The following is a 288358-nucleotide window of genomic DNA, read 5'->3' on the forward strand; positions in this document are numbered from 1 at the left end:
TTTTTAAAAAAATCATTCATGATTCAACATCATTCAGAATGGAGTGTGCTGTATATTTCTGTTGTATATCTTTTCAGAATTTTCCTATGCAGTTACAATAATATACTATGCATATTTTCTGTGATTGGAATAGATTATACATGCTTTGTACTCTACTTTTCTGATGATTAATGTATTACTAATATCTCTATATATTAATAAATATAGATGGATAATAATGTTTAATCATACTTGAACCTCACAGTCTCCCCGAGGGTAAGTGTGATTAAATACTATTATTCTTATTTATATGTAACCATATACAAGGCAGGCAATTTCATTATTTCACTTCACACAATTAAAAATTTAAAAAAAAAAAAAACTAGCAACCAATGAAAAGCAATTCAAATTATTTATTAGAATTTCTTATTAATATGGGGAAAGACAAAATAAAAGATATGATGAAGAAAACATACTATGAAAACTTTATACATAGCATAATATTAATCGTGAAAAAAATGCATACAAACTCACACACAAAAAGAGAGAGAGGGAAAAAACAATCTACCAAAAGATTTATAGAAATTTCAGGTGATTTTGAGTTTTACATTCATGTTCTTTTAAACTTCAATATGAGCATAAGTTCATTTTATATTCAGAAAAATTTATAATGAGAAAATGTGATAATCCATACAGCATTAATTTTCAGAGTATAGACACACAAATGTGTAAATAAATAAATACAAAATAAATATTTTCTGTTATTCAATTTTCCTGAGGCCCAAGTTAGTCTGGTTTTGTCTCTAGTTTAGAAGAGAAAGAGCGATGAGTGTGGTGGAGCTCTATATTCCTGGGATTTTATAGGAAGAGATCTGATGATACTTGCATGCTTACTTGACATAGGATCTTACTCTTGGCTTGACTTTAAAATCACTTGGGGGACTTTTAAGAGTTATAGAATCCTGGTCTACATTCCCAAGAAATTCTGATTTAATTCATTAAAAGTGGAACTTCCTTGTTGCTACTGATGTGTAGCCAGGGCTGAAAATAATTAGGTTGTATCATTTAAATTCCCATGGCTACCTCCAAAAACTGTGTCAAATATCTCCGAGTGTCCGTGTTAGAAAAGCTTCCTCTTGAAACCTGCCACATACGTATACATTCAGTGGCTTGAGCTGTGCCTTCTTCTAAACTGGACGGTATTGTAAATGTGCTTGCATTACCCTGCTTATTCCGCCTTTTAAGTTTCTGACAATGCTCCGAAGGGCAACTGGAGATGTTACAATTTTAATCCATTAAATAGCTTCCTTAATATTAGTTATTTGGTTACTGCTTAAAAGGACTTGGAAATTTGTATGGCTCTTGATGCTTTATATATTACTTTCTGAAGTGTTTCTACTGATTTCCATCATCCCCAATACATAACAATTTACCAATCCACCACAAATTTAATACATCCAATTACTCCATCTCTCTGGTTTTGATTATTACAGCAGACGAAAACGTTCCATTTCCTTCCTCATTTCTTATTACTCGTTATTCTTTCTTACTCAGGATTTTTTTTTTTTTTACTAATGTATCTATTAAAATCTGACATAATTTTTACTATAAATATGTACACATTCTACTGGTATCAAATATCTTCACCTGCACTGATGATTTTTCAGCATTTTATTCTGAATCTAACTTTTAAATTTTGTTTTGTTTCATTTTACTGTAGAGAAAATTTTCATTTTATGTGAGAAAAACTCTTAGATTTTTTTCTTTAAGGTTTTTATCACTTTGAAACTTACAAGCACTTTCTCTCCCGAAGATCTCATAAAGTGTTAATTCTATTCTAACTCTTTATGCTTAGATTATTTTATTATAAGCCTTTTATCCATCAGGGGTTTATATTGGTAGATAAATGCAAAGGATTTATTGTAATTTTCATTCCCTCAAAGATTAGCTAATTTTACAAATGCCATTTATAAAATAGCCCCTTCCATTCAATTACACAATGATAGTTTGAAGCCATATGGGTAAGTGCACATACGGGCTTTCCCTCTCTCATTGACCCAGCCGTCTAATTTCATATAAGTACCACACTGTGTTAATTCAGGCTACTGTATAATATCTTTTTGTATCTAAAAGAGCTAGCATCCTCTAATTCTTTAAAATATTACTTGACTTGTAATATTCAAACATGTTTTACAAAAATTTTAATTTGTTGCAGGGTATTTCCTTTTGACGATTTATTTAGGATTAGATAAAATATATGCATTAATTTGTGGGCAAAAGATATGTTAAGCATATGGCTTTTTTGGACACATTGAAATTTAATAATACAGCCATCCCTTAGGGATCAAAGCAAAGGGTCTCTGCTCGGGACTTAATTTTGGTACTGTCCCCTTAGGACTGAATTTCATGCCTACCAGAGGTCTAGGTTTGATAGCTATAGAGAAAATATTGAGATTTTTATTTCTAGTTTCTGACAGTGACATTAAACAAACAGAGCAATAAGAAATCAATGGCTGGCATTGGATTTAGATTTCACCTGCAAACAAAGCAAGCAGTGCGACGCTGAGCTCGGGTGCATAATCTTGTCTTGTGAACAAGAAAAGGGCCGAGGTGATTATGCAGGGCAGTCACATCGGGGTGCCAGCCTTTTTCCTTGCTCAGTTCAAATATTATTGCTTTTAAATGTCAGCATATAACCACTGTAAGCATGTATATTTATTAAAACTCCTCTTTCCTAAGACATTTCAGGTAGACATCTTGGAGCATGGTATATATTTAAATTTTAATCAGAACTGCAGGCACAGCAACACTTCTGTTAGAGCTGGACTGTTTAGAGGAAGAACATTACCTTTACTTGAGATCCTACAGTAGGTGTGGAACTGTCCTGGGCATTGCACTTATCCAGCCTCATGTGATCCTCATAGACACTCTGTGATGGAGGGAAGTTTCTAAAGCCTCATTTTATAGGTGATGAAATTAAGTTTTAACCTCTAGGGTTGAAATGGGCCTTGAGGGGCACTCAGACCACTGCCTTCACCGTTCCCTGCTCATCAGCATCTTTAATATCTTGACAAAGTTCTAGCAAAGTCTTTCTGAACACTTAGTCTGAATGCCTCTGAGGGTGAGCAACTCATGCCTTTCCCTCCAAAGATGGTTCCGTTCATTATTGGATGCCTCTGATCTAACCATTTAAAAACAAAATCACAGTCTTTATATCAGACTAGATCCCGTTTCCTTACATTTCTGACCTTAAACACTACTTCAGTCATCTGAAGTCAGGGAAAAAGGCCCAGAAATAACCCAAAAGAATTAGAGTGGCTTATTCCCACTGAGTGGCAAACTCTTCATTTCATGAGATGGAGAAACTGCCACCAGCCCTGGTATTTCGACAGTTAGGATCCCAAAGTGAAGTGTCTGGTCTTCAAGGCACCATGTTCTTCACGACTGGAAATATCAAGGAAATCTGGTTTTCCTCTAAATGTCAAAGCCTTCACAAAAACAATCCCTGGACCTCACGTTTATCGCAAGGAAAGTGATGCCTCCACATCCATTTCTTGCATCAGTGTGTTCCAGGAACAAGTTTCCTTTTAATTTCCTGGAGAGTAGAGGGAAGCCAGAAAGTTGTTGTTGTTGTTTAATCTCCTTTGCTACCTCTGAGATTAGAGTTTTTCTATGTCTCGTTTGATATACCTTTGAGCCCCTTGAGAATGAAAGGATGATGTGTCTCTTAGCTGGTCTTCCTCAAATCGTATTTCTCTTGCCTCTGTTTGAAATAGGAGTTACAGACCAGGTCGTTCAAGATCGTGCCCTCTAATGATGGCCTGGAATAACAGCATCAGGGTAAGGGATTCGGTATCAGGAACTATCAACATCCAATCAGTACAAAATGATTTTCTGAGTCCAGCTGACCATGCACTTTTCTTTGCAGCTGCAACTTCATTAAATGGAGGACTGAGTTTCCAACAAGAAAAGGTCAACATTTCCATTTGGGCATTCAAACATCTCCAAGATGGGCTTGAGGCTTTAGTGTTCTATTGATTCAGCCATCTCCATGCTGAGCACAGAACTTTGCCCAGGGTAGATGGGCTGTGTCAATCAAAGCTCACCAGTGGGGCTATTTATTTTCAGTTTGATTCACAGGGTTATCAAATATTGAAACTGAAGGGGATCAAGGTAATTCTACTTCAGTTTAAATTTGCAAATGGAACTTTCACAACTGATACATTACTGAAGCTGAAATTCATGAGGAACTCTTTGAAATGACAAGGTTTTCTCCTGCTTTCATTTGGCCTGTGTTTACCAAACACTCACTAAATACAAAAACACTAAAGTAGGGTCTCCAGAAGAGAAGCTGACTCTAAATTTAAAAAAAAAAAAAAAAATTGTAATTACTTGCCAAGTGACATAGAAATATAAAGTACTGCTGATCAAGGAGGGAGTCTATGATTTGGAACATAACTGAAATTGGTGGCATTTGTTCATGCAGAGATAGAAAATACTCTCCTGATAGAGGGAACAGTACATCTGGTACTAAGTTTACCTAAATTATGTAAGTAATTAATGATAGCAACTTCTCAAATGAATGTCATATATTTTGTAAACTTTTATGGCATTTAATTGCATTCTGAAAATGTTTTTATTTAAAAAGCTTATTTTTATATTACATGTTTATATTTATTATCGTAACAATATGAACTATAACAAAGGTGTTATTATTTTTTATAAACCTTGTATTATTGGAGTTATGTTTTTCCTTCAAGTGTTCTCCTTCTCATCTCCACAAGGTGCATTTTGCCCCCTAAATGGATTGCTCTCTCTCTCCAACACACACTTAAATCATGTCAGTCTTTCTGATGTTTTGAAAAGTCTTTGTTCTTCAAGTTTGCCTTTGTCCCTTCACTTTGAGATAATTTGCTTTAATTTTAAATATATTTAATTAGCAGTGAATGTATCAGGTCAACATTAAATAACATGATTCAATCACCTATAATCATATCAACCACATCCAAAGGCTAGGTATAAACGTTTTAATAAAATGTTTTCCCTTTACTTTGTAAATGTGTTCAGGTCTCTAGCATTTCTACATCCTTAGCATCTTAATTCATTTTACACAATTTATATTTTACTTTTTAAAACTTTTTTGCAAGACATGAGGGGTCAATTCCTTCCTTCCTTCCTTCCTTCCTTCCTTCCTTCCTTCCTTCCTTCCTTCCTTCCTTCCTTCCTTCCTTCCTTCCTTCCTTCCTCCCTCCCTCCCTCCCTCCCTCCCTCCTTTCTTTCTCTTTCTTTTCTTTTCTTTTCTTTTCTTTTCTTTTCTTTTCTTTTCTTTTCTTTTCTTTTTTTGTTTGTTTGTTTTTGAGACGGAGTCTGGCTCTGTCACCCAGACTGGAATGCAGTGGTGCAATCTTGGCTCACTGCAACCTCCGCCTCTGGGGTTCACACCCTTCTCCTGCCTCAGCCTCCTGAGTAGCTGGGACTACAGGCGCCCACCACCACGTCCAGCTAGTTTTTTGTATTTTTAGTAGAGATAGGGTTTCACCATGTTAACCAGGATGGTCTCGATCTCCTGACCTCATGATCCACCCGCCTCAGCCTCCCAGAGTGCTGGGATTACAGGCGTGAGCCACCGCACCTGGCCTATGAGGGGTGAATTTGTATCTCTTTAAGTTTTTTATTTTCTTTAAACTTTTATTTATAGATGGCCAGTTTATTAGTCTGTTGTCATGCTGCTAATAAAGACATACCTGAGACTGGGTAATTTACAGAGAAAAAGAGGTTTTATGAACCCACAGTTCCACGTGGCTGGGAGACCTCACAATCATGGTGGAAGGCAAGGAGGAGCAAAGCCATGTCTCATGTGGTGGGAGGCAAGGAGAGAATGAGAACCAAGTGAAAGGGGTTTCCCCTTATAAAACCATCAGATCGCATGAGACGTGTCACTACCATGAGAACAGTACAGGGAAAAACCACCCCCATGATTCAATTATCTCCCACTGGGTCCCTCCTGCAACACATGGGAATTATGGGAGCTATAATTCAAGAAGAGATTTGGATGGGGATGCAGCCAAAGAATATCAGCCAATTCTGGCTTTCCTGACCCAGGATTTAATACTTATGTTTATATAAATTATATATAAATAATCTCTTCACATGATAGTATACATGAATATAGAAAGAATCTATAAGGCAAATGTGACCAAGTACTAAATCCACATATGTAAAAATCCTGTAGCAGCAGGAGGAGAAAAACCTGAATAAAGCAATTCATTTTGTCCCTATGGCATCGCTATGGAACACGAGTTACAGTGGCAACAGTTCCTTCCATCCTTTATGTTTGGAAACCGACCATGTCTAATGGAATCACCAGCTCTTCCTGAGCGATCCCCAAGGTGATGCGACAGGTATGCGCAGGAGCAGAGCCCATGCCCTTTCCTGTGCCTCCTCGTTTTGAAGACCTCTGCTTATTCTCCAACAGTGATTCTTAAGGAGTCAGCCATGTCAAGATGATGACTCCGTGCACGCCAGTCCTCTGCTCTCCTCTGCCTTTTCTTCCTTTCCTGGAATGTGCCCTTTTCTGAAATCTACAAAGGCTCACTGAGATATGCCTCTCGATGTTCATGATGATTGTGCTAAAAATCTAATTAGTGTAGAAGGGAATACTACCTATGTTTCTCCTCCTGGGGACACAGGTCACACTAACTTGCCTCTACAGAAACAAGCCAGGTTCCTCACTCGCCTCACTCCAATTCTTTCCTGCGCAAGATGACGTCTTCCCAGGATGACTGACAGCTAGAGTGCTCATTCTCCTTCAGAAACGCTCTCCCCCATCCCCAGCACTACCTGCAGGAGAGTGGTCTGGCTAGGACCCCCAGTAGACGCTATCACATACACAGACACCAGCTCACTTCTCAAAAATGAGTTGTTCAATCTCATCTCCCCACATGTGGGATGACTTCAGCCTCATCCACATTTGGCTACAACAGTTCTCTTTACTGTCTCCTCATTAATGGCTTCAGAAAATCTCAATGTCAATTGTGTCTTTATCATGACCAAAGAGAAAGCAAAGCTTGCACTGTAAACTGATCTACTAACTTTACCCTCTCCTTCCATGACCCTCCCAGCTCATCTTTCTTCTTGATTACTTTCTTTCCATGACCTCGTAGCCTTGGGACATGCAAGTATCATCCAGCCACCATTGTGAGCACCTGTGCCAAACCTGAGCCGGAGAAGCCACTATGAACAGAACCAGCTTTAAAAAGAGGGGTGAGAGGAAGGGTTCTGAAGGGACATGCAAGAGAAAAAGAATGGCACATTTTGACTAGAGAGATGTGAGAAGACATCATTAAGGTGGTATCATGGAAGTCAGATCTCAAACAATGGTGATAACCTGAGAAGAAACAAATATTTATTATTCAGGTATATGAAAAGAATAGTCTCTGTTTGTGCAACACTAATATAGTTTTATTTCCTTTCATCTCTTCAGTGATTCCTGCAGCTCATTCCATTAATTCTTACCTAGAGACTCTGGCATACTTTCTTTCTCTGTGTCTTAGTATTTATCTTTCTAAGAACTCCCATGTACCACATGGGAATGTAAATTGATGTGAACGTCTTACAAAGCAATTTGGCATTAATGGATCCAGAGTCTTAAAAATGTTCATACAAGGTTATTATGAGCCAGCAATTCCACTCCCAGAAATCTATCCAAATGAAATAACCGAAGACATAGGGGAAAATAAATATGTATAAATATATTTGCAAGAATATGCTTATCACGCCATAGCTTCTTACTTCGTTGATATGATAAAAAAACTAAATTGATAATAAAAGAAATGATTAAATGATAACACATCCATATGATGGACTGTTATGCACCCATTAAAATGGTGCTTAAGGAAAACTGGTAACATAAAAATACATATACTGTTAGGAGAAAAATTCAAGGTGTGGAATTATGCATAGAATATGATCATGGCCATGCAGAACTTGCATATCAAATGCATTATGAGCAAAAAAAGTAGAACGGGAGGGAAGAGGAGAAAGTGTCACAGCAGGATTCTGTGTGGGTTGTTTTCATCCTTTGTTTCCACTTTACTAAATATTCTAGATTCTCTTGAACAGACAGGTTCCTTTCTAAAGTATAATATTTGCAGTAATTTTTGAAAGTACCTTGTCATCCACAAGTGCATCTTGTTCCTTACCAGGGTGATGTATTGTGCAGAGGAACCCAACTCAGATGTCTCCATTTGCTTTCCTTCATTATCGGACTTGTATCCTAATAAATTTCACATTTGAGGCTTTTCAGCCCACACATGCAGCATCAGTCACAGAGGTCGACTCACTTCCTCCCACCCTCTTCAGGGTCATTTCCACCCAGCCCACCCACAGAGCACGGAGAGTCTGGCTATTTTAATATACAATAAACATACATATTTCTGTCACTGGTGTTCTTGATCTGCATTGGACTAAAAAGAAAATTCCAGTTTGCTCAATAAAAATTTTGTTCTTACTCCAGCGGTCACTTACTCCAGCTCTCTCTTCTGGTATACCCTGTGGTTTAGTGTTGCACAAGCACCAATATCAGGTCTTTTTCAAAGGTCTCTGTATGCACTGCATACACGGCATGCCCCTGTTATCCCAGCAAAGTTTTGCTGCAAGATTCCCATAAACTCCTACAATCCTTATGTAGCAATGCCAGTGCATTCTTTTCACTGCAGATGGTGTATTAGTCTGTTCTCATGTGGCTAATAAAGACATACCAGAGACTAGGTAATTTATAAAGGAAAGGTTTAATTGACTCACAGTTTGACAGGGCTGAAGCCTCAGGAAACTTAAAATCATGGCAGAAGGGAAAGCAAGCATGTCCACCTTCACATCATCATTGCAAGAAGTGCAGTGCAAAAGGGTAAAAACCCCTTATAAAGTCATTAGATCTTGTGAGAACTCATTCACTATCATGAGAACAGCAACATGGGGGCAACTGTCCCCATGATTCAATTACCTCCCACTGGGTCCCTCCCATGACACATGGGGATTATGGGAACTGTAATTCAAGATGAGATTTGGGTGGGGACACAGCCCAACCATATCAGATGGCCTCTCTTTGTCACCTTTTACAATGATTGCTTCTCTAGGTCTTCCAATACCTCTCATTTGCCAATACCTCTCATTTACTCCTGACCAACCAGCATGAGATTTAGTCCCTTATTAAGTGACATTGCCCCAAAGTATCTTCCACAATTCAGGATGCTGCTCACACACACATAATCTGATGCTGGGCTCTTTCTTGTCTCATTCTCTCCACTTGCCCTCCCTCTGAAAGAACTTCAGGATGGGCAATTTTACTTTACACACATAAGCAATTAACAAACATGTATTGAGTGCCTACCACATGAAAAGTATAGTGCCAGCACCAGGAAAATTCAGAGGAAGAAAAATGGGCATCCTTGTTCTCAGAGTTTGAACAGTCTAAGGAGAGAGAAAAGACGGTTTGGGTTAGCACCTAAACGAAAGGCATAGGATGTTATGTGATGCAAAGGAAGAAAGGGAGGAAAGGAACCAACATTTATTACAGCACTACCTTATGCTGAGCACTTAAAAGTCTGCTACAGAGAAATAAAGCTGAAGATTTGAAAGAACTCAATAAATGCTCTCAACCGTATTTATTTTCATAGAAAGTTCAGAAAGATAAATGGAAACTGCGTGAGAAGGGTTGAATTTGGAGCAGAGTTTCAAAACTCTAAGCTTAAGAGATAGAAGCTTATACGGATGTAATAAAAGTGACAATGTAAGCAAATAGGGGTCACAGATGGAAAAAAAAAAGCTCATTTATTCTTTGATTCAGAATGCTATGTACTTGTTGTGGGAAGAAAATAATATCAGGACTTCAGAAATGACAGAGTAAGAAGCTCAGTGGATCCTTTTCCCAGCAAAATAACAATTTAACTGGTGAAAATAATAAAGCACAACAAAACAAACCAATTATTTAAAGTGTCTGGAAAGTATCCCAAGGACATATTAAAATAAAATATTATTCCAGAAAATTTACAAAATTTTAGTAAGAAAAATGAGAGTCCATGGCATGTAAACCACTACCAGCTCTGGGCAGAGGAAACCAAGAAAATTGAGGATTCAAATTCCCTAGCTTACAGTCTGGGGTTTTGGCTTTACTTGGAGGAGCAGGCTGCCTGCCTTTTTCATACCCTACCTCCGCAAGGCCTGTGCCACGAAGCCTTTGTTCCAGTCAACAGCTGAGAAGTGTGTGTAGTTCTCTTTACCCACCCAGCCCTCACTCCTAGAGGGGAAGCTTTATTTCAGGTAGGACAGGCCGGGAGTTCTGAACCTATATTAGTCTGTTTTGCATTGTTGTCAAGGAATACCTGAGACTGGATACTTTATAAAGAACGAAAAGAGGTTTATTTGGCACAGGGATCTGTAGGCTGTACAAGAAGTATGGCTCCATCCTCTGCTTCTTGTGAGAACTTCAAGAAGCTTTAAATCATGGCGGAAGGGGAGGAAGGGGAAGAAGGGGAGCCAGCATGTCACATGGCAAGGGAAGAAGTAAGAGGGGAAGAGTGCCAGCCCTTTAAACAACCGGTTCTCTTGTGAATCAATAGAGCAAGAACTCATTCATTACTATGGGAGGGCACCAAGCCATTTATGAAGGATCCACCACCATGTCTTACTCAAAAAAAGTGAGTCCCATGCCCAGTTCCATCTCAGTGGTGACGGGCTGCTCTCCACTGGGCAAGGCAGGGCTTTTGGACAACAGCGCCTGCATCCCTCCCTCAAGAAACTGATTTTATTTGCAAAAAGCATGGAGAACTCCATGCCTGTGAGTGTCGTGGGAAACAAGAAAGATCTGGAGAGGAAGCTGTAGCTCCCTAACACAAGCAAAATAACAAAGCCTACAATAGTTCAATAGAGAGAACCAAGGAAGCAGCCAACTTGAAAGAGCTCTCCTGGGACCATGGTTGGTTCTAGAGGTCAAGAAGGCTGTGCTCATCTGCTAGGCTAAATCCACTCAGGAGCAGCAGAGACAATGGGGTGCCAGGCATTCTCCAAGTCACAACACAGGGCAGAAGCCTCATTGCCAGGAGGCTTAAATGCAACCGCTGACCTAACACTGACTATTCGGATGCAGAGGCAACTCCTAGGATGTCAGGCTTGCACATAAAGTCATACTGGCCCCTGTCAGTCTGGAAGACTGTGTGTGCCCAAGGCTGCACCCTTCCAGGAGGAACCAGAAAGGAAATCTCCCATCTGCTAGGTCCTGACTGAATATGCGCAAAATGCTGTAAACTCTTTAACCTGTGATAGCTGCCTCTGAGCCATATGCACACCCAATGGTAATGGGTTAAAATAAAACTGTCCCAGGGGTGTTAAGCACAACTTTTGACAAATAAGTGGCTTCTGATGACCCAGGGGTGAGCCCCAGCAGCCAGCCTAAAGGTAAACACCTGGGTAAAAAACAACCTAAGGATACCAGAGACCACAAATTATCAGGGAAATAGGTTTCCTAGAACTAATTCAGCCAAGCCATGAAGCAAATGAATGACCAAGCAAATAACCAGTAACAATAACCCTCTGGGAAGGTCAATATCCAAAGTTGCTCCACTATATAAACTAAAATGTCCAGTTTTTAACAAAAAATTAAAAGACATGCAAGTAACAATATATTAGAATACGTTCTCTAAAATGTATTGTTTTTAACAAAAAACAGTAAGAAATAGTGATGGAAAACCACATTTTGTATGAGTCTATTTATATGAAATGTTCAGATTGGCAAAATTTATAGAGACAGAAAGTAGATTATTAGCTGCCAGGAGCAGGGGTAGGGTCAGGGACAATGGGCCATGACTGCTGGCAGTATAGTACTTCTTAAGAGAGACAAAAATATTCTAGAATTAGATGGTTCTGATGCTCACACAACCCTGTTAATATATTTTTAAAATATTGAATTGTACACTTTAGACGGGTACATTACATGATATGTGAATTTTGTATTTATAAAGTTTTTTTTTTCAAAAAGCTGCCTACAACTTGTGTTGGCTGCATTATAAGGTTGCCACGTAATTCGCTGGGGTAGGAAGGAAGATATTGTTTTTATACAGAAATAAGTAAAAATAAAATCAAGTACAACCATTTGATGACCTTTCACTAGGGCTAAGATCTTATTCTGGAATCAGGGAATTGAAGCAAAGAAAAGCTAATGTACTCTACGTAATAAATACATTCATCTTAGGGTAATTTTTTTCTTTCTTTTTCTTTTTTTTTTTTTTTTAGCTCACTGTAGCCTCAACCTCTGGGACTCAGGTGATCTTCCCAACTCCCGAGTAGCTGAAACACAGGCATGTGTCACGTCCAGCTATTTTTTTTTTTTTTTTTTTTTTGGTAGAGACTAGAGACAGCGTTTTGCCATGTTACACAGGCTGGGCTTAAGCAGTTTTCTCAGCCCACCTTGGCCTCTCAAAGTGCTGGGATTACAGGTGTGAGTCACTGCACCTGGCCTTTTTCTTTTTTTTTTTTGAGACGGAGTCTCGCTCTGTCGCCCAGGCTGGAGTGCAGTGGCCAGATCTCAGCTCACTGCAAGCTCCGCCTCCCGGGTTCCCGCCATTCTCCTGCCTCAGCCTCCCGAGTAGCTGGGACCACAGGCGCCGCCACCTCGCCCGGCTAATTTTTTGTGTTTTTAGTAGAGACGGGGTTTCGCCGTGTTAGCCAGGATGGTCTCGATCTCCTGACCTTGTGATCCGCCCGTCTCGGCCTCCCAAAGTGCTGGGATTACAGGCTTGAGCCACCACGCCCGGCCTCCCTGGCCTTTTTCTAATATTAATTTATCTCATGGTTTTCCCATATATATGTGGTGGGAGACAAAATGGTCAGAAATACAGGATGCTGAGAAAGTACAGAGGAGAAGATTCCAGAAAAGAGAATATTCCTCAAGGTGAGCACTTAAGGAGGAACAGAAATTTGAGAAGAAGATAGACACTTAGGAAGAACATTCTAAACGAAGGCATGAAATGCAGTAAATGGAGTCAAGCCTGGTCTGAGTACTTCTAGTAGATATGTGTTTCTTGGAATCTGGTTGGAAATGAGGTTGAAAGAGGTTGGATTGAAACCATGGATGATCTCCAATACCCTGACAAGGGTTTGGATCTTATCTGAAGAGCAGTGGACAATTATTGAGAGTATTAAGCAAGAGGCAACCAGAATCACATTTCCATTTTAGAAAGATTTTTTTTTGTGGTATTATAGAAAAATAATTAATGAGGATAGACTAGATGTAGACAGAGAGTTGAAGAGGGTGTCTTAAAACTCTCTTCCCATAAGAAAATGATTTGTGGTTGTCATGAAGAGGAATCAAGGCAGAATTCTAAAGTAAAACCAATATTTTGATGAGGAATCGTATACAGGAGTGAGTAATAGGGGAAAGACAAGGTAACACCCAGGTCTAAAGCAAAAATTTACCATAGTCATGGTCCAGGCTCAGCCATCTGATCAAATCCAGAGCAGAACAAGAAAAATAACTAAACATCACAAAAGGTGACTAATCCGAATTAAATATAAACTAAGTCAGGTTCTTTTTGGCAAGTCTTTTTTTATTTTTTATCTTTCTATTATGATTTTTTTTAAATTTTTTATTTCCATAGGTTTGGGGGCATATCTTGAATGTAGATGATAGCAATTCAGCCTAAAATATTATGTTCTCTTCCATTCATTTTCTTTGCACAGTATAACTACTCCATCACCTCCCTCAAAACTCTTTGAAAATTTTCTCTTGTCTCATCCCAAGAGGCTCATTTCTTTCTAGCCTTCAACTCTTCTCTCTATTTTGCACCCCAGGAATTCCAAAGAACCAGGTTGGCTATGCAGGTTCTTCTTTGAAGGATAGAAGAGGCTAAGAAACTGAGTAGGCAAACACAGAGCCTATTTAGTTAGGAACAGTCACTTCAATAACTTGTTTCACCACACAGGATTCTAGACTGTAGACTTCAGCTATCTCCTCTGACTTGGAAATATTCAGTACTATTAAAGCTCTAAAATTCCCCCTACTCTGATGGCAAAACAACACCTCCAGTCCTACTGGAATAATGCGTTTTCTTAAAGAAAAGTACCGACTACGATGTGAGAGTAGGGCAACAATTTGAAAACACCTTAGAAACCCATATCAGAAACTCTCCTTGAGCAAGGACAGCTTGGGGCAAGTCAGCCAGCCTGGAGTACAACTGCACAAATAGATGATAAAAATACAGCAGTCTCCCCCTACCTGAGGTTTGGCTTTCCATGGTTTCAGTTACACAAAATTAATTGAGATTCAAACATCGGTGACGAAAGTACAATAAGATATTTTCAGAGAGACCATATTCACATAACTTTTTATTTTTTATTATAACTTTTTATTATTTATTATTTTTCCCATTTATTTTTGTTATCTCTGATTTCTCTACTTTATTGTTAGTTATTATTGTTAATCTCTTACTATGCCTAATTTAGAAAATAAACTTTATCATTGGTATGTCTGGGTAGAGAAAAATACAGTATCTATAGGATTTGGTACTATCTGCAGTTTCAGGTATATACTGGGGGTCTTGGAACATTTTCCCCAAGGAAAAAATGGGAGTATTTTATACTTTTATCAGTCATATTAGCACACTTTTCTGTATCACCACAAATGCCAGATGGGCCTACGAGTGACAAACGGAGACATCAAGAAAATGTTTCCTCTCACACTCGGGTTGAAGGAGATTTCTCTAATGACCAGAGCTTTGGCGCCTATATCTTCAGCTGCCCATTTCCCCAATTTGAGCATTTAAGCAAATTCCTCTCCAGGAAGTGTTGGCCTATCTGTTGCTTAGACTACAAAGCAGATGGAATGCAATTTATAGTTCAATCAGGAATCCAAATTAAAGTCATTGGCTTGTTCTTAATGGGATTAATGGGAGTTGAGGAGTACATCCTGGCAGCTTGAGAAGCTGCCTGTCTTTGGCAGGCGGCCCATCCTATGTTAAGTACACATAGGTATGCCAAGTTGCTAAGTCTCACCTTCTGGGATTTCGGATCTAGACCAAGAAGGCTATTGAGAGGATGCCACAGGACAGCAATGTGCTTGTTTACTAAAGCCAAAACTTGTGTGACTTAATACTATTTTTCCATTTATTTTATTGAAGTGTAAGTTATACACAGTAAAGTTCACATTTTTTTAGTGCACAGTTCTACTAGTCTTGGCAAATATAGTCAAAGGACTACTACCATAGTCAAGATATAGAAGAAAATTCCCTCACATCCTTTTTCATCCCACCATTAACCCATGGCAAACACTGGTCTGTTTACTGTCCTTATGTTAACAGTTTTGTCTTTGCAAGAAGGTCATATAGATGGAAGCACAAGTATGCAGTCTTTTAAACCTGACTTTTTCATTGAGTTTCAAATACATTTGAAACTCATCCATGTTGTTTAGTGTTTCATGACTTGACTCTCTTTGATTGGATGAACCACTTTGCTTACCCATTCCCTAGTTGATGAACATTTTAGGTTGTTTCTAGTTTTCAGTGATTATGAATAAAGCCACCATAATGATATGCATACAGAGGTTTGTGTGAACATAAAATTTCATTTCACTTGGTTAAACAGCTTAGAGTGAGTATGTCAAACTGTATGAGACACTGCCAAAATTTTCACAAATCAGTTGTAATGCTTTGCACACAATCATGAATGTATGAGAATTTCAGTTGTTCTATGTTCTTATCAACACTTAATATTTTTGTCATTGTCTTTATTATTTTGTTACCTATTCTAACAAGTGTGTAGTGATTTCCAATGTGGCTTTAATTTCCATTTTCCTAACAACTAATAGTGTTAAGTATCTCTTCATGTGTTTATTTGACATCCATATATTTTCTTTAGTGCTATATCTGTTCAGATATTTTCTTCATTTTTAATAGAGTAGTTTGTTTCTTTAAATTACTAAATTTTAAGAGTTCTCTAGGTTTTCTGGCCACAAGTGCTTTCTCAAATAGGTGACTGAGGATATTTTATTTCAGTGCATGGCTTGTTCTTTCTTTCCCCCTGACCCCATTACAAGCCTTTATTTTATCTTTTTTCCAACTTTTATTTTAAATGCAGGGGTTATGTGCGCAGGTTTGTTACCTGGGTATATGGTGTGATGCTGAAGTTTGTGGTATGAATGATGCTGTCACCCAGGTACTGAGCACAGTACCCAGCAGTTAATTTTTCAACTCTTGATCCCCTTATTCCCAACTCTAGTATTCCCAAGTGTCTATTGTTGCCGTCTTTATGTCCATGAGTATTCAGTGTTTAATTACCACTTACAAGTGAGAACATGTGGTATTTGCCTTTGTTGTTGTTGTTCCTGTGTTAATTCAGTTAGGATAATGGCTTCCAGCTGCATCCATGTTGCTGCAAAGGGTATGATTCTTTTTTATGGTTGTGTAGTAATCCATGGTATATATATACTAAATATTCTATATTCAGTCCAACATTGATGGGCATCTAGGTTGATTCTGTGTCTTTGCTATTGTGAATAGTGTTGCAATGGACATGCAAGTGCATGTGTCTTTTTGGTAGAATCGTATCTTTTCTTTTGAGTATTTACTCAGGAATGGGATTGCTGGCTAAAATGATGGTTCTGTTTTAAGTTCTTTGAGAAATCTCTACATTGCTTTCAACAGTGGCTGAACTAATTTACATTCCCATGAACAGTACACAAGCATTCTCTTTTCTCTGCAACCTCGCCAACATCTGTTGGTTTTTGCCTTCTGACACTAGCTATTCTGACTAGTGTGAGATGGTGTCATTGTGGTTTTGATTTGCATTTCTCTGACGATTAGAGATAATGAGCATTTTTTCATATGTCTTTTTGGCTCTTGTCTTCTTTTTAGAAGTATCTGTTCATGTGTTTGCTCATTTCTAATGGGGTTGTTTTTTGCTTGTTCAGTTGTTTAATTCCTTATTGATTCTGGAAATTAGATCTTTGTTGGATGCATAGTTGGCACACATTCACTCCCATTCGGTAGGCTGCCTGTTTATTCTGTTGATAGTTTCTTTTGTTGTGCAGAAGCTCTTTAGTTAAGTTAGGTCCCACTTGTCTATTTTTGTCTGTGTTGCAATTGCTTTTGAGAACTTAGTCATACATTATTTTTCAAGGCTGATGTCCAGAATGGTATTTCCTAGGTTTTCTTCTATGATTCTTACAATTTGAGGTCTTATCTTTGATTCTTCTTGAGTTAATTTTTGTATGGTGGAAGGTAAGGGTGCAGTTTCATTCTTCTGCAAATGGCTAGCCAGCTATTGCAGCACCATTTATTGAATAGGTGTTCTTTTCCCCATGATTTATGTTTGTTGAGTTTCCCAAACATCAGATGTCTGTTAGGTGTGCAGGTTTATTTCTAGGTTCTCTATTTTGTTCTATTTTGTTCCATTGGTCCATATGTCTCTTTTTGTACCAGAACCATGCTGTTTTGTTTACTATAGCCTAGTAGTATAGTTTGAAGTTGAGTAATGTGATGCCTCCAACTTTGTCCCTTTTCCTGAGGATTACTTTGGCTATTCAGATTCCTTTTACATTTCCTATGAATTTCAGAATAATTTTTTCCAATTCTGTGAAAAATGACATTGATAATTTGATAGAAATAACATTGAATCTGTAAATTGCTTTGGATAGTATGGTCATTTTAGTGTTATTGATTCTTTTAATCCATGAGCATAAAATTTTTTCCCATTTATTTTTGTTATCTCTGATTTCTTTTAGTAGTATTTTGTAGGTTCTTCCCATAGAGATCTCTCACCTCCTTAGTTAGATATATTCCTAAGTTTTTTTTCATGTGGCTATTATAAAATGGGATTGCATTCTCTATTTGTCCCTCAGCTGGAATGTGATTGGTGTATAGAAATCTTACTTACCTTCATACATTGTTTTTCTATCCTGAAACTTCACTGAAGTTTCTTAGTTCCAGCAGCGTTTTGGTGGAGTTCTTAGTGTTTTCTAAGTATAAAACCATATCACTTGCAAAAACATATAGCTTTACTTCTTATTTTCCTATTTGGATGCCTTTCATTTATTTCTCTTGCCTGATTGATCTGACTAGCACTTCCAGTATTATGTTGAATAGGAATGATAAAAGTAAATGAGATCGACTATGGGTTTGTCATAGATGGCCCTTATTATTGTAGGTATGTTTTCTCATTGCCTAGTTTCTTGGAGGATTTTATCATAAAGGAATGTTGGAATGTATTGAAAGCTTTTTCTGCATTTATTGAGATGATCATATGGTCTTTGTTTTTAATTTTGTTTGTATAGTAAATCACACTTTTTGCCTTGCTTATGTTGAAACAAACTTGCATCTCAGGAATGAAGCCTACTTGGTCATGATGAATTAACTCCTTCATGTGCTGTTGAATCCAGTTTGCTAGAATTTTGTTGACGATTTTTGCAACTGTCTTCTTCAGAGATATTGACCTGTAGTTTTCTTTTTTCAGAGTGTCTTTGCCAAGTTGTAGTATCAGGGTGATGCTGACTTTGTAGAATGAGTTAGGGAGGAGTTCTTACTCCTCAACTTTTTGAATACTTTCAGTAGAATTGGTACCAGCTCTTCTCTGGGAATTTGGTTGTAAATCCGTCTGATACAGGCTTTTTTTTGGTTGGTAGGTTTCTTATTACTGATTCAATTTCAGAGCCAGATATTGGTCTATTCAATGCTTGAATTTCTTCCTGATTCAATCTTGGGAGATTGTATGTTTCCAGAAATTTATCCATTTCTTTTATACTTTCTAGTTGTGTGCATAGAAGACTTCATAAAATCTCTTTCACATGTTTTGTGGGATCAGTTGTGATGTTGGTACCTTTATTGTTTCTAATTGTGCTTATTTGAATCTTCTCTCAATTTTTTCTTTGTTAATCTAGCTAGTGGTTTCTCCTCCTCCTCCTCCTCCTCCTCCTTCTTCTTCTTCTTTTCTTCTTCTCCTTCTCCTTCTCCTTCTTCTTCTTCCTCTTCCTCTTCTTTTTCCTCTCCTTCTCCTCCTCCACCTCCTCCTCCTCCTCCTTCCTGGTTCCTTTCTTCTTCTTCTTCTTCTTCTTCTTCTTCTTCTTCTTCTTCTTCTTCTTCTTCTTCTTCCTTCTTCCTTCTTCCTTCTTCCTTCTTCCTTCTTCCTTCTTCCTTCTTCCTTCTTCCTTCTTCCTTCTTCCTTCTTCCTTCTTTCTTCTTCCTCCTTCTTCTTCCTCCTTCTTCTTCCTCCTTCTTCTTCCTCCTTCTTCTTCCTCCTCCTCTTCCTCCTCCTCCTCCTCCTTCTTCCTCCTCCTCCTTCTTTTTTCTTCTTCTTATTCTTTTTCTTCTTCTTCTTCCTCCTCCTCTTCTTCTTCTTTTTTCTCTTCTTCCTCTTTTTTTTCTTAGAGACAGGGTCACATTCTGTTGCCCAGACTGACTGCAGTAGTGTGATCATAGTTTACTGCAGCCTCAAATTCCCAGGCATACAAAATACTCTCATCTCAGCATGCACAGTAGCTGGGATGATAGCTGTGTGCCACCATGCCTGGCTAATTTTTATGTTTTTTATAGAAATGGGATCTCACTATGTTGCCCAAGCTGATCTCAAACTTCTGGGGTCAAGTCATCCTCCCACCACAGCCTTTTCAAGTGCTAGAATTACAGGCATGAAGAAACTGCACCCAGCCTCTAGGAGTTTATCAATCTTGTTTATTCTTTCAAATAATAAACATTCTTTGTATGGATTTTTGGGTCTTAACTTCACTTACTTCCATGGTGATTTTAGTTATTTTTTTCTGATAGCTTTGGTGTTAGTTTGTTCTTGTTTCTCTATTTCATATATTTGTGATATTACATAATTAGAGTTCTTTCTAACATTTCGAGGTAAGCATTTAGTGCTATAAACTTTTAGCACTGTTTTTACTTTTCTAGAGATTTGGGTATTTTGTGAATTGGTTTTTATTTATTTAGAAGAAATGTTTATTTCTATCTTTATTTCACTGTTAACCAAAAGTCATTCAGGAGCAAGTTGTTTAATTTCCATGTAATCGTGTGGTTTTGAGAGATCTTTTCAGTATTGATTTCTATTTTTATTCCATTGTGGTCTGAGAGTACAGTTGGTATGACTTTGATTTTTTTGAATTTATTGAGACTTGCTCTATGGCTGAGCATGTGGACAATCTTGGAGTAAGTTCTGTATACAGATGAGAATAATGTGTATTCTGGGGTTGACGGGTGCAGTATTTTCTTAACACTTTCTTTTTAGAAGAAGTTCTTCATTTTGATGAAGTACAATTGATCAAGTTTTTCCCTTTATAAATCTGGCTAAAAAAAATGTCTGCTTAATCCAAGGTGACAAATATTAATTCCTGTAGTTTCTTTGTCATATTTTGTAGTTTCAGGTTTTACCTTTATATTTATTACACCTTTTGAGTTAAATTTTTTAAAAGGTATGAAGTGTGGATTGTGTTTTTTGCATATAGCTATTTTGATCTAGTTTTGATTCCATTTGTTCACAGCTTTACTTATTTAAAAATATTTATTATTACTTTAATATTTAACATTTTATTTTGTAATTTTTCTTCTAATATTTTTTTCATTTTTCTCTTTTGTTTATTATGATTATTATCATTATTATGTTGAAATTTCTAATTCTTGGTTATTTTGACCTATACAATGAGAAATTTTTAAGCTGGATGGTCCCTTTTTGTTAAATTGATTTTTAACATTCTTCATGCATGCTGTAAATTGAATTTTTGTTTCATTTTTCCTTCAATTACTTGTTTCCTCTGAGTTGCCATTATGAAATATAAATAGGATTTCAGCATTTAAATGTGAAGACTTGAAGGCATACTTTTTGAATGAATATATGAGAATTACATTCATGAGAAACTATCATCTAGGTCAATAAAATTACTATGTCTCTTCTGCCCAAAAATTGTTAGAAGATGAAGACATTGAGCATAGTTCAAGGCCTATGGCAAAACAATTTAAAATTAGCTTTCAAATTTCCTCCTTTTTTATCAATTTGTAAAAATGAGCACTACCTCTTGAAAATGCAAGGTTGAATAATCAAACATGTTCTGCAAGAGAAGCAAAAAAGTAAAAGTATTTTGATATTAAAATCCAACATTTATTTCAGCAGAGAGAATAAGCTGGATTTTCCTAAAATGGGTCCTCATTGACATATTTATTGTTACATTAAGAAATATAAGTAGGTACACCTTCAGGTTCACTATTCCACTCAACCCTAACACTGCTGGGTTTGCTATGCATATTTAGGACTTGAAAGAAAAAAATGATGAATCCTTAGATTCTAGTCTAACTCCCTGTGTTATGTATAAGCAATTTCCCTAATCAGTAATACTATGGCATCTTCCTAAATGTCACCATTTATAGGGAGCTTATTATCTTCCACGGGCATAAATTCCATAATTTTTCTTTATACTGATTTTTTTTTCTTATTATTACTCCTACCTGCTAGCCATCTGGGACCCCTTGGATATAGTCCAACTCCATCCCACAGGAAAGTCTTTGGGATTGTTGTTAGTAGTACATATATCCACATAGGTCTATTTTCTGGTCTAACAAGACCCTGATGTTTGACTCTTAATCTTGAGAAATGGTTTTAAAACCCTTTACGACTAAGATAGATGTGAATTTGTCAGTGCTGTTGGAAAACAGATGTATTCATATATATAAACAATTCTAAAGTTATGGTGCAACCAGGAAAGACAGAAATTATCTCCTCTTTTATCCTTTTGAACAAATAAAGAACTATACTTGGAAAATAAAAAAGATATTAGAGTATATTAGTGCAATATGGAAAGTGCTATGCAGGTTGGCTAGGATAATGTCTGCAGGAACATATACTCAGAACTTCTATCTACTCAACATTCTTGTTTTATCCTCCTTTTTCTCTATGCCTTTTCTTTAAGAAACCCATTCTATTGGTAGAATTGGGGCTGCCCCTTCTACTTCACTCTGTGTGACTTAGGCATGTCAAACACTAATATGCCAATCCCTGCTCACTGGGATTAGAGATTGCTGTGTACATCAAGGCAACCCAACCTTCTCCTGAACTTTGCTAGAGCCATCAAGGAAGGTGCTCTTTTTGTCTCATAGCATTATGAGCTTGAAGCATAATGGAAACCTGAAGCTGCTGGAGGCTGTGATAGTTAGTTTTATGTATCAATTGGGCTAAACCATGAAGTCCAGATATTTGATCAAGATTATTCTAAATATTTCTGGGAAGGTATTTTTTAGATGAGGCTTACATTTAATTTTTTCACATGAAACAATCTTTCTGACAAATAAATCAATAGACAATCCTATTTATAATAGCATCAAAAAGAATCAAATACTTAGGAATAAATTTAAGGAGGTGAAAGGTATATACATTGAAAACCATAAAACATCAATCAAAGGAATTGAAGATGGCACAAATACATGGAAAAATAGTCAATTTTCATGGATTGGAAGAATTACGTCCATACTATCCAAAGTGATATGCAAACTTAATGCAATCCCTATTCAAATGGCACTGTTCAAAAAACATAAAAAATTCTAAGATTGTATAGAGCCATAGAAGACCCTGAAAGTCATAGAATTTGAGAAAAAGAAAAGTTGGAGGCATCACACTTTCTGATTTCAAATTATATTACAAAGATATCATACATCTACAGTATAGTAGGAATCAAAACAGTACAGTACTGCTAATAAGAATGGTTATCTCCAGGGAGAAAGAGAAAATGGAGTGAAAGAAAAGATGGAAGCTAGACTCCTTAGCAAAAATCTTATTAGGTAGATTTGACTTTGGAATCATGTATAGTATTTACCTAATATAGACAAAATTAAATCTTAATGATAAAAGTCAAAATGACATGAATTAACTTTTAAAAAACCCAGTATGGTACTGACATAAAAATAGACACATAGACCAATGGAACAAAATAGAAAGACCCGAAATAAACTCATGCATGTATGGTGAACTAATTTTCAAGAACTGCACCAAAAAGACACAATGAGGAAAAGACAGTCTCTTCAATAAGTAGTGAAGTGCTGCTAGATTTGATTTGCTAGTTATTTTGTTGAGGGTTTTTGCTTCTATATTCAAGGGGGATATTGGTTTGAAGTTTTCTTTTCTGGTTGACTCTCTGCCAGATTTTGGCAACAAGGCAATGTAGGCTTCATAGAATGAGTGAGGGAGGAACCCCTCCTTGATTTTCTGGAATACTTTCAGTAGGATTGGTATCAGTTTTTCTTTGTATGTCAGGTAGAATTCAGCTATGAATCCCTCTCGTCCAGGGCTTTGTTTTGGTTGGAAGGTTCTTTTTAAAATTTTATTTATTTATTTATTTATTTATTTTAACTTTATGTTCTGGGATACATGTGCAGAACGCGCAGCTTTGTTACATACATATACATGTGCCATGGTGGTTTACAGCACTTACCGTCACCTAGGTTTTAAGTCCCACATCCATTAGCTCTTTGTCCTGATGCTCTCTATCCCCTTGCTCCCTGCCCCAACAGGCACTGGTACATGTTGTTCCCCTCCCTGTGTCCATGTGTTCTCAATGTTCAACTCCCACTTATGAGTGAAAACATGTGGTGTTTGGTTTTCTGTTCCTGTGTTACTTTGCTGAGGATGATGGCTGCCAGTTTCATCCATGTCCCTGCAACGGACCTAGTCTCATTCCTTTTTGTGACTGCATAGTATTCCATGGTATAAATGTACCACATTTTCTTTATCCAGTCTATCATTGGTGAGCATTTGAGTTGGTTACATATCTTTGCTATTGTGAATAGTGCTGCAGTAAAGATATATATTCATGTGTCTTTATAATGGAATAATTTATATTCCTTTGAGTATATACCCAGTAATGGAATTGCTGGGTCAGATGGTATTTCTGATTCTAGATCCTTGAGGAATCACCATACTGTCTTCCACAATGGTTGCTAGGTTATTTATTGCTAATTCAATTTTAGAAGTTAATATTCATCTATTCTGGGTTTCGATCTCTTCCTGATTTAATCTCGGGAGATTGTGAGCTTCCAGGAATTTATCCATTTCCTCTAGATTTTCTAATTTGTGTGCATAAAGTTGTTCATGGTAGCCTCTAAGGATCTTTTGCATTTCTGTGCAATCAGTTATAATATTATCTTGGTCTTTTCTGAGTGTGCTTATTTGGATCTTCTCTTTATTTTTTTTTATTAATTTAACTAGGAGTGTATCAGTCAAATTTATTTTTTCAAAAATACAACTTTTTGTTTCATCTACCTTTTGTATGGATTTTTTCATCTCTATTTCATTATGTTATTCTCTAATTTTAGTTGTTTCTTTCCTTCTGCTAACTTTGGGGTTAGTCTGTTCTTTTTTTCAATTTCCTTTAGGTACAGAGTTAGATTGTGAATTTGAGATCTTCTAACTTCCCGATGAAAATGTTTAAGGCTAGAAACTTGGCTCTTAATACTGTTTTGGCTGAATCTCAGAGATTTTAGGAAGTTGTGTCCCTGTTTTCATTAATTTCACAGAACTCTTTATATCTGCTTTAACTTCAGTGTACACCCAGGAGTTATTCAGGAGTAAGTTGTTTAATTTCCTTGTATTTGTGTAGTTTTGAGAGCTTTCTTGGGATCGATTTCTATTTTTATTGTTCTGTGGTATGAGAATGTACTTGGTGCAATTTCTTATTTTTAAAATTTATTGAGTCTTGCTTTATGATTGAGCATATGGTTGATCTTAGAATATATTCTATGCACAGATGAGAATAATATACATTTTGTGGTTGTTGGGTGGAGTGTTCTATAGATGTCTGTTAGGTCCACTTAGTCAAGTGTTGAGTTTAAGTCCAGAGTTTCTTTGTTAGATTTTTGCCTGTATAATTTTTCTAAAACTGTCAGTGGAGTGTTTGTCTTCCCCTATTGTGTGCTTGTCTAAGTCCTTCTGTAGGCCAAGAAGGAGCTATTTTATGAATCTGGGTGCTTGAATGTGGGGTGTGTATATACTTAGGATAGTTAAGGCTGTTTGTTGGATTGTACCCCTTATCATTATATAGTGCCTTTCATTGTTCCACTTAATTTTTATTGATTTAAAATCTGTTTTGGCCAGGTGTGGTGCCTATAATCCAAGTACATTGGGAGGCCAAGATAGGAGTATTGCTTGAGGCAACAAAGTGAGACCCTGTCTCTACCAAAAAACAAACAACAAAAACAAAGAAAGAATTACCCAGGCATGGTGGCACGTGCTTGTGTGCTCAAGTACACAGGAGGCTGAAGCAGGAGAATCACTTAAGCCCAGGAGGTTCCAGCTGCAATGAGTCATGTGTGTGCCACATGACACTGCACTCAAGCCTGGGTGGCAGAGTAAGATCCTGTCTAAAAAAATTAAATAAATGAATAAAGTCTGTTTTATCTGATGTAACAATAGCAACTCCTAATCCACTAGGCATTATTCCTGGAATGCAAGGTGGTTTCAGCATGGGCAAAATAATGAATGTGATTCATCTCATACACGGAATCAAAAACAGAAACCACATGATCATCTCAATAGATGTGGAAAATGCTTTCAATAAATTCCAACATCTCTTCATAACAAAAACCCTTAACAGGCTAGGCCTTGAAGGGACATATGTCAAAATAATAAGAGCCATCTGAGACAAACTCATAACCAACATCACACTGAATGGGCAAAAGCTCAAATCATTTGCCTTGAGAACTGGAGCAAGACAAGGATGCCCATTTTCACCACTCCTATTCAACATAGTACTGAAAATCCTAGCCAGAGCAATCAGACAAGAAAAAGAAATAAAAGGCATCCACATAAGAAAATGAGAAGTCATACTTTCTCTTCACTGATGATGTGATTCTAGACCTAGAAAATCCTAAAGATTCTGTCAAAAGTCTGCTAGACGTGCTAAAGTTTCAGGATACAAAATCAGTGTACAAAATCAGTAGCATTTTTATACACCAATAATGTCCAGGGTGAGAGTAAAATCAATAATACAATCCTACTTCAATAGTCACAAGAAATGAAAACTTAGAAACACAGCTAACCAAGGAGGTGAAAGATCTCTGCAAAGCAAACTATGAAACAATGCTGAAAGAAATGAGATGACACAAATAAATGGAAAAACATTCCATGCTCATCGATTGGAAAAATCAATATTGCTAAAATGGTCATACTGCCCAAAGCAACTTATAGATTCAATGCTATTTTTACCAAACTATCAATGTCATTTTAGAATAGATAAAAACTGTTCTAGAATTCATATGGAACCAAAAAACAGTGTGAATAGTCATCCTGAGCAAAAAGAACAAAGCCAGAAGCATCATATTACCCAACTACAAACTACACTATAAAGCCACAGTAACCCAAACAGTATGGTACAGGTACAAAAAAACAGACACAATCGAACAGAATAGAAAACTCAGAAAGAAAGTTGCATACCTATAGTCATCTGATTTTTGATAAGGCCTATAAAAACAAGCAATGGGGAAAGACTCTATTCAATAAATGGTTTTGAGATAAGTGACTGGCCATCTGAAGAAGATCGAATTTGGTCTCCTACTTTTCACCATATACAAAAGTTAACACAAAATAAATTTAAGCTTTAAATGTAATACCTCAAACTATAAAAATCCTGAAAGACAAACTATGAAACACCATTCTGGACACTGGCCTAGGCAATGAAATTTCAGCTGAGTTTCCCACAACAACTGCAAGAAAAACAAAAATAGACAAGTAGCACCTAATTAAACTAAAGAAGTTCTGCACAATAAAAGAAACTATCAATAGAGTAAACAGACAACTTACATAATACAAGAAGATATCTGTAAACTATGCATCTGACAAAGTTCTAATATTCAGAAACTATAGGAAACTTAAATCAACAGAAAAAAAATAACTCCATTAAAAATGAGCAAAAGACATGAACAGATACTTCTGAAGAAAAGATGTACAAGTGGCCAACAAATATTTTAAAATGCTGCACATTAACTAATCTTCAGAGAAATGTTAATCAAAACCACAACGAGATACCATCTCACACCAATCAGAATGGCTATTGTTGAAAAGAAAAAAAAAAATAACAAAGGCTGGTGAGAATGTGGAGAAAAGGGAATTGCTGATACACTGCTGGTGGGAATATAAGTTAGTTTAGCCACTGTGGAAGGCAGTCTGGAGATTTCTCAAAAAACTTAGAACTATCATTAGACCTAGCAATTCCATTAATGGGTATATATCCAAAAAAAAAAAAATACAAGTTATTCTACCATGAAGACACATGCACACATGTTAATCACATTACTATTCACAATAGCAAAGACATGGAATCAGCCTAGGTGCCCATCAATGGTGGAGTAAATAGAGAAAATATAGTACATATACCCCACAGAATACTATGGAGTCATAAAAGAGAATGAAATCATGTCCTTTTTAATAACATGGATGGACCCATAATTCTAAGTGAATGAATGCAGACACAGAAAACCAAATATCACATGTTCTCACTGTAAGTGGGAGCTAAACACTGAACACAGATGGACATAAATATAGGAACAGTAGACAATGTGGACTACTACAGAGTGGATGGGGGTGTAGTTTCAAAAACTATTTATTAGGTACTATGCTCACTACCTGGGTGGCAGGACCTGTACTCCAAACCTCAGCATCACAAAATATTCCCATTTAATAAACCTGCACATGTACCCCTGTATCTAAAATAAAATTTGAAATAAATAAAATAATGTGGAGCATACTAAATATCTACACTCAAAAAATGAAACGGAACTCTTACCTTACACCACACATAAAAGTCAACACAAAATGGCTAAAAGATCTAAATATATGACCTGAGAATGCAAAAGTCTTAGAAGAAAACACAGGAGAAAAACTCCTTGATATTGACTTTGGCAATAATTTTTTAAAATATTCCAACAGTTCAGGCAACAAAAGCAAAAATAAACTAGTGAGACTACATCAACCTAAAAGCTTTTGCACAACAAAGGAAACAATCAACAAAATGTAAAGGGAGCCTATGAATTGGGAGAAAATATTTGCAAACCTTATATCTGTTAGGAGGTTAATATGCAAAATACATAAAGAACTCAGACAACTCCACAGCAAGAAAACAAATAACCCAATTAAAACATGAACACATGACCCGAACGGAATTTTCTCAAAAGAAGACATAGGAAAGGCCAACAGGTACATTTAAAAAAATTCTCTGCTTAGTATCACTAACCATCAGGGAAATATGAATAGTATGTTAATTTATTGTTACACTGCTATAAAGAAATACTTGATTCTGGGTAATTTATAAAGAAAAGAGGTTTAATCAGTTCACAATTCTGTGGGATGCACAAGCTTCTGCCCCTGGTGAGGCCTCTGGAAACTTACAATCAAAGTGGAAGACAAAGGGGAAGACATAGCGGAAGACAACTTTCTATGATGGAGGAGACACAGAGCAAAGGGAGAAGTGCTACACAGTTTTAAACAGCCAGATCTCATTCAAATCACTCACTATCATAAGAACAGCAAAGGGGAAGTCCACACCATGATCCAGTCACCTATAGTCGTCAGGCCCTTCCTCTGACACTGAGGATTCGAATTTGACGTGAGCTTTGAGGGGGGACACAGAGCCAAACTACATTATTCCACCCCTGGCGGCTCCCAAATCTCATGTCCTTCTCACATTTCAAAACACAATGATACCTTCACAACAGTCCCCCAAAGAATTTACTCATTCCAGAATTAACTCAAAAGTCAGGCCGGGCGCGGTGGCTCAAGCCTGTAATCCCAGCACTTTGGGAGGCCGAGACGGGCGGATCACGAGGTCAGCAGATGGAGACCATCCTGGCTAACACGGTGAAACCCCGTCTCTACTTAAAAAATACAAAAAACTAGCGGGCGCCTGTAGTCCCAGCTACTGGGGAGGCTGAGACAGGAGAATGGCGTAAACCTGGGAGGCGGAGCTTGCAGTGAGCAAAGATGGCGCCACTGCACTCCAGCCTGGGCAACAGAGCGAGACTCTGTCTCAAAAAAAAAAAAAACAAAAAAACTCAAAAGTCAAACCCAAAGTCTCATATGAGAAAAGGCAAGTCTCTTTCACCTATGCACATGTAAAATCAAAAATAAGTTAGTTACTTCCAAGATACAAATGGGGATACAGGCATTGGGTAAATGCCCCCATTCTGAAAGGGAGAAATTGGTCAAAACAAAGGGCTACAGGCCCCATGCAAGTCTGAAGCCTGGCCGAGGAGTCATTAAATCTTAAGCTTAAGATAATTTCATTTGACTCCATGTCTCACATCCAGGCCACACAGATGTAAGGGGTGGGTTCCCAAGGCCTTGGGCAAACAGTATATTTTTAAAATTTAAGCATCACAAATCATTAGGGAAATACAAGTTAAAACCAGAATGAGAAATCACATCATACCTTTTAGAGTGGTTATTATAAAAAAGATAATAGGAAAGGGTGTGGAGAAAAGGAAGCTCTTATACACTGTTAGTGGGAATGTAAATTGATACAGGCATTATGAAAGATATTATGGAGGACCTTCAAATAATTAAAGATAGAACTACGATATGACCCATTGGTCCCTCTGTTAGGGAATTAAAGGAATTAAATTCCTTTAATTAAAACCACCCCACCTCATAGAGGTGGCCATACCCCCATCTTCATTGCAGTTATTTGCTATAGCCAAAGTACGGAAACCACTGAAGTGTCCACAGACAAATGGATAAAGAAATTATAAAGAAATTGTGGTGTACACACAGACACACACAAAGAAATTTTATTCAGCCTTAAAGGGGATATTGCCATTTGTGGAAAAATGAATGAAACGGGAGGATATTATACTAAGCAAAATAAGCCAGACACAAAGAAAAATACTGCAAGATCTTACTTATATGTGGAATTAAAAAAAAAATAGGGAGAATAAATGAAAACAGAGAGTAGAACGATGGTTACCAGGTGTATTAGTCTGTTTTCATGCTGCTGATAAAGAGGTACCCCAGACTGAGCAATTTACAAAACAAAGAGGTTTAATTGGACTTACAGTTGCACGTGGCTGGGGAAGCCTCACAATTATGGTGGAAGGCAATAAGGAGCAAGTCCTGTCTTATGTGGATGGCAGCAGGCAAAGAGAGAATGGGGAAGACGCAAAAGCAGAAACCCCTGATAAAACCATCAGATCTTGTGAGACTTATTCACTACCATGAGAACAGTATGAGGGAAACTGCCCCCATGATTCAATTATCTGCCACTGGGTCCCTCCCACAACATGTGGGAATTATGGGACTTCAATTCAAGATGGGATTTTGGATGGGAACACAGAGCCAAACCGTATCATCATGCATGGAAAGGGGAAGAAACAGGGAGAAGTAGGTTGAATGATACACATTTGCAGTAAGGTAGGATGAGTAAGTTTAGCAATATAATGTAGAGCCTGAGAACTATAGTTCATAATATTATATTGTATAGTGAAATTTTGCTGAAAGAATATCTTTGAGGTCTCTTACCACATACACACACACACGGTAACTATGGAAGATGATGAATTTATAGTAATTGTTTCACTGTGTATATGTATATATCAAAATCTCATACTGTAAACCGCAAATATGTTTAATAAACATAAATTTGAAAACAAGTTAAAAACATCTAAATTAGTAGGCTTTGAGCAAAACAGATTACTCCATGTTGTAAGTAGGCTTCGTCCAATCAGTCAAAGTCTTTAGTAGAAAATGTCTAAGCTTGCTGGTAGAAGTGAGAATTCCTACCGCAGACTGCCTTTGAACTGGCCCTGCCATTTTTCCCTTCCAGCTGCCGCAATCTGGTGAGTTCTGACTAGTGCAGGCCAACTTTTCCTCCACAGGGAGGAAGAATAAACACACATACAGACACGGGAATGTGCACATGTATACATGTGAAAGCAGTTTATAAACTTAAATTGTAATCAAGATACATACATAATGCTCTAGAATTTCACCCACTTCCATTTAAACACGTCACAAACATTTTCTGTGTCATCGTGTTAGTAATCATTTTTGAATCATCATTTTCTTTTCTTTTTTTTATTTTTAAAAATCATTGCTTTATTTTTAATTATGATGGGGACCTAAGACCGGTATATATTTAGGGGGTACATGGGATGTTTTGATGCAGGCAAACAATGGGTGATGATCAAATCAGGGTAAATGGAGTATCAATCACTTCATTTATCGTTTATTTGTTTTAAGAACATTCCAATTCCACTCTACTAATTATTATAAAATATGCCATAGATTATTGTTAACTATAGTCACTCTTCTGTGCTACCAAATTCCAGTTCTTATTCACCCTAACTTTGTTTCTGCACCTATTGACCCTCCTCACCTTATTCTTTCCCAAACTCTAGTAACTATCCTACTCTATTTCCATGTGATCAGTTTTTAAAATTTTCACCTCCCACATTTAAGTGAAAGCATGTGATATTTGTTTTTGTTTTTTGTTTTTTCTTTGAGATGGAGTTTCGCTCTTGTCACCCAGGCTGGAGTGCAATGGCGTGATCTTGGCTCACTGCAACTTCCACCTCCCAGGTTCAAGTGATTCTCCTGCCTCAGCCTCCTCAGTAGCTGGAATTACAGACACCCACCACCACGCCCAGTTAATTTTTTGTATTTTTAGTAGAGATGGAGGTTTCAACATGTTGGCCAGGCTGGTCTCAAACTCCTTACCTCAAGTGATCTGCATACCTCGGCCTCCCAAAGTGCTTGGATTCCAGGCATGAGCCACTGTGCCTGGCTGATATTTGTTTTTCTGTGCCTGGTTTGTTTCAGTTAACATAATGTCCTCCAGTTCCGTCTATGCTGTTGCCAATGAATCATCACTTTTAATAGCTACATATTAATTTACGAGAATTTATGAGTAAAATTTGCCACATTTACTTAACTCATATCATGTTGCTGGACACTTAATTTGCTTCTGATACCACTGACCACTCTTGTGAATACACATATGCAAGTACTTTTTCCACATTAGGATTATATCCAAATATTTGGATATATTTCCACATTTGAATTATGTCCAAATATAGGTAGATAAATTCTCAGAGGTAGAATGACTGCTCTTGAGGCCACTGGGCTTAAGATTCACATTGCCAAATTGATTTTCCAAAGAAGAATACCAATTTACACTTCGGCCGTCAAAACATTAACGTTTGTTTCTCTGAGTTCTTGCCAGTACTGGTATCATAATTTTAACTGTTTTGTTTTTATCTTAGTTTCTTTGAAATGTAGCAGTTGAAACACTACCTTAGTCTAGTATGCATTTATTTCATTACTCATGTTGGTAGAGACATAATTTTTCTCGGTTGTTGCTAGTCTGTTGCACTTACTCTTTTGTAGTTTGTTCATAATATTTACTCATTTGTCTGTTAGTGCCTTATTGATTTATATGAGCCGTCTGGACGTTAAAGATATCATCCCCTTTCTCACTATATTTCACTCAAATATTTTCCCTTCTCTTTATTTTGCCTTTCCAGTTCAGTTTCCTTTGCTCTTGGTATTCCCATTGCTTGAAATGTTCTTGCACCAGATGTCTGTGTGATTAGCTGCTTAACCTCTTCAGGACCTTATTCAAATATCACCTTCTCACGGAGGTCCCCCTTGGCCAGACTGTACAAAACACAAGCAACTTCTCCCCAAACCAACGATCTCTTTCCACTCTTTTTCTCTCCTTAATATTCATCACTATGTAACTACATATACCTTTAATTATAACTGTAACTATATATGTGTGTGTTTGTATGTAGATAGACTTTTTTAACCGATTTGTTGCAAAAGGGGGCCAATTTTCTGCCCCTTTTTGTGACACCCCCACCAGAGTGATATAGCAGCATATTATCATTCAATACTAATTGGAGCTGATTCTCTTTATATTTTCAGTTCCACTCTCTTCCATTTTAAAATGGATGCCAGAGTGTTTTGTATTTCTTGCCTCAAGGATATTTGCCCTGCAGAAAGCAGACATAGCCTGAAGTCAAATAGCTTTTCAACGCCTTTTATAAAAGATTAAACCCAATGAGAAGATAATAGCAGTGAGAGGGGAAACGTTTAATGCTCGACCTCCTCTCTCAACTGAGACAAAGAGATGTGAAGTCCATCTGACTGAGCCGACCCGTTGTCCATTGTCGGCTCATTGGCAGAACCCCAAGGAATCAGGCGTCTGTCAGAGGAGATGGAATGAGGTGCTGTGTAGCCGAGGCAGGACTCTGACCACTGACAGCCAACCCCTGAGAGGAACTACTTCATCTAAGTGTGTCAGGCTTGACTGGGGACATGAAGGAAATATTTGAATGGGATAATAAACTAAGGCTCTTGTTGATCATCTCCAAATAAAAAAAATGTTTTACCAGTTAACTGTAATAGGCTTATTGTTGTTTTAAACTGAATTAATAAGTACATATTTAATTTTTTCAACGGTAAACGATAAAGGCAAATACCAATAAATAGATATAACAAACAGATACGAGATCTCATTGGGGTTCTCATTATTTTTAAGAGTATGTAAAGGGATCCTAAGACAAAAAAAATGAGAATCATTGTTTTTCATTCTCTGATTCAAAGCTTGAAATGTTTAGGTTGGTAAGAAACACAGTAATTGGCCAGGCATGGTGGCTCATGCCTGTAATCCCAGCACTTTGAGAGGCTAAGGTGGGCAGATCACTTGAGCCTGGAAGCACTAGACTAGCCTAGGCAAAATAATGAGAGCTCATCTCTACAAAATATATAAAAATTAGCTGGGTGTGGTGGTGCATGCCTATATTCCCAGCTACTTAGGAGACTGAGGTGGCCTGGGCCTGGGAGGTGAAGGTTACAGTGAACCGCGATTGTACCACAGCACTCCAGCCTGGGCAATGCAGTGAGACCCTGTCTCAAAAAAAAAAAAAAAGAAAAGAAAAGAAAACAAACAAACAAATTTTTTTAAAAACACAGCAATCATGCTATCTACAAATAACTGGTTTTCAAGAAAAAGATATACGTAATTTAAAAGTTAAAGAATGGGACATCATGCAAAATAGCATCTCATATAAATACTAAGCAAAAATTGGCTAAATGAATATTAGAAAAATTACACTTCAGATCAAAGAATATTACCAAAGATAAGATATTATGAATACCCTAAGTATATTCACCTTGTAAAAGAGTGATAAATAGGATTGAAAGAAGAAATGGAGGAATCCACAATGTTAAAAATTTCAACAGTTCTCTCTCAGTCATTCATAAATCATTAAAGAGAAAATTAATAAGAATATAGTAGACTTGAACATTATCTACCAATTTTATCTAATTAACATTTGTAGAAAGTCCATCCAATAAACATACTTCCAAGCACTCATGGAATATTTACCAAGATAGGCCAAACTTTGGTCCCGTAATACAAGTCACAAAAAAATCACAAACATCAAAATCACACAGAGTATTTTCTCTGATCACAATAGAATTAAACTAAAAATAAAAAACACAAAGACATATAGAAAACCTTTAAATATTTGACATAAGTCAATGAAGAAATCCTAAAGGAAATTATAAAATATTTTGAACTAAATGAAAATGACAAAGCAGCATATCAAAGTTGTAGATGCAGGTAAAACAGACCTTGGAAGGAAATTTTTAACATCAAATGTTTGTACTAGTAAGACAGACAGGTTTAAAATTAACAGTCTAAGCTACTGCTTTAAGAAACTAGACAACAAACACCAAATTAAGGACAAAGTGGGAAGGAAGAAATCGTAAAGATAAAAAGAGAAATCAAGAAGATAAGAAATGGACAAGCAATAAAGTCAATGAAATCAAGGGCTGCTCTTTCAAAAATATAATAAAACAAGATACATTTCTAGACAAATGGACAAAGAAAACAGATAAAAACACAAAATACTAGCAAAATACAAGACACAAGTCCTTTGGATGTCCTCTAAACACTAAATGGAAAGTAAGGGGATATTGTGAACAGCTTCATGCCTTTAATTCAATAACGTGGATAACATAGACAAATTCCTTGAAAGACACACAGTATCAAAACTTACTCAAGAAGAAACAGGTAACCTGAATAGCTTCATATCTAGTAAATAAATTGAATTTGTAGTAAAAAGCCTTCCCACAAAGCAAACTCCAGAACCAGATGGCTTCCTTGGTGAATACTCACAGACAATTTAAGTGGAAAGAATACAAATTCTACATGAGCTCTACCAGAAAATAGAAGAGGAGGGGCCACTTCTCAAGTAATCTTAAGAAAACAGAATCACCCTGAATCACACAAGACCTTACAATAAACGAAAAGGACAGTCCAATACACTTCATTAATATAAATGTAAATAGCTTCAATGCAATTTTAGCTAATCACGTACAGAAACACACTGTTAAAAAGACTAAATATATATATATATACACACACATATATATTATGACCACATGAGGTTTGTCTCAAGAATGCAAATTTGGTTGAAATTTGAAAATCAAGCGATTAAAACTTGTACTACCTGACTTCAAAATTTTATATAAAGCTATAGTAATTAAGGAAACATTGTATTGGTGTCAGGATAGGCATATAAATCAAGGAGACAGAAAAGCAAATCAACAAATGAACTCATGCTTACATGGTTGATTGTTGTTGTTGTTGTTTTAGCAAAGATACCATGGTAATTCACTAAGAAAAGGATGTTGTTTTTAATGCAATCCTCATTAAGGATGACTTTTATGAGGATACATACGAAGAATAGTGTTTTCAATAAAGAGCTGTAACAGTTGAACATCTGTATGAACATATTCTGACCCTTATCTCACACTACCTACAGAAATAATTTGAAATTTTTTACATAAAACCAGTGGAAAAAATCAAAAAAGAAAACTATCACACAGGATTCAATGGCATAATTTTTTGGTGTGTATTATTAAACTCATATAAATTTCATATTAAATATCAAACGGGAAAAAATTTCAACAAATAAACATCATAGTTCAGAATCTTAACAAAAAGAGAACTCTTGTAAATGCAAAAAAAAAAAAAAAAACAAAACTGACATGCCTCAAAAAGGACAAGGAACATTACAAGGTAGAAATCTAATCAATGAAAGAAATATGACTTTAAAAATTTGGAGTGCCAAAACTATGATAGTGCCTTGACATATGTAGTCTTGTGCATTGCTGGTGAAAGTAAAAATGGGAACAATTTTTCCAGAAAAAATTGAAAGTACGCATTCAAAATCAAAAATTTAGCATTTATATGCTTTGATTCTCAATTTTGCTTTTCAGAATCTCACTTTTTGGAATCCAGCCAAAGGAAATAATCAGAGCTATACACATTGCTTTATGCACAGGTATGTCTGTTAATTTTAAAATTATTTATAACCTTATGAGGACATAATCTATTTGCCATTATAATTATAACTGCTTGCTTCTATGTCCTTTGTAATTACAGGTTTGAGTTATATACCTGTGTCAGTACTTAATTATCACCTGAACATCCACACTAGAACTTAATTCATATGAAGACAGGGACTTAGTCCATTTTGCTACTGGTGATTTCCTTGGTCCCTGATGAGTGTCTAGCTTATAATAAGATATTTCTTTAATATTTGGTAATTTAGTGATCAAATAAGTAGTGATTCATCCATATACCATATGGAATCACAATTCAAGTGAGGGTTAAAAAATCTGTTTTCATATTGAACATGCTGCTGTGTTAAGTGAAACATATAGAACATTACATTGTACAAACAATATGAATCTAGTGTGCATTTTTTAATTGTTGACACTGATATATCTTGGGGAAAGGGTTAAGGTTATTTTTAAAAATTGATCTTAAAATTTAAACCTTCAGAAAGGGTAGAGGTTTGATATGTGGAATATTTATCTCAGATTATTTAGATGGATAATGAAAATTAAGATTTTCCTTTTCTTTCCCTTTTCCTTCCTTCCTAGAGTAGGTTAATCACCTTTCTGCACTTGTGGGGAAAGTCTATGGGCCATTGAAAACCTATTACACTGTTAATACAGTGTGGGATAAAATCATTTGTAGGATGACCATATGCATTTTTACCCATATGAGTCAAATTAGAGGACAAAAAAGTGGGCACTATTAAAAATTACTCTAGAACTACAAACAAAAACTGGGGCTGTCTTGGGGAAAGCTAGGACATGCAGTCACCAAGGTTATTGACCACACCCATGAAAAGTGCCCTGCACCTACTTATTTCTAAAAAATAAATAAACAAAAAAATATGGCATGGTTATGGGATATTTGGCTTCTCAGGACTTAATCATCTTGCCAGAAAAAAAAAAAATAATTTCCCCATAGTCAGTTGCATGTTGAATATATTCTTTAAGTTTATCCATAATAGCAAACAATTAAAAGGGAAATCACAATTAATAATAAATGGAGCCAATTTTTGAATAGAGTAGAAAATTAATAAGTTGTCCACTTCATCTTTTCAGGTGGGAATCATGTGACTGTTACAAGGATTATAGAAAAGAGCAGGTGTTTAAGAGCAGCAGAATGACTAGGACTATTTCAGTTCCCTTTCTACCAACCAATCTGGGTTGAATACTCCATTATAGTTAAAACAAAAATATATTAACTAAAACTTCACCTCATGGCAAAGCTCTCCACATCCTTGTGGATTATTAGAGTGGGAGTTTGAAGCTTTCTTTCATTTAAACATCCGAGCCCTAAAAATAAAGTCTGGAACAGTTCTTGATGCAACTCACCTAAGGTCTGTATTCCATTAGTCTAGAGCCTGTCCTTGAGCACGGAGGATACCTTGTATTTTATGGTCCTCTAGCTGTTTGCAGGCTGGAAAAGCAAGAGGGAAAACTTTATTACGTGGTTAGCAGCTGCTGATCAACCACACATTTGAATCTGAAATGTTTGTGTTCTGGGAGAGAATGTAATAATACTATAGCCATTGTGATCTTCATTTGGTTCACAGTATCATTCCTATTAACGAATAGGACGGAAAGAAAAAACTAGATGAAAATTCTCACTCAATTAAATCCATAAATTAAAAGTCTGATGTTGATAACACTCGTTGCTATTCACTCATTCGTTCAAAAATTTTTTAGTGGACCCTAATATCCTGCAGGCACTGTTCTAGTTTCTGGGTGTATAGAAGTCAACAACGGAAAGCCCCACTGTCCTTGAGAATGTTTTGTTATAATATGTGCGAGGGCATGCATACAATAAACAAATACGCAGATCTCAATAATAATATCAGGTAGAGGCAAGTGTATTGAAATAAAATAAATGAGACAAGGGGTTAGAAAGGAACTCAGGAAGAAAGGGTGTTATTGAAGGTGGTCAACACAGGCCTTTCTGGGGAGGTGACATTTAACTAGAGCAATGGTACATATGAGGGAAAAGGCATGCCTGTATCTGGGCAGAATAAAGCACCTGTTAAATAGTTCTAGCGTTCCATGGACCCACAGAGGAACAACAGGCACTGGAACCTGTCAGAGCATCAGAGCATGGCGGGTGGGAGGAGGGAGAGGATCAGGAAAAAGAGCTAGTAGAGACTAGGCTTAATACCTGGGTGACAAAATAATCTGTACAACAAATCCCCGTGATACAAGTTTACCTATATAACAAACCTGCACATGTGACCCGGAACTTAAAAAATAAAACTTAAAAAATAAGAAAATTAAAAAATTTTAAAAATTTTTAAAAATTTGAATGTTCTATACCACTGTACGGAGACCATAGTTAACAATAATATTTTATATAGTTTCCAGTGGCTAGAGAGAGAATATTGAATACTCCCAACACAAAGAATTGAAAAATGTTTCATATGATGAATATGCTAATTACCCTGATCTGATCACTATATATTGCATATATGTAAATATCACTATGTACACCCCACTAACATGTACAATTATGATTTCTCAATTCAAAAAAATATAATAAAATGACGAGCTGACTCAATTGCTGGTAACTCTCTTTACAGTTCGGGCTTTGAAACTGACAGGTCACCAGCAGGAGATCCATCTTTTCTTTCCAGATTCTCTTCTTGGTCCTCTGCCCCTGGAAGCAGGTTAGTTTACCTTTTAGAACTTCAGTACTCTCATTCATAAATTGGCTGGGTAGACAACATCAGCTTTGGCTGAGTTCTCAGGGCACTTCTGAGTTTAACATCACCCTTTTTTCCCACACCAATATATTCAAGTAACAGACATACTTTTATTTCTTATGTGTGTATCTGTAAATAACTCATTTTTATCTAAACAAATGTATTTAAGAGGAAACATTGTATCATTGTTATGCAAACTTTCTCATGGCATGGAAGATAACTGGACAAATAAGTACATGGAAAGAAAACAACTTTATTAAATTCTTACTAGACACATTTGCTGCTGAAGACTTTAAGCTTCAGATCTTATTTCTGTTTCAAAAAAGGAGATTTTACAGTGGTTAGACAGTTAATCCCAAACTGGGTCTTATCTCATTAGCATGAATAATAAAAATTTTGCCAATACCTCTTGGGAGCCACAATTTACTGAGCATCTGCAACATAACAGGCTCTGTACTAGGCTCTGGGGTACCTTGTAAAAGGAAATAAATCTTTGCTCCTAATGGCCTACATTCTAAAGAGAAAAATAGATTGAAAATAAACAAAACATGGAAAAGAGAAGAAATCACACACACAAAAAAAGATACGTACTTGGCAAATAATAGTAGAAGAGCAATATGGCAGACAGGGATTAGGGAGCTGCTTCAAACTGGATGGTCAGAGAAACAGCCAGCTAAGAGGGAAGGAATTTCAAACAGAGGGAAACTGTGCACATCACACTCTTAGTAATTTCAAAGAGAATACCTTTCTCCCTTTAAAATGTATTCTTATTTAACGTCACTTAAAACTGTGTCTTCTAACCACCAGAGATGCAGAAATTTGTATTTCAAACTTGGAAAACACTAGACTATGGGGATCAGGGTTCCTCATAGGCTAGAACTTTGAGGAATGACTGTTTCCAAGCTCCTGACGACAATGCAGTGAAATTCCCCAGACTGGGCTGGGAGAACCCCTGGGATCACAGTCCTTACACAACAACGATGTACTATCTATCTTTAGAAGTAGTTTAACCTTACCCTGGGGCTACTAGATAAAAGTCTTCAGAGGAGAAGCCAAAAGGTACCTTAATTTCACTTTTGGATCTGAGGCTGTCTTCTGAGTCATTTGCAGATCCGGTTTACAGTAGGAAAAGTATAAGTAACAGCAAAAACAGCAACAATAAACTCATTCATTTGTGCAGCTAGTTATATATTTACTTTTATTTTCCTATTCTAGATCAGTAATTTCTAGCATTCCAATCGGAGATTACATATGTCCACCATATGGATAAAGAAAATGAGACACACAAAAAAAGATGACCTTTCCAATGCTAGCTAGTCATACCAATTATCTGATGCCACTTTTATGATTTGCTTAGTGCATTGGGCCCCAATTTGATCGGAGGGTGTGCTGGGTGACTACCAAGGTAGGATATCTAATCATGTGAAATCTAAATCTAATGCATTATCGTGGTCTTATCAAAACATTGGGAGGTGGAGGGAGGGAAGGTGCCCAGGTGAATTCTCACTTATACATTTTAGTAGTTTAGAATGCAATAATGCCTAGGACATGAATTTCTCTTTACTCATCCAACCCCGTTGTCTTGCCCCTAACATTTACTCAACACCTATTTTTGGCTGGGAAACTAAAGTTAAGAAAGGGAAGAGATTGGTGTCTTTGGGAAAAGCCCATTTGTAATTCTAGAGGCCCTGGACTAGTTTTTAGGTAGGCGATATCAAATGGACAACGTCTTCACTAATTCATAAGAGGAAGTCATTTGAAAATTATATTTCTAAACACTACTATTTCTTTAACATCTCACTTAATATTGGCAGAAAGGAGGAAGGAGGGAGAAAATTACCATAGCATAAAATAATTTCCAAGTTCCTGAGTTCTTACTGATTTAAAAATAGTGATTCAAGTAAGCTCATTCTAATTGTTATATAAAAAGGAATATTCTAATAAAATTATATGTCTTCAAATGTCAATATTTTCAGAGAAGAGATGTCGCTGAATAAAAAGCACCATCGCTTGAACAAATGAGCAAAAACATATCAAATGTGAAATTCCTTATCTTGGAAGAGTACAAGTTTATGCAGGTCTTGACACGCTCGTCCCAATTTCAAATATTATTCCATAATATCTTCTATCTAATTATATGTAACTCATAATTACGTAAACTTGTCTTCTGAAAAAGAAACATTGAAAGCTATTTTCACTGTTGCTTTGCCAATATTATGCTGCACATTTTAGTCAAATAGAAGTAAATTCACTAGACAGGTAATTAGTCTTTATTTTTAATATTTGGAGTAGGTAAATTGTCAATCAGTTCTCTGCCTAAACTATAGTGTGTGGAGACATCTGTGTTCTACTGTTGGGTCAGGAGAGAGGAAAATCAAAGAGTGGATTGATTTCTGAAGAAACAAATCAACTAAAACAGAAAGCATGCACTGGTAAATTCTTCCCTTCCATTATTCTGAAGCCTGGAATTGGGAAAATAATACAGACAGTAACAATATAATTGCTACCTTCTAGTGTTTTTCCTGTTCTAGGAATGGTTAGTGGCTGTAGAAATGTGAATTCACCCATCTATTCTTCACCACTGCCGGCAACATAGGAATTATTGCTTCCATTGTACATTTGTGGAAAATGAAGTTCGGTGAGGTCAAGATACCTATCTGAAGTCACACAGTTAAAACGATTCAGAGCTAACCTTTATACACAGAAGCATATTAAATGTCATGCCCAATAGGAGGTATGTTGTTTTTACTTTGGAACTGAAGATTTGAGCTCTCTGCAAGCTGAATGTTAAGCCAGCATTGTCTCTATGAACCTGGGAAAGATGACCAGGTGCTCACTATTAGTTTCTTAAAGTGGCAGAGAACAAGAAAGTCATACTTAGGTCATCAGGAATGAAGAAAGTACTTTGAGGCTAGTAGCCTCTCATCATGGAGAATGATTAGCTAAGTAAATTTCCAAGATAAAAATTCAATTCTTACACCCAAGCTGCAGATCCAGACATTGACTCCTCCTTGCTGCCCCATCTTTTTAATCCCATGAAGAGGGCGAAATATCAAACTTCTCTATGAAACATAATAAAAATAGCTGCAAAATGTGTAATTGGTTTCTTTTATATTTGATTTCCAAAATTCATAGTGTAGAAGGATGTAAATCCCAGCAGAAAAATTCACAATTTTGATCCTTGTGCCATTTTGGACTTGGAACGATCTAAGCATTCCGAGATATGATTAAATCCTCTTGTCAGACTATGTGGTGAATGGTTGCTCAAAGTAATAACCTGATCACATGGAGGCTGGGGAGCTTCCATCCCTTTCCAAGTTCTCATTGTCAATGGCTTAGCTAAGTTATTGATTGTGAGGGATAAATCCTTGCTGTTGGCATCTTTATCCTAAGTTTAAAGGATACATCTCCTGACCCAAAGTGGGAGAAATGAGATTTTCTTCCATCCAGCTTTGGCATCATTTCCTGTGTAGCTTGGGAAAGATGCTTCACCTCTCTGGTCCACAATTTTCTTCAGTGTAATGAAGGAATTGTAGTGTATACTTTGTCTTCTCATAGAAACAGGATGTGTTACACATGTTTAGTACATGACTTCCATACAGTATGAGCTCAAGAAAGCCTTACTAATTAAAGAGAAGAATGATTGAACTAGTTAATATTCCCTTCCTATTTTTCAAAGCATTTGACATACAAGAATAAGGTTTATGCTTACTAATTATCCTTATTAATAAAACTAAACTCAGCCTTACTCTTCACACCAGAGGGATTTTACCATTAAAATATCCGTTTAAATTTGACAGAGAACAGTGAAAACCCAATTAGAAAAATGCTGTCACTCCTGAGGCTTCAGCTCCCATTTGATGACTCTTACACTCCATGCCCAGGCCCTACTTCTGCAATGAGCGAACTGAAAATCCATACTTCTGGTGACTTACTTGAAAGTCCATCCAGTTGTCACACAAACACCTCCCATTTACAATCCCAACCCAAGCTCAATTCATTTTCCCCAAACCCGTTTCTTTTCCATTTACCAATTCTAGGTACTAAGATCACAGTTGACTTAATTTTTCAGATAAGGATGCTTAAAATCACACTGGTAACCTCTAATCAGTCATCAAATCCTGATAAATCTGCCTCATCAGTGTATTTGCTTTCATTCAACAGATATTTATTGTGTACCTGTTATGTTTCAGGCACAGTGTAAAGAACTGGATATACAATGGTAAACAAGAAAGCGAGATTCCCTGCCCTCATGGAGCTTACATTCTGGTAGGGCAGTGAGACCCACCCACACACACACACATACATAAAGCTAAAAAGCAAAATAAGTTTAAAGAGTTGTCATCAATACAAAAAAAAAAAAAAAAGGTGACCTGCTTTCCGTGGAAAAGGAAACGTGTTTTGTTTGTATGAGGAACTGAAAGATGGCCAGTCTGGCTAGAGCATCGTGCACTGAAAGGAGGATGGAGTGGAATGACACTGGAGAGGTTCACAGGGCCCTGTTCATGTAAAGCAATAAAGTAAAGGCATCAGAATTCATTTTAAGTCTTTGGGAAGCCAGTGAAGAGGTTTAAGTTACGAAGTCATGTGATCTGGGTTGTGTGTTAAAAGTATCCCTTTGGCTTTTTTTGTGAAGAAGAGGTTGGGAGGCAGAGGATCAGCCCAGAGGTGGTGTCAGTCTTCCGGGTCAGAGATGACTGTGGCCCGGACCAGGCTGATGGCAGCACAGGAGCAGAGAAGTCTTTCCTCTTCTCCATCTCCAAATTACTGGATTATTTCAGGCCCTTATTCTACCTCATTGTGACCTCTGCAAAAGCCCTCCTGGGGCACACCTCTGAGTTTACATGCTCCTAATTTGTTCTCCACACTGCCTGTCAAATAAATTTTGCCCCTCTTCTGCTCAGAGACTCCAACGGCCCAACCCGCATTCACCTCTGTTGTCTTATAAAGCTTCTCAAAAAGAGGTGAAGGATATGTCACAATGACCCAGGAGTAGTTTCAAGTACTCCTGACTCAGTTCCGCCTGACATACAGAGCCATGATCTCCTTACTTTTAACCAATTCTCCAAGAGGTGTAAAGAAACTACTCTTTTGTCTTCCCTGTCACCCCCAGAAACCCAGGCCTAAAAGAGATAACTTAGCTAAACCCAAGATCTGTCCAGAATTGCCACAGGTGGCCTAATCTCCGTTCACACTCTACATCTCACCATCTCCTTCCTGTTATACCTTTTATGTTCTTCCTTCAACTTGGGAGGAGATAAAATATCTTCTTGCATTGTCTAGGAGGGCAAATAGGTAAATAGGTGACCATAAGACAACAAGGTGGATACTTTGGTATAGTGTTGAATTATCAAAAGATGTCAGGAAAGGTAGTAAGATTCATTCTGAATCCTCAAGTAACTGGAGCAAGGTTTATAAAATAAGATTTTGATGAATTAGTGAATGAATCAGTGAATGAATGATGAATAGAAACAATACCCATTACTTGAGGAAAAGAACAGAAGCATGTTCCTTCTTTTAGCTGCATAGATGGTATAAAACAGTGATTACTTTAGAAATAAGGAAGGACCATTTAAATTAAGACTTCTTTTAAGGCAATGTGCTCCAAATGAAAAAGGACTCCACTAGTTGGGAAAGACATTTTATTTCCAAGTTTCTAAGAGTGTTCTACAAACAACAGAGGCTTAAAGAAAAAATAAAAGATAAAAAGAAAAAAAAAGAAAAACAAGTATTCTTAACTACTGAAAAGTAAACAGCCTTTTTAAAAAAGACTTCAACATAAAAATGCGAAAATGTAGTTGTCATCTCTAATCCAAATACATTCCTAGAGAAAAGGATCATCCATGGTGACAGGGTTACTTACAGCTGTATACTTATTTAAATGCTATTCATATTCCTTTTGAGTTATTTCTTCATTGCAAATTCAATTGGAGATCTGTGCAAATCTAGCAAAATATTCTTTGGATTACAAAAACTATATAAAAAATGAACACAACCTGCAATTATGGAAGTATTGAGAATGCGTAATTCTTCACTGAGATGAAAGATTCTAAAGTGACATTGTCCACAGAATGTATTCCATTGAAGTGTTCAGCCCAATTTGATTTCAATGCAAAGTAAAATGGAAGTGAGCACTTCATAAAAAACATTTCTTTGTATGCATGTTGACTAAATCATAAAAAATAGTATGTAACATGATATCAAGAAATGCTTGAAACAAACTTTCACAATAAAGTCAGAAAAAAACTGTAAAAATTGTCTGCAATCCAAGAAAAAGCACGTGCCCTGTGTGTAGGGGGAAAGAGGGAAAGCACTTGCAGTGTGACTTTGTGTGGTCTTTCCCCAAGTATTGCTACGTTTCGACCTTTGGCCCAACTGAACAGGTGAAATGCCCTTCACATAAGTTTCAATCCCCAGTAAACCAGCTGGGATGCAGGGGACTGTAGACACACTCCCGGACCAAATGGCATTGACCCTCAGAATCCAAAATGGTCCCTGCCCTCATTCTGAGCTTACGGCCCCAAGCATATTCTAAACAAAGGTTTTTGAAATGAATCGCCCTTTCTCATTAAAACGTAAAATGCCACATCATTTTACAGTTAGTTAAAATTATAGGAGGAAAAAGAAGCAGTTTCAACTGTCGGAGTCTTACAATAGCCTGGTAAGTTCAACATAAGAAAAAATAGAATAACATTAGAGTCTGGGGCAAATTTGTATTTTTGACTGTAGTCCCCCAGTCCCCCAGTGCTCAGTGCGGGGCACAGAATGTATACCTGGAACATTAGAGTTCTGATAGCTCCATTCCCTCATGGATTCATCTCTCATAACCGTCAAATTACTGATATACAAGATAAATGCATATTATATAACACATATTGCAAAGTCATAGACTGACCTAGTTCTTCCACATCCTTCTTTTTTAGAAGATGTGTGTGAAGAGAAGCCGGGAGGTTAACACCAAGAATGTACAAAAAAGCTTTACATGATGTTACAGAATCTTGTCTGAAAAAACATTTGTAAAACATATTTGATTTTAAATAAACAATAAAAGCATCAGACAGACTACAACAGATCATAAATAGGGTTATTAAAAGATCACAATTAAATTAGAAATATAAATGGATCATTAGAAATACTTAATGTTTTTTTCAATGTTAAGAATCAAACCCAGAATTAAAAAAGAATCTTTTTTTTTTTATTTCAAAGGTTGCTTCTTATATTGAAGCTCATATTAAAGCAACAGTACAATGTTCATAAAATATAAGTGTGATGCCGTAACATTTTCTTACATGTCAGAATACTGATATTTGTATGTATACTAAAATAAGAACTTTAAAATTGTACAAATAGATACATTAAAAATGACATAGAAATAGGGCGTCTCTCACTGAAACAAGACAGTTATATCTGGCACGTATTAGTTTAAGATGAAAGTAGAAGCAAAAAGATTTACAAGAATCAGCAGTAACAAGATTGATGCTCAAGAGACATAATTGTACATTGTATTGTACATACATTGTATGGGTTTAAGCTGGCTGAATATTATATATTTCAAGTTTAAAAATGCACTACATATAGAGTGTCCAGAGTTTAAGGCGAAATTACAGCTCAGAACTGTTGTCCTTTCTAATTTTGTGGAAGCTTCTTTGACAACTTAAAAAAGAAGAAAGACTTGGATGTTCATAACACATAAACAATTTCCCTTCATTGTCAGTTCAGCGTTAGACTTCTCCTTCACTTAAATATTTTGTATGCCAAGTGTTTTTTTTTTTTCTAGCGAAGTTGATAAACAACTTCAATATTTGCCTTTTTGTGAGAAAAGGTATTTCACAGTATTTACCACTTTGATGTCCTCGCAGTTTTATTAAATGTATCCTCTCTGTAAAACTTTGCCTGTTTTAAATGAGCCTTTCCTTGATTTAAAAAAATACCTGTTTACACATCTTCTAGATTCTTGAGAACGCCAGACACAGTTCTTAAGGCCAAATTTGTATCGTTATTGTTAAGAATCGTCATCAAAAGTGTCTTTGGAACCATACAAGTCTGCTAGTTTCTTAAAACGAGGTCCCCAGTTCTGTAGATAATCATAGTCCAAGTCTGAATCTGTGGTGGCCGACTCTAGGGAGCTCAGGGACCCGGCCACTGAGCCCCTGCCTTCATAACCGTAGATTTGAATGGAGTCATAAGGAGGAGCTGTGGGGTCATTGTCTGCCTCCTGTATTCTTGTGTTGATGAAGTCATCGACATCCACGCTGTTGGGCGCTGGCCGGAGCCCAGGTCTAGGCATGTACTGATACTCAGGTTTGATGTCTTTGCGGGGGATAAATCCATTGATACCATCGGGATTCTGGAGGGTGGCAATATCAAAGGCTTCTGTGTCTTCTTCCCCACCCCCTTCATCATCATAAGTAATGATGTTCTCACGGACATCTTCTTCCTCAAAGACAATGAGTGGTTCTTTCTTTTGCCTTCTCAGGGTCACGAACAGTACTACAATGACTGGAGGGAAAGAAAAAGAAAGTAAGCATTCGTTAAGTTCAGTATTCCTGGGTTCTTCTACCAGAGGAACTCTGATTACCATAAACCATGAGGTACAAATGCTCACAACTGGAAACGGTATAGGAAATGAGAGCTTTGCCTGGAATTCCCAGGGATGTGTACAATTGACCCCCGCCTGGCTCTTCCTCTACAAATGCTGCCGTGAAAACATTATGTCCAACAACTTGGAAGGTTGGGACAATTTTGAACTGTTAACAAATGAATCCAGATACCATGTAGAAGTCATCTTCCTAAGAACTAGGCCGATTCTAAACATGCTCATCTGTAGTCTCTTAGAAGTGGCTAATGCCAATTTCTCTTTGCAAAGGAAGGTAGCTGTTTTTCCAAGGTTTAAAAATGAGGACATGCAGAGCCCTCAGGGCCTACCATCTTATAGGGGGTGATGGCTAGCTCCTGCCAATGTCTGAGAAAGAGCATTGGTCCTATACTAACTTAATGGGAAATCTTATCATAAGTCTGGCTGGACTCTCTGTAGCCACCACATAGAGGAAAGGAAGTTTATAAAGACCCCCAGAAGACAAAATCTTCTGTTTATTTTAACATAGGAAAATAGCATCAGCTGGAACCCAGATAAAGCAATCTCATGTCTTGCCTGGGAGAGGAGGTTCCTTTAAGCTTGGGCAACCTAGGAAGGGTGATCAGAGTCATTTATAAGGAAAGTTCAGGAACAGTTTAATTCTTCATTGATTCCCTCTGTTCCCCAAGAGACTTCTACAGTGTTCCATTAGAAGGCTCTCCCGCACACTCAGCAAGGCTGAAGAAAATATTTGTGGCTGAATCTGGCACTCCAACTGAGCAGCCCTCTGGCTCCACCATTGCTCTGAGAAGCAGGGATGGGAGATTGTATTTGCCCTGGTCTTCATATGGCTCCCAAAGCTCTGTGCCTTGTTCTTGTGGGCATTTTCACGAGCACAGACCACTCCTTTTCACTTTCTCTGTTTGGCGGACTCTTTTTTCTTTCATCATGGATACATTTCCTGGACTCCCATCCTGACACTGGACAGGACTAGTGGCACCTTTTTCATGCACCAGCCTGGCCCTATTCTTACCCTCATTATAATATTTATCACATGGTTTACACATCTGTCTCCACTTCTTTTAACTTTTTAGGGCTTTTGTATTTTACTTCCTCTGTTTGAAATATTCATCTATCCAAGCCTCTGTCCCCAGCTGGACAACTCTCAGCAGCCAACCTATATGTCACATCCTCCAGGAGGATTTCTTTGACCTTCCCAGGCAATGTTAGGTGCCCCCCCCCCCCTTTTTTTTTGAGACGGAGTTTTGCTCTTGTTGCCCAGGCTGGAGTGCAATGGTGCTATCTTGGCTCACCGCAACCTCCGCCTCCCGAGTTCAAGTGATTCTCCTGCCTCAGCCTCCCAAGTAGCTGAGATTACAGGCATGCACCAACACACCCAGATAATTTTGTATTTTTAGTAGAGACGGGGTTTTTCCATGTTGGTCAGGCTGGTCTTGAACTCCTGACCTCAGGTGATTGGCCCGCCTCCACCTCCCAAAGTGCTGGGATTACAGGCATGAGCTACCGAGCCCAGCCCATGTCAGGTGCTTTCTACTCTGTGCCCCAACCATCTTGTGTTCATGTCCCTATTATAGCACCCACCATGTCCCTCAGTTTTTCTCTTCATGCATACTTTCCTTGATATTCTGTGAACCTGTAGAGCACACAGATCTCATAGACTTCTTCTCTTTATCCCTCAGGACCTAACATAGGGCCTGTTGCCCAGAGAATACCCAATAACTATTTGCTGAACTGAACTCACTGGCTCTTTCCTATGGAGTAAAGAGTTTATCTCTTCATGCATACCTTCCTTGACATACTGTGAACCTTTTGAGGACAGAGATCACACAGCCTTCTTCTTTTAATCTCTCAGGACCTAACATAGGGCCTGTGGCCCAGATAATACCCAGTAACTATTTGCTGAACTGAATGTACTGGCTCTTCCCTATGGAGTAAAGTTCCATGAATTCATTCGAGGTAGGACCAAGCACCATGGGAAAAGTGTAGGTTTGGTGTCAGACATGCATACGTTTGAATCCTGATTTGGTCAGTCACTAGTTCTGAGACTTTGGGACAAAATGATCTTCCTGAGGCCCAGAAATGGTAAATGTTATGAGGACCAGCACATGGCTTTTCTACAGAATAAGCCACAGATGAGACAGAATGCAGAAGAGCGGCACCTACGCAGGGGCAGGTGCAGGAAAAGCCTCCAAGGCGTATCCATGAGCTGAGGTGTTAGAATAGATGTTATAAATGATAATTAGTGGAGGGGTTAGAGTCCTGCTTCTTCCTTCTTCCAGTTCCCGAGTCCTTCCTCTGCTGTCTTTTGCTCCTCCTTATGCGCCTAATGTCCCTAAGCCTTCTCCTTTATCTTGTGAGACAAAACCATTGCTAATACACCAGGTTTCTGCCCAAATTCCTCTTATGCCAAACCTTCTCTGATGTCCCTGAAGCCCCCTAGTGGCTCCTGCTATACAGCCCTGTGATGGCCCGGCAAAATGCTCCTGACCTTCCCTGTTCTCCGCAGGAACTCAATTGTCTGCTCCCCCCAATACTCCGTCAAATGCATGAGGCAGACAACCCCCATCTCGTCCTCGCAACCACCACTCCGCCCCACTACTCCACTTCTTGTCTTAAACCGTGTCGACAGTCATAACAAGGTCCTGGTTACCAGCCTGTATTTGAGAAGTGTGTGTTTCAAGGAGGGGCATCCGGTTGCCAGGCCCTTCCTGCAGGGGACCAGGAAGCGCCCTTACCCAGGAGAATGACGATGCAGGCGAGGATAGCGATCAGCGCGCCTGTGCTCAAGCCGGCGTTCAGAATGTAGGCCTCCGCGTTGCAGGAGAGCAGTGCCCCATTCACGTCGCACCCGCAGACTTTGATGGTGAGGGTGTTGGTGCTACTCATGGGCGGGATGCCGCCGTCGCTGATCACTATGGGCAGGAGGTACAAGTCCTGCTTCTGTCGACTGAACCCTCCACGCCGGGCGTACACGCCTGCTGTGTTATCTGCAGAAAGAGGGGAGACAGGACGTGCGCCCGGTCAAGACCATTGGAATCACAGTGGCTCTCTGCTCGGCAGATTTGAGGGCACTCTCTTATCATAAAGGTTAACCACCAGAATTGTTCTTACTTGTTCTTTCATTTATCTGCAGAAGCCACCGCCATTTGGCATGATACGATCACGAAACAAGCTATATGCATTTTGGAATAAATTTCAGAAACAGGCTCTTTTGGATTTGGTAGGGAATTCCCACTGAAGAACGGGTAAGAGCCAAGCAGAAAATGGTGTGGCAGACTTGCCAGTGAAGGGATTTCCCCCAACACCCTCAGCCACCCGGTTAAACATGTCATTCCTCCTGCTTAGAATGATTTGAAGTTTGTTGCTCACATGACTCAGCGCACTTCTGCCTGCATGGTGGATGATCACATATTATTTCCCTAACCTAGACTTCACTTTGCCTTCCAGGCTCACACCCTACGTTTTCCCACAGAAAATGGTGTGGCAGGCTTGCCTTTGAAGGGAACTTCCTTCGGTGGCAAGCCTGCCTCACTATTTTCTGTTGGGTTATTGTTCCTTCTTGAAATGCCACAAGAAAGCATGAGCTTCAGCAATCTATTCTATGTTAGCACAGGAAATATTAATAATTAATTATTCAAGTGTGTGTGAGGAAACAAATGTTTTTTTCTCATGTGCAAACTTCCTACTTTATGACAAGCGTTTAGCCAATTTTTGTTTGCATATATTTTTTAAAAAGAAATTCCAAGTCCACCTTCAACCTTACGCAAACTAGGAATCCACTCATTAGTCATGAAAATATATGTGCTTTAAAGAGAGGAACTACTTTCTAACCCTTGCAGGAGATTGATGGTTTCTTTAAAACCCCAACACCATCAACCACCCAATTAAACATGTGACTCCTCCTGCTTAGAGTGATTTGAAGTTTGTGGCTCACATAACACAGCACACCTCTGCCTGCATGATAGACTATCAAACGTTATTTCCCTAACCTAGACTTTACCTTGCTTGCCAGCCTCACCTCCTATGTTTTTCCACAGGGACCAGTTGAGCCTGACATCAAGAATTCAATTCTGTCCCCCAAGAATGCTACACTCTTCTGTGCGCCTGGTCTTTTTATCCACTGCTCTCTTGCCCAAAATAACTGTTCCTTTTATCATAACAGTTGTACTTCTCAGGCCTCAAAATAGAATTCAAAAGTCATCTCTTCAGGGAGGGCATCCAAGACCTCTCCCATCATCTCTCGTGTGACCCACCACACTGTATATGCTTACAGAAATACATAACCTACTCTTCTGTCATGATTTGTTGACATAACTACTTTGACCTCTGTGAGACTGCGAACTTCTTGAGAATAGGGGATTTTTATCTGATTCATCTCAGTCTCTGCAGGGCCAGAAACACAGCAGACATTCAATAAATACTTGTTGAACAAATGGCATAACTGTGTTCTGGGAAGGATTTAACCAAAATTCCAGATGTTGGCTTTTCTGTATTTCCCAATCTTTCATAGCCTTTGCCCCTAAAATACTTCCCCATCGTGTTTTCTCTACCAGTTGCAACTATTTTTCTAAGATGTATTTTCTAGTGGGAAAGCATTGGTATTATAAAACAGTAGAAAATTTTAATATGTTCCGTCAAATTACACATACATGCATACATACACATGATTACAATGAACTTCTGGTATGGTTTGCCTCTGTTTGTGGGTTAAGAATCAGAGTTTATAGCAACATGAATGTTATGACTAGCATCATGGCCCAATAGCTGGTAGGCTTTAAATAGGTTGACAGGATTTTGAATTAGCTCCTGTAGTAGGGAAAAAAATCTCAGACTTTCAAAATTATTTAATATATTTTAGGTTAAAGAAAATGTATAATCTTCCCTTGGTATTTGCAGGGGATTGGTTCTAGGACCCTCCTCTGAATACCAAAATCCAGGGATGCTCAAATCCCTTATATACAATGGCATAGTATTTGCATATAACCTACAGACATTCTCCTATATGTGTTAAATGATCTCTAGATTACTTATAATACCTAATACCATGTAAAAGCCATGTAAATAGTTATGATACTGTAGTTTCAAATTTTGTACTGTTTTTCATTGCTGTATTACAATTTTTTGTTGTTTATATTTCTATTTGTCAGCCATGGTGCAGTGCAGTGGTGCAATTACAGCTCACTGTAACCTTGAACTCCTGGGCTCAAGCAATCCTCTGGCATCAGTCTCCTAAGTAGATGGGACTATAGAAAACCCTTTGCTAGAAACCAAGTTTTCACCCTGTATTTGACTACATATTAGCTTTCAACTCCCTATCCATCTCTGAGTGGGTCCTCTTGCATTGGACACATGTGTTACCGAGGTTTATGGATAATCCAAGAAAAAAAGAGATTCAGTGAGGACATATTTCCAGGAAAGTGTCAGATTGGCTCCAGGTTAATAAGATGAAACAGAAAAAGACAAATATTCCATCAATTTTAAAATTTCCATAGAGATTTCTTAGATCTTTTTCTTATATAAAGATTCTAAGAAGCAAAAAACTCAATCTTCGGGGTCAAACAGACCTGGGTTTGAATCTTGAATCTTGTACATATTAATTGCCTGACTTTAAACATATTATCTAGGTGTCTTGATTTTCCATATTCTCATCTATGAAACTAATAATTTTAGATTAAATTTGATTCCATTCACAAAGTTACTCAGTACAGTTGCCAGCCTGTTGGCGATGCTCAGTAAATATTAATTCTTTTCTGGAAGTTCTTCTCTTTGAGCAGTAGACTAATGAGGAAGGGAAACTTATTGGCAAAGAGAGGAAAGTGAATTCTTGGAAATGTCATTGTAGCTCTGAATGTAATTGCCTATGCAGAAGGACTCTTCATTCAAAGGTAAGAAAATATTTCATATTCTTCAGTCCTGGGCAATATATTTCCCATGACAAGAAAATGTTTTTCAAGCATCTTGGTTTTTGATCTTGACACCGGTGTTTTCATCCCTGGCCACAGATATGTAACCAGTTGCATGTTTTCCCCCACTTAGGCCAAAACTTGCAAATAGGGCCATTAATTATCAGAATATGTCATGCACAAAGTGTAGTGTTTCTATTAATGTAAAAACAAATTCAGGCTTCTAAGTTTTAGTCCAACCTGAACTCCTAATTGCATGCTGCTTTTACTTGTACACTTTTTCGTTCCACTAATACAATATAAAAGTTCCTGATAATGATGATCTCCACAGTACCAGTTGGGGGAATACCAGTATAGGGGTTATGATGATGATGTAGCCCAATGGAGAAATAAATAAGACTGGCAAGCAAGGGGGACATTAAAATGGAGAGAGAAAGAAGCCCTTGATAGATAGACTGCACTGGGTGACAACCCTACATTAGCAAAAAAAGGAAAAAATTAAAAGCAGATCAAAGTGGGCAATATATGGACCAGCTCTTGCATATTGAAAACTTGAAAACAGGAAGCACCAGAGCAAAGGACCAGGACCCACTGCCCTCATCATGGTGTCACGAGAGAGGCTTATCCCAGGGAGACGGCATCAGTCATGCAGCAGCTTCCCGAAGGCTCTGCAGATGTTCTTCCTTACCAATCCTTTTCCTCTGTCCATCTCTTCTCTGAAGCTAAACAATCCTCACAGCTTGACCTGATCAGAGACATTCTATCCTATTAAAAAAGGCCACAGGGCACTTCAGTCTGGGGATCCTCTCTGCAGACTGTTGGAAAACTGAGAATGTAGGCCAAGACTTGCTCCCAGGGAGGTATTTTGTTCACTGCTGACCCAAATCTGCCTACTCTACATTTCCGCCCAAACCTCAGAGAGGAAGTAGATCTATCTACCACATGAAAAGCTCCCACACACTTGAAGACAGGTATTCAGTCACTAGCAGAATAATCATTATTTGATTACTTTGCTCCGGCCTACACCACTTTCCTTAGAAATGTGGCAATAGTTCTGTCAAGATAATGGAAAAAATATTCCTGTGCCCACACTTGCCTGTGCACACACATACACGCACATCTATATATATAAATATATAAGCACATACATAAAATTTATATATAGTGTGTGACTAAAACGTCTTAGTAGAGTTATAAGCTTCAATAATTTCAGAAGTATAGATGACATACAATTACAAAGGCACCATTTGAGTATTTAGTTATTTCGATTTCTTTACGCTCATTTACATTTGTGAATTTTGAAAAATTAATTTTAAGTTTTGATGTCAGTCAGTGTTTACCATCTTCAATCCAAGGGACTGAAATAATGGAAATTTCATAGGATGTTGTAAAAGTCTGTGACGATATACTCCCGATGTTATTACTGATCAATGATGAACTTACTAGTCTGTGTGTACACCTCTATTTTCTTGCCTTTCTGAATACCCTGTGAGCTCTCTACCTACCTGTCATCACTGCATAGTTTGCACATATCACAGTCCATCATGATTGAATGTCTGACCTCTTCATCAGACAGTAACCTCCTTGAGGGCCTTGTCTTATATAGTTTTTCACTCATCTTTGAGCATTTAGGCATTTAGTACTGTTGTGTGTATTGACAGAATAAATGGCTGAATGCTATTCTTTCCAATGCATCTCATATCAGTCTGACTTTTCCACACAGTCAGATTTTACTGATTCATTATCTCATGGTCCACTTCTAGTTTCCATCTTCTCCAACTCCTTCTAATGTTGCTTATATTTATATTGTGGATTTTGCTTTTTCTAAATATCTTCATCTTGCTATCTTATTATTCTGTTATTACTATTATTTAAATTGAAGCAAATTTAACTAAGCAACATTGATTGAACTGCTAATATGGGCAAACGCTGTTGTTTGTTGCTTTTACATACCTTATCCCAAATAATTTTTCAAACTCTGCGAAGAGTATAATGACCCGTATCTTATAGGAAACAAAACTGAGAAACTAAGAGGGAAGCAATTTCTTATAAGGACATGGAAAATAACAGAACTAGAATTTGAAGTCCCCTAGGTTTCACTGAATTTTATAAGCACATAACTGACCCTGGGACACTGACATTATTGCATTCCAATTAAACAAGTTTTTTTTTTTTTTTAATATCCACAATAGGTTGGTTAATTAGTTGAATTCCATCATAGCTTATAGTTAGAAAAAAAAAAAAAAAAAGAACCTCAGTTTCTAGATAAAAGAACAGTTCTTGGAAACCTAAGAATTTTGTGGCAAAGGGACTCACAAAAAATCAGGGGTGCTCATTCAACAGCTGTTCCCATAGCGTTTCCAGACACACACATATACACACAAACACACACCCTTCACAAACAAATCAATGTGAAGAAGGCAAGAAGAAACCTATTACTTTCCCAATATTTTGGAATAAAGGATATACTACAATGAGGCAAATTCTATGAATGATGAGCCTTAACATGCTAATGAAAATAATTGACCAAGACTCTGATGTCTATAATGTCTCCTAACTGAATTAGGGAGCTACACACCACTGTTCTTCCAATTACTGCCTTTTGTACTGAGAAATTTGCAAAACGAAAAGTACAATAAAGAGTAACATGATAGAAACACTTGCCTGTGTGCGTGTGAAATTCAAGCATGTGTGTATGAGATATTGAAGTATGCAGTTTGTTAGCATTAAGAGACTTTTCATTGTCACATTTAATCACATTTCTTAAAATCAACTCTGCTTTCACTTATGTTTGATAATAATTTTCTCCTTGTTGGTAGGGTAAATAGAGAGAAAAGAACATACTGCCCACATATTTCTTAGTTTAAGACAAAGAAAACTACCAAGATATTCAGGAGGATATTGACATTTAGGGTCTTTAAGCTAACTAGTTAAGTCAGTGACCACATGCAACCTTGAAAGAATGATGTCTGATCTACCAAGAAGATCTATTTATTTTGTTGTTGTTGTTGGGTTGGGGAGAGAGCGGGTTCCCAGACAAACTCTGTTCTGTGTGAGACAAACTGCAGCAATGAATTTTAGGCAGAAAAGAAACATGATTATTTATACAAGTGAAAATGTCAGGGCATTAAAGGACATCTGCCATTTTGATCTCCCAACAGAGCATCTTCCATATTGGAGCAATTAAGGACGAAAAATAAATCCTACAAAAATCTGTTTGGCTATCTTTAAATTATGAAAGTGAAAAATCAGAAGCATATTTGCATGCTAGTTTGTGCTGCTCTTAAGAAATGTCCTTAGTTTAGGGGGTAAAAAAAGAAAGAAAAGCGTTTATTTGCCAATTGGTTTAATCTGAGTGAATCTGTCTTGGCTATCCTTACTAAACCAACACTGCTTTCCATGCAAACATTTTGTTGTTTATTTATGTCTTTGCTTGCCTGCTTGCTTATTTTTATTTTTTTTAAGCAGTGCAAACTCAACTCTAAATGTTTCAGTGCTCATTGATCTGCCACATGGCCCATCTTGGATGTTACACTTGCAAAACTAATACGTTAGAAGGTCATCTCATTCTGGCCCCTAACCCTAGGTCTCCAATACAATTTTGTGGAAAAGTAAATGAATGAATGGATGAAACAATGGAAGGGCTGGGTGATGGGGTACTGAGTTCTTTGGAATATTCTGGCATCAAATTTGTTCTCTTTTTCATCCTGGAGCTTGTTTCATGACAGATTCATTTTTCCATAATAGTAACTAATTCCTAAAATTTTTGAAGAAGATTATATGTTATGAAGTGTTCTCTCATCCACTCCTTTACTTTTAATTTATGCATTTAGTCAACCCATTTTTCTTAAATGTTGGGATACTGCCCTCACAGAGCTCAGATTCTAGTGAGAGACAGGGAAATGTATTATATGATTACAAATCAAGAGTGATAAGAAAAATTGAGGTGAGAGCAGTATTCCTGGAGCACTAGGAAGAAGCAGCCCAAATGGTCTGAGATGTTAGGCCAGATTTCACCTAAGAGATGACTTTATGTACAGTGAGACTTAAAGGAGGAGGGATAGACATGGGGAGTAAATTCCCTGCACATGGACATGTGAGAGCATGGCATATTTCAGAAACTTGACATGGTTTCTAGTTTCTGAATCTTAAGATTTAAGGTAGCAAGAGAAATGAGATGGTAGAGGTAAAGTGTGCAAGGAGTAAAGCATGGAATGTCTTGCTCACTAAGCCATGGAGTTTCAGTTAAATACATAGGAAATGGAGAGGGAGGAAATAATTTTTAAAAAAAAGAGAGAGAGAGAGAGAGGCATTGTCGGGTTTTTTTAAATTGAGGATTGAGTGAAGTGGGGGTCAGGCTGGAGTCAGACAGACCTGTTTGGTGGTCACCACGTAGTTACAGCTTCTCTGTGGGTAACTCCATTCATGGTCACTATCAAAATTAGTTGTGCTTTCACAATATAACTAACTTTGCTGGATGTGCTTTTCGGGATTCCCTGATACCAGATTCATATTCACTGTGAAAGCCTTCTTTTAGGATGCTTCCTGGCACTCATCTCTTTATGACTATAGAAGGATGGAAGGAAGAGGCTGTCATAGGGAGCTTAAGAAATATCTAGAATCTGATGAAAGCCACACTGACACTAACTAGAGAAGAAGCATCAGGGACAGAGAAGGCCAAATCAAATAGGGAAGGGGCTTCATGGTATACAAAAGGCTACTCTTAAAATTGATTTACTTGAAAATCCTGAGTATTTTTGTTGTTGTTATAAGAGAAACTCATTGAAAACTCCTAAAATTTTCCTTTGCTGCTCAAGTGACAGAAGAACGTTCTGATAGCCATGTAACCCCATGATCTGATAAACCCTCAATTCTAATTGAGATGGCCCATTGTAAAGCAAGTAGCCCTGGGGTTCTGAGATCCTGGGATGTATTCCAATTTTGGTACCAGTTTTTAGTATGTCAGTGCCTTTATCTCTCAAATTGGCAGCTTGATTCACATGGTGTAATAATTTACAAATGTTTTATAAATTATTATTAGGATTAATTATATATCAAATATTCAGATATTAATATTAAAATTGTTCCCCCTTTAGAGATGAAGAGCAAAGCCAAGCCTTTAATCTCTAGGCCTTGCTTTTTCCTCTGTACCTTATCAAATAATTATTGTTTGGAATAAGAGGTTTGAAAATTAAAATTATGAAGTTAATATTAGAATATTGCATTTATAATTACCAGGTCATTAGGTCTGCAGACAAAACTATACTGTCTTCTTGTTAGAATCAAAAAATTGTGATAAACATTAAACATTTATTTTTTAGTAACACAACAATGTAAAGTTTTCTCTCTCTCTGTCTTTCTCTCTCTCTCTCTCTCTCACACACACACACCACAAAACACAAATCTTAATTTTAATCTAACACACAGTATGATGTTTAATGATGAAACTCAAGAACTAATTTCCCTATTAAAGTAACAAGTAAACCAAGAATGGTCATTACTATTGTTATGATATAGCACATACTTGAAAAGTGTCAATCTATGCAATTAGATGAAAAACAAGTATTTTAAAAGATGAAACAAATTGCCATTAATTTTTATGTAGTTATTGCTCTAGAAAACCCAGGAAAATCAGCTAAGTTTTATCACTTTGTAATAATGCCCAATAATAAATAAATAAAATAGTTATACTAAAAATACTGACTAAGAAAATAAAATTAGACCAGATTCAGTCCAGTCTGATACCTAAGAAGCTTGGAAGTCACCTCTCCATCCAAATAAAAAAACAGACAAACTAGAATATAAACAACTTTTCCTAGATTCATAAGAGAATTGAGTTTACAGGGCAAAGAGCTGTCCCCAAATTGGAGACAGACAAGTAGATACAGAGAATCAAACTTACGTTAGGAACCAACAAGCAAAAACTTCCTCAGGAACCAGTGCTGGGGTAGAAAAACCTGAACTGTAATTGACAAATTGATAGAGGCCCAGCATGGAGAAATTAAAAACTCTAGGGGAACCCAGTCACAGGACCTCCCCCGTGACCCCCGCCACACACATGCACATGCACACTTTTGTAATTTTTACCTCTAGGAACTCTACCTGGTTCTCACAGTGAATATCAGAGAAAAAATCCCTCATGCTATCAGTAGGGGGAGGAAAAAAGGAACCATTTTGAAATACACCAGAGCATTCTGTTCTTAACAAGGTCCGATCTTAGAAAAAACTTTTAAAGGAAGCCCAATCTTCTGGGATTTTATCAGAGACTAACTGACCTGAAGAAAAGAAACTTCCAACTCTAGGCCACCCCAGGTATCCTATCCCAGCAAAGGAGCAAGAAAAAAACAACTAAGGAGCACTTGTGAAGTTTACAGTTCAGAGGCACAAGCTTACTAAAAACTGAGACCCAGTCATAGAACTATGGAAGGCTAGCCCTTCTTTAACTTACTATCACATTGTTAAATGCTTATTTATAGCAGTTCCTGTTACCCAGAACACCATTTCTGTTATGAAGAAAAAAATTACAAGGCATACTAAAAGGCAAAACAAAAAATCCTACAATTTGAAGAGACAGAGAAAATATCAAAACCAGGCACACATATGTCAGAGATGTTGGAATTATCTGGCTGGAAATTTAAAACAACTGTGATTAATATGCTAAGGTCTTTAATGGATAAAGTGGACAACATTCAAGAATAGATGGGCGATGTAGCAGAGAGATGGAAATTCTAAGAAAGAGCCAAAAGAAATGCTGGAGGTTAAAACACCAACAGAAATAGAGAATGCCTTCAATGCGCTCATTAGTAGACTGGACACAACTGAGGAAATAATCTCTGGGCTTGAGGACAGATCAATAAAAATCTCTAAAACTGTAAAGCAAAGAGACAAAAGACTGAAAAAATAATACCCCAGAATATCCAAGAACTATGGAACTAAAAAAGGTGTAATATATATGTGATGATAATACCAGTAAGAGAAGAGAGAACTAAACAGAAGAACTATTTTAAACATTTATGACAGAATTTCTCCAAATTAATGTCAGATACCAAACAACAGGTGCAGAAAGCTCAGAGAACATCAAGTTGAATCAATGCCAAAAAGAAAGTCCCTACACCTAGTCATATCATATTCAAACTACAGAAAAATCAAGGATTTAAAAAAATGCTGAAAGAGGTCGGGAGAAAAAAACCCACCTTACCCATAGAGAAACAAAGATAAGAATGACATCCAGCTTCTCCGAAATCATGCCAGGAAAAAGAGAATAAAGTGAAATAATTAAAGTATTGAGAGAAAAAACTCACCAACCTAGAATTCTCTAACTACCAGAATTATCCTTTAAAAGTGAAGGAGAAATACTTCTTCAGACTAGCAAAAATGGAAAAAAAAATTGTTGCCAGTAGGCCTGCCTTGTAAGAAATGTTAAAATAAGTTCTTTAGAGAACATGGGTCAGAAATCTGGATATATAGAGAGAAAGGAAGAGCGTGGAAGAAGGAATAAGTGATGAAGATTATTTTTCTTATATTTTAATTGATCTAACACATAATAATTTGTTCACAGTAATAACTGCAACAATGTATTTGATTAGGTATGCTTATTCATATATACAGTGATGAGTCCCTTAGTGACAGGGAAGCATCCTGAGAAATGCATTGTTAGGAAATTTCCTCCTGCAAACATAGTGTACTTAGACAAACATAGATGGTTTAGCTTACTACACATATACCCTATATGGCATAGCCTAATGCTCCTAGGCTGCAATCCTATACAGTATGTTACTCTATTGAATACTGTAGGCAATTATAACACAAGAGTAAATATTTGTTGAAACATAGAAAAGATACAGTAAAAATATGGCATAAAAGATAAAAAATGGTATGCCTGTATAGGGCACTTAATATGAATGGAGTGTTTGGGACAGGAAGTGGGTGAGTCACTGAGTGAGTGAACGTGCAGGCCTAGGACGTTACCTTACACTACTGTAGACTTTATAAACACTGTACACTTAGGCTACACTAAACTTATAAAAATTTATTGATTTTTTATTATACTTTAAGTTCTACAGTACATGTGCACAACGTGCAAGTTTGTTACATATGTATACATGTGCCGTGTTGGTGTACTGCACCCATTAACTCATCATTTACATTAGGCATAAATCAACCTTAAGTTTTATTATTATTATTATTTTACCTTTTAAACATTTTTATTGGCTGAGCACAGTGGCTCACGCCTGAAATCCTAGCACTTTGGGAGGCCAAGGCGGATGGATTACCTGAAGTCAGGAGTTCGAGACCAGCCTGACCAACATGGTGAAACCCTGTCTCTACTAAAAATACCAAAAAAAAAAAAAAAAATTAGCTGGGTGTGGTGGTGGGCGCCTGTAATCCCAGCTACCTGGGAGGCTGAGGCAGGAGAATCACTAGAACTCAGGAGGCAGAGGCTGCAGTGAGCCAAGATCGCACCACTGCACTCCAGCCTAGGCGACAGAGCGAGACTCCATCTCAAAAAAAACCCATTTTGTTAAAAACTAAGACATAAACCCACATATTAGCTTATGCCTACACAGGATCAGGATTATCAGCATCACAGTCTTCCACCTCCACATCTTGTCTCACTGCAGGGTTTTTCAGGGGTAGTAACACACATGGAGCTGTTGTCTTCTATGACAAGAAGGCCTCCTTCTGGAATACCTCCTGAAGGACCTGCCTGAAGCTGTTTTAAAGTGAACTTAATTTTGATAAATAGAATGAGTACACTCTAAAATAATGTTTAAAAGTGTAGTTGTAGTAAGTACTAGATGATAGGCATTTTTCAGCTCCATTATAATCTTATTGGAACATTTTTGTATATGTGGTCTGCTACTGTCCGAGACATTGTTATGTGGTGCTGAAACACACACACACACAAACACACACACACACACACACGCTTATTTATGAGTGAAATAAGTGATAGCAATGATATAAGGAACAAGAGGGAGAAATTGTGACTAATTTCTTACTATAAGGTACTTGTACTACCTGTGAAGTGGTATAGTGTTATTTGACAGCAGACTTGGATTAATTGTAAATGTATAGCTCAAACTCTAGGGCAATCCATTAAAAAATAAAAAGAAAAAAAGAAAAGAAGTACAGTGGCAGTGGTATGGTTTAAAAGGACAGAAAATAGAATCACATAAAATACTGAGTTGAAATCTCAAAAGTCAGACAAATAATAGAAAATATTATTTAAAAATTACTTTATAATATCTTCCAAAATGTAAAGTAGCTAACTATAAACTTAATAAGAAATGCATGGTACAAAAATGAAGAAAACTACAAAGACTTCCTGATCGTAATAAAAGGAGATGGGAAAAATATTTTTAAAATTTTAGTTCTTCTTAAATTGATCCATAAATTTAAGATAAACTCAATAAGATTCACAAAAGTACCTGTCTGGCACCTGAAAAATAATTCTAAGTTATATCAGAAAGAATAAAAAAAGCAAGATTTGTAAAATAGTAATAAAATAAAAATAATGTACAGACAGAATCTGTCGGGTTTCAACATATGTATGTATAAAATTATTAAAGAAAAATGATACCAGAGTAAATAGACAAAATGGGAAGAATAGAAAGTTTAAAAAATCTAATCACAAAAAATTTAGAAGACAATAAAGATAGTGTTACAAAGCAGTTGGACATGACTAAATATTTCATAAATAATATTTTAAAAATGGCCAACTAGTGGGGGGAAAAGATATATAAGAGAAGAAGAAAAGATAGGTTAATGTTGATATCAATTTTGGGAGAAGAACACCTTGCTAAGGATAATAGTAAATAGAGAAAAACTGATACAAAAAGTGTAACATCTATACTTAAGAACACAGCAGAATCAGAATTAAAAGAACATTAAAACATTAGGAAAGTCTATGCAGAATGGATGGTAGGTCAAAGGTGAATAGCATTAATAGATGAACAGCCTTCACAAATCAATTGCAAACAGACAAATATATAATTTAAGAGGTGGGCAAAGGACATAAACAGCCAGTGTATAAGAATAAAAGAAGAACTGATTAATAATTATTAAAAACATCTGGCTTTAAGTGATGAAAGTAACTGGAACCTAAAATGTTACATCTAACTTACCAAACTGTCAATGATTAAAAAGAGTAATACTAACTAGAATTGACTTGCATGTGAGAAAATAAAACCTCACCTGTTTTACTAATGGTATTAAAAATGGTATAACATTTCTGATGAACAGTTTATTAATTAGTAGCAATAGCTTTTGATCCAGTAATTCCACTCTAGGAATTTCGTTTATTTGTTTGTTGTTTGTTGCACTCCAGACTGTCACCCAGTCTAGACTTGATGCTTTTACTCAGCATGATATAAACCATTATCTCAAGTTTTCTATGGAAAGCAGTCACCCAATCTGGAGCGCAGTGGTGCGATCTCAGCTCACTGCAACCTCCACCTCCCGGGTTCAAGCAATTCTCTTGCCTCAGCCTCCCGAGTAGCTGGGACTACAGGCTCATGCCGCCATGCCCGGCTAATTTTTGGTATTTTAGTAGAGACGGGGTTTCACCGTATTGCCCAGACTGGTCTTAAACTCCTGAGCTCAGGCAATCCACCCGCCTCGGCCTCCCAAAGCACTCTAGGAATTTATCCTGAAAGAATAATTAGATATTTGACGAAAGTGTGGAAAACAATGTACGTATTTACAGTCAACTGATATTATATATCCTCATAGTTGAAGTTAGAAAGACAACTTGAAAATATTGACATAAATATACTGATTTGTATCACATACTATTAAGTGAGAAAACAAGTGGACATGTATTTAACAATTGCTTTTCTATTTCTTTTTTTCTTAAGAAATGTATGCAAAAAAAGGATATATAAATAGCAGTGACTATTTCTGGGTAGTCTATTATCAACTTATTTTATTGTTTTAATATCATTTTTGCTGGTTTGTATTTTTCAATTTCCCTGCAAGAAATAGGTATTAATTATGTAATAGAAGCAAATTATAAACTTCTTTGCCAATATATTTTACTACAATTATTATGGCTGTGATTAAAGTGAAAATTGAAGAACCTTGTCCTCCTCTGTTCACACATTCCCTGGAATCCTAGATTAATCCATAAATTAAATTTCAGAATTTGCCTCTTCTGAGGATTGTTATTATTGACAATGAGATAAACAAAGACTTTTTGAAATGAATTTACTAGAAGAGACACGAGCTTTATATTCATTTTACCATTTGCCGTGTACAACCAACAGGGCCCTCCAAATATTTAGATTTAGTTTTTGCACTTATTGCTGTATGACCTTGGGCAAATCACTGACCCTTCTGATGTCTCATATTCTTTCTTTATCTTAAAATTGGATAAAAATACACCACCTGCCTGCCCTGTGCAGCTGTTTGAAGAATTAGGTGAAACAATGACATGAGAAGGTTTTATAAACCAGTTAAGAGCTACATAGAGGAGAGATATGATCTCAGTCTTCTTTTTTTCTTTGCACTTTTCTCATCCATTACATATTTCTTGTGATTTAAGAGATGCCACATGCCTGATATTTTCAAAGTAAATGCATCTCAAAACCTGGGCGAACCAGCTCTTCATCTGCCCGAACAGCACCATTCCTGATATTAATAGCCCAAGATGGACTTAAATGTTGAAGAATCATCTAGTGTTCTACTTTCCTGCTGCCTGCTGAGTCGGCTTTGAAGCTCAGGCTGCAGAATGGAATAAGATAAAATGAAATAAAAAGCTTGTGTGTATTAAGATGGCTTTTCCTGTTATATTTCTAAAAACGCCGGACGCTTATGCCGGAGTTTAGGCAAACACAATACTGATTATTTACATGGCATAATGGAAGTAAACACTCAAGGAGAAAGAGACTTGATGCTTTTACTCAGCATGATATAAACCATTATCTCATGTCTTCTATGGAAAGCAGTCTCAGCCGAGAAATTTGGTAACTCAGTAGGCTATTAATAGGATGTGGAATGTGATTACTCCTTTTGGATTACTTCAATATGTAATTACTTTTAGGAGCTAGTAGAAAGAAACTCTATTAAATGATAATTATAGGACTGTATTTGCTTTAAGGTTCTATAATAGCTTTAAACATGGGAGTTTTCATTAACTGTTTGCCATAGTTAATAAAGTAATTTTTCTTAAAAAGTAGCAATTTCCTGCAAAAATGGTTGCTCAACAGTGGTATTAGTCTCTTATAGGAGAGGGCAGGGGAGACGAATTGTTCCGTAGATTGGCTCATCTAGGGTTATATAATCCCCTTGAAAAATATAGATGGTATCCGCAAAGTATTGTGACAAACTAAAATACTTATAACTTCCTAGAGAACAATATGTCTTAGTATAATGTTTTCAGAGGTTAACAACAACTAAATATGATTGCACAAATAAAAAGAAAACGTACAGGGCAGGTGATGGAGGCAAAGTTATCACAGCAGGGAAAGCTTAGTAAAGGTTCTGTTTATAGGTGTCCCATGATAAACAGTAATATTGCTAGGAATACAGCCCCAGGAGTTAGACCTCCAATGTCAGTTGAGAATTGCGTCAACACAGATAAAAGATTGACCACAAATATTTGAGAAGCTAGACAAAAGATGGCAGCTAAGAGTCATATGAGAACATCTGAGTTTTCTGGACAACTGAATCAATCTCTTCACTATTGTTAAAACTAAATCCATTATGCAATATATTGTTACAAGCATTTCTTTGTCAGAAAACTGATACAAGCCTAAGCTGAAAAAATACAGCAGTCTGTCAGTTCAAGGTGGAACTGGAAACAAATTTGAGAATGCAGAAAATTCTAAGAGTGAACACACGGCTTTTCATAAATTCAAATACAGAAGTATGCACATCTTAGAAAGCATTATGCAAACACGATTAGTGCCACTCTGTTCAATTCAGCTCAGTACACACTTTTCGATGTTCACTGTGTTCCCGAGTTTCCCTGTTTTAGAGAAAACTATCATTACAAAATGAATTCCTATATTACATGTGTGTGTCCCATGAGGTGTGTGTGTTTCTGGTTGAGAACTATCCATTTATGTTAGTGCTTTGCAGAATTATCTCCTTCAGAGACTTACAAGTGCACATTCACCAAAGCCAAAAAGTAACAGAAAAATCCTAGTGTAAATACAAACTTAATGCGTGCTAAGTAACATTTCTGTTTTAAAATGATGGGAATCATTTACAAATTGAATCAGGGGTTGTTTCGTAGGCTTCTTTTAAAACATATTTTTCTACATATAACTTCCTTCACACTTCAGTTCTTAAGAGCAAGTTCATTATAGAAAGCAAGGCATTGGGAGAGAAAAGGCTATCGTAACACCTAGGACATTTTGCCTCATCATCTCATTTGGTGAGTGCTTGATTTATAAGGCCCCATAATTAAATACTCATGTAAGTTCAAGAAATAATAAAGTAAATCAAATCACAGACTCTCAAAATCCAAGTAGCATGGGGTGCGCCTGTCAGGCCTCTGAGCCCAAGCCAAGGGAAGGGAGATAAGGGTGGGGCTGTTTTATAGGATTTGGGTAGGTAAAGGAAAATTGCAGTCAAAGGGGGGTTGCTCTCTGGCGGACAGGAGTGGGGGTCACAAGCTGCTCAGTGGGGGAGCTTTTTGAGCCAGGATGAGCCAGGAAAAGGAATTTCACGAGATAATGTCATCACTTAAGGCAAGGACCGGCCATTTTCACTTCTTTTGTGGTGGAATGTCATCAGTTAAGGCTGGGCAGGGCATTTGCACTTCTTTTGTGATTCTTCAGTTACTTCAGGCCATCTGGGCATATAGGTGCAAGTCACAGGGGATGCGATGGCTTGGCTTGGGCTCAGAGGCCTGACAGCACCTGTCTGCTTTAATCAACATGGAAGGATTCAGTGGTTAAGGCTATAGCATCCGGCCTCTGAAGCCTGGGTTTAAACCCAGCTGTAACTTCTATTTGGTTGATTGATTTGAGACAAATCATTTAATGATTCGGTGCCTCATTTTTCTCATTTATGGAATAAGGGTGACAATAATGCCTACCTATGGTGGTGTTAAGAAAATTAAGTGGACAGAGTGTGGAAAGGATCTTGGCATGGGTCGTGGAGCACAGCAACTGGTATTTATGGTACTGATGATAGCGATATCAGTAATGGGGAAAGTAATAATACTTACTAGAAAGTTTAAGATTCTTTAAGCCTGTTCTTAGTCACTGGGAGAGCAATCAACCTATGGCCTAGCACATGGCTAGCATGGATTGCATGAATATAGCAATCGGTATTCCTCCTTTCACTCCCATGTTAAATGGTGGCCTCTGTCTCTCTGTTTCCACAGGCCTGCACCATCACAAACTTAAATGGGCAATTTCACTACCAAGTAATGCACAGAGAAAAACAGTGTGGATAAGAATAAAAAATATTTACATATATTCATCATTCCTGGCTCTTCCACCAGCTTTATCTAGGGACTGCATCAGGTCTGGGACTATATAAACAAAAACATCAATTTCTAATAATCTGCAAGCCTAGACCTCCTTAACTAATGAAAGGGGAAGCAGAAATCATATTAAATTTTGCCATTTTTATAACGGACAAACAATGCTTTGTTTCATGCCGTTCAGGCAACAATTCTGCAACTACTTTTAGATATCAAGCTCTGTTCCCAGCCACACTGCATTAAAACTGTGCTTGGAAGGGAAGGTCAGCTGAAAGATTAAATTGCCTTACAAAGTTGAACTAATCTCTTTTAATGCTTTACTTGATATCAATATTCATAAAGCCATCCTTCCCCCAAGGGTTTATCAACCTCTTGAAAAAAAAGATAAATGGAGTTGTTTGCATATTGACCCTGTAAGCTTCTGCTCTTAGTTTTCCCACTGCTTCATGAATATCAAAGCCAAAAAAAGTAAAATAAAATTAGACTCACTTATTCACATGCATCAAATGAGCCCATGTTTCCGAACAGAGGTGGCATTATTATTTCCGGTTTGTTCTTCAACAGGAAGACATTATAATGATTAGTGAAAATACTTGTGCTATGCAATATAAACGCCATTTGTTTTCCAGTTCTACTTCTCTGAATGCATAGGAACCTTAGTACGAACCTCGGTTGTCTCTGACTGTGAAATTTGGATTGTGAATGATTTCAGGGGGTAGGCTGAAGATAAATCTTGGTCCGTTGGCTGTGTCATCCTTGTCATCTGCACTAATTGTAACAATTGGCTGAAAGAGAAAGGTGGCCCATAAATAAATCATGCTGACTTTGGCACATCATTTATTCAAAAATTCCTGGCTGGCTAGAAAGTCTGATTTTAATTAGAGAACATAGCTTCAGAGCAAAACCATGGCTCTGAAACCTTTTTGGGCAGTGGTTGGTATCTCCAGGTGATGCTTTAAAAAACACACTCTATTTCCAAGTGCATTGCTCCTAGCCAGAAATAGAGAAAGCAGGATTACCTGGTTGGAAAGTGGCTTGGTCTGATCACTCTCACAGATGAAACCTTCATAAGGGGCAGCAAACTTGGGAGCATTATCGTTGACATCAAGGATCCTAATGGCCACTGGGACTTTGGCTTCCTGATGCCGATTGTCTGGGAAGAGAGAATGCAGACAGTCAAGAAAGGTCAAGGAGAAATACACATTCGTCCAAGCATATTCTTGGGAAAGAGTAAGCTCCAGCGACCCATTTGGACCGTGCAGGGAAAGATATTCTTGTCGCAGAATCTATGTAAGAGCAGAAGGGTGCTAAGTACAGTGGGAGAGGCATGTCTTGGAATAAATATCGATGTTAAGACCAGTAAGAGCTAAAACACTTTTCCACGTTTGCTGACTATGATGCTGAGCTTTAGTTCTAAAGGCTTATCATGGAGCCTGATCCCCAGACAGTAATCTATCAAAGTGGTTCTTAAATGTGGAAGTCCTCAGAAAAGCATTAAAACCATCTGGGAACATGTTGGAAACAAAAATTCTCAGGCCCTATCCCAGACCTACTGAATCAGAGGCTCTGGGGCAGGGTCCAGAAATCAGGCTTAATGACTGATCAGCTTGATGCATGATTAAGTTTGAGGTGTTGTCTATAGATGAACAAGAAGCCACAAACCTTGGACCTAAGGACTTTGCTTTTCTGGGTTTGGCAAAGACTAGTGACTAGATGGAGTGGGAAATCTTTTAGTGATTGTTACGAGTTTCAAACTCCTGAAGGCTGCCGGCTCTCTCGCCAAGTCTATACCCAGTTCTGTCAGAAAAAGCAAAAACATTTCCCTTTGCCTATGTGTCTTCCTAGAGAGATAACCAAAAACACATTTTAAAGACTGAAAAATCTGTTTAAAACCAAAAACGTTAGTCTATCTCAGCTATTTTATTTCCCAGAATATAGAGTCTGAAGCAATAATACTTGGTAAAGCAGAATCAAAACCCTGAGAAGAATACTTACGGATTTCTGCTGCAAAGACAGTGATGTTGAGCCAGGCTGTTTCCTCTCTATCCAGAGGTTTTGTAGTTTTAATAAAACCATCCTCTGGATTAATAGTGAAAAATCTGTCGAGGTCAGTGTGACGATCGATGGAATACCTAAGCAGAATGCAAATGAGGCAATTAGACTAAGACATTCAGAGCAGCTTAATATTTGAATATTTTCTCCATACTATATTTAAAGCAAGCTTCTCAATGAATTGCTTAAGCTAGATTTTCTTTCTAATCAAATTTACTTTTGAAACTTTGTACACGAATCTTTTATAGAAATAACTTTGCCACGTTGGAATTCCTTATTCAGTACAATGAATGAAAGGGTTGTTTAGCATATTTGATTGAGAAGTATAATAACGTGATGCATATTTCTCCACATTTACTACAATCACCCATCTTCTGAATATTTATGGAACTGCATTTGGAAAGTGAGTTTGCCTTGCTCCCAAACTACTCAGAAAGTCACAAATGTATCAAAACTTTGCCAGATTTTTGCATATGAAATATTAAATACGTTCAAGTGTATTTAAATTTATCAAGATCATGTACAGACCTAAAAATCAGTTTGTCTTTATTTAAAGAAAAATGCAGCCTGGTGCAGTGGCTTACTCCTGTAATCCCAGCACTTTGGGAGGCCAAGGTGGGTGGATCATTTGAGGCCAGGAGTTCAAGACCAGCCTGGCCAACATGGCGAAATCCCATCTCTACTACAAAATGTACAAAAACTAGCTGGGGATGGAGGCACACACCTATAATCCCAGTTACTTTGGAGGCTGAAGCATGAGAATCTCTTGAACCTGGGAAGTGGAGGCTGCAGTTAGCTGAGATCACACCACTGCACTCCAGCCTGGGTGACAGAGCGAGACTCTGTCTCAAAAAAAAAAAAAAAAAAGAAAAAAGAAAAAAAAGAAAAGAAAAGAAAAAAGAAAATGTTAACTATATTTTAGTAAATCTGTTTAGTTTATTTAGTTTCAGGGGTTCTCAGTTAGCTTGGCTCTGAATTCCAGTATGCAATGTACAAAGTAAGCTTGGCCATTTACTAATAGGGCATTTTCCCATATTTTAATGACTCCAGGCTGTGCATAATAGTTCATTTTAATGACTCCAGGCTGTGCATAAAATTTTAGTCACTCCCATCCACTAAGTTAACTTTTTACTAATAAAGGATTAAAAAAGTCACATAATATTATTGGGCTGTATTTATGGCAAAGTGAGGTGGCAGACAGAGGAAGAATGGCTTTTGCTGGGTTATAGTAAGGTAAAGTAACTTGCCCAGGATACAGTCTTGTTGTAATGGGTCTGCTGAACTCCAAAGCCTCTTCCCTTACCACTCCCTTAGACTAACTCCCAAACGGAAAAGAACAATAATGGGTTACATTAATTCAGGTAGTATGCTGACCTTCATAAATGGGTGATTTTCTGCTCTTAGAGGTCTAAGCTATGATTTCCAAAAATTTACAAAATGAGTATGTCAGAAGGCATTCAGTGGTGGTCAAAAATCAAAGAATAATTAGAGATAGCAGAGACTATGAATATCAGAAGGTTTAATCGCCTAGATTTACAAATGATGAAATTTACAAATGGCCTATGTCCAGTTTCTGGAAGAGACAATATTGGAAGTCAGATCCTCTAATCCCAGATCATGTTCTTTTCAGGAAAGAGGGACCCCCACTGAGCGGCAGTTCACAGTATATAAACATGAGCTCATTCACAATGTCACTTAACTTCACAGCTCCCCATAAAAATGGAATGATGAGTCCCTGGCACAGTGACAAAACCAAAGATATTCACACACCTCCTCAATGTCAGGAGATGCTCAGTAACTGAGCCCTCAGCAGATAACACTATGCGCAAAGGAGTCAAAAAAATAATCAAAGACTTTTTTTCCTTCCATGAGGGAGCTCACTATTTAGTTGGCATGACAACACACATGTGAGAAAAAAGATCATTAATAATTCAAGGCATTATTCCACAGAAATGAAGGGCATGTGTTTTGGGTTTTGGAAGTCCCAAGTACAACTTCCTAATTGGCTACACATAAGCTAGATGATAATGGAAAAGCCATTTAAGTTCTTTGAGCCTTAGCATGTTTATCTTCTAAAATGGAATTAATATATATATATTTTTTCCAAATAGAATCTCACTATGTTGCCCCAGCTTGTCTTGAACTGCTGGGCTCAAGTCATCCTCCTGCCTCAGCCTCCTGGGTAGCTGGGATTGCAGGAACCTGGCTGAACTGGAATATTAATAGTACCTAACTCTTTTGTTATCTGTGAGAATTCAATAAAATAATAAATGTTTAAGATACATAATGTAGTGACTCACACATATAAGCAGTGCAACCAACAATAACTGCTATTGTTTTTGTTGTTGATGCTGCTGTTATACACTGAGAACAGACTGTGGAAGCTCTCATATGTAAGAGCATGACCTTCATCCTATAGCCAGTGAGAAATCATGGAATGCTTTGAGCAGAGAAGCATATAAATGGATACAAGCTCTCAAGGAGATCAAAAACATATGATGGGCAAGATGGTCTGAGGAAGAGAGAGTAGAAGAAGGAGCAGAGGAAACTTAAGGATTTGATGCTGTTTTTAAATACATGAGGTGATGAGAGTGAAGTACAGGGGTGACAGAGGAAATGGAATCCTAAATGATGACGAAAGCCCCAGTAGGATTTAGTGGATATTTGGGCATCTAGGGGAGGCTGAGAGAGTCCCAGGTAGCTTCTCACCTGAATGTCTGAGAGAGGGAGATTAAAGGACATCGAAAAAGAAAATATTTGCTATTGTGAATAGTGCTGTGATGAACAGTTGAGTGCTTGTGTCTTTTTTATTTTCCTCTGGATATATATTTTTACATAAATATTTATAAAATTGATTTTCCTTTGGATATATATCCTGTAATGAGACAGGATCAATCATATCCCCAACCTCAGCACTACACAATATAACCATTAACAAACCTACACATATACCCCCGAATCAAAAATAAATGTTGAAATTATTTAAAAAATTAAAAAGAAAAAAGAAAAAAAAAAGTCCATTACCAGGGAGGAAAGGTTGACATTTAATTAAGGATATGTCAAAATGCTCAGAGAGCAAAGACTCAACTCTATTGTAGGCTTCAGGAAGTCAAGGGTGGAAACAGCTGTTTTTGTTTTAAAGTATGTCACAATAATTATAAAATCAAAAATATATCTTGGATAAATGAGTAAGCCAGTGAAAGAAAAAGCAAATAGGTGAAAGTACACAACAGACAGTATCATAAATGCAGAATTAGAGTCGGGGAGAAAGATCAGCCTAGGGGCAGGAAATCTGAAGCATCAACTTAGGTCAATTACCACTTGGGTAAAACCCTATAGGTGAGTGGACACAGAGAGAGAAAGGACCAAGTCAATGCCTGGAGAGGGATCAAAGACTAGTGAAGACATCAGGTACAGTGTTATCTGAGGCATAAGAGGTTAGTGCCAAGAAAACTAAAGGGAGAGAATATTTTAGAAAGGGAATTGTAAACAAAAATGTGTCTAATGCTACAATCTGAGAAAAAAAGATCTGCAGAATGTCCAAAAAGTTAAGAGTTAGGGTGATATTGCAAGGCCTCCATTATATGTCCAAGGACACAAATTTCCACAAAGGTGAAGAGAAACAACCAGGAAATTAGGTAGGGAGGATAAAAGACTCATTAGATAAAAAGTTTTGAGGCCTGGCGCAATGGCTCATGCCTATAATCCCAGCACTTTGGGAGGCCAAGGAGGGTGGATCACCAGAGGTTGGGAGTTTGAGATCAGCCTGGCTAACATGGTGAAACCTGTCTCTACTAAATATACAAAATTAGCTGGCCATGGTGGCACATGCCTGTAATCCCAGCTACTTGCTTGAACCCGGGAGGCAGAGGCTGCAGTGAGCTGGGATCACACCACTGCACTCCAGCCTGGGTAACAGAGTGAGACTCGGTCTCCAAAAACCAACCAACCAACCAACCAACAAACAAGCAAACAAAAAAGTTTTGAACAGACTAGGTGCAATGGTTCATGCCTGAAATCCCAGCATTTTGGGAGGCTGAGCCAGGAGGATCACTTAAGCCCAGGAGTTTGAGACCAGCATGGGCAACATAGTGAGAACCCCCTCTCTACAAAAACAAAACAAAACAAAAAATTAGGCAGGCACAGTGGCATGCACCTGCTGTCCCAGTTACTTGGGAGGCTGATGTGGGAGGATCACCTGAGCCTAGGGAGCTCAAGTCTGTAGTGAGCCATGATGACGCCACTGCACTCCAGGCTGGGTGAAAGAGTGAGACCCTATCTCAAAAACAAACAAAAAAGCTTTGAATATTCTCCTATAATTTGTCTGACATTTCTAAAGAACAAAGACCTAAGTAGGTAGAAGTAGGGGGTTGGTTCGAGTGTGGTATTGAGCACCTTGGATAATTATAGACATGGAAATTGCCTACATGCACAGAACAGCTACCATTTGAAAACATGACCCAAATAACCAATTGCAGATGTGACTCCTTGGAGACAATGAGGTGCAGAGCAAATGAGTAAGTGTTTTTACGTCACAGTCACTGCTCTTCTAAAAAGTTTATAATGCACCTCGATATTCTAGGCCAAAGATAACTCATTTAAAATTCACACTGTGAAGATTCTTAAGTAGTTTAAAGGTGTTAGAAGGGTCCATAGTCATTATTTAATGTATCTTTCTGCACAAAGAGAATATAGTAATCAAACCTTCTTGGGAAATCTTTCCATTAGTGGCTGCTGGGTTAAAGTAAAAAGCTCAAAATGAACTCAAGACAGAGCTGGGCTAAAATCCAATGTTCGACACTGACCGTCCATGCGATTTTAGAGAAGTCCCATCATTGCTCCGAGCCTTAGTCTTCCCACCTATTCAATTCTAGAGAAGCCATAGCCGCCAAGGATGTCAGTGAGAACTGACTGAAATAAGTTTGTAAAACCTGTTGTACGAGGCTGAAAAGATGCTCAGTAAATATTAATTATCTCTCTTTTCCTCAGAAGAATCAATGTTCAAAGATCCAAAAGCAACCCAACATCACTTAGAGTTGGGAATTCCTTCTTCCCTGCCACTATTTTCTTTGATATAAATGGACGAACTCCATTGTCCATGTAATTTGTTTTCATATTTAGATCCATTTACTTTTTCTTAAGTGTCTGCCTCCTTAAGTATACTGGGAACCCCCAGTGTGTGCTCAATGAAGATTTGTCAGATAAATGTGTGAATAAGATGTCATCACTTCTATCACGCTTCCTGTTTTACACTCAAAAACTGTGAGCTTGACCTTCTAAGCCAAATCAGGAGTTATTTTATTTATTTACTCAATAAATATTTGCTAGACATCGACTTTGGGCCATGTACTCTGTTTGGTGGAAGGTGCAGTGATGATCTAGAACAGGGGTCAGCAAACATGTTCTGCAAAGGGCCAGCCAGCAAATGCTTAGCTTGTGCAGGAATTAGAATCCCTGTCTCAACTACTCAACTCTGCCCTTGCAGCAGGAAAGAAGACGTAGGTAATATGCAAACAAATGATGTGACTGTCTTCCCATATAACATTATCTACAAAAATAGGTGGTGAGAAAAAAGATGAAGAATTCACAGTTTCTGATTTCAAAACATAGTACAAAGTTATGGTGATGAAGGCTATGTGGTACTGCCGTATGGACAGACATATAATTAATGGAATGTAATCAAGAGTACAGAAGCAAACCTGGTTTCTATGACTACGAATGGTCAATTTTCAACATGAATGCCAAGACCATTCAATTAAGAAAAAATAGTCTTTTCAACAAATAGTGCTGGAATAATTGGATACACACATGCAAAATAATAAAGTTGGACCCCTTCCTGACAACATATATAAAAGTATGCTCACAACTGATAAAAATCTAAATGTGAAAGCTAAAACCATAAAGTTTATTTTTTAAAAAATGTGTAAATCATTCATGACTTTAGATTAGACAATTATTTCATTATAGACATTTAAAAGAAAAAGAATAGACCCACTGGAATTCATAAAAATTAAAACCTTTTGTGCCTCAGATGACACTATTAAGAAATGGAAAAGATATCCCATGGAATGAGAAAAAAAATTGCAAATCATACATCTAATAAGTTCCTACCATTCGGAATATGTAAACAGCTCTTACAACTCAACAATAAAAAAAAAAATCCAATTATGAAATGGGCAAAATACTTGAATAGATATTTATCCTAAGAAGATATACAAATGGCTAATAAGCACATAAAAAGAGGCTCAGGCCAGGTGCAGTGGCTCATGCGTGTAATCCCAGCACTTTGGAAGGCAGCGGTGGGTGGATCACTTGAGGCCAGGAATTTGAGATCAGCGTGACCAACATGGCAAAATCCTGTCTCTATTAAAAAATAAAAAAATAGCTGGGCCTGGTGGTGCACACCTGTAGTCCCAGCTACTTGGGAGGTTGAAGTACAAGACTCACTTGAGCCTGGGAAGCATACATGGGACTGAGCTGAGATCGTGCCACTGCACTCCAGCCTGGGCGACAGAGAGAGACTATGTCTCAATAGTAAATAAATAAATAAATGAGTAAATGAATAAATAAAAGATGCTTGATATCACTAGTCACTACGGAAATACAAATCAAAACTATAATGACATATCATTTCACACCCATTATGATAGCTATAATCAAAAAAGGCAAAAAAGTGTTGGTGAGAATATGGAGAAATTAGAATTCTCATATATTATTGATAACAAAGTAAAATGGTACAACTACTGTGGAAAACACTTTGGCAGCTCCTCAGAAAGTTAAACACAGAGCTACCATATAATCCAGTAATTCCACTCCTAGGTATATGCCCAGGAAAGACGAAAACATGTTTAGGCTAAGACATGTCCAGGAATATTCAGCATTATCTGTCACAGCCAAGATTGGAAGCAACTCAAACACGCATCCAAATGTTAAATGAGCAAATAAAATGTGGTGCACACATACAATGAAAAATTACTCAGCAATAAAAGGAAATGAATTAGTGATGCACTCTGCAACATGAATGAACCTCAAAATCATTATGCTACATGCAAAAGTTCAGTTACATAAAACCACATGTTGTATTATTCCATTTATATGAAAGGTCCAGAATGGGCAAACATACAGACACAGAATAAGTTAGTTGTTACAGGAGACTGGGAAGAAGGAGAAACAGGGAGTGACTGCTGATGGACATGGGATTTCTTTGGCGGGGAGAACAATAAAAATATTCTGGAATTCGACAGTGGTAATGGTGGAACATCTTCATGAAATATACTAAAAACCAACACAGTGTACAAGTTGAACAGGTAAAGTTCATGCTTCATGATATGTAAATTTTTTTCACCACAGAAAAAATAAAAGAGAGAGAGAAAAGCAAATGGCAGCCAGGTTTGGCCTATGGGCTATAGTTTGTCAAGGCCTAAACTACACAGACATCGAGCTCTCTAAGACTCTCCTCTAGTGAGGACATTGCATAACCTAAGTGTCCCTGTGATGTAGCCTGGCGGGTGAGCTAGAGAGGAGCTAGTGGAAGGACATCCGATACATCTCTAGGGAGCCCTGGAAGAATTCCTACAGGAGGTAACACCTAAGTGGAGATGGAGAAAATGAGTCCAGTGTGGCAACTTGGAAAGGCAAGTGCTACCAGCTAGAAGGAGGAACATGTCAAGTCCAGGGATTAGGGGAGAGCAGGAGAGCTTCAAAGAATGAGATGGAGGTAGAGGGGTGCAAAGAAACTTTTTAAACTGAGTGAATGAGGTTAGATTATTTTGAAAAGGGAGACAACAGGGAACCATTTAATCATTAATTTTTTTCTTGTGTTTTAACTAAGGTAAGATGTGATGTTTGAATGTGCATTGTATGAGGGTCGCTCTGGCTGCAGAGTCAGGATTCACGCGGAGAAGTAAATGAAAGACTGAGGGCTGGGAGACCCTGTGGAGGTACATAAAGAAATCCAAGCAAGAAGGAAATGAGGGGAGTGGCTGTGGGAAAAAAAGAAACCCCGGCTAGAATCCGGTCCAGGGGAAGTTCCAAGGCACTATCAACTTCCACTCTATAAATGTGTGATTCAAGCCCCTTCTCCACCTCCTTCTCATCACCCTCTCATCTTCACCATTAGCTTCATCAGTCATTACCTCAGGATGAAGAGGAGAGTGGAGAAGCAGAACTCTGGATCACTTTTCCTTTTTTTTTTTTTTTTTTTTTTTTTTTTTGAGACAGGGTCTCACTCTGTCACCCGGGCTAGAATGCAGTGGCTTGATCTCGGCTTACTGCAACCTCTGCCTCCCGAATTCAAGTGACTGTCCTACCTAAGCCTCCCAAGGGGCTGGAATTACAGGTGCACACCACCATGCGCAGCTAAATTTTGTATTTTCAGTAGAGGCAGGGTTTCACCACGTTATCAAGGCTAGACTCGAACTCCTGACCTGAGGTGATCCACCCGCCTTAGCCTTCCCAAAATGAAGGGATTACAGATGTGAGCCACGGTGCCAAGCCACAGTTCTGGATCACATTTTTTTGTCACAAAAAAGTATTCATAATAATAAAAGCACCCGAAATATATTTGGACACTTTACTACTCTTACAAAGTATTCAGCAGCAGTTAGACAGAGCTGACTTTCCTTGCCTCCTGCTCAGTGGCTGCATCATTCCAGGAAAGTCACTTTGTCTTGCAGTGCCTCCAGTTTCCTCTCATTTGAAGGAATAACAATTTATGTATCAATTAAGTTGAGGGGATTGATTAGATCACATAGCTAACCTCCTCACAGAGTAACCAGAGAATGGGAAGGTATTTAATAAATTGCAATTACTATAATTATTTCACAATAATTATTTATACTTCCCCACAGTCCCCTGAGGCAGACAGGCCCAGCTCAGGGCTCTGTCACTTAGCACGTCTGGGGGAATCTGCTCCAGAGCAAAGTCATGGAGCTTGAACAATCTTATCCAAAAAGTCAGGAACAGAGGTGAAGGAGAGCTCATGTCTTCTAAATCGTAATCTTGTTTACATTCTATTGAACCTGATAAACTTGGACCCTTTTTGAAATTGAAGAATGTGGTTCCTACAGGGCTTTTCCAGAACCTCTTGACTTTAAAATTCCCCATCCAAGCTCTTAAAGTAAATCCGTCTGTACCTTATTGGGCTGTTGGCAGCATCAGGGTCTTTGGCATGCACTCTCCCAACCACGGTGCCAGCAGCTGCATTTTCTTGGACTTCATGGATGTAACTTGGGGCCAAGAACATAGGGGGCTCATCAGCATCTTCTACTGCGATCTTGACGGTCACAGTGTCCTTGAAGGGGCCATTGCTGATAAACTTCGGGTCGATGTGCACGTTGGCTGCCTCTACCTTCAAGCTATAGGCTCTTTTGGTTTCAAAATCTACAGGCTGGCAAGAATGAAGAGAAGATTGACAACCAATTCCTTGAAAGAATAATGGAAGAGAAAGACCTGACTGTTTTATAGGGAAGAGTGAATAGTTCCTCAAAGGGAGAAAATCAGAGTCTACTCAATATCAAATTTCCTGAGCCATTTGGTCAGAAAAATCACACAAATCAATTGCTGAAACTTAGAATGTGCCTAATGGGTCATTCTAAGAGCACGACAGACACAGAAAGACCATGTCATCTAAAGTGAACCTTATTCTATATAGCAACACTAGTGTTGCCCAAATAAGTCACTAAGAATTACCTAAGGAAGGGAATTAAAACACTACAAAAATACATTTGTTACCTCATTCTGAAAAGTAAGAATCTTGGTAACAAAAATACCCACTGAATTTCAGCCAAAAACCATGTCCTTTTTGATGACTGGTTCATACCTCTCCCACCCGCAACCATCCAGCTTGATCATATTGAAAGCTTCATGTTGAAAGTTTCTGACCACGTTCTGTTTCCCAATGTCTGGGACTCTTACCAGCAGTGGCCCATAAGATGACATATGGTGGTTTATAGGTAAGTTGATAGGTGAGGTTGTCAAATGATATTAACTTACATACTGAGATAATTATTTATTTTTCCAAGTCTTTAAATCCTTGACACACCAAGTAGTACACCATTTTAACATATCTGCTCTGTTTCGCAATCTCTTTTGTGAGTTATTATGATACAACTCTAGCTAGAATGTAATGGCATCGTTTTGGTTTGATTGCATTTATTTTTAAGTTACCTTCTATTTTTGGCAAGTGACAAGATAATGAGGGAAATGTTTCCTTTTTTAAAATGCTTCCTTTTTTTAAAAAAAGAATGCATATATATTAAAGATGGTCTATTTAAAGAAAAACAAATGTAAGCAGTAAAATTTTACACGAATATGAAAGAAAAAATGAGTCGTAGCATTTGAATGGCTGTAGTTATAGGGAAATTGATGGTAAACACTGCTTAATTTTGAATGAGAGGAGTTACAGTGAATCAGTCAGCAAAGGATGGAAAGTAACATTGTAGCAGAGAAACAAGCCCTGCTGCCTAGGAAACAACTTTCTAATTAGTGCTCTGGATGTTGCTGAACTACCAAATGTTTGGAAAGAGTTTCATCTTCTAAGGCGAGCATCTGCCTGCCATGCTGTTGTCATTTGCCTGGCAAACGCTTATTCTGAATGGGCATACAGTCACGGGGCTGATTCCTGATCTAATTTTGCAGTACTCCACACTAAGGCTGATGATCCCAGTTTCAACAGGGTTAAACATGTTCAATAGCCTTGATACTTTTTCTATCATCTTCCTACCTCCCTCTTCCCAGAGTCAGGAAACACTACCTTTTTCTAAATCTAAATCTGCCCCCAGCCTTTCCATCATCCTGGGACTCAGCAGTTCCTTTCTCCTTGGCTAGGTTACTGAGCAGCAGAAAGGAATGATATTTATAGACTGAACATACGAGATTGCTGCAACTTCTAAAAAATCCCTTCAATCATTAGACAGCATTAAACACTAGAATATGATGGTTCTGAGACTGGATAATTTATAATCAGAAAACAGGAAATTTTCTAATATCAGATAGTCTGTTGATCTTACTACAGCAGAATCTTTTGTACTTGATTTAGGCATGTGCCTAAGGACCTGGAGCCATTTTCCCACTGGGAAGCCTTGTTGGTGTTGAGGACAGTATCCTCATGTTGCAGTTTCACATCCCAAGCTAGGCTCTCCAGCCCTTTGCAGAGGTTTATATGGGATGGCCTTTCCCAGTTTGGTGAGATTCCAAGTCTGGTAGTCAGTTCAAGCCTCATTGCCTTGTGAAGTCCCCTCAACAGCCCCAGATAGTTTTGTGTAGCCCCCTAGTGGCCCTTTGGCAGCCGTTCATTTCCCTCCCCAGCGAGGTGGGGGTGGGAGTGGAATGGAGGAGAGCATCCCTAAGAAGTCTACTGAGTCTTACTGCTCTTTGCTGATCTTTGTCCCACAGGACGCAAGAAAGACTGTACCAAGTGGTCATACGCATCCGTTATTTTGACTGAATGAGGAGTGGGGTTGATAGATGCTTAACATTTAGACATTTGCCTACAATTTATTCCCTTCCTCCCTCCAAAAAAGATGTGAGGTAGTTTCCCATGTGAACATTTATATCCATGTTATGAGTAGTTGAAATAAAGCTAAATGAGGCAACACATTGCATAAGCCATAAAAATCTTAATACCCCCTAGTTTACTAATCCCACCTCTGAAAATCTTCCCTGAGGGATTAATTCAACAGAAAACCAAAACAAACAATATTCAAAAATGCATGATATTTGTTAGATATAATAGAAGGTTATATCTAATCTGTGGAAATATACACACAAAACACGAAATCCAACTGTGAGGTTTTATTAAGGAAATAATGATTCGTCAATAGGATGGGATGTTATGTAGTCATTAAAAATGATTATGTACATTATATAACAGCATGTAAAATGTTTATGATGTGACATTAAGTTAACAAATCAGATCACCCTCTGATTGCAACCGTGTTAAATGTTATGTATCCATATCTATATATGTGCGGACAAAGAATATAAAGAAAAATCAAACATAAAAACAGTTTTATTAAAACAGGGAATATTAAAAATGCCTTATAATTCTGCTCTGACACTGCTTTACAAGGAGTTTATTTGGTTGAAAATAAATAGACATTGTGCGGTGATTTCTCTGAGATAGATGGGATTCCCATTCAGCCAAAGGTGCTGCGTGAACAGATCAGATTTTCCCCTCTAAGTCCACGAAGCCACCTAAAACCTCACCTTTATTTGACCCCGGTCCTTCCTCAGCTAACCACATAGAGACTGTCTAAATACCCCAAGGGTAATTTCTCTCTCCCCTGTTCACCATTAAACTAAGAGAGTCAGAACGCAAGAGGGATTTATTGCTTTCTAAAATATTCAATAAATGAATGATTCTATCTAGTAATTATTTCTTGAATTCTTCTCCTTCACTACCGTCTCACTACCTCGTCTACCTTCTTCAATTCTTTGTAATGTCCCCCTTGAATTTTAACAAGTTTGTTCATTGGCTTTACTGTATCTATCTTAAGACTCTCAAGATTGAAGGTATTGCAACTTCTTAAATGTGTCCTGTTTCCATTGATACTAGCCTTTCATGAGTTATTTTTTCTGCCTTTTCTGTCCTTAACTATCCAGCAAATTCCTCCTCATCTATCAAGACTCAGCTTGAGAACTGCCCCCTCAAGAAGTCATTCATGACCCACGTTCATAGGTCTTATCACACTATTGCAGGCAATTTTCAACTGGGGAGTGATTTTGCTCCCAGTTACTCCAGGGATGTTAGGCAATGTCTAGAGTAATTATTTTTATTATTATTATCAGGACATTGGGGTGGGGTAGAGCATGTGCTTAATGACCTTTATTGAGGGAAGCCTGGGATACTAGATACTACCAAGTATCCTACAATGCACAGAACAGCCTCCTACAACAAAGAATTATCCAGCCCAAGACGTCAACACCGCTAAGGCTGAAAAAACTCTCTGTTTTAATTATTGTTTCACTTCACTGTCCTGTTAAATTGTGAACTCCCTGTGGTCAGGACTCTGTCTCTTCAACTTTAGATTTCTAGCCTCTGGCAAAGGGCCTGCCTGACAAATAATAAGAACTCAATAACTCTTGGTGGAAAAATGGGTGAATAAATTAGGAAATAAATAAAAATACTAAGCTAAAAAAGACTTTAAAATGCAGAAATAGTGCCATAATGTCTCTATAGACTTTTATGGTATTAAATTGCATGTAACGACTTTCACAAGGAGTCATATTTTTACTCTGTTAAATTCCTCTGTAATTTTTCTTTTTTTTCCCCTGGTGGACATTTGGAACTTTGTGCTACAAGTTTGAGCAAATGTTCTTTTACAAATGAAATAACATCTTACACTGTTTAAAACCTAAACGTCAGTGTTTTATAGAAGATTATTCCTTTGCCTAGAATAAACACACTGAATTGGAGGCAAATGTGCAAATTAATCATATGCAGAGAGCTCATTTGCGATGTGTGAGTTCCATGGGGGTGATTTAAATGTTTCAGGATTTCAGAGATACAGTGTGTGTTTATGCCCTGAATACACTGAAAACAGGTGACAACCTTAGCATAACCAACTACCCAATTACATGAACAGCAAAGGATGGGAGGCAGGCATCTTTGATGTCAATGTTCATATGTCAGTGTCAAGCAGAAGAGATAGTAATATTAATTAACGAAGTAAGTTGACAGCTCTAGGCAACACACAATTCGCACAGCTACTTTTCCAGAGGAGAAACCGGAATTAGTGATGACTACCCTGGCTCCCTGTGGCTGATAATTAGGCTTCCTCGGTCCTACCATTCATCCATTAATGTAGACTTTTCCAAGTATCCAAATTTCACCCCAATTTCCATATCCTTCATTTTCTTTATATTTTTTTATAACAGTCACTCCCTACCTTCTCATTGTTTTGTGCCCCGTAATATTTTCCCCAACCCCAACACACTTTAAAATGTTGTAAAAGGCCAGCTTCTTAGCACAGGTCACTCCTTGCTCCCCCACCTGAAAGATTCCTTTCAGGACCAGTCTTCCCCCACTGGTCCATCCTTGCCTCCTCTTTAGCTACTGACCTCTTTATTGATTCTTCAAATTAACTTTCTATCAGTGTTACAGTCCAATCTTTTCCACCACACTAAGGAGTTTAATATGCATGCTACAAAACCAAGTTGAAAATGAATGCTCGATTAAAACCAAGGTAATCCCATCCTCCAATTCTGATTTAATGCTCCATACACTTTCATGGTGGAGAAGTGTTGATTTTTCAAATGGCAAATCACGGGGGAAACCATTTTAGAATGTATGGGAACTATTTCTCCACTTGGAAGTGAATCTTATCTGGCTCTCCTTTACAAATGCTTTCTGGGCCAGCTGTTTTCAAAATGTCTTGAGAGGGAAGTTGTTCTAGAATAACCACGGTGTGAATTCCAGGTCTGCATGCCTGAGCTGTGTGACAGTGACTGGGTCAAACGATTTCATGTGTCTGATACCTAATCTCCTCAAAATTAAGTGGAGGTCTCTTTGCCAATTGGGATAATACTACCTACTTTATACTTTTTGTTTGTTTGTTTGTTTTTGTTTTTGTGAAAAGTGAATGAAATGATGTTTGTAAGAGGCTGGTGCTCTGTCTGGCCAGTAGTTAGTGTTGAGTGAATGTAAAAAAGAAGAAACACTAACCTTCTCTTTGTAATAAATTAATCCCAGAGACATGTTTTTGATGACTGACTCTGGGGGAAGGTCCATAGACTACCTGACTATGAAGGGAGGTCCACAGGCTATTTGACTATGGGAGAAGGTCCATTATTGTTGCTTCTCCAGGTTCACTTGAGATAAAAGCAAGCAGAGAATTGACTTAAGTTTCACAGAGGGTCCAGCAATGCAGTGAACCTTGAATGTTCAAACAAGAAGAGTTCTGAACAGCCTATCTAACAGATTCAGTGTGGCAGAGCTAAGGGGGCAATTCCATGCATGCTCAGGGCTGCTTCTTCAAAATCTAGATTTATTTCATTGTCCTTCTCGCCATGAGAGAACTGTGCTTCCCTCCGTCGGAAAACATTTAAGAACTCACTAGCAATCTCAGGCAGGTATCACCAGCCCCTTTTGTCAACTTCTCCGCAGTAACAGAAAGGAATATAATTCTGTGATCTTCCAGGGCTCAGAGCTCAACTACAAAGCCGGGTCGGCCCCAGGTTTCACAAATTCTCATTTCTTAACCGTCGCCTCCCTATTTCTTGCAGTGTTGCCTTGGCAGAGCAGGTCACACCACTGACATATCTGATTCATTACCCTAACTCACCTTTTTCAGCTTTATCACCCCCTCCTGGGTTTCATAGTCCGTTGTGATTTCAAACAATTCCATACCATCTCCATCAACAATACTGTATGTGACTAAGCCATTTTCTCCAATGTCTGGGTCTTTAGCTTTCACTCTTCCTACTTCCTCCCCAGGGACGGCTGCTTCTGACACAGACATCTGGTATACGCCTAGAAGAAGAAGACACTTACTTTTATTTTCCCTTTTATTTGGCAGCTGCAAGACTAGATTTCATTGAATCCCAATAAATTTCTCAAAGGATTTGAAACTGAACTTTCTATTGACTGAAAACATGAAAGAAGTGAGTGCATGTGGGGAGGAAGATCCCACATGGCCTGCTTGTCAAAAGAATGTGTTCTATGAAGGGTAATAAAGCAATATCTGGGTCCAGGTGAAATGCCGGGGTCACCTGCCACATGTAAGGGAGGAAAACAATGCTGTGTTACATTTCCCATCAGGTAATGAGGGAGAACCATGCATGTCTTCATTTATCGAAATAGCTGAAGATTCTTTTCATGTCTTCAGGATGGTCCATGAGTTAACTCCAAGACTCACTTATGGTATTGCCAACAGCCCAGGAAAAAAATTCTGTTTAAAAGCCTTCCTTCAACAGCTCCCTATTTACTTTAAAAATGCAAACTTTATCTTTAACATCACTCCCTGTCTAACTCTATATTTGACACTCCCCTTATTTCACCTCCTTCACAACTTGCCTCCTTCACAAGTTGGTCATGCGTTACCTTCTCCAGAAAGCTTTCCTGCAGTGTGACCCTCCTATATATTTATTTCATGTTTATTGGGAGCCTAATACTGTACATGGAGGTACCGGCCTAGTGCCAGGACACTGTTTTATTTGGTTGTTTCGTTTACTACTAAACAAAACAGTCAAGATTCCTCTCCTAATGAGGCAGACTAAAGAGAAAAAATAAAAACAAATGCAAACACACTCTGATGTCACTGCACTGAAAAAGGAAAAGAAAGTAGGGTAAAAGGGTGAGGGTTCTGAGAGTGGATGTGTGGTTGTGTGTGTGTAAGTGCATGATTGTGTGTGAGGGGCTAAATGTGTGAGTGGCTGTTGAGTGATCGTGTGGGCGTGAATCTGTTGTGTAAGAGTGTGAGTGTGTGTATGAATGTGAGCTATTTGTGAGTGAGTCTGTGTATGTGTATGAGTGTGATTGAACGTGCATGCTTGTGTTAATAATGTGTAGGTGAGAAGCAGAAAGAGGCAGAGATTGATTTTGAGTACTGTGGTAGGAGAAGACATTCTTTAGAAAAAGGAATCTAAAAAGACTGAGGAAGACAATGATGTGAATATCTGCAGGATAAAAGCTACAGGCCAGGTGATTAGCAAGTGGCAAATACCCTAAGGTGAGAAGATCCTGAAACCTGCAGAGGAACAGGAGGAGAGTGACTCCAGCCTTCCGGTGAGAGAGAAGGGCACGTAGGGAAGTGGAGGCCAAATTGCGTAAAATAGACCATTGTGGGTTTCAGGTTTTGTTTAAACTTGGGGAAATCACTGGAAGGTTTTCAGTAAGTAGCTGAGATTCAACATTATCTTATTTGCTTTTCACATTTAATACTCTGTGCGCGACACAATATAGAGAAGCCAGGGTTGAAAATCTTGCCTCTATCATTTCCAAGCAAAGTGGTCTTGGGCAAGTTACTTCTGTTCATTATGTTTTAATTTCCCCTTACAGAGATTTCATCAGTTCCAAGACTTTGTCTATATTTATCGATAGTATTTCACTTTGCAACTTTCTTTTGGATTCATAATCTATTTAATCTCACCATGCCCTCTATATTAAAGGACGAGTGGGAAGTGGGAGTCCCTTGTAGATAATTAGCAATTAATATGAAGGTTTAAAAAAACTGTCCTATGCTGATTTTCTCCAAATCTCATTCAAGTTCATGGCAGCGAAACCAGTACAACCAGTACAGTAGTAATGTATCTTTTCTACATGATTGTCTATGACCAAGGGCAGTAAAGGCTGCCTGCTAATAATTCTGCTTGACCTTTCTTTTCCAGCACATCAGACAATCGTACAGTGTGGATAATGGAGCATGCAGCTCTTAGAATGTTATATGAGCCTCAGGCTTATTGAGGATGCTGAACTTGTGCCCAGCCAGGCAAAAGATTCTTGTGTAGATTCTTGTTTTTGAATTCCTTTGAGTCACCACAGTGCCTTCCTGGGGCCACATTTAGTTGCCTTCCTTGTTATCTCATTTGCAAAATGTTCCATTTCTCTGATAGTAAGCTCACAGGCTCTAACGAGACACTTTCATGATGAACCCCCCATGCATTAGCAGCACCAGCAGCACCACAGTCATACTGTCCATCCATACACATCTATACATACAGAGACAAACTTGTGCTCAAACTCTGACTTTGTCATATTTCTAGGGCAACTTATGCAGTTTTTATGGAAGCCAGTCTTATCTGTATAATGTAAGCTCTTGCAGAGATTTACAATAGCAGTGACTATTCATTAAATGATGGTAGTTGCTATAATTACAATTATTAATAATAACCTTTCAAAATCATTTTTTTCATTTAATTCCCTTCACAATTTTATGAACATTGTGGAACAGCCATAATCCCCCGGATAACAATGGCTAGAATTTTTTGGCAACTTACAGACAGTTGTCATTATAAGATTTTACACTAGCTCCTTTAGTCCAAACAGTAATCCTATTAATTAGGTACTGTGGAAGATGGCATTTTCCGAAACATAGCCCAAACAATATCTCCCATCCCATGTGCTTTTCCTTCAACATGACTTTGACAGGTCTTCCATTGAAAGGTGGAGTCTACATAAACTCCACTTAGATTTCTGCAGCCTGATGACTCCAGTGGAAACGATGCGATGTGACTTCTGAAGCTAGTTAGCAAAAGGCAACACAGTTTCTGCCTGGTGCCCTTGGGAATCACACGTTCCAAAACCAGCCCACACAGAAAGGAAGCAGCAATCCACACACACTTGCCAACCATGCAAGTAAGCTGGTTTGGAAGTGAATCCTCCAACCCCAGTGGAGCTGTCCCCAGCTGTGGCTGTGGGGAACAGAGGCACGCTGTCTCCTCCAAGCCTTGCCCAAATTCCAGACACATGATAAAAACAAATTATTATTATTATTATTATTTTATACCACTGTTTTCCAGCAATTTGTTACATAGTAATTGATAACAGATTCAGGTACTGTTATATCCAGGTTAGAAATGGGGACACTGAGGCAGAAAAGGGTTCATTAATTACTAGATTGCATCACGACTACCAAGCAAAATACTTAGCACAAACCATGTTTTGTTTCCAGGGTTGTAGAACTTTTTACATCTTTCCATTCTCCTCCTACCTCTACTCCCCGACACTGTTATTGCTGTTATTGTCTTGTTTTTGTGTTTTGTTTTTGTAAGAATGATACGAACTGCCCCTCGTTTTCTAGATTTTCTTTTTGATACCGGAGTAAAGCAGGAATAGGTTAGAGGAGGCAGAGGGCTGGCTGTGGCACCACGGAAAAGGGAAAACCAAGCCCACCTACTTACTCTGCGGAAACTTTGGTGGGTTGTCATTGACATCGGTCAGTGTGATCGTCACTTTGGTTGTCCCTGAGAGTCCGCCCATATGTCCACCCATGTCCTTGGCCTGGATCACCACGTGGTACTCCTCCTTGGCCTCCCTGTCCATGTTGGGTAGGGCTGTTCTGATGATACCTGGACAGGTGAGCAGGCAACATCACAGATACTCGTTTATAACATTATGACAAGAAAGTTCTGAGCACTGAGGAAGCAATGCTGAATAAAATAGCCCATGCCCTGGGCAAGAATCATTTCAACATGATAATTACAACCAAAAGCAGCCATACTGAAGCGTCATTATGTCTTTTCAAGCAAATCATAAAACTTACTATACAACATTTGTATTTATGTTTTCCTGTACATGCAAGTAATAACCTTATTCTTCTCAGATATAAACACCCTAAAGACTGAAATATTTGAGTGGCCATTGCATGGATATCCATGACTAAACTCATACTTTTTGACTTCCAGCACAATCTTCTCTAAGTCAATTGCTGCATACAATTCACGGAAATGTTTTGATGGTGCATATTACGTTTAAAGTAGGAGGTGCATATTTCATGCAATACATTAAAATGTAAATATTAATTTGTAAAAGAGTGAACCAAATGGGTTAAATATATACAATGCTCATACAAGCATGTACTATTATCACTTGTCACTGAAAACAATGATAATAACTGAATTCTACATGATTGCTGGATATTGGCACATGTGTGCCATGCTCACTTAAATCTTTAGGAGACATTTGGAAGCTTTTTCTCTCTGTAGATATGGCAACAGTTACCTGAGAAATATAGAGAGCACTGTGGAAGCCTTAGTCCTTATTGCTGTCTTACTTCTGGCATTAAAGTTGAGTTTTTAGATTATATTTGTTATTGGGTCATCGTGAAATATGAAAAAAACAATAATAAATGTTTCACGGTATGCTAACTATGTGCCAAGCACAGGCCAAGTATCTAATCCTCACACTAACCCTGTAGGGTAGCCCTCTTTATTCCTTTTTCATATTTGATCAAACAGATAATTGAACAAGTTCTGATCAGGCCTGGGACTTCTTATTCACCATGTGTCACAGTCACAGTGACATTCCACAGTACCTGTCTGTGCTTCCACCGAAAAATAGGGCTGTCCTTCGAGGATACTGTACACTAACTTGGCGCTATTTCCGTAAGTGGGGTCATCTGCATCTGAAGCTGTCACCTGGATTACTGACGTTCCTTAAAAGTGAAATAAATTAATTAGCAACATCCTCTCAGCTTTTCAAAGTATGTTCTTGTTTACAAAGTCTTATTTTAAAATTAACCCTGAGGAAGGCACCACAATTATTCAACATTCTCTCATTTTCCTGGAGTTGAGATGCAAAGCAACCAGCCAACCAACCTTCCTTCCTTCTCTATAAAAATGCCCACAGTTTAAAAATGAACTTTCTGTATTTATAGTACATCCTGCATTGGTTGGTGATTAAAATAATATTACAAACATTGCAAACATATCTTACAACCCATGCACTTGAAATGTTCAGTATATCAAATAATTACATTAAAATCTTCCCAAAGAGTAGAATAAATGATAATTAACGATAAATTGCTTTCATGAAAGGACAGAGTGCAATCTTCCACCTGTAGCAGAACAATAAATACATCACTTTATTGTTGCTTTGCATGTAATAAAATTGCTGCTAATACTACAATTCAATTAATTTATGGCCATAAATATTGAGCAGAATGTTGTTCCCTACTGGCGTGATAATTGCATCTTCCCACCTGTAGCTGGTCTGGTAGCCATGTAACAGAAATCACCAGTAGACATCTGGTGAGAGGTAAGGGGAGCATTCATGGGTCAGAATGAAGGGAAACCAGAAAACTGAAGAAAGATGGGGCTCTGTTTTTCCTAAAAACAACTTTTGTTCCTGGCTGGTCACAAATAGCAAGTATCTGGGGCATGGCGTGCTGGGTTTCAGAGTAGGGAGAAGGGAGCTGGAAGAAGAAAACCAGCAATTATCGAATTTCTCTGTGCCAGCATGATTTGGGGGCACATTCCATGTGTTTTGCCAGCATTCCTCTGCTGGGCATTTTTTACATCCACTGTAATATTGAGAAATTGAATATGAGATATATGAAGCTTTGTAATCTATTTCACAAAGTTAGTAATTGCCAAAGTCTAACCCCAATCCAGCACGCAACAAAACTCAAGTTCATTCTGTAACATTTTCAGCAGAGGGGCAAGGTTCTGCATGGGAGGCAAGGGAGCCACTTTACACAGCCTCTCACTACCTTTAATTTATAGGGTTGTCAGTGATTTTTCTGTGTTGTACGTCTCACTTTTTTCTAGTTATTCTTCTATAATTCATTATTTCATAGAAACAACCTCTTTGGAGCTCTTCCCATTTGTCAGTCACTATTCTAGGCAGGATAGATTTATAAAGGAAAATACCATCATCGCTTGGCTAGGGAAATTATTAATTTTTAATGCTTAATTTCCTTCTAGAACTCTGCTACATCCTTTGCAATGGTTTTGTATTTCACATCTATTTCATTTAACCTTCAACATAGTTTATATTATCCTCATTTTATAGATGGCAAAATGAAAACCTAGAAAGCTATAACAGGTTGCCTGGGTTCGCATGGCTGATTAGGAGTGCAGCCATGATTCACAGTACTGTCTGACAACAAAGACTATACTGTCATATGCCGTAATACAATGTCTGAGTCCTCAAAATAATAAGAGCCATCCATGACAAAGCCACATCCAGCATCACACTGAATGAGCAAAAGCTGGAAACATTCTCCTTCAGAGCAGGAATAAGACAAGGATGCCCACTCTCACCAGTCCTATTCAACATAGTACTGGAAGTCCTAATCAGAGCAATGAGGCAAGAGAAAGAAATAAAAGACATCCAAATAGGAAAAGAAGAAGTCAAACTATCTTTCTTCACTAATGATACGATTCTATACCTAGAAAACTCTAAAGACTCTGCCAAAAGGTTCCTAGAACTGATCAACAACTTCAGTAAAGCTTCAGAATACAAAATCAAGGTACAAAAACCAATGGCATTTCTATACATCAATAACACTCAAGCCGAGGGCCAAATCAAGAATACAGTGCAATTCACAATAGCCACAAAACAATAAAATGCCTAGGAATACATCTAACCAAGGAGGTGAACTATCTCTACAAGGAGAATTTCGAAACACTGCTGAAAGAAATCATAGATGACACAAACAAATGGAATATTGATCCTTCAATGGTATTGATTCTTTCAACCCATGAGCATAGAATGTTTTCCCACTTGATATCATTAAAATGGCTACACTGCCCAAAGCAATCTACAGATTCAATGCTATTTCTATCAAACTACCAACGTCATTTTTCACAGAATTAGAAAAAAAAAAAAACTGTTCTAAAACTCATATGGAACCAAAAAAGAGCCCGAATAGTCAAAGCAATCCTAAGCAAAATGAACAAAGTTGGAGGAATCACCTTACCCAACTTCAAACTATACTACCAGGCTACAGTAACCAAAATAGCATGTTGCTGGTGCAAAGACAGACACACAGACCAATGGAACAGAATAGAGAACTCAGAAATAAAGCCACACACCTGCAGCCACCTGATTATCAACAAAGTTGACAAAATTAAGCAATGAGGAAAGTACTCCCTAATCAATAAATAATGCTGGGGTAACTGGCTAGCCTGATGCAGAAGAATGAAACTGGACCCCTACCTTTCCCCATATACAAAAATTAACTTAAGGTGAATTAAAGATTTAAATGTAAGACCTCAAACTATAAAAGCCCTAGGGAAACACCCCAGGAAACACCATTCTGGACATTGGCCTTGGGAGATAATTTATGACTAGGTCCTCAAAAGCAATTGCAACAAAAATAAAAATTGACAAGCAGGACCTAATTACACTAAAGAGCTTCTGCACAACAAAGGAAACTATCACCAGAGTAAAGAGACAACCTACAGAATGGGAGAAAATATTCACAAACTACACACCCAACAAAGGTCTAGTATCCAGAATCTATAAGGAATTTAAACCATTCAACAAGTAAAAAAACAACGTCATTAAAAAGTGGGCAAAAGACATGGATGGACACTTATCAAAAGAAGATATGCAAATGGCTAACAAACATAAAAAAAAAATTGGTCATCACTAAACATCAGAGAAATGTAAATCAAACCAATAATGAGATACCATCTCACACTAGTTAGAACAGCTGTGATTAAAAAGTCAAAAATAACATGCTGGTGAGGATGTGGAGAAAAGGGAACACATATACATTGTTGGTTGGAATGTACATTAGTTCACTCTGAAAAGCAATTTGGAAAAGTCTCAAATAAAACAGAATTACAATTAAAGGCTGGGCGTGGTGGCTCCTGCCTATAATCCTAGCACTTTGGGAGGACGAGGTGAGTGGATCACCTGAGGTCAGGAGTTCAGATCAGCCTGGCCAACATGGCAAAGCCCCTTGTGTACTAAAAATACAAAAAAACTAGCCAGTGTGGTGGTGGGCACCTGTAATCCCAGCTACTCAGGAGACTGAGGCAGGAGAATCGCTTGAACCCAGGAGGCAGAGATTGCAGTGAGCCAAGATCGTGCCACTGCACTGTAGCCTGGGCAACAGAGTGAGATTCTATCTCAGAAAAAAAAAAAAAGTTACAATTCAACCCAGCAATCCCATTACTCTTTATAGACCCAAAGGAAAATAAATTGTTCTACAAGAAAAACGCCTGCCCTTGTATATTTATTGCAGCACTATTCACAATAGCGAAGACACGGAGTCAACCATAAAAAATATGTGGTGTGTGTGTGTGTATATATATATATATATATACACACACACACACACACACACACACACCCTGGAATACTATGCATGGTGGCATGAATAATATCATGCCTTTGCAGCAACACGGATGCAGCTGGAGGCCATTATCCTAAGCAAATTAACACAGGAACAGAAAACCAAATACCACATGCTTTCATTTATAACTGAAGGCTAAGCATTGGGTATAAACGGACCCAATATTGACTCAGTGGGCATAATAAACATGGGATTACTAGAGTGGGGCGAGAGGGCAACTGCTGAAATCTATTGGGTACTCTGTTCACTACCTGAGTGATGGGGTCATCCATACCACAAACCTCAGTGTTACACAGTATATTCATGTATATTCACTCAATAAACCTGCACATGGGCTGGGCACGATGGCTCACATCTGTAATCCCAGCACTTTGGGACGCTGAGGTGGGCAGATCACTTGAGGTCAGGAGTTCAAGACCAGCCTGACCAACATGGTGAAACCCCATCTGTACTAAAAACACACACACACACACACAAAAATTAGCCGGGCATGGTGGTGCGCACCTGTAATCCCAGCTACTCGGAAGGCTGAGGCAGGAGATTTGCTTGACCCGGGAGACAGAGGTTGTAGTGAGCCGAGATAGCATCACTGCACTCCAGCCTGGGTAACAGATGGAGACGCTGTCTCAATAAAATAAAATAAAATAAAATAAAATAAAATAAAATAAACCTGCACATGTACCCCCGAATCTAAAATAAAAATTGAAACTAAAAAAAAAAAAAAAAGAAAGCCTGAATGTTATACCTAAACATCAATGAGCCCGCAAAGGTGAGAATAATGATGAAAATTTCCCCAGATTATCTATTTTGATGACTTGACTTTCCACCCCATCCCGACCCCTGACACTCAGTTGCTGACGCTGCTGTTCCCTCTATATGGATTTATTTGATATTTGTTGTTTCTCATTATAATACACATGCTAACCACCAAGAGGCTGAAGGACTGGGCAGGGAAAATGGAAGAGACGAAGGTGGGAAATGGCTCAGACTGGCTTTTGATAAGTACCTGACTTTTCTTTGTGGAGAAGGAATGCACCAGTTTCTGGCATAAAAAGCTCTGTATGCACAGTGGAAGGATCCTAGCGTTCTAAAGTCAAACCTACCTTTCTTAAGCAGGTTGATTTCCTGTACTGGGTGCTGGGTTTTCTCGTCTGTAAAACGATCCTGAATTCATTTGAGCTCTAAGACTCTTTTAAGCAGACTCACTCCCTGATTAGAACAGTTCTACTCACTGTTTGAAAGACAAACCTTTCTTAATATGAGGAATGTTTCTCAAAAGAAACATTATATAAATGTTTCATTATGTGCATGTTATAAAGAAAGCTATTGCCAGAAGGTGGCTAATTCTTTGAAGAAATCTTTCAAAAAATTATCCTTTAGCAACTTAATATGTCTTCAAGCATGTTGCAAAGATATACCTACTTCTGAATTAATACATGGTGACATAGTGCTGTGGCTAAATGTGCATTTTAGATCCATTTAATTGCACAAATGTCCCTAAAGAAATTAGTTAACTTGTTTCTGGCGTGGGTTTCCTATCTGTGAAATATGGTGAGTTGGAATTACCCTACTGTAAAGATTAATCATTGCAAAAACTAAATAAAATAGTGCATGTAAGTCATTAATTAGCACAGTGTCTACAGGCAACAAATATTACCATTGTCATTACCTATTAGACATCAATATGCCCTAGTGACTGAATGTGCATTAGCTCTATTCCTAGAAGACTAGAAATTATTATTCCGATTTTACAGAGGAACAAAAGAATTTTTGTTCCTTTTGTTATTTTGCCATAAAAGATACAGAAGAAGCTCTACCTCCTGATTTGGAAGAACGGGCTTCAGCCCACCCACCACAGAGACACCAGGCCTGGAAGCAGAGCAGGCCTCTCCCACGGTACGCACCCACATTGGACCTCTCGGGCACGTTGGCATGATAGGTCTCATGCAGGAATTCCGGAGGGTTGTCATTAATGTCCTGGACCTTGACAATGAATTCTGACGGTGGCTCCAGTGGCCGGTTGGTGTCCCTGTCCACCGCCTGAGCCATCAGCGTGTACTGGGCTCTCTCTTCTCGATCTAACGTCTTGGTGGCATGAATGTTCCCTGATTTGTCATCAATCACGAAAATGGTTCCAGCTCCTTCACCTGAGAGAATGTATTTGATGTTCCCATCACCAGAGTCAATATCCGAATGAAGCTGGAAAAAAGAGAAATTGAGATTTTTAATTTCATGAGGAATGCAGTGGGGAAACTCACTTACAAGTGATTGCAACAATCTGCTGCACACACACACGCCAGGAAAGGGAGATGTTCTCATCCTATTTTACAACAGGAGAAAGGCAACCTTAGAGAATATCATAGCCGTGGCCAAGGTCACACTGCAGAACAGTGAAGCCAGAGTTCAAATAAATAAATAAATAAATAAATATATTATATATATATATGTATATGTATATATACATACATACATACACACATATATATGTATATTTAATTCTAAGATTCATGCTCTCCCTTCACCTCTTTCCATATATATGCACATATACAAAATACAAAAACCTAAACATGTCTCAATAGTTTGAAATAAATGTGTGTGTATTTTTAAAAACATATAAGCAAACATTCATGCAATAAGTCTTCCTCTCAACTCTGACTCCCGTTCCTTCATTTTCTCCTCTGCTCAGAGATTATCACTGTAACCAGTTTCTTGTGAATCCTATAAGAGATATTCTATTCTATGCATATGCAAGGAAATCTACACAAATACATATGGGCCCTAGTTTATGTTATACAGTAAAGTTCCAGAGTACACACATCATTCTTCACCTCATCCTTTTCCTCTAACAATAAATTCAGGTGACCATTCCACGTTTATAACTATAGATCTTCCTCATCCACTGTATGGAGGTTATTAGCTTTTTAAAAAATTTTTTGTTTTGGGGGTTTGTTTTTGAGGTGGAGTCTCACTCTGTCACCCAGGCTGGAGTGCAATGGTGTAATCTCGGTTCACTGCAGCCACCGCCTCCCATGTTCAAGTATTTTCTCCTAAATCAGCCTCCCAAGTAGCTGGAATTACAGACACATGCTACCACATCCAGCTCATTTTTGTATTTTTAGTAGAGACAGGGTTTCACCATGTTTCCCAGGCTGGTCTCGAACCCCTGACCTCAAGTGATCTGCCTGCCTCAGCCTCCCAAAGTGCTGGGAATACAGACATGAGCCACCACGCCCGGCCAATGGTTTTCTTTTTCTTTTTTTTTTTTTTTTAGCAGTCCCCTTCTAAAGAACACTTAGGTTGTTTCCTGGCTTTTGTTACTACAAACAATTGAACTGATCAGATCTTTCCAGAAGGCCTGCTTTGCGGTACACAGGGTATGAGGATTTGCGGATGTGGCCTGCCTGGAAGAAGTGTCCATCCTAACCCTAAAGGCAGGTAGGACTAGTGGTATGGGTTGGTATGTACACAATTTCTTAGGTGTCAGAAAGAATCTTAAACATCCCCAAGTTTGTCTTCTTTGACAGAGCTTAGAGATAAGATGATATTTGCCTAAATTCACACTTGTAAGGTCCAAGAAATCAACTAGGTCTCTTAACTTCCAACCATCTTCTGTTCCACCTCACTCTGTGTTTTCAAACACGAAAGTCTCCCAAAAATCACATCTGGTTTTCCTGTAACAAAAACACTCCTCACCCCGCCTTGCTGTTCAACCTCAATTTCTGCAGCTGTCATTTTAATCTGAGGTCCTTGGTCCTCATTCTGCCCTTTGTGGGAAAAAAGCAAGCATTATTTTTACTGTTCTAGTGGGTTTCAAGAGCAGTCAAGTAGCAAAAAAGACCTTGGTTCTACCTACTAAGTAAGAAAAGCCATTGCAAACTAGAGAGCTTTATTCAAATGGTATTTAAAATAACAAGAGGTCAGGCACACTGGCTCATGCCTGTAATCTCAGCATTTTGGGATGCTGAGGCAGGTGGATCACTTGAGGTTAGGGGTTCGAGAACAGCCTGGCCAATATGCTGAAACCCCATCTCTAGAAAAAATACAAAAATTAACCGGGCATGATTAATTTAATTAATTTTAATTAATTAATTAATTAAAATAAAAACTATGATTATTATCAATGCCATTTAAATAGTAATAATATTAGTATTATTTATTACTAATGCCATTTTTATATTTTTGTGAAAATTGGTATTTTATTATTTCAATTTAAATTATTACTATGAGACTAAGGCCTAGAGACCTTACCTCATGATTATTATTATGAGACTAAGGCCTAGAGACCTTGCTCATAAAGCAAGGTTGAATACATTGATTTTTAAATATTTAGTTTTCTTTCAATTTCCCCAAAGATATCTAACTGATTTGCAGTGCTTCAGTGAAACCACATTATTTCAGCTCAGGGAGTTACCTGTAGGTACAAATTACAAAGACCATTTTGTTTTTAGTACTCTTTGTTTCTCGGAGGAAAAAATAAACAGACTTTCCTTCAGAATTTATTATTCATAACAATGTGTTGTCATGAAATTATGGCTAACACATTTCTGATGAATAAGTCCATTTGACAGTAAAACACAAAGCTGTTTGATGGCCTAGGACGGATGAACAGAATTGCCCCAATCTTCATTCAGTCAAGTTTCCTTAATGAAGGCAAAGTTTCTGCCTGCACTCCCATCTCAGGGAAGACTTACCTTTGTTCTTCTGTTTACCCTGCTGCAGACCTGGCAGAAGTTAAGGGCAAAGACGTACGAATGAGGAACAAGAAACTATAAATACAATGCTGACTTTAATGGGAATGCCCAGACATTGAATCTTTCTAGAGGCCTTCCTATATTACATAAAAAATTGGCAAGTTTCTTGAAAATTAACCAGATCTATTTCATGATCAGCCAAATAACTAAAAATTTAACAAAACATTTCGTATTATTTTTCTACTTTGTTTTCAGGTCGGGAAGTTGGATATAACTTCCCTTTTTTGTATCTAACAAAGATGATTTATACAATTGACATGGATACTTACTAGGCTACACACACACACACACACACACACACACAAAACAAAACAACACAGTTTCAGAAACCATTCAGCGCTATCAAGGGATCCAGTTGTTGAGGCATACACAGCCAATTCCTAACTCCAAAGACGAATGGCTTCCCTCTCTGCATAGCACAGCATGACACAGGCTGTATTTCCACAAGAAATCTGAAAGTCCATGGTTTACCAAATTTCACTTTTTCAGGGCATCTTGAGTATTCAACCTTGAATGTCATCAAATCAAAGGTTGTTAGGAAATAAACCATCTACTCCATCCCTCCTATTTCTAGGGAACTGTCTCAGCACATTTCAGAAGAAAGGTCCACAGGACCAACCACTTTATTTACTTTTCCCCTATCCAACCCGACATCAGATTCATCCTCATGCGCCTAGGTTTTGAAGGTCACACAGCATGAATAATACTAGAGTTTTCCTTTTCCCTCTTTTTTTTTCTATATTTTCTTCTAGTAGGCACGACAATTGCTTATTCCACAGAGATGCTGAAATGACTCTCCAGATCCTGTTTCTTCTGCAACCCCCAACCTGAACACACACACACTGCTTCCCATTGAGAAAGTCCCCAAAGCAGAAGGTTCTATTCATATCTCAGAATGATTCATGCACAGCCCTTCACATCATTCAAGCTCCACATCCCTTGCCATGGCTGAAATCTATTTTTCCTCTCTGGGCACACAGCCCATCTCCTCTACTTGGGGAATTCCATATGCCAATTATTTCCATTTCCATTTCTCACGTCGACTTCCACATATTTCCATTTGGGATATAAATGAGTGAAATTCCTTTGGTACATCTTCAAGAAGAAATTTTTCCAAACTTATACAATGTCATTGAGATTCTAACATGAATCTCCTTCAAGTATGTCAATTATGTGAATATGAAGTGCTGTTCTCATGTAAAAGAACAATTAAGATAACTTTGTAGAAATCAGTAGGGTTCAGAAATCCCACAAACCTACTGTCTTTCCCTTTTACCTTCCACTGGATAATTCTTTTTCATCTTTTAGGTTACAGGTTATTCCCATGTTCTCCTTGAAACCTTCCTTTGACATCTCTCCCAAATATTACTATATAAATTCATAATCATTTACATAGAATTTCCTCATTATTCTTCATTTTCTTTTTTTTCTTTTTATTTTTTTAATTGCTTAGGTAACTGTCTCTTTTCCACTAGACCTCTTTGAGGTCAGGAGCTATCTTAATCTAGTTTACATTTTGCCTAGCACAGCAGCTCCACATCATAGGATTTCAGTTCTTAGGTATCTAAAGATCTTTTTGTTTTCTGTTTCTTCTTTTTTTTTTGAGATGGAGGCCTTTGTCTCATAATAATAATTTAAATTTAAATAATAAAAATACTTTAACAAAAATATGAAAATTATATTAGTAATGAATAATACTATTAATATTGTTCATATTAACTGGCATTGTTAATAATTATCTCATTTATTTATTTTTTATTTATTTTTTGAGACAGAGTGTTACTCTGTCTCCCAGGCTGGAGTGCAGTGGCGCATCTCGGCTTACTGCAACCACTCCCTCCCAGATTCAAGCAATTCCCCTGCCTCAGCCTCTGGAGTAGTTGGGATTACAGGCACTCGCCACCACGCCTGGCTAATATTTGTATTGTTAGTAGAGATGGGGTTTCACCATACTGGGCAGGCTGATCTCGAACTCCTGACATCCAATGATTCACCTGCCTCAGCCTCCCGAAGTGCTGGGATTACAGGTGTGAGCCACTGCGCTGGCCGCACATATCTTTTTGTAGTTTTAATGTCACTATCATCTGAAAGATAACTGTATATTTTACTACAAATGCTAGTGGGTAGGTAATTTTCCAAACTCTCTTGAATTTGTATTTTGGACTCTCTTTCTATAATTGCACTTTTCTGTAAGGGATACACAGAGACCACAGAGCCTGGAATGGGAAGTCATCTCACTGGGTTTTACCATGCCTGTGGAAACAGGGATAAAACCACATCCAACCTTCTGATACATATTCATTCATCTCCTCAAAGTTGGATCTAGCACCAGGACTCATAAGTACATAAGGATGACACTGCCCCTGACACAAAGTAGCTTGAAGTCTAGTCAAGTAAACAGATTAATAAGTAGACACATCGAATACAGAAAGGAAAGCTATGATAAAGGGTCCAAAGGAGGAGCATTCAGGTTGGGATTAGGGTGTGGTCAGGGAAATGCCTTCAGCTGGAAAATGGTTAAACCAATTATGGCTATGTCTGTTTAATGGGCTGTTAAGCAGTCATTCAAAATGGAGTTTGAGCCTGGCGTAGTGACTCAGGCCTGCAATCCCAACACTTTGGGAGGCTGATGAGGGAGGATCACTTAGGTCAGGGGTTTGAAGTCGACCTGGGCAACACAGCAACACCCTTTCTCTACAAAAAATAAAATAAAATACAAATTAGCCAGGCATGGTGGCATAAGCCTGTAGTCCCAGCTACTCAGGAGGCTAAAGCAGGAGGATCCTTTGAGGCCAGGACTTTGAGATTACAGTGAGCTATGATCACACTACTGCATGCCAGTCTGGGCAACAGAGAGAGACTCCATATTTAAATAATATGATAAATGAGTTTTATGATATAACTCCATAAAACTAAATGGAAAAACCTAAGAAGTATTCTCAACATGGATAAGTGTCTGGAATAACATATTATGTACAATATTTGGGTGGTTTTATTGGCTGTTCAGGCCATTGGTGTTTGCTCTCTTAGATGCCTGTGGGCCTTTTGTTTCTTTCTGGCCACAGACGATTATTCCAGTGGTGGGATGGAGAGCTCAGGATTGAGGGAAGGCAGCCTTACCCTGCCCACAAGCACGGGGTCAGGCCCGGTGTACTCCTCTATCACGAAGAACTGGTTCCAGACCCAGCCACGCTTGGAGCGCTGTAGCACCTGCCCCTCCTTGCCCTTCTCGTGGTGCCCATGGAAGGAGGGCCGCAGGTGGCCCCGCCGCTCTGGGGCAAAGGCCTGACTGTGGCACAGCATGCCCAGGCACACCAGGGCGGCTTGTAAACAGTAGTTCTCCTTCATTTTTGGTTACGTGGTAGGCACAGGAGAATGCAGCTGTCACCCCTTCCACCAACCGTGCGGTGGTCTTGCCGAGGGTGGCCTCCCGGACGTGTCACGCAGACCTCTCTTGGGATGGAATGTCTCTGCTGGCTGAGCTCATCACGTCAGGGCTGCCCACGTCCCCAGTCAGCTTCTGCAAGCAGAGAGAGGTTGGATTAGCTGCAGGCCGAATCCCCACTTCATTTCCATTCCATTCAGTAAGCCTTCAGGACTGGGCATCAGTTTTATCACGTGGGAACTACTGGCTTTGGGGAAGCTCACCGACTGCTTTGAGCTCAGCTTGCTCATTTATGAAGTGAGGATAACAGTGTACCCACTACAAAGCTGCCACTGGGATTCAATGAGTAATGCATATAAGTCTCTTAGCACGATGCCTGGTACTAGTAAGCACTCCATATTTAACTGTTATTATAATTGATCAAAACTGTGCTTATATATGATTTTTTAATAAGAAAACAGGGAATTAAAGGAGTCCAGATGGGGAACATATAATCCACACTGGGGTTCAGTTCAGGGAGAGGATGGATGGCTGGACTCAATCCTTTAGTGAGGATTGCTGTAATAAGAAAGGAAAGTGTGGGATTCCGTGCAGAAGGAACATCACATCCAAAAGCACAGTGTGTTCCAGGACGTTCAGCATGCCTGGAGGTAGTAATGAAGAAGGCGGGCAGGCAGTGGATCCTGTTAGAGAAGGGATGTAGGGGGAAGATCCCAAGAAACCATTGATGGCTACTGAAATATTTATAGGAGAAATAATGGGTCAAGGTCTCTTTGGTAAATCAGTTAAGGGTATAGTGTCAATTCAAGGAGGAAGATTTGCTTTTGTCTGGCAAAGATCCATCCACGAAGCCAAAGATCCTACCTTGCTTAGCCTGGAAGTCTCAGAAAGGATATTTTACAAGCTTTCACTAACTAGGAGAAGGAAAATAAAACAGTATGTCCTACTAACCAGCCCAAGGTCGTGTTCCCAGCACCCAGCCATGACTGAGCTACTCAACACCAGTGAGGATAAGCCATTAATGCCTTTCACCTTTCTACACTCTTCAGAGGTTTTTGACCCACAGTCACTCCTGTCCTCTCTCCAGCACTCTGATTCTCATTGGCAGTCCTTAACTCCTGCCTTGGGTTCTGGACTTCTTCATCGGACTTTCTCATGCTGAAAACTTAATTCTTCTCTAAGGAATTCCCCTTGCTTGTTCTCCTCTCTTAGAACCATACATTTGTTTTCTGGAGAATCACCTTCTCTCTCTGGAGTGCCACCCAGACTCCAGAAAGAGAATCAGATGGGTTCACCACCAATGTGAGGGAACCTGAGATAGTTCTTTTTCAGGAGGATGACACATTGATATTGAAGATAACTTTCTGTTTCAGCATCTGGGTCTAAATGAAACTGAAAAACTTATTGGGCATTGTAGGGATCACTGTCATCACCTAATTTTTTTGCTATCTTCTTTGGGTGAAACGGTTCAGGGAAAAAGGGAGCAAGAAGGAAAGAGCATGGATCTTGGCATAGTGGAAGGTACATAGACTTAGAGGTCAGCTGCAGATGGATCAGAATACCACTTCCATATTTTACAATCTGGGTTACTTTGGGCATGCCAATCAATCACTCTGAACCTCAGTGTTTTCATGTGAACAATGAGGATGACAAGAATTGTTGCACCCATACAGGCCTGAACACAGAGTTGGGAACTGGGCATGTACTAGGCTCCTTCTTCTTTTCCCAGAGTGTCACAATACAGGGGAAGATCTCAAGAAACCACTGACAGTCATGGAAATATTTACTGGAGAAATAATGGGTCAAGGTCTGATATGGTTTGGCTGTGTCCCCACCCAAATCTCATCTTGAATTTAACATGTGTTGTGGGAGGGACCCAGTGGGAGGCAACTGAATCATGGTTGCAGGTCTTTGCCATGCTGTTCTCATGATAGTGAATAAGTCTCAGGAGATCTGACAGGTTTATAAGGGGAAGTTTCCCTGCACAAGCTCTCTCTTTGCCTGCTGCCATCCGTGTAAAATGTGACTTGCTCCTCCTTGCCTTCCACCATAATTGTGAGGCTTCCTCAGCCACATGGAACTGTAAGGGTACCCATGCCTTGAACATGGAGATGCCCCAAAGAGGGTGATGAGGTGCTTTCTCCAAGATGGGAATTGAGAACAAACGAGTTACTTGGGATACCATAGCCATCTGACCTCAGCAACCTAGAAAATAAAAGAACTGGTGAAATTATAATTTGTAGATACAGATCCATTCCATTTTGATGACCTTTGACTATACCAGCCCAAGCCTTTCTGTTTCCTTTGTAATATGGCAAAGTGGTATCTGGGAGGCCACAGATGTGCACTTAATGCCTGGTGACTGTCACTTTTCTCAATAACACTTTGGGATGGTATTATGTTAGTCTTTATTCAAGGAATAGGGGAGTTGAAATCTTTAATATTTGTTGTAAACAGACACTTTGGGATATGTAAAAGGCTATGTGGGAGAGAGAGAAAGATGGAAAAGGCAGCGTCATCATTTAGCAACTTCTTCCTTACATTCAGGCACTTTAATAATACATCAGATGCTGTTTCTAGAAAGCCAAACTGACTGTTTGGAAAGAGCACAAAGAAGGCCCCAGGAGGGGTTAGATGCTAAAATGAGGCAATATGAAACAACAGAAAGATTTCTGGGCAGAAGTCATGAAACTCGAGATTTGGTGGAGAATCTGGCACTAATTTTCCATGGAACATCATTGATTCTACTCTCAGAGGCTATGTCTCACTCTGTAAAATGAAGCCTGTGTAAAATTTTCTTCAAATGGCTTCATATTCACAATTAGTTTCAGTGAACTAGTGATGGGCATTTTTCTGATTCATACAGTGTCTCCTTACTAGACTGGAAACTTCTGAATGGATGGGATTATATCTTATTCACATTTATATGTCTGGCACCTGAGCACAAAGCAGGCCATCAATAAAATTTTAATACATGATTTGAATCTCAAATTTCAACTCCAAACTTGACATTGACTCTGTGAAAACTCAAGAAGAAGAAAGAAAGAAAAAGGAAACAGCATATGGTGAGGCAAGATCCCTGCCCATCTTGCACCATGCCAAGTATTAAATGCTCATTCACACAGTGATAAATTATTCTTGCATATAAGCTGTGAAGTGTATTAGAAAGAAAGGGTTTAATTAAAGTTGATATTTCTTCACCTCTTTCTTCTGGCTGCCATTTTGCTGTAAAGCACAATTATTTCTAACACTAGAAGTGTTGAAACAAGATGACAACTTTTTTTTCTTGTATAAAAAAATGTCTAGCTTAATACTAATGAATTTAAGAGTTTCCACATGATCAATAAACAATAACATTCAATCTGTTAAAAAGATTAAATTATCTCTTTTCTTCTTTTGGAAAGAATACTGAATCAACTTGCTTTTAAGAGCAATGGCCCATCATTTTAAATGCTTATATGACTATATGTAATACGGAAAGTTATTTTTATGGTTAATCTTAGGTACATATAAGATTGATTTTAAGACATAATTTTTTTAAAAAAAATTCACTTTCAGAATGAAAATTTATGTAGCAAGTTCTTTTCCTTAGCTACTGTTCTAAAAGCTTTACAAATAGTAACTCATCTATTAATTTCTATAACAACCTTATGAATAGGAGCCATGAATATTCTTCTCTTAAAGGATGAGGAAACTGAGTCCCAGACACATTAAACAACTTATGCAGACTTACACTTCTAGTAAATAGCAGACCTGAGATTTGAACTCATGGCGTCAGGCCCTAGAATCCATGTTCTTAACCAGTGAACAACCACAACTCTTGTCATTTGTTTGAGTTTGAAGTTCATAAGGAAATTATATGGATGTTGTGATAAAAAGCAGTAACCTGGAAGCCAGCTAAATGTGGGAAGTAAATTATCATTGGAGCTCAGCATATACTAATAACAGTACTAGAATGAAAATACTAATAATAGTTAAAATTTGCCAGGTGTTATCCACCTAACATTCTTGGACATGTTTTCCATGAGTTGAGTCATCAAATCATAAAAACCCTAAAAAGTAGCATTATTGCTATTCCCATTTTACAGGCAAGTAGTCTGAGGCACATCAAAATTAAGTAATTTGTTCAAGGTTACAGAGCCAGCAAGTGAAGGAGCTGGTATTGAACTCTGAATGTTTGGTTCAAGGACTTGTATTACTACCCTCTACAATTTTACCTAAGAGAACGCTGCAGTTCAAATTTAGGCACACTAATACAAATAGACACAATAGCCTTAAAATGATGATAATTTAAATTTTGGTAGCATGGATAAGTAGACTGTAATAAAAAAAATATCCAAACCAAAAAGAAAGAAAAAGCATTTTATATCCAAATAACCAAAGTGAAGATGAACAAGAGGTAATTACATCAGTCCATCAATAACCATCAATAACACAGTATAACCAGGTCCTTAAACAACATATGACACAAAATTTGATCTTTGGTTTTTATTTTAAATACCTGTTTCAGAATTTCTAAATGTGTACGTTAGAAAAGGTGTATTCAGAGTGGTTTTTGTTTTTTGTTTTGTTCCGTTTTATGAAATGTTTCTAGAATTGAGAGAACTGATTGATGTATTCAGTAGTAGGGACTTAGTAGGAATCTCCCATGAAAATTAATAGGAGGCTGCCCTCCTAAGGAGACCTTGATGTTGGTAATAATTAGGGAAATATATCAATGTTCTAATTGGTTTTAATGAAGACCCCCAAGGTAGTTCTTAAACAAGCCATTAAAACACTTTTTAGCAGTATGCCAGGATGCCTAAGCATTGGGATTCTACTAAAACATATAGGAGGACTTTATTTTATGATGGGAGCATATTGCTTGGAGGGAAAAATAAATGTTGTTGAAAGTCACAGCAGTAATAACATGACAGGAAAATAGATGTGCAAAGCCACCAGCTCGAAAGGGAAGGCTCACCCCTCTATCTTGAGAGCAGATAGTCCGTCATAAGCTACCGCGCCTTGAGCATAAAACTCTCTTGCTGTGCCTGCTTTTGTCTCCGTAAAAGAAAATGACATATACGGGTGTTTAAGTATATTTGGACTCCTGCTGGAAATTGTTATTGGGTGGAGAATGCAAGACGAAAGCGCTTAGCAGAAAGCAAGCAGATTTGGTTTTTCAGCTGTCCTCTCCCCACAGAGCTGGAAGGATCAGATGGGCTGACCTGTTTTTTCATTTCCAGGTAGCTAATTTACAGTTAGAGACAGGTTATTATTACATTAAGAATATTACCAAGGCCCACACCAGAGCTCAAAACCCCATTCTGTATCTGCAAAGTCCCCTTGTTGGTGAGCTCAGGGGCTCTGGTATCCCTTTCAACAAACACAGCTTTGTAACCAATCCAATTCTATTATGCAAATTAATTCAAGCATATTTTATTCCCCGTTCAGATCTCATCACTCAGCACTGAGCTGGTCTCTCATTTCAAATCAAATCACAGGAATTATGCCACGTCTGTGGAAATCACAGAGAATAGGGGAGAAGAAGTATTACAAGAATTATTGAGTCACACTTCCCAGTAATTCTTCTCCCCTGATTTCTAGACTTGGAGCAAGGCATAAGCTTGGGGTAATCACTTCTTCTCAGGTGCAAAATACACAGCAGAGACTGTAAAAAGGTTATGGCATATGCTGCTCCAATTTCTAATACCAAATTCAAATGTTAAAGTAGGCAGCAAATAAGGCCCCTTATCAAAGACCCCAGCTCTCTGCAAAGGTGAGTGGAAATTTTCAAACTGCTTCAGTGGAGATCTGAGTCTCTGCTTCTGGAGAGAGAGAGAATGACAGAAGTTCTGCTTTGAAAGTGGAAAGATCATTCACTACCTGTGTCAGGCAAAGCTGGGTTCAAATCCTGGTTCCAACACTCATGATTTACATTATATTGTCATAAAAATAGATACTATCCTTTGTCAGGTGCTTGATTTTTCTAGTGCTGGACAGTATGCTCAGGGCTTGGTATACATTATTTTATTTCATTTTCACCACAACTGCATATATATAATATGTGAGATATATATATGTGTGTGTGTGATATATATATATATATATATATATATATATATATATATATATATATCACTCAGATTTTATCTAGGAGGAAAGTGAGTCTCAGTGTCCTTATGTAACCCACCCAAGTACACCCCGAATCACTGACAACGTTGTAATTCAAATGCAAGTTTACAGGACTGCAGAAGCCAAGCTTGACTTTGGACTATTTTACCTGGCTATCAATGTCTGAAAATCCAGGTTCCCAATCTTCAATATAAGAAGATTGCATGACCAACTCCAAGGGTCATCTCAGCTCCAAAAATTTTATTTGCTATATAACATAATGTTTGCTAGATGTGACTTCCACTATTTTTTAAGTAAATACAATCAGATTTTATATTCTTAGGGTCTCATGGCCACAAAATATTATAGGAATCCAATATAACACCCCAGATCTTAAAACTTGTATAGTCATTCAGTGATAACTTATCTATTTAAGTAACTAAATCATCTTCAAATGATAACATGATTAAGTACAATATGTGCAATGAAGAACTTATTATTTGTACTCTACTCTGTCCTTAAGACAGTCTTTTTCTTGGTGTAATATTTTCAAATGTTGATCATTAAGATGAATAATATATATCATATATCAACACATACAGGAAATAACTCTGTCTGCAGTGTCATCTCTAACTATGAATGTGTGGAAAGAGAAACAGATTTTATTTTCATTTGTTCTTTTGTATGAGCTAAGATACCTGTGGGAAGATTAGAGCAAAGCGGTGATGATAAACAGATGCTTAACATAATGTCATGTCATTTGTGGTATCAAAGGCCTATATGTAAACCTCCTTTTGTCTCCAAGCAGTAAATATGCATCAAGCTTTTTTTATTTGTCTGTTCCTTCACTTGGCAATAACTTTTCAATGGTTCTAGGCCTAGGTTGAACTCTGAGGATACACAGGCATCAATGTACCTCCAGTATGTAGACTGTTCTCAAACAATACTGAGACTGTTGTCTAAGCAGATGAATGATGCTATGATGTGTTCAGTACAGATAGGACTATGTACAAGAGCACAAGGGAATCCATGACTACACTTCTGCGGATAAATTTGTAAAGTATCGGTCCTGTGCTTCAATACTTGCCTACTCGAACCTCTTGCAAGTAAACTCCCATATCCACCACTTCCAATGCCTGGAGCTTCCATTCCCACTTTGGGCCATGGCTCATTAAACCACACCAAGTTCAATGACAAGTAAATCATAAACCAACCATTGATTGTCTCAGCCTAGTTCAAAACGATAAGATGGGTGAATCAGATTTCTTTGGGAACTTCACTGAAAGAAAACAAGAACCTTCTGCAGTCAGTGAGGGAACTAAAATAGGAAGGTTACAAGGAACTTGAGAAATGGAGTAACTACCAAATGACATCTCATGACCAATGTTTCAGTGAAATCAAGGCTTACAGCAAACCAGTTACAGATTAAAGAGAAACAATCGTGACCTCTGTCTCTGAGTCATGTAAATAGCAGAACACATGGCATCTGAAGATCTTGGCAATTTAAGGACTCCCTCAGCAGCTGTCTTCATGGAGCCCACGCTACTGATCTGTTCCTGAATTTCTGAGATCACTTGTAATGCCCTTGAATGACAACAAGCTTCCTGTATGTAAACTCACTTGAGTGATTTCTTTTGTCATCAAAACAGCAAACATAGTAAACTACCATAATCAACAGGAAAAAAGTTTGGTGATTCTGCTAGTCAAGACCAAAATAATGTAGCTGCATGAATCACTTGTTCAGATATAGACAATGCCTTCTTCTCTGAATTTCTAAGAAGACTGAGACAAGAAAAATAACTCTAGACCAAAGCCAAGATGCTAGTGATCTAGCCTAGGTTCTGAACCACAGTGCAAAGAGAAAAAATACTTTTCCCTGTGGGTTAACAATCTCCTTCTACAAAACAGGAGGTTGGAAATAGCCTGTAAAACGTCTCCCATGCATATCTGCAGGGGCTTGTGAGTCTGTGCTGAGAATAAGTGACTTTGCCTAGATGGAAGTTTTCATCTCATTTTGAAGGTCTAGGTCCTAGCTGGCAGGGCTGCTTTGTATACAACTTGAGGCCCCAGTGACCTAGAGCATCACAGCAATCATGCCTTCTGGGGCTAGAGAATGCAGAGGCCCTGCTGTTGTGATAGGTCCTTAAATTCCAGTATTAGGAATCAGGACTTTACTGGATGAACAATGGGAATCCATTCAAAATTTCTAGTCATGGGGTTGAGGGGAGCCAAGCTGTCACAGGTGTGCAGGAGAAATGGAGGTGAGGAGTGGCAGCTCTTACAAAATAGTTAAGAGGATGGGCTCAGGAGTCAGAAGGAGTTGGAAGGTTAGAGCTCAAGACTTACAACTCACTACACTAGAGGTGGAAATCAGCCTCTACAAGTCTCCACAGTGCCCTGTTAAAAATGGGAAAAACCCGGCAGGGCGCAGTGGCTCACACCTGTAATTCCAGCACTTTGGAAGGCTGAGATCACAAGGTCAGGAGTTCGAGACCAGACTGGCCAACATGGCGAAACCCAATCTCTACTAAAAAAAATACAAAAATTAGTCTGGCATGGTGGCGTGCACCTGTAATCCCAGTTACTTGGGAGGCTGAGGTAGAAGAATTACTTGAACCCGGGAGGCGGAGGTTGCAGTGAGTCAAGATCGCACTACTGCACTTCAGCCTGGGCGACAGAGCAAGACTCCATCTCACAAAAAAAGGGGGAGGGGGGAACTCTAGGACCAGTCTCACAGGGGGACTGCCAAGAGAAAAACAGACATTGCGTGTACTTTGTACAGTACCTGTCATATGGTAATCTTCACAAAATGTAAAGTCTATGAAGGCGGGGACCTTTTCTTTGCTGCTTACTGCTGTAACACAGAACATGGCCTGGTCCACAGCAGGTGATTAAGAAGATGAGTTAAGAGTTTTGTTTAGTCAACAAGAATGCATAAATACATATTGTAACCCCTGGATACCATGCACTAATCCAATAAAGAATAAGCCTCATGAAGGGGCTCTAGGAGTCCACTGTCTATTAAGGAGAAACAAGAAACCAATATTACAATAGAGATTGCTAAATGCAATAATAGGTATATGTGACGAGATGAGATAAAGTAGACCAGTGTTGTTTAATGGAAACATAATGTCAGTCACGTGTAATTTTAAATTTTCTAGAAGCCATATTTTTAAAAAGTTCAAAAAATCAGTGAACTTAATTTTTACAATGTATTTTATTTAACCCAGTATGCCCCAAATTGTATCATTTTAACATGGAATCAATATATACATTCTCAAAACGTTTTATATTCTTTTGTCCTAAGCCTTCAAAACCTAATGTACATTTTATATTTAAAGGAACTCTCTGTTGGGACTAGCCACATTGCAAGAGCTTACTGGCCACATGGGGCTACTGGCTACCATCTAGGCAGCACAGGCACAGGGGATTCTTCAAGTTTTTTGAGACAGGAGGGCATGTAGTCAAGGAAGACTTTCTGGAGGCATTGCAATAGTTCAGGTGAGAGGTAATATGGTTCTGAACCAGAAAAAATAAGGCTTGGGTTGAGAAAAAGGGGCTACTCTTGAAACCGTGCAGATGTAGATGGTTTTAGGAACCGAAAAGATTGAGGTTAGAGAATGAGGCAGCAGTGAGAGGAGAGTGAGAAGACAGTGGTGCTGTTCCTGGCCTCAAGAGGAGAAGGGCTGTTTGAAGAATAAACAGCATTTAGTTAAAAACATTTTCTTTCTTTCTTTCTTTTCTTTCTTTCCTTCCTTCGTTCCTTCCCTCCCTCCCTCCCTTCTTTTCTGAGACGGAGTCTCGCTCTGTCGCCCAGGCTGGAGCGCAGTGGCGCGATCTCGGCTCACTGTAAGCTCCGCCTCCCGGGTTCACGCCATTCCCCTGCCTCAGCCTCCCGAGTAGCTGGGACTACAGGCGCCCGCCACCACGCCTGGCTAGTTTTTTGTATTTTTAGTAGAGACGGGGTTTCACCGTGTTAGCCAGGATGGTCTCGATCTCTTGACCTCGTGATCCACCTGCCTCGGCCTCCCAAAGTGCTGGGATTACAGTCGTGAGCCACCGCACCTGGCCTCTCTCCTTTCTTTCTTTCTTTCCATCTTCCCTCCCTCCCTCCCTCCCTCCCTCCTTCCTTCCTTCCTTCCTTCCTTCCTTCCTTCCTTCCTTCCTTCCTTCCTTCCTTCTCTCTGTCTCTCTCTCTCTCTTTCCTTCTTTTTTGATGGAGTTTTGCTCTTTTTGGCCAGGCTGGAGTGCAATGGCAAATCTCAGCTCACCACAACCTCCACTTGTGAGTAGCTGGGATTACAGGCATGCGCCACCACGCCTGGCTCTTTTTTTTTTTTTTTTTAAGTAGAGATGGGGTTTCTCCATGTTGGCCAGGCTGGTCTCGAACTCTCAACCTCAGGTGATCCACCTGCCTCAGCCTCTCAGAGTACTGGGATTACAACAGTGAGCAACCGCACCTGGCCTAAAACATTTAAAGCTTTCAGAAACCAGCGGAAAGATGTGCAGGGGAAAAGTTCAGAGTAGAATTAGGTACCAATGTTCTTGCAAGAGTAGGTATTATCAATTCTACCGTTTCTTTTCAAGTGTGGAGATTTTACTGCATTATTAAATTCTAGAATCTCAGAGTTGAATGACACTCTAGAGACTTTGAGCTATTAGTCCTTTATTTCAATAGACCAATGGGAAAACTGAGATACAATGATGATAACGAACTTATTCAAAATAAAATAAAGAGTGAAAAAAAAAACCAGAATCTCAACTCTTCACTTTATAGCGAAAAAGCAGAGAGGGCAGGGGAAGCATCAAGAGGAAAAAGATAATTTTTATAGCATCTACCTTGCCCTCTCTTCCCAAAACCTGATTTAACAGCAGTCCCCTCCTTTTAAACTATTTCTATGGAAACAACCAGCCCAGATTCTAGAAAGAGGAAAAATAAAGCATTCATAAGTAATGACCTGAGAGAGCTCTTTAAAGATTTGCAGTGGAGAACTGAACTAAGAATAACAATCTGCATATTCTCCCTGGAATCGAATGTCCTGCAGAGAACCACTCTCCACAGTCTGTTTTGCAAGGTATAAACAATGAGAGGAGGAATTGTCCCAAGGTGGCCTTAATAACAGAAAAGGGCTTGATGTGGTCTTTTGAAATAGTTGCTAAAGCCAGAGAAGAGAGTGCCTTAAATTACCACTGCCAAGAGCCTTTAGAATTCTGAGAAACCCATCCTGTGCCCATAATCCACCAGGGTCCCCACGTATCCATCCACCTCAATCAGAGTATGTGGATGGATGCCACTGAACAGGAAGGAGGAATGCAGAAAGTCAAGCGGCTTCCCCTGATCAGAAACTTGACTTTCACCAGCGTGTGTGTGGGCTGTTCTGAAGGACTTCTTTCTAATGTACCTCACCAAACCGTGCCATCACACTGAGATTAGACTAAACTCTGCCACATTTTTAAATGGCTTTTTTGTATCTCTATATATACCACAGAGTGTTCCCAACCCCCTTCATTTTAAGAAAGCAGGCATCAACAATAGCCTCATAATGATCTCATTGTTGCTTCAAATAATCCAATCTTTGAAGCCTATTTCTTTCTTTTCAGGTGTATTAGTGTCCTTTATCAAAAGTAATGGGATTTTTTTTTAAGTTAAGGATAAAAGAAAAGTAATGGGATACAGCAAACTAGTCAAGTGCTTAGTACAAACGCAGAGTATTTTCTGAAGCATATGCGGAACACCTCTTAGGCAGGACTTTCAAAGGCAACATTAAGTGTCTTTTGTGGGTCTCAGATAATATGGTTCACTTAATTAGATTTTCCATAATTCTGGGTAATCCTATTGTGAATTACAGACGTGAATTTTGACTTGCCTGACAGAAACAGCTATTGCTCCAAATGCATTTCTGGAAAAAGAATGTTTTATTTATAAATCATTACCAGAATTTTCACAGGGCAAAACCCAAAAATGGAGTTCAACCTGGGAGGCCACATGGGTTCTTGGTTCACACAGGAAGGAATTCAAGAGCAATCCCAGAGAGTAAAGTGAAAGTAAGTTTATTAAGAAGTAAATGAATCAAATAGTGGCTACTCCATAGACAGAGTAGCAGCATGGGCTGCTTGACTAAGTATATAAATGGTTATTTCTTGATTACATGCTAAACAAAGGGGGTATTGTTCATGAGTTTTCCAGGAAAGGGCTAAGGAGTTCCCAGAACTGAGGGTTATTCCCCTTTATAGACCATATAGGGTAGCCTCCAGATGTTCCCATGGCATTTGTAAACCGTCATGGCACTGCTGGGAGTGTCTTTAAGGAGAGGAATGCATTATAATTAGCAAATAATGAATGATGAGGACGATCAGAGGTCTCGTTCACTGCCATCTTGGTTTTGGTGGACTTTGGCCAGCTTCTTTACTGCATCTCCCTCTATCAGTAGGGTTTTGTGATCTGTATCTTGTGAAATCAGTCCTGCTGACCTCCCATCTCATCCTGTAGTGAAGAATGCCTAACCTCCTGGCAATGCAGCCTACCATATCTTATTCTCATTTTACCTAGCCCCTATTCAAGATGGAGTCACTCTGGTTTGAATGCTTCTGACATATTTCCGCCCTCCTTTTTGCAAGGGAATGCTTCATCCTAGGGGTTGTAGAGTGATGAAGATCCATCTTTCTTAACTTCTTCAGGCTGAATAGAACCAATGATATTTCTGCCTAACTATTAGTGTCTCTTTTATTCAAGGTAGAGAGTAGCTCAGTCAGTGTCAGTATGGTGAGGGACAGTCATAACTGAATCTTGTGAGAAAATGGAAATCGGAAGGATTAATAAGTGTTCAATATAAGAAAATGTTGAATAAGTGTATCCTGTATTCCTACACAAAGAGGACGACAGAAATATTTTCCACAACAGTAAAGCAAAATAAAATTATCCCAAGTAAACTAAATAAGAAGGCTTTCCATGAACTGGACAGTTGTTAGGACTAAGTTAATATGGAGTAGTCAGTTGATTCCAGTATGTGCCCAGAACTAGATCTGTATGTTACCCATTCCTCTTGTTTCTTCTGATCAGCAGCAAGAGATCACTAGTTGGCTCACAGATATAAGCAGACTCAGTCTAAATTGCAGAAAAAAACTCCAGAACAACAGGCCAGACCAGAACCTAATTACAGATGTACTATAGTTTTTGAAACAATTTTTCTCTCTGGTCCCCATTTTTACTAAAAACAAATCACGGTAGAACTGATTGGTTAGCCTTACTATACTTGGCCTGATTCTCTATAAAGTGCAGCAAGAATAATTATTTGCCATATAGGTGCATTTTTAAAATTGGCTTTGATGGAACTTTGTTCAGTAAGGAATCTTAGATTAGACTTTTTAAAGCCTTAAGCTCAGTCATGCATTTATCTGTGCCTGCAAGTACTTGAATGAGTTTGGTGAATCCCTCTCCACTCAAGAACCCAAGATAACCTGGGGCTTCTGGGCCTGTCAGAAAGTGACAATCTTTACTTTCCACAGGTTAGGAACCCTGTGCAGGGACTCCATAGACAAGGTATGAGACCAATTTTCCCGAGTGGCTTTTATCAGTTCTATAAGTCAACTTTGATTCCTTAAAGCAGTCTGTTTGAATATGAAACCACATCATTCAAGTCAAAGCCTTGGAAAAACAGAGTTTCTTCAATTTTGTCTAGCTCCAAAAAGCAAAACAAAACAGACTCTCACTGTACTTATGGAAATAACTATATTGCCATAAGGTAAGAATACTCACATAGTTTCCAAATTCTGGAGAAATAGGGGAGAGAGAAAGATATGTGCTCCAAATTTTGCTCACAGTAGTATACTTTTCTCAATTGCTAGAAGCTATAAACAACTCAAAAGAAAAAGATTTTATTGACTCAAATAAAAAATAGAAAAGATCAGCAATGTTTTCAGCAAAAAGTCATAAAAAGATTACTTCAGTCTTTTATTAGTTCAGCCTATGCAATTAATTCCTGTTTTGCTCAATATTTATGAACACAGTTTTCCAAGAGTGCCTTGGAAGTATGTTTCCTCTCTATTTTAATGGTACACTTTCCCAACTTATCAGAGACCTGCATTTAAAAGTACTCATCAAAATCCTATATCTGAATATAAACTATCTTTTGAAGAGGATGAAAGCAATACACCATTGTCTGTGGAGGACAAAAAGTCTTAGAGCAGGAGCAGTCCAAGATGCAATGGACAAGGAAATCCAGTTACCTCTGAGGTACACAACAATTTAACATAACAGTTATGGGTATTACTGTTCATGTACACTAATTCATGTCAAAATTATGGGAGTTTCACATAATTTGGAAACACATACTGATAACACATTTATACAAATAAAACCCAAAGAAAGCCAAACACCATTTTTTATATTTGACAATGTTTCCTGTATGATTTTAATATACCAAGTAACGAAAATACATCATTTTGGACTTTAGGAGACTTAAAAAGATTAATAGGATAAGAAAACAATTTACAATTTGATTTTGGCAAGTTTGTCAAATATCAAAGGTGTGAAACATATGATAATTTAAGACAGAATTCCAGGTCTCCATAAGTCATTTATTTATCTAAAACAGTAACTCAAAATTTCAAAAATGCAATAACTTACTCATTGATAAAGTGGAGACTTAATTTTCCAAACAATTTCTTTCTCTCCTTTCTTTTCCCATTGTTTATTCAAAAGACAAATGTAAGTCTTTCATTATCTTTTAATATTACATGAAAATCTTGTTCAAGAGAGAAAGCCAAATTTCACTTTTGCATTAGTGCATCATTAACACTAAAGCTAATTTTAAATATAATATTATAAACACATTTATTCGTGTTTAATTTGTTTGACCATAGGTACAATTTTCACAGACCTTTTACAATGCTTTATTATTTTCTATTAAGGAGCATATTAGTGTTCTAAAAAGCCCCATTATTCTGACACATGGACCAAGATTTTGCATCAGTGTGCTTTTATTTCAATATTTAATTTACTGAAATACTGAATAATACCCTTTTAATTGTATTCAACTTGCTCACACACAGAATTATTTACTAGGTTGGTTTTTAACCTTTATAAGGTTTATTTTTCATGAACCTTCCACAACTTGCTCAAGCCTTCAGCTTTAGCCTATCTCACTTAAAACAATTCTTTAACCTTCTAAACTAGGGGAAAAAAAGTTTTCCATGCCTTATTATAATCTTTTATCAAAAACACATTATACTTTCTTTATACACCTTGCATGTAAAACTCTTCCTTCAGTAGTTTCAATTATATATGTTACAATGTTAACTATTAGCAACTTTTATTTTGGTGAAAAACCCAGTATGTTATGTTAATTATGTACCAGGTGCAGAGCCTAGAACACCAGACAGAAGTGCAAATAAGGTATGACTCTTTCCAGCAAAGCTGGGGACATGGCTAACAACATATGTCCATCAGTAGGCCTCACACAGAATCTAATTGCTCCAAAGCAGGTAAGCTGAGCAATTATCAAAAGACAACAAAGCAGTTTATGTAGTTTAGTAAACATAGTATCTGACTTGCCTAATTTAGAGCAAATGTATAAATGTATACATTTTGAAGACATTTTTATTTTACCAAAAACTTTTTTTTTTTAAGACGGAGTTTCACTTTGTTGCCCAGGCTGAAGTGCAGTGGCATGATCTCAGCTCACTGCAACCTCTGCCCCTGGGTTCAAGCAATTCTCCTGCCTCAGCCTCCCAAGTAGCTGGGATTACAAGAGCACACAACCACACCCAGCTAATTTTTTGTATTTTTAATAGATATGGGGTTTCACCATGTTGGCCAGGCTGGACTTGAACTCCCAACCTCAAGTGATCTGCCCACCTTGGCATCCTAAAGTGCTGGGATTACAGGTGTGAGTCACCATGCCCAGCCCCAATAATCTTTAAAACTGTCTTTATTTCCTCGAAATTACTATAGTCAAGTGAACTGAAAGGTATTAAAATTTCCATTTTTTCCAATAAAGTATTTGATTTAACTGCTTATTTTTCTTTAAGTCAATTAGCCCTATTTTCTATAAATAACACACACAACAAATATAAATAGACAGAAGAAGATCTAGTAGCTGTAAAATTTTTCATTTGCCAGGTTTTAGGTTTTTCTTAATTGGATTACTGGCTTCAAGCCGGAGCCCTTTCAGGAACATGGACAGGAAAGCATGCAATTTCTAGGGCCTAATAAGCAGGCACAGTGGGAAGGCAAAACACCAAAAATCAATAATTCCTTTTTTTTTTTTTTTTTTTTTTTTACCAAATCCTGGATCCCCAAAAATGGAATCAGCCCATCCCCCATAGGAGTCTTACCCCTCACTGGGAGGTGGGGACATTTTTATACCTTCTAGATGACCAAGAGCATGCTTCTCTGATCCAAAAGTGCAAAGAGCAGAGTGCTTCCCCCATAACTGCCACTAGCCATCACTAAAAGTATATTCCCTACATAGTTATTACACACCAAAGCTCTTTCATAATCCAAAGTAATTTCTGATACCTGTAAAAAAAAGTAAAAAACACCAGGTAACTGAATGGAAAACAGAACAGAGGCTTAGATTTTGGGAAGATCTATCCGTTTTCAATTCTTGGAGTTCCATAAGGAAAACAGGATTTTCCCAAAATGGGGTCTGTGGCACCTCCTCTGCTTTTCCCAAGGACTTCCAGAGTGTTAGAAATTACCTTACATCCTCTCATATGGGTCTCAAGAATGTTAAGAAGACAAATGGGAAAAAAACAACTCAGTCATCTGAGAAGAAAAAAGTTTTCCTTATTTCAGAGAAACAAGATTCAAGAAGAGAAAAACAAACATAAAAGCCATTTAAATATATATATATATCTTAGTTATCCATGTTTAATTAAGCTAACTCTCAACAATAGAGCTCTTAAAAAAAAAAAAAAAAAAGTCCTTTTAGATCTGTTAATACCAGACTCTAGGCGGGACAAACAGCCAACACCTCTGGCTTTTAAGCTACTTTTTTTTTTTTTTCCTGCAAAGGTATTTTCCCAAGTAAAACCAATAAGCCTTAACTAAGGTTATGGCTTAACCATGATGGACCCATGAGATGTCTCCAAATAGACGGCAAGTGGTTTTTACGAGATCTAGAATCACCCCTTAAGTAGCTCAGAAAAAAAAAAAAAGAAAAAAAAAATTCAAGTCAGGAAATCAGAAGATGTCCACGGAGGTGAAAAGTTTAAATAAATGGCAAAAGTCCCACAACTGGAAAAAACTCATTCTCTAAGCCAGAAATTGAATGCAGGCCTCCATCAGGAAAGAGAAAACTTTTACTCACTAAGCTACAGGATGAGGCAAGCACCATATTGCTTTTCCCGGAAGGAGTTTAGAGCAGACATTTTTGAGCTTGCAAAGGATATACCTTTTCCCAGGAAAAGAGGCAGATATAAATCTGAGAAGCCTTAAGAGGAAACATATTTTAGAATTGATAGCCAATATTTCTTGCAATCTTACTGAAATAAAACCAATTAAAAAAAAAAAAAAAAAAAAACTTGTTTTAAGATAGGGAACCAAAACTTAGTCCAATAGCTTTTACTTGGAACTCTAGCCATGAAATAGTAACACAGTTCACTTTTTAATAAAAGATAGGTGGATCCAAATTATCTCTCTGACAAAACTGGGACTTGTCCATTTGGCTAAACTTTGCTAATTTGAATTTGCCCCAATTGCTTAAAGGTACCATAGCGGTGAGTCCTTCAGTAGTCACCATTGTACTCATGTCTAACAAGGATCTCCACTAAATAGAAGTTTTTCTAAGTCTAGCAAAAGCCCAATTATCTTCCCCTGCAAATTCCCACCTTCTGTAGCAAAGTGTTAAAGTGACAATAAGTAAAGAAAATGGTGTTACAGAAAATGATAACTTTAGGACAGAACAAGAAAAGGTAAGGCCAAGTTTCACCTTGGGTGGGCCTCTAACCCATAATCCTAGAGGGAATGCCAATTCCAAACTCCTCTGAGCATCCCGGGTGGTGCTAGGAATCAGCCAACAATACCGAATGCTGGAAAAAACAGAGTACCCAAGTATTGGCCAGTGAGGGTCCCCACAACAAATGCTAAAAATCCCAGAGCATCAGGGGGCAGCCAACAGTGAACCCCAAAGGCATAAGACCTAATGCAGTTGGAGCCACAGAATAATGTGATTCTGGTATCCCAGGGTCAATGCAACAGAGGACCTCATACAGCCAAATGTCCTTCCTTAAACAATCGCCCAAAGAGCCAAAGCAAAGATTACAAATGTGACAAAGAAATAAGGATAAGCATGCATTTGGGCATTGAAAGAAAAAAGGAAAATGGTCAGTCATTGGAAACTAAAGTAAAAACAGCCTGAGAGAAGGGGCAACAACGTGGGTTATAAAGGACGTGGCCAGCCAGGTGTGCTTCTGCCTGTCCAGGATACCTAGAAAACGGGAAACTGCATCAGGCTACCAAGCCAAAGGCCTCAAAGCCACTTACTCATCTGTCCAAAATAAAGAACACAAGAAAGGACAGATGTGCCCAAATCAAAGGGAAATAAAAGTAGCAAGTTGAATCTGGACAAAGGGAGACTCATCCACCCAACATTCAGGTCTAAATGGTGCCCATGAGTCTCAATTTGGTGTCCAGATGGAAGGTCTACATTGCCCCTTCATTGGTGGCCAGAAAAGATGTCACAGGATGAATCCCAAAATTGAGGTTCGGCCTAGGAAGCCACATGAGTTCTTGCCTTCTTGTAGGAAGAAGTTTAAGAGCAAGTCTACAGAGTGAAGTGAAAGCAAGTTTATTAAGAAAGTAAATGGATAAAAGAGTGGCTACTCTATAGGCAGAACAGTGGCATGGGCTACTTGACTGAGTATGCGTATATTATTTCTTCATTTTATGCTAGACAAAGGTTTTCTACTAAAGGGGTGGGAAGTTCCTAAAACTGAGGGTTCCACCCCTTTTTAGACCATATATGGTAGCTTTGGGACATTGCTATGCCATTTGTAAACTGTCATGGCACTGGTGGGAATGTCTTTTAGCATTGGAATGCATTACAGTTAGCAAATAATGAGCAGTGAAGAGGACCAGAGTTTGCTTTCATTGCCATCTTGGTTTTGGTGGGTTTTGGCCAGCTTCTTTATTCCATCTCCCTTCATCAGCAGGGTCTTTGTGAACTGTATCTTGTGAAACGAGTCCTAGCTGATCTCCTGTCTCATCCTGGGACTAATGATGCCTAAACCCCTGGGGATGCAGTCTAGCAGGTTTCAGACTCAGGTTACCCAGTCCCATTCAAGGCAGAGTCACCCTGGTTGCAATGCCTCTGACAGAATCATTACAGCAAGAAGACCACCCTGCTCTTTCCTCTCTCAGGTAGAAGTGAACATTGCTTTTCCTTTGGATGACACTGTCCTTTCGTGAAATTTGATAAGGGCACTTTCTCAGTTCTTTACCCCTGGTTATATCTTCCACGTCCTCAGGATATATTAAGTTCCCTGAGATTCTGGACAACAGCTGACTCCTCACTGAATTCCCTGTCACAAGAGTCAACAGAATATAAGGCTGACATGGTTTCTGCCCTCAGGGAGTTTCAAAAGTTAGACTAATTGTCTCTCATACTCAGCTGCACATTAGAATTAACCAGGAAACCTTAAAAATTCCATTGCCCAGGCCTTACTCTAAAACAATTTAAACCCAGGAATCAGTACTTTTGAAGTTATCTGTGTGATTCCATTGTACATCCAAAGTAAATAACCACTGGTTTAGAGCTACACTATCCAGTAGGGTAGCAACTGGGCACATGTGGCTTTTAAATTTTAAATTAAATTTAAAAGGCAGTTCTTCAAACCACTAATCTCATTTCAAATTCTCAAGGGCCATTTCAATCATTGCAAAAAGTTTTATTAGTCATTGTTGGTCTCAGGTACTAAAAACCCTCATCTGAAGCATAAAACATCTGTTCAATGAATGAAGGTGTGCAAAGAATCTAGCGCTGGGCATTCAAAGACCTGCCACTAACTCATTGTGTAATGTCCAGTAATCTAGTTTTCCTGTCTGTGAAATGAAAGACTGGGTAACATGAGTGGCTCTCCACACATGATCTTTGGAATACGCCAGAAAACCAAGGGATCAGGGAACACAATGCTGGGAAGAGCTGAACCAACTGGCCCCACACTCCATAGCAAACAGAAGATAGCTGAATTCCACAGAATTTCTCTTTGCAAAGCAGTTCTGCTGCATTACAAAAAAAGAAAAAAGGAATCCATGTCTGATATCTTGATAACCAACAGACTCCCTGTCTCAGTCCAGCAGCAGGTTAGTGAATTCTTGCTTCAGTGCTCATAATCTGGTGGTACAAGGAGGAGGGCCCTGCTCGGGAGGCTGTGAGGCCACTGACAACTAACAACTCACTTACTTCCCCTCTCTGAGTCTCTGTTTCCTTTTATGAAAAAAGCAACAAATGATGCCTGACCTCCCTCATTCCTAAGTTAATTGGAAGGTCGAATGATATAATGAATCAGGAAGCCCTTTGTAAAAGCATAATTTGGGTTACACAGGTGGGGAGAAGAACGATGAAATGCTGACAGCAGTGGCAACTTACATTTATTTGGGTAGGGTTTTTTTTGTTTTTTGTTTTTGTTTTTCAAATGAGACCGAGTCTTACTCTGTTGCCCAGGCTGGAGTGCAGTGGCGCGATCTTGGCTTCACTGCAACCTCTGCTCCACCTACCGGGTTCAAGCAATTCTCCTGCCTCAGCCTCCTGAGTAGCTGGGACTAAAGGTGCCCATCACCACGCCCAGCTAATTTTTGTATTTTTAATAGAGTTGGGGTTTCACCATATTCGCCAGACTGGTCTTGAACTCCTGACCTTGTGATCCACCCACCTTAGCCTCCCAAAGTGCTGGGATTACAGGCATGAGCCACCGCACCTGGCTGTGTGATTTTTAAAGTTTTGGCTTTTAATCTTTAGAAGTGTGGGTTGCAGATAAATTTAAATTATGTTATTATTACAGAAAGGAGATGTGATTTCACTCTTTTTCTCTAATATGGATATAAAATCTGCCAGATCCTGCAGCAGGTTCATTTCAGGTACATAGGCATCCTTGTTTATCCCAGAACCCAAATGGGATTCTGTAGTGTTGATTCGTGAGTATACTGACCTCGGCTGTAGCTCCTTGGCTAGGGGATGGTGCAGGTAGCAGGGAGAGGAGGAATAGCTGATCCCTGCAAGGAAATGAATGGGGATACAGGCCAGAAATCCATCTGCAGAAACTCCTGGGCCTCTCAATTATCCATGATATGGGGTGAAAATGGAGCAATCATGGGGTGAACAAAGCTCCAGGGTGGATGGCATGGGTTCTTCTGGTCAGATGAGTTCCAGGAGTTCAACATGTCAAATCATTCGTTCCATTAAACCTCTGCTTGCCACAAACCAGCACATGGGTGGGCATGCCTTTTACTGAGTTATCATCTACGAATTAGCTTTTTAAATTGAGTATCTACTATGTGACAGACACTGTGCTACATGCTTTGCATACACTTTCAGAAACAATTTTTCTGCAGCATCTTGATGAGGTGGGTATTGCCTCCACTGCCCAGATACGAAAATAAGGGTTTGGAGCACTTCGGTCTGTATTTAGTTCATATGCCTAGCTAATGCCCAAACTGGAATTTGAAGCTATATATGGCCCATTTGGGAGCTATTGCCCTTCTACATTTGACATTTAACCAAAATAGACTTTTCTATAATTCTTTCAAATTTTGCTTTCTGGAGATGCTCAGAATTCAGCTAGCTCTTTTTCCACATAGTCACCACTCAAGAAATGTTTTTGGAGACAAGGATTTCTTCAATAGTTAAGTGATAAGAATTTAGTAAAACATGTTTTTTTGCCCTCAAGGAACTCCAAGGTTCCTGGAATTTTTAGACAGTAGGCATCTCCCTAAGGGTCTTCCAATTTCTACCTCAGACACCAGGGTTTCCTTTCATACCTCTTTAGAGGAACATCTCCCATCTTTCCCCAGACGTTCTGCAGCCTGCCCAGCTCTGCCAAGTAGTCTCTGAATGAATGAATCATGATTTTCAAACCTCTCTCCCATAACGTTTTCCACATTAGAACAAAATTTTGTTCTACATCCTTCCCTACCTAAGTCTCCAAAGAAGGTGCTAATGAGTAATAAAATGCAAGCCCTGCAGCGGACTGTAGGAAGGCAGCCAGATGATAAATATCTTCTAACAAATGGAGCCAGCTCAACAGGAGATAGCTCTGTAAGATCTCATAAGCTAATCATTGTCAAAGGGATTGCTATGGTGCCCATGGAAAGAGGAGTTATGTGGTTGTAGAGGCAAGTGCCATGTTTCTATCAGTATTTCACCCAAGAGCATTAAGTCCAGGCTCAGAGTCATTCCCTGATAGAAAGAGCAGTCATTACTTGGCTACTGCTCACACCACCAGCCACTTCAGTGCTCACACCACCAGCCACTTCAGTACTCACACCGTAAAGGAGGGACAATTCTGTTCTGGACAGCAAATGTTAAAGAAGTGACACTAACCTTGTTTTATATTAAAGCACATAAACAAACCAAATAATGCAAAACTTGGCTCCATTTTTAGAGCACCATTGTGACAAAGCCCAGCTGGATGTCTCCACAGGCCCAAAGAACATCTCCCTAGGAGAAGCATATGCAGCTAGAGATGGGGTTGGCCTTTGCTCTCAGGGATCTTACATATCATTGACCAATTGCATCTTCTTCCAAAGAGATTTACCAGCAGGTTAAATGTGCAACTCATGCACCATTGGTTGGGCAGAAAGTAAGTGCTCTCCAGCATTACTTTGTAAAGGAAAGTCCCTTTGAACCACAGCTGCCCTGATCAACTAAGGAGCAGATGAAGAGGTAACAATACAGCAGAGTTACTGTAAACCATAAACTTGGGCAACAAGGACTTAGTGCCTTTCTGGTAAGATGTCCATGATGGAAAGGCTTACCCTTGTATCTCCAGGGTGGCTGCCCATGAAACCACAGAAATATAGCTTGATCTTCTGGTTCAGAGGCTGTTCCTGCTTCTGAATACAACCATGACTTTGGCTTGGACTCTCAGCAACCCCAAGGTCTAAATTTTCATTCTCCATCTCTTCCATGCCTAGAGATTTTTGTATGCCTTTAGGTTTTAAACCTTAGCAATCTAATCTAGCTCACACAGCACCCACGGGGAAGGGACTTGCATTTGAAGGACACCTGTTTTAACAAATATACACATAGAGAAAATAACAGCTCCACAGCAAGTCAGCTCACTAAAATGAATAGTACAATTATAAATTAAAATAGGTCAGGATATATTCAGGATTGCAAGGGCACTTCACAAAGAAGGAAGAAAACACCTACGTCATGAAGAATATGTGTAGATTTTTGAAGGGAAGAAACAGAAAGAACAGCCTCATCCCTCCTCTGTGTGATGCTTTCCATATCACACATTTATGCCTTGTTTCCTGGGAAACCCACTGTCTGGGCCGTACGATGACCGACCGCTGCTCTGCTGAGATGCCCAGTTTGATTGCTTGGGGCTTTGAAGTTCCACCTAAGGCACAGCAGGTTTTTCTTCCTGGTGTCTGCCCCTGTCTTTGGCATTTTTACCTCCTGCTTGGGTCCTGTCTGGGCAGAAGAGAGAGTAAACGTTGCTGCCTACCGCCTGTTTCTATGTATCCCTGGTGGCACTTATGCATCATCCCCAGATGGATATTCTTTGGACTGACACAGATCAAGGACCCTGGGACATTAACAGATCTAACTTAGAGTTGTTCTAGCTATACATGTTACCTCCCCTCCAACACACACACATAAGAGATACATGCACACACACCTATGCCTCATCTTCCCTCTCTTCCCTTACTCCACAGCTGAGATATCCCAGTCTGTCCTATGGTTGAGTGCTTATAAGATGCCGCTAAATTCTACTTTACACTACACAGAATAAACTGAACCTGCTACTGATACATAATACCTTTCTTTTCAATATTTCATGAGCTTGCGCAACCCCCTTCCACAGATGCCCAACCCTCCATGCTTGGGTAACCATTAACATCTTCCTGCAGAATATTCCACTACATGGATGAACCTGGAGGACATTATGCCGAGTGAAATGAACCAGTCACAGACAGACGAGTACTGCATGATTCCATTTACATGAGGTATTTAAAGTAGTCAAATTCATAAAAGCAAAAGGGTGGAAGGGTGGTTGCCAAGGCCTAGGGGCAGGGGGAAATAGGGAGTTCTTTATTTATGAACGAGTAGGCATACTTTCAGTTAAACAAGATGGATATGTTCTAGAGATCTGCTGTAAAACATTGCACCTATAGTAAACAATACTGCACTGTACACTTAAACTATACCAAGAAGGTAGATCTCATGTTAAATATTCTAACCACAATAAAATAAACTTTTTTAAAGAAGAAAAACACTTTTTAAAAAATCTTCCTTCTGAGAAGAAAAGATTTAAGCATTCCACAGGATCCTAATTAAAAAGTACTATTACCATAAAGTAAGCAGAATATTGGCTTTTTGACATTAGGAGAGCATGGAGATGTCACTTAGAGAAAACTCAGACTGAAACACCAGCAGTATCCAAACCAAAAGCCAGAAGAAATGTTCGCAGGGCCACTAAAAAAAAACTACTACGTAGACGTCTTGGCTAACGTATTTAAAGAAGAAAAGTCTCTTTCAAATAATTACAAATTAAAAACGTGGCTCTGAGACTGAACTTTGAGCAGACAGATGAGAGAGATAAAATGAAATTTTTTTTTCTGCCAAGAATAATAAAGATCTTGACACAAAGATGTGATGATTTCCCCCCAGTGAAGCAACTCTGGAACAAGAAAACATGATGAGGTGGAGAAATTCAGTTTACAGAAGAATAGTGGCAGTTCTTTCATTTATAACTTGCTAAAGAATGTTGAATCAGTTCCTTAATGAGCATAGAGAAAGGAAGTTTTTATGGGAGAACATTGGACGTTGTTTATACTGGCTGAATGAATAGCATTAGAGTAAAGTGCTTGTCCTTATTCTATTGTGCAGCTTTGGTTATTTGAAGTAGAGTTTCTTTTATTACCTTTCCAATGTCCTACACAACACAAACTTACAGCATTTTTAAGAGAGAACCTGGCTTCAGTGGGAACTCACCTGACACTGGAGTCAGGCTTGTGACATGTCAAATTGCCTGTGTCACGAGTACCCTTGATAAAAATGATCTCAATATGGCTTATTTCTCTTGAGTTATGTCTCATGATAAACCAACTCTGGCAATGCTAGGATGGGACAGATTTCTGGAAATAATCACCACAAATTTTCAAAAGGCACTTTGTGTTGAAGTAGAAAATATTTTATCCTGATCATAAGACCTTAGGAATAGATACAAGTTTGGGACTCAGGCAGCTTGGATAATGTTACAAACTCTACCATATCTATAGTATCAAGCATCTTATATCATAATGTGCAAGAAATTAACTTGTGTGGGCACTAGGGGAGCCAGATTTAGAAAATCAAATTACAGGACCCCCCAATTAAATTTAGATTCAAACAAACAGCAATAGCTTTTAGTATAAGTATATCCCATACAGTTTGGGAGACATACTTATATTAAAACAATTATTTGCTGTTTATCTAAAATTCTAATTTAACTCAAATTCCTATATTTTGTCTGGCAACTCTACTTGAAATGCATCTGTCAAAACAATGAACTGGACTTTGCAAGTCAATCTTCAGGTACCATGTTATTTTTAGTTCAAATTCTATAATCATTTTCGTTTTAATTATCTTCCTGTGAACTCAGAGTGCCCATGCGTAGTCCTCACAAAAGCAACATTGTTGGGCAGAAGAGATCACACTTGGGAAACTGTGGGTAGTTTGAGAATTAATTAATTAATTAATTTTAGACAGGATCTCCCTCTGTCTTCAAGGCTGGAGTGGAGTGGGGCCATCTCAGCTCACTGCAACCTCTGCATCCAAAAGCTCAAGTGATTCTCCTGCCTCAGCCTCCTGAGTATCTGGGACTACAGGAGGGTGCCACTGAGCCTGACTAATTTTTGTATTTTTAGTAGTTTCTCCATGTTGCACAGGCTGGTCTGAAACTCCTGAGCTCAGATGATCTGCCCGCTTCAGCCTCCCAAAGTGCTGGAATTAGAGGCGTGAGTCACTATACCTGGCTAGTTTGAGAAGTTTTAACATCAATGTAACTGAGATCAGTAAAACCCAAGGAGGGATCTTTCGTTTCCCCAGGAGAAGGTAGAACAGGCCCTTCAGTATTGACAGGTGACCTACAATGTAAAAGGCCTAAGGATGAAAGGATTAACTATGGTGCTAATTGATTGAGGAATTAGGAATAATGTTCTCTTTCATGCTCTGAGTTGATACAGTGCTCAGAAAACAACTAATACCGAAGACCCGGAGTCAGGATAATTTATATGAGGAGCATGTACCACACTGGATTCGTGGGTCACTTTCAAGGTCTTTTCAGAATGCAGCACTCATAGATAATTGTTCACATGTACCAAAAAATAATAGAAATGCATTCACCAAACATACCTAGAACACGGGCAGGAGTCCGGTGGTGTATCAAGCAGAGGCAATAGCAAACAAATGTTGTTACGGTCCTCAGGTCACTGACAGCCTAATGGTGTTGTTGGCTTGGTGGGAGGTAGCCCAGAAAACAGGTGAACATAAAGAAAATGTGAAAAGGTTTTTGATGGGGGACTTACGGGGCTAAGTCAGCAGAGTCACATAAACCAGGATATGAGGCAGTTGGTCGGGGAAGACTTAGTGGATAAGCCACTAAGTAGGTAGGAATTTAGTCTTGTAGTATGCACACAAGTCAAACATTCAAGGTGAGGAACAGCAATGCAGGCACAGGGAACAGCGGGAGCAAATATTTAAGACATGAAATAAGATCCTATGTTCAGGTAACCACAGGATTTTGGAACTGTGAAAACACACAGCTTGCTCAGGAAAGAGAAAAGGGGTGATGCAGAAAATATAAGCAGGTGGTGGATCACATACACACATGAATAACAAAGAAATGATACCCATAATTATAATATGTTTTATTATTTTGCCCCTGCAAATGAAGAAAATGCTGAGATTCATGCCTGTGCTGAAGCATGCAAAGATGGAAAGTCAGTTGCGAGTCAATTAACCATGAAAAAATAGCCAAATGTCCATAATTTTGGTGTCTGTCCCTTGGTCAAAATAAATGAATGTCCGCTTTACTTATTCAGTTTCCATCTGGATGTGTCAAGCCCTTAGGACATGGAAGAAGCAGAGAGTCTAAGACTCAGATTGACAAGGATGTGTGATTGCTGTGGGAGAAGGAAAAATAACTCTGTCCCATCACCGAGAGTGAATCGATGGGGGAGGCGATGGAATAAAGGCAAAGGAAAATATTATATTGCAAACCTGCAATGTTAGACTTTGAGTTAGAAGCATGAATGATACTGAATATTTACAGTCTTGTGAGGCAGGGATAACTCCTAAACTGGCAAACAAAAGAATCGGAGTGGCACAGTGGTTCATGCCCGTAATCCCAGCCCTTTGGGAGGCCAAGACAGGCAGATTGCTTGAACCCAGGAGTTCGAGACCAGCCTGGGCAACATGGAGAAACCTATCTCTACAAAAATAAAAAAGAAGAAGAAGAAGAAAAAAATCCAGGCATGCAGGTGCATGCCTGTAGTTCAGCTACTCAGGAGACTGAAGTGAGAGGATCACTTGAGCCCAGGAAGCAAAGGTTGCAGTGAGCCGACATTGCGCCACTATACTCCAGCCTAGGTGACAGGATGAGAGCGAAAAAAAAGAGGAGAGAGAGAGAGAATCAGAGAACTTAAGCCCAAGTTCTGGCATCAAACTAAATGATATAACCTAAATTTGACCCCGGCCATAAGAAAGAAACCCAAATACACGTGCCAAGCGTTCTCTAAATCTGCAGCAAAAACAGCCAAAGAAAAGCGACTCATGATATAACACAGGTAGTGCCTTTGCAAAAAAAAGGAAATTAATTTCAGTCTGATTTCCCCTGATTTGTACTGTATGTACCAAATCACAGCCCTCTTTGAGAAATTAAGGGCATTAGTTATCTTCCCATTCAGTTGCAGTGGCATTATACTTGCATACAGACATTCCTAGCTGAGATGAGAAATATCAAGTTTTTACAAAATGATTCATCAAGAGGTGAGACCTAATCCTGATTAGCGTTTCAATAAGAAGCCTGGGACAAAATAGAGAATAAGCACAGGATCACAGCAGCAATTAGGCACCTTCTAGACAGCCACACTTTTCCTCAGACCAATCAAGTTTGAGCAAATGATAAATTTTTCCTTTCTCTCTTTTTGCCCCCTGCTGTGAAATGAACTGCCTTAAATAACTGATGAGGTGACAGCAGGTCTGTTAAAGGAAACGTTTGCCCATTAAGTGAAGCTTAATTAAACAGAGCACAGGCTAATCGTTCTTCCATCTAATAAGTGATACACCCTGGTTAACATCATCCTGCTTTCAGGGCTTGGTCTAGAAGGCCTGCGATGACACCCCACCAGTAAACTAGGAAAACACAAACACACACACACACACACACACACACACACACACACACATATACAGATTTTGAGAAATCACAAACCAGTTTGCAAATGGAGCTGTGCACATGCAAATAAAGTTAATCAAATATTAATACTCATCTCCTGGTTATCCTCTCTTTAGATTTATTCAGAACGATGAAGCTACATTCATTTTCCCCCTTAGATGAGCCATTTAAAATTAATGATAAAAGTTTAGCACCAGTGGTCGGGTGCGGTGGCTCATGCCTGTAATCCCAGCACCTTGGGAGGCCGAGATGGGTGGATCACGAGGTCAGAAGATAGAGACCATCCTGGCCAATATGGTAAAACCCCATCTCTCCTAAAAATACAAAAATTAGCTGGGCCTGGTGGTGTGCGCCTGTAGTCCCAGCTACTTGGGAGGCTGAGGCAGGAGAACCGCTTGAAACCGGGAGTTGGAGGTTGCAGTGAGCCCAGATCGTGCCACAGCACTCCAGCCTGGGCAACAGAGTGAGACTCCATCTCTAAAATAAAACAAAATAAATAAAAAAGCTTAGCGCCAGTACTGCGAGGGTCTATGGACTTGAAGTCCTCCAAGAGTGTGTCATTAATCCATGAAGATGGGGATCATAGGTGTTTTGCTCATTTTCTTATCTCCAGGTGGTGCCACGGTATGAAGCACTTAAGCAGTATTCAATGAATACTTACGCGAGAAAGACACTTACACTTGGATACATTCCAGGCAATGGGTAAATCCTAGAAATGTGTTTATGGACGGTATTATGGAACAGTATTATGGGTTGAATTGTGTCTCCTAAAAAGATGTTGAAGCCCTAACCCCTAGTTTCAGCAAATCTGACATTATTTGGAATTAGGGTCTGTGCAGATGACCAAGTTAAGATGCAGTCATTCGGATGGGTCCTAAGTCTACGTGGCTGATATCTTTACAAAAAGAGGAAATGTAGACACAAGGAGGAGGCCAAGGAAGGCCTGAGTTACCGGAAGCGAGGAGGAAGGCATGCAACAGATTGTCCCTCAGAGCACTCAAAAAGAACCAACTCTGCCAGCACTTTGATTTTGAACATGTAGCCTCCAGAACTGTGAGACCATAAATGCCTGCTGCTTAAGCCATCAATTTGTGGAACTTTGTTTCAGTGGCAACACCTGAAAACTAACACGGATAGAGTGAACTAAGCTAGATGGAAGAACAACCCATTGCCAGGATGCCAGCGACCTCTGTTATCCTGGCCACAGGCCATTTGTATCCTAATAAGTAATGCTGCAGTCATGAGCACTAGGTTCACAGCGGACCTCTGCACTTCCTAATCATGTAGTCTCATTTCAAAACTGTGGGTAATAGTAGAGTACATTTCTCCTTAGGTTGTTGGAAGGATTAAATCAGATAATTCTTGTTGAAGTGCTGAACACTATGTATAGCATGTAGTAAATGCTTAAAGCTTAATGGCATTGGAGTCACTTTTACATTCCTCTGGTTAGTCACCATAACAGGGTGCATGTGGCTGTATCTGGACTGCCCACATAAGATTGGCTGGTAATACAGGGTCCTTGGGGTCCAGATAGGCCCCTCAGCATCTGAGAGACATGGCCAGGAATTCAGGCTGTTCACACTGGCTTTCACAAATGGCCCTCTGCTCCATCCCATCTCCTCATTTCCTCACGTCCTCCTGGATCCTCGAGTTATCAAGAGGAGGCTTTGAAATCTGCAAAGACCTAGTTAGGTTGGAACTGACCGAGAGGCCTGAAGATCGGCAGGGCTCATGAGGTAGTGGGAGGCAGGGCTGGGGAGCTGCACTGGCAGTGACCTTGCAAGGCTGCTGGGAACCCAGCGAGAGGGGGAACCCTGACTTGTTTCAGTGAGAGGCTCAAGGCAAAAGAAGGAACCCCTGTCAATCAAAGCATCCAGGGTGCTACACTGAGGTGGCTTCCTAATCCCTTGCATTAGGGAGTGGGCCCAGGGCTTGGTGATCATTATCTTATCTACTTTTCACAGCAAGTCAGTCAGGTAGGTATTATTACCTTTATGTTACAAATGAGCGAAGTGAGGTTCAGAAGACCTTTGGTAATTCAGCTCAAAGTAAGTTGCAAAGCACATGAGCAGCTGGTATTCAAGCCCAGTGGAAGTACAGCCTGTCACAGCCAACCATTGTGCCCGGCTGCCTGCTGGCACCCACAGCAGTGCCCCTGCTAGAAAGTCACTCTTAATGGGCGCTTGCTAACATTTGAATCTGATTGAAGACTGCGTTATCAAACCCATCTGCTGACAGTTTATAGCTATATACTTAAAAAGGCATAAATGCTTTTTAAATGCCAGGAGTGTGTGTTCTCAATTTCCCACATTGTTTATGGAATACCTGGAGTAGAGCAATCACAATAATAATTCATACTTTATAGCACTTTATAATTTACAAAGGGCTTTCATGAACATTAGCTCATTTTACACATCAGCCAACAAAAGTAAGGGTTATTATTATCCTCATTTTATTGACGAAGAATGAAAGCATAAGTCATACCTAGTCTTTAGTTTTCAGAGATCCAAGTGAAGATGAAGGCTGCTATCCGAGAGTTGGACTGAGGCTGCCTCAAGAAAGAAAATCTGTTCCCTCAGGAAAAATACAGTTTCCACGTGAGAGTGGACAAGTCCAAAGTCAGCACCAGTTTGGCTTTCTGTCTGCTCAGGGCTTCTTGTCCAGGTAGTCCCAGCTCACTAATAGCAGCCGATGAGGATAGTGGCTTATAATTAGCAGGGGCTTATTTCATGCTGAACCCTATGCTAAGCACTCTACATGCTTTCTTTTATTAATTTGCACACAGCCCTGTGGGTTTTCACTTATATTATTCCCATCTTATAGGTGAAGAAATTGAAGCTCTAAGAGGCTAAATAGCTCACTCAAGGTCATATGACCACTGTGATGATCTTAGAGGTTTCATTTTAACAATTTGACTTTAAGGTGGACTGCATGATTAGTGTAGCCTCTTTAACTATCTTCATTTTTATTTCCTGCTTTACCCCAGAGCCTCTTGATTCTCCCTATGGCTTGATTCAAAGGCTTGGCTTTATTCTGCTCAAGACTCTAGAGGCAATGGATCTGGTACTGTACCTGCTTATATTAATAGGAAGGTGCCTGCCATGTTTCTCTTCCATAGAGACCGTGGTTTGCAATTAAAGAGGTTGACTTTGTGCAAACGCCAGAACCCAGGCATTGAAATGTCCTGATGGAGACAGCTTTGAAGTCACAAAAGAAATGCAGACCCCACTACCCCATTAGGATCATAAATCACTGCTCACCACAACCCATGTAAAGGGGCATGTTCTTCTCCCATTCTGCAGCCATCCTGACTGTAGGATATCATTTTGGAAGCTTCATATGTTCTCCTAAGACAGACCTATTGCCATTTCTAAAATGATTCAAAATGCAGACTGCCCCCCGCCCCAACAAAAGAGTTCTAGAGATATTATTAGCCAAGGTGGTATCATAGGTAATTAGAGTCCAGCTCCCAGTGGGAGATACACTTTAAAGACAAGAATATCATTCGCATACTGAGGTCCCAGTCTCTTTGCAAACATCTACCACTTGACTCTCTGCCTGAAATAACTCAGAAAAGAAGAAATTTTGAGATGAGAAGACAAAAGGCAGAAAGAAGATGGCAGGGCAGATGGAGATGTTTCATGCAAGAACTTTGGATGAAAAACGAAACACTGAAAGTAAATATATACTCTAGCCTAAGGTTTCTGTCATTGAGTAAGAGAGAGTGGAGACATTCAAGGGGGCAGATCACACCACATCACTGCAGCCTGCTCTGGGCAACATCACATGAGAGAGGAAACCCAATCGCGCAGGCAGAGGAAGAGCCACCTGAGAGATCTAAGAAGCTCACCTTGGATTTGAAGTTTTAGTTCAGCTTCCATCTTCTGATACCACTTACCAGCTGTGTGGCAGCAAGAAAATAATTCGATCTTTCAGCCTTTGTTTTTGCACTGAAAAATGGAGACAAAATTCCCACCACCCCTACTCTCTCATTGTAGAGGTAGAATGTTAGGCAGATGGCCCTCCAGCACATGTTGTACAATTCTAGCTGTGACCTGGACTCCATCAGTCACTGTGAACCTCTGTCTACACAGTCCTAAGTGTGGAAACACCTGGATATTTGGAACTGTGTAGATTTGCACCTTGCCATCCCCATCACCCTGACTCCTGTTTAGGGAGCCTTCCTATGTGACAGTCATTGGTTTAAGTGCATTAGAAGTAAAACATTCCTCCATTAACACAAAATCCTTCTGGCGTAGACATTGATTATTGGATGATTGTAATAACCACCCTCCTCTCTCCCCTAACAACCCTGCTAGAGTAGCCTCCATCAGAGACACCTGCTTCTGAACTGTTTACTCGGCCCTTGGGATCATCCACATCCCAGCAACAGGGACTCAGGCTGTTCCACTTCCCTGAGGAGACAAGAGTGCCAAGACCTGAGAGAAGAAACCCAAGAGGAGCCTGGGGCTGGGGAGGGATCTGGAAGTCACCAACCACTTGTGACAAACAAGCAAATAGAAACACAGAACAATCACTCGTCCAGCAGGAGGTAGATAAAAGATGAGAAGCCAGACATCCCCATTCCTGTGTCAGGCTGAATCCAAGCCCTCTGATGAGGGGAGAAAGCAAACGCACTCCAAAACTGGCAGGGATGTATTTCAAGAAGTGTTCATTCTCTCTTTCTTTTTTTTTTTTTAATAAAAAAAGAATTGTTCTTTTAATTTCTTTAACGCTAACAAAACTCCAAAGAAATGAGGAAAGAAGACATCCGCTGCTTGAGAGAGACTTCCATTTCCTAAGTCCCCCAGTTCCTTTTTACTCCGGGAAGATCTAATTTTATCTAGGCTTCCTGAATGCAGTCACACAGTGGGGACTGCGGAGATTGGGGCTCTGGCAGGGGGATCACAAGCAGAGCTTTTGTTTTGATCTCACTGCTTAGGTTAATGCATCGTGACTCCTCCATGGGCTGTTTCCCGGGACGTTGCTATCCCACTGTCTGCTAGGGAAGAAAATGTCTTGTGAAAATAAATCACATGCAGCAGTATTTACAAATCCTGAGTCGGATTTCCATCCTGTCCAACGGGATGAGAATTTGACCCATTATTTACACCAGTAAGCTGAGAATGACATCAAAAGCTCTCTCATTATCTCCGCAGGGGAGATAATGAGTTAAGTGCCTTTAATCTAAACATGTGACTTACAATAGAAATGTGTATCTACTCCTTCCACAAAGGAGAAAAGAAACAGCACTTACTTCTATATGTAACAGACAGGACATCTAATTCTAAGCCTTGCTTCTAAATATCCGTGGATCCCATATCTCTATCGTTTCACTCGGAAATTCCTCTTGTCTTGGGGAAATAGGATGCGTATCAAAGTCTAGGTAGAGAAAGAGCCCAAAATAGAGATGAAGGCACAGAGAAAACACCTTGGACACTTGGGAAACAAATACAGCATTCTTTATGCAGCCTGCAAAAACAGACTTGGTCTCCTTTCCCTCCATTCCCTTCTTTCCCACCGCACACCTGCCTCTGATCCTATCTCACAGGGATGGTCTAAGAACAGGCGAGAGAAAAGAAGTGAGGACATTCCACAAACTTTAAAATACTCGCAGAGACACATCACTTTATCATTGTTGCCACTCATGTTCTTACAACATCTTAGGATCTGTCTTTTTTGGGCACCAGAAGAATGGGGTGGGAAGCATCTGGATGTGAAAGAGATGAAGTCCAGCCCGATTATTTCCCACCTCTGTGGCTTCTTAGGCAAAGCATGAACTGATTTGACTCTCGGTTTTCTCATCCATAGAATCGGCAAGCGCCCTCTTCCTTGCCATATGAAGCAAGTTCTCAGTTAATGTCACTCTGCCTCATCAATGTGTGTATTCTAATGAATTATAGTTTTCTCGCCTGTAATAAAATTCACTGTAATTTAGCAGTGTTGAGTTTGTAGAGTGCTTGAAAATAATGACTTACTGATATATAATTCATATATCATAAAGACCATGCTTTTTATTGACGTATAATATGTTACATATTTATTGGCCACATATGATGTTTTGTTGCATGCATAGAAAGTGTAATAAGCCTTTTAAAGTGTACAGTGTTTGTTGGTATGTTGTAAAGTTGTGCATGTATCACCAACATCTAATTTCAGAACATTTTCATTACTCCCCAAAAGCAACCTCATAGCCATCAGCAGCTACTATTTTTAGAACATATTTTATTAATCAACATCCTGCTATTCTTCAAGGTCTAAGAACTCTTCTCTAAAGTCCACAATGAGTTTTCTCTCTAACTTACAGTCAGAACCAAAGTGCTGGGCAATTGTCTAACCCATTGCAGTTCCTGGATTGACACCTGACATCTTCCTGGCCTTCCCAAACAGATGGTATGTTCTTGGAAAGCAACAACCATGTTTTCCGTATTTTCTTTCTCCTCCAGCATCTCAGCTCATGGCTGAACATACAAGTAGGAACACACATGGGTACCAACGGACTGGCCAATCGCCACCTCTTCCAAAGACCAGCATGTTTGTCTTCTGTCTGCTACTCTGAATTCTGATGTCTCCACAAGCTGTGAAGAATAATCATGGAACATGATCATTCTCTCCATAGTATGTGCTGTTAATTTTTCATCTTAATGAACTGTCCAGTCGAGTTTAGCAACGGGAATGGTGATAAAAACACAATAAAAAATGTCTTATGCCTTGATACTGTCAGAAACCTTTTCCCTACAACATCCACACGTAATTGAAATAAAATATCTCAATGGCTACAAACACCATTTGTCAAGAATAAAGTGGAGTAAGTGCTATTTCAAAAATTCATACTAACAGGCTTCATAAACATAGATTATTGGAATGTTCTTCTGATTGATATCTACTCAAGCATTTTAAGCACATGGCTTTTATTCTCTGCATTTGCTTGAGTGAAACCACTTTGGGTACTGAGCTACATGTCAGCCGCAATTTTCCAGAGTATTACAGATGCACGGCCTTTCCTGCTGGGAGATGGGTCAGGCAAGCCGGAGCAGCCCCAAAAGGTCCATGTTAATGCATAGACAGGAAAACCATTATGCAGCTGTTGGCTTCCCCAGAGTGCAGTGCTCCAGGCAATGACGCCCCTCGAATCTGAGTGATGGTCCAGGAGGAACTCAGAGAGAGAGATATCTGAAGATTCTGCTCATCCCAGCAGTGTGGAGGAGCCCAAGCTCCAGGCTTCTGTCCCAAACATACCAACCATTGCATTTCTGTCAACTCATTAGGGAAATGCTTAATAATTGGTTATTGGTGTAGTCATATTGGTTTAGTCATTAATTCAAGAAATGTTTACAGTGTGCTACTAGTATGGATGGCATTGCCCTTGGCATCCAGGACATAGGGGTGGATATGGCTGAGCAACTCTCAAACTTCACGGGGCTTAGAATCTCATGGGGAAAACAGAAAATATAAAAATCAGCCATGAAATGAAATCGACATGATATTTGCTGATTGTGATTACTACTGTGAAGAATTAGACAGAATGAGGAAGTGTCCAATGACTGCAAGGTGGGTGGAGGATATAGCTTCAGAGGTTGTGAAGTCAGGAAAGGCCTCTCAAAAGGGGGCATTTAAGCTGAATCCTAAAAGATGAGAAAGAGCCAGGTGTGTGAGGAGACTTCCAAGACCTGGGGTTAGAAAGGGCTGGGTCTGCTCAAGGGGCAGCAATTCTCCAATGCAGCTGAGCAGATGGGCAAAGAGAGAGGTAGGGAGTGACTGTCTCAAGGAAAGCATTGGCAGCAAAATTTGGGTCTGGATTTTATTCCAGTTAAAACAGGATGTCAATAAATAGTTTAAAATAAGAACTGTAGAGAATTGCAAGAAAACCCCCACTTCACTCCTCCCTTGGACCTTATTCCAACCTGCTACAAATTAAATCTTGACCTGTCTCCCCTCTGTCTGATATTTTTCATTCAACTTCTGATCCTGACAGTGATTCCCACTGGCTTTCTCCTCTGCACCTGAATCCTCCCTCTCCAAATCTATTGTGGACAGACATTCCAGCCCCTATTCTCCTGTCTATCCCAAGTTCCTTGCAGCCCCAACTTCACTCTGGGTCCTCCTCTAATAGAGTGGGAAAGCATTTCAGACACTGCTACTGATTTCCTGGAAGCAATGTTTACTCTGCAAAGCAATCAGCAGGGCTCAGGTGATGGGAGGCTTCTCTTGCTACTCCAGGTAAATGCTGAGGTGACCAGAATGCTCTGAAAGATGCATAATTTTACTGCAGAAACAGGATTAATATCTGCCTTCAGAGTAGAAGTAATTTAAGTTCCCTGCAACCAGAGGTCCTTTTCTGTCTTGTTCACCATAGTATCTTGGTACCTAGCACAGTGTTTAGCATCCCATGAATAAGCATTCAGTGAAAACAATGGAGGAACAAATGAATCTTGTGTATTCATGCACAGACACAGGAAGGCTTGTTGCAAAATAAAGTTTGTCATACGTTGGATCATCTGGGATACTGATTCTGAGATGGAGTTAAGCGTGGGGATGTTTACTGGGGGGTACCCTTTGGAATAACACTTGGAGAAGAAAAGGGAGGGGAAGCAGAAGCAGACATAAAGAGCAGATGTGTGATGCAGCCCAGCAACAGCCTCAGACCACCCTGCATGGTCATCTGGGCTAAGGATCGTCCTTCAAAATAATCCCAAGAAAGCTGAGATGGCCAGCCTTTTACTGATCAGCCCTCCAATGTGAGTTGCCCTAGGAAAGAGCATGACTTTGGCTGAGGTGAAAGCTGCAAGTGAGGTCATCTGCCAAGAGCATTCCCAGTAGCTGAGACCACCAGACCTTCAGTGAACTGGGGAACTGGGTGGTGCATTGCAGTGTTCAGTGCAGAAGCAATTCTACCCATGTTGGGATTTCCTGTTTCTTACAGTTCTTGATGCTTCCAAAATAGTAAAGGGAATGAAGCGATCTCTGCCTTAATTTAGGTTTCTTGTCCTGTGGTTTGATAGAACATTGGCATTGGTCTTGGAGGCAGGGGAGGAGTAGAATCCTGGCTCTGCCACATATTACGTGTGACTCAGGGCAGGGGACAACTCTGTTTTCTAGACTCTGCTTAATCTCTTTGGGCCTCATTTTATTCTTCTGTGGAATGGGGTAGCTAATGTTCATCTCAAGAAATCAAAGTGGATAATGCACAAGGAAGCTCTGTGCAGTTTAAAGGGCTGTGCAGAAAAAGGGAGGGGAGGATCTTGTCCCTTTTGAAAATGGATGAGGAGCATTAGCCTAAGAGGGAGTGTCTGCCAAAGCTCTCAGCAGTGGAAGGCAGGTGGATGGAGACCATGCTTTCATTCCTGTGAAAGCCTGTTCACCACGCATGAGTATGCACTCCACACACTGCAATAGATGGCACGGTATTACACAGTCAAACTCTATTCTCAAGGATTTAACAAACTTGAAGACAACTAATTGGCAATGTGGTAACCCAGGAACATCAGTGTGGCTGCTCCATTAGGAACAGTAGGCACAGTGCCCATAACACTTTTAGAGGATGCACAGCAATGTTTTAATTTCTTTTAAAATCAGAAGAAAACAATGACCTTTTAGGGTAGAATGCTATGTTCCTCTTTAAACCAAAATGGTCAGAAACTGTAATTTTTAATTTTTTTAATGGAAAAGGGAGCTCATGAAGATACATGTACCCAGGACCCGTGGAAGTGATAGACACTGAGGAATCAAGGCACTCTCTACACAGAAGTAAAAAGTGACAAACTATCTCACAGGGTCTAGGAGCCCCTGCTGGAGGAGAAGATGCTTCTCTGCACACTCGGACAAATGGGGGCAGAGAAGAAAAATGTGAGCAAGGGAGTCGAGGTGTCAAACATCACAATGCGTTCAGGGCTACCAGCAGCACAATATGGACAGAGTTAAATGGGAGGGAGGGGAAGGGGGGCTTCTGGGAGTGGGGCCTGGATCAAGTCAGTCTTAGAATCCAGGCAAAGGACTTAGCAATTTATTCTGAGAGGGACTGCAAGCTTCTGAAGCTTGGGTTTTATACTGAAGCAACTTGATACAATTTGGATTTAGAGAAATAATGCTGCGGCTCAGTGGAGAAGGATTGGGGAAGAGAGAATAGAGCCGGACATGCTCCCATGAGTCTGAGCTCCAGCCACCCTGGTGGGGCCTTGTGTGGGCACCGGTTCCATCCCACACTGTGTCGGGGCTGGCACGGCAGGGACGTGGGCTCCGGCAGAAACCAGTGGCTAGCTGAAACTACACAAAGGCCTTTCCTTTCCCTGCCCAAAGAATGATGTAAATGGTTCGGGGCAATGAATCACCGTCCTCCTAGGTCCATCTTTCAAGTGGAAATTCTGAAAAGTGGTTGGGAGTGTTAAGAGGTCCAAAATAGTATGTTATAGACAGAAATGTGATACTTCAGGAAACTTGCTAGACATTCATTTACAGAGGTATCTTCTCACAAGTCCTTGCAAGAATGTGACCAAGTTTTTAAAAATTTGTTTCCCTCAAAAGTGTGTGTGTATATATATATACATATATGAACTGTTGCTATGGCAGCCTAACAGCTTTTGGAATGGTGCTTAAATTGTAAAAGAACCCCTAGAAAAGATAAACTTACTAGCCCCGCCACAAATTTTCTAAAGCTTCCAAATGGTAGCATCTGCCAGGTGTCTGGCTACAGTCTTCTAGATCCTCAGCAGACACATGTAATTGGTGGCAGATTTTAGTATGGCTCGTTCCCTTTACTTCCCTGATTTCTTTAATTGCCTTGAGCTCTGAGTCCCCCACTGCACACAGGATAATTTGGGTTAGTAGCCAGGAAAGGAAATGGTAATTCTGTGGCTCAAGAATCACGTAGGGCCAGAGAGTACAGGCGGGGTCAGTAAATGGGTGTTTAATGTATGAATTAATTAACGAATGGCCAAGAAGTAAGTCCTTGGAGATTCCACACCACCACTCTCAGGTTCAATTGCTTTCTTTGACTGAGACTATTTGTCTGTCACCCAGTAGATCCTAGGGACCCAGTCTGCAAGCAACATGCACACGTCTTGGCCTGGAGCATAAAAGAGTAACAAGGAGGCTTTCAGGAATTATTTGACGAGTTAGTGAATGAATGAATGAATGAATACCAGAAAACAATCCTCTTAAGCCTAGGGCACATGACTACAAAATCGTAAGACACTGCCTTACTAAGTTACTTCCTGCTTGTCATGCTGTTCAAAGTCCCTCTCACTTTGAGTACAGACTATCCCTTGCCATGTAACGCAGGGAGGAAATGCACAGGTAACCTGAGCAATGCTCAGGTGCTTTGATCTTTCAAAGGAGAGAATCCTACACCAGCCTTTGAGATGCCGTGTTGACTCTGACAAGCTGAACAGAAGAGATAATGCTGTCTATATGGTTGGTTGTCGGAAGTGAAGTGATTAGATTTCAACTGGATTGTCTGTGACCATCCTGGACCACAGGGTCCGGAAGGCAAGTGCAGAGAGCACACTCGCCTACCCAAGAAGCACTTGCTGAGCACTTGAGGAGGCAGAGAAAATCCTTTCCCAAAGATCAAGTGGCCCAAAGAGGGGCACCTCCAGCCATCTCCATCCTAGGGATGGATCCCCATCCTGGGGGTGGATTTGCTGCTTGTGGGCATCTCAGGGAAACTGACAATGAGAGGAACACATTATCGATTTTGAGAACATCTTACGTTATCTCACTAAATCAGTGCTGGGGAGAGGAACTGCATTCCGGTCTCCAGGTAACTGACATCCAAGCCGTACCTTGATTAGGGATTAAATTCATAAAATCATTGCATAGAACATGGCAAAATGATTTTTTAAAATTCAGTGTCTCCAGATGAAGTGTTCATAAGAATTTACTGTGTTATTTGGGCAACTTTTCTGTAGATTTGGATAGTTTTAAAACTTAAAATTAAAAGGTTTTAAATCAAATGAGTGCAAGTAAAACAAAGGAAAAAGCTTAATAAATTTTTCCTTTGAAAATCAAGGCGGCTGGGCGCAGTGACTCAGGCTTGTAATTCCAGCACTTTGGGAGGCGAGGCTGGCAGATCACTTGAGGCCAGCAGCTCAAGACCAGCCTGGCCAATGTAGCAAAACCCCATCTCTACTAACAATACAGAAAATTAACCAGCTGTGGTGGCACACGCCTATAGTCCCAGTTACTCTGGAGGCTGAGGCATGAAAATCACTTGCACCTCAGAGACAGAAGTTACAGTGAGCCAAGATTGCACCACTGCACTCCAACCTGGGTGACAAAGTGAGACTCTGTCTCAAAAAAATAAATAAAATAAAATAAATAAATCAAAGTATAAAACAGTGTTTACAGCTGCGTGTGATCTGTGTATACAAATGTGGGAGGAAGTAGCTATATGGATGTGTGTGTTTGTAACTGCCCAGAAACTGTCTGGAAGTCACACAGAAAACTGACAATAGTGGCTTCCAGGGAATGAAATTGAAGGCCTAGAGTATAGGAATTGAAGACTTAATTCTCTGTAGACTCTTTTTCACCTTTTATTTGTTTGTTTATTTATTTATTTATTTAGAGATGGAGTCTTGCTCTGTCACCAGGCTGGAGTGCAGTGGTGCTATCTCAGCTCACTGCAACTTGCGCCTCCTGGGTTCAAGAGATTCTTCTGCCCCAGCCTCCCAAGTAGCTGGGACTACAGGTGTGCACCACCATGCTCAGCTAATTTTTATATTTTTAGTAGAGACGGGATTTCACCATGTTGGCCAGGATTGTCTTGATCTCTTGACCTTGTGATCCGCCCGTCTTGGCCTCCCTAAGTGATGGGATTACAGGCGTGAGCCACCAGGCCCGGCCTCACCTTATAAATTTTAACCATCTTTATCTATTTTAACCATCTTAACTATTTAAATGTATCTATCTAAGGATACATAAAAACGAAAACAAATATGTCATGAGACATCCCACCCTGTAATGACAAATACTGACATAACAACTGCTGTACTGTTCCCTTTGCCTGGAAAATCCTTCCTGGTCTTCTCCAGATAAATCCCTACTCGCGATCAAGTCTAAACCCAGAGGTCACCTCCTCACTGAAGCTCTGCCTGATTTCCTCCAGCGAAGTCAGCCCCTCTGTGTTCTCACAGATCCAGGGAGCTGTCTAAAAGGAACTCTGTACCATGATTATTTGTTTGCCAGCCTGGCTCCATCACAAGAAGAGGGGTTCTTTGGAAGCAATGGTACAGTTTCATTGTTGTATTGATACACATGATTTATTATTGTATCATCAGCACCTAGTCCAAGGCCTAACATAGGGATGGTTCTCAAGATGACTGATGAGTGAACACATCCAGAGTCTTTTCTCCTCTTGCCATTTTTACCCCTCACTCACTGGATACATTCAGTCGCATCCTGTTGCATTAGCCAGAACCAGCTAAGTCTCCTTTAAAACTCAAGTGGAGACTAGAATGTGAAGAAAGGGGAATGCGTATACACTGTTAGTATGAATGCAGATTAATACAACCTCCATGAAAACAGTGTGGATATTTCACAAAGAATTGAAAATAGAGCTACCTTTCAGCCCAGCAATCCCACTACTGGGTATCTACTTAAGGGAAAAGAAATCATTATATCAAAAAAGAACCTGCACTCATGCGTCTATTACAACACTATTCACAATAGCAAAGTCATGGAATCAACCTCAGTGCCCATCAAAAAATGACAGGATGAAGAAAATGTGGTGTACGTATGTGTGTATATATATGTGTGTATGTGTGTGTATATATACATATATGTGTGCATAAAATGTGGTATGTATGTGTGTATACATACATATATGTGTGCATAAAATGTGGTATATATGTATGTTTATGTATGTGCATATATACACGCATGTGTATATATACATATATGTGCATATATACACACATATATGTACATGTGCGTGCATATACATATACGCACATATGTATGTATATACATATATACACATAAAGAATGCATGTGTTACGTGTGTGATATATTCCACATATATGTGTGTATAGAGAGAATGTATGCATGTGTATATATACACACATATATACATATATACACATACACATGTGTGCATATATGTATACATGTGTGTATGTCTATATATGTATATATAGACATATATGTATTTGTGTATATATGTGTATCTGTACACACATACATCCTCTCTATACACACATATATATGTAGAATATACATACACACACACATATATACACACACACTATGTTCTTTTTTATGGCTGTATAGTATATTATGAAATACTACACAGCCAGGCTGAGGCAGGAGAATGGCGTGAACCCAGGAGGCAGAGCTTGCAGTGAGCTGAGATCCGGCCACTGCACTCCAGCCTGGGCTACAGAGCGAGACTCCGTCTCAAAAAAATAAATAAATAAATAAAATAAAATAAAAATGAAATACTACACAGCCACAAAGAATACTACATGGTCATAAAAAAAAGAATGAAACCATGTCTTTTGCAGCAACATAGATGAAGCTGGAGGCTATTATCCTAAGTGAAAAAACTCATAAACACAAAATCCAATACTACATATCCTTAGTTATGAGTGGGAACTAAATAGGGGGTACACATAGATATAAAGATGGCAATAATAGACACTGGGGACTCCAAAAAGGGAGGAGGAGGGCTGAAAAATTACTTATTGGGTATAATGTTCATTAATTTGGTGATGGGTGTACTAGAAGCCCAAACCTCACCATTATGCAAAATGCCCATACAACCAACATGTACATGTATCCCCGAATCTATTATTGAAAAAAAAAAAAAAACCTCAAGTAGAGATTTAGGACATTGCCATACCAAAATAACTGTAATAGTAATTGCCCTCCAACTCCCTCCCATCCCAGCTTGGTTAAGACTGTAAGTCAAGGTACAAAAGAATTGGAAGACACATTGATCAATAGGAGGCACTACACTGCTGTGCTTAGAGTGGAGACCCTGTCTCTACCCCTTGCTTATCAGGGGTCCTCAGCAAGTTTTTTAACCTCTCTAAACCTCAGTATCCTCATCTATGAAAGAATCATGACCCCTGCACATAGCAGCCAAAGTCTTGGTGACGTCAAACAAGATAATAAATGTAAAGCACATAGCACAGTGTCTGGTACAAGGGCATGCTCAGAAAATTCAAAGTCATTGACCCCTTTGCCCATCACTAGCTAAATAAAGCAAGATCAAAGAACCACAACTTTAGTTGAGGTTTTTCCTTTAGTAATGATTTTGTGCAGGGACTGGATGTTCAGGTGGTCTACCACATAAGGGCTTCATGTAATCATTAGTTGATTGTGGTGATGACAGCCACATTGTACGCACTGAAGAGCTGCAATGTGTAGGCAACAAGTGTCCTAAGTGTCTGTTTATGATTCTGATGACACCAGATAGAGACAGATACTTGGCCTCCTTCTCCACAGTGGCCTACATCCCAAAATAGGAAATATGCATTCACAGACAGAACCAGCAGCACAGGGGGCTAGGAAGCAGACTGCTAACACTTCAAGCTGTCAGGGACAATGCAGAGCCCGGTGCGTTCTGCAGCACGGGTGAGTTGCCCCTGAAGCAGCTTTCCGGGATTCATTCCTATGCAAATGAAAGATAATTGGGTGACCTGAGACCAGCAATTCCTGCTGGTTATTACTCAGCAGGATGCCAATGTGTGTACACTTCTCTTGAGCAAAGGGCAAATCTCTTCCACTTCTCCAGGATGTTAATTTCTAGGCCCCTGTGCTCTACTGAAAACCCAGCAAGGTCACAGGGCTTAGAAGCCTTATCCTGTAGCTGATCGGATAATTCCTCCTGTGCTCCGAGAAGGTTCTTAAGTAAGACACGTGTGCTAGAAATGGAAGCTCAAGCTCCAGTGGATTTCACTGTAAGTTAACTAGAGTGTCGATCCTGTGAACCCATGCCACATTTGTTTGAAGTCTCTCTCCGTCTTTCCTTCCCACTTGGATTTTGACTGCCATATGTAGTTACCTGACTGTAAACTCCTTGAGGAAAGAGGAAGTGCCCTTTCATCTCCGCCTGTGTTTGTGGCATGTCATAGGTGCCTGTTCAAGAAAACCTGGCATCTTGACCTGATTGGGAATCAAGAATCTGAGTCTCAGCTAAAGTCATTGGTTAGTTTTGTTCTTCAAAATCCTTACAGTGCGATCAAGAACAAGTCCTTTCCTCCACCAGGCACAGAATTCTCTTCCATCAAGAAGAAGCTTATCCTGAAAAATCAAAGGGTTGTTCCAGTTGCATTCCTGCTGTTTTATGTTTTGCTTTGTTTTATGAAGGTTTCATGCCACCAACATTGGAGCAATTTACCTTCCTCTCTTTGGAATAAAAGCTTTGCAGAACTCTTCAAAACAGACTGTTCTTAATTTCCAGGTTAAAAAAAAAAACTAACAGATTTCCTAGACATGAAATTAAATTCAAGTACTTTCTATTTACCTTCTCACTCTGATTCATGCATACATCATTCTAATTGCCCCTATTATCTAGAAAAATAGAAAATGTCACTTGCACATCTTCTTGAGGAATGCAAAGGGCCGATGAAATGAAGAGGCCCATTTGGCTCAGCAGAAATGAGATGATCATCATTTACAGACATACCCACAGGAGGGATGCACGTCCTCTGCTGAGCCAGGCTTCGAAGCAAATGAGTGCAAAATAAGCAAATGCCAGAGAAGTCAGTTATACAATTTCCAAATCATTCTGGTGCGTTTGTAGGGAAGTGCCATTTTGCCTCTAGGATAAGTGTTCTCATTCATTGGTTTATTCCCTTAACAGATATTGACCAGATCATGAGAGAAAGAGGTGGGGACTCTTCACACTGAAATTTTTTCCCAAAACAGACCCACATTAACACAAGAGTGTAAAATACCTGAGAAATTATCAGAAATTTAGAGTTCCCTGTCACAGAGGACTACCATCTATTTAACAACAGCTTGTGTGGGCTGCAAGAAAAGCCCCTGGCCTTATGTGGAGATAATGGTTTTTGCCCAAAATATGGGAGATTCATTCAGGAGAAAGGCAGACAAGGAGAGTGGTAAAAGACACAAACTCTAGCTAAAGTTAGACTTCCCATAAATACAAATTCCAAGGATAAAAGTTACAGCACTATGGCCATAGACAAGTTATTTATCTTCCCTGATTTGCTTTGGCTCTGTGCCCCCACCCAAATCTCATCTCAATTTGTAATTTCCATGTGTCGCAGGAGGAACCTGTAATTCCGAAGTGTGGAGGGAGGGAGATGATTGGATCATGAGGCAGTTTCCTCCGTTCTGTTCTTGTGATACTGAGTGAGTTCTCACAAGATCTGACAGTTTTATAAGGAGCTCTCCTCCCTTCACACTTGCTTCTCTTCTCTCTTCTGCCACCTTGTGAAGAAGATGCTTACCTCTCCTTCCGCCATGATTCTAAGTTTCCTAAGGCCTCCCCAGCCATGCAGAACTGTAAGTCAATTAAACCACTTTCATTTATAAATCACCAGTCTTAGGGAAGTTCTTTATGGCAGTGTGAAAACAGACTAATACATTCTTCAAGATTGAGTTTTCTCATTTATAAAACATTTGACATTAATAATACCTACCACATAAGGCTTTTGGAAGGATTAAGGGGAGTCATACCTTTAACATCCTTAGGAACCTGACATATAGTAAGCATGCAAAACCTGTTAGCTGCTGTTATTATGACTTTTCTCTGAGTAGTCACCGTAGTCCACCTTCCTCACATTTAATTAAAAATATACCGAGGGCCCCTATTCATTTGCTTAATAAATACTTACTAAGTGCATACTTTGGCCCGGATACAGTACTTGCAACTGGGAGCACAGTGGTCCCAAATAAGTCCTGTCCTCAAAAATCTCCAGGTCTAGCTGGGAAGACAGACAACTAAATAGACAATTACAGTCCAATGTGGAAATCACTGTAAATGGCGTAATCCCTGGCTGCTAAAGTATTGTCTAGGTAATCTTAGCCTATTAGAAATAGCTCCTTAGCGATAGTGAAGTCCAAGCTAAGATATAAAATGTCTTAAGAGTGCTTATGAGGTGAGAGAGATTATGAGGTTTTGGGGAAATAATGGCTGTGCCCCATGAGGAGGTCCTAGAGTGGATGTATATAATACAGGCAAGGTAGAGAGGGAATAGCAGCTGAGAGATGAATCTGGACAGCAAAACAGTGGCCCTTCTCATTAAAGGATCCTAGAAACTTGTTAAGAAAAGCTTATTTCTATCATCGAAAGGGAATAAGTGGGAAAGTAACATAATGTGAGGATTTAAGAACATTGTTCAGGATATATATAGATCATGGATCACATTGGAGCTGATGAGGGAGAAATAACCCTGGAGGCAAAAAGACTTATTAGGTGACAATTTCAGTAACATTGGAGAAAAAGAGTTTGACTTGCATTTGAACAGTGGCAATAGGGATAGTGAGAAACAAAACTACTTCAGAGATAGACAAAGAATAGAATGAATAGGAATCAAGAGGAATTAACTGCTATTGGGGGTGAGGGGTTGAGAGGCTTAAAGTATTCTGCCCGTGTTTCTACTCTGGGTGAATTTTGATACTATTACAGGAATGCGGGGCCCAGGAAAAACCTGGATTTAACATACATGTTTTAAGGCACCACTGGACATCCACATGGAGATGAGTCATAGGCACTTGGATAAGGAGGTCTAGATTCCCCAAAAGTGGAAAGTCACGCTGGTAGAATTCATTCTTAAATTTCTATCTGGATATTTAGATGTCTCCTATGAATATTGCTCCAGTTATCACCGAGCAGATGGAGAAGGTAAATGGATTCACAGAATCCTAAAATGTAAGAACTGTTAGAAATCCTAGGTCCAGCCACCCTGGCAGCCCAGTAAATGGCTCATTAATCTCATAGCCCAGACAGTGAATGGCAGAGCTGGATCTGGGAGTAGAAACCAGGCCTCCTGGCTCATGATCGAGGGCCCTGTCATTTGAAGTCTAAAAGGTTCAGCCTCCTAGCAATCTCATTTCCTTGTGGGATATAAGCTACTTTGTTCCCATTTTAAGACTTATTTCCAAAAGAAAAGGAGAAAAAAGCAACATGGCAATCATCTCAGTTGGCCTGTTTAGCCGAGTCCTTGCTAAAGAATTATAATTCCTTTAGTTCCTTCTTTCTCCTCCAGATCTTACTACTACTAGCACATAATAGGTGTTCAATAAAGAGAATCCAATAACATTAACACTGAATAATCACATTCCTCACTACTGAAAAAGGTAGGCCTTTCTCTCCCTCTCAGATTCTACTTTCAGCTTTAGTGAAGTTCCAAATCAAGCCACATTTGAGAGACAGACATAATCTCCATCTTGACATACATAGTAACATGTGAATTGTTCAGTAATGTTAGTCCAGCTTACCTTCTTCACCCATTGGACACTTGCTGCCAATTTCTGTAACACACTCCACCCATCTGATTGGTCACTCAACAAAGGACAACAGGAAGGAATGTCACAGGGCCGCCGAGCCGAAAACACAGTGATTTCTGCAAAAAGTGAAAGGATCATTAATAACCTCCTGGTGGCATGAATTGACAAAGTGATACAATATTATACACAGTTGCATATGACAGACTTTTCTCTTAGAAGATGACAATCCAGGTGTGCAAAGAGAGAGATAAACCAATTACTAAAATTATGTGAAAAGTAGGAAAAACTTATCATGGATTTATAAATACCATTGGATAGTGTGATTAACCATATATGCATTTGGTACTATGATGACAATGATAAAGCAATTCTACATACAACTTCTTATAACATGCCGTGCAATTCACATACATTTGCTCTTGCATGAAGAACAAGCTGATGGGGGAAGGTATGAATACTTAGAGCCCATTTCTGATAGAACCTATGTTCCAAAGCCAAAGCAATGTCTTCCTTCCTAAAGTGAGAAGCACTGTTCTGGTGTTGACAGATCCTCATGAACAACAGGCTCAAAGACGAAGAGCAGCAATAGCGGTGGTGGTTATAGGAGATGCTATCCCCACTCCAGCAGACCAGAGCACTGGGCTGACAGGGTTGCAAGTCTTTTCAAGATTGCATTTCCCCCGCCCACAACACCACATTTTAGACTTTCTGTGTGGGGGCTATGTTCTGCTTGGATTCTGGTCTGATTCATCTTCATATCTCCCAAAATGTCTAACACATTTCCTAGCCCAGAGCATCTGTTCAATGCATATTTGTTGAGTGAATAAAGAAACGAATATGGAGTGTCTAAACAGCTGTCATCTTTAAAAACTGAGGCACTGAACCAAGGAAGGTGCCAGCTGGCATAGCTTCACTAACACAACAGCATAAAGGAGCTCTTGAATGTCCTTCATCTCTAGGCTTCTACCTTCTAGGATCAACTCAGCCTGAATTAGGGGCTTAAACAGCTTATTTCTTTGACTTGACTTAATTTCTTTCCAAATTTCTTTCCTTGTCTGATATTGCTTCCATCTAATAATCCTACACAAAGCCTTCTCCAAAAGAACAGACAAGCAAACAAAAGCCCTTTTTAGTGAAGGGTTGTGAATGGACCTTAGATCTACTAAATTTTTTTCATAGAGCCTGGTTTTGGTGACTGTAGCAAGATGAACAATAAAGCTGTCCTCTTGTGTGCTATTTATCCAAATGTCAGGACAGAGTAACACTGGAGTTATTCCCGGAGGCACAGGGAGTCATGGAGGAAATGCTACACGCAGCAGTTCACGCAATGCATAACAAATGAGGAAGGACCCTGCTTGTCAACCATGTTACATGCTGCAGCCAGTCTCCAAAATTGCCCCACAATAACCCAGACCCTCTGATAGGCATGCCCTTGTGCAGTCTCCTTCTATGGGACTATGAGCTGGCTCTGCATAACAATGAAACAGCAGAACTGACACTATGTGAACCAGGAGAGAGGGGCTTCCACCCTGATCGGTCCAAAAGGCAAAGCATTGAACCAAAGAAAATTACTATTGAGCCTTAAGATTCACTGGTATTTGCCTTTTTATATAAACTTGCTTGGAACCCATCACTACTTTCTTTTTTCCAATTTCTCCCTTTTAGAAAGGGAATGCCTATCCTACACCTGTCCCACCACTGTATTTTGGAAGCACGTAATTTATCTTATTTCATAGGTTCACAGCTGCAGACAAATGTTGCCCCAGTATGAACAGCACTTTGAATCTCATCCATACTGATTGTGTCTCAGGATGAATAGTATTCGGAGTCTCACTCATACTTATTTAGATGAGAATTTGGACTTTAGACCTCAGAATTTATGCTGAATCAAGTTAAGATGTTGGAGGTTGCTGGTATAGAATGAATGTATTTTGCATGCAAGAAGGACATGAATTCTACAGGATCAGCAGTAGAATGTTATGGGCTGAATGTTTTTGTTCGCCAAAATTCACATGTTAAAGCACTAACCCACAATGTGATAGTATTCAGAGGTGGGGCCTATGGGAGGTAATTAGGTTTAGATGACATCATGAGGGATTGTTCTTCTAAGAAAAGGAAAAGAAAGCAGAGCTCTCTCTTTGTTTCTGCCATGTGAAGACATGGTGAGAGGATGTTGTCTGCAAGCCATGAAGAAGATCCTCACCAGGAACTGAACCTACTGGTTTCCAGGACTTTGAAAAATTAAGATCTGTGGTTTAAACCACCCCATCTGTGATATTTTGTTATAGCAGCATAAGTGGACTAATACAGAAACCCTGTAGCTTATCTTGTGCTTTTTGAACGCTTGCTCTAGGAGAAGTTGACTGCCATGTCAAAAGTTCAAATACTTGATATTACTGTGCTATGAGAAAGCTCCAGACCACCAGGTAGAGAAGCTGTGTGGATGGAGAGAGAGGTGTCAGTCCATTTCCAGCTCTTTCAGCCTTCCAAGTGAGGTGCCAGACAGGGGGCTAAAGTTGTCATCTTGGATACCTAATCCATTCAAATCTTCCTGTAACTCCAGCCATCTGACTACATGGCAGGAAATAACAAGTAAGAATACCTAAATGAATTCAATCAACCCAGAGAACTGTAAGAGATAGTAGTAAGTTGTTGCTGTATGCCACTAAATATTAGGATGTCATGTTATTCAGCAATAGATAACTGGAATGTTATAAACAGGGATGGAAAAGATATTTGCCATGTATCTCACCAATGAATTACCCTTAACCACATATAACCATCCTGGGTATTATGAACGCCATCTCACCCTACAACACAAAAAGGTAAGACTCTTGCTGAAAGTGTTCAGCCAATAATACCCCGGGTATGGTTGGAATCCAGCAGTGCTGACTTCATAGCCCATGTACCTTCTGTTTTCCTTCTCTAGTCTTCTGTTAATAATGCAGCTGTTACTGTGGCCAGCATGTTTAGAAAGGTTGACTTCTCAAATCTATAAAACACTTATTGAACTCCCCACTGTGTCTTGCATTCTTTACCTCCCTTCAAAATGTTTCCTATAGAAATCCTTTCTCCAAAAGCCTGTACAGTCAATCAAAAAAGCTTTGGAAGAAAAGCAGAAATAGACGGTGAATTGTCTATGAATTCTAATCACTGCAAACATTAGAGAAAGAGGGACTGTGGATTCTGTGAAAAATTTTGGTATACAATTATGTTTCTTAGAAAAAAAAAATGAACATACAAAATCCAAGTTGTTCTTTATGCTTTTAGTGTAGTTGATGGAGCTAAGACGGCTTTGCAGGCTATAGCGGGTTGTCTGTTTCTGCATTCTCCGCACTGGCCTTCATGGCTGGAATGTTCATTTTCCTTCATCTTCCCCACAGCTCATGACTCTCCCAGACTTGGGATCATGTGTTCCCCTCTGAGCCAGGAAGCTACACTCCAGTCTTGCTGCACCCACTTCCTACCTACTCTCAGGACTTCTCTCTGCCATCTTCCCAGCTCTGCACACCATCATGGGCTGTCTTCAAGTACAGCGCCATTGTCATCTATCAGCCCTTCCATCACTGCGGTTGGCTGCCCACAGCACTAAGCCTCTTAGGGGCTCAGACAGTACATGCCATATACTATTTCAGAGAGACTAGAAATCAGGAAAAAGAACACCGTGAAGCCCAAGTGCATAAAGTAGAATGAAGGACATACTCGGTAAGCATATCAAAATCAAGGAAGATAGTCAGGGGCAGATGCAGCTGTGACTGTAGCAGCTCCCTTTTGCTGAGCTCTGATTGTGTGGAAGGCTCAGTACGTGAAGAGCCGTATCCTTCCTTTTGCCACTTTCCCTCTCTTAGGATCTCCGTTAAAATGGAAAGAGTTGCCAATGAAGGGAGCAGCATAGCCCAAGGAGATAAGAGTTTCTCCATTTTACAGATGAAGAAACTGAGGCTGAATGGCATATGCCCAAGTGCATAGAGCAAGGAAGTAGCATAACTGGGCTGGATCAATAAATCCACTCCTTTTTCTCCAGGTTTAAGAACCCACCGGGAGGCCCACTTCCCAGGGCAAAGCATGCCTATTCCCGTGGTGTGTGACTACAGATAATTTCTACTTTTTGGTAAAAACACAATGGAAAGGCCAGCTGCAGTGGCTCTTGCCTGTGATCCCAGCACTTTGGGAGGCTGAGGCAGGAGGATCACATGAGCTCAGGAGTTCAAGACTAGCCTGGGCAATATGGCGAAACATATATATACATATATACACACACATACACATATATACATATATATACACATATATACACACATACATACACACACACATATATATATCGTTTGAGCCTCGGGGGTTGAGGCTGCAGTGAGCCAAGATCACGCCATTGTACTACAGCCTGGGTGACAAAGTGAGACCCTGTCTCAAAAACAAAACAACACAAAACAAACAAACAAAAAAACACCACAATGGGAAATTTCAGATATTTTGGAACATAGTTGATTAAAGCAAACTATAATTAAATGTTTATATATTATTCTTGTATAAACAAGTGAAATATCAGGTTTTTAAAACTTTTCTTTGGCGAAGAAGTTGAACACCGGCCATCCACTTTTCTGGTGGTCTAGAAATACCAATTTGCTTTGTTGATGTTGCTCTGTGCAGGCAGGAGAAGGGGCCACACGTATGCAGCCATCCCTGGGAGTCTGCAGATGGGGGCTTCTTCCTTTTTTGGGCATCATATGTTTCTGACATTGTTGAAGGGATGATTAAACTCAATTAATAATCTCCATTGGGTGTTTTTCTTTCCTGTTATTGCAAAGTTCCAAAACCATATGGTAAATCATATTTCGTAAGATAGGATTGTAGATCACAATTTTTTTTGTAAAAATAATGAGAGAAGCAGGAAGCTATTGCATGTGAGAGAACAAGACTTAAAATCAAGTTTTTCCTCCTCCAAGCTAGTTTGAGTTTGGGCAAGCAAGAACTTTCTGAGCCTCAGTTTCCTCACTGTAAAATGGGGATAACAATTATTTTGTAGAATGATTGTGGAGAATAATCATAATACATGCAACACTTCACTTATACACTCAAAAATCAACAGTTGTGATTATGAAAAGATATATTGTGCTTCTATGATTAAACAGTTTACCTTTTACTGTATATTTGCTATTCAAAAACCCCTATAATAGATGCGTAAGCATTTATACAGAACTAATATTGACATGTGCATAAATATTAACATGGAATCTTACCACATGTAATTAATATTTATCTATAAGCATTTTGCATATTTTTTTTCAGATGAGGAATCTGAGTCTCAAAGAAATTTAGAGACCCCTCAAAGTTCCTGGACTCAGCTTAGACCTCTGCTCCCACTGTGTGGTTCAGGGATACCAGCTGCCCTCTGCTCATCCCTTCCTGCACAATCTTCAAGGCTGGCTCCTTACTGCCTGCACAGAGGATGATGCCCAGCATCTATCTGTAATTAGAAGAAAGCATCCATAAAGAGTTTCTGAGCTCCAAATGGATTTGACACAGTGGCCTTTTAAATCAAACTCTTACTACGATTATCTTCATTTCTATTTAGTAGTTTTTCTAAGTAAGCCATGCTTTTAGAGGCACCTAATGCAAAGTGACAACCTTCACCATTTTCCAAAGCGCCGATGGACGGGCGTAGAGGGAGTCCATTGTCACCATGGTAATTACTGCACAATACCTGACGGCCAATGGACGGTCAGGAGGCTCAGGCAGCCGCTGAATCCGGCATTGTCCAGGCCTGATAAAAAGACTAGAGGCCTTGAAAAGCCAGGGAGCAGGATCTCACAGCTCTTTCCCTGAGCCCTGAAAGGGCCATTGTGCTGCCACCATAAATTCTGGGTTCCCCGGGCACTTGACAACTGAAGCCAGGGACAATAGAATTCTTGTGTCCAACAAAACACTCCTTGTCCAATGCCGGTCTTATCAGCCGCATTTACAAATGTCTTTCGTTGTACCCAAATAATTCCCTATTAGAAGGGCTATTGGGAGCAGAACTAAATAAATATTCACAGCTTTTGTCATATCTTTGGGAAATGAATAAACAAACAGTCATCTAGCATATGAGCAAACCTCCTACTACTCACTACATTTTATCCGTATTTCTTGCCCAAATTATGTAGCTTCACTTTTTCCCTTTCACATAATTGACAACCGCGGTACTAGAAGCTCCGGTTTTCTGTGCCGTCTACTACACATCATCGGTATTATTGCGTTGGTGCTTCTACATGCGTTTTGTACAAATTACTCTTCCCCACACCGCTGGATTTTTATTTCTGCCTCCTGAAAGAGGAGGAAATTAGAACCCAGAGAAGTTGAACAACTTGCCGAAGATAACCAAGCCAATGAGTAGCAGAGTGGGAATTCCAATCTAGATTTCCCTTGCTCCAAAGACTCTTCCCTTACCACTCAGCAATGGTGATTTTGCTACTGAATAAAGAGGAATAAAAGTTAGAATAAGGCGAAATATCTAAGCACAACCACTATAAAATTTGCACGTGTGTATATATATATATATACACACACACACATATATATATAGAGAGAGACTATATTATTAACAACTGAGAACAGCTAGAATAGAAAGAAAATTAAAAGTCTTTCTCCAGAAGAGTATATTTTATTTTTGCCTAAAATGCTAGCAGTTTCACTTTTTAAACTTTTTTTAGGGTGAAAGTGAGAAGCAGACAAAAATAAGTATAAGCACGCTACAGGAAAGTTTTAAGGATGTCTATATGGTCAGTATGTAAAGTTTTCTGAAGAACTACTAGGGTGAACAAAGCAACCAGCGTGCACACAATCACATATGCTCCAGAATAACTTTAACCTCTTCTTCTGTAGCTGATTTTATTTTAGTTGTTTGTCTCCTTGTCATGTATGGATAAATATCTAAACATTTGAATGCAATGCACATGATCAAACAGAAATCCCCTTCTCGATAGAAGCCACCAACTAGAAGAATAGCGATTTTTACATTAAAAAAAAACCTGACAATATTAAAATTCTAAATGGCTCCCTATCAGGTCAGGAGATGCCCACACTCCACATTTATTAACACAGCTTATGCATCTGTCTCCTATCTGTCCCCAGCCTCACCTGCCCACCTTACCTCCTGCTTCAGTAAGTATTGCTGTTCCTGAGCCTGGCAGGCTTTGCACCTCTGTGCTTCCCTGCATCTGACCCCTTCTTTCATTTACTGTTAGTGTGACTTTGGTGGAAGTTCTCCTCAGTACCTAGTATAAACTCAGAGGGCTTCAGGATTCCCTTAGTGTAACATAGTGCTTTTTTATGTCTTCCACAATTAGAGATCTTTGATATTTATGGCTATTTGGTCCTCCCAACTTTGCATCAAGGAAGCTGTGAGCTATTTGAGGACAGAAATCACATTATTATTCTCACTTTTGTTTGGCCCGGGTCAGTACACTGCTAACCCTCCACAGGGCTAGAATATTGAAGAAATAAATGAATGGTAGTAGTTAGACAAAGAATGACCACAAAATTATATATTTTTTAATTTAAAAGATTAAAAATACCTATTGCCTTTTATCTACTTGATGTCAAATGACAGATATAATTTGTAATTTGTTTTCAAGGACCGTAATAATGTACTCACTTGGCGCAAATTATTCAGCTTTGATAAATGCAACGTGGCACTGTTTGGTTTGTTTTCTATAATATTTTAATATTTCAAATCAGTAAAGTAGGTTATCATTTTGCAAATAATTGACTATTAACAATAAAAGACTGGGAAACCAACAGGTATTTTCTGGCTAGCATTAAATGCCTGTGTTTGTGCAAGTATTAAGTTTGAAAAAGTGTGGTCAATATTTTCTAAACACTTCACATGCCAAATGAAGCATTTAATCATCTTTGGGGATTTAAGGCATGAATGCCATCATGTACAAATGATGCTAATTCTCAGCATTTCTCTAGCTCTCAGAAGCTGAGTCTTCTCCAGACACAACTTAATCCAAACAGGCAATGATGATGACTACAATTTATTGAGAATTTCCAACGGACCAGGTCCTGGGCTAAGTACCTTCCTGCAATATACAATTTCATCTTATGACAATCAGGTACTGTGGTTTTTCTTCATTTCACAACTAGGAAACTGGAGCACAAAAAGACTGAGTAAAGTTGCCCTCAATCACAAAGCCACTCACCAGTGAAGCCAAGACTTGGGCACAGGCAGTTTGAATCTATAGCAATTCACTGAACAACTGTACGCTACTCCATTCCTTGGCTATAAAATAGGGCACTAAATTAGGAAAGTAGTCCAGAGATTTAAAAGAAACATGACTAAGGACTGCATCACTTTACCAGGCTACCTAACTATCCAGAAAAAGCAGAAACCAACTACGAAGGAGAACCCATGCATGTAATGAAGAACAACAAAGACCTTTAACCAGACCCAAGGCCTGAGACAGTCTCTTGTATTTTATCAAATCTAGGCAACTTCCAGACAACCAAGAAATCCGCTTATTTGCAAGTTTCTGGAGTACACAAATCTACATATTAATAAAGTCAGAGAAGTGCTGCAAACACACACACACACACACATACACACACACACACACACACTGCAGTGTTTGTTGTCTGCCAGAAATAGTCACAGCGTCCCGCTATCTTTTCATAGTAAGAAAAGTAAACTGCATAGTCCATAGCAATACGACTGATTTATGATATAATAGGAGAGAGCTCCCTCTGGGGCTATTATACTCAGAAAGAAACAAAATAAGGTTTCTCAAAATTAAGTGGGACTATCCTTTTGCAATATAAAATTAGGTTAAGAAAAAAATGCCATTTTGTTATTTGCTTCTTCCAAGGCACTTATTCTGAAGATACAAGCTGTGCCAATTCTGCTTGTCTATAAACTCCACAGGGATAAGAAGCATATATGTTTCCTTGTCCACTTTGTAATCAGACAAAGGTACAAACTAAATGCTTCAAAAGAGCTTTCAAACCAATGACTTAGTAAATAAAAATCTGAGCCCTGGACATAGTGGTCTCACCTATTTGCAAGTGCTTCTGAAGGGCTGCAGTGAGTGGAGACTGATTTTCTTCAGGCAGAAATTTGAATTTGGCCACAGAGGGGCTGACGTGAGCCAGGGAGAGAGTCTAGCGGGTGCTCTACATCCTCATCACACCTCATTAAGTACACTGGATTCACTCAGGGTCGGCAGGGGAATCAGGTCCTTAAAATGTTTCAGTTTTGCGTTTGCTGCACTTTATTGGTGGAAGAACATTCTTCACTGATAGGCACAAATTTTGACATTCTTAAAGAATGGGAGAAATCATTTGTCAATATCGAGAATCTAATATTTTCGTAGGAAGCTTTATATAGGCTGTTCTACCTCGATTTATTTGTAAGTCATATGTGTGTGTGCTTCAGATGTAAATGTGACTGCACACACACACAAACACACATCCTCAAGGATGCATTTGCTGTTTTTATCTTTTCATGTTTTAAACTCTTTGGATGGTTACTTTTACTAACTCCATTGTTAAGAACTGAAAATAAAGAGGAAAAAAAATAAATGAAACACTGTCAACAGCTATGTGGAGCTGGGTCATCTTACCAGACTGTGCTTGGATCATGAGTGTGGAAATGACAGAAAAAATGGTCCTGTTTGTCTGCACATCAGTGGATCAGAAGTTTGGGGAGGTCTTCTTCTACAATATTCATTTATTAATTCTCTATCATACGGCTTCCATCAAGAAAATGAGGCTGGATACCTACACTTCATCTTAGCCAAAAGGCCAAGAAATGAGGAGGCTGTCTTAACAGGTTTTTAACATGCCTCCTTGGCTTTGATATCTGCAAATGTTCTATATAGAGAGATATAAAGATATATAATAGTATCTATATGTGTGTTAGTATACACACACACACACACACACACACACGCGTACATGTGTACATATTATTCACAACTTGATCATTCATATTTGTAAACATTTCAGTCACTTTCTTTATCCAGTAAGTAAATGAATTTTGGCATCGGGTACCAGGGTAGATTTGATGAGCAGTAAGGTTGTTTCCTACTTTGAAATGACAGAACTTTGTAATTGGAATAATCAGTTCCCCTGGCTGAAAGCATCCCACCTCCCTCCATCGGTGTTCCAACCACACTTTGGGAAACACAGAGCTAAGAGCCGGTACTTCTCTAGTGTTCAACATGAGTTGGGGATTTCATGGGTCAAATCCAATACCATGATGTAGCCATCTTCAAGAGGACACTGCATGTGCAGAAGACCTTGGGGGCCAGGGAGGGGTCACCTTTGGCTCTCAGAGTGATGTGTACGTACGGCCAGTTTTCAGAGCCAAGATGGTCCTCAGAGAAGGCCCAGAGGACCTTATCTAGGAGCCAAACCAAGGGGGCATGTCCCCCAGCAAGCCAAGGGGCCAAGTTGTGGAATTAGAAAGACTTTGGCATAAGATGCAGCTGCAAGCTGATTCCTGTTTGGGCCTCTATGACTCGTCAGTTCTGTGACTTAGGACTCTGTTTCCTTACCTGTAAAATGAGCATCATAATACCTCACATTCCTGTGGCAAGCACAGAGGTAATATTGTGTGCAAATAACGCTATTGTTTCTGACATAAATTTACTGTTCACTAAATATAAGTCAATACCATCAGGGTTCTGTTATCAGGGTTCTGTTACAAAGACTCAACATAAAAAAATTAATGCAATACCTGACACAACAGAGGCCCCACCAATTGCCAGATTACTGGCCTTCAATGACAATAAATGCGGGAAATAGAGACATACATTTTCAATTCTTTTCAGTCCTGATGTCAGCAAAGAGAAAGTCTCTGTTTGCAGTGATTTCTGAACAAACCTTTTTTTAACAAAGACAAGGCAGTCTCAGGCTCAGAGAGGATTCAATTATGTTGTTTCCTTTTAATTATATCTGTTTTTTGGCTGCCTCATATTTATGACAAGAGATATTGACTTGCCAGAAATTAGAGCAATATAATTTTCTTCAAAAAAATTTTTTTAAATAGCAGAAAGTAGAAGGAGTCAAAAGAAAATATTAAGTAAATAACAATGTGAATCGTATCCAGATATTAGGGAGGACAAAACCTGAATGATTGAGAGGTGGGGAACATGGATCCATGGCACCACAACTATTTTATGGACAGGGAGACGGAGGCCCAAGGGGGACATGGGTGAAGAGTGGCACCTACAGCATCTAATCCGCTCCAGACCCTGCCTCCAGCATCCCAGGGTCTCTGCACCACATCTTCATTAATATCACACGTCAGGTCAGCTACACAAGGGGACTGCAAAAAATGATCACAGTTCTCTTCCAAGGGCAGAGAAGGAATTACAGGGAGAGACAAATGCCAGTTCTGACATGGTGGTGGAGGAGGGAGCAGTGGCTAAAGCCCTACAGGAAAGTAGGTCTTCATGAAAAAACTAGGTTGAAGACTCACCCGGCCCACTCTCCACCTCATGCCCTGTGACTCATGCCATGCATTTTACCAATACCCTGTTTGATTCCAAAAAGAATTTCAGGCCGCCTACAAAGGTGCATATAGTACAAACACATATGAGACTATTTTGAACACTAAAAATGTGAAAAGGTGAAAGAACAGCATGAAATAATTTGAATGAAGGTCATATGCAAAGCTTGGTCTACGAAGTCATATTAGTTGCAAGGGCTGCCTCACAAAAGGGACAGGGACACACGACCTGGCACAGGACCACAGCACCCATGAAGAAAAACTGGTGCTCAGCTGGATTGCAGCCATTCTGGGTACTGATGCCAGAATACTATTTATCCCATTGGTTCTCATAGAGACAATCCCGTGCAAGACACAAAGCAGCATTCTTAAACATAGTGGAAAGATAATTATTGGGCCGCTTAGAACAGCATCACTGGCCCACACAGGTGAAGGAAGGAGACAGAGGAAGACACTCAACAGCATCTCTCTGCCAGGAGGACCTGAGAGCCAGTCCATCTTTCACACGGCTGTACAGGCACACCCTAAACCAGGGGCCTGCTCATGCCAGGGTGCAAAGCCCTCAAGGTCTCCTTGGATTGGTCTCCTCTCCTTTAACAATAGCCAAGCCTGCTATGTTCCAGATACTGTGCTCAAGTGGAGTGTCACATAGATAACCCCTATTTGAAAGTGGAGAAATCTAAGATGGAGAGGGTGAATTATTAATGCCACCTGCCTTGCTAGTAGGGATTCACATCCATGCAGCCTGACTCCAGAGCATCCTCTCTTAAGCACCACTCCACTCTGCCCTCAGGGAAAGCCCTTCATTAGTGAGCCCCACTGGTCTTCAGCTTCACTTGGGGAAACTCCTTCTAGGAACCCATTGCTTTGCCTCAGCTTACCATATTGTTTCACTCTGCCTCCTTCATTCCTACTTTTGCCTCTGAACCGAATATCTCTTCCTCTTCCCTTTTCACAAACTTATCCCTGTCTTTTAAGGTCTTGGCCAAATATCACCTCCTGACAGTCCACCTTCCCAACTACACACACACACACAAAGCTTACACTGCGGCATCATCTCCACCAACCACTGTGATTGGTGGAGATGACGACACAGTGTAATTCTGTGAGCAGATGTTTCTTGAACATCTATTATGTGCCAGGCATGAGTCAAATCCCTGGATACCAAACAGCTAAGATTGCTCTTTTTACAGATTGTTCAGCCTCTGGTAGAGTTAAAAAGTAAACAGAAAAATAAGCAGCAAAGAATTAGATAGTGATAACTTACACAAAAAAATTTTTTTAAACGCTAATAAAACAGAGGGAGGATCATATCTTCTTAGGATCTCTTTACACCAATATACACATGGCCAACACATAGCTGATGCTCAGTAACTGTTTGATGAAATGAGAGGCAACAACTATGACCTACAACAACCTTTATCAGTCATTCCGTTCTTATGTGTCTGGACATTTTGTTGTTTTAAGAAACCATTTTCCCAACTGTTTGCCTGCTCCTCCAGTCCCTGTGTGGTTATGAAAAGCAGAAACTCTGTCATCTGCATCATGTTTATAGCTCCTACGTTACCTACTCGGGAATCATCTGCATTTTTTGCAAACCATAAACACAGAGACCTGGACTTAAAGTCTGACAGACATCACAAATCACAGGATGTAAGAGCCAAATGAAAACTCAGCGGTGATCTAATCTAGTGATTTTACTAACTGTTCTTGGCAAAGAGTGGTATTCCTGGGGTATCCCAAAGGCTGCTGCAGGGGCTGTGGTGTGGTGAGGAGAGTTGGAGGGAGGTTTCTGGGGATTCCTACAACTTTCTCCTTTCTTCTATTTAATCCACAGAGCTCTACTTTATCCATGCTGTATGTTTTAGAGGTTAGGGTAAGATTTTCTTTACCAAAAACCTGCATGAACTTCAAGGAATCAACAGGAGAAAAAAGAGAAACGAAGAATCCAGGAGTTAAATGAATCCTTTGAATTTTTACAGAACCTCATTCTGAACAGATGTATATGTTTAGACACGGGCAGATGCATACAACCACAGAAAGATGACAAGGCATAGATAGAACATATACACGATGTAAGTGGAGCACATATTTGGCAATGGGGGTACAAAAGTGTGAAAGAAGGAGCTATTAAAATAGTAGCGAAGTATGCTTTCAAGGGAAGCAGAAGTCTTTCTAGCCCTGCCATTCTCTCAAGAATTGTGTCTTCTTTGTTGCTCATTCATTCATTCGTTGTTTGTACTTTGAAATGGTGCTCATTCATTCATCGTTTTTGTCTTCTTTGTTGCTCATTCATTCATTCATTCTTTTTGCTTTGAAATGGAACTCATTCATTCATTCATGGTTTTTACTTTTTAAATAATTGTATATCAAGTATTTCTATGCACAGTGACGCATAGAATTGGGACCTATGTAAAAGTGAGACAGAGAAAGAGAAGGAGGGAGGGAAGAAGGGAGAAGAAGAGAAGAAGAAGGGAAGAAGGTAGGGAGGAAGAAAGGAAGGGAGGGAGGCAGAGAGGAAGGAAGGAAGGAGGGAAGGAAGGAAGGAAGGGAGGAGAGAGGGATGAAGGGAGAGACTAAGGAATAGAAAGAGGAAGTACTAGATGGAGGGAGGAAGGAAGGGAGGAAGGGAGGGAGAGAGGAAGGAAGGGAAGAAGGAAGAGAAGGAGGGATGGAGAAAGGAAAGGAGGGAGGGAGGAAGGAAGGGAGGGAGGAAGGAAGCAAGGAAGGGAGGGATAGAGGAGGGAGGGAGGGAGAGAAGAGGGAAAGGAGTGATGGAGGGAGGAAGTGGGGGCAGGGAGAGAAGGAGAGAGAGAAGAAAGAAAGGAGGGAGGGAGGGAGGGAGCAGGGAGAGAGGGAGGGACAAAGTAAGGGAGAAAAAAGGAAAGGAAGAAAGGAAGGAAATGAGAGAAGGAGGGAAAGAGGAAGGAAAAGAGGGAAGGAGGGAGGAAGGGAAACTGCAAGATAAAGTAATCAGGTGAATGAGGGGCCTGAAATGCCCTGTCTTTCCTCTCTTCCTCAGCACACAAGGAGGCAGTGTCTTACACAAAGCAATCACAGGGTTCCAGAGGAGGCAGGGGGGTGAGAAGAATGAAGGGAGCTCCCAAAATAAGACATGACTACAGAAAAAAAAAAAAAGAGAGAGAGAGATGACGACATGATTGGATCTATGAGACTGTCTATTTTTAGTGGCCTAAAGAAGACTCTCTCCAGTGACCTTGCCAAATTATGATGCAAACAGAGTTAATGAAAGCTCTCTCAACCTTCTCTTCGAAGTCAGCTCATTACCAGATCATTTCTGCAGACTCATCGCCCAAAACCCTGTAACCTCATTAAAGAATTAATCCTAACAGGTTTGACCTAAAAGTGAGCAGATGGATTTACTTGAACAGATTTCTGCTTTTCTAGTGGTTTTTCCCGAAGAAACATTAAAGACCAGGTTAGCATTTCTAAGCCATTTGCTTTAATTTCTTATTGATGTTGGTGTTTCGTCTTTCAGTTAAATGCCACTCATTTTCAGAAATAAGAAAAATGCTCCGAGCCATTAAGAAAGATGCTTGCTTTCGATGTCATCTTAATTATTAAAATTATAAAAAATAGAAAAAGAACAAAAAGAATTCTAATCTTGACTAATTTGATGTTTCCCTATGCATGTTTTAAGTATTCTTATTTTATTAGGAAAATAGAGCATTAGGCTGACTCCAAACAGAGTAACTCACTTGAAGTAAAGGACCTTGTCGGTATTGCAATTCTTTAAATAATCTCATTAAGTTTCACCCAGACTGCCAACAAGAAACACTTTTTTACATTCCCATAAAGTTACAATTGCCTTGTTGTAACAGGAGAATGTTTAAGTAAAACACAATACATGCCCTGCATGGAATAGCAGACTTTCCCCAAAGTCACAATGCTGTGACTTACAAAGAAACATGGGAAAATACTTGGGACTATTTCCACATGGTTCATTATGACGTCAAATCTGGACTCCAATTACAATAATGTAAAAATATTTCTGACTAATTTGAATAGTAGGAGGAAGAAGAAAATTAGGACAATTCATGAGTCAGAGTGAATGAATTCCGGGTGAATTCTTTCCTCTCTTCTTCTTTATTTCTAATATAATGGTTAAAGTATTGTCTGTTCTGGAAACACTTTTTAATCTTGTAGTCACTTCATGCCACATGGAGTACCTCTTTTGCAGCATAGATGCCTGAGTTGGCCACATCTAAAGTGAGCTTGGGTACCAATACCAATACCTGAGCATCCATTTTTTTGTACAGCCAGGAAAAACTGCTCTGCCCAGAGATGCCCAAAGAACAAGCCAATTTATTCCAAAATAGAAACAGAAGAACAGTTTTACAATCCCAATTGACTGAATCATTGAAGTGTCTAATTAATATTGATACCATCAATTTGAGTCTAAAATACTCTCTTGGGTTAAGAGAACCCAGGAAGAAAGGTAAGCAACTACCAATCCCATAGCATGAACTTTAGAAAGTTCTCCGTGGAAGCCCCTTTCATTTCATCCAGTTTATTCCTCCAACACACATCAGTTGACCACCAACTGCACCATAGGACTGTGCTGGGGACCAGGGACGGACACAGTGATGAACAAGATTAGAACCTTGCCCCTCATGAGCTTGCATTGTATCTAGTTTTGGCTGCTTTGACCTCAAACCAGGATAGAATTTCCCAGGAGAACTCTTGAGATTTGCCATCTCACTCAGAATAAATTAGCCAATAACCCCACCAGCCTGTAGAACAGAGTTGCTGAGTTTAAGTCCAGACCCTGCCACTGTACGATTGTGACAAATCCCTTTGCACTCAGAGCCTCACTTTCCCTATCTAAACAATCAAGAGGTAAGTAAGTTTCATCTTTTAGCAACCTAGACGCTCCATTATTTTATGGGGCAACAAATTCATTTGCACCCAGGATATTCAGACACCTCACACTAAACCAAAAGCCACGGAACACGGAGAGAACATAGGACACTCCTCATGCCCACAAAAGCAAACAAACACCTGTCCAGTAGGAGAGTGAAGGAAGGAATGCAGGGAGCTGGTGACTATAATCTCCATGGGGGGAGTTTTGGAGTCTGACAATCCAGGGTTCAAATCCTGCCTCTACCCTGTAATTGAATGTGTGACTTTGAGTGAGTGACTCGACTTGACTGTAAAGTGGTATCTCTAATGGCAAACTCACAGCACGGCCTTGAAGATTAAAGGAGGGGTATACATAAGGCACTTGGCACCACCCCAGACATGCCATGGGTGAGCAATAAATTTTACCCAAATTAATGTGAATTAACAGAAATATTATTATGCATTGGAAATCCCTGCTAAGACTGAATCTTGTTCACTTTCCTAGTGCCAGCACCTGGTGTAGGCCAGACACACAGAAGATGCTCAGTAAATAAATAAATGTTAACTCTGATTAACGCATACTGATTAGAAACTCTGATTGGAAAATAGGTATAAATGAATAATTAAAAATAGGAAAAGCAGTTGGTTGTTACTTTATAAACAGTTTGTTCAGGGAGAGTATTTTTCAAAATGCAAGGCAAAATGGTGATGAAAAGGTCACAGACTCCGGGAGATGCAGAAAAAATCCCCAGCCTCCCCCACGGCTTGTGAGATCAGCAGAGGCAAAAGCCAAATGCATGAGTCATGCCCAGCAATTCTGAGGCAGGGACCAATCAGAGGTGTGTGCTGTCCTGGTCACTGTCCGACTGAACTCTTCATTCATTGAACAAACAGTTCAAAAGGTCCTTTGAGGAACTCCCTGGTGCCCTTTGGCAGAAGAGTGGCCACAGAGCTGACACCATGAGCAGAAAATGTGAGAACCTGTGCTCACGAGAAAGTGCTCCCAGTGGAAAACGAAAGGAGGTCAAGGCAGGGAAACAAGCAAGCCTGTTAAGGATTCCATACAACGCCGCAGAAGTGTTTTCCAAAAGCAGAGTCCCCACATAGCAACGGAAAATGCCAGCTTCATTTAGGCAGCTGCCCAACACACACACACACACACAAACACACACACACAAACGTGTGCATACACACATGCATGCATAAATACATGCACATACACCCCCATGCACAAACTCCAAAAAGGGAGAAATGACTAAATTAGCAGAGCCCACTTTGCATCACAATGAACAAACCGTTATGATCCATTTCTGATGATGAGTAAGGGGCTACGTACTGGCTCTCTGTAACTAGGTCAGGCACCAATTGGTAGTCAGCTCCACAGACCCAGGAAGATTTAATGAGGAGGAGACCAGACAAAGACAGAAGATGGAAATAGTGCCCCAAGCACGTGTCCCCAGACACCACAATCTGGCGATGGGATCCAGTCCATGCTATTTCTCTCAAAGATAGACCGGAACAAACTTTTGGAAACTCCTGACATGCGGATCACCAGTCCAGGCCAAGCCGTTGAGCCATGGCTCTGGCAGCAGCAACCGGGCCGGAATAAAAACAAACCCCGAATCAAAGGCAGATCGCGACCCGAGCCGAAAGTACAGAAAGAGCGAAGGCCGTACAGAGGCGGCCCCTGTTACAGCAGGGACAGGACATAAATAAAACGGCACTGCCAACCTCAAGCTTGTGTCCACAAAAGCCAATCCCGTTTGCCGGGATCTATGCGCCACCGTTCCCGTCCCTCGTCCGTGCCGGGCAGTAGTAACTGGCACCTGCATTCAGGCTGGCAGATGGAGAGGCCAGGCGTATTGATTCCAGTGCCTACTCACTCCACCACCACGAAGGTCACGGCGCAGCAGCTGGCCGCCGAGGGACTTCCTTGAGAGGCAGATTCCAGCCTTGGCAATGCCATCGCCAGGAGGCACCTTCTCTCTTCAATCTCGGCACACCTCATGTGGGGAGACCAAGGGCCACAGGACCGTGAGAGGGCTCAGCCCAGCTTTGTTCTGGACAGACGGAGAGGCGGCTCCTGATTCCTGGCACTGCCAGCAGCCCCGTGAATGAGCCACTGTGGTGAGACACACACCCACTGCTAATGAGACCCACACAGACACAGGCAAGAAAGGCAAGTGCAGTGGTTGCTACAAAACAGGCAGAGAAGAAGCCAAGTCAGGCAGAGGCAGGATCACATCGTGCCCACCAGGCTCATGGTACCCCCAGCCCACGGGAGGGTCCCAATCCAAAAGGGAGGACCTCGAACTCTTTGTCTTCCCTTGAACTAACAGCATCTTCTTGTCCATTTTTTTTTTTAATTGGCAGCCAAAATTTTATGGACATTTTTAAAAAGTAAGTGCCATCATCTGTCTATTACTCTTATTGTTTTAGGGAGCATTTTTAACTTAAAAACCTAAAGGGGTAGATTTTTCAGAAATACACTTAGCAGTGAAATACTTGTATATTGAAGAAAAGGATGCATAAAATTGCTTTAGAACTTTAAATACAATTTACATTTATTTTACGCTATTGTATATTGTAAAGCAGTAACGAGACTGGGCTCTGGGCAAGTTGCCTGATCCTACCTGTTCTAGTCTCTAGCTGGATAACTTTAAATCAGCTACCCAACCTCTGCAAACATCCATCACCTCACTGCTAAAATGGAGATTAGAGCATGCCTCTCATGTGGGGTTTCCTATAAAAATTAAGTTAATTCACGCAATGCACTTAGCACATAGCAAGCTCTTAATAAGGGCTACCTACCTTGATCATTATCATGATCATTAGTGTGATCTATGTTGGCCATTTGAACTGACCTTGCAAAATAAATGCTTAGGTTACAATGCTACATTTTTTTGTGTCTAACCACAGTTATTGAAAATCCAATAATATCTAAGTATGTGGACCAAAATGGAAACAACTCAATGTAATTTCACTTGCTGAAAATTCAGAATATTTAGAGAAAACGAGAAACCTAGACCCCATCAGCTTTCCCTGCCCTCTCCCCTAAAAATCCAGAAGGGAGAAGACTGCAATTATCTAGTTCCATTTTTAATTAATTAATTAATTAATTAATTAATCTGAGACAGAGTCCCCCCCTTCCACCCAAGCTGGAGTAAAATGGCATGATCTCGGTTCACTACAACCTCTGCCTCTTCATGTGATTCTCATGCCTCAGCCTCCTGAGTAGCTGGGATTACAGGTATGAGCCAACACACAGCTAACTTTTTATAACTTTAGTAGAGACGAGATTTCACCATGTTGGCCAGGCTGGTTTCAAACTCCTGGCCTCAAGTGATCCACCTGCCTTGGCCTCTCAAAGTGCTGGGATGTTACAGGCATGAGTCACCACACTTGGCCTTCATTCTTAATATACTGCTTTTGATAATTACTCCTTTTTTTGGCACCCTCTTAAATTTTGGACCCTGGGCTCACTCATACCAAACTAGACCTGGCCCTGGGTGGGAGGTAAGTCCTCCTCTTTCTTCAGAGTGTGCTTCTGTCACTGTAATGTACAAGTCACTTGGGGACCTTATTAAAATGCAGACTCTACTCCAGCAGGTCTGGGAAAAGGGATGAGGTCCAGGTCCCGCCTAACAAGTGCCCAGGTGATGGCGGTGAGGACACCCCTAGTCCACAGACAGCACTAGGAGAAGCGAAGCCTTGGAGGAAGGAGATGCTTGGAGAATGGGGAGGGGAAGTAAACACCTGAGTTTCATTTGGTTGTTTTTTTGATGTCATGGTTGTTTTCAGACAACTTGGAAACTCTTTCATTATTCATGGCTGTTGTTAAAGCTGTGGATAAGTCCTTGGACCCAGAGGCGGGGAACATTTGTTGTTTTGTTTTGTTCTAAATCAAACAAATAGAATAAAGCAAATACCTGTTGACTCCTGGTGACTGCCCTTTGGGGAGTTCATTTAACTTTCATTCCCTTATTCTTTTGAATGGCTACGGAGGCAGGGCTAGGAATGCCACAGAGGACAAAGCTGTGCAAAACACCCAGACTCCAAAGGGGACACATTGCTGCTAAGAGTAATAAAACAGTGCAGGCTCGATATACCCGAATTAACTGTCTGTCACTGCCCTTCAGGAAAACTGCAGGGAAGAGCAAGAGTTCAGAGTTTTGGATTTAAAAACTCAGGGTTCACACCCAGGCTCCAACATTTGGTAGCTGTGCAACCCCCCGGCAAGTGGCTTAACTTCTCTGAACCTTAGTTTCTCTACATAGAATGGGATCCTAGTAGTGCCTGCCTTATAGGATTGTTGCTGTAAGATAATTCATATATATACACACACACAATATGTGAACAATGGCATGCCTTTTCCAAAGTCCCAAGAAAGCACCCAAGAACTGGAACATTTATGACAAGTTCCTATGGATGTACCCTTGTGTGTAATTTTCCCTATTTCCAAGCCCGTATCTTCCCCCCAGAATATGCGTGTGTGCACAGAAACAGACAGACAGAGATAGAGAAGAGGAGGGGAGAGAGAAAAATAATAAATAAGAACAACTGAAAGAAAAAGAAAGAGTTTGAGTCGTGATAAAGACCCATATTCAAAATAGTATTGTCCTCTTTAACTTCTTCCTAATTATTATGCAGAACAATGAAAACATTGTAAAAGAAATATTAAATCATCTTACATCCTTAGGTGGAAGAAATGGTTAATATTCTCTATTAAAGTTTATATACTTGGAAATTACCAAACACACAGGCACGCACACACACGTGCACACACACACAGACTTCCTCCTCCTCTCTCAAATCTTACACTCTCTAGAACACGGCACTGTGGCCTACACATAGTACACCCTGGCAAACATAAGCAGGCTGAATTCTTGGAAGGAAAGGCTTGCATGGCTGGTGGTCTGCTCATCATTCCACCACTTGGGGGTGTGCACTTCCAGCCTGGTCTGCCAGCCAGACTGGGATAGGGAAAAATGGGGGGAAAGGAGGCCTGAAAGGAATGGCTCTCAGTCGTGCCTTTAATTGTCACCATGCTGGGGGACAGAATGTCCGACAAGCTTTCTTGTCTCTGAAAGAAACAGAGCCACTCAGGCAGAGGATTAGAGGACTCTGCATGTGGCAGTGGCCTTTCAGACAACACTGTCCTAAAGCCCGTTTCCCTGTCTCCATGTGGGATGAGGGGGCTCTCTTCATCAAATCCTACTTACGGGACCATCTGTGTCCCTGACCATGTAAATAGGCCTCTTGACACTCACTCAAGCATTGTTGCAAATTGTCCTCTTCTCCACACTAATGCTCAAGGCTGTGGGACACTGCAAAGAACCCTTCTTCCATTAGGGATTTCTCTGTCTAAGCAGGATTTATGATGATCCTTTGGCAAGAATCTTTGAATCACTGGCATTCACAGGACAGTCAGAGCGTATTTCAGGAGACTCTGTCGCTAACAAGCAAAACAGCTCTGAAGATTTATCTCCTCTGATGAAGCAGGCAAATCCTAATGCTCCCAGGATGCCACCGCTAGACAAGGTGCTATTGCACGGCGAGCATAGACAACATGGTATTGGATACACCAACTCTCTCCCAAATAGCTGTGTGACCCCAGGGAAGTTGTTGAACCTCTCTGACCAAGTTTTCTCATCCATAACATACAAACGATCGTGTTTTCTTCTTAGGGCTACCGTCAAGATTACGATGTTGAATGGAATCAAATGCCTGATATACCTTACACCTGACTTATGGGCAGAGTCTAATACACAGTACCTATTCTTTTTGATAAAGGATGTGAGCATGTGTAGTAAGTAGCAGGCAGCATTCACTGACTACCTAGAGCTCTGCCTCTGGGAGGGGCTGTGAGCTGCGGTCCCAGTAGAATGAAATGAGTGCACCTGTGCCTTGAGAGTTTGCCAACAAGCCGGCCCCCTTGATGTGCAGTAATTGTGCACCTCAGCAAGAGGAGCCCACATCCTGCCTCACCACTCCGGCACTTGTTAAACTTAAATTTCATTTGTATCTATTCTAGTCAATTTTCTTTGATTTATCTCCCCCAAACTCCTCCTCCAATTCCTGCATCTAAGCTTGAAAGGCATAACTGCCTTTGTTTCTTTGGTTGTTCTTTTCTTTTACAGGGTGATGCCGACAAACCAAATAAGAAAAAAAAAAATCCTCCCTCCCTCGGGCTCACTGAGCTGCTCCTCCACCAGCAGCATCCATCAATAACCTCAGAGATGTCTCATGGCCTGAAGAAAAGGAGACCGGGTGGAGACAAAGGTAGAAATAAGTGTGGGCTCCCTTTGATCCAGCCCATCCTAGAAGCACATGGTATTTTTTTTTAATACTTTAAGTTCTGGGATACACGTGCAGAATGTGCAGGTTTCTTACATAGGTATACACGTGCCACGGTAGTTTGCTGCACCCACAAACCTGTCATCTACGCTAGGTATTTCTCCTAATCCTATCCGTCCCCTAGCCCCCCAACCCCCACAAGCCCCAGTGTGTGATGTTCCCCTCTCTGTGTCCATGTGTCCTTGTCATTCAGCTCCCACTTATGAGTGAGATCATGTGGTGCTTGGTTTTCTGCTCCAGTGTTAATTTGCTGAGAATTATGGTTTCGAGCTTCATCCATGTCCCTGCAAAGGACATCAACTCATCCTTTTTAATGGCTGCCTAGTATTCCATGGTGTGTATGTGCCACATATCCTTAGCACATGGTATTTCTAATCTGAGACACTGAAGCAGGGAGCTTTGGTCAACCCCATTTTTCTCAGGGGCAACTGAGGCTCAAGAGAGTTTGGTAACTTCCTAAAAGCCACCGAGGGCATATCAGGAGTATAAAGGATACCCAGACTGGCCTGACTGGGCATCCCATACACTTTCCACTGCATCTTATTATTTCCAAGAGAGAAAAAGAAAAATCCTATTGGCTTTCAGGGCTTTTGCAAAGGTCACAAAATAGTAAAGATACCTGCATGTCTAACTTCTGGCTCTGCCATGCTAACATGTGAACGCCTGAAACTCACTTGATCTGTTTAGATGTCAGTTTTCTTACTGGAGAAAAAAAAATAAGCATAAGCATCTTTACGGATGATTACATGTAGATAAAATGAGATACTAGTGCGCATAGCCTGGCATGATGTAGAAGCTCCTCAATGGTGTGTAGCTTCCTTTCACAGCTGTGGGAAAAAAAAAAATATCTTATTGTGAGACACATGTGCAGAAGAGTGAAACTGTGACGTAAAGAGAATAACTAATAACCATGGAAATGAGTGTATTGCCTAGTCTAACTATAAATGTGTACTCAAATGCAAAAATGAAATGGCAACTGAGAAAAAAGAGAAGTTAACAAATGCTGTATCACATCTCACCTACACAGTATCTTACCATGTTCCCTGTAGTCAAGACAGTGAAAAGGTGAACTATAGGTACCTTATAAGGAACCATGCAGGTTTTACAATCAACACAATATGCCTCACAAGGGAAATCCTGTTAAATTAAATATTACATCATTACGCCGCTATAGGACTCAGAAGTATCAAGTTTCGCAAATATTTGGTGGAACATATAAAACAGATTTAATGTCCTATATTTTGCTGTTCTGTTCATCTCTAAGACTTTGCTGCCTCTTACTTTTTCATATCAAAGATAAAGAAGACTCTTCTCAAATATTTTCCCTTCAATTAATGGTAGCCAGAAATGCATTTGTAGGCTCTCTGTGTCTTAACACCGGCATTGACTTCATTCACAGATGTGGAAATACAGAGACGGTTAAGTGTTTCTGAAGTAGAGGGTGGCAATTAGGTTGATCCTCTGATTTGTTAACTATACTCACTTGCTCTGGCAATCCTTACCCTCCCCCACTATGCCAAGGTGCATTACCACTGAAAGCAAATAATCGCATCCTCTGTTAATTCTGCAGGATATTTCTTTCATATATTTTGACAACATGGAAAACTCAGAGAAACCTCCCTGACACTGATAGTGGAATTTCAAGAGCTCAATCTGTGATGGTGTCTGGCTATAAGACTTTACAGTTTTTTGCCCTCCTGCTGCTATTTCCATGTGTAGAAAAACAGTTTACAAATCCCTGCTAGTGAATGAGTGTGCCTGTGTTTACCGAGCTCAAACGTTCTGCCTTTTGCTTGAGACATGTGATACATTAGTGCTTCTGGTGACATCAGACATATGTGATATCCCCGTAGTGACAGGAAAGCTTTAGAATTAGCATCAGCAAAGACATTACTTCATATTATATCATTCCCCCAATAGCATTATAGAGAGCCCCCAAAGAAAACCATGGTCTCCCAAATTAAAAATATCGTTGAATACAATCTCCATCACACAGCAAGAAGCTGATTTTTTTTTTTCCAGGACTTTCCAGAAACTTCATAGGACAGTGTAACCCATCTCAAAATATAAAAAATTCTAGTCTAATAGACACCTTTTTGATCAATAAGTCATCAAGCATTTATCAGGTGCTGTTTTCTGCTGAATGAGGCACTAGAAATCACAAGGCAGGTAAGCAATAGAGATTCCTGTGGGAGGCTCCTGGAATCAGGAACCCAGGCGGACTCCAGATCTTCATTTCACAGGGGAGAAAACTGAGAGAACTATGTGCAACTAATGTCATTTGGGGAATTTGGCAGAACCTGGGGATGCTGGCTGACTGGCTGTAAGCAATGTATAGTCCAGCTGTTTTTGTCTCCAAGCTTAACAATAATTTAAAAATAAACACCAACTTGGATGTGAAAAGTGAAATTACCCCAGCCTAATATGCAGTGTTGATTCCTAAGCTAAAAGTGGCCTGAGTCATTAGCAAGGTCCGCCTCATGAATTTTGACAAAGCCTTTCATATGCAAGGCATTGGAAAACCCATTCAGAAGGAACTATTAATGAGCATGTCCTATGAACCAGGTGTGAGGGACGCAATGGCATATACAATGGAGCTCCTCTCTGCACAAAGTTTGCAATCTAAGTAGTGACTACTAGTAGACAGATGGGATGGAACACTTGCTACAGGGTGGCTGACCAAGAAAACCTCTATGACAGATCTATTTCAGGGCAGAAAGCATTGAAGGACAAAAAGGAGTTGAGGGGAAATATTATTTTTAAAAGGATTTTTTTTTCTATCATGGTTTGCTTTGCATTTTATTATAAAAAAACAATGTTTTTTCTCAAAATGTTTTTTAAAAGGATTTGTACACATATTTAAATGTATGCTTTCACGTTGATTCTTATAATAAAATTTACCTTACACTATTGTGTATGCATGTGCATGTGTATATGCATGTGTGTGTGTGTGTGTGTGTTCCAGTCAGCATTCTGCTGTGTCTCCGATTCTCTAGGATTAGGTTTTAATGCTTAAACTCTTTAGTATGGCCTGAGAATGAAAAGCTTCTCACAGCCTTGTTCCTCTTCACCTTTCTCAATTCAGTTGACCCTACAGAGCATGTGCCCCAGTCACACCAGATCAATTTCACTCCTTGAACATGCCAGGTATGTTTATGCTTCTGTCATTCGCATAACCTATGCTCTTGAAACCCCCTTGCTTTCTTGTCTAACTGGGCAAATTATGCCTTGGTCTTTACAAATTCATCTCTTTTCTCTAGCTTTCTCTGCCTGTTTCATCAAGTGACATTAACTCATCAATCTCCTGGAAACATCTGTTTTCTTCGCACAGGTCTCAGCTCAAATTGCATTATGATTATCCATATAATGTTTAAGTTTTACCTCTTGATATTTTTTCTAATTATCAGATAATGCAGACTTAGTGTCAAAATTTTAGAAAATAAAATGTATAAATGAGAAAATAAACATTTCCTTACACTATTTTTTTTCTATTTTTAAATGCAATTGAGATTTTTCTTCTTCTGTTGTACCTGACTTAATATAAACCCTGAGCATTTTCATGCATTTCTACCGAGAAGTCTCTGGGAGCTCTGCTGCTAATACCTGCATAATTGCTTGTCCGATGTACAGTAAACTATATAACCATTCAACCCCTACTACGAGGGTACTCAGTAGTTTTCACATTTTCCTATTATAAGTACAAATGCAAAAACACTAATTGTGCATTAATCTCTGTCTTCATTCTTGCTTATTCCTTTAGAACGGGTGCTTAGAAGTGAAATCACTGGGTCAAAAGAGGTAAAACTTTTAAACCTCTATGTACATATTTCAGATTATTTTCCAGAAGAGATGTTTTAATTAACAAACACACCAGTATTATTTTTAAAATGCTCATTATAATCCCCCATCCCATCACAATAACAATAACAAAATTTTTAAAGGGATAAATGCATTGCTTGAATATCTTTCTTTGATTAGTAACACAGTCGAATTTTTTATGTGAACACATGTACATGTATGTGTATGTGGGTATAGTCACGCATATAATTTTGGTTAATTGTATTGTTAGCTGCTTCCCCTACTTTCCATGGGAGCAATGGTATTTCTAATTCATTTGCAAGAGCGCTGTATTCAAGTATTAAAATACCTCTTCATTTGGTTTGAGATTTTGCAGATTTGTTCTTTAGTCATCATTTTGCTCATGATATTTTTGAGCTAGTAGTTTAATTTGTCCATTCTTTTCCCTGCTACTATTATTTCCCTTTGTGGTTGTTTCTTCACATGCTTAGATTCTTGATGCATCATGATCTTCATTAAGAAAGGCTTCTTTCTTTATTCATCTTTGTATCTCTGGCATATATATGCAACGGTCGTGCCTGGAATATAATCATCATTCAATAAATCCTTGCCAAATTGTATTGTATTTTATTGTATCATACTAGGAAAAGCTACCTCTCAGATCATTTGCTTTCATATATCAAAATTCACATTTTAATAATTTATATATGTTGAATACATTTAATAATGGATAATACTACATGCATATGTCTGTCTAAATTCTGTACCTCAATATATCTCTTAAATATCTAAATTGATCCATCAAATTACATGTTCTGAATATTGGTATGAAATATTGATAGATAAACATATTCCACAGATGAGCCATTCAGTGCAATGGCAATCAAACAATGACCCGCACAGGGAAGGTAAAGAGCATCTACCATGTAATACAGCCCTATCAAAATGGGGGTCTACTTTGGTTGTCTACCAAAGTATAATGTTATCTGTCAGGATCAAAGGCTTGAACACCCCCCAAGAGAACCTGAGTTTTGTTTTCGTTTTATCTTCCAAACCATAAAGGGATCACATCACTCAAAAATTTTCATTCTGAATACATTCTAAAATAAAATGTATCAAACAGCTATATTGTATCTTAAGGTGTCCTGAAATTAATTTTTGTTGCAACCATAGATGCAATTTGTAGTGTGAACACAGAATGAATTCAAGGAAATTTATGCGAAGTCACATTACATGTCCTTGGGGGAGGGGAAGCAGAGGGGAGAGAAGGTGCTGAGGACTGAGTCCTCCAGACCCTGCACAGGGCCACTGCTGCCCCAGTGCTGCGGCTTCCCTTTCCAGGGGCTGCCTAACAGGCTCTCATCTTCCCACCTGAATGAATTCCTTCCCAGGGGCCATGGACAGGAGATTCCTAACCCCTGGAGTAAAGCACAAAGCTGCTTGCCCACCTACATTCTTTTCCAGGACAGTCTGGCTCCCTGGGCTGAGGGAGTTTAAATTCCTGCCAGTAGCACCCTGACATCTAGTCAGGTCAGGGCTCGGCTGAGCTCGGTCTGCCCAGGTGTCAAATAGAAAGCTCACACTTTAACAGGTAATAGCAGAGGACAGAGGAAAAGGCTGGGATCCAGCCCTTGCCAGGGCACTGTGCTGACCATCAGACTGGGTGACCCTGTGAGCCCCTCATCATAGGAGGGTGAACAGCTGGTTAGAAACAAGTACGAAGCAGTGTCTGAGCATACATGAGGCTTATACAAACCACACTGCCAACCAGTAGCAGAAGTCAGACTGGACACTTGGCATTCCTCCTCTCTCAGAAGTCCACACTGAAGTCGGGGCTTTCTCTGACTGGTCACTATAGCCTCAACCCATGTGTAAAATGTAAGCTCCAGATTCAACTGACTTCCCAGTAAAAAAAGGACAGTCTGGGAGGAAAGAATTATTTGCTAATAAACTCCTAGTATCGTCTTCTTATATCTATTAGTTTAGTCATTCATTCATTTATTCAAGGTGTAACACCCAATTAAAGGCACGATATACAGTGAATTTTGCCATTAGGAAGGTCTGAGTTCAAGTGCGGAGTCAACCCACATCAGCTTGGAAATTTAGGAAAAGATATCTAACTTCGGTAAGCCTCATTTTCTTTACCTATTTTGATGTTGCTTTTAACAGCCCAAACCATTACCTTCCTGGTAGGACCATTACCTGTTTCAAAGGCATCATTTACCTATGACATTGATGCTTTACCTGTAATAGGCTGTGGGCGCAGCAGGGGGCTCACACGAGAAGCCACACAAGGGTTTTATGTAGTAGGGCTTGGCACATGGTGAGTGGGTAAATAGAAGCTACTCTTAAAATAGGAAAGAATACCTGAAGTGTATATTGAGTAGGAATCCCATGAACACTGTTTCCAAATGACTTGACCCTTAAAAGTAACTGTGAGAGAAATGATTTTTTTTTTCTATTTTGACAATGAAGACACTGAAATGCAGAAAGTTTGAGTGCCTCACTTGAATTAGCCACCAGCTCCTTTTCAGATTTGGAATTTGGATCCAAGTTTGTCTCCCTGCAAAGCCTGCACTCTTCTGCAGGTGTCAGGCTGCCTGGTTCCAATCTACGCAGTGGGGATGCAAAGAAGAGTGAGGCAGCCTTGCTTTACCCGCTGACTAGTGGGAAAGAAGGACGTGAGAGCACATTATTGTGCCTGACATGGTAAGTAGCATTGAGCCAGGAGAGCATAGGAGTGATTGACTCCAGGCAGAGATGGGCCAGGAGGGCCACACTGGTCCTGTCTCTTTTGATAAGTTGCTCCTTCAAAGCCAAGAAGAGTGTGTCCAAATAGCAAAAATGGGGAAGACTGGCTACTAGGTAAAAGATAGCCTGGAAAAGAAAAATGGGCCAACTTGCATCGGACCTTTCCCATTCAAGCCATCCTGGCAAACAAATCATTGCTGAGGCAAGACACACCTTGACACAGATATTCTGACAAGTCATTGACCAAGGGATGACAGAATTGGAATGTCAGCATTTTGCAACTCCCTCATAAAGGATCTAAGCGTCAGACATCGGGGTGGCTGACATCACAAGAGAAATTACCAACATTATGTGCCTCCAGAGGGAAGTCCCCATACCACCTAGGGAGTAGTCTTAGCAAAAAATAAAATAAATTTAAAAATTGAATCTGAATCAGACTAAGACTCATCCAAGATCCAATTTTCAGAAAATTAACAGGACAGAGAGAAAACACAGCAGAGCTTTTCAATCAGAGCAATTTTATTTTCCAGAAGACATTTGGTGAGTTCTGGAGAGGATTTCCCTTGTCACGACTGAAGAGGAGGTGCTGCTGGCATCTGATGAGTAGATACCAGGGATGCTCCTAAACATCCCACAATGTACACGACAGTCTCCCACAGTCAAGAATTGTCCTGCTCAAAATGCCAATAAATGCTGAAGTTGAGAAACCTTGTATTATGAAATAAATTATTTCATTTCTTCAATGACATAGGATGATAGGATAATTTACAGATGAAAATAAACTTAAAAGGTCTATCTAAGGCCAAGTGTGATGGCTCATGTCTCTAATCCCAGCACTTTGGGAGGCCGAGGTGGGAGGATCGTTTGAGCCCAGGAGTTGGAGACCTGCCCAGGCAAACATTAGTTGCACATGGGGGTACATGCCTGTAGTCCTAGCTACTTGGGAGGCTGAGATGGGAGGACTGCTTGAGCCCAGGAGGTGGAGGTTGCAGTGAGCCAAAATTAAACCATTGCACTTCAGCCTGGGTGACAGAGCAAGATTCTGTCAAAAAGAAAAGAAGAAGAAGAAGAAGAGGAAGAAGAAGAAGAAGAAGAAGAGGAAGAGGAGGAGGAAGAGGAGGAAGAAGAGGAGGAAGAAGAGGAGGAGGAGGAGGAGGAAGAGGAGGAAGAGGAGGAAGAAGAGGAAGAAGAAGCCGCCACCTATCTAAAGATTAAAAAAATTTAAAATGGCAAAATTAAGCTGTAGTGTTTGGGAATGCACACACACATTAACAACAAGGAGAGAATCATATGAGTGAGAATAGTGGTCATCTTTGTGCAGAGTGATGCCCTTGGGGAGGCATCTTGAGTATCTGACAAGATTTTAGATCCTCACAGAAGTGGTTTAAGAGTATTTACCTTGCAATAATGCATTCAGCTACACAAGTGCTTTACATATGTTTTCGTATAATATCTGAGAAGAACATAGTTTAAAATATTAACCACAAAATAAAAAGCCTTCTCTTCCCACTTTGGTTAATTAACTTCTAGCTACTGAATTCACAAAAATATATTGCAGATTCAACCTAATGCATAATTTCTTTTTCTGTCCTATACACAGGTGCTTAAAAATTATTATTATTATTATTATTGTTATTACTTTGAGACGGAGCTTTGCTCTTGTCTAGTTTGGAGTGCAGTGGCATGACCTCAACTCACAGCAACCTCCACCTCCCGGGTTCAAGCAATTCTCCTGCCTCAGCCTCCCGAGTAGCTGGGATTACAGGCACCCACCACCATGCCTGGCTAATTTTTTGTATTTTCAGTAAAGACAGGGTTTCGCCACGTTGGGCAGGCTGGTTTTGAACTCTTGACCTCAGGTTCTCTGTCCGCCTCAGCCTCCCAAAATGCTGGCATTACAGGCATGAGCCACCACCCCGGCCTTAAAAAATTATTTCTAACCTTTCTTGCCCCTGCTGCTTATTGCTAGAGATTACCAGCCAAAGCTGCATAGTAGTTAAAGGATGATAGAAGAGTAATTAAGCACAGGATCCCTGTGTCAGATAACCTGTGTTGCTGCCCCATTCCACCTTAGTCAACTCATTCCATCTCCACAAGCTTGAGGTTCCTCCTCTGTAAAATGAAATCAGTATAATTATACCTACCTTGTGGAATCGTTGGGAGTATTAGCCAAGTAATGTATATAACTGAACTCTGAAAAGCACCCCTTTTGTAAAACGCAGCTATTGATTAATTACTCACACATTTATTCAAGTACTTAACATGTGCCAAAATTAGTCCTAGAGGCTGGAGATACAGGTGGATTGATTGGTCTGAATTCTTTCATCTTTCATAGGATAGACCGTAGATTCTATTGCTACAGAGATCCACTCGGTTCTGCTTTTTACTGAAACTCACTACTTTTAGACACTATAATTACTCAAAATTTAAAATGAGGGAACTAAGAGTGAGGAAACCGCAATGCATATATGTGGTTACATGCCTTATAACATTCTTTGGGCATTTTCTTATTACCAGATCCTTAGCAAAGCACTTTCATTCACTACCTCATGTAATGTTCAAAATCGCCATGTGAAAGGAAGGTATTATCATTATACTCTTTTTCAGGTATGAAAAGTGATTCTCCCAGATATTCTTTAGCTTTTTGAAAAGCTTCACAGCTAGTAAATGTCAAAACCAAGATTCAACTCAACTAGCTTTAACTTAGAAGTCTGTTATCTAATTTAAAACCCAGTGGGTCTCGTGGTGCTATTTTGATGTTGCTTTTAAGAGTCCAGACCATTACCTTCCTGGAAGAACCATTCCCTGTTTTAAAGGCATCATTTGTCAATGGCATTGATTCTAAAATATCTTCTGGAGCTTTCAGTCCTTGATATTCTCTAAAAGAAATTGGGATCTGAAGTTAACAACTGTCTAACCCTTTACAGAAATTGGTAACGTAGATAATTTAAATACATAGTGGTATGCAGCTAGTACCAGGATGCTGTAAAACCATACACTAGGTATACCAATGGTTCTCAAACTTTACAGATCATCAGAGTCACTTGCATGGCTCTTTAAAGTCACCTCAAGTGTTCCTGATTCAGAAAGTATGAGGGTGAGCTCAAGAAAAAGGATTCTTAACATATCCTCAGATGATATTGAAACTGCTGGCCCAGGAAGCACACTGTGAAAGCTACATCTAGATCCGCCTCTGTTGTCTCTGTGATGTTAGAATGTTTATTCACCCTTTGTGAGTATGAAGGCACCTTCCCGTAAAGAAAGCTGTTATGATGTACAGAATGAGAGAGCATGGGTGAAATCTCTCCGAAAACAGAAAATAGTTAATCTGGCACTTCTCAAGCTTCAGGTAGCTTTACAGTCACCTGGAAGCTGGTTACAAATGCAGCGTCTCAGAGTTCACTCCCAGTTACAGAAGTCCAGGGTTAAAGCCCTAGAAGCTTCCTTTGAAACGAGTTTCCCAGGTAATGTTGAAGCAGATGGTCTACAGACTACCTTTTATAAAACCCTCATAAAACAAACACAAGTCCCACAGCAAGAAAGGCAATAGGTCCCACAATCCTCACTCTGAAGACCAGGGTATGGTATAGAGATTGGACATTATACAAAATTATAGACTCTTAGATATTCCAGAACAGACAGTAAAATAAAATGTATTTTAAAATTGCTTTCATGGAAACATCTAAGTCAAATATTCGACTTTAGGACCTTCAGAGTGAATATTAAATGAGAAGAAAAACATGGTATCATTTGAGATGAAAGAAAGCCTTAGGCCAGCACGCCCTGGTACCTTTCGATATGCAGCCGACTTCGGAGTTAAATGTCCCAGATGACAGGTAGTAGGTAATCAGAACTATTACATTTTGCACCTGACACAGGTATTGCTTCCTCCAACAATGATAGCAGCAGAGCCTGAGCAATTTCAACATCTTAATCCTTTTCCCTTTCTTTCTGAATCCAGGGAATTTAGTCTAATTCTTCAGGCCTTCCCTTAGGAATTATGAAGTGTCAGCTACCACAGAGAATATGCAAGTGGCTCTGTATAAGAAATGTTTGCTGCAATTCAGGGGACTATGTAATTGAGTTAATTTGTAGGAAACATGTTTACTTCCTGGCCTGGAACTGAGAGTCTGACCATGAGAAGGTATCAAGCAGTAAGTACTAGGTGGACTCTCATGCAAATCATACATCACATGCTGCTGCAGGGAGCAAATTCCTTGCTCTTAATATTTTTATCAGAGTTGATAAAAATAATGGAAAGTAAAAACCCTACTGTCGGATAAATGTGGAGAAGGAGATTTATGTAAACCAATTGCATTAGGTGAATTGTTTGCAACACAAGCTGCTCAGAATGATATTCTCAGGGCTGATCGACAATTACTATGATTGAGAAAATGAAATGTTAATGAATTTTATTGATGCTATTAACTTGGGTCCTCCTGACCAGGTAAGGGCTATCATCAAACTGTAGTTGAATCTTTAAAAAAGTGGTCATCCTGTGACACAGGCACATTTAATACAACATGCCTGGATAGCAGGACTCCTCACTTTGACCTTTATGGTTGTCTTTTTCCTTGTTTTTAACAGTAATGAATCATCATGGAAGAATATCATGGAAATGTAGAGGTGCAAAATAAATTTAAAAGTTGGCGAAATAAATATACAAATGACTGGTGATATGATCTGAATGTTGATATCTCCTCACAATTTATTATGTTGAAACCTAGTACCCAGTATGATGGTATTAAGAGATGGAGTCTTAGGGAAGTGGTTAAGTCATGAGGGCTCCACGCTCGTGAATGGCATCAGTGTCCTTACAAACGAGGCTTGAGGGAGCTCCCTTGCCCCTTCAGTCACATGAAGACACAAAAGGTGCCATCTATTAGGAACAGGCCCTCACCAGACACCGAATCAGCTGGCGCCTTGATCGTGAAGTTCCTAGCCTCCAGAACTGTGAGTAATACATTTTCTGTTGTTTGTAAATTACCCACTCTAAGGTATTTTTTTTAATAGCAGTCCAAAGGAAATAAGACAACTGAATAATGAGTGGATAATCCTATCACCCAATGATAACTCATTTTAGTTGTCATGCTAAAATGTTCACTACCTTCTAATAATTTTAACCATGCTTATTGTTTTTAAAATATAGATTGTGATTTATATACAATTTTCATCATGCATCTGTGATAAATACTATACCACAAGTAATTCTCTACATTATTAAAAATATATTCATTATTAAAAATATCTTAAACTTTTAAGTTGTATGAATGAACTGTTAGTATTCAAAGAGTTCCTCTAAAGGGTAATCATTTAGCATGTTTTCACTTTTGCCTCCTATAAATAAAAAAGTGATGAGCAATTTTCAACAGCTGTATTAAGGTAAAATTTACGTACTGTAGAAATCACTTGGATGAATATATTTTTATGAGCTTCTATCTTGTGTGTTTCAGTGTTTCCTAAGGCTAGGTATCAGAAATTAACCAAGTAAGACAAAGGGCCTGATACATGTTTAGGTTCAAGACAAACTTTGCCAAATGCCCTCTACTATTGATTTATACTTTCGTCAGCAGAGTATTAGAGAGCTCATCTCATTCCATCCGGGTCAGAATGAATAGTATTATTATTCAAGATGCTTTCCCTTTTAGGGAAAAAGTCAAGACATCAACGTATGTGTTCAAAGAAATGGAAACTGCATTTGGGAATTTTGTTTTTCACTTTTGATGCACTTTGAGTGTTTTTGTCATTTTCTTCCTTCTTGTTTAGTTGAGGTCATCTTCTTGTCATCTTCTTGTTTATGTGGGGTAATATGCTGTTCAAATATATTGCCCTTATTGAACTTGTTATACTAACTAAGGTAGAAAGTGACAATACAAGTAACTTTCATGCAACTCAAACAGCAGCCTCACCTAAACCAAGAAATCTCCAACTCTGGGTTCCTAGTCACGAACTGGATTACCCTAGGCAAGGTTTTAAACTTCTCTGAGCATTATTTTTCTCATAGCAAAAAGGAAAAAGAAATAGAAGATGATCAAGTTCTAGGCACTTAACCAGCTATACCAAAAAAGTCAATAACATTCTATATTTGAATAATAGAAAATGATTTTTAAAATATTCTTCTACCCTCTAATTCAAATCGCCCTTGTGAAAACTTGCTCTTAAAACTATCAAAGAATGGTAAAATAACTAATTATGTGTGACTTACTCTCATGACTTATCCCATTCTCCTAAGTCTTGCTGTGCTTAAAAAAAAAAGGATGTGTAACTGTTAGTTATCAGCACTTTATATAACTTCTGATTCAAGTAACAAATAGCATTCCAGTTCTATGTATTCATTATGCTCCTAAATTGCAAAGGAAAGAAGCCAATTCTAATGAATTGTAACCATAGTTTCTTTTGCGTGTTACATATTAGAAGTGGGTAGCACTTTAAATTACCATACACAAAACAGCATATAATTAATTCTGAATAAAAGATAATGTATTCTTGCTAAATACGAGTTATTTTAAAATCTCTTAATGAAGAACTAAGCATATGCTGTGTTGCACTGTGAAAATGTTTAGCATATGCCATTAGAGCCAACATTTTGCATTTATTATTATATTTATTTTCAATAATAATATATTATTTAAGTGAACATACAAAAAATTTAATCACTAACATTCCGAATGTGGAAAATATATGCAAATTACAGGAAACTTTTTGGCTCCCCATAAGTTGTCACTAAATAACTTTTTGATGACATGGTGTGATTGCAATTTGCAATAAAATGAGAAAAATGGAAAAGACTGTTACTTTTAAGTTGCAGAACATATGCACAATGCATTTTAAAATTCAGATATGGAGATAAACATTTCTATTCTGAAAAGTGACATGTTCTAAGTTTTTGCTTAATAGCCAAGCTGAAATCTAGACCTTAAGTGTCACCTGATCTAGTATTGGGTTTATAATTTCCTTTCCAACATTGTGTTCCTGTTTTGAAAAGAATGTATACAGAAGAATGTCGTCTTACAACTAACATATTACATCTCTCAATTGATTATGTGCTGGATACTTCATTCTGCCTCTAATCACCATTACCACAGATACCACTGTCACCACCAACAAAGCAAGAAAATAACAAATCTTGGGCCAACCCTTTTTTTGAGCCTTATTCTCCCCATCCACATCTTGATGATGCCTAATGTCGCTATAAAGCAGCCATGTGACCATGGGCAAACAAGTCCCCATCTCTAAGCCTTAGAACCCTCAGTTATGAAATGGTTACACTGCGATCCTTTTTACTTCCAACAGTTCTTCCCTCCCCCCAGCCATTCCTGGGGTCCAACAGAAACACGCAATAAGATAAGGTTTTCTCAACTCACATATGCTTTCTATTCTTACTTCATTTAAATTTGTAGTGAAAAATGTGGACAGTAGAAATAAATTACAATATCCTAAAGGCTTCAAATTAAAAACAAAATGTAAAGTTTAGTTTTAAATCCAAAGTTCTGCTTTTGTTCCAAAGATGTGATGGCTAGTTCATCAGAAAGAGACGGAAACTAGACAGAATCACTATTCCATTCTTTTCCAAACACTCCAGGTTTGGAGATATTTTAAGTGTGTTTCCTACTCGAGTGCTAATACACAGTAATTAAAAATTGAAAATGAATAAAATTTAAAAATTAAACTTAAATTCCAGCCCTATGCAATTGCTGCTGGTATTTTGCCATAATTTCTCTACATGCTCTGATATATGCGTAAGTGCGTAAGTATGTGTGTAGTAAGTGGAAGTCAGACTGAATACATAATGCGATGGCCTACCTAAGCATATGTCCATGTAGCTACAACTTCTTTGTAATACTTCCAGTGACTCAATTATAGTCCACCGTAAAAATATACCATAATTTATTTAAGAAATCCCCTCTTGTTAGATATTCAAGTTTCTACTTTTGCCATGATATTTTTGTGCATCTAAGTTTTAAATATTTCCACCTATTTAGTATTAATTCCAGAAAAGTGAGATGATTATTGTAAAATCTCAGCAGAAGTAATATAATTACTTTAAAATGATGCTGGTGGTTTCTTTTCCATTTGAACACTCATTTTCTATGAATGCTTTTGATCATATCTTAGCACATCAATGTCCCCAAATCCCACATATCTCTTCTGACTACCATTGTTAACAATAGAAGAAAGATATTTATTTCTGTATGTCTCTTCCTTCTATAGATTAGGTCTTTCTTAAGAAAGATTTCTTAAATATCCTAGCCTCAGTTCCCTATATAAAGTCAGGGACAGAGTAGGTGCTCAATAAACATTCACTCAATTGGCTAATGTATCTTGAAAATTATTTATCAAGCTCCCTCCTTGTCCCAGGGATAATAAATAATGTCACCTCCCCAGAGAAGCCTCTCTGGATCTACCTGGACTCATTTCACCTCTCATTTTATTACACGACTCTGTTCATTTCCTTTTGCACAAATACCACAATCTGAGATTGTCCTGTCATAGATATTGTGCCTCTTCCCATAGAATGTCATGGTCATAGATGGCAGGGTCTGTCCTCATCACTTACTTATCTCCATCCCACAGCACAGTGATTGCTACACTGCAGCCCCTCAAAGCTGAAAAGTCTCTTAGAGGTCACCAAACTTAGCTCCATTATTTAAGAGATATGTAAACAGATGTCCCAAGTGGAAAAATTAGTTGCCAAAGTTTTAACTAAAAATGACAGAATCTAGATGAAAATTAAAAATTCTGGACTCCCAGGCCAATGTTCCTTCCGCAGCTTTCCAGTGACAGCAACCTCAAAGCACAGAGCAGAAGACAGAAAGACGACCTCAATCCCATTCAGCCCAGGGAGACAGAAGTACGTTTGGCCAAACTGATGGAAACCTCTATTCTTGGCTGTTAGAGGCACTATCTAACCCATGTCTTAGTACCACTTGCACACCAAGCTTAATAAATATGGGGTGGCTATTACTATCTTCTGCTTATTGGTGGGGATGCTTGAGACACAAAGGAGCTGAAGAACATGGTGCCACAGCCAAGTGGCCAAGCCCAGACCAAGTGTCAGGTGTCCATTCACCTAGTCCCTGGATGTCTCGTGTGTCTCTTCCAACTCAGCTCAAATCACAGGTTCCTTGTCTCACCCATGAACAGATCCATCATCTGTTCCTCCTCATCAGGTTCCTCCTCATCTTGAGGGACTTTTTCCAGAAAAAAAAAGTGTCTTGACCTTTCCTTAAAGGAAAAATAAATAATAAATAAAAAGAACCCTGAAGTCAATTCACTTATGTGGTGATGTGATGTACTTTTCAACAAATTCATTCAGCTTATAGTATTTACAAAAATACAAGTTTCTCTCCTTTTTTTTTTTTTTTTTTTTTTTTTTTATGGAGTCTCGCTCTGTTGTCCAGGTTGGAGTGCAGTGGCATGATCTTGGTTGACTGCAACCTCCGCCTCCCAAGTTCAAGCAATTCTCCTGCCTCAGCCTCCTGAGTAGCAGGGTTTACAGGCATGTGCCACCACGCTCAGCTAATTTTATCTATTTTTAGTCGAGATGGGGTTTCACCATGTTGGCCAGGCTGGTCTTGAAATCCTGACCTCAAGTGATCTGCCGGCCTTGGCCTCCCAGTGTAGGGTTCCTTTTTTTTTTCTTTTTTTTTTTTTAGAGTTCAGGGGAGGGCACTAAAGGCAAAATTTCCACCCTGGATGCTGTACCTGTTCACTACGTCTGAGACCCAAAAACTCCTAGGCATGCAAACACTGAGGTTCAAAAGGAAAATTCTTTGTCTGGGGCTGCAAAAGGAGATGGGTGACAGAAGTGCCCAGAACTCATGGCTCTCAGTGGCTCTGAGCCTAATGAACTTGGAATAGTGGGGTGGTTCTAGAGCAATCAGCAGCTCTGGTACACGTCCCAAAACCCACACCTCTTAATACTATTTAATTAGGGATTATGTTTCAATGTGAAATTTTGGAGGATGCATGATCCTTCAAACCATAGCAGTGTGTATACGTGTACAAATATACACATGCATACACAGCAGTTATTTTAGCAAGCATCCATTCATCCAACAAAATAATCTACTATGTGATATTCACAGTGGTACATACTAGGTATACAGAGATAAAATCATTATAGTCCCTACCCTCAAAATGCTAATAATCTGGAGAAGGATATGATTAAATCGGTAATTTCAGTATGTTCTTATACATACTACAATGCATACATTAAAAACACTAAAAAGGCCTCACTGAATGTCAAAATATGTAAGCAAAATTAATTAGCTTCGAGAAGTCTATCATTTGAATATATGTTCCTTGGATGAATATTAGGACCAACTCTGCTTTAATAAGAAATTACTATTTGATAGGATTTAACTAAAGCTCTGAGCAAGCCTCCAGGAGAAAGGTGATTGGACTCCCAATGATTGGCCTTGTGAAGAGCTCAAATACTAAGGCCTATTTGCTGACCCATTTATTTAAGGCCTCTCCTCTTCTTAAGAGAAGGTGAATAGCCTTCATAAATACCAGCAATGCACTAAGATTAAAACAAAGGGAAGTTTTAAGGAAAATAGGATGAAGGGAAAGTAAAAGTAAGGTTGTAAGATGGAGCAAAGTACTTCACTCTAAAGCACACCATAATTTATGACACATGGTGCTCTTTCCTAGCAAGTCAAAGCAACTGGAAAAACACCAACAGTTATAAAACCACCACAAAATAAAAATGCATTCTTGTCCAGGTGAAACAAAACATTTCTTGATACTTGATGTCAGTAGAATTTCTACCAAAGAGTCTAATAAAGAAATCAATACCTTAAACAATACCCCAAAAATAAACAGAAAACTACACACACACACATACACACATACAGAGAGTATATATGTATTTACATATAAATATGCAGGTGTATATATACACACATCTCTAGGGTTGCTTAATTCAAATGGGGACCCAAGCATAGCAGTCCAGTTCAATAACCACAATCTCAGCCAGTGACTCTTCCATGGAATTTATAAAATCCTGTCTTAGTCTCAGCCTCTCCTTTGTACTCCTCTCTGTGTTTCTTTAACACAGTTTCATAATCTCCTCCCAGAAGGAGACACAATGATAGTGACTACAGAGGACTATAAAAGAATAGGATCAATGCCCTTATCAAGGGACTTAAAGGAGGAAATACACCTGTTTTCACCCCTTCCATCTCTTCTGTCATCTGACGACACTCAAAAGGCATAATCTATGAGGAACAGGCCCTTGCTAGACACCAGACATGTGACAACTTGATCCCAAGACTTCCCAGTTTTCAGAACTGTGAGAAAAAAAAAGATTCTCTTGGTTATAAATTACCCAGTATGTGGTGTTTTATTATAGCAGCACAAAGAAATTAAGACATACATATCTCTATACAGGTATGTGTCTATATTGTCATACACTGCACAAGCATGTTTCAGGTATATCTTACCAGAACCTGTGAAATTGTGTGTTACTCCCTTGAACGCCGGTAGGTCATAGGCATATTCACATAGCTCCTAAATAGCAGACCCAGGGTTTGGGTCCAGGTCTGCCTCCCTCCTCATCATTACCAGTCTGCAACATTGCTTCCCTGTATGACATCACAGTGAGTTTTAAGACAGAAGTACAAGTATTGGTTGCATATAAAGATATCTCTAATCTGGGAGAACTGCTGGATAGGTGGGTATGGCCAACCAATCACATCCTCACACTGTTGAGAGAAACAGTGTGCTTTACATTACTTAACACTTGTGGCTTTTGATAAACCTACTCTGCCATCTAAAGTAACTTCTGGATTAGGAAAAATATACAGTTTACTACATGTAATGATCAGTTTTATGTGTTAATTTGGCTAGGTTATTGTCGACAGTTATACAATTAAACAATAATCTAAGCAATCTAGGTGTTATTGTGAAGGTATTCAGGGGATGTAATTCAAGTCTGTATTCAGTTTACTTTAAGTGTGGAAAATCCTCCTAGATTATCTGGATGGGCCTGATTAAACCAGTTGAAAGGCATTAAGAGCAGAACTGAGACTTCCCTGATGAAGCTAAAATCCCATCTGTGGATGGCAATGTCAGCTCTCATTTGAGAGGTCTAGTCGGCCCTTCCTGCCTGCCTGTCCTATGGATTTTGAATTTTCCCAGCCAACCTCTGTGCTAAGGTCTTAAAATATCTTCCTCAAGTTCATATGTTGAAACACAATCTGTAATGTGATGATATTAAAAGGTGGGGCTTTTTAAAGGTGATTAGGCCAAGGGATCAGTGCCCTTATAAAAGTGAATCAAAAGAGCTCCCCTGCCTCTTCCACTATGTGAGAAGGCATTGAGATGGTGCCATCGATGAGGAATACACAGAAATTACAAATTGAAAATGAATACAATTTAAATTTTAAACTTAAATTCCATCCCTATGCAATTGCTGCTGGCATTTTGGCATAATTTCTCTACATGCTCTGATATACGCATAAGTGCGTAAGTATGTGGGTAGTAAGTTGAAGTCAGACTGAATACATAATTCAATGGCCTACCTTGTACCTCTTAACATTTTCTCCTAAGCATACGTCCATGTAGCTACAACTTGTTTGTAATACTCCCAGTGAAGTATTACAAGTATTCTTGTCTCTCCTTCATCAGGCACAGAATCTGCTGGTGCCTTGATCTTGGACTTTCCAGCCTCCAGAACCGTAAGCAATAAATTTCTGTTATTGATAAACTATCCAGGCTAAGGTACTTTGTTATAACAGTCCAAACAGACTACTATATGCTACAATTGCTTAAGGCAATCTCTTACTATAAATCTTTCGGGGTATATATATATGTTTATATATATGTGTGTATAGATACATATTTGTACATATACAGGTTTATATATGTGTATATATACATATTTGTACACATATGTACATATATACACAAACACACACCAAATATATATACACCCACATATATATTATACATATATATATAACATATATATACACACACATACATATACACTAAATATATAGATTTGGTATATGTATTACATGTTTATATACCAAATATATACAATTTGGTATATGCAAATATATACGTATATATGTGGAGTGTGTGTGTGTATCCTGTTGGTTCTGTTCTCCTGGTTGAACTTTGACTAACGCCCTACGTATACACTAACATTTACAAATGGAAACTTCAGAAAATTTCTGACTCAAGGAACTGGAAGAGGCTATTCAGTCTCCTAACAACAGCCAGAAACACGTTTTAACTCCCTTGAATGACAGTTGTCTTCTTACCTGTATCCAAAGGTCAAATTTCAATTCTTTCAATAACTAGAATACTATGCTTTCAGTTTGATTTTTTTTGACAAGTTCTTGGCAAAAGCAGTTCACAGTAGTCTATTATTATGTTTGGATAAAGGCATCATTGCAGAAGACTATGTGGAGAATATCTTTTAAAGCTTCTTCTCGTTATTACCTTTTATCTGGTTGTTTTTCACACACACACAAACTCATTTCAGCTATTGGGAAAAACATATTTGTAACTTTTCAAAATTGCTAGAGAAGTGATAATAGGCAAAATAATATATGTGTTGTAAAGAACAAGGTTTGGACTGCATGGGGGCCTGGATTCCCAACTGGGTCATGCTGGACACGTTAGCTACTGTTAGCCTTAATTTCCTCAAATGCAAAATGAAGATATAGCCAATCTACTTCATAAGTCTCTATAAATGGTAATTGTCATGACTGTTCAATAATGAATCTTTCAGATTGACCCTCATTCTCTAGGGTAGGGCTTGTCAGCCTGAGCATTGCTGCCACTTTGGGTCAGATGACCGTTTTCTGCAGAGGGCTGTCCTGTGCACTGCAGGATGTTCAGCAGCATCCCTGGCCCCTATCCACTTGATGCCAGCAGCATTCCCTCCCAAGCTGTGGCAAAACAAATGTCTCTAGATCTTGCCAAATGTCTTCTGGGGGCTAAATCACCACTGTTCTAGGGGTGAAATTATTATGATTATCAGTAGTAGTCAGTTTTTATTTTTCTAAAACTGTTAAGTATAGTATACATAAAGAAGAGCACAGCTCTATGAATTAGGAAACACACCCATGGACTCAGTCCCATAACAAAGAACAGAAAAGGAGCATCTCCCCCACCACATATGAGAATCCTTTCACATTCTCTACTTCCAGTCCATTACCGGGGACTTCTGATCAGAAAATTAAGATAACATTTTTAAAAATAAGAGGAAATTCAGCAATTGAGTCTGTAAATTGGTTTTCTCTGTGACTCTGCCCAATAACTAAGCTCTGCTAGAATGACAATCTAACCAGAAACCATCAAAAAAGAGCAGGTGAGCCACTCAAACCCAATCTAGGATTGCTTGGATTATTGGAGTAACACAAGGATGGCAACCCTTATTGATTCTTCCTTCCTACCAGAAGACTCAGCTTGCTCAACACAATAGAGAAAATGAATTATCAAAATAGATCAACTATGGAAGAGAAGGCCATGAAACTGGGTAGGGCAGCAGCTGGAAGAACCAACTGACCAATGGGGTGTCTTCAGGGAAAGAACAGGGGTAATGAGAGGTTCAATAGTAAATATTGAACCTCATATTGCTACCATATTCCTCTCCCTGTTAATCCTTAAGTTCCTTGGATACTAAGGGATGACAAAACAACATGCTAGAGTTAACAGCATCAGATACTACTGTAAGATAAACCTAGTAGTCTAGTTACATGATATATTCAAATACTGCTCTAGCAGCAAGGAAACATGGGAGCAGCTGGCCAGACTGACCCTCCTTCTCTGGGTATGTAATACATGTGCTGTTGGGAATTTATCAAATTACCCTCATTTGTCTATGAGATGCTGGAGAATTGAAGATTGCAACTGTGTCTTCACGCACGCGCGCCTGTGTGTGTGTTTTAGAGACAGGGTCTCACTATGTTGCCCAGGCTGATCTCAAACTCCTGGGCTCAAGCAATCCTCCCACCTTAGCCTCACAAGTTGGCTGGATTACGGACATGACATACCATGCCCTGCCTCTGTCTTCATTTTTAGTATTCCCTGTAGCATCTCCTATTGGGTCTGGAATATCACAGGTGCTTATCAAATGCCTATTAATTAAGGTAAGATATTGTCTTAAGTAATGAAGGGTGAACCTCACTAGGAATTAAAAGTGCTGAAGTCCTATTCTTGTCTATGCCACTACTATGCCATGTGATTTGGTGTGTGTGGGGTGTGGGGCGGGGGGCTGTAATCTTTTAAATTTTTCTAAATATCAGCACCTAAATCTGTTTATAAAAGGTAAGAATAAAATGACCTCTGAGGTCACTTTCAGATCTCTATTATATTTGACATATTGAGCAGAGAACCCGAAATCACAGATGTGCTTTATAACCATCTATTTTCTTAGTCATGAATTCATTCACAATTTCAGTCAGTTACTAATCCTTTATTTCACCCATCCAGTAAAACTGGGTATGATGACTTGTGAAATGGAATGCAATCTAAGTCTTATGAAATCCATTCCTACTGGGAACAACACATAGACAGCTGTACCATAACAAATTTTATATTACAGGGTGCCATGATCTCCCAAGGAGAGTAGACAATACAAGTGAAAACATGGAATATTTAAAAAACAGGGAAGGTCTAGGGAAGCCAAACATTCATTCATTCATGTACTCATCTATTCATGTCATCCAACAATTTTGAGGACCTACGTGGTAAATATTTTTCCCTGTCTCAAGTGTACTATCAATCACAAGGATGCACACAGGACCCAAGCTGTGTCCTTCAGAATATTCACAGGACATAGCAAATGGCCTTATAGATGGGCTGTAACTCAGGGAAGGTAGTCTCAGTGCTTTGCAGTTTCCTGATAGAGTGGCAGAAAGATCATTCTCTCCTGTTTTTAGTGATCTTAAGGCACAAAAGTTATGTTCTGAGACTTCCAGTGGTCATTGTGTCTTTGTTTCTGTCACCTAGGAAAAATATCTCAGCATCAATAAAATATGAGTTCAACACTTGATTAGACCCAGAGAAGAGTAGATGGAGATGTGCCCATGTAAATGGAGATGCAGAAATATAAAATTCACAAGATTGTTTAAGTCCTTCATCCAGTCTTGACAGAAGCTAGACTACTCCATGAGGGCAAGTCATAACTTGTCCTCACGGCAATGACTTGCCCCCACGCAGGGGTAATATGAGCTGCCAAGTTTATTGCCCTCATGGCAATGAACTTGTCATGGAGTTCACAGTTGTGTGGAAAAGGTAGAGTAAAAGTGAGAGCTGAAGGTCAGAGTGCTCTGCACAAAGAAAGGAGGCAAAAAGGGCAGTTAGGAGAATAAGGACACATCTGAGAAGAGAAACGATAAGGACAGAAAACTTTGACAATGGCAAAAGAATGATAAAAATAGACATTATGAGAGAAATATCAAAAATGAAATCAGTAGTAACTGGCAATGGACTGGGTGTGAGGTCTTAAAGATGGGTCCTCCAAGGTTAATGTGTGATCATTTACCGCTGGTTGGAAAAGTGGGTGGATACTGTTTACATCACAGAAATACAGACTATGGGGAAATTATCATATTTAAGAGTTTGCTAAGTGAAGTTTGGGATGCAGCTTGAGGATTAGCTAGTGACAGGATGTTGGATACTGCCATGAAGTTCATGAATCATCTGAGGCAACAAATGTAATAGGAGAAGAAGACTGGAAGAAAATACTAAGGAAGAAAGCAGGAAGACCTTTGAGTATTTGAGTGGAAAAGCTGCAATGAGTGACCAACCAAGAAAATTGAAAAAAAAAAAAAAATTCCTCTTTCAGAAAAGCAAAAAATCTAGAACTAGAAATATCATTTGACCCAGCCATCCCATTACTGGGTATATACCCAAAGGATTATAAATCATGCTGCTATAAAGACACATGCACACGTATGTTTATTGCGGCACTATTCATAATAGCAAAGACTTGGAACCAACCCAAATGCCCACCAATGATAGACTGGATTAAGAAAATGTGGTGCATATACACCATGGAATACTATGCAACCATAAAAAAGGACAAGTTCATGTCCTTTGTAGGGACATGGATGAAGCTGGAAACCATCACTCTCAGCAAACCATTGCAAGGACAGAAAACCAAACACCGCATGTTCTCACTCATAGGTGGGAATTGAACAATGAGAACACTTGGACACAGGAAGGGGAACATCACACACCGGGGCTTGTCGTGGGGTGGGGGGAGCGGGGATGACGAGTTAGTGGGTGCAGCACACCAGCATGGCACATGTATACATATGTAACAAATCTGCATGTTGTGCACATGTACCCTAGAACTTAAAGTATAATAATAAATTAATAAATTAATAATTTAAAAACAAACAAAAAAAAGAAATCCCAAAAGATAATGAATTTGAGGAAACTGGAGTAAGGGGGCAGCCAGGGGCATCCCCCATCAGAATGGCATTCATTGGTGATAATCACAATGAGTAGACAACCACTGTGTGTAATGATCTCTGAAAAAGCAGTTCCATGCCCTCTATAGCTAACACTTCTTATCAAGGGAGCAGTTCTGATTAAAATTTAAAATTTTCATCCTAAGATACACATTTAGTTTTTTTTCTAATATTGTCAAAGGTGAAAAATCTGATAACTTTCTTCCTTAAAGTAATTCCTCAAATATGTGTAGGCTATATTCTTCCAGGCATAGCACCTCAAAGCTTTTATCCATTACTCAGAGGAGCTATGTTCTAATAATATTTCCTTTCTAACCACTTACACAAACTTGTTCTCCACATTTCTTGGCCTCTCGGAACCCCAAAAGATGCATACCACTCTCTTAATCCATCACTGCTGAGACAAACCTTCCTTGCCAAGAAGACACCAACCAATCATGAGGAAAGACAGGCAGGCACAAGCAGGGCACCGCAGCGAAAGGCACAGGTTCCTCTCTGGGCAAAGCCCTGACCTCAACTGTGATGCTAGTCAAACTCCCTTTCTCTTTTGGAGCATTCAACATTAGGAGACCCAACTCCCAGGACAATTGTGGGGATTAAAGGTCATCAGTTTGGGAAAATATGAATTGTGATACTAGTATCTTGCCCTCCTTTCCTGCCTTCATTGATTCATTCCTTCTTCCTCATTTTTATTTTTTCTATTTTCCTTCTTCCTCCCTTCTTCTATTCCCTCCCTACTCACCACTTTGTAGGTCCCCATTATGGTAAATATCAGACCATCACTACCATTTTCCCATGAGCAGTGCTCCTCAGCCGAGACAATCACTATCTTCCTCAAGGGTCAAGGCCACTTCCCAATACATCACATTACCGTGTACTATTGATCACATTTATCACCACTAAAAATTACTTTTTTCACTTGTTTGCTCCCTCAAACTAAATATAGGATCCATAAGAATAGATACTGTGTCTACCTTGTCCACCCTTATATCCACAGCCTAGCTGATTTTTAGCGTGTATGACTTTTGCTAAATGAATGAATGGATGGATATTGTGATAAATGGGTGCATGGGCGGATGATATATCCTTAGTCTGATGGGATTTTTGTTATTGTTGTTTGTTTCAGGGACATCTTTACTCACAGTTATGATGATATATTGCATTCATATAATATAGACATGTATTCTTAAAAGTAAAATTATTCTCAGGTTGCATAATAGAATTAAAAGTGCCAGACTCTTTGTTTTGCACAATGATTGCAAGTTCACACCTCCCAAAATGCCTGCAGACAACAGCTAATATGACCTTTGAGGAAACTTCTGACTCTAAGAACCAAAGATACTGTTTGAATTAAAACAACTCTAAAAGTCTAAGTTTTAAAAAATTCATGTTGAAAATCCATTTCTGCACTGTTTAGATTTCTGTGTAGCTATAGACTCAAAATCTTACTCCCAATTTGTCTCAGTGAGTCAACAGTTGAAGAGAGTATGAGGAAATATTCCTAATGGGATCATGTCTCTTGCAACATCTCCATATACTCACTCTCCTAAAAAAATCACTTACCTCCCTCTTGGGAAACCTGTGGAGGAAACTGTTACTTTGGAGAATCCCAATAAATCACCCCTTCCTTTACTCATGACTGTAACACAATGACTCTGGGCTTGCCCATATGACCCTGGCCTGTAGCCAAAGGAATATAGACAAGCATGATGCAAACAGAACCATAGGCACCCTTGCATGCCACGACTTTTGTATTTTTAAAACATATGCACTTGAGATTTCTCCTTTCCAAAGCCAAACACCATGCTATAAGTCAAGTTGCCCCATGAAGGGGCCATGTGTTAGAGACACTGATGCTTGTGTCAATGATAGCTCACCCACGCCTCTGAAAGTCATGATTATCCCTGGTTACAGGTAAGAAATACCCTATTCTTGGCCATCCCCTTAGTATGGACCATTCTGTTGAACCCGACTTTGGAGTGGAGACTCAGGACAGGAGCAATGGAGCAAAAAATGCAAGAAGATGGCTCCAGCAGCTGTGGTTTAAAAGTGTGGGGGCTGAGATGCAGCAAAAACACCGAAACTGAGCATTATCTGTCAAGGTATTTTGATTCTCTACTGCTGTCTGTCAATTCAACTGCAACAACTGCAACCTGGAGCCAGCCCATCTCTCTGTGCCCTCCTCTTGTCACCCTCCACCCAGTGCCTACACATGCACATTCATGCAGGTGCCTACCACGTGGCCCAAGCACCATGGCCCACCTCCTGGGTGCTCATATTTTTTGTGTTCCATTGAAACTCTAAACTTCACAGGAATCTGATTTCCTAGATAACCTGGGTGTTGGAAGCAGCTTGGTTTGTTGAGTTATCATATATTCTCGGTTAGCTTTGGATCTCGCAACCTGCTAGATGCTTATTTAGGATATAAATACATGTTTTAAACAATTGTGTATGAAATGAGAATAAGCATGAGATAATGTAAGAGAAAGCATTATAAATTCACTGATGCCAGATGGTAACAGAATTGTTATATTAATGGTATTATTTTTTCATCATCGTTGTAATAATCACCATCATTATTAAGGTGTTACAGTATTATGGAAAGAGGCCTACATGAGGAAATAAAATATGTTAAATCTGAATTCAAGCTCTGCATTCTACTAGCTTATATGATGATAAGAATGTTATGTAATCTGATTCTAATGTTTTTGTCTGAAAAATAGGGATGGTAGTATAGGATTATTTTGAAGATGAATTAGATAACATGAAAATATGCCCAACAGTGTCTCCCTCACCAACAGTAGTTTTTTAAAAATCTGTATAAATTTATTCTTCAAAAGTTGAGACCTGCACTATCTGTAAGGTATCCGCTAGCTACATGCAGCTACTGAGCACTTAAAATGTACCTAGTCTCAACCGAGATGCATTAGTATAAAACACACCCCACATTTCAAAGACAGTATAAAAAAAGATATGAAATGTCACATTAATAATGTTACATTGATTACAAATCAATGATTTATATTATGTTACACTATGTTGTATTGTGTTATAGTTTTGATATATTGGCTTAAATAAAATAAATTATTAAAATAAATATTACCTATTTCCCTTTTACTTTTTTAATTTGACCGCTAGAACATTTTAAACTAAATATGTGAATGACGTTTGTGGTTTGTATTGTATTTTTATTGGACAGCACTGGGTTAAAGAGTTATCATGAAATTACAATTATAAACATATAAAAGCTCAAAAACAAAGGATTTCGTGGCGAAACTTTAGTTATTACTTTCAGAGGTATGCAAATATGATTCCCGCTGGGAAGGAAAGTATTATTTATGCCAATTTCCTTTAAAAGTGAAGCATGACACCTTCATAAGCAGAGGAAAGATTCTCTTCCTTATACCCAGGTGAAAGTTAGGTTTGAAAGAGCAGCAATAGATTAGTCAATTTTAGTAAAGGGAATGGAAAGGAACAAATGGGTTTGGAAACACTGAACTTGGAGACAAATTCCACATTGTTACTCACTAGCCACATAACCCAGAGTACAATGCATAAACTCATTTAATCTCTTTCTCTCTATACAGCAGAAATACTAATATACTTCTAACTCACAAGGTGATAGCTAGCAGTTATTAAGTCCCATTATATACTTGGCTTTTTGTAGGTGCCACTGTCATCCCAAGGTAGAGAGAAGGAAATTAAAGAAAGAAAAACAAAAAACAAAAAACAAAAAAACAGAAGCATGTAATATACACATGGGCACAACAAAAGACTGGGGGCAGTGGAATCTGTTTTGGTATAAACTCCTGTAGCACTGCACTTTTAATCACTTCTCTGTATTCAGATTAGTCTTTTACGGCTATCCTGGGAATGGAAGGAGACAATGAATGTGAAGCATATACCAAGATCATCAAAGAATGGTCCCCATTTATATTGCTGTTGTGAAGGCATAGGGAATTATTGAGAGGATGTAAGATTTAAATCACTCTGTGCCCCATTTGTTCATTTCAAAGAAAGACCCAAAAAGACAAGGAGGTATGTAAGCTGACTTTGCAAATTCTGTTGTCTTGGTAGTACTCTCGATTTCATAAGAATTCAATATTTGGGGGAAATACATTCAAAAGTTAATCTATGAAATACAAAGCCAAAAGAATTCTGGCCTCACAGACAACTTAAAAGCTTTAAAATCAGCTCCTACATGGCCGGTAAAATAAATATCTGAGGTCCTCCCAGTTCTTCCCGAAATGACTTTGAATCTCACCACCCATGTTTGCAGCATCAGCATCAAGTTACAATATTTTTTTTTAACGTAAAGCATACATTTCACAAAGATTGAACTATTTATATAAAGGCTGGGTTTTCTTTTTGTTGTTGTTGCTTGTTTGTTTTTGAAGAGATTTTAGTGTTCATGTTTTTGTGAGGGGCCCAGAAAGCACTGAGAATAAGGAAGAGGCTGAACCAAATATAGAGGGAGACTGGGAAATATTCCCAGCTGGGACAAGCCAGTTGCTAGCTATCATCCCTGTGAGTTTCCCAGGGGGCACACTTGGATCTAGCCTACTGGATGACCTCCAACACATTCCCACAACACAAGACACCTCCCAGGGCAACAGTCACATCCCTCTGACTATCCAACCTGACACCTCTGCAACAGACATGATTGTTTCTGACAAACTCATTTCTTGTTCAATTTGATATGAAAATGAAAGCTGGATTAGCACAATTTCTCACATTTGAGAGCATGTGCATGAATAGCATTTTCAATGTTGCCTTATAGTAAACCCAACTGAGCTTTGAAAGGAGGTGCAATAATGCAGGTGAGGGTGATATTTTCAAGATCTCTCTGCTTTGCATCCAAATCAGCCCTGCAAGGTGAAAGCACGCTCAGTGGACCAAGCTGATACGATCACTGTCACTCTCTCAGAAGCAGACCATCTTCAGAAAGAAATGTTAATCGAATTGTTTCCCACGCAAATGTAAAGACAGGGGAAACAATACTATAGATAGTATCAATATTTTTCAACATTAAGCAAAGACAGGCAATTCTCGAAGAGTGACGCTATTACCATGAATTTCATCAATTCACATTCTTACCCACAATGCTTTTCTTACTTGCTTTGTTTTCACAACTGTTCCTTGGAGGACAGGTTTGGGGGCCTCTTTGCCAAAACTGAGAACTACATTCTGAGTTTCCACGAGCCTACTATCAACTTGATTTTCATTGTCCAAATAAAATTTTGAACCCAGGAGCTGTGTTAGGAGAATAATACATGTATTCTCTGGGTCAAGTCAGTGTGACGGAAACTTCTTCCTGGACTTCTTAAAACAGAGCTCAACTATTTTTCCCAATCCCTTCTATAGGGAGGCAATTTTCCATTCTCATCCTCTTATTCTACCCAAGAGGAAACTTGAGTCCACACAAGGGCAGTGAGTTCCTTCTTGTTAACAGTGAGTGGGATGGGTTAAGGGTTGGACCCGGTGATCTACAGATGAAATGTTACACGAATATAAGAGTTGAACAATACAAAACATAGAAACCTTCGCGGACTATGTCTCTTTGAACAAACTTTGCCATGTTGGTCTTTGCTATCACATTTATTCTGAAGACCTGCCTTAGAGTGCTAAATTTCATGTCTCTTAATGTCATCCTAGAATTCAGTGTAGATTATTCTTTATCTCTTACAAATCTTGTTTCTTATTAATATGCATTAGAGAAGCTGCAATGGAACTCCGTTTTTGACATGCAACATACAAGATCTTAATGCTGCCTAACAGAGAATGGACGGTACCTATTGATGGACAAAAACTGAATGTACACATTTTTCAATAACACTTCCAAACAAACTGTAAATCCTGGGTGCAAGATAAATGTTCTGACATGACACTCTTGGTAGCATCTTCCTTTCATATATGCCAGGGCTGGACAGGAGCCAAACTCTCAGGAGAGAACATGGATCTTGGAAACACAACTTCTTTCTGCCTAACACATCTTTTTAAATATTTAAGTTTTATGAGCACATCACAGAAAACATAACACTTGGTGTCATCCTTAAATAATTCTGGGTGGGGAGAGTGCCAAGAATCCATCAATCTTGTATGCCTGAGAAAAGTCATGGGAAAAGGTTTCTGGATCTTTCGGGTCCTGAATTTAAATCATTTGCAGCTGTCTACCATGTGATCTCAGGCTCCCATTTATGGAATTGGAAAGATGAAATGAGATAACCTATGAAAGGCCCAGTCCCAGGCCATCAGTAAGCACTTCACAGTGATCAGTGGTAAGTCTCATGGACCTGCCCTTGAAAGCATCTTAAGTCTGTCTCCCTGTAACAGAGAAATGAAGAACATGGGGTCTCTTGGCTCAAAGCCCTGCTTATCCACTTATTAGCTGCATAATACTGGGAAAAGTTGCCGAATTATCCTGGGTATTGATTTGCATATTTTATAAATGGATAATTATAGCTTCTACCTCATTGAGATTGTCCTGAAGTTGGACTGAGACAATTCATGGGACATGCTGAACACAGTGTGTGCATAGAGTAAATGCTCAGTCCACATCAGCTACTATAACAATGCTTCCACCCTCGTGCTGGCTTCATCCTCTCTCCCAGTGAAGTGAGTGCCAGAGGGTACTCACAGGAGTGCTCTCCCGGCGAATTTCCCTGTTTAAACTTTCTGTCTCTTTCTATCAGTTCCTTTCAATGTGGTCCAGAAATCATTTAATAAAGCGTGCTTCAAATCCTGTAAAATTTCCTTGGGACCTAGGGAATAAAGTCCAAAGCTCTAAATTTGGTATTGAAAGTATCCCATGAAGGGTTTCAAACTGATGTCTCACTATCACCCTCTGCTTATAAACTCTGCTCAGGCAAAGCAAACCTGTGCATTCACATCCAGGTGTGCTTGTCTCTGTGATTCCTTCTCCAAAATGCTGAGAAGCGATGGTTAGAAAGTGCCATGCCAAGTGATTTGTGCAGGAAGATTTGAGAGCCAGGCCATTTTCGAGCTGGAAAGGACCCAAAAGGCCACTTTACAGATGAGGAAACTGAGGTTAATTGGCTTTCTCAAGGCCACACAACTATTTATCAGCAATGCCAGCATTGCAAAGGCTGATCTGCCTAGAGGGAAGGAATCACAGGGCAGCCTATTAGGGAAAATTTGTCAGCAATTGGCCACAAACTTGCTCACAGGTGATCTTTCTCCAATCACGAGAAATGAGACAGAAGTTATGCCACCCAATACGAAAAGGACACTAGGCGCATCTCTCTGTAAGTGAAAACTGCTGCTTTTCTGACTTGCAATACAGGGCACAGGAAGAGTGGGGGTGATAGAGAGGGCGCAGCTACGACGACGCCTCAGGATCTGATCTGTTCCTCGCTTCAAAGATGTGATTTCTCAGGCTGCGTTAGTCTCCTAACTAATGCTCCCAAATGCACTGCTGAGATGTGCTGAAGTTGAAGACGCCCTGCAATGCTTGCAGCAGGAATGGCATGAAAAAAACACAAGAATCACCAAGGCATTACTTGGAAGCCAAGCGTCCCCAGCTCTAACTGCTACATTGCAATTTTTACTCTAAGATAATAATATTGACACTCCATGTATAAAGTGCTTTCTAAGCTCCCCCAAATAATAATAAACATGAAAATTACATCTTACACTATAGCAGTGTCTATTTATGAAGATGAAAGTTGAGTGAAGTTGTTCAACATAGTTCTCCCTTTACTACTGAAATATTTTGGCAAAGTATTGAGATTTAGAATTGTTTGCATAAATGAAGCACTTCACCCTGATTTCCAATTTGGCTTTGGATTTCAATGTGGTTTTGCTGCTGCTATCAATTAAATATATTTCCAAAAAGACCTTTAAACATGTGGCTTTAATAAGTAGACAATGGAAAGTTGATTACTACTGATATTTTACTAAGCCGCCTATGTAGCCTCACCTATGTTTAGTTAGTCATCTTTGGGTAGTAATCTGGATTTTTGTTCATAATGACCAGGCATGGATTACCACATAGAAATTGAAATGAGCTGGGCGCAGTGGCTCACGCCTATAATCCCAGCACTTCAGGAGGCTGAGGCAGACGGAACACTTGAGGTCAAGAGTTCGAGACCAGTCTGGCCAACACGATAAAACCCTGTCTGTAATAAAAATATAAAAATTAACTGGGTGTGGTGGTGCATGCCTGTAGACCCAGCTTCTTGGGAGGCTAGAGCAAGACAATCGCTTGAACACGGGAGGCGGATGTTGCAGTGAGCCGAGATAGCTCCACTGTATTCCACCCTGGGTGACAGAGTGAGACTCTGTTTCAAAAAAAAAACAAAAGAAAGAAAGAAAAGAAAAAGAAACTGAAATGAATGGCTCCAAGAGTTCTGTTCAGTTCAGTGATAACTGGGTTAAATTTGGGCAAGGAGCTCTCTCAGCTACAAAATCAAAGCCCTTAAAAGGTTGTACTCTCTGACCCATTAGACAGGCTACCACGTCTCAGAGGCTTTGAGACCTTGGGCTTCCCCTGCAGACTTCACTCCCTGAAAGAGTGAAGCAGATTCCTCTCAAAGGTGTATTAGAGAAGTTGTTGTGGGATGGTATGAGACTAACTCCAGAGAAAGCTTTTACCCGTGTGTCCTTGCTGCCCAAACTCGCCCAACTGTATGCACGGACAACTTCCACTGTTTACCCAACACTTGGGCCAACACAGAGGCTATACAGTTAAGAAGGCATGCAGACTGTCCCCTCCAGAAGCTAAGATGTGACTTCAGGCCACTTGTCCATTCTTATGGGGGAATCCCCTTTCATGCACCCATCAATGCCTAGAATTCCTATGTATTCCAGCTTCTGAGATTTTTGTATTGGCTCCCTGGCTAGAATCCATGGAAAACTTTCCCACAGAACTGGATGTGTCCCTTGCAAGAGACTATTTGCCATCCACATGCCAAGCTATTATGCTGTCGGCCATAGCTGTCCTTGGAATGCTACCTCATCCACTGAGCTATATTACAGGGCTTCTGCCCAGGTCCTGACACCTGCCCAATACTTGCTCAATGCAAATTGGACTATTCAATGTTTGTTTGTTTGTTTAAGACAGGGTCTGGATCTGACACCCAAGCTGGAGTGCAGTGGCACAATCCCAGCTCACTGCAGCCTCAACCTCTCCGGTTCAAGCAATACCTCCCGAGTAGCTGGGAACAACAGGCACATGCTGCCGTTACCAGCTAATTTTGGTATTTTTTGTAGAGATGAGGTTTCATCGTATTGCCCAAGCTGGTCTCGAACTCCTGGGCTCAAGCAATCTGCCTGTCTCAGCCTCCCAAAATGTTGAGATTATAGGCATGAATCATTGCACCCAGCGTATTCAATGTTTACTAAAAGCTCCTTCTGCTCCAACCTTACACCTTATCTGACTCTCAACATTCTATTCAGCTTTTGAGAAGAACTCAAAAGCCAGATATCTCATTCAATAATGCAGCAGATATTGTTCCTCATAACAGTCCCGCAAGGATATGTGGGGAAATGAAAACTTCTGGGTTTCTTAGTTGAAAGCAACAAAAATAGACTTTGGGCAGCACAGTCTTTACAGGAAAACTGGAGAAAGAGGCTCAGAAAACTCCCAGGTACCTAGGAAGGCTGGGCAGTTAGAACCACAGGCCAGACTCTGCCATAGAACGAGAAGAGTGAAGGCACCACGGTTGTCCCCGCTGGACACGGGTGGATATGGGTTATTTTACCACCTCTGTGGCCCCTGGAAATCAGATGCTGTACAGTCACTGCTACACTGACCAGAATGAGTTCTCCATGGCCAATGGTGTGTGTGTGTGTGTGTGTAAGATACTGAATCCAAATTTAAAACACAGGGGATCTGGTGCTGAGTTGGCATTCTAGCTTCCAGGAAAGTTAGGGAATCAACTCTATGACCCTTTAGCCCTCTGGAGTAGAAGGAACTCTCTTCCTCCTATAAAGACTTTTATCGGGTTTATTTCCTAAACATAGGAAGGTGGTTTTGAGGCCACGCAGTCAAACAATTGAACAAGCAAACAAAATGACAAGCATGTGCTAAATGGAATGAGTGATGCATGGAATGTTGTCTTCCATGGTTTTGAATCACTCAAATGGAAAGAGTGTATGTGTGTGTGTGTGTGTGTGTGTGTGTGTGTATATATATGTTTATATACATATATCTCATATAGTTTAACAAGACACTGTCCCTACTCGCATCAGGGTATTTTCATTGCCATTGCTTTGTTCTGTTTCTACAAGGCAAGGCTGGGACTGAAGAAACCAACCCATAGCATGAGACTAGGAGGGATGACAGATATGCTGAATAACAGAGTAAAGATTTAAATTTTAAAATATTTCAGTAGACCTGATCAATGGACCAAACTCAGCAATAGGAAAGGTAACAGCAATAAGAATAACAGCAACTCCATTCCATGAGCTGTTTTAAACAGTTTTATAGATTAATATCATCTAATAACAGAGCTGCTTTAGAAGGCAGATACTGACATTAACCCCAGTGCGATGGGGAAATTGAGAAGCAGATAGAGACTTGCACAGCTGGTTAGTGGCATGGTCACGCCTGGAAGCAGGGAAGCCTGACTCCAGAGCCTGTGCTAACACCACTGAAGGTGACTTATCATGTCTTATGTGCACAGGGACAGGTGGGGAAATGCAGCTTAACAGCAGCACGTAAGGAAAAACAAATAAACAAATAAACTGTGGAGCATAAGTCCTCTGGGTGATGTGGCTGGCAATAAAAGCTAATATAATGTAGCCTCAGGCTGCAATAAAAGAAGTGTGTAGAAGGGAGTTGATAATCTAGAGTCTAGCTGCCTAGATTTCTGGCTTCAGTACTTTCCTCTGAGAAAATCTAGAGACAAAAAAAAAAAAAAATGGGGAGTTCAATCTGGAGATTTTAAGACTGGGGAGAGGGCATCCTGGAAGACAACTTAAAAAATGAATAATTGCAGCAGGGCGCTGTGGCCCATGCCTGTAATCCCAGCACTTTGGGAGGCCAAGACGGGTGGATCATGAGGTCAGGGGTTCGAGACCAGCCTGACCAACATGGTGAAACGCCCTCTCTACTAAAAATACAAAAATTAGCCGGGTGTGGTGGCATACTCCTGTAATCCCAGCTACTCAGGAGGCCAAGGCAGGAGAATCGCTTGAACCCGGGAGGTGGAGGTTGCAATGAGCCAAGATCGCACCACTGCACTCCAGCCTGGGCGACAGAGGGAGACTCCATCTCAAAAAAAAAAAAAAAAGAAAAGATTAATTGCAATGTGGAGGAAGAATTACATCAAGAATTACATCTATCCTGCATAGCATCATAGGCTACATCCAAGAACATAACCTTTGGGGAGACAGTTTGCCTCAACTGAAGGAAGCATTTCCAAGAGTGAAGGTTCCCAATGTCTCAGTGGTTTGCGTAAGTGGGTAATGAGTTCCATATCACTAGCAATGCTACAACTACCACCAGGACACGGTAGCAATGATTCAAGGACCTGATGGCAGAGTTTGTTGGTCTAGGTGGCCTCTGTAGTCTCTCCCTATCATGTAGGAGTAGAATTCTGTTATTTCTTCCACAAACCACCCTTGATCACCAAACTGGATGTGACTTGTCCTTCCTGTGGCCCAATTTAATGCTTCCTTTGGGGTCCTTACAGTATGAAGCCTTGAGTTTTATTCAACAACCCTAGTATTCTCTGTGCTGTTAATATTGTCAGCTCTCTGAAGGGAAGCCCTTGTGATTTGACCACTTCTGTGTGCCCAACCCAGGACCTTTCATTACTTTAATGACAAAGAAATGGGTTTAAAATGAATTTCAAACCAAACCCTGCCAAAGTGTCCTCTATAGGCTTGGCAGTGGCAAGGTAAGGACATCATTCTTACTCTGTTCTTTACAGAACCTTGGAAGGGAGTTAGTAATAGCAGGTGACTATAAAGTAGGACAGAACTTAAGGCCAGGGCCAAGTGTTGCATTTTGCAACGTATTATCAAACAGCATATGAAATAACACTAGACTGACCACGAACTTCCAAATAAGAGATTCATGTAAAACTTTTAACCTAACTGCCCACGGACATCAGAGGGTGCAGCTTTACATAAACAAATGAGCTAATGATATGTTTACAAAGAAATCAGACCACAGGTACAACTATTTAAATAATCAATTAAACAATGACTTTTGGCCAGGCACGCTGGCTCCTGCCTGTAATCCCAGCACTTTGGGAGAGCGAGGCGGGCGGATCACAAGGTCAGGATTTCGAGACAAGCTTGACCAACATACTGAAACCCCATCTCTACTAAAAATACAAAAATCAGCCGGGGTGGTGGCACGTGCCTAGTCTTAGCCACTCCAGAATCTGAGGCAGAGGAGTGGCTTGAACCCGGGAGGCAGAGGTCACAGTGAGCCGTGACCTTGCCATTGCACTCCAGCCTGAGCAACAGAGCAAGATTCCGTCTCAAAAATAAAGAAGAAGAAGAAGAAGAAGAAAAAGAGATTGGGTTAAGAGCCTCAAGAGCACAGTTCTGTTCCATTAGACTCTAAATTACTGTGGGATCCTGGGCAAGTCCTGGTTCCTCTCTGGGTTCCTGAACCCTCATCTCTAAATGAAGGTTGACTGGAATAGCTGATGATTCAGTTAGTGACTTCATACATCTGATTCCTGAGAATTCTACTTGGTAAAATGGAGTCCTCAGCCCTCCTTAGAGAAAGTAGTGGATTCAGTGGTTCGAAGTGGTTAGACTGTCTGCTATAGGGAACCTGATTTAAGATGCCATGTGGTAAAGCGGGCAATGACAACATGGAGTGGAAGCAGATGGGAGTGATGAGGATGGTGACAGGTCTGGAAACCGTATCTCATCAGATTAGCTGACACTCTGAATGGTGGGAGCAGCCTGATATGGTGACTAAGCTTCAGCATCTGACGCTTGGGTTACACTCCCAGCTTTGTCAATTACCAGCTGTGGAATGCTAGAATACGTGATTTTCACTGCACCCCCTCTGGCCGCCCCCCATAAGATGCTGGCAACAGTCTTAAGTAGCTCATGAGGGCATTGTGAGTAAATCTCATATTATATAGAATGTTCTTAGTACAGTGCCTGAAACTAACAAAGTGTTCAATAAATGCAGGGTTTTAACTATTATCCAATACCAGGTACCAAATAATTGCAGAGCCTTCAGGAAAAGGAAAAAGTGAAGTGGGGGTCAAAATATAACTATTGAGAGAAAGTTACCAAAAAAGTTATTTCAGCTCCTTCTTCATTAAAATGGAGTGCTTTTAATGACTAGAGTTAATGAATCACCTGTTCACTCCTGGGTTCCCTGAGAGGTAGTTAGCAGGCAGTCATCAGGACATTTAAGAAGCTGTAGGATTATTGGGAAAACAAAAAACCTGCTGATAAGGGAGTTGGATCAGAGGATCTCAGAAGTTCCCATTATGGGTAAAATTTGAGATTTTGTAGGAGCTGAGCGTTGAGCAGTCAGATCAGCTCTTGTGTCCTTCTCCAGAGAGTGAAGGAGGCCCAGGCTTGAGATATGCACCAAACATAGTGGAAAACTCCTGAGCATTTAGAGTCACAGCAGGTTTGGGAAGCCAGCTTTCCTTCTCCCCAGACTCATGAGCTTAGACAAGTGTCTTAAATTCCCTCTGAGAATCATTTTCCTATTTGTAAATGGAGATGAGAGTACCTTCCTCTCAGGGTGGTTGTACAGAATAAATGAGGTACCTGGTAGAGCGCCCAGCACACAGTAGGATCTCACAAAGTTGTCTCTCTCTCCTTCCTTTTCCCGGGCAAATACAGACAGATATTCCCTTTCATTGCAAGGTGCAGGCAGAAGGGAATGCCAGCCTGGGGCAAGAACAGATGACACCGGCGAGCCGCAGATGGGAAACGGCAGGACAACCTGGAAGGTCCCGGAGCCTTGGAAAGCCCAGCCTGGCTGTGATCTTGGGTGAGAAACAGTTGGAAAACCAATCAGGGCTGAGAGAGGGTGAGGACTCCGTTGTTTTTAGCATGATTCCAAATCACTGTGCTTTTGCCTGGGCCTGCAAAAGACAGAAACCCACAAGGCAGGACCAGGACTTTTTCAGCCACCGTCTATTTATGAGTTAAAACTGTCACTGCTCAAAACCCTTACAATCCCAAAATACATTTACCTGAAAAACAAACAGGAATACTCTTGAAATGGAGACGATTTATCAAGAGACTAATTATCTTTTGAGCTCGTCTGGAATAGTAATGAGCCCCTTTTAAATGAAAGCAAACCTGTGATGAATATCTCAATATGGCGTGCTTAGCAAACTTTCCCAGTAAGGTATTACTGCAGGGTAACTTACCACAGCAACCCATATGCAAAATGAACTGAGGGAAAAAATGCAAAGGTAGGAAGGAGGCAGGCAGTGTTCAAAAGCAGTAATTAGCTCTCAAATCACAAATCCCGACTGCCTCTTGACTCTTTTAAGTGGAAGAGGGATGGATCACTTAAATTTACGAAATCATTCAAAAAAGGCAGGCACTAAGAAACAATTCATTGCTAATTGGGAGAGGCCTCAATCTAAAACAAATGTTCCATGCAAGATTTCTGGCCTTATAATGATAAGAAACAACTGCTACCTGTTCTCATTAGTCTGTAAAACTGAATCCCAAGTCTGTTTCAGACAGGGCAAGCAACCCCAGGACATACTGAAGGCTCATTGTGAGCTAGGCCTGGTACTAAACTCTCATTTTATCTTTACAAGAATCTTAGGATGTAGATATTATTACTAAGTCTATCGTTACCGTGAAGACACCTAAGTCTTGGGGAGCTAATCTAGCTTATTCTCGGTCACATACTTTGTAAGTAATGGAGGCAAAACTCCTCCCTCACAAAATATAAGACTACACCAAAAAACCTCAGTAATCAACATAAGTAATACTTTAATGCAGTATTTTAAAATTCAAGATTAGTTAGCCGGGTACAGTGGCTTACACCTGTAATCCCAGCACTTTGGGAGGCCAAGGCAGGAAGATTGCTTGAAGCCAGGAGTTTGCGACCAGCCATGAGCTGCAATCATAACACCGCACTCCAGAGCGAGACTCTGTCTCTAAAAATGTAAATAAATAATGAAGATTAGTGGGAAAAAAATCTATGATGAGCAAAAGTCAAAATTTTCAATCAAGACAGAATCCAGCCATGCACTTACTTGACCTCACTCTCTTCACCCTCATCCTGGCCCTGCTGCTGCGCACTATTGCTTCCAAGATTGAATAACCGGTCCAAGCCTCTAGCATGATGAAAACTGAACTTTCCAGAATGAGTTTATGGGTAAAACATTCCAGAGTTCCAAGGCAGGGTAGGTATGCAGCAATTTGAGCTACTATGCTTATCCTCGCTTCCTCCACCCTTGCTCTTTTTGAGAATAACAAAGATGCATTGATAGCAGGGGCTCTACCCTAAATTCTCACTGTTTGCTCTCACTGATGGAGCCTAATGGAGACTGAAATGAGATCTCTACGTGTCTTAAACTAAGATCAGGGAGGAGCCTCCCCTACCATGCTGGTTGCCATGTGAGGTGATCATCACAGTGAGGACAAAGCCGGGCTCCAGGCCATTTTCTTCAAGAGAGCTGAATGTGAAGAGCTAACTTTGATTTGTGAAAATCATTTCAGTGCAGAAGACCATGTCAGGAGGATTTCTGGCAAATAAAGGGTGTGGAGTTTAGGAATCGAAGGCTTTATTTCACCTGCAGCAACCAGGACATTTTGAGACGAAACCCCTGCTCATTCACAAATACTGTTTGAGGGACACTTGGTGCTAGAAAACATAAAATAAGACCTTGGCTACTGTTTACTGCAGTCCTTAAAGCTGTTTATATCAGTTTCCTAGATTCAGCTCTTCAAGTGGCTTAAATGAGGGGCGGGGGAGAGAGAGAGAGAGAGAGAGAGAAAGAGAGAGAGAGAGGAGAAATTGGCCTCCATGAGAAATAGCATCATTAGTCTCCCTCATACTTTTGAGTTTCTTCCTCCTTTCCCTCTCTTCTCTCTCACATTCCTCTCACCTAATTTCCTGATGTACCAGATTTTCTGACTGAGCAGAAACCTCGACCACACAGACAGTGAGAGAAATGCTTTGTCTCAGTCAGAATCCCTGAACTCTGCAACTGTCCCATGACTAATTAAACCAAACAACAATGAAATTTTGCCTCCAGTTCTAACAATGTGCATTATTCACAAGAGCTTAGAATTTAAAATTGTCCTTTTTTAAGTTAAATAAACTGTCCAGTGATAAGTGAACATCGGTTTACAAAACACTTTGTCTTACTTTCCACTGAGTTATGTAATACTCCCTCCCATAATCCATTTGCATTGATTCCTTCTTCATCAACTGTCTATGCATTCCAACACAGCTCAGAGCTGCAAAGAACTCCACTGCTGAATCACCAGGGAGGCAAACTGTACTCACTTAAGACAAAAAACACAATTAAGTATCCACTTAAAACAGTACTTATTTTTTTAATAGAGTTTTCCTCTTAATCATAATATAGCATTAGTTTCTTTTTGCATTCTCCTCCTCCTGAACTTTCATGACACATCAAACAGGAGCAAATATAAATCTGTGTAGCCTGAAATACACAATTTAATCATAAGTCATAATTTCCATATCACTGAGGAGAAAAAAAAAATCAAATGATTATACTCCAGTGCACGAGGAACAATCTTGAATTAAATTTTACTCTCTGCTAAAGTTAGGTTTTCACAGCAGTATCAAGAATGGTTTAAAGGAAATAGGAAAACATTTACTGCTATATTAAAACTCCATGCCCCTAAGTGTTTACCGAAGATCAAACTGCTATTCCTTTTTGCAAATGAGAAGTGTCTTGCAGACATCGTCAAAACCTCATGTGAGAACGGGCAATGGTGTCACAGTAGTCTCACTGATATTTTTCTTCTTTATCCATCCCCTTCCACTTGGAGTCAGAAATGATGCTCTTTTTGCCAGAAAAAAATCCAGAAAATCCTCCCAGATCACTGTCTCAGTGAGAACTGACCTTGTTTATCCTGCAGCCCAGCCCCCACCCTGGCTGCTGCTCAATGTCAAGTTACAAGATTTCCCAACTTTCTAGTAAACTCCAAAGTGGGAAGTAGAGGCTGAAGGTAACAGGATCCACCCACTAGAAAGATGCTAATCCTGACAAACTGCTCGAGCAGTAGCTTGAACCACAGCTAGATTGAATTCGGTCTCTCCTGAGAGGGCCAGACAAGGCTGGTAAGTAACAAAACCGCTTTTCATGATGCCCTCAAAAGCAGATGGGCTCCATGCAGAAAGTTGGAGAAGGGTGCCATTGCCCTCTAGTGGCCAGAAGTGCAATCTTCCGCGAAGGAGTCCATTTCCAGAGATGTACAAGGCTCTCAATGTCAGGGTAAAATTATAGCAGAAACATGTCTAATTATGCTCCTCGAGTGTTTTCTTTAGTCCTTCCTGCTCATAGGGGAGGCTGCGGATGGCTATCACAGGAATCCTGATGGAACAGCTCATTCTTAACTCCTACTGGTGCACCAGGATGTGTCCAATTTTCTCCAGCTTTCTTTTTCTTTTTCTTTAGCAGACCTGTTGATGTTTTTCCCCTAATCAATTAAATCACAAATTCATATAGACCAACTATTTTTATATATTTCAGAGTTAATAACTTTAAATTAAAAAGGCTGAAAACTCACAATTCTTGGTAAGTGCAGAATAGGGATTCTTGACAAATTAGGTAACTTTTTATGAAACAGCAGCCAATTCCATAAGGGAGAAAATCATCCCAAACACATTTCAGTCCCTTAAATCATGGACTAGTGAATTTACACAGTGCTCAAATTTTCTAGGAAAAAAACTTGGAAGTTCACAGTCATTCTTCAAATTTGACAATTCAAGAAAAAAAGTTTGATACCTGCTTTCAAACTTTCTATATTCCACTGTTTTATTATTATTGAATGATTAAGTATGCCTGTGATCAAAGTGAAAATATCAATATTGACAGTAAATTCCAATGAAATTGTTATGTTTCTCGAACATCTACCCACATAAATGTATTAAGAATGAAGGAAGACTAAAATCAGATTCGAAGATCTTGTTTAGATGGTTCTGAAAAACAGATCTGAATATAACAGATCAACGTTTACCAACTTCATAAGTTACCACTTCATAAGTCACAGGAATTCACAGGCAAGGTTCCAGGACACGCTATGCTCCTGGGAGCGCGGTACTGGCATTGTAAATCAGACCACGAGGTCAATGTCATGGCGTTTCCCATACGAGGGTCCCCACACCAGAATCTTTACAAAGCAGCCATGTAATTCTATTCAAAGGGGAAGAAAAACCATGAATTATGAAGACAACTGCATTAAAAGAGCATGAAATTGATCCTTATTCCCCCAAATCACGGCGTGGCTCTCCAAGTCTGTCCCCTGCCCCCTCCTCCCACAAATACCCAAACATGCACATCCACAACCACCACTCTACAGAGGAAACATGAGTTCTAAGACATAAAAAAATTGCACCGTAACTATTTTTTTTTATTTTCAAATTAACAAAAGATTGCATCTTAATTGAAAATAGAATTTAGGTTTCTAGTAATTTTGCTGTCTGGTGTTCTGATAAGAACGCTGAACGTAATGAAAGTTCTGAAGTGCTATCAAGATGGTCCACTGCTTCAGTGAGAACTATTTTAAAAGCTTATTTTCCTAGGAAGCAATAAGCAGCCATTTGAATAAATCTACATGTCTGGGCCTCGCCAGATTATCCAGTCTCAATCCGTCCAAGGCTTGCCTTCATTCCCCCTTTCCCTGGGCTGAGGAAGGTGGTTTGTTCTTTCAAACAACATCATAAAATGCCCAGTTTATGCAGACTCTGAAGTAACAACTAAAATGATAGTAATAATTTTTATTAATAATAGTGCATGCCTGCAAGACATTTTAATGTCTTAATTTACAGTGTCTCAAAAGTAAGATGTAAAGATAATTCTTACTCAAGCAAAGATGCCTTTCCCTGGTCTCTACTGAAAAGCACTCACATTCCTTTTGTACTAGGCTGGATTTCAGTTTTACATACAGGTTCGAATTCCAGAGCCCACTGGCCAACTGCAAAACTTGAAATCAGAGATTGCATTTAAGGAACTTTAGTGGCTGGAGCCTCAGAGTGCCTCTCGTATTGGCCACAACTCTGTCCCTTGTTTTGTAACTTTTTTTCCTTTGTCCTATTGGAAGAAGACTAGGCTCCCTGAAGCTAGGGTTGGGCAGTTAATATTTCTGCTCTGGTGTCTGCACCTACGTATTTGTAGGAAAAACAATTCCAGGATTAACAAAAAGAAGGTCAGTCCCTTCTCTTCTCCTCTGCCAACATATTAGGCTCTAGCGCTCAGAGCCCAGCCTGGCAAATGTGCTGATGCGATGCTAAAGGATCCTCGCTCCTGAGAACACATCTGCATCCCCATCCCCAGGAAATCCAGACACCCCGCAAAACCATCGATGTCTGCTGCAAGCCCAAGTGATAAGGAAATTGATCCGTCCTCTCGCCAGATTAATTATGGTAGCTTCCCTGTGATTAAAACGAAAACTTACTGCCTCATATTAAACCGAAAGCCATGATTAGAAGAAGAAAATAATAAAAGATTTCAGAGCGATCGTAGCAAGATTTTTTGGGGGGAGACGAAGCGAAGACTTTAGTGAAATCTATACCCTCATACAGCAGGGTTTCAAGAACAATCCCCCACTCCCATCCCTTAGGGATGACCGGTCGTCATGCAGGGATGGTATTAAATAATTAAAAGATGCAATTTCTTAATAGCAGTGTGATGGCCCATGAAATTCCTACTGCATTATCAGCAAAAGCAACAGGGCATCTCCTAGCACCTAGAAAACCTTTCACCCGGGAGAGGCAGGCGCGGGGAGCCCCCTGCGAAAGTAGGCCCTCGGCAAAAAACGGACAAGGAGGCCGGACCCGCAAGCCTCCCCCGACCCCACTTTCTCTGGGGACTCCGCTTCACAGCGTGAGGCGGGCCCTCCTACAGTTCCTCCGTGTTGGTGGGGGGCGGGGGTGGCGGGTGCGGAGAAGGGAGCTCTCCTTGCCGCCCTCCCCATCCGGCCGGCTTCTCAGTGCTTCCCACCTCCCGGCTAGCGTTCCGGGGGCAGAGCGCAGGGAGGGAGGCCGTGCGTGCCGGGAGCTGGAGAGGCTTGGCGCGCTCCGAGAGGCGGCGCAGGTTTCGGGAAGGTTTGGTTCTCAAAGTTAACGTTGACCCCGGCAGCTTTCGCCAATCCCAAGCCAGAGGCGAACCCGAGTCTGGGCCGCTCCTGGACCTACCCCTGAGCTGGTGGGAGCTTACAAACGGGCGCCGGAGCTTCCACAGAGACTCGGGCTGGAGGGCTGTAGCGCACGGCAGCTGCCTACCCCAGAATCGCAGTCGGCGGCCCCAAACCCACGCTATTAAAGTGTGGGCAATCGCCTTCCGGAGCTAGGGTCCTTCCGTTTTCCCGGGCTTCCCCGGCAGTCTCTACTGGAGGGACTGAGTCCCGGGGACCTTGAGGCAGGGATCCGGGAGGATGGAGTAAGAACCCCGCAGAGCGCGGTCATGTCGCCGCTTTGGGGAAGCGGCGCAGGGCTGACGGGCACCGCGCCGTGGGCGACTTTCCCCAGAGACATGACCGGGGGCAGTCGGCGTGTCCGGAGCTCTGCTCTGCAGCTTCTTGCCCCAGCCAGGTACAAACCCCCTCTGCCGCGGCCTCGGCGCAGACCCCAGAGGAGGCCGGAGCCCGGGACAGTCGTGGAGCGCACATCTGGAGCCCCCGTCCCCTGCATTGCCCGCGCCCACAGCTGGCTCCCTTCTCCCTTTCTGATTTTTAAACAAATCTCTCCCTCCCTTTTGCTTTGCATCAGTGAAACCTTTTCGACTCGGATACCACCGTCTCCCCCACCACCCCGCCCCGCCAAGACATTCTCTTCCTGAGAAAATCCTGCCCCCCACTCCAAGAAGCCCCAACCAGGCGAGAGGAAGGGACTGGCGGCGCGCCTCACCTGGGGCCCTAGCGGGTGGACGCAACCTCCGGGCCGCCCGTCCCTGGCGCAGGGCAAGCGCTGCGGTGTTAGCCCCGGCCCCAGTCCCGGTCCCATTCACAAGTCAGCGGCGGCTGCGAGCGGCCCCCGCGGCATCTGCTCCTCGGCCCGCGACGCTCCCCTCTGCTGGCGGCGGCCGCGGAATGAGCCGCCGAGCGCGCTAGTGGCAGGAATGAGAAACCGGGGGGAGGTGGCGGGCGGGCGGGCGGGGGGTGGGGGGGGGCGGGAGGAGGGAGGCTGCCGCTGGGAGGGAAGGAAAGGGCGGGGGCTGAGAGAAGCAGAGGCTGCGAGACGCAGCGAGATGGGCCTCGCAGAGGCTGCGGGGGCCGACCCCGTCCGCGCCCCTCCCCCCAGGGGCCCACAGATGCCAACCCCTGGATTCGTGGCCGCCCCTCCCGCCCCGAGGCGCGGTGCTCCGACTCCCTCAGGGCTCAGATGGAGTCTGGAGCGACTGAAGTTGGGCTCCAGGGACGCACAGCCAATCAGGGAGGGCGGCGGAGGGAAGCTGGAGAGGGGTTGGGAGCCCCCATTTTCCTCCTTCCCCCAAATCCGCTCCAGCTGGCCAGGCTAGGCTCTTGCCTGGCGGGCCGGGATGGTGGTTGGGGGAAGGTATCGTCCAAGTGAGGGAAGCAATCGGGAATTCGGGAGCGTGTTCTATTCTTTCTCACTCCACCACCCCACCTTCCAAAAATCCCTCAACGTTGGCGGCTCCAGCTCAGCCCCCAGCCCCCAGCCCCCTCAATCTCCCATCCCTTGCAAACTCTTCTGGTGGCTTTGGTGGTGAAGTCGGGCGGGGAAGGAGACTTAGGACTTGGGAAGAGCCCAGTCTGCGTTCTCTCTCAGTTCTCCTCTCCTTCAGTGCCCCCCACGCAACGCCTCAGAGAGGGGTGCGCGGGGAGCGCTTCGCGGGGGTCGGCCTCGCTCCACCCTTTCGAAGGGTACCTTGTCCCCTACCCCAGCCAGGTATCAGTGGCCCCCGCCGGTAGTGTCACTTGTTGCCACCCCCTCTCTGCAGACCCGCCAGGGCCCGGTGGAGTGAGCGTTTCTGCGGGAGGGAGGGCCTAATGGGGCGCAGCGCCGGAGTCCTGGCTCCTTCCTCCCGTGTTCCCCTCACTGAGGACTCGCTACCAGGAGGGAGCCCCGGGCCTGCTTCCTGCCCTCCCTCCCCGAGTCGCCGGGAGAAAGGGCTGGCAGGGTCAGGGCTTAAGAATCACGACAGGGACTGGGCGGGGCGCTCGTGGTACCGGGAAGGCGTGGGGACCCGCACACCCAGCAGGAAACAACCGTGTCTGTGTGGGGACCCCTGGCTTGAACAAGTTTGCAGGGTGGGAGGAGGAGGCAAGAGAGGAGGCGGAGGAAGGTGGAGACGCCAGTGGGTGAAGGCTAAAAAGGAACAACCTGGGGGGACGGGGATGTGGTTGGGAAAGGAGAAGAAGAAGAGATGGACCCGCGAAAAAGACAGGGAAGGAGGCTGCGGAGGCAAAGCTGGGCGCCACAGCCAAGCAGTTGGAAAGGGCTAGAAGGGAGGAGACGGCCCAGGAGTTAACGGAAAAAGAGGCCGAAAACGGAAGAGAAAGCTTGGGATCCTGAGCGCATGGGGAAGGAACCCCAATGCGGGGCGAAGGCGGGGACGGCCGAACCCCGCCCTCCAGCTCCTGGTCACCAGCCCGCGGGTCCCCGAGCGCCCGCAGCCTCCCGGGTTTCCACGCGGCTTGGGGAGACGCCCGCGGGGGCGGGTGCCGGCGAGGCTGCCCCGGGATCTACCCTCCTCGGCCCGCCCGCCCGCGTTCTTCTTGGCGACTCCAGGATCCGGGTGGCGCTGCGTGCCTGCCCCCAGTTCGCGTCCTGCGCGGAGAGGATGCCTCTGACACCCTCTGTGTGGACGGGGCCTTTAAACTGCTCGTTCCTCCTCTGCGGGGTAAGAGCTGTAAGTTTCCAGCTGCCCAGTTCCCTCATTCCTCAGCCTTCCCCCTACCATAGGTGTCCAAGGTGATAGCCCCCTGGGTCCCCAGTAACTCCCCAACTTTGCACCACATTCTCTGCGCAAGGGACGCGCGAGGCCACTGACGCCGAGTGCTTTCCTGTAGAGCGCCAGTGAGCGAATCCTGGTGCCTGCCACTACCTCCTCCCGCTGTGGATCCCTGGCCCTGAACCTTTTCAGAGCTCTACCCGGCTTCCTCGGTCTGCCTTGTTGGCCTTTGCTGTAACCCCTAAAACTTTGGGTACTTCCCAAGTCACCGCCGAAAGTCCCCACTCTAATGAGGCATGATGATGGTAATGGGATGCTCTGGTGGCGCCATTTCAGCTTATAAATGAAGTTACTTACACAGGAGAGGAGGGAAAAGGGGTCCGGCTTTCCCTCAGAGATACTCGAGTTTTGCTCTTGTTTGGCTACAAACTATTGCCTGGATTTTCTCAACCTTTCCACGTGGTCCTAGAGGGAGTGTGAAGCCACGGTCAATCTGATTATACATATATTATACAAAGATGCCCAGGATCTGTGATGATTAGGACATCTCTTGATCCATGAAGCAAGTTTCATAAACTCCCTTTTGGAAGCGTGTCCAAAGATGAACCTGGCCACATGTCAGCTGACATTAGCTGGACTTTGACCTCTCCCCTCTGTTCAGAATTTATCGAATCACAGCAGCTGTTTTTATAGACCATCCCTTTAGTAATGGGTGCATCAGCGGATTTTTAAAAGTAAGTTAAAAATTGCTTGATAAGTTTCCACTGACACTACACACCTGAATCAGATAGAACCTGGTGTATAGGAGCAGTCAATAATCCTTTGCACAACCCAGCAAGTCTATGCCTAGGATTCTACTCAGGAGAAAAGGAAACATGTCTACACTAAAACACACACCAGAATGTTCATAGCAGCATTATTTATAATAGCCCAAATCTGGAAACAATACAAATACCCATCAACTGGTGAGCAGATAAACAAAACAGGGTGTATCCATACCATGGAATATTGTTCAGCAATAAAAGGAGAAGAAATACTGATTTTGTTACATCATGAATGAACTTCAGAAACATATGCTAAAAGCCAAATGAAAAACAACATATTGTATGATTTTCATTTAAAATGGCCATTTATATGAAATGAAAAGGCAAATTTATAGAAACAGAAAGCAGTGGTTGCCTGGGGCTAAGGATTTGAACAGGAATTGACTGCAAATAGGACTTGAGGGAATTCTGTTGGGCAATCAAAATGCTCTAAAACTAGATAGTTGTGATGATTGCACAAATCCATACATTTACTAAAATCACTGAATTGTAACCAAGAAAGAAAAAAAATCCTTTCATATCTTTATTCCCAGAATATCTGTGACCTGCAGCTAATCCGCAAGGGGAAACTTGGCAAAGCAGTTTCAGAGAAAAATATGTTAAAAAATATTTCTAGTTCTTATGGAAAGATAACCATATTTCTATTCAGCAAGTTCTATTTTAGCTGCTGCTTTGGAGAACCTTATAAGTTTTAAAGAAAGTTAATTCCCCCCTTTCACTCTTCTAAGTGATTAATTCCTGGGAGCTAGAGTTAGGCATTCCAGTTCGTGACATTTTAAACACACCTACTCATAGACGCAGTACAAAGTGCACATTTCAGAGGGGATTCTTTTTTTTTTTATGACTATGTTAGGATCTGTCTTAGAAATCCTTATCAAGCACTTGGGTGGAGTATTGCATGATTACAGTTTAGATTTTAAAAAGGAAAAGAACAGGAAAAAAAAAAAAAAAAAAAAAAAACAGAACCCACTGACAGCTTAAATTGAAAGATTCAGTTCAGCCAGCCAGCCAAAAGTTTGGGTGTTTATCTTAACTTGCCTCACCTTTCCTTCACCTTGTTCTTCTTCAAGGGAGGAAGCCAGCCTTCAAGGGTTGCTCTGGAGTCAGGATTAAACAGCCCCTTCTGCTTCCTGTGTGTTCCAATCCAGACAGATATGAGGCCCAAATGGGCCTTTTCTTGTCTTTGTCCTTGACTGCACAAAGCTGTTAATTTCCTGTCGGTTCCCTCATCAAAGGTACCAGGCTGTCATTCCTTTGATGCGCCTCTCCTCAGACTCTGAAGATAGCCAGACCCTGCTGAGTCAGTTCCTTGTTTAGACTTAGAAGTTCCAGACTCCCCAGGTCTTCTCAAAGCTTCCTGCTCTAGAGGCATCCTTTGGTAAATGGTGTAAAGAGTGATGCAAGATCCAAGTGGGGCGTTAGTTTCATCACATTGCAGTGGGCTCCAACCACACCTTCCCCAAACAGAGGGAGGAAGTTGAGAAAGATGGACTGGGAATACCATTTCTGAATCAGACACTTCAGGAGGATAATCCCACTGTTGGATCTGTAGAGCAAGGTGGGAGGACCACAGGCCTTTGATCTGTGTCTGATTCCTGGCTCTGCCACCCGTTGGTGCCATAACTTTGGCTAAAGACTTTATCTCCTTGAGATGTGCTTTCCAAATCTATACAATGGGCATTACTATCTGTGCCTAGATTGTGGTGGGGATTCAACATGCCCACATACCTAGAGCAAAAAGCACTAAGCTTGGAGCATAGGCTCAGTAAGTGAAAGTTATTACTTACTATTATTAATTATGAGGACTGATTATTATCACATTTTAAATGACCTGAGCAAGAACGAGACATGCTACAATTGTGAATTATAATAATTATAGAGATTAATTTTATCTTAAATGGAACTCGTTATACGACTGGCCAAGAATGTTATGGCAGTTCAAAATTTCTGACACTGTAAATTGTCTAAATAAGGCTTGTTTGAGGTCACATAGAATGAGATGTGCCAGCCTTAGGAGCTGAGGCTCTGAGTTCATGTCCTAGATCTGCCACAAATTCATTGATTCACCTTGGGAAAGTCATTTCTTTTCTCTGAGCCTCAGTTTCCCTAACTGTAAATAAGAACTTACCTGAAATGAGCTCTGAAGAAGGTTTTTCCAGAGTTTAAATCCTGGACATATTAAGTCCTACTTATCATTTCATGTATTGAGACATCACATTGTACCCTATAAATATGTCCAATTGCTGTGTATTGTTTTGAAAAAATCAGTAACATCTCAGAGACGCAATTTCCCTTTCCAACACTAGGAGCAATCAGCCAATCATCTCAGGCTAAGGCCTGACTCCAGGCAGCCCCTGTCTCTCAAATATACCCTTTTCAACTCTATCAATAACATTTGTCTTTCTCCCTCACTTAAAGTTTAAGTTCCCCAAGGGCAGGGGTGATACTTTTCTAGTTTATTTATGCATCCCTAACATCTAGCATGATGCCTAACATGACATCAAACATAGACATACAATATGCATTTTTGAATGATATATTTGGGTGAACTAAAGCCAATATATTGAATAATACTATGTTGTGAATGATCCCAGCACTCCTCACTTAGAAGAGCATGCATTTACTATCATAGATCTGTGATTTAGCTAGGGTTGCCTGATCTAAACTAGGCTGAGCTGGGGCAAGTCAGCTTGGTTTTCTGCATTTCTCATCCTCCACCTGGGACTCTCCTGGACATATTCTCATGGTGATCAAAACTGCACAAGAGGTGAAGCAGAAATATGCATGACCCCTTGAGGCCTAGGCTCAGGACTGGAAGCTATCTTTTCTACCTTAATCTGTCGGCCAAAGCAGCATGGTCAGATGGAAAGTTAAGGAGTGGAGAAATATGATCTGCTTTTATAGGGGGAGAAACTTTAGTTGCCTGACAAAGAGTGGGGTTACAGGAAAGGGTGAAGTGTTGGGCCACTAATGCAGTCTCACACAGGCAGAAACAGGTTCTCATCATCATTTAGTCTGGACCATCTTGGATCTTCAGGTCCCCTAGGTTATATTCTATAGTCATTGTGACTACAGACACACACACACACACACACACACAGACACTCTATATATAGTGACCTATATATTCTCTCTCTATATATATATACACACACACACACACACATATATCCATAACACAGAACAATATTCTGTACAGTGGGGAAGCAATCATGGATTAATACCCCGAAGTAAAATGACTGTCAAGCAGAACATAATGGCTTTTCTGGAATACTATACACACACACACACACACACACACACACACACACACACATAGAGAGAGAGAGATACTATATAATATACAAAATAATTATATGTTATTTTGTATATGGTGACCTATATAATATATAAAAACCTCTATAGTATACCTAGGATTTTAGCCATAGTTTCTGGCTCATAACTGGCACAGCCCTTCTTGTAATATTGGGGCATTTTATGTCTAAGGATCAGGCCTCAGAAAACACAATCTCTCCCTCTGACCTTCCCCTGTCTCCTTTCATCTGCCCAAGGCTGGACTCTAATCTGTCTATGGGTCATAAGACCCTCATAGCAGAGGGAGTCCTGACCCATAGCCTGGAGACAGGAATAATGCATAGAAAGGCCAAGAAGAATCTGGACAGGCCTTACTGGGTTTAGATCATATCCTTTCTGTCTAAGCACATCTCTATATGGTTGTCAATCATGTGTATCCAGTGAAGTCTCAATAAAAAGTCCAAGAGGATAGAATTTGGGGAGCTTCCAGAGAGCTGAACTTGTGGAAGCTCCTGGACCGTGGCGCACCTGGAAGGGGCATAGAAGCTCTGGCCCTTGTTTCCCATACCTCACCTTATGCATCTCTTCATCTGTATCCTTAGTAATATCCTTTATAATAAATCAGAAACTTTAAGTAAGTTTTGCACTGAATTCTGTGCGTCGCTCCAGCAAATTAATCAAACCCACAGAAGGGGTTGTGGGAATTCCAACTTAAAGCCAGTCGGTCAGAAGTTCTTGCAGCTAATGTCTGGAAGGGCAGGAGCAGTCTTGGGCACTGAGTGAGCTCTAACCTGTGGGATCTGATGTGATCTCCAGGTGCAGTGGCTCGCACCTGTAATTCTAGCACTTTGGGAGGCTGAGGCAGGTGGGTCACCTGGGGTAAGGAATTTGAGACCAGCCTGGCCAATATGGTGAAACCCCATCTCTACTAAAAATACAAATATTAGCCAGGAGTGGTGGTGTGCACCTGTAGTCCCAGTTACTCAGGAAGCTGAGACAGGAAAATCACATGAACCCGGGAAGCAGAGGCTGCAGTGAGCCGAAATCATGCCACTGCACTTCAGCCTGGGTGACAGAGTGAGATTCTGTCTCAAAAAAAAAAAAAAAAAGAGAGAGTGAGAGAGAGAGAGATAGTGTCAGATGTGGCTAGGAGGAGGACACCCACCCAGCTGGTGTCCACTGCAAAAGTGATCGCTTGCTTGGCGGTGGGGAGAATCTCCCCTTCCATTTGCTCACAAAATCCTTTTTCTGTGTTGATGATTATTCTGGTGGAGTGAGAGCAGAGAAATAAAAGTAGTTTGAGGTGTTTGAGGTTTGTTTTTGTTTTTGTTTTTCCTAAATAATCATGAATACAATACTTTAGAACCTTACAGGGGACAGAGAATCAAAAGGCGATTTCAGTCTTCTACCAAATCATTGTAACTATGCCCTTCCGCTACATAGAGGTTCAAGTTGGAAAGGAAGAAAGCAAGCAGAAATAATAATGTAATAATCACTAGCTTTAATTCAGCCTGTTTTATATTCCAGAAACATTTATATATAAAACTAACAATCCTCAAAACATTTCTTCAAAGTATGTATTATTGTCCTTATTTTACACATGAAGGAATTAGGATGAGAAAATGATATTCACTGTCCAGTCTAATACAACTGGTGAGTAGTAGAGCTGGGATTCCAACCTATGGGAATTTGACTCCCATATATTCCCACTAGCCTGACTTTCAGTGGAGAAGCTCATGCAAAAGATTCCAGTCTGGATATAATTGGAGCTGCATGAAGGAAAAAGAAAGGAGCACATTCATCAGATCTCTAGGCACAGTGCCAGGCACATGATAAGTGCACAGAATTTTATTGAAGAGTGGAAGGTGAAAGGGTGAAAGGAAGGCAGAGAGGGAAGGAAAGGAAATAGAAGCAGAGAAGGTAAGAGAGGAAGGAGGAGGGTACAGGCAAGACATAAGCACGTGGATGAATTTGGAAACCACCTCTTTCTGTGTCAGCCAGAAATCTCTGGATTCTGAGCGCTATGATTTCCCTGCCCCTAATGGTGCTGAGAGCACCTGCCTTATGCACACCTCCTTTCCAAGTCTAGAAAGTACAACATGAGAACTGCCCCTTATCTATGAGATCTTCCAATCTAATGCAGTCTCATACAGGCAAAAACAGGTTTTCATCATATCTTCATTCTGGGCCATCTTGGATATTCAAGTCCCCTAGGTTAAAGCCTATAGTCACTGTCACTATGTATGTATGTGTGTGTATGCATATACACACACACACAGACACACACACACGCAAGGAACTGTGGCTAAAAACCTATATATACTTATATAGTCCTATATATACTTATATACTCCTATATATACTAATATACTCCTATATATACCATATAAGACCTATATATAGTATATATAGGTTTTTAGCCATAGTTTCTGGCTAGTAACTCGCATAGCCCTTGTTATAATATTGGGGCATTTTACGTCTAAGAAGCAGGCCTCAGAAAACACAATCTCTCCCTCTGACCTTCCCCTGTCTCCTTTCATCTGCCCAAGGCTGGACTCTAACCTGTCTATGGGTCATAAGACCCTCATAGCAGAGGGAGTCCTGACCCATGGCCTGGAGACAGGAGTACTGCATAGAAAGGCCAAGAAGAATCTGGACAGGCCTTACTGGGTTTAGATCATATCCTTTCTGTCTAATCACATCTCTATATGGTTGTCAATCATGCGTATCCAATGAAGCCTCAATAAAAGGTCCAAGAGGACAAAATTTGGGGAGGTTCCAGAGAGCTGAACTTGTGGAGGCTCCTGGACCGTGGCGCACCTGGAAGGGGCATAGAAGCTCTGGGCCCTGTTTCCCATACCTCACCTTATGCATCTCTTCATCTGTATCCCTAGTAATATCCTTTATAACAAACCAGAAACTTTAAGTAACTTTTGTCCCTTGATCACTCAAGCTTTCTTGCTGTTCAGACAAGTTACCAGGTTCAAGACCTTTGCACTTGCTGTTCCTATTGTCTGGAACACCCTTTCCCTGTTCATTTCTGTGACTTGCTTCTTCACTTTGCCTGTCTGATGAGGATGTCCCTGGGTGTCTCATGAACAGAAACACCCACTCGACACTCCAATCCCCTTCCGATCATCTTCAGGCTATCCCTGTAAACTGTGTTATTCTTGTTCGTAACACATATATTTGAAATTGTATTGCATGTTTTTATTTACTTATTTTTTGGTTGCCTCACCCCAGTAGGATACAAGCCTCAGGAGAGCAAAGCATATGATCTCTCTTATACCTTCCCGGATATCAAGCATCTAACACAGTACCAGGCATTTGGTGGGCTCAGTAAATATTTATAGATTGAATACATGAAGAATAAATGCATTAATAATGCTAAGTGAATGAATGACTCCCGAAACCAAAAGCAGATGGATCCTCTGCTTGAATCTAAACATGATGCAAGTATTCCTGTTTACAAAGTGAACTTAGTGATGCCAATTATTCACATTACAAAAATAATTCTTCGGTTTACCAAAGATTTCACTTGAAAGCCAGTTAAAAATAACTCATTCCTTTAGTGCTTTAAAAAATTCAATCCAATTTACAAAATGATGGTATATGGACAACTATTCTAGCCTATATGGATTTCCTAAAAATGAAGGGTTCAGCTTTGCCTAATGACAATTCTGCTTCTGATCTCTGATTCCAGCTTGTTTGCTGTGTGGACTGATAGAGTGGCTTATTAAAACACCTCACGAAAGGCTATTTCAATGTTCTTATGTGTGGACATTTACATTCTTTTATAAACTTGTGAATAGGTGCATTTTCATGTATTGGCTCTCCAGGAGAACCACTGGAAATATATTCAAGATTCATACTGGCTTGCTTTGCAAATCGTCCACAATTTGGACAACAGGATTTAAGAAAGCTCTAGCTCTGTGTTCCAATTTTCATGTCCATTAACTGTCAGTACTGGGAAGAGGAAGGCAGAAATCATTCCTACTCAATGGAGAAGCCGTTTTTAAATTTTTCCTTCTTCAATGTCCCCAGCTTATGATAGTCAATTCGTCCAGCACGGGCTGTTGGTATTTCAGTGCTTTATCTAGTTGTTGTATATGTTTCCCTCTCCTTATTCACTCACCTCCTTCATAGCTAAGAACTGTGACAGTTTCTCTACAACACGAGGTAAGTCAAACCCAATGTATTTTTATACACAGGCGACTCAAGAGCTTCCTTCTTGAAAATGGTATTCCAGAAAAGCCATTGTGTTCTGACAGTCATTTTCGTTCTGGACCTTAATCCGTGATTGCTTCCCATTGTACAGAATATTGTTCTGGGTTATGGATAGAGTTAAAGAATAATATTTTAAATAGTTATTCATTGAATGCCTATTAAGGGCTTTCACTGATATCCATACAACTATTCTACAGAGCACTACTATGCCTATTTTATAGGTGAGAATGGGAAAGCTCAGAGAATTGAACACCATATTTAAAGTCAAACAGTTTAATAAATACATGTCATTTTGCTGCTCAGAGTTTAAAAGGGAAAAACCTGGGATTCTCATTTATGCAGTGGAGACGGTAAAGAGAAGTATGCAGAGGCATTAGGATAAGTGAAGTGATAGAATATTTCACATACAAGGAATAGGGCTGTGTAAGGGCTTTGAGGCAGGATTGGCTTTGGAGAGCTTGAGAACCTAAAAAGGAATCTGTAGACCTAGTGTTTAATAAGTTTTGGGAAAGTATTCAGAGACAGACAATCCAAGTTCATAGAACACAAAAAGAACCCCAAATTGTATCCCAAATGCAATGGGCAGTTATTGAATAAGAGTTTGTTGTTGTTATCGCTGTCGTCCTGTTATTGTTATTGTTTTCAGCAGGAATGATCAGATCGTATTGTTTCCCTGCACTCACAGATACTTCCCAGGGTCAGGGAGGCAGTGTCACCTGATATTTAGTGACTTAGAAGGAGAAAGCACTCATGTTTGAGTCAGGAAACTTGGGTTCTGGACTTGGACTTTGGGCTTCTCTTTATTTTTCTCTGAACCATTTATTCTTGTCCAAAGTGAGGAGTTGGCCCAAAACACTTCTATGTGCCAATTTCCCTCTAAAAGCCCGTGATTACTGATTATGACCACTGCTGGGACAGTTTTTCAAAACTATGTCCAAAGGTTACATTTATATTGATTCTGTATCCGTTGAGAGTCTCGTCCTGAGACACAGGTGAAGCAGGACATAGGGCAGTGATAATGACCAGCAGACACACAGGGTCATTCAGGTTACCCAGAGCTCAGTGCACAGGTCAGCTCCGTCCTCTCGTGTTGCCACTCAGGGACATTTGTCAGTGATTGATTGCTGTTCTTGCATCACAGGGTTATCACCTGTTCTCTTTTCTACCTAAAATGTCTGTACCATCAGTCTTTTCCAACTTTTCCTTTCTGGTCCTATCTGAGAAGGGAGCAGAATTCCATGGCAGAGACCATGGACTTAGAAATTGAGCTTCACAAGTTTAAGTCCTGCTTATATCCCTTGCTTGCTGTGAGCAACTGATTTCCCTCTATGAGCTTCCAGTTTCCACATCTGTAGAATGGTCACGGTGTCAGTACCTGCTTCAGATAATTCTCGTGGGTTAGGAAGATGATGATTCACAGTGCCCAGAAGATAGTAAATATACTCAGTGAATTATTTACTCCTCCTCCCTGTGTTCTCCCTGCTACCCTTTTTTATCTTTCATCTCTCAAAGCTGAGCTAAGGGATCATACATTTCAGAAAAATATCTCCTGCCCTTGTCCCTTCCCACAGAGAATCATGTCTATAATTTTATCTTGCCTCAGTGTATTCTTCCCTATGCTGTCGTCTCACCCTGTCTCTGCAAGAGACATCTAGAGGCCAATCATTATAGACACTTCGTTGATGTATCTCAAGCAAACAGCATAGAGCAAGTATTCAATAAATTTCTACTAACCTTTACTGCCAAAGGGCATGTTGAAAGGAGGAATGCTGGAAGAGGTAAGGAAGACAGAGGTACAGAAGAAAAAAAAAATCCCGTGTCACGCCAGCTCCTCAAAAGACATTTTATTTTAGAATATAAAGGAAAAGTAGAGTAAAAGAAGAAACCATTAAGTGGCCCAAATTGCATTACCAGTTCTCTACCATGGGATACACAGCCAGCATTCAGTCTTTAGTATAAGCAATTCTTGATTGACTAAGAAGTGTTTAGCAAAAGAAGCAAAATTTACCATGTGTATTTACCGTCTGAATGGCTCGGCTCCTCTAGCTTTGCTTACATCAATGAAAGGGAGAAAATGCACCCAGACAGTCTAATTTCTTTAAGTCAGATGAGTCACAGAAGAAAAAAATTGGAAGATGTGCTACAAAATAATCAATCATCAGATAAAACTGTTTTGGATGTAGCAGATGTATAAAATAAAGTGAGACTATTTTTTAAGCTAAAAGTTTGTATATTTACAGAAGATTCTGGTAGAATAGAGAAATTTAGCCAGACCATCACTTAAAAAATTAGCCAGTAAAAAATTAGCCAGACACAACAGAGTGTGCCTATAATTGCAGCTACTCGGGAGGCTGAGGTGGAAAAAAAAAGAAACTATTGACAAGGATCTTTTCTTGCAGAGGAAAGAGAGATAAAGAAATATCTACATAAACACATATACATATACAACTTACATGTATAAACACAAATATACATCATAGATCTAGATACTTTATTGATTCATATACTTAATAACTTTCAACACTAATAAATTGGACGCTTATTTAGCTACATTGATAAACATAAGGCAGATCATAGGTGGCTCTATGCTCTCTGTGCCATCATGGCCTATGCAAGAGTTTTTAGTTCTGGTGTGATACTGACATTCAAGACATTGAAGGTCCTGGAATGTGAGCCACATGATGAGATGATTTGAATATAGACAGTTTACAGAAGAGAATACCCTTTGTTCAAATATCTAAACAGCTGTCATGAACAAGAGTGATTAGATCCGTTTTGCTTGACTCAGGAGGTACAAAACTGAGACTAATGGATGGGAGCTTCAGGGAGGGAGAATGTTGCTTAGTCCAAGGAAGGGTTTCTGGCAAGAAAGGTCTATGCTGCTAGATCTTGTGCTCCTGGGAATAGGGAGCTTTGGTTCCCTTCCAGCATGGAAACTCAGGCTATATGTCCATTTAACAGGTAGTGTCATATTTCACAGGATACTTCTGCTTTGGGTAAGAGAGAGTATTACAGGACCACCATGATCTCTTTTATGTATACATTTTAGTGGAAATTGTAACAAGTCTAGTTAAAATGACATATGCCTTGGAAAAAAAGTTTATTTCTACTAATGTTAAAACTACTATGATTATCACTGCCAATGCTACTACAATTACTATTAATGGTCATATGATAGATAATGTTTGCAGGGCAGCTACTGTATACGAGGTACATATTCCCTCTGCTAGATAGTTTGCATTTTGCATATACCATCTCATTCAACCTGCACAGCAATTTTGAGTAGTTGATGTCATCGATCTCTTTTTGCAGTGGGAACTGAGGCTCTAGGAGGTGAAGCCATCTATTCATGGTCAGCCAGATAGTAACAGTCAGATCCATGTGTGTCTGACCACAAAATCAGTTCTCTTTCTGTTTTACAGAGCCATAGGAAGAGAAGGTAGGAAGAGAAGAGAGGAGAGGGGAGGGGAGGGGAAGGGAGGGGAGGGGAGGGGAGCATATAATAGATAATCCTAGGCTTAAGCCAGATTTATTTTGGGAAAATAGGAGACTTGGTTACTTAAATACTCTAATTTTTTATATATCAAGCTATACATTACTGATTATACAAGTTGCGATTATTGATGACAGATTCACTAGTTTAATTCTGTCTCTGATGAACCCATTCTTCTTGAGGTCATTTCATCCTTCTTAGGAAGAGCTACTACTTCACAATTGCATGAGAAGAGATCAATTTATATGTATAGTTCATACACATCTTCTCAAAAAGAGAAATCAAGAGGGACTTAGGTATGGTAAGTTGAAGAACATGAAAAGGAATTGGAAAATCAAAAATGGTCAGGTGATTTGGGGATATCATCAGGATATCAAGTATAATGAAATTAAACATACATCTGAAAGCAAATGATTCTAAGCAATTTTGATAGATAGCCTCTTTCCCCCAAGGGATTTAAAAATCCAAGTTGGATGAGATGATTTACATAAACATGCCAACCTCAGTAGTAAATAAAAATGTATGGAAAGTATAGTTTTTTATATAAGATGTGCATAGATTTTTTATATAAGATGCTTTCTTTACATGACATATGTTCTCCATCTTTTTTTCTTCAAGACCTACCACCATTATGAAACCTTTACTCAATTCTCTGGTTCCTGAGGTTTCCTCTCAAGCTCCTATAGAAGCTATCCTCTGCACCACAAAGTTAGATCCTGAATCATGTGCTGTCTTGTACTACTGGATTTTTTGTTTTTCTGTGCCTGCTTTTCTTTCCTGTGCAGGTGGACAGAAATGCACATGGGCTGCAGTATCTAGGGAAATGCCAACTGAAGGTTCTCTAGGGCTATTACAGACTAATGTAGCTTTGAAAAGCATAGTGAATTCCAATAACTAATCATCTTTGCAAGACCAAGAATTCATTCTTGTCTGAGTCCTAGAAATGATGATTGATTCGAGCATTGATTACATTTTCCTAACGTTTGAGTTGTCTCAAAGTTAAGTGGAGACAATCTGGACAAAACAGAAGCTTTCTGCTCCACCTACTTGTAAGGCAATGAGGGCAATCACTGAACAGAATTCCTCCTAAGAGGAACCCTGAGAGTGTGTAGAAGAAATAAATACTATGCAGAATGGATGGGGACCATCAAGAAAAAAACTTTAGTGGAAAAAGATGGCTTCCAGATTTCTTTCTCAAGGAAACCAGAGCTCCAGGAGAATGTTTTGTTTGACTGAGTACTTTGCTGGCCCCGAAGATGAAAAATTGGGGCCGGGCGTGGTGGCTCACACCTGTAATCCCAGCACTTTGGGAGGCCAAGGCGGGCGGATTACGAGGTCAGAAGATTGAGACCACCCTGGCTAACAAGGTGAAACCCCGTCTCTACTAAGAATACAAAAAATTAGCCGGGCGTGGGGGCGGGCACCTGTCGTCCCAGCTACTCGGGAGGCTGAGGCAGGAGAATGGCGTGAACCCGGGAGGCGGAGCTTGCAGAGATTGCACCACTGCACTCCAGCCTGGGCAACAGAGTGAGACTCCATCTCAAAAAAAGAAAAAAAAAACAAAACTGGAAGTCAGAGTCAAGGTAGAGCTAAATTGTATTAGGCTGTTACAGTGCACAACTCCAGGTGCCATCACTGGCATTAAAGCCAGGAAGCAGCTGTGGAAAAGGGGAATGTCTCATGGTACCTATATCTGTGAGGTAACATAAGATCTCTATTTTTCTGGCATACACCTTCAGTAATTGTATCATGTTTGATAATTCTTTTGTGACACTGGATTGATTTGGGGTGATAAAATGTTAAAAAAAGGGCTGAGTTATGAATCTGGGTTACCATAGGTGAAACCAAGTACTTTTCCTGCAGCTTACCAACTGAAAGAAAAGAGAATATTTGGATTGCATATGATTATGGGATACTGATATCTAATTTGGGGGGTTGTTAACATAATTAAACAAAAAAATTATACACCGTATGGAAATTGTAGAAGCTGGACATGTGTTTACTATCTTCTTACAGGAAAGTTGAGTGATATGGACTACTTATAACAAACTAAACAAGATCATCAAGTTGGTAACAATGAGGTGTGTGTGTGTGTGTGTGTGTGTGTGTGTGTGTGTTGGGAATTGCATGAAAAGAGTAGTTATAATGGCAGATTTGGGGAAACCTCACAAACAAAGAAGAAGAGTTCAGCAGTAATTCAGATGCTCAAGGCTCTAAGCCTGATGGCCTCTGTATTATTCCTGCACTAGGTCTAGGCCTGTCACAGGAAAGAGGGCCATAGAGCACATTTAGCCTCTCTTTTCCAACATACCTTGCTAGGACACTTGTAAATCTCCTTCTCTCATCAACTGCTCCTCTCTTTTGATAGCTACACTTTTCTTCAAATATATTAAAGCAAGTAACATTTCTCTAGCTAAATCTTGCTGTTGCCAAGAAGTCATTTATCTCTTTTAGATGATTTTATGTATTTATCACTTATTTTATTTTATGTTATTTTATGGTTTTTAATCTCAGAGCTTCTTGTTATTGTTGTTGCTCTGAGTTCCGGAATCAAGAGACCAGCAACTTATTAAAACCCCAGTTATAGACAACAGAGCCAACACAAAGTGTAAATTTACTAGAAAAAAAAAAATCTTGCTTTTCTCATTGTCTGTATTCCTATAATTTCAGCCACAAAACAAGGGACAAAATAGAAACTCAATAAACACTTGAATATTTCCTGGGGTCCTTTTGATGAAAGAATCTATATGAACACTTCATGCATTTTTTTTTAAATGACAACAGCTTTTGCCTTGTTCTTAAAGTCTATTATTGTTGCGTACCTCTTCTTGGATTCCAGTGAATTAAAATTTGTAGCAACTTAACTGTCTCTCTCTAAACACATTTGTAATGCTTTGTTTTCTTTATTCAGTTGTGCTTTATGTGTCATATAGCATTACACTATGTTGCATTTCTTACAGAGAAAACCTACTGAAAGTGTCTTTTTCTTAGAAAAGCAAAATTCTTCATCACTATGGCCTATAGCAATTAAAGCTTGAAATTAGAATTAAGTATTGTGCATTGCGATGCAGGCGACCATATAGATACATTAACATTTTGGCAAGGTTTTTCTTTGCAGGCACAAAGTTGTCATTAGGAAATAAAATACTCATTTTTTGCTTGATTAATTATAGCAAAAGCATAACAAAATATATATGGTGTGTTAGAGCATGCAACATTTTGTAAAATTATGAATCACGGGCAAGCTGGGGTATGAATCCACAACATTCTGTAAGAAACAGAGTAAATATGGAATTTGTTCTTTGAAGTACTTTCAGTGAAGAGAGTTTATGCACTATAAACATAAAGAAACACATCTTGAAAACACAACTCACAATCTAGAGTAATTTGAGTTCTCTTCCCAGCTTTCCAAATCTGATATGGATTTACATATATGTAACCTTGGAAGATATTCTGATAATTATAACTAATAAATAATACTTAGTATATAATATAAATATAATAATAGCTACTATTTTCTAAGGGCTTTCTTTGTGTCAGGCATCATTACAAATATTCTCCATGGTTACTGATTCAATCCTTACAAGACCTTTGCAAAGTAGGTAGTACTTTATTATTAGTTATTATTATAATCATTATTGAGTTAAACTTATATTCAGTGAGATACACATATTCTATCTATATAATTTCATAAATTTCTACAAATGTATACATTTGTGTGTCTAATATCTAATCAAGACAGATAACAGTCCCATCACCTAGAAGTAGACACTATTTAAAGCTCTGATTTCCTAATAAATAACAATGGACTCAGAAGGGTTAAATAATTTGCCCACAGGTACACCAGTAATAAATAGCACAGCTAATTGTCAAACTCACAATCCTCATCTTGCTATAATAGGATTCCCAAGGCTTAGCTTCAACATCTATTGGCATTCTTTTGATTTTTATATGTATAAAAGTAGAGTTTGGAAAGAAAACAGATTGAAAAGCTAAGTGGAACTAGCTGACATCTAACAGTAATTTTCATAATTGCTAATTATTAGACTATCTTAGCTTTGTAAGAATGGAGATTTCCTCTCCATGCTTAAAATTTTAAGCTAGTAGACTGAAGTTTTGACCTATAATATGAATTATGTTTGTATGTTCCCTAGTGATTCTGATAGTCACTACATATTCATTAGAATAGGCTATGTAGTACTATGGTCACAAATTAACCACAAAATATCAGAAACTTAACACAAGATTTATTTATTCACAAATCCACTGCTTGGGTGACTCTCCAGAAAAGATGTCTTCTTTGCAGTAACAATGCAAGATGCTCTGTCTTTGTGCCATTGAAATGTTTATGTCCTTGCAGCAGGTGGAGAGAAGAGTTAGCTGAAGGATTGTGCACTGGCTCTTAAATTTTAGTCAAATCCATTGGTCAGAATTCATCCCATGGGTCTGCCTCTTCAAAGGGGATGAGAAATATGGAGGAGAACATAGGGATTTGGAGAAGAGTGTCACAGTCAGGTACTGAGAATCATTGAATCATTTACCTCTAAGTTTCTTTCCTTCTCTGGATGCTTGTGGATCACGTGTGATACATATAGATTTATATTTTCTGGTTTTGTAGGAAGTAATACCACTCTGACATCTCCAAATCACCATGAAATGCTTTTCTTTGTTTTCTCTTTTACTAGCATGATGTAATATTTCCATGAAGAGCATGAAACTATTATATTGATGCAGATCTGATGGTCCTGCTACCCCTTCTCTTGGTTGTTCTTTAATTCCCTTGAGTTAACATACTGTAAGTTAGCCCTAGCCAGAAAGGTTTACATTTCCACCCGAATTTACCATCAATTGGATGCTACCATAACCCCTGCTGGTACATTAGAAGGCAAATGTTTTAAGCTTCTAGCCTCTAGTGGTTATGAGTTGACTATGGAGTCAGATTACTTGGCCTTAGATCCAAGCTTCGTCATTTACTAGGTATGTGAGTTTGGTAAGTGACTTAACCTCTCTGAACTAATCTCCTCTTAAGCAAAATGGGAGTAATTATATCTTCTACCTCATGGGACTGTCGTAAGTATTAAAAATGATAATCTACATTAAGTGCTTACCACAGGGTCTTGCATATGGAGAGCAACTAATAAACTTTGTCTACTTTTCACAAAGGGATGTCTTTAAGACTGCTGATCTGCCAATAACTAATAAAAAGGAGCTCCTCTGCCTCACCTCTCCCAGAGTAATGGATTTCACCATTATATGCTGAGAGAGAAGCCTTTTTCTATGCCTTCAGATCAATCAATTTCAATTCATTTCCTCACCTTCTTGTAAAGCCAGCTTTGACCCTATCTTTCAACTCTAAATGATGATTTTATGAAAGTCAAAATGAAATTAGCAAAAATGGTATTTTTCTGTCAGTGAAAGCATAGAAGCTTTAAAAGACTGGTGAATGATAATTCACATCTCTCCTACTCTAGACTACATGAAGCTGTGTGTTATCTAACAACAGGAGGATGTTAAATCATGAAACGTAAACTTTCTTCCCCCAGAGTGGCAAGTGAGCTATTTTCAACTTTCTGTTGTGACACCATTTTTTTAGGTTGTGTCAGCACACCTATTATTAATTTACCTCTTCACAAGCTGTGTGCATCTTCTCCAAGAACATTTATTGAGATCTCTTTTCCAACACTGTCTAGGCATTTCTCAGGATGTCTTGCATGGAAAGCTAGTCTGGCATAATTATTTAAGGTATAATGCCCTTGAAAAGATACTTTCTTGCTCAAATATGAAATACTTCAGGCTCTACCTATCTTAGACACTGACAACATATATTGGCACCTCACTATACATTAGCACATCCAGCACATGTTTTTAGACATCCTAAAGTAATGTCTATTTAACTCCATTCTACTGATTACCTACAAAACTAATTTGGCCGTGAAAAATTTATTTTCACAAAAAAGTGTGTTCCAGAGAATGATATATTTGGCAGATCATGTGCAGAATTGATGAGAGAGCTTAAGCTATGGAAGTTTCCTTGCTTCTTAGGTTTAGAAAGACAATAAAAAAGAAGCAACATCTTGGTCTGATCTCATTGTATAAAGCCAATGGCCACCATAAGCACAAAACTCTAATTTGTTTGACAGGACTGGGACTGAGGAGAGGGGAGTGAAGTACTCGTAGGAGTTGCACTATTTAAGGAGGCAGCAAAAAGCTCAGTAAACAAGATAAATAATATTTTAATATAATATTTTAAAATAAGTAAAATAAAACTATTTTAAAAGTAAAAATGCCAAATGCCATGATGAACAAAACAGCAAATTTTAAATAAAGGCAAGATAGTATTGCTGATTTCTTTTTTTTTTTTTTTTTTGCTCCCATATGGTTCTGAACAATACTGTTACTGTCCCCTTATTTTAATATCTTGATATTTTGTTCATCATGAATTTTCACATTCAGTTTTGATATGTTAAAATGGTGCATTGAAATATCACTTGCTTTGATTTCTGAGTGCTTTGGGGCCCCTTCAATTTTACGGCTGAGTGAGCACCTCATCACCTCCCTCCAGTTCCTGATCTGCTACTTGATCCCTGGTCAAATGTAACTGGGGATGGAAGAGCAAACTCATTTTATCTAGGGCTGAGATCTGCACAAAGTCAGCATAATATTGGGAGGAAATGGCACCACCATGTTCATAGCAGCACTATTCACAGTAGTTAAAAGGTGGGAGCAACCCAAATGTCTATCCACAGATGAACGAATACACACAATGTGGTGTGTACACACAACTGCATATTATTCAGCCTTCAAAAGGAAGGAAATTGTGACACGTGCTACAACATGGATGAACCTTGAGGATATTATGCAAAATGAAATAAGCTAGTCACTAAAAAAACAAATACTGTATGATTTCACTTATATGAAGTATCAAGTATAATGAAACTCCTAGAAATGACAAATAAGCATGGTAGTTGCCAGGGACTGGAGGAAGGGGAAAGAGAGACTTGTTGTTTAAAGGGTATAGAATTTCAGTTTTCACAACGATATGAACATACTATATACTACTGATATATACACTTAAAAGTGGTTAAGATGATAAATGTTCTGGTATGTGTATTTTATCACCATTAATTTTTTGAATTAAAATTTGAGAGAAAGGAGAAATGGCAAGAGTCAGGGACAGAGATGCACATCATCAAAAGCAGATTTGGAGAAGGGTGTCAAGGAAGCAGAAGACCAGGAAAGGGAGGGGAGAAAACACAGGTTGGGGGAGTAACCTGGGTGAACTCTGGTCTCCGGGCTTCTACCTGTCCTTGGAACAGGCTGCGTTGAAAAGGAGGATGAAACACGTTCACTCACCTTCAGCTGTCTTTTCTGGCTCTTCTTTTCCTTCAGAGACTTTCTGGGGGAAACATCTTTAAATGTAAGATATATTTTGGTTAGAAATCCTATCTGTTAATGTACAGCTTCATAGTGCTGACGGGCTGCCCACGACGTGCAGCACATTTTGGATGCTTTTACAGAAAAGCTAAGATTATTTTTCTAATAACTCTTTCATCTGCGGCATCTAGTTTTTCCATTAGGAAAACTAAAATAGCTTGTGGAATTGCTTTTTGTCCTTCTACAATAACAGATGCTGCAGCAAGCCCATCACTTTGGGACATATGTAGAATATGATGCAGTTACAATGAGAAAACTCTCTCTTCTCTCCACGCCCTTTTCACAGAAGGACCCTTTGTGACATCTCCTTCATGTTTCTGGGTCAGAGAATATCTTGTGTGAGTGGAACAGAGATAATATATATCAACATATGCTGAAATAATAAGTATGATCTCTTTAAGGGCAGATAGCATCCATGAATAATTTTAACAACTCACAAAGATACTTGGCCATAATTAATTTTAGGGAAGAATTTGTCAATGTTTTCTTTCACTGGGACACACTGGCTACTGTTTTGTTGGTGGTGGGAGAGGAGTGGATAGTGAATATCAGTCAGGATAGGCCGGATTAAGCAGTGATAATAAACATCCTGCAAATCCTAGTGCCTGAAAAAATGGAGTGTTTACTGCTCTCTCATGTTACACGTCTGCTGCACAGCTACAGCAATGTGTTCTGTCATCTTCACTCTGGAACTCATGCTAATAGAGTGCCTGTCCTCTGGTTGTCATGACCAAGATTACAAAGACGTGTGATGAGCCAGGCTTCTCCTGCTCACAAGTGACACAGCACTTGGCCCACATTTCACTGGCAAATGAAATGGCCTCTCGAGTTCAACAAGGTCCATTTGTATAATCTTTCTTCAGGGAGGTTCTGTGAAACAATAATAAAAATGAACTGGAATAGTTAGCAAAGAGGACTCTAACGTACAGGTGGTTGAAGAAGGGAAAGAGAGCTACTATCGCCACAATTTTCCAGGTACATTGTAGACTGTTCTCGGTTAGTTGTCACTCAGTCTTGACCACAACCTTATAAAATCCATTATTCTTCTTTCTATTTTTCTTAGGGATGAACAAGGTAAGTTCAAACTGACTCAGTGTATTAGTCAGGGTTCTCTAGAGGAACAGAACTAATAGGACAGATGAATAAATCAAGGGGAGTTTATTAGGAGAATTGACTCGCATGATTAGAAGGTGAAATCCCACAATAGGCCGTCTGCAAGCTGAGGAACCAGGAAGCCAGTCCGAGTCCCAAAACCTCAAAACTAGGGAAGCCAATAGTGCAGCCTTCAGTCCGTGGCTGAAGGTCCAAGAGCCCCTAGCAAATCACTGGTGTTAAGTCCAAGAGTCCGAAAGCTGAAGAACTTGGAATCTGATGTTTGAGGGCAGGAAGCATCCAGCATGGGAGAAAGATGGAGGCCAGAAGACTCAGCCAGTCTGCTCTTTCCATGCCTGCTTTTATGCTGGCAGGTGATTAGATGGTGCCCACCCAGACTTAGGGTGGGTCCGCTTCTCCCAGTCCACTGACTCAAATGCTGATCTTCTTTGGCAACACCCTCACAGACACACCCCAGGAACAATACTTTGTGTTCTTCAATCCAATCAACTTGACACTCAATATTAACCATCACCCTCAGTAATCTGCCTAAGGTCATAGGGTTGTTATGTTAAAGCTGGTGTTTAAATTAATGCTCAACTAACTCAAAGGTCACGTTCTTCCCAAGACAACATGGTGACTCTTACAATCACATGAGGACAAAGTGAGGCTTAAATCACCTATTATGCAACCCATTTTTTCAAAGGTGATATCTGGTATGGATGTCTGTGTTAATTGATCAGGTAGATAACAAGCACAGCATGTAAAGATTGATAGAACAGTTATATTCTTCTGAAGCGGAATAAGCTGCAAAGGTTAGGTCGTTTACCCCGCCTCGTGCATTTTCCACATTAAAGAGGACATGAGTGTCGCTGACCGTCATATATAGGTTATAAAACTCCTTCAATAAAACCTTTTTTTTAATATATCACTATTTCTGGAGCATCCCAAATAGGATGAAAGCATGTATTTCTAGAAATGGCTGGGAGTGAAGAATTAATAAAAATAAGTTCATGAATAATACAAAAAAGAGTTTACCAAGGCAATGCACACATATCAAAGGCAAAAGCTGGCTAAGAAACCCAGTGCTGCAATACAAGTAGGTTTAATTTTTCTAGAAGATATATAAACAATTTTAAAACTCCCACTCAGAGAACTCACCACCTGCCTCAGCCCCATTCTTTTACCCTATCTTCCAAATATTATTTGAAATAGTAGGGCATTATTTGGCACATATGCTTATCATGCTGTTAATGAGAAGAGTGAATTAAAAATGGAAAGAGATTAACTGTTCAAAAAATGGGCAAATGTGTAAGGAAAGTCTGACTCATCTGTTTCAAGAAAGGCTACCCCACTGTTAAAAGACTCGTTTGTGAATAGTTCAAAATAATGTGTGAAGATGGTTCGGCTTTCGTGTTCAGTTAAACAATTAGAATATGAAATGGAATAAATTATAAGGTCTCCACTCTGTAGGACAAATGAACAGAAAAATCAAACAATGTATTTGTTTATGTAGAGAAAGATAAGGAAATAGAAATGAATATGAAATCTGCCATATGTGGCATTGGTGGTTATAGTCTGTGTAACTATAGATGATTATTACATTCATTGTTTATTTATGATGTAGTAGATATTTATGGAGCGGCTATGACACGGTAGATGCAGTTCTAAGTGTGGCAGTGAATAAAACCAAGCAAACCACTTTCTTGTGCTGCTTATAATATAATGGCAGAGCACCTATGAGAAACAAATATACATGTTACTTGGTTTAAACTCCTTTGGAGAAAACTAAATAGGATAAGGGGATACAGTGCTATGGAGGAGGGGCTATTTTGTATATGTTGGTCAAGGAAGGCTTCTCTGAAAAGAGGATATTTGAGTAGAGGCCTGAAGGAAGCGGGCAAGCTGGCCAGGCAGGTAAGTGGGGACAAGCATTCAGGCAGAGAGGAACCAGATGCAAAGGCCCTGAGTGCTTGCATGCTTCAAGGAACAACAGAAGCAAATGTGGCTTGAATGAAAGGAGGAAGGGGAAGGTAGTGGGAGAAGGGGTCAGAAAAGTGGCAGTTGGTGGTGGCGCAATCATGTGAGACTTGAAGACAATTTCCAGGACTCTGGTTTTTTTTACAGAAAGAGATACAAACTGCTGGAGGATTCTGAGCCAAGGTATGGCATGGTCTATCTTACAAAGGCCATTCTGGCTGCTGGGGAAAAGAGACTGGGAACAGGGTAAGCAAATCAGAAACAAGTGAGAAATATCAGTAGCTTAGACTCGGAAAAAAACCAGCAAAATAATAAGAGATGGTTGGATTTTTAATAGTTCACAGATGAATCTGAAAGGATTTGCTTATAAATTAGAGAAGGCCTATGAAAAGAAAACTCGATCATGATTCTCAAGTTTGTGCACTGAGAAACTGATGATGAAGTTACCGTTTACTAAGAGAAGAATGCAGAAGAAACTGATTTGGGGGTGGGATGGGAAGAAATCCAGAGTTCGGTTTGGGATGGATTAATTGTGAGATGTTTAGTCAAACAAGCAGATAAACATATGAGTTCCACATTCAGAGGGCTGAATGAAATAACGTACAGATTAAACGTAGTTGATAAAAGGTTCAAGAGTCAGTCCTGGGCATGTCACTATTTTGAGCTTGCAGGACGAGGAGGAACCAGAAAGGGAAAATGAAAAACGATGGCCAGTGAGGTAGGAAGAAAACTGAGTGTTGTCCCCCAAGCCCAGTATATAAAGATGAAGGGAGTTTGTGTCAATTGTTGCTGATATAATAATATCTGCAATGAAAACTAATAAGTGACCATTGTATTTGGTAACACAGGTAACTGGGAGAGTAGTTTCAGTGGAGAGATCAGATTGAAAGGCTAATTGAAATTGGTACAAGAGAGAATAGAAAGGAGAGAAGTGAAGACATCAAGGAATTCTCCTGAAAAGGGAAACAGAGATATTGGGCAATAGTTTAAAGAAGTTATGGAATAAAGAGAGAGCTTTTGATAAGATAGGAGGTAGGACAGGGTCTTGCTGTGCCACCCAGGCTGGAGTGCAGTGATGCCATCATGTCTCACTGTGTACCTGGGATAGGCGTGAACCACCACACCCACCTACAATGTTTTTGAATAATAATGGGAATAATAAGTAAGTAGGGAAACTTGATAATGCAGGAAAGAGAGAAGATAGCAAAAGAGACGTCCTTGGTTAGGTGAGAGAGGGCCCAGGGCACATTGCAGAAGTGGGCCTTTGAAGCAATGTGAGTTCATTCATCCTAAGACAGGAAAAGACACAGCTTGTGGATATGAATGCAGAGACTTTGCTGTATGTGGTGATGGATGCAGGTGGAACTTCTGATATAGCTTCTATTTTCTCAGTGAATTAAGAGGAGTTATGTTCTCTTCCCAAGTTGCATAGCAATAAATCACAGAGCCCTCTGGATTCCAGATTCCAAAGTCTGTTCTTTGCATGACAGCACGATGGTCTAGCCTAGCCTCTATCAGGGTAAAAACTTAAAATTCATCTACATTTTAGACATCCACATTAAGTGTTAATATTCTTAAGAGAGGGCTCACCCTCCATTTAGCAAATCTTATACTGGAACTATTCTATTGGCCAGAAGCATCATTGAACTTTTCCACATACACAATAGCAATCCCTTTGCTGATTTTCTTGTTTCCAAAGCCCAAAGTTAATAATAATAACAATATCCATGTCAAGATTACAAAATCAGTATTAGTAGTATAATTTTACAAATCAGTAAATTACAGTTCAGCCAGACTAAGGAATTTGGTCATCTTTGTACCCTCCACTCCTAGCCTGGTTCACTGAGTTTTTGATGGATCACTTACCTTCCTCATACAACAGCTTAAATTATATGAATTTTTATTAGCTAGCCAGCTTTCAGTTGCAACAAAGGGAAAACCCATCTAAAATGGTTTAAATTGCAATACTGCTATTTCAAGTTCAAGACAGGTTAATTCAATGGTTCAACACCATCCCAACGGGCTGTTTCACCAGCTCCACATTTTGCCACCCTAAATTTGTAACTTGTCCAAATAAGGCAGCCTGGGAGATGCAGCTGACACTCTTTGGAGGCTGAATCAAGGGAACATTTCTGTTTTGTGTCTCTTTAAAAAAATAAATAAATAAATAAAAATAAATAAATAAAAATAAAATAAAAAGAAATAAGGGGTAATGGACTACCATCAATCTATTTTAGTTAGATAGAATGAGGTTTTATGGGGAAAAAAAATCGAGGAAAACCTTCCCAGAATCTCTCCCTGATCCCAACTGTAGACTCAGCTAGATTTTGTACCTACATCCTTCTCCTCCTTTTTGTCTCTCTCTTCTCCCCTTTCTCTCTCTCTCTCTCTGAGATTCACTTTTTCCTGAATACCCCAGCAACTAATGCTAATTAGGTAAAGCTTAATTCCTCATACAACAGCTTAAATTATCCCATAAAAAACTATATTTAAAAAATTGGAGTCCTGAGTATAGTTCGGGATGATGACCCTATACTATAGGATTTGTCTGGGATCACCACTTGTTAAGGACTTTATTGATCTGGGTTGAAAATTAATTGTTTTATGAAGTCATTAAGAAATATATTTTATACTATTATGAATTTACTTATGAAAATTTAAATCAGTTTTGCAGAAGTTAAGGAATCCATCACTAGCCCTATAATTTACCTAATGATAATTCCACATCAGTAGGACAAAGTGTGACCTGTTAGAAGTCAAAGTCATGTCTCTCTTTTAAAAACCATGAAATAAAAATCTATTGAATGGGAACCATACCAGGTATTCTATTTATAAACCAAAGGTCTTAAAATAGCCTTCAGACTCTATCTGATGGGAAACCCCCTTGTTCTGCTACTTCTCTGACCTCACCTGCTACAACTGTGCCCACTTGCACCTGGCTTCAGCCACTCTAGTCTTGTTGGTGTTTCTTTCACAAGGGACATCATAGAGTCATGCTTCACGTCTTTGGTAATCACTGCTCCTTTGCCTGGGATTACTATCACTTTATTTTGATGCCTTTCTTGACCCACCATTTATGAAATAGCTACCCTGCCTCCTAACCTTTAAGACTTCCTTTTCCACTTCCTGGGTTATTTTTCCCCACAGCACCAGGCACATTATATATTTATTTGTAAATTTGTATTTGTCTTTTTCCCTCTACCATACAGTAAGCTCCAAGAGACACAGTATTTTTTTTCTATTTTATTCCTTGCTATAGTCCAATTACTCAGAACATTGGCTAGCATGTAGTAGGCAATCAATGCTTCCAGAATAAACAAACATTGCAATCCCTGCATTCAAGAGGCTTCCAATTTATTGGAAAAGTAATGCAAACCCAACAACCAACAACCCAACCAACCCACACAATAGCCATCTGACCATCCACCAAACGGGTTTCATGGTACTAAGTAAGACACTTGACAACACCACCCAACAGAGTCAGAAAGTCTGAGATCCATGCCTAGATCCACCTACTAGGCCTGATGAGTTCAGAAATGTTTTTTCCTTTTTTCTTTTTTTTTTTGACAGAGTTTTGCTTTGTCGTCCAGGCTGGAGTGCAGCAGTGAGATCTAGGCTTCACTGCAAACTTCGCCTCCTGTATTCAAGCAATTTTCCTGCCTCAGCCTCCCAAGTAGCTAGGATTACAGGCACACACCACCACACCCAGCTAATTTTTATATTTTTAGTACAGACGGATTTTCACCATGTTGGCCAGGCTGGTCTCGAACTCCCGACCTCAGGTGATCCACCCACCTTGGCCTCCCAAAGTGCTAAGAGTACAGGCCTGAACCACTGTGCTTGTATAGAGAATACTGGTAAATTATCTACTCCTCTATTTCTTCATCACTGAGATAGACTTAATACTATCTCAATTGATCGTTTTGAGAGATTAGATAATCTACGGAAAACACGTTACACTGTGGCAGACATTTAAAGTGCTCATTTGACCCTTGAACAACATGGGGGTTTGAACTGTGAGAATCCAGTGAGACATGGATTTTCTTCTGTCTCTACCACCTCTGAGATAGCAAGATAACCTCCTCCTCGTAATCCTGTTCCTCCTCCTCAGCCTACTCAATGTGAACATAATGAGCACGAAGACCTTTATGATCATCCACTTCCACTAAGTGAATAGTAAATACATTTTATCTTCCTTCTGATTTTCTTAATAACATTTTCTTTTCTCTAGCTTGCTTTATTGTAAGAATATGGTATATAACACATAAAACATACAAAATATGTGTTAATTGACTGTTTATGTTACTGGTAAGGCTCTCAGTCAATAGTAGGCTATTAGCAGTTACATTTTGGGGAAGTCAAAAGTTATACATAGATTTTCAACTGGGTGGGGATCGGCGCCCCAACCCTTGTGTTGTTCAAGGGTCTACTGTATATGTACAATTTTATTATATATAAAAAAGGGCGAGATTTGATAAAGGTGATTTGATAAAGGTGAGATAAAGGCAAGATTTGATGAGGTCTGCCTGCGGTATTTAGGAAAACAAAGATGAGATGAGCCTGAAACCCATGTGCTCTGTGGAAACTTATTCATCATTGACAAAAGAGTGGGGGTTGTGAATGCTTTAGTTCCTTAAAACTTCTACCTATAAAGAGGCACACCATTGTTCTCCTTTGTCTCTAATCATCAGTCCGTATTAAAATTGAAGAGATTGGTGTCGTAACGAAATCAGTACCCGGATGCTAAAGCGCTAACAAGCCGGAAGTGCCTGATGAAATACCTGCTGACTTATTTCCCGCTACAATATCTCTCTTGTTTCACATGCTTTTGAGCAAAACCAGGGAAGTTCAAATATATAATTCAACTTAAATATCTTATATAATTAAGTATAACAGTTTTGTCATCCTATTTCATATGATTTCCCAAATACCAACATTTCTACATAATTCTAATTTCTTTTGCTTTCAAATTAGAGACTATGATGCCTTCTTCTGCCTAATTGTACATGTATAATATATAAATTATTAGACTATAATTTGCACAGAGTAGGTGCACAGAGAACATTAAGGTTCAAAACTACAAATTGACATGGCAATTTGTTTTTGCAAATAATATACAACTTGTGTCAAAGGAGGAAAAAATGCACTCAGTATTTCACTAAATAACAATTATCTAGGAAATGTTGAGTTGTTATTATTCTGTATTAGTTCTACTTGCATTCATGTTAAATGAATAAAGCTGAATTAAAAGGTGACATTTGGGCTCTTTCCTAAAAAAATGTGATTTCTCAGTCTTTAAATACATTTCCTTGGCTCATGTTTTCATCTAGGCAACTCCACTACTTTAATGTTATTTAAAATTAAATTTGTTCTTTGGTTCGTTACAATGCTTAGCAAGTTAATAAGTTTATAAATCATAATTAACTACAACTTTCTGTTCGGTTGCCCTTCTGAATTGCTTTCTTTTTGACTTTTTTTTTTGTTTTTTTCTTTTCCCTATGTAATTTGCTGCATGCATACTTCATTTTAAAGATGGGTAGACTTCATTTTTATGGTGATGGGTTTGGCTTAACTGGAAATGTGTAACCATGTCACGAGTGAAACACACGTGAATGTGCAAATGCACATGTTTGCACATGTGTGAAGATAAATGTGTACATAAATGCTTAACTGACTTCCACGGAGCATCAATTTTTTGTACAGGTTCTCCACCACTTGCTGGGTGCAATTCTTGAAACATGTTGATTCCAGTATTCCATCAGGGACTCCTTATTTCTGTACAATAAAGGGAAGTCAAATAAAGTATAATGAATTTTCAAACACTTCAGAAAAGCTTTAAAATGTTCAAAGAGAGAGCCAAAAAGCCTCACTCATTAGGATTCTACTTGGGGAATGTGGGTGAGCTTCATTAGAGTGTGGAACCACAGGGGGCAGAAAGGATTCTTGCAAATGCCTTTTTCTTCATTGTATCGTATCACACATCTTCCCTAGTGGCTTATTTAGAATGAACTGTGATTTTAGCAAGACAGGGTGCAGAGGTAAGTGGTAATAATTAAGGGAGCATAGGCTTAACTGTGAAATTCTTTCCCACCGCCCTGGCCAACTGCACCCTCACAAGCATTCCTGGTCACCTGTACGTCAATGTACACACGTGCTTATCCATGTTATTCTTAACCTAAGACATTTATATTTTCCTCCTAAACCTCTACCCTTTCCTCTCCTAGTTGTCGCAGGTTTCTTTGTTGTCTTCTTTTCACTCTCATGCAAATATTGTAAGTTTTATACCAATGCCAAAAAATTTTAACAACTTTATATGTTGTCAAATGCGTGTAGTTGACTTCAGGCTGTCTTTGCTGTTCTCTTATATTTCTCACAAGCACTGTTTTCCCCTCTGTAAGATATGAGGACAGATGCCCCTTCTTCCCTCCAGCCTTTTCTCTAGTTGCTAAGTCTCACATTCAGTTCTTGGTTGATTGAGCAGCCTGGTCTGGGGCATTTCCATAGCATGAGGTCATCCTCTATAGTGATCTCTTAATTGATGCCACTACAAATCCACAGCCTCCGGCATTACCTTCGACTCTGCAGAGCTGAAGGTCACACATCTCCCACCTCTGGATGACCAGGCCAGTTCAGTACCCAGAACAGCTCCTTCTGTGCCTACATTCACAGATAAAGACCTTTAAAATAAAATGTACTATGCTGACCCTTTTTGGCCCTGAAAGAACTCCACTAGATTTTACCTTCTCCCTTTGATCTTTGGTCTGGTAGAGTTGGTTTTTGCCCTAATAACTCCGCACGTAGATATTCATCTTCGAAACCCTTATCACCGAGAATTCACTCGAATACTCTAACTTTCCCACTCCACACTTTCCTTGTGATATAGAACCCCTTCTTGTCTGCATATTATAAAATACACCTGCAACTGAATCCCTGATGATACCAATTATAAAACTGGCTCAAAATATTTTTTGTGCAAAGTGGAAGCAATTCAACATTGTAGACCCAGGGAATCATCAGGTAAATGGTGTTATAGATGAGTAGGAAATAACACAAACCCAACATTTACCTGTCTGGAAAATTATTTCTTCTGAAGTAGTCTATTATGCTAACACTGAGGTAGAGAGTACCTGCATTCCGATACTAACTCTCTCTCGAATCTTAAATAAATAATTTTAAATACATCTCACTTCATTGAAATTTAATTTTCACATTTTTAAAAGAAGGAAACTTTTTTTTTTTAAATAGAACTTCTTAGCTCTTATGTGATATGGAGGACCTGCCATCTTCCATTGCCAAGGCATGGTGCAGGATAGGGAAGTATTCATCAGCATTTGTATAACCCACCACATCACATCTCAAGGTTGATGTGAGAGTTGGAGATAATGAAGTATAAAGTGCTTACAAACATAATAGATGTTCAATAGATTTTAGTTTTATCACACACAAGCACATAATCTATTTGTATTAATATAATAAAGCACATCATAAATTAAATGCCTACATAAAGTCATCATAGAACACATTAAATATCCATTTTTTACTATATTGATTTTTAAATAGCATTACAACTTTTTCTTCCCTCCAGAGACAGGATGGAGGAGGTAACTTCTTTGAAGCCTGTATTAGGTAGGTTACATTACGTTATGCTAAGAAAGTGCCCCCAAATCTCAATAGTTTGTGATAGCCAAATTATCATCATCCAGTTTACATGACTCTCGTGTGTTGGATGTGGCATGCATGCTATTTTTATGCTAGGACTCAAGCTGAGAGAGAAGTTTCTATTGGGAATATTGTCATGCTTATGGCTGAGGGTCCATGCACCTTGGGACTACACGATGGTGAAGTTTCTGCTGAAATGCGCTTATGTCCTTTCTGCTCATATTTCATTCCCTATGCAAGTCACTTGGTTAAACAAGAAGTCAGTAAGGCCAAAATATTTCACCCTTCCAAAGCAAACATAATAGATATTTGAGAGTCTCATTTCAAAGAAAGCAGACATCTTGAAGGATTAGAGAAGAGAATTAAAACCTGCACAAACATCTACTAGATGAAAAGCATTTGGCACCAAATACCAATATCCTGGTCCCTACTCGGTCATTAACTTGGTGTGTAATTTTTTTTCTCTTTCTATTTTTTCTTTTTTTTTTTTTTTTTTTTTGAGATGGAGTTTTGCTCTTGTTGCCCAAGCTGGAGTGTAATGGTGCGATCTTGGTTCACTGCAACCTCTGCCTCCTGGGTTCAAGAGATTCTCCGGTCTCAGCCTCTTGAATATAGGCACATGCCACCACACGCTTGGCTAATTCTTTGCATATTTAGTAGAAACGGGGCTTCACCATTTTAGCCAGACTGGTCTCGAACTCCTGACCTCAGAAGATCTGCCTGAGTTGGCCTCCCAGAGTGCTGGGATTACAGGCGTGAGCCCTCGCACTCGGCACTTGGTGTGTACTTTTAAGCAGTTTACTTAATCTTTCAACCTTAAATGATGGAGACCATTTTTATTTAACATAGAAATGCTACTAGTCTCCTTGTCTACTTTCTGGAATTGGTAAGAGGAAGACACTAAGTAACAAAAGTGTCAAAGTGTTTTACAAATCAAACAAAACCTAAATAAACAAAAGTCCAGTGGGATCCAAGTATCAGATGCCACCAGATTTATTCACCTGACAGACCAGGGATTAGTCTAGACAGGTAGATGTGCTATGCTACAATCTGGCAATATCTGTAATATGGAGCAGAAAACAGGTACAGATTTGCTTCATTATTTGTACCTTGAAAGAGTTATAATTTACACTATTACTTTCAAAGAGATGTTCAAATATGGAGAAGGAATACTCTCAGATAAAAGGTCTGCTCTTTCTTGATCAGTCTTCAGACTTTGATGTGAACTGGACATATTATAACAGGGGTCTAATTATGAGGGCTTTTGTACTCTGCACACTGCACAATAATTCTTCTTTAAACAATGATGGTAACAAATCTTGAATAGCTATCAGTCCCCAAAATTTAATCTCTATATATTAGAATGATGGAGAACTATCACTTAAATATAAAAAGCTTCCCTACTCTCTTCTTGAATGGAATGCAAGACCGACGGCCAGGAGTCAGAACTCCTTCATTGGAGGCCTGTATTAGTTTGCAGACAAACTACCAAAAATGATACGTCGAATTACCATTAACTGTAGGGCTTAGAACAAGAGAAATTTATTGTGTCATAGTTTCAGAGAAGTCTGATCAAGATGTTAGCCAGGCCATGCTCCTTGTGAAGGCCTTAGGGAAGAACCTGCTCCAGGCATCTCTCCGAATTTCTGGTAGTTTCTTGGTTTATGGAAACTCAACTCCATTTTCTCATGGTGTTCTCCCTGTGAGTATTTCTGTCTCTGTGTCCCAATTTTTTTTAACTTTTATTTTAAGTTCAAGAGTACCCATGTTCAGGTTTGTTACATAGGTAAACTTGTGTCATGGGGGTTTGTTATACAGATTATTTCATCACCCAGGGATTAAGCCCAGTACCCATTAGTTACTTTTCCTGATCCTCTCCCTCCTGCCACCCTCCAGTTGGCCCCAGTGTGTGTGGTTCTCCTCTATGTGTCCATGAGTTCTCATCATTTAGGTCTCTCCTACAAGTGAGAACATGCAGTATTTGGTTTTCTGTTCCTGTGTTAATTTTCTAAGACTAAAGGCCTCTAGTTCCATCCATGTCCTTGCAAATGACATGATCTCATTCTGTTTTTATGGTGGCATAGTATTCCATGGTATATATGTGCCACATTTTCTTCATCCAATCTATCACTGATGGGCATGTAGGTTGATTCCATGTCTTTGCTATCGCGAATATTGCTGCAATGAACATGCATGTGCATGTGTTTTTATGATAGAACAATTTATATTCCTTTGGGTTTATAGCCAGTAATGGGATTGCTGGGTTGAATGGTACTTTTTTCGTTAAGTCTTTGATGATTTGCCTTACTGTCTTCCACAACGGTTGAACTAATTTACCCTCTCACCAATAGCGTATAAGTGTTTCCTTTTCTCTACAACCTCGCCAGCATGTTACTTTTGACTTTTCAGTAATAGCCATTCTGATTGGTGTGAGATGGTATCTCGTAGTTTTGATTTGCAGGTATCTAAGGATAGTAGTCATAGTGGATTAGGGCCCACCCTAATAACTTCATCTTAACCGGTTATATGTGCAATGACCTTATTTCCAAATAAGGCCGCATTCTCAGGTACTGGAAGTTAGGACTGCAACATATGAATTTCTGGGGATACAGTTCAACCCATAACAAGGCCTAACCTAACATACGGTGTTATTTTAATTAAATTGTTTTGCTCTCTGTCCTTCAACAGTAGATCTTTAACTGGACACCTTTTCACCAGAAAATGTCAAAAGCACCCCAGTCTTCAAGATTCTAAGACCTTGAGATGCTAGACCCTAAATTAATTTTGTCAATAATAAAATTAACATATGGGACCAAAAATACATGACCTGCTTATTTCAGTATTGACAAGAGTTATTGTTCTCCCCAGAAAGCCTTTGACCTAGGGGAAGAATTGTAAAATGACCAAGTTTAAGGAATCTTTCATGGTCATCTAAAGGAAACTTCCTTCCTACCAAGTGTTTTTTGTTTTTTTTGTTTGTTTGTTTGTTTGTTTTATGGAGTCTCTGTCAACCAGTGCAGTGGTACAATCTCAGCTCACTGAAACCTCTGCCTCCTGGGTTCAAGTGATTCTCCTGCCTCAGCCTCCTGAGTAGCTGAGATTACAAGCACCTGCTGCCACTCCCATCTAATTTTTGTATTTTTAGTAGAGACATGATTTCAAATATTAGCCAGGCTGGTCTCGAACTCCTGACCTCAAGTGATCTGCCTGCCCTGACCTCCCAAAGTGCTGGATTACAGGTGTGAGCCACTGTGCCCGGCATCAAGTGGTTTTTCTTATCTTTACATAAATGCTTCCAGTAGCAGGAAACTCCTTTAAGTCTGTCTTCTTCATGTTAGGACACCTGGGCTGGTCAGACCTGCTTTCTGGTGTTGGGCTAGTTGCACTCACACATAGGTTCAAATTTAACCTTCTGTGACTAGGCTGAGCTGATACCATCTATTTACGGTCAATGTCAGTCCCCTTCCCTGCTCATGATCCTTATTTTGACACCCTCAGGATAACTGTTTGAAGCTATAGCTCCCAGAGAGAGGAAGACAGCTTGAATGTTCCTGGCTCCTGTTTTTTTAACTTCTAATTTAGGTTCGGGGGTTCATGTGGAGGTTTGTTATACAGGTAAATTCATGTCTTGGGGGTTTGTTGTACAGATTATTTCCTTAGGCAGATACTAAGCCTATTAGTCAATAGTTATTTTTTCTGCTCCTTTCCCTCCTCCCACTCTTCACCCTCAAGTAGGCCCCAGTGTCTGCTGTTCATTTCTTTGTATTCATGAGTTCTCATAATTTAGCTCTCACTTGTTTTTTTGTTTTTTGTTTTTTGTTTTGAGACGGAGTCTCGCTCTGTCACCCAGGCTGGAGTGCAGTGGCCGGATCTCAGCTCACTGCAAGCTCCGCCTCCCAGGTTTACGCCATTCTCCTGCCTCAGCCTCCCGAGTAGCTGGGACTACAGGCGCCCGCCACCTCGCCCGGCTAGTTTTTTGTATTTTTTAGTAGAGACGGGGTTTCACCGTGTCAGCCAGGATGGTCTCGATCTCCTGACCTCGTGATCCGCCCGTCTTGGCCTCCCAAAGTGCTGGGATTACAGGCTTGAGCCACCACGCCCGGCCTCTTGTTCTCTGTTTACGACTGCATAATATTCCATGGTGTATATGTACTACATTTACTTTATTCAGTCTATCATTGATGGGCATGTAGGTTGATTTTTGGCTCTTTTATTCTTCAGCATAAATTCCAGGTTCTTTAGCTCTTCATCTGAATCACACAAAAGCAAAAATCATGGCCCAAGCAATCCAGTGTTTGAACCACTCATTGAATCAAGAGGAAACCAGAGTTAGAAATATCTATGAGATAAACATTAAGCTGTGGCACTTTTACCATAGCAGCTAAAGTGATTTAAAGAAAAAAAGACCTTTGTACTACATTTAAGACAGATTGTGTCATGCTTAGAAACAATTAATATGTATGGATACCTATCACATCATTATTCAAACCCACACATTCACAAGAAAAATAGAAAAATTCTTGTTAGAAATTTACATATATAAATTTGAAAAGTTCCGCCGGACATGGTGGCTTACGCCTGTAATCCCAGCACTTTGGGAGGCCAAGGCGGGTGGATCACGAGGTCAGGAGATCCAGACTATCCTAGTTAATATGGTGAAACCCCGTCTCTACTAAAAATACAAAAAAAAATTAGCTGGGCATGGTGGCGGGCGCCTGTAGTCCCAGCTACTCGGGAGGTTGAGACAGGAGAATGGTGTGACCCTGGAAGGCAGAGCTTGCACTGAGCCGAGATCACACCCTGCACTCCAGCCTGGGCGACAGAGCAAGACTTTGTCTAAAAAAAAACAAAACGAAAAGTTCCTTTCTAAACTCTGCTATGATTTATACAACCACATTTTGATAATTTGAATTATGTATTAAACACATATTCTAAATATACTTGTCATTATAATATGCTCTACACAACAATATGCCATATTTCTTGCTAAGAATTCATCATATATATGGTACATTCAAATGTATCAAGAAATGTATTTACATTTATTTGTAAAAAAATTAATGAAGCATCTGTGAATAAGATTTTACTTTACTGTTACCTGAAACTTAAAAAAAAAAAACAACTTAAAACCTGATTTATAAATTTATCAAGATGCTAAAATTAGATTTTTTTCAGAATGGAAGAGAAAAAAAATTAACATTTTTCTATTTTTTATTCCTAGCACAAAGCACAATTTACTAAAGACATCAATATAAATATGCCATTGCAGTGACCTACAAAATAAAAGCAGTCAGGATCCAGCCTAGACAACCTACCAGGAAAAATTGTGTGTGTGTTTGTGTGTTTGTGTGTGTGTGTGCGTGTGTATGTGTGCATTCTATGAAATTGACCATGATAGCTTCAAGAAAACACAGAGAGGTGAGACAAAAGAGAGATTACCAGAGAATAAAAACATAGAGTACAAAGAATGCTAATTGGAATATTATTTAAAACACCATCTTCTAAAATCTCAATGAATCCTAATGAATCAGAGGATTTATTTGAGCCTAATAATGGCTAAATACTTAGAATAAAATAGAGGGAGATTAGCATACAAAAAAATTAAAGGGTCCATCTTCAGCTTAAAAGTCAGGAAATAAGAAGCATTGCATGTCAGGACAGTGGAGAACTTGAAAATGTGTTCTGATTTCACCAACATATTTAACTCTCTCCAAAGCTGAGTCTTTGTTTCATAGTCAAGTCATTAGATTCCACCCTTGGCAATATTTTCTCAGCTCCTAGCTCTGCATTCTGTTATTTATTTCCCTTTCTGCCACATAGAAATGGGGACTTAATAAAAGCATATTTTATTTCCAATCTGCTATTTCATGGTTCTTGCCCTGATAATCATTACTTTTCTTTATTGCAAAACAATTTCTTTCTTAAAAGACATGCATCTCGAATGACCATATTTATATGCTGGCTGTTCCCTAAACGATAGCAAATGTCCCTTTATCTTTACCAGTTCTCTGTGGGTTGGGGACCAAGGTGGATTGAGTGATTGATGGGCTTTATTGGTGAGGGAGGCCCCTAGCTTGACTCCCTTAGGCCAGAACTGAACAGCATAAGCAAAGTGGAGGGTTGATAAATTACTCAAATATTTTTGCCCAAGTTACCCTTGAAGCTCCACAACCCTAAACAGATCTGAGGAGAGAGGAAAAATACTGATGATTCCACAGAACCCAAATCAAGTTCATAGTCCCCTTCCCCTCTGAAGCAGAATAAAGCCCTCCTTTGCCATCTCCCATGGAAAACGCTTGTGGTGAATATCAGGAAACTTGGGATCCAGTCTAGATTCTGCTATAAAACCCCCGTAACATCACTTTGTACTTTAGTTTCCCCACGTGTAAAATGTGACTTCAGTTTTTCATTTGATCGCTGCCAAATTAATGACAATCATGTCAGCCTGCTTTCATGAATGAATGTATGTATAAGGGAAACGAGAACAGAAAGATTTAATAGTCTGTCCTCAGGTCATATAGATAGCATGTGACTGAGCCAAAGTTCCAAACAATTTTGGGGGCCTCCAGTACATAATACTGTCTCTCTAGGGATTTTGACCGAGAAATGTTGCACCAAAAGGTTGGAAGTGAAAAGAGGAAGACTTCTGCCCGCCCACGTCATGAAATTCTCTTCTCTAAATTTTTGCTTTTTTATGATTCCTTGAACAATCCTTAATTCACACAGTCTAGGCACATAGTATAATAGTTTAGCTTATGTTCAACTTCTTTTCCTTTTATTTGTCCTGGTGCACCCTTACCTGGTCATCCAGTGACATCTTACCTCCATTGTCACTGCTGTGTTCTTAAACTTTCCATCCAAGCAGATGGAACTTTCCTTCCACGCAGATGGAACATAACCAGAGACAGCCAAAATACAAACAGAATCACATCTCAAGAATTGCCCATGGGAAGAAACACGCAAATGGACGTAAACACGCAAACATAGGTTAGGAACCCCACTTAAGAGAAGCCTCGAGTTTTTATATATTTTTTCACACCTCTGGCCAAACCTTCTCCTCATCACCTTACCTTGTAATCAACCAGGAGTCTCTTTCCCTTTTTACAACATGCAATGAATCCCAAAGCAGGAAAAACAACCACAGAAATAACTATGAACTGTGATTCCTCTTATGTTCTGTCGGCAAGGCTAAAGTGCAAAGCTCTATACCTTGCTTAGAGTTATAACAACAAGAAGGCCTAGAAAGCCTGGATCCCTGCTTTGAAAATTAAGACCTATCTACGTCAAGTACGTTATTACATCTAGTTAAGAATACTTCCCTGGCTGGGCACAGTGGCTCACGCCTGTAATCTCAACACTTTGGGAGGCTGAGGTGGCCAGATCACTTGAGGTCAGGGGTTCGTGACCAGCCTGGCCAACATAGTGAAACCCTGTCTCTACTAACAATACAAAAATTAGCCAGGCATGATGGTACACGCCTGTAATCCCAGCTACTCAGGAGGCCTAGGCAGGGGAATGGCTTGAACCTGGGAGGCGGAGGTTGCAGTAAGCCAAGATTGTGCCACTGCACTCCAGCCTGGGCGACAGAGCAAGACTCCATCTCAAACAAACAAACAAACAAAGAATACTTCCCTAATTAAAGAAAGTAATTCTGGCTCCTGTGATAACATTGAATTAGCAAGCTATCCAGCCCGTCAAACTTACTTCTTTCACTGAGTTGCATCTTTCCATGAGTAACCTTGCTCTGCCTCACACCCAGTGCCCTTAGAATTCTAAGAGTCATCTTACCTTTACTGTATCCAGCATATAGCAAATATATTCAACGATAAGGATAAATGGTGAGGGAAGGAGGAACTCGCACCCTCCTCCCCTCACTATTTATCTTTATTATTTTCCAAACAGCCTCAAGGAGCCCCAAGGAGCCACACACTTTATTTTAAGACCCTTACTTGACATATTGTTCTAGTCATCTTCAAGTTGCCATATTGTCACCAGAATGGTCTCCTTAAAAATATATCTGTAGAATGATGCTTACCAAAGTCTGAAAAGGGGTAGAGGGATGAAGAGAGGTAGGTTAATGAGTACAAACATAGAGTTAGATAAAAGCAATAAGTTCTAGTGTTTGATGGCACTGTAGGGTGACTCTAGTTAACAAAGTTATGTTACATATTTAAAAAGAGCTAGACGTGAAGATTTAAAATGTTCCCAACACCAATAAATGATAAACATTCAAGGTGACAGATGCGCTAAACTTCCTGATTTGACCATTACACGTTGTACGCATGTATCAAAATATCACATGTACCCCATACAAATATATAATTATTGTATATCAATAAATTTGTTTTGACTATGATTATTTTCCTTGCTTGTTTGCAAACTCCAAGTGGATAGTTCACCTACCCAGCCTTATCCTTGTCATTCACCAATTGGTACCCTCTACCCTGAGACCAAGTCCCTGAAAGTAGCCTCTCAGCTCTATGCTGCCTTCTACTTGCCAGCCTATGCTATTGCAATTGCAGCAACCCGGCATGGCTTCCCTGCTTTATCCAGCGAGTCTCCAGCTTTCAGCTCATGCCATCTCCTTTGTGAGGTGAGATATATATATATATTATATTATATGTATTATATAATATATATTATTTATATTATATATTATATAAATTATATATAAATATATTATGTATAATTTATATATTTATATATAATATAATAATATATTATATATTTATATATAATTAATAATATAATAATAAATAATATATTTATACATATGTATATAATATAAATTATATATATAATATATAATATAAATTATATATATAATATATAATATAAATTATATATAATATATAAAATATAAATTATATATAAATATATAATATAAATTATACATAATATATATTTATATATTATACATCATATATGATATTTAATATATATTTAAATATTATATATGCGTTTATATATAAAACATCAGATAAAATGGCATACTTGTAACCTTTCCATGTACTCTAACACAGCACCTCTACCATCACCTTGAATTTATTTGTACAAGATTTGGTTTCCTCCATTATACTGTGGTTTTCTTGGCATCATGCCTCATCTTACTTTGTATCTTTAGTGTCCAACACAGGGTCTGGTATTTAGAAAGTATCAAATAAATATTTGTGGAATAAACCAACAAGCACAACTCATTTGCCTCATTTCCTGTCATCTGCCTCGGAACAACCCTTTCAGATATGCTAAAAAATTATTTTCATTGTCTTAGATTCTGCAATAACTCAGACATCCTGTCTATAACACTTATTAATCATAATAACTTTGAAATAATTTCTCTGTGCAAATATTCAGGGGCTCATCCATAACTAAGTGAAATACAGCCTGAAATAATCAATCATTATTTTCTAAACCAAAGACCCTGTAATTAAGGAGTCTATCAATGTGCCAACAACTTATGGGACTAGAAATTAATTTTTGTTTGTTAAAGGACCTTAAAGACAATGTAATATGAGTCCATTGTGAAATGGATTAATAAATTGCTTGTCTCATTTCACTTGTTCGTTTCTATTTAAATTCTGCAAGAAAGAAGAAAAGTTGTGTAGTTTTATTTCTTTAAAAATTTGACATGATGCACACTTTGTTGCAAATCAGACGAATCGTCATTGTATTTGTCAACTGTGTGGAAGGAGGAAGTGAACACCTGCACGCTATGTCCCATTATACAGATAATTTCTTTCTGTGCTTTGCTGAGTTTATTCTTTAACGAAGATGCACTAAGTGCCCTCTTTACATCATGCACACATTGCTATTGCTTTTTTGGAGATGATACAAGTTAAAGCCTGGAGACTGGGTCTCAGTTACCCTAGGCTTCTCATTTAGTAACAGGCATCATCAGAATCAGAACTCAGGTTTATCTGACTCCAGGTCCCATGTCCATTCTTTCACACCTTCAGTCATTATGCATTTGATTCTAAGGCCCTATGTGACATATTGTTTGATGCTTTTTCTTTGAAGCAGTTAAAGGCAAGTTGAAGGAAATCCCACAGAGGCCAACATTCTTATGAAAAGATCCACTTGACACATAACTAAAGCATCTGAGCTGAAACAGGACTTGGAGATCATCTCCTTGATGTCTTTCATTTAAAGGATGAATTAAATTCATTTAAAGATGAATGAACAAACATTCAATGTGTATCTTCTATAGCCCATTCATTTATTTTATTTGCTCAACCAATATTCGTGGAATACCTACTGTATGAGACACAGTGCTAAACAGGGGTTAAAATATTAAACAAGGCCGGGCACCGTGGCTCAAGCCTGTAATCTCAGCATTTTGGGAGACCGAGGTGGGCGGATTACCTGAGGTCAGGAGATCAAGACCAGCCTGGCCAACATGGTGAAATCTTGTCTCTAAAAAAATACAAAAATTAGCTGGGCATGAAGGCAGTTTCTTGGGAGCTACTTGGGAGGCTGAGGTGGGAGAATCACTTGAACCTAGGAGGCCGAGGTTGCAATGAGCTGAGATCGCACCATTGCACTCCAGCCTGGGTGACAGAGTGAGATTCCATCTGAAAAACAAACAAATATTAAACAAGACAGACTTGTTTTTAAGTGCTGATGGAACTCAAAATTTTCATCAGAGTAATGGGATGAGAAAAAGTTAAGCAGAAACCCCCTGAGTTACTGTAAATGTAGGGCCCTTGCAAGTCCACCCTCACCCACCTTATCTGAGTGACAGGGTCCTTTAGCACATGCGTGCATCTATTGTTTGTGGAGGTAAGGTGAAATGCCCATTGCCTCTCCTAGACTTCAAGCTCCCTGAGGTCAAGAACAACGTCTTGCTCCTAAGGGAACATCAGGAACTCCTTATATTCTCAATATGGTGACAACATGAATGAATACATGAAAACATTTGCCATCCATTTTGGAGGAAAGCGAGTTTCCTTTTCAATGCTAAGTTCCATAAATTGAACATTAATGACAGTATCCGCAAAAATGAGGGATTTGATGCATAGAGTGACAAGGGCTCTGATATAAAAGACTCACCAGCTGAATGTAGATCAATGTGGAGAGGAACGAACAGAAGGAAATCAGCAGAACTTAGGCAACACCCAAAAGGTAAGTTCAAAAGAAATTTCAGTGGATACAATTGTCGATGACAGTGCTTGCTGATGGGGTTGAATAGTTCTCTGATGAATAGGGAGTTAAAAGTTTATATTAAGAATATAATCAGGATCTCTTATGGGTTGCTTTACATAATTACACTTGAGATAATGATACAGTAAACTGTACGTAGTTCTTACCTCAATAGTCTTTATCTACTCAATCAACAAATATTTTAAAATTGTTTACTGCCTGTTAAACACTGGTATGTATTAATAGCAGTGCTTCTGAGTAATGGATTAAGTAATTTTTGACTAAATATTTTACTGTTGCTGCACGTATCTGAATAAAGCAATCTCTCCAGATATTGTTGGAGATTGGCATGTGTATTTTGAGGACCCTAGCTAACAACTGGAGCCCAGATTGGACAAAACTAGTTAAGTCACCTTGCTTTCAGAATGTTACCTTTGGACAAACCCTGTATCTTGTGTGGGTGTGCCAGATGTTACCATTTCTCATTTAATCTTGACATCATTTCTCCCTACGACAGCCAGATTTATCTTCCAAAATTCATTTGCATTTTAAAACCGAGGTTATATTTCTGAGCATAAAAATGAGATGTTCACTATATAAACTTTAAAAAGTACAGAAAACTTCACAAAAAGAAAATTATTGCTTATAGCTTACTATATGTCCAGGTGATTTCCTTTTTTTTTTTTTTTTTTTAAATATAATAGACTTCTCAAAACAGATCTTAGTATCCTTTTATTAACTTAATTATTTACTTTGATTCTATAATAACTTCCTTTTACTTATGTTTTTAATGGACAATGAAGATTGTATGCATTTACTGTGTACAACGTATTGTTTTGAAGTTTACAGACATTGTAGAAAGACTAAATCTAGCTAATTAACATGTAATCAATAAGCATTTCTACATGTTCACATCATTTTTAAAATGACTATACATAATAAAGATACTATACTTATTAAGCAGTTCCTACTTGCTGGAAACTATTCTAAGGGGCTGAAATTTACTAATTTTTCAATCCCTAAGACAAAGCTATGAAATAGGTTTTTCATTTTATTATGAAATTAGCCTCATTTTACAGATAGAAGAATTAAAGCCATGAAAGTATCAATAAGTTGCTCATTTGCGAGGCCGAGATGGGCGGATCATGTGGTCATGAGTTCCAGTCCCACCTGGCCAATATGGTGAAACCCTGTTGCTACTAATAATACAAAAATTAGCCAGGCATGGTGTCGTTGCCTGTAGTCCCAGCTACTTGGGAGGCTGAGGCAGGAGAATCGCTTGAACCCAGGAGGCGGTGGTTGTAGTGAGCTCATATCACACCGCTGCACTCCAGCCTGGCGACACAGCGAGACTCCGTCTCAAAAATAAATAAAATAAAATAAAATAAATTAAAAGTTGCTCATGGTCACACAGCTCGTTAAAGGTACAGCCAGACTATGAATCCAGATAACACAACTCAGAGGTTACATCTTAACCACTAGGATTCATTGCATTCTATGTGCGCTAGCCTATGATACTGATAAACCCTAATTGTGCAAAATGTATGCATAGTTTTTTTAAAGAAATCACATAGGTCTATGAGTAACAAAATTCAGCAAACCTTCCCCAACCTGGCATCTTCCTCCCAGAAACAACTGTTCACAAATCCCTTAATTGTTTTCACCAAATGTTTACCTTTCTATTTCTAAATAATATGCTAATACTTCTTTTCTTTTTTTAATCTTTTCTATCATCTATCAATTTCTTAGCATGAAGATAAGGTTCAGTTCTTTTATACTCGCTGCCCCCTGTCAAACATTCTCTCTTTCTCTCCTTTCTCTTCCCTCTTCCCGAGCCCTCCCCTTCCTCTCTTTCTCTGTATTCCTAAAAATATAGTATTTTGTGTAAGTCAACATTGTTTATTATATTTACTTTTGAATGCATATATACAGTGTTTATAACTATCACAATATATGATAAATATACTTCCTTTCTTGAAAAATACCCTCCCCCCTGGAAATAATAGTTGCCTGTTAAAATTTTGAGGGAATTGTCATTTAGTTTTCTGCCTCTTTATCAATGATACATCTCCTGAATCTCTGACAAAAAGGCAAAATCTCCTCTCGACATGGTCTAGACCATCAGTTCTATTTTCTTTTCTGGAAGACAACCTCGCTGCAGCCTCCATCCTGTTCCAATACGGACTGGTTGCTCTGAGAGTTCTCTATGCAACTGTGGTTTGAGACGTCTCTTCAGCATCAGACTGGATATTCCCTTTGCCTCTCTCCTGTTAGGTGTCTGCCATCTCCTCTACATCAAGTCTTCATCTGCTCGACTCACTCTCTCACGCTGGTGGTATATCTACATCAAGTCTTCATCTGCTCGACTCACTCTCTCACGCTGGTGGTATATGTCCTCCAGAGGCTTCATGAGATGGTGCATGGCACATCTCTTATTTTAAGATAGCATGTCTGAAAATATCATCTTAAAACTGTCTCACACTTGGTTGCTGGTTTGCTTGGATATAGGATATTAGGTTGAAAATCATTTTACCTTAAAGTTGTGAAAGTATTTCTTCTTGCCTTAAAGATTTAGCTGCTGCTGAGTTATTATTCCAAATTCCTTCTGTGCTCCTTTTCCCCATCTCTGTAGTCTTTTGGGATTATTTCTTTAGCCTCATAGTATGAAATCGCATGATGGCATCTCTTGTATTCACGTCCCATTAATAATGCTGGGCACTCAAGATAGCTTTAGATCTGAAATAAGTCAGCTAGTCATGAAACATTTTCTTAATAATTTCTTTAATAATTTTTCCAGTTCGTTTTTACTCTTAATTCTTCTTAAAACATCTACACATTAAATATTAAACTGTGTAAAAGAACCTCTATTTGTATCTTTTCTCCCCCTGTCCTCTGAAGGATCCTTAACTCTTCCAGTCCTTCTAATTTTACTTCTGATGTGGTATTTTTAATACAAGATATTGTTCCCATTTATGTGTATTCCTTTTCTGTAGCATCTAGTTCTTATTTCATGAATTCATTATTTGCTCAGATCTCCCTGATGATATAAATAATGAATTCTTAACTCACAGCGTTTTTCTGTTTGCTTCAAGTGCACTATTTTCCCCCTACATATGTTTATTTATCTGGTGTCTGTCATTCTTGTTAGTGATGTCCCTAAAGTGGTGATGTTCACTAACAGTCATTCACATCTTAAAATGAGAACCAGAGGGCTAATTAAAAGTTTTGCATACTGGGGGGAGATTAATTTATGAAAGCCATTGTATGGGTGATAAGGTGGAAATACAGCTATTTTGTTGAGAGGATTTCAAATGTCAAAATCTATTTTATTGTGTTGTGTTGTGTTGTGTTGTATTGTATTGTATCGGATCGGATCAATCCTATCTTATCTATCCATCTATTCACTCATCTATCTATCCATCTATTTATTTACTTTTTTCTTTTTCTCTTGAGCTGGTCAGTTTTTCTAGTCAAAAAATAAACTCAGCCGGGTGAGGTGACTCATAGCTGTAATCCCAATATTTTGAGAGGCCGAAGCAGGTGAATCACCTGAGGTCAAGAGTTCAAGACCACCCTGGCCAACATAGTGAAACCCCGTCTCCACAAAAATATTTAAAAATTAGCCAGGTGTGGAGGCGCGTGCCTGTAGTGCCAGCTACTCTGGAGGCTGAGACAGGAGAATCGCTTGAACCCAGTAGGTGGAGGTTGCAGTGAGCCAAGATAGCACCATTGCACTCCAGCCTAGGTGACAGAATGAGACTGTGTCTCAAAACAACAACAACAAAAACAAACAAACAACAACAACAAAAAGAAACCCACCTCATATCTCCAAGAATTCTAAGACTGCTCACCAAAATTCTAGGAGCCAAGCAAGGAAAGGGGGTTGGAGGTGGCATCCCACCTCTCAAGTCTATAGAGATTTACTTACTCTCCCTCTTTTTGGTGTGATGCCTCATTTATACCCTTGTCTGTGCCTGGTGGCCCAAGGCTGGAGTTTCTGGTTCATTTTCTCTAGGTATCAAACTTACAGTCTTCCACTGAAGTTGGTAAGTGTTGGTTACCTGGTATCCCTAAATGGTAGAGGTGACTTGAGGATCTGAGCAACTTTATATAAAGTCATATGAAAAACTCCTGTGAGTTCGATTCTGCAACTCATTCTGCCTTCTGAGACAACTGGAGTGTCTAACTTCAGGGGCTTTCTTAAGTTCTCAGACACAAAGGGGCTTGCTCTTCCTGGATTCCCCAGCTGCCTCCATTTTAGGAAGTCAGTTTTCAATCTTTCATCAGTTTTCTATCTTCCAAATCTCTGTTTTCATCACTTTTCTACTTGATTTTCTGTCTTGTTCTCTTTGACTTTTTAGGCCTTTGCCTCTTTCAGGCTTTTCTTGTCATTTTAGTGAAAAGTTGGGAGGGATCAGTGACAAACCCAGGTGTTCCTTCACCGATTTTTAGCTGGAAATCCATTAACAGCATTTCCAGGTGGAGATTATTGTCCCATTTCACAGACAAGGCAACTGAGGCACAGAGAGTTTTTAGCATGCTCAAGACCATAAGTTGAGTAAATGAGCTTGTGAATTTGGTGCTCTTTCCCAGGGAGTAGCTGACACTTGCCTTAATCCTGGGCTCTATCCAGCTGAGAAGTCATTATTCCCCTTAGATCTAACCAACAAGCTCCAGCATTAGATTTATGAGTCTGCTCTGAATGTTAAAGTCTGAAGAAAGATATATGTGATTTCCAAAGTTTCATGCTCATCCCTCAAATAGATCTTTAATTTACTTCCTTGAAATCCAAATAAATAAAATATTGTATATGAATGATGTAATGGCTTAAGGCCAGAGTTCCCTCTGATCCTGCTACAAATTTTGGGTTGGTGTTGCCATAAAACGTCCCTGCCCACACCTCAAAACCACACATAAGCTGTCATTAATCTCTCAGCTTACGAGTTGTGTTACTATCTCAGATTGATTCAAAAATATTTGGGTGTGGGTGCATACAAAGAGTTCACAGCATTGTTATATGAACTGTAGTAGATGTTTAAAAGTAAGGATATGAAAAAAAATGAGTTAATGTTGAATATCAGAGTCCAGGGGATCACACTGATTTCTTTGTTTACATTTAGACATTCTGCGGTCAATCTTTACTTTTTACCTTACTTTTTTCTCCCAAACATTTTATCTTAAAATTTTTCAAAAATATGGCAAAGTTGAGAGCATTTTATGGTGAGCACTCATCTCTCCCACCTACTTTCTACCATAAATATTTTACTATATTCATTTTTAAAATCACGCATCTATCTATCCCTCTATCCATCCATCAATTCATTTGTAACACATTTCAAAGTAAATCTCAGATACCTGTACACTTCCCCTAACTACTTCAGTATGCACATTATCAACTAGAGTTGATTATTTATTTACAATACTTTTCTTTCATGTCAAGATTTATACGTTACAAAATGCAAAAATCCAAAGTGTCCATCCATTGAGATTTTACAAAAGCATTTATTTCCTGGTCTTTCATTTTCTCTTGTAGTCTATGCATTTATTTAATTCAATAGATGTTATTAAACACATTCCATGTGCCAAACATTAATAACGACACATATTAATATGATGTATGCTAGACAGAGGAAACGGTGGCTAATTCTTATGGTGGAATTCAGGGAGTTAAGCAACAGAGAGAGACGTTACAAAAAGCATTTGTCACTGAACGAACCCCTGAACAAAAGTGAAAAGAATGAGAAAATACGGTGTGTTTAGGGCAGAATGCATTGTCTTTTCTAGCCTGAGTCTAATGAGAATATGCATGTGTAGGAGAGTGGTGAGGAAGAGACATAATAATTTTAAAAATTCAAAATTCATAAACAACATGTATTAAAAAGTTGGCAATAAATGAAGTGCTTCATACTAGAGCAGTGAGCTTATGAGAGAGCCTGCACTTCCTCAGCTGTTCCTTCTTGAACCAAAATGACAAACTGACAACTCAGATTTCAGCCTGTTTTATTTCACTGATAAACTGCTAACATTTAGATTTAGTGCATGTTTGATTTCTGACTTTTGAAATTTGTTTGAAATGTTTGAAAACTGACTACACATTTGCTCCCAAATGTCTTAATATAAATGTTTGGAGAAAACAACCAAGTGAGTATTCTAAAGCGTGAAAAGATCACTATGAAAAACGCTTCGTTATTTAAATCAAACTATAAATGCGTTTGCTGCAAGCTGGAAAATAAGGAGAAATATCAAGACTCAAAATAAAACCTTAAAATAGTAAAAAAATTAATAAATGAAAAGAAGAAAACTTTTTCTTAAATTCGTGGATTTATGACCATGAACATGACATGGTGCGAACCTTGTCATCATTCATTCATTGATCCAATATGCTCTGATGACAGATGCATAAGAGGGGCTGTGTGTGTGTGTGTGTGTGTGTGTGTGTGTGTGTGTGTGTGTCTTTCCCTAAAGAGGCCACCATTTTTCTGACTCTCCAGTTAATTCTCTGACTTCTCTGTACTACTCCTGGTTCAGGATCTCACATCAGGCAACATTCTCCACCTGGTCTTCCTGCATCATTACTTTATCCATCTATCCTAAGTGATTTGCATTTCTATGTTAATGACTACCATAATGTACTGCTATATAATATGTAAAAAAAAAAAAAAAAAAAAAAAAACTTCTTGAGGGAGAAAATGAGCTTTGGTTATTTATTTATTTAGAGACAGACTCTCACTCTGTTTCCCTGGCTGGAGTGCAATGGCATGATCTCGGCTCACCGCAACCTCCACCCCCCGGGTTCAGGTGATTCTCCTGCCCCGCATCCCAAATAGTTGGGATTACAGGCATGCGCCACCACGCCCAACTAATTTTGTATTTTTAGTAGAGATGGGGTTTCTCCATGTTGGTTAGGCTGGTCTCAAACTCCTGACCACAGGTGATCTGGCCACCTTGGCCTCCCAAAGTGCTGGGATTACAGGCGTTAGCCACTGTGGTAGGCCTGTTTATTTTTAATCTTGAAGTTTTAACACCATCCCTGGTGCAGAATATACGTATGTGATCAGTAAATCTTTCTTATACTGATACATATTATTCAGGCAGTGAATATGAAATTAGTTCAGAGAACAACGTATGTTATTGAAGAGGGAGTAGTCAGGGGGAGTTTTTTTTTGGGATAAGAAAGGATGAGTGGAGAGCCAGAGTGGGGGCTAAAAATCAAAGATGGCTATAACTGGACATGCAAGGGAATAGGGATGTACATAAACATGGTGCATTTGACATCAGCAGGAATGTTCCCTTTTGGCACTGATGTAATTTATTTTACTTTAGTCCCTCTTTCAAGCCAGAATTTCAGTTTTCGCCTCCTTCTTTCTCTTTGACATTGAACAGAAGGGAAAGAGGAAGGAATTCAAGATAACTGGCTAGAGGGTACTGTTTTCCATCAGACACACTCATCCACTCATCCATAAATCCATTAATTTTTCCCATTTATCTCATCCAATTGTCTACCTATCAAGTCAAACTTGTACAAGTAAACTTAGTCTCATCCAAAAGAACAATGGATATCTAATTCAAAAAGGAGTAAAAATGATGTCTTCTGGCTGCAAGATGAATTGAAGAGTTAAATTAGCTAGACAACAAAGAGTTGGGAGAAAGAGATACAGTCGCCAGGCAATAAATGACTCTACCAATATCAATAACAATTAATGTATTGAAGAATTTGCAAATAGCTATAATTTGAAAGTGCCAGATCATTCTCCATGCAGTGAGAGAGCACAAAGAGTCTAACCACTCCTTAAGACACCTCTGCCAGCCCAAAGCCTTCTGATGTCTCCCTCAGATATTACTGATGTTCAGTCACAAAACTTTACTTGGAAAAATAATTCACCATTATGATGGGTTACACAGACCTCCATATGAATAAAGAGTCTATTTATTCAGCTACTGAAATTGATGCTGGAAAATACCTTTCAGCAACCAGTTCTCTTTGGGAAGCGCCTTGGCCGAAGAGTACTGCCTTGCCCAACTGGGGCAGCATGCATCCAATGTCTGGTTGACACAGGAGTATGAGGACCTATTTCCTCACTCCAACTCTAAAAGGCCATCCCAGCTTCAGATGTCCTCACGACATCACTGGAATCCTTAGTTGAAACTACCTTGCATCTTCATCACTCCATCTACCCAATTCTTCCTTCCCTGTCCTTTCACAGGTGTTGATTCCAAGAGTACTCTATAATAAAGTAACTACAGCATTCATCTCCATCTCAGGGAATCAAACCTGAAAATGAAGACCTACAGGGGAGATTTCCAAGGGAAGCTCAGACAGATGCAGATGATCCACCGAGGCCCCGTAGTCACATCCCGCCTATGCAGAAAGTAATTCACAGTTCTCTGAGATCAGTCTAGTGAAAGCCGCACTAACAAAATGGCTTCATTCAAAACTAGCTCATAAGCGGGAGGCTCAGAGAATCAGCACTCCAAGACAAGGGTGATCATACCACATTAATTAATCCAATGTCTTTAATTTATTATGAGGAAATGAAAGTCCATAGGAAATCACTGATGAGGCAGAACAATGAATTCTGCCATTAGTTTTATGATCCTTCAATATATCTTCCGTTTTATGTGTACTAACTAGGCAATTGTTACTCTTAGGATGTCAGGAACAAGGGGGAGTATAATAATTAGGGCTTGAGTATCATTCGAGTCTTCACGCCATCATGAGTAGGAGCTCACCAAAGGAAACTGTTTAGTATCTCAGGCCAGGTCATAGAGGAAGTTAGCTAAGTTTTTCAAATCTTATTCTGTAAGACATACTGTAATCTGGTAACTATTTCCTCATGTGCGCTTCTATCAACACATTTATATTTCCACCTATTCTTTTACAACTCTTTCTAGATATGATTGTGGGCAATCATTTGAATTCGCATCAATATTTTCTTGTTACTACACCCATTTCCACCTGCTTTCCTCACCACATGTGTTACTGACAGTTCTTTATATTATTTAATGATATCTGTTCAAAGATATTTAGCAAGGAAACCTGATCTGGAACTAGTACCCAGAACTTCCTGTCCTGAAATTTTGATTCCAGTAAATAGATGTGTAAACCAAAGGCACAGGTAAAAATAAGAAGTTAGAAAGGGGGCCAGGCGTGGTGGCTCAAGCCTGTAATCCCAGCACTTTGGGAGGCCTAGGTGGGTGGATCACGAGGTCAGGAGATCGAGACCATCCTGGCTAACACAGTGAAACCCCATCTCTACTAAAAAAATACAAAAAACTAGCCGGGCGACATGGCGGGCGCCTGTAGTCCCAGCTACTCGGGAGGCTGAGGCAGGAGAATGGTGTGAACCCGGGAGGTGGAGCTTGTAGTCAGTGGAGATCGCGCCACTGCACTCCAGCCTGGGTGACAGAGCGAGACTCCGTCTCAAGACAACAACAACAACAACAAGAAGTTAGAAAGGGGAGGGTTTGATTAGAAAAAGAAAATAGTGCAGTTTTACATATACAGGTATAAAGCAGGGGGATATATTGTAAATTATTTTTAGTGTAAGACTAAAAATTGGAAAGTTAATCTAGTGTTCAATGGTAGCCAATAAGTGTTTCTGAAGGCCATGAGAATCTGTTGGCAGTATGAGTTATTGGAGAAGAGAAAGTTTGGATGTGGAAAGTGAGCTAGGGAGATGGTTGCAAGTGGGTAGGAATGAAGTTATGGGGATTTGCAGAGAAAATTAGAAGGAGAGAATGAATGTTAGATGTATTTGAAGGACTGATTCTAAAAGAAGCAGAGTGGTTAAGTGAAAAGGCTCTCGAATCTGACGTTACAAAGGCATGGATTTGCAACATACGTCCACACATTTGTTTTGATAAACATCTAAACTTCATTTTCCCTAATAAAGTGGGTATATAAGACTTAATTCACATGGAAAGTATTGATACCCTACAAATGCTGGTTCTAACACTACAGTTTTGAGAGAGGGCAGGTAGGGGATCCAGAATGATCCCCAGGTATCTCCCTTAGATGAATGGATTGGTGAAGATGGATTTTCCTGAAATAATAATAAGAATAAGCTGGGAAGAAGGATTGGGGAGGTTTCAATTCAATTTTGAAGCAGTTGGTTTGGAGGTACTTTCACAACACCAACTGGAGATGCCTAGGTATTGATTGGATACATGAGTGTGAATTAGAGAAGCATCATCTGGCTGAAGAGACAGATTTGGACAATGACTCATAGAGATAAATAAAAATGGACACCAAGTAGTGACTGGCAGAATAAAAGATGTGAATCCTGAAGTCTAAATCTTGTGAAACCACAAGGATTACAGTTTGGGAAATGGGATGGAAGGTTATACATAACCCCCCTCATCCCCCGCCCACACACATGCACAGATAGCGAGAGAGCCTTTAGAAAGATATTAATAGAACCAACAACATAGATTATGAAGAAACACAGAGATGAAAGAAAGAATGCAAAAACAGAATGATATGGAAGCATGTGTGGGTGCATAGGGGTGTAGTCCCAAAATTTCTAAAACTGGTCTCTACGGAACACCAGTCCCATTAATTAGCTCAATGAAAGAAAGTAGAAGGAAACTTTGGGTGTTGCTTTATGCTCTGACAGTCTCAGAGATTCCTAGAGTAAAATACCTTATTAAAGAATCTCAGAAATTTAGCAGTAAAGCAATTTGCTTAAATCAAGTGATATGATTTGGCTGAGAACCCCCAAATCTCATCTAGAATTATAGTTCCCATAATCCCCATGCGTTGTGGGAGGAACCTAGTGGGAGGGAATTGAATCATGGGAGAGATTATCTCCATGCTGTTCTCGTGATAGTGAGTGAGTTCTCACGGGATCTGATGGTTTTGTAAGGGGCTTTTCCCTGCCTTCACTCTGCACTTCTCCTGGCTGCCACCATGTGAATAAGGATGTATTTGCTTTCCCTTTCATCAGGATTCCAAGTTTCTGGAGGCCTCCCCAGCCATGCTGAACTGTGGGTCAATTACACCTCTTTCCTTTATAAATTACCTAGTCTTGGGTATGTCTTTATTAGCAGCATGAGAACAAACTAATGCATCAGTGTTTTAGAAATTGCTTCTCATTTTCCTACTCAAACATCTTTCATCAAATTAGAGTTATTCAGGACAGAGTGCAGTGAATATTCACCATATGATCAAATTCCTCTAGAAGGGGCCAAAGAGTCACAGGCCTCAAGGAAAATAATTGGAATGAATTGGTAGAAGGGAAATGAGATTATAAGTGATAGAAGTAATGCCTGAGAGAAGCACGGGAGGTAAGTGTAGGCTTTATTTCATGGAATAAAATAATAGTGATCATTTGTAGGAGTACTATGCTCAAGGGAATTTTTATTATGTTTTTCTTTTTATTTTGAAATAATCATAGACTCACAAGAAGTTGCCAAAATATGTACCAAGAGGTCCTATACAGCCTTCACCAAGTTTTCCCCCAATGATGACATCTTGTATAACTATGGTACAATAACAACATCAGAAAATTGACATTGATATAAATCACAAGGTTTATTCAGGTTTCACCAGTTATATATGAACTTACGTGTGTGTGTGTAGTTATATACAATTTTATCACACGTGTGGTTTTGTGTAACCACCACAACCACCACATTCAATTCAAGACACAGAATGTTTACATCGCCACAGACTAGGTTTCTCCCATCCTTTTAATCCTTTATATTATCCCACCAATCCACTACACCAACCCAAAGGTCTGGCAATGGCTAATCTCTATCTCCGTAATGTTTTTTATTTCAAAAATGTTATATAAGTGGAATCATACAGCATGTAATATTTTGAGACTGGCTTGTTTTCATTCAGCATAATTCCCCTGAGATCCACCCAAGCTTCTGTGCATAGTCGTAGTTCACTCTGTTTTTACTGCTGCATAGTAATTAATGGTATAGATGTACCACCGTTTGTTGAATTATTTACCTGTTGAAAAACATTTAAGTTGTTTATAGGTGTTCCCTATTATGAATAAAGCTACTGTGAACATTTATGTACAGATTTTTATATAAATTTAAGTTTTCATTTTTCTAGGATAAATGCCATCTGTGAATCCTGAATTATAAAGTAGTTGTATGTCTAGTTTTCCAGGAAACTGCCGAACTGTTACCCAGAATGGTGGTACCATCTCACATGCCCACTAGCAATGAATGAGTGATTCAGTTGCTCCTCCAGATTTTCAGCATTTGTTGTTTTTTCTGTTTTTACTATTGTCATTCTAATAGGTATGTAATGATATCTCATCGTGGTTTTAATTTGAGTTTCTATAACAGCTAGTGAGGAACATCTTTTTGTGTGCTTATCTGCCATTATTTGCTCATATCTTTGGTGAAATGGCTCTTAATGTATTTTGTTCATTTTCTAATTGGAATGTTTCATTAATTTTTTTGTTCTCTTGAGTTTCAAGAGATTTTTATGTCTTCTAGATACTCATCTCAAGAGATTTTTATATCTTCTAGATACTCATCCTTTTCCAGATACATGGTTTGCCAATACTTTCTCCCAGTGTGTATCTTGTCTTTTCATACTCTTGATAGGGTATTTCACAGAGCAAATTTTAAAAATTTTGACAAGGTCCAATTTATCCTATTTTCCTTTTATGGCTTTTGCCTTTAGTATCAAGTCTAAAGCATTTTTGTCTAACCCTGATTTTAATGATTTTATCTTGTTTTTCCTTTTTTTTTTCCAAAAGTTTTACAGGTTTACATATTTTATTTAAGTTTGTGATCTATTTTAAATTGATAATTGCATAAGTTGCGAGTTTGAAGCCCAGATTTAGTTGATGTTGTTGTTGTTTTGCCTGTGGGTGTCCAAATGCTACATTTGGACTTTTTTTTTTTTTTTTTTTTTTTCCGGACAGAAACTCGCTCTCTCACCCAGGCTGGAGTGCAGTGGCATGATCTCAGCTCACAGCAACCTCTGCCTCCCAGGTTCAAGCAATTCTTCTGTCTCAGCCTCCCAAGTTGCTGGGATTACAAGTGCTCGCCACCACGCCTGGCTAATTTTTTTTTTTAAGAGTTGGGGTTTTACCATATTAGTCAGGCTGGTCTCAAACTCCTGACCTCAGGTGATCCACCTGCCTCGGGCTCCCAAAGTGCTGGGATTACAGGTGTGAGCCACTGCACCTGGCCCATTTGGACCATTTTTAGGCAAGGCTACCCTTTTGTGCTTTTGTCAAAAATCAGTTGGGTGTATTTATACAGGTTTATATCTGGGGTTTCCACTCTGTTCCACTGGCCTGTGCCCTTCTCTCTGCCAATACCAAGCTGCCTTGATTACTACTGCCATAGAATAAGCCTTAACACCAGACAGGGTGACTCCTTTACCCCCTTTTTTTTTTTTCCATAATTGTTTACCTGTTCCATGTCTTTTGCCTTTCCATATGGATTTTAGAATAAGCTTGTCTATGTCTACAAAAAACCTTGCTGAGATTTTAATAGGAATTCTTAATAGATTAATTTGGGGGAGAATCAACTTTGTATTCTGTCGATTCTTCAAGGAAATGTTTTAAAATATTTTGTTTTAATGAAGAGACTTCAGCAGTTTTAGAAAGTGAGGGATTCAAAGGGGTACGTGTAACTGAAGTGAGTCACTGAGGAAACCGACAGCGGAGGCTTCAGGGCTCAGGTGGAGGGGCTCAACTGCAAACTCCAAACACTCAAACCAACATAAACTGGAAGAGAATCCCAGAGAACTCACTGACCAACAGTGAGAAGAAAGAAGCTATACTTGACCTTGAAGCCAGTCTTCCAGATTCAAAGGGAAATGGAGACTCTATCTAGAAAACCACATCCAGTTCTCATCTCCAGCGTGGTGAGAAGACAGAATGAAAATGTCTCTGAGAACCCATGTGAACAAGGCTCTGCAATAAATGAACAGCCGTTTAGACTGAGAGAAAGAGAGAGAGAGAGACAGAGAGAAAGACAGAGAGAGAGAGAGAGAGAGAGAGAGAGAGAGAGAGAGAGAGAGAGAGAATGAATTAGAAAATCCTGCTGCTTGCTGCTCCAAGAGTAAAAGCTGTAGGTGTGGCCTCAGGGGCTTCCCAGTCTCCTTTCCCTTCCAGTATTCTGCCTGAATCCATCTCTAATGCAAGAGATCACAACTCTCCATCTTTGGGTTTGCAGAGGCACCTGCTGCCCGCTTTTACTACCTGAGTTCACGTCCTCTAACGTCGTGTGATCACCTGTCCGGAATGACTCTCCTCACTCTCGTAGCCATTCTTCCTCACTAATAGTTCCCACCTATACTAATCCTGGCCCTGCGTTACACAAGCTGCTTAGCTCACCTGCTGATACCTGGCTAAGAGCATAGTATACCTTCATCCATCAGAGAAATGACTGAAGAGTTCTGCAGAGAAATGCCTGAAATAGGACTGGTGAGATACTGATCCACATATGGAAGTACATGTAGGCTTTCTGGTGGAAACTCACACTCTTTTTTTGTTTGTTTTTTTATTTATACCCACTGCTCCATTTGCATCAAAGGCAGAAACCTCCACCTGCTACCACCCACCCCCCCACACAACACTTCCTAATTTACAGATTGCAATCTCCTGGTAGCTCTCTCATGTTCCTTGGTAGGTTTAAAAGCTTGATGCCACCAACTGTTTCTCCCCCAGCTGCTTTTCTGTGCTCCTTCTGAGAAGTAAAGCACGGCCTCTTGTTGCACCTAAGCCCCTCCACATATCAAGAAGCCTTTGGCGAACAGTCTCAGGAATGCAAGTTTTGAAGTGATGCACTCTGGAATGGAAATGCCAGTCACACCACTGCACACCTTTGCAACCTTTGTCACTTTTCTCTGGTGCGCCATCTCTTCATCTGTAAAATGCAAACAAGAACTCTTACCTCATAGTAGTGTTGATGGGAGTCTGTGAGATGATGTGCTGGAAATATTCTGAACATGGATAGTGATGATGGTTGCAGATTGTGGTATGGAAACCACCAAATCGTATTCTTCAAAATGATTACAATGGTGAATTTTATGTTATGGAAAGTTTGTCTCCAAAAAAAGAAAAGGTTAAAAAAAAAGTATTTAACACAGAACCCCATCGCCGGAACATATTCAGCAAATCTCATTACTCCTCATCAGATGAAAAGTTGCAGCGCCTGACAGGAAGCCTGGGGCCTTTTGCTTTAGACCAAGTGAAAATTTTAGGAGCTAAGTCCTAAAATCCGAGAGGATTCATTGGGAGATACATAGGGGTAGCGCTGGAAGAACTTTCCATGTCCCCTGGTCATCCCAACAGCCTGCTCCCCTCAGCCACGAGGTTCAAGAGGCACCCTTGGCCTGGACTTTCCTGGCTCTCTCTTCCCTCTTAGCCCTGCCCTTGTCCCCAGGGCTCTTCTCTCTGAGAAATGATTGAAGAGTTGGCTTTCAGACATTGGTCTCCAAAGAGCTCCAGAAGCAGCTGCAAGATTTCATGTGGATGACGATTGTTCACACTTCGAACCATAAAAAAAAATAAAAGTAAAGCGTGGGAGAGAATGGGTCAGTGAAAATAAATGTCTTCTCTGAAAGACATCCCACAGCTGTGTGCTGAGGCAGCACAGTGCGGAGGTATTGGAGCTTCCAAAATGCATAGTTGTGGTTAGGAAGAAGAGAAGACGCCGGTTCATAGGTCCTCACAGCTTCATGGTGGCTCCAAACCAGGAATTAGAGGGACCTTTCCTTAGCACTCAGATATGTCAGATGCTGAATGCCGTCAGCATTTCAGATTCTATTAAATTCCTTTCAAAGGTGGGATGACACCAAGAGCAAGTTTGTGGTCACTCCATGGAAGCCTGAGTTGGATAATGTGTTGGGGTTCTGGGTCAGGAACGTGCACATCAGAATCATGGCTCCATCAGCCTGGGCAACATATTGAGACTCCCATCTCTACACCAAATAAAAATCTTAGCCCAGTGTGCTGGTGCATGCCTGTAGTCCTAGCTTCTCAGGAGGCTGAGGAGGAGGCTGACTTGAGCTCAGCTGTTAGAGGCTGCAGTGAGCTGTGATCATGCCACTCCACTCCAGCCTGGGTGACAGAGCAACACCCTGTCTCAAAAGCAAGCAAACAAACAAACACCATGGTTCCACCACTTACTGATGACCTTCATCAAATCATGTGAGCTCTCGGGTCCTCAATGTCGTAATCTCTGAAATGGTTTACCTTGTTGTTTCCTTGGGAAGATAAGAAGTCTTGTCTTATGTGTCTGTCCCATATGAGACCCTCTATTCATGGTAATAATAGCAGCAGCAGCAATGCCAATCATGTTGATATAGTTAAATCCCCTGATGTTTCATCATCTTTTACCACTTTGTATAACAGAAATGGTCCCAGCAAGGCAGACTTATTTCCAGCTGATGTTTGTAGGCATTGTTAACCAAGACAGAGGGAGGGACACCCAGTATCTGGCAGCAAACCAGATTAAAACTACCTGCCATTTAAAGTTTGCAAATAAACTTCTGTGGAATAATAACAGCTATAATAATAATTATGTTGTTGTCAATAGGATGGTACTCCAAGATACTTGTCATGCCGCCCAGAGTTTTTATTTTCAAAGAGAGATTATCAGAATAATTGCCAATAGTTATTATAATTTACTTAAAAATTAGCCAGCTCCTGCCTCAGTGATTTCATCAACAGCTCCTTAGAATATATTTCTGTGCTTCACCTTGAAAAGACATGTGTGATTCAAAGATTAAAACCATAGGATAAAATCACCTTCAATCTTACCCATCCTAACTTGGGGACGATTGTTCAGGCTCAGCATTATCATGGAAATAAAAATCCCCATACCACAAAAGGGAGGGTAAGTTGAGCTTTGATACGCAGGAAGCCTTAGGAAAGACTCTAAATCTTAGAAGAGATAAAAATCAAACAGAACGGAGGTGAGTTCGGTACAAGAACTGCCCAACTGAGAAGGTCAAGAAGGCAGGAAATGATGAGGAATCATGACTGGCAGCCAGTGACCCAAAATGAGATCAGCAGGAATGGGGCTGTGAAAATGCAGTCCTGCAGGGATGAGTTCTTTTGAAAGGTCTTTATGCCTGACATTGGGGCTCTCAGAGTAACACTAGCAACCTGGTATTGGACCCAGATCATAAATAGAAATGTCCCCTTGCATGTCTCCACTCCCTAATTAGTGCTTAGCGGAATCGATTAGGTAATGAGTGCAGGTCATCAGGGAATCAAGCACCATGTGCCCTGACAGGGACATAGAAATACGCCTTACAGCACTTGCTACTTCCTTCCAAGATAAACAGAGTTAACAATTTGATGTATGTTCCTCAAGACCTACTGTATTAGTCTGTTTGCATGCTATTAATAAAGACATACCCAAGACTGGGCAATTTATGAAGGAAAGAGGTTTAATGGACTCACAATTCCACACGGCTGGGGAGGCCTCACAGTCATGGTGGAAGATGAATGAAGAGCAAAGGGACATCTTAGTTGGCAGCAGACAAGAGACAGCATGTGCAGGGGAACCATCAGATGTTGTGAGACTTATTCACTATCACGAGAACAGCACAGGAAAAACCCGCCCCCATGAGTCAATCACCTCCCACTGGGTCCCTCCCATGACATGTGGGGATTATTACAATTCAAGGTGGGATTTGGGTGGGGACACAGAACCAAACCACATGATCTACAATGCAGTCTGAAATTTAAAAGCACTATATTAAGGCTCCAGCGTTCCTAGGGTTCAGTCTTGGCTCTGCCACTAACAGGGTGAGTTTGGTCAAATAACTCTCTGTCCTGATTTCCTCATGTGTAATATGGGGTGATACTGCTCTGCTACTCTTTAGCAATTTTATGAAGATTTAATAAATGGATCAAACAATCCAAGTAAAGAAAGAGGAGGAGCTTGGTAGATTGTATAGACACAATGGCTATTTCCCACATAAGAATATAGATGAGACCATTATTTTTAACCACTCTAGAATATTATATTTTATGGATGAAACATGGTTATTTAGCCAATCCCATATGTAAGCATATTATCATAACTTCCATTTTTGTCCTTTCAAACAATGCTAAAATAATCACTCTTACACCCATTGTCTTTATACCTTTACATAAATATTTTTGATTAATAAATTCTTCATAGTGTAGTTCATTAAATATCAATCATCAAGTTATCCTCTAAATATTCTTTGAGTCTTGGTGGGAGAATGGGGGTTGTCTAGATGGACCAAGACCTGTTTGTGAAAGGAAGAACTCTCTTGAGGGGATAATTTTATAGACTGTAGAAATACTGTATATAAAACTGTGGAGGTATAAGAGAGTACAGGTGTCACCCTGTGTTTGAGTCCTAGAATGAGAAAGATGAGGCAAGGTAGGGTTGACCGGCAGGAAAGGGAGCAGAATAGAATCTAAGCTGGCTGGGTACGGTGGCTCATGCCTGTAATCCCAGCTCTTTGGGAGGCCAAGGTGGGTGGATCACCTGAGGCCAGGAGTTTGAGATCAGCCTGGCCAACATGGCAAAACACCTTATCCACTAAAAATACAAAAAATTAGCCAGGCATGGTGGTGGGCGCCTGTAATCCCAGCTACTCAGGAGGCTGAGGCACGAGAATAGATTGAACCCAGGAGGCAGAGTCTACAGTGAGCACTCCAGCCAGGGGCAACAAGAGCAAAACTCCATCTCAAAAAAAATAAATAAATAATAAAATAAAATAAAAAAAGGAATCTAACCTGCACCCCCTCCTAGGTGCTGACGACTGATAAGCTCTTAAAAGGTTCAGGCTTATCAAGTGATATGGCTTCAATATAAATAGTAGCAGCTGTCTACTAAAGAAGGATTTTTCAAAGCCTGGAATACAAAACACCGACAGTGTTAAAGATGAGTGTTCACGGTAGTATGAGCACATGACGTTAAATATTAGATGATGTAAACATGTGATATTTTAGTAATCAGTCCAGTTAATGAATTTATTGGTAATTTGTCTTTAACACCTATCTAAAACCTTCCAACTTCCCTCTAAACAACAATAGTCACAAAAGAGTAAGCATCAGAGTCTTTCGGAAGCAGTAATTTCTCACTTTGTTTTATGTTCATTGTATGCATTTTAAAATGTATTTCACATTGTATTATATGTTATATATACAATTGTATTTAAGATATTTGTTGTATGACATTTGACTTGTGGTGATAATGGTTTTTCACGTATGAGAGACGTATGCATTTCCTTTATGAAAAAAATTTAAAATGTAAATTAATTTTAATAATGGAATTTTGGAAAATACCCAGCTAGCGTAAGAGGGAAAATGTAGGAAATGAACCTTGCCTAATTTCTCCAGGATCAGCCAGTCCTAATCATTGCAACTTTGGTTTTACCACCAAAATCATTGAGTAGAACCAACTCTAGGCCTTGGTCTTGTTCAGGTGATTCCAGAAATTAAATCAGCTTAAAGCACCTATGACTCAAGTTAGCATGGAGCTCACCACGGGAAAGTGATTGCCCTCAAACCCTCTCCCATCAAAGTTCCCCTGACTGTGACCACAGCCCAGGAAGCCAGCCTGAGCTCTGGCCTTTTGTTTAAAAATCCATTCCTGAAGTAGAAAGAAAATAACTGAAGATGTTTTGATTATTGGTGTACCAAATCCTGTTTGGGGATTGGTTTACCGGATTCAAAGGGTCACACCCAACCTCAATAAAAAGTTTTGTAAATTCATGCTTGCTAGCGTCCTTTGAAAAATAAACCCAAGAATAGTTTTATTCCAGTACAGCACACTCTGAGCACAAACATGTGGCAGATGCTAGAAACTGAGGAATCAAATCCAAATTGCAGACACACATCTTATTGTACTCCACGAGAGGGGAAGCATACCCAGAATTGGCCTAATTTGACTAATTTTTTTTTCCTGAATCCCACAAGTGAAACTACATATTTAGGAATTTTTTGCTCACATAGTATTTATAGTTATTTATGATTCCTTGAGATTTTGAAGCGTTATAGCTTTGCACTAGGCTTTCCAACTATTGTTTTTGTTTTCTCTTCTAAATGCCAAGTAGGCTGAAAGCTATGCTGGAAAACTAGTGGGGATTAGCTGTTTTTTAGGTCACAAGTTAGAAGATTCCTAATACTCACAGACATTCTACGTCTAGGAATGTTTGTTAATTTCAGCCCCTCTCTCTCCTTGTGTATCTTTAATCTCTCAACCAGCTGTCTCCCATAAAAAGATATTTCTGTTTTTAGTTACAAATCTGTTTAGAGATAAAACTCACTCATAAATACACAACCACATGCAAAGGTTGGTGGGGTTTTTTTTTTTTTTCTGCTGACAGTATAGAAATAACTCCAGATGAAAAATATTAAAGTTTGTTTAGAAATATAAAATGCATTCTGCCTTCCTCAGTGGGGGCCCATGTTTTACAGATGCTCAAGGTCTTTTTGTGTCCCTGAGTGAGCCTCTCTTGGAAGCACAATCTTCTCTTACCTCTGTGATTTAGTTCTTTTTCAACCAGCAAAAATTGTTGGGTACGTTCCTAACTGAGGAATTAACTCCTTGCAAAAGGCAGGTATTGGCCACCTAAGGAAAAGAAGTAAAGCCGAGAAACAGCTTCTCGTGCATCGGCGTCAGTATGTTTACTGTTACTCGAATGACCGATTTAACTCCCCACTCTTACTTCCCTTTCGGTTGCTTACGCTGGAAACCATCAGATGAAACATTGTGTTTTCTTCTCTTGTCTTCTTCTATTTCTTTTAAGACCTAGTACTGTGCCTGCCACATAGAATTCAATCGATTTTTCAAATATATTGTTTGCTGTTCATTTAATTGGTATAATTGTGTTAGACAATAAATTATTCAGAAAAGAAAATATTTAGACTTGGCTTCTTTCCCAGTTCTTCAGAGTTTCGGATGCCCTTCCTCCCTTGTATTCATCACCAATTAATTACTCAAAAAAAGACCGTTCTAGTTCCTCCTTCCCTGGATTGTTGTTGTATTCTGAGCAAACCTCTCATAATCATGCCTTATGTTTTGTTGAAGCTCATTTAATAAAAGGTGATACAGTGTAACATAATCGGCCGGGTGTGGTGGCTCACACCTGTAATCCCAGCGTTTTGGGAAGCCAAGGTGGGAGGATCACTTGAGGTCAGGAGTTTGAGACTAGCCTGGGCAACATGGCAAAACCCTGTCTCCTCTACAAACACAAAAAATTAGCTGGGCATGGTTGCAGGAACCTGTAGTCCCAGCTACTCAGGAGGCTGAGGCAGGAGAATCGCTTGAATCTGGGAGATGGAGGCTGCAGTGAGCCGAGATCATGTAACTGCACTCCAGCCTGGGTGACAAGAGCAAGACTCCATTTCAAAGAGAAAACAATAACAACAACAACAACGACAACAGCAGCAACAAAAATGTATCACGATCCATACAACGAACACTAGCAAATGAAGACAGATGCTTTGTCAACCATGTAAAATAGCTACTCCAAGCTCCATTTTATGGTTGAAAAAATCGAGTTTCCTAGAACACGAATTACTCAGATTCACCAGTATTTGACTTCAAATCATCAACTATTCCATCACTTGAGACTGCATCCTCTAACAAGAACAAAAGGAATAACTTCAAGTAAATACTTCTGTGTGTCAAACTCCAAAAGTTGTCATTTTATTTATCTTCTCTCATTGTATCTCACTAAAATCTGAATAGATTAGTATTAGTAACCCCATTTTAGAGCTAAGGAAATGAAGACTGAGATAATTTTTGCAAATTGCCTAAGGACATAGGACTAGCTCATGGATCCATGTTGCAGAGATCTCACCATTTTGGGAAATGGGTGTGTTTGTTTAAGTACTGTTAAATAGCTCAAGGACACTGAGAAGCCAGGCTAGGAACTATTTAATTTAGCATCCGTTTCCATTATAGTATTCAAAGATGCAACATGCCCTGAAGCATTAACCCTGGCTTTCAAATATTTCTATGTAGAGCTTCATGCTGCAGATTCAAATCACCAGCTTTCAGCTAAAAATATAGCTGCTGCTTGGTGACTAGAAGGCCACCTCGACAATAATTGTGGTTGCAAGAGGTCACACATTCTCCCTCTATCCCTATAAAGTCCTGTCTTCCAATATTCTAATCTTACTAACAGTAAAACCAAGATCCTGGAGGAAAAGGCATTTGTTTAAAGTATCCCTTATGATCATTTATTCACCCGCCCAGACATATAAGTCAGAAAATTAAAAACCTGCTTTTCTATTTTTTCCCACAATCAGTTGATTTTTTCCATAGGATTGTCTTCCTGTGGGATTCCATTCTCAGTTTAATGATTACTCTCTATCCTCACTCTGATTTTTCTGTTTAAAGCTCGTATGTGTGCCTTGTATATATATATATACACACAGACACACATAGGTTTTTGTATGTGTATATATATAGATATATACATACATATATTGTGTATATATATACACACAAACACATATATATTTTAAATTATAAATGTAATATTTAAGTATATATAAATTACATATATGTATATGCTATTTTTGTTGTCATTCATCACTCGAGATTTTAATCAGCTATCATTTGGAGAAAGGCAAAGCTTGCCATACTACTACAAAATGATACCATGGGAATTTTTATTTGTGAAACAAAGTAGACTTGAGGCCAAGCTAAGCCTGGCTGCAGAAACTACTGGGGAGAGGATCTGGCAGCTTAGCAAGCCAGGTTAAGACTTGAATTTTATATATATATAAAATTTAAAATTCTGGACTACTATAGCAACTTCTTAACTGGTGTTTTGTTTACTCCTGTCTATAATAATTTCTGTTTATCCTTCACAAAGGCTTCTGGAGTGAGAATGATTTCTTAAATATCATCTGATTGTTCCAGCACCTCCATGTCCATTTCACACATGCTGATTTCTTGTCTCTTAGGAGAGTAAGAAAAACTCTGGAGCAACAAGAGCCTCTTAATGTCATTCTCAACATCCTCACCTGACCTTATTCCCCATCACCACCCCTTATACTCCAAAGACTCCAGCTATGCTGAATTTCCTAATACTTTCTACGCAGCTCAGACCCTGTAGTTGCCTCTTTCACTTTGCACATGCCATTCCCTCTCTTGAATGAATGCCCTTTGAGGGGCAGAATCAGGTTGAACCTATGTCTCCCAATGCCCAGTGACTGCTGTTGGACTATGGTGCTCCAAGCAAAATTAAAAATGCAAGATTCTGTTAAAAAATGCTCTGAATGCTCATCAGAGTTGGGGGCGGCCCAAGACCATTTGCCATTTCCAGAGTTAGATGCTGCAAGTGAAAAATGAGCTGACAAACTTAAAACTCTGCAGAAACCACTGGGGAGAGGATCTGGCAGCTTAGCAAGCCAGGTTAATACTTGAATTACAAGGAGTTTGTGAGCACCCACAGTCTCAGGACTCAGCTGTGAACAAAAGTGTCTGAAGTGGGCTTCAGGAGCCTGCCCTGCCGCCACCTGACTGTAAGCAATGGGCAGCCGGGTTCTTTTAGACTCCATCAACCTCCAGGCTCTGGGGAATCACTTTTTTTCTTATTTTAGTTTTTCAAAAGCATCCACTGGGTCTTTCCCAAGGCATACAAGGGAACAAGAACAAAGGCCAGTAGCCAGGCTTATCTTGGCCTCAAGTCTACTTTGTTTCACAAATAAAAATTCCCTTTCTATCATTTTGTAGTAGTATGGCAAGCTTTGGCTTTCTCCAAATGATAGCTGATTAAAATCTCGAGTGATGAATGACAACAAAAATAACATTTATTATACTTCATAAACTGAGTACATCGCATATGTTGTCTTATTCTTAATTTAAAAAAATAGGTAACATTTCCAGTTGAGGAAATGAGTGGTCAAAGGGTTTACATAATTTACTCGAGAGTATATAGCTTGCCAGTTTATATCATTTACTCCAGGGTACACAGAGGCAGGATTTGAACCCAGGTCGCTCTGATCCATGCTCAGCCCACCTTCTTCCCACTATGTTAGTCTTTGTGCCTCCTCTGAGGCTTTCTATAACAAATTTGGATCCTGAAAGATTTAAGCTAGGAGATAAGAGAGGCCAGAATATGAGTATTAACATTATCGTAGATGAAACCCTGAGCAACCCAGGAGGCCCTAGGCAGCTTCTCTGAGGTTCAGGTATCTCATCGAGGCTCGCTCTTAAAGCACGCAGTTTCACTCTTTAATGGAACCCACCCAAAATGCCCTTCGGTGACTTGCCAGGGAGTAAAATCCTCACACAGTGGGATGTCCAATATCTTTTGAAGCTTTTGGCTGAGAGAGACAACATTCTTGGAATACGGCCTGGAGTATATTGAGTCCATCTATTCCTCTGAGGACTCTAAGTCAACTCTGGATTAAGCCAGAGCATCAGCCATCAGCACCGTACCTGCAGATGATCACATTCTGTCCACCCATACCCACCACATTGTGCTCTGGAAGTCTTCTCCTGGCCTTTGCTGGCAGCTGAGACAAGGTCAGGAGCCATGCCAAGAACCTGATTACTGGGTTTTCAGTTGGGATGACATCAATGCGCGTTTTATTACTTTTGGCTGATAAGCATGTTTGAATCACATGCAACTCTCACTGCTTTAAAAATCAGAGACAGTTGTAACAATTCTGAACAATTAATTTTCTTGCAATTTATGGGTAATAGGAAGACCGAATCACATAGTTGATTCTTTGTCTTCCTTTCTTCCTCTCTCCCTTTCTTCTTTCTTTCCTTCCTTCCTTCCTTTCCTCTTTCCTTTCTTCCTCATTCCTTCCTCCCTCCTCTCTTTCTTTCCTTTTCTTTCTCTCTCTCTCTTTCTTTCCTCTTTCTTTCTTTCTCTTTCTCCTTCCTTCCTTTTTTCTTTCTTTCCTTTCTCTTTCTTCCTTTCTTTTCTTTCCTTTCCTTTCTTTCTCTCTCTTTCCTTCTTTCTTTCTTTCTCTCTCTTTCTCCTTCCTTCTTTCTTTCTTTCCTTTCTCTTTCTTCCTCCTTTCTTTTCTTTCCTTTTCTTTCTTAGCCTGCCTGCCTTTTAAAATTGTGGCTGGAAACTTACAGCTAAGTGTGAAACCCAGCCTTAGCAAGTGTATGTGACCTTATTTCTTTCAAAGTAAATGGGTTTCCTCTGCCCCAAGTCATGTTCTAGGACTTAAGGAAATAAATGCGCAAAAACAAATACAGCTCCCACTTTCATGGTGCTTGGAGTCTAGGGGAGCAGAGATCCATTAACCCACATATTACACTCATGAATGTATAATAACCTATTGAGATAAGCACTATAAAGGAAAGGAATATAGTCCAGGTTAAAACAAAGAGTCTTGGTTTAAAGTAAGGGCTTCCCTGTGGAAACGGCACATGATTTAACTGGACAAATACGGCATTTGAAGTGGTGGGGCAGGGGTTGTATGTCATATGTTTCATGGTGAGAGGGAACTGCATGTTGGCAAAGGGCTTGCAGCAGAACAGAGTATGGCTCACTGAGGAACCTGGCAGAGGTCACTGCAGTAAGAACTTGGAGGCTACAGAGTGAATGCTACTAATTGGGCCTAAAGAAGATGGTGGAAGCCACAACATGGTCGTTCTTGTAAGTCTGGAGAAATACTATCTTCCGAGGCCCCACCCCAGACCTACTGAATCAAATCTTCTTCTGGAGGAGCCCAGCAATCTGAGTCCCAGCAATTTAAGCAAGTTCTCTAACAGATCCTGGTGCCTGCCAAAGTTGGAGGGTCATGGCAGAGAGTGTCAGACAGAGAACCAGGTCCGGTGTGTCTGGGTGGAGTCAACATGGTGTGCAGTCAGCATCCTGAGACGATGACTGAGGCTGATAGACGTCGGACAGATTGGAGAGGACTTGGGAGCCTCAGGAAGGCGTATAGAGGAGAGAGTGAATAGTGATGTGGACTGATGTTTGGGTTCATTTTGTGTCTGTCCTTGTTTTCCCTTTGACTTGTCGTCTTTACCTACTTCCAATGTACGTTTATATACACATGTGCATGGATAGATGTACATATTGAGTTATATTTAAATGTTTCTTAAACCTGTTTTGGAGCAGGTAGGAGATATAAAAAGCATATATATTTTTTATTTAATTTTTTTTCAAATTTTTTTGAGAAGGATGCTCTCTCACCCAGGCTGAAGTGCAGTGGCGCCATCTCTGCTCATGGCAACCTCTGCCTCTCAGGTTCAAGTGATTCTCCTGTTGCAGCCTCCTGAGTAGCTTGGACTACAGGCCTGTGCCACCTCCTCTGCCTGATTTTTGGACTTTTAGTAGAGATGGGTTTTCGACATGTTGGCCAGGCTGGTCTCGAACTCCTGACCTCAAGTGATCCACCCGCCTTGGCCTCACAAAGTGCTGGGATTACAGGTGTGAGCCCCAGTGCCCGGCCTACACTTTTTAATTAACAAATGGAGATTATGCATTGTGAATGCTCCTTACCTATCTGAGAATACTAGTACAGGCAGTGGTGCCACTTCAAAGGCAAGTTAGTAAGAGAGCAGTCTGTTCTGCATAAAATCATTCACAAAACTTTTCCCCTCTCCCAAATCCAAGCGGCATGACAATGGAACATGCTGTAGTCTTGCCAAACTAAATTCTTAAATAAAAGTAAATGGTATGAAACTACAATTTCAAAAATGGATTCTTTCCCAGTTTATTTCTGCTCTGGTTCATTTTAATGTAGTGGGCTTTTTCTTTGTTTTTAACTGGAATTCATGATATACTTTTTTTTGGAATCTGGCAGGTTTTAGAAAATAAACAACCAATGGAGGAAAAGCAGATATGAAGGGATGTGTGAAAATTAATTGAAAATGTTGCAAGTGCAGGAAAGGCAGGTCCTTCGAGTTGGTTGTATCGAGGACACCTGTTCTAACCAACACCTTAGTCAATCTCTAGGTTTGTAATTTAGGTGACTTGTGGTACGCCTCGAGCATCATTCTATTTAAAACCCCTCCATCAATATTGATCCAGAGTTGAGAACAGCCATACTTACAGACATAGAAAAGGGTGGGGCATAAAATCCTCTGAACATACAGTGGAGTTTGAACTTGTTTGCAAAAATATCTCCTCAAGCAATGGCCTGGAAAATTTAGTATTTCAGAAGGAAAGTCCTGAACTTAAAACCAAAGATCTGGCCAGGTGCAGTGGCTCACACCTGTAATCCCAACACTTTGGGAGGCCGAGGCAGGCAGATCACCTGAGGTCAGGAGTTCAAGACCAGCCTGACCAATATGGAGAAACCCTGTCTCTACTAAAAATACAAAATTAGCTGAGTGTAGTGGCACATGACTGTAATCCCAGATACTCAGGAGACTGAGGCAGGAGAATCACTTGAACCTGGGAAGCAGAGGTTGCACGGAGCCGAGATCATGCCCTTGTACTCCAGCCTGGGCAACAAGAGCAAAACTCCATCTCAAAAAAAAAAAAAA

At 39.7% G+C, this 288358-nt stretch overlaps 1 protein-coding gene across 3 annotated transcripts; it reads right to left on the reverse strand.

Moving 5' to 3' along the window:
• Positions 1-43490: 43490 nt before the first annotated feature.
• Positions 43491-218430, reverse strand: CDH11 (cadherin 11). 3 transcript variants are annotated; one of them, XM_025370021.1, is made up of 14 exons: positions 217810-218430; positions 190508-190634; positions 150069-150193; positions 101696-102095; positions 95729-96023; positions 90051-90170; positions 88918-89085; positions 85362-85549; positions 79212-79465; positions 70021-70157; positions 69045-69178; positions 68693-68810; positions 50418-50669; positions 44715-47585 (listed from the first exon to the last, which is right to left on the reverse strand). In XM_025370021.1, exons 4-14 carry the CDS (start codon positions 101921-101923, stop codon positions 47089-47091), a joined length of 2391 nt encoding a protein of 796 aa, XP_025225806.1. In that variant the 5' UTR covers positions 101924-102095; positions 150069-150193; positions 190508-190634; positions 217810-218430; the 3' UTR covers positions 44715-47088. The 3 variants fall into 3 exon arrangements, with proteins under 3 accessions (XP_025225805.1, XP_025225808.1, XP_025225806.1); XM_025370020.1 differs by lacking the exon at positions 190508-190634 and having other exon boundaries at positions 43491-47585; XM_025370023.1 differs by lacking the exons at positions 101696-102095; positions 190508-190634 and having other exon boundaries at positions 43491-47585.
• Positions 218431-288358: the final 69928 nt, after the last annotated feature.

The sequence above is a fragment of the Theropithecus gelada genome, chromosome 20 (assembly GCF_003255815.1).
Source record: "Theropithecus gelada isolate Dixy chromosome 20, Tgel_1.0, whole genome shotgun sequence".
Classification (NCBI taxonomy): Eukaryota; Metazoa; Chordata; class Mammalia; order Primates; family Cercopithecidae; genus Theropithecus; species Theropithecus gelada.

What these genes read in the sequence shown, in the direction of transcription:
- CDH11 (XM_025370020.1), bottom strand. Translation starts at nt 101,923, where the DNA reads ATGAAGGAGAACTACTGTTTACAAGCCGCCCTGGTGTGCCTGGGCATG. An exon ending in GCCCGAGAGGTCCAATGTGG is followed by an intron (nt 90,171 to 95,728) that starts GTGCGTACCGTG and finishes TTCACTTTTAAG; the next exon opens with GAACGTCAGTAATCCAGGTG. An exon ending in GGGTGATAAAGCTGAAAAAG is followed by an intron (nt 79,466 to 85,361) that starts GTGAGTTAGGGT and finishes CATTCTTGCCAG; the next exon opens with CCTGTAGATTTTGAAACCAA.